Genomic DNA, 288,358 nt, shown 5'->3' on the forward strand with positions numbered 1-288,358 from the left:
ATAAAAATGACAATATTGTCTTTCAGATAGACAGTACCAAGTTCTATTGCTATCATATAAGAATACTTCCACCATTAGCATATAATTTCTTTAAAGTAATCGCTACAGTGACATGGGGGCTCCAAGATCAAGAGTTGTGTGCTCTACTGACCCAGCCAGGCACCCCAGCATATTATATAGTTTTTTAAAAATCTGAGTGCCCCATGCTTAAAAATTCACATATACACAGCTACATGAATTTATCAGAAATAGTGGAAGACTCCTGCTTAATTGACTTTATTAGCTTTGAACATAATTCAAATGCAAGTCAAATGTAGTGTCCCAATTGTAGTCTCTAAATGCCATTTTCTTCAAAAAAACCAGACTTCCTTGAAATATGGCTAATTCCAGGTCTAGAGAAAGAAACGTACAAGAGCCTAAAACCAGTCTGTGTCATATCAGAAAGCACATAAGCCATTAGAACTCTGTCAAAAAGGATTCAGGAGGCCCCTTGAACAAGTTCCCACTGACCAAAGCTGAGCTAATTTTAACATCAGTAAGAATAATATCTGCAAGAAATCGAAGCTCACGTTATGTTTTACTCTATGCGTTTACAAAAGCGTAGTCACCTTTGGAATATGCTCTTAAAGAAATATAACCAACTAAGAAGTTAAAGAGGAAGGGTAGGAGATCACCATTTTACTCCATAATGATTAATGGACCTAGATAGTGACACCAGTGACTGTTAACCTCACGAAGAGATGGCAGATATTTTGTGCCTCCTAATGGAAATACATATACCACTCAGGAAGCAATCCTGCCAAAAGCCAAATCTGTTGCTGACTGAGCCTCCATAGCTGAGCACCTCTTTACTAGAAATACAGGGAAGAAAGGAACACGTTAAATGATACCACAAGAGATTAAATCAGTAAAATGCAGACTCTGGAAAACTATAGGACAACTATATTTCTTCAAGAACTGAATTTCAAGGGAAAAAAAAGATGAATTAAAAGAGACTTAAGAGATATATCTTCCAATACAATTTATGTGCTTATTTGGATCTTGATTTGAGTAAACTTAATAAGAAAGTGAGACCATTGAGGAAATCTGGAAATAATTGGATATTCGATGACTTTAAGGAGTTTTATGATTATTTTTAGGTATGATAATGGTGTTGCGGTTACATTTTTTTATAAGGGACCCTACAAGAGATGCAAATTCGAAATACTTAAAAGTGAAATAATATAGTATTAGGATCTGCTTAAAAATAATTGAGTTGGAGCTGGATAGTGTGTGGGAATAGAGGTGAAACAAAGTTGACTAGGAGTTGATAATTACTGAAAAACTGGGTGATGGATACTTGGGAATTCATTATACAGATACTATTTTCTCTACCTGTGTTTATATTAGAAATTTCCCATAAATGTTTTTTTTTTTAAGTGTGAATGAAATTCATATAGGAACTTATTCATTGTTTTTATTTTAACAACAATTCATGATCATAGCCTGTATTTACAATGATTTTTTTTTAACTGGGAATTAAACTTAAATCAGTCAAGCTAACATAATTAATTATATTCTGCTCCAGTTACAATGAATGATTAATTGATTTCAACTGCTAGGGTAAATGCTTGAAGCTGTCAGTAATTCAGTGGTCATAGTAAGCGGGCCATTCCATCCCTCTATGCTCAGTACTTTTTGTTGGTCTTGCTACTTATTTAAGGGAAATATTTATTTTCTGTTAAAATGTGTCAGGGAGTGATCAGGTTATTCACATTTAACCTGTGTGTCCCATAATAGCATAAGTAGACACTCTCCTTTTTCTTGTTGAAATGATAATGATCTCCAGAGGTGGCAATGTATCTTTAAAAAGATATCTTAGAGTTGTTTATTCTCATTATAAAGAAATTAGAATAATTTGAGTGTAGGTTTTATATAAAAAGTGATTCCATTACATGAGTTTTTGAAATAATTTTTAAAAGCAAATAGTGAATAAATTAAGCAATTCTTCATTCTAAATGTCTATTTTATGCACACCCCCACCCCCCGCCTTTTGGGCCTGGGAGTTTTAGGCTTTTTATTTCCAAGCAAAAAAGTCCAGTTTTTGTACACTGAAGTGTCACTACGTTGGGATTAATTTTCACTCTTTAGTTTTGTGACTATTCATTTTCCGTAAGTTCTTATTAATAACACATCTGATTAAGTGCATTGACCTTTTTTAACCATTTTCCTCCTGCTTCCTTGAAATCTTATCAGAGGATGTTTGGAATTCATTGGCTCCTCTGGTGTGCATCGGCTGACTTACATGCACCCGTTACCTCAGTTTTTCATGGGATGGATCGTTAAGCACTTGGTTGTGCCAGCACATCTGCTAGATTAATAGGAACATAGTGGTGAATGCGACGATGTCCCTGCCCTCATGAAGCTTACAGTCTGGTAGGTAAGACAAATGTTAATCAAATAATCATGTGGTAGATGTACAATTCCAACCCTGATAAATGCTACAAAGTGGATACTTCTGGTGACCCAAGAGCCAACCATGCAGGGATGGGACTGAGGGAGGAGGTGGGACCTAGTCAGGAAGGTCAGGGGAGACTTCCCCAAGAAAGTGATGCTGGAGCCCAGATCCGAAGGATGAGGAAAAAGCTAAGTGGCTCAAACAGGTTTTAAAGTTGAGTGGTTATGTACTGGGGACTGATAGCTAATTTTTCTTTGAGGAAAGGCAATTATTTTTTTGCACTTGATTTTATTGTATGTGAACCTACCCAATCAGGTTCCTTTGTGTAGTTTTTAAGGGTGGTTTTCATTTTTGCTTAGCACCGTATTCATTTCCCAAAGAGCTGGCTTTTCCTTTGACATACTTGGTGATGATTCTTAAAGATGTCAGCCTAACACTTTGGAGGTTCCAAAAGGCTCTTTCTTGGCTTTTCATATCTTTTCCTCTGAATCATGACGACCCATAAACTCAGGACCAGGATGTCTGACCTCATACCATGCTTAGTAAGGTGATCCTCTGATCTGCTCTCTGCCAGTCTATACATGCTTCTGACACAGCACATACCACACTGCAGTGCACCCCTGCTTCATCTAAGCCAAGCTCTGGAAAGGATCATTTGTACCTGGTGGCTACCTCAATTCCCATTCACTTATCAGCTTCCTGCATTTTGTCCTCAGAGCACCCCAGGGACAGTAGTCTGTGCTCTCAGGGAGCTCATAGTCTCGTAGGGAAAAAGAGCCCATCAATTCGAATGCTGAGGGGTTTGTCCTATAAAATACACAGATACAGGGTGTCTAGAAGCTCAGAGGAGATGCACATGTGAGCTGCCATGACTTCCCAAAGGAGATAGGCTTGAGTTGAGTTTTGCAGTTTTAGTAAAAAGTTCACTCCAACTTGTCCAAACTTCTCACAAGTTTTGAGCAATGATGTAATTGCAGGGTGGTTCCTTGAATGTTTCCTGCCCTGTCATGCTTTTGTGCCAGTGGGTATGTTTTTCCCTCTGCCTAGATTGCCTCTTCCCTCTTGGTTCTTCTACTTTATTAGTCTCTGTGTCCTCAAACTTGGTCATAGTAAGTGTTCCATAAACATTTATATTTTAATAAAGGGTATACACTTTGTAAATAGGAAATGAAGCTAATTTCACAAGATAAGCATAAAAGTTAATCTCATTACAACATATTATTGACACCCATACTTCTTTTAACATCTCTGATTCTAAATCTGGCTATGACCTTCTTCCTTAGCCTCCAGGGAGAAATTTTCTTTCAGAATCTAATATGCACTTGTATTTATAGAGAATAAAATCTACCCACCAAGTTTTGCGCAAATGGGGGAAAACACAGCTTTAGTTTGGAGTGTATAAGCAACAAATTGTAGCTCCTGGCAGAAGGAGGACTGGATTCAGAAAGCTCAAATTAGAAATTACATGGGGAGGCCCTAGCTTCTTCATGTGTGAACAAGTGTTTTCTTTAGATAAATCATCTATGGCATTTTTAATTTGACTATTTCATAATGAAAAGTGGAAGTTAAACATTTTGTAGATGGTATTTTCCTGCCACAAACCTCCTGATCAACATTTTTCTATAAAGTTTTCCCACAAAATTCTAGTTATGTGGGTTTTTAGACAAATATTCAGGAAAAAAAAAAGTTGGGGGTGGGTATGGCTCCCAGGATCAAATGGAAATGCTGAGTTAAAATCAAGTTTTTGTTTCTTTTTATTTTCATTTATTTATTTTAAATAAAGTACCATTTAGAGCCTCCACTATGATGTCTAAAAGATTCCTTAAAGTATGCACTGCTCCCAACTAATCAACTCTTCTCCTTTTTCTCCCCTTGAAGAGTCTGGGCTCTGCAGAAGCATTTTGGGGATCACTGCTCAGATGGCAGGTACCTTTGTAGGATCCCCAGGCAGGGACATGTTCTCCTTATATAAGGAGTTCTCACTAGGCTGGAGTTTCACAAATGCTACAACACTTGGAGGGACGATAGGTCGACAGGTTGCAGAGACTCAGAGGACAGGTGATTTAGCCCCTCCTTCGCCTCTGAGAATCACCTCTGCTTTCTGTGACATTCTTGAAAACAGCTGCCTGGGACAGTAGTCTCCAGCTGTGTTGATCTTATACCCTATACTTAAAGATCTTGAGTACATACTCCTGATTTAGATATCAATGTGTTATTGCACTATTTTGTATGTTTGAAAATATGCAAAACTTTTAAGGGACAAGATTAAAAGTTAATGGAAGTTATAATATTTCTTACCACATTCCAGTGAGTCATTTTGCACTCACCTGGGTGTGTGAACAACCCACTTTGTAAACCTCTGGCTTTAGATACAGAATCTACATATCTTTCAAATAAACTATCTCTCACCCTCCTCGCATTCCTGGGTTAAGTATGCTTTCCAGTGGAACACTGGAGCTGTAGAAGAATGTAGACCACCTCTACATATTTACTCCCAGAGATGTACAAAAGGGAGTAAGTGGAAAAAGCAAGTATTAATAAAGATGTATGGTTTGATTTCTTGTATGTAAACATTTTTAAGTTTGTAAAAATGTATAATTTATGTATAGAAAATGTCTAAATTGATAACTTAAAAATGGTTATTTCTGAGCACTGGACTTAAGGGTCTTGGGAAAGGAAGAGGTTTATATCTTTCCATATTGTTTGAATTTTTTATGAACTTGGATTCTTTTTATAATAAATAATTTTTAAAGTCACTAAATCCATTGTGATGTCAAATATGTTACATTTTTTAAAAAAGTTTTGTTTATTTAGGTAACCTCTGTACCATAGGGCTCGAACTCATGACCCTGAGATCAAGAGTCACATGCTCTCCCAACTGAGCCAGCCAGGTGCCCCTCATACATTGTTAATGTTGAGTGTTGAAGTTGGGTGATGGGAACATTGAGATTCATTATACTATTTTTTCTTTTATGTATATTTGAATATTTCTGTAATAAAAAATCAAAAATAAATGAAAATAAATGCTTTGCAAAAAAAAAAGTCTATAGAGATAAGCCACATAGTTAACAGGATTATCTTGGTGGTGGGAGAGAGTTGGGGAATAGAGCTCCAGGTACATTTCCCTGGATATGTTCTGTAAGCATGTATTGCTTTTATAATAGGAAAATACAGAATTAAACATAAACACACATACACACTACAGAGCCCCCAGTGTGAAGAGTTTCATGTGTAGACAGGAGTTTGAGATACTTGATTTCTCAGACTTTTGTTAGTTTCTAAGGGAAAAGACAAAATGAATATGTAAGCCAAGAGTGTTTACAAATGTATAGGGCTCAGCTATTCCATGTTAAGATCTTGAGCCTTGTTTTATAATACAATGTATAATTCTTGATACATGATAAGACAAAGGTGAAACTCCAAAGCCAAACACCCCTGCAAAGTCCTAGCAGCATCAGGAAGAGCACAGCTAGTGATCTGCCATGAATGAATTGCACTGTTAGCCAGTTACCAAGCTCCAGGATATGAAAGACAGTGTCTTTATAAGTAGAGTACCTAATTATAGTTTTCACTGGGGCTCAAGGGAATTAATATGTAAAGGGCATTCTGTGTTGCTCACTGCAATGGTAGGCTGCATTCATATACATAAAGAATCTATAAGGAGGGAAATGATGGTTCATTAGCTGTGTGACCTCGTAAAAGTTAAGCTGTAGGTAAGTCACCTGTGAAAGGAGGATGATAATACTAGCCACCTCAGGGTACCTGATGAGGCTTAAATGAGCATGTTTGTAAGGCACCTTGCATATGGCGAGTACTCCAATGCCAACTATTCTTGTTTTCATGTGAAAAACTGCTTATTGAATGGAGAACATTTAGCTTGCAAGCAGGTGTTCCCTGATTTTAACTATCTTCTCAAATAGCCATGTGGTTAGGGATGATTGGTCTTTGGTCAATCCTATGACCCTTGCCAAGTTTAGGAACAGGCATGTAACCCAATCTGGCCCGTGAGATATGAGGGGATTTCTACTTTTCTTTCTCTGGATGTTCTCTTGTCTCAGTGTGCTGCTTGGAATTGGAGTAGCCAGCTTGCTACCAGCCTGAGGATGAAGCCAAGATCAAGGATGGTAGAGGAGAGAAAAAAGGATGACTTCATCTTTATGACATCACTGAGCTGCTGAATCAGCCATCCCTGAAGCTCACCCTACCTTGGGACTTAACAGTTTTGTAAGACTAAAAAAAAAAGAAAACAATTTTTTTTTTTTTTTTTAAACTTAAGCCTGCTTCGGTTAGCTTTCCAAAGCATCATAATTAATAGAAGCTGCACCAGAGGAGTTTTGAGGTAACAGTGGTGGCATTTATTCAGTCATACTTATTGAGTACCTTGGAATGCAAAACTAAACATGAAGAGAAGAAGTTTCAAGCATGAGGAATGGGGGTTCTGGAAAGATAGCTTGGAACACATCCTGCCTCTTTTCTACTTGCAATTGAACCCATCTGCCTCTTCTGAGAAGAGCAGCTGCTGGGGCCTCCAGGAGGCAGACAAGGCCCGGAATGTGGGTGAGGCTCTAGGTTCTGGCAGAGTCCTGACACAGAGAGGACTGGAACAGGGAGTCACAGGGAGGGGTTCAGGGGGAAGGTCCTTGTGAGTGTACCTGGTCTCCCTGCTTCCTAAAGAGCTGAACAGATGGGCTGAGTTGCCTCCACCCTTGAGTTGGAGAGGTGAGAAGAGGAGGGAAGGCTTTTCCTCCTCGTGCCTCACCAGATGACTGGCAGCCCATCTGCTACTAAGCTTGGGCCAGGGGAGGCTGAAACTACTGTTCCTTCTACTGCTTTGGGAATGCTGCCATTTAAGATATCCCAGGACCTGGGACAGAGCCCCAGTGAGCAAACAAAGGAAAAGAATGCAGCCCAGCAGCCTCATGGAGAATTATAAGAGAATCCTCAGTACAGAAATAGCTGCGGCATAGATAACTTGAACAAAAAGAATAAGAGAAGTTAAGGAGATTTAAGTGCAACACGCACACACATACACATTGATTTTCTGAGCCCAAAATGATTTTGATGTAAAAATTCCAAAAAATGAATTGAAGGAGAAAGAGGTCACTGTTGATGTCTGAATTAGTGTCCTGGAAGTTAAGAGAAAGATACACCAAAAGACACAGAGCAAAAATATACAGATAAAAGATGGATAGAAATCCAGAAGGAGGGTGGGGACATGATAGAAGAGGCGATCGATAATACAAGAAAAGTTTCTTAGCTGAGAGAGACTTGGATCTCACAGAGTTCCAGGAAGGATTGATGATGAAAAGACCCTTAGGCATATTCTTTGAGCTACAGGGAAGAGAAACATCTTATATGTTTCCACAGCGAACAAGTTATCCCTAATGGGGAAACAATCATCCTAGCATTGGACTGCTCATCTACAACACTGGAAGCTACAATATGGAAACCTCTGACCAACTGAGAAAAGAGGATTGGATGGAAATCCACCAAGGCAAATCTCCTGTACCTTCAATTCACTGAGTCCTGCAGATTAACCCAACAATGTGTTACCACTTGCTTTTACCTAGCAAATAAACTCCGAGTCAATGTCTCCAGAAGACTGGAGAAGGGTGAGGAGAATAGAAAATCTGGGCTACCTGGGATGGAGTCCTGCATCATACTCTACCCAGAGAGCCTGCTTCTCCCTCTCCCTCTGCCTGCCTCTCTGCCTACTTGTGCACTTGCTCTCTCTCTAATAATACATTTTTTTGAAAAAAGAAAAAAAAAAAATCTTAGGAGAATCACCAAATCCGGGTATATCATCAGCACCTGGATACTCAGAGCACTGAGAAGCTCATTCCTCAGACTGTTGAGTGTGGCTGGGCTCTCCACTCTGGAAGAGTATATTCTTTTTCCGGATTGATCACATTACCATCTGCCTTGACAACTCTTCTAAAAACAGTCTGGAACTAAAAATAATAAGTGAATCTCAGCAAATCTAGGCATCAGCGGGGGTGGGTGGAAAGGAGGGAAGTGTTCCAAAGGTCTCATCTGGGGAGTGGCTGTGGAACTGGTGGAGGAAGTGAAAGTATTCTAAAGTTTGGGGTAGAAGTAGTGCGGGAACAGAGTATTCTGGTGGGAGAAATATGTCTGGTTTTCATGTCATGGTAAAGAAATAATGTATCTGATTATGAGCAATAGGAAAGAGAGTGGAAATTCACAAGAGAGATCCTGTTAAGATGAAAAAGGGAAAATAATACCAATTTGATCAACCTACAAAAACAAATACAAGTAAAAGAAGGAAATAATAAGTCAAATAAGCCACCAAATAAATAAGGAGTCGTCTGACCATTATGCTAAATGTGAACGGACTGGATTTTCCCATTAAAAGTTGGAGACACAGATTGAGCTATAAGTATAAATAAAGCCAGCTGCACACCATCTAGAAGGAAAATACCTGAAGCAAAATTTTAAAGAACTAAAACATAAAGAGAAGTTGAAAATGAAGGGATGGACAAGGATACCATGCAACAAAATGAAAAAGAAAATAGGGATAGCAAAATTAATAGCAGACAAGGAAGAGTTTAAGGCTGAAGGCACTCTAAGAGGGATGTTACATAACAATATAAAGCGTGTATGCAGAATTGACATTAGTAAACCTATGTATACTAAACAATGTAGATGCAAAGACAACTTGATAAAAATTTTGTAGATTTCAAAACATGTTTTCCAGAATCAGAATTTACAAAAAATAAGACTATAGAAAGAACTGAATAATACAATCAACATACAACATACTCAATTTAAAAGATATACAGATAACCTTATGTCCCTTAAGTAAAAAAACAGAATTTTTTATATATTCATAGAACATTATAAAAATCCATTATGTGCTTGATCACAAAGAAAACCTTACTAAATTTAGAAGTGAGAGATTTTTGTAGCTACATTTAATAAAACTAGATATAAACAATTTAAGTATTCAGAATATAATTTATAAATTAAGGAACACTGCCTGGATAACTTTTGGAGCAAAGAGGAAAATAGAACTAAAACAGCAAACTAAAAGCTTTTGGAAAGGGGGATGTTTTATATCAAAATCTGTACTTACATCCCATTACTATTAAAGAAGAATACAAGTCCTTGTTTTTTTTACACAATGAATTCACGGGAAGAACAAAATTAAGCAAAAGAAATCACGAAGAAGGAATGACCACAGAGAGCGTTACGACTGTGAAGTCATAAGCAAGGTGCCTGCGGCACAGAAGTGCAGAAGACAAGGTCATGCAAAGGCTAACCCTACCATGTGAGGCACCTCACTTTTAAAGAGGTCATAGGGTCTCACTTGCACAATCTTGCCTCTTTGGATTTTGTGAGGTAGGTGCCTTTTTTGTCTCACTCCAGTCCTGGCCCTGACTGTGAAAGTAAAAGCTTCCTTCTTAGGGAGAAAAAAGGTATTGTGCTATATTTTTTTCCTTTCTCTTTTAAATTAACTAAACTCATAATAACCCAGATATAACTTGTATTTGTTGACCTTTTAGTTTTATTAATTTTATTCTAGCATAGAAGAGAGTACAGTCAGAAGACATCTTTTTTTTTTAATTTTTAAAGATTTTATTTATTTATTTATTTATTTATTTATTTATTTATTTATTTATATTTATTTATTTATTTATGAGAGAGAGAGGGCGTGCCTGCTTGCAAAAGCATGGTGAGGGGCAGAGGGAGAGGGAGGAAGTCTCAGCAGACTGAGCTGAGCACGGAGCCCGAGGAGGGGAGGGGACTCAATCTCACCACCCCAAGGTCATGACCTGAGCTGAAACCAAGAGAGGCTTAACCAACTGAGTCACCCAGGCATCCTACAGTCAGAAGAGATCTTGCAGACATAATTTATGTAGTCCTTTAGATGTTTTTTTTTCCTAGAAACTTTTTTTTTTTTTAAGGTGCATTACATCTCTTACCTTACTTTATATTCCTAAATTGATGGACCTATTTTATGGGCTTACACATGTCCTTGTATGTCATTGTTAAAAACATGAGACTCATTGTACCTCCTATTCCATGAGAATTTCAGGATATAAGGTAGAAAACAAACAAGTGGGCTGTTCAGAGAACATCAGCCATGAAATGAATGAACTTAGAATTACTCCAAATGTACTTCCTAAAAAAGATAGTATTTAAATATATTCTTAAGAAGAGTATCTCTAGATCTTGGGAGGAATATTATCATTCTCTAGCATAGTTTCTCTTTACAGTTAACTAATTTAACTTTATACTCTATTGGTCCCCCCCCCCTCCTTTTTTTCCTTTGGTGGATTATATCTAAATTTAATGTTGGACAGAGCACTACATAGCATTCCTGTGACTTAATCTTATTTTTCCATGAAAAACGTATGCATTTACTCAGTTACTTCAGGCAGAATTATTTGAATTTCAGAGTTTAGTTTGGGACTCTTTCCTGTATTTTAATGTTACACTCATGATCGTGATCATATATAACTTTGTACTCTTGCTTGAAGGCATTTCACAAAAATAATTTTAATAAATGTTATATGCAATAAACAAGTAAAAGCTGAAAACCTAAGAATATTACATGCAAAAGCACAAGGACCAGATGGTTTCACAGCTGAGTTTTTCTCTAATTAAAAAAATAAAAAGATCATCACAATCTTATCTGAACTATTCAAAGCCGTATATTAAAGCTGTGGAATATCAAAGCATAAAAATGATAGCACCAAGACAAAATGTAGATCAGTTTCACTTATGAAAACAAAAGCAAAATTCTTTTTAAAAAATATTTATTTATTTATTTTAAAGAGAGAAATGGTGTGGGGGCCAGGAGGGGGAGAGGGAGAGAGTCTTAAACAGACTCCATGCTGAGCACAGAGCCTAGCAATGGGGCTTGATCCCTCCACCCTGATCATGGCCTGAGCTGAAAGAATTGGATGCCTAACTGACTGTGTCACCCAGGCTCCCCAACAAAGGCAATATTCTAAATAAAATTTTAGCGAGTCAAGTCCAGCAATGTAATAATAAAATGCATTGTAACCAAGGAGGGTTTAATCCAGGAATGCAAGTGTGAGCCAGTATCAGGAAATTTGTGAGCATAATTCATTCTACGAATAAACTAAAGATGAAAATCTTTATATTACTAAGGCATTTCCTAAATTTCAACAGCCATTTCTAATAAAAATAGAATACAATAAAGTTTACTTGCCAAAACAAAAAAAATGTATTATAAAGGCAGAACATTAAAACTGTTAATGAATATCAATAATGAAACAGTAGTGTCCACTATTAGCATTCTTAGTTAGCATTGTCTTGGAACTTCTGGCAAACCCAGTAAAGTGAGAAAAAAATAAAGCAATCAATATATATTGTCTTTTTGGTGATGAAGCGATTGTATACCATGAGATTCTGGTAAGAAAAAAACCAGATAGAGTTAGTAAGATAGTTTGATAAACTAGACAAAGAATATATAAACAAAACTCCAAAGCCATTCTATATAGTAATAACCACCATTAAATAGAAATGGAATGAAAAATTCTATTCTCAGGACGCCTGGGTAGCTCAGTGGTTGAGCGTCTACCTTGGACTCAGGGCCGGATCCCAGGATCTGGGATCGAGTCCCACATCGGGCTCAGCCTGCTTATCCCTCTGCCTATGTCTCTGCCTCTCTCTGTGTCTCTCATGAATAAATAAATAAATCTTTTTTAAAAAGAAAAATTCTATTCTTAATAATGACAAAAATTAAAATTCTTAGGGATAAATAAAAACTTATTGAAGGGTATGAAATAAGGTTTGAGAGATACCTGGGTGACACAGTTGGTTGAGTGTCTGACTCTTTGTTTTGGCTCAGATCGTGATCTGAGTGTTGTGGGACCAAGTCCCATGTCAGGCTCTGAACTAAGCATGGAGTCTGCTTGGGATTCTCTCTCCCTCTCCATCTGCCCCTCTCCCCTGCTCTCTCTCTCTCAAATAAATAAATAAATCTTTTTTTTTTAAAGACTCGAACAAATGGAAAACATACAATGTTCCTGAATGAGAAGACCTCATATAACAAAATGTTCAACTTTCCTTGTGTTAATTTCTATATTTCATGACTCCCAATTAGAACGTTAGCATTGATCTGGGGGGAACTGAATCCATGTTATAAAAGAAATGTTAAACTTTTTTGACCTGAACAAAAATTTCAACTACAGTATGCAAAGAATACTATAAAATCAATAGAGGAATAGGTTTGGAAAAATATTTGCAAAGAAGCTGAACGATAAAGGGTTAACATATTTCATTAAACATGTAGTTTTTACAAACTGATGAGAAAAGGAAAAGCATTCTAATACCAAAGGAGATTTGAACATTTAATTCACAGGAAAGCAAATTCAATAAACATCTGGAAGGATTCTTAAATTTAGTAGCAGGTAGGGAAATATAAAATAAAGTAACAATGAGATCATCATTTATACTTATCGGACTGGCAAAAACAAAAATAAGCGGTATATATCTCAGCCTAGAAGGAGGGGGAGAGAATAGAGAACTCATACGTTGTTGGTGGAGCTGCAAATTCTTGCTTTGGGAGAGTAACATGGCAACATCTCTTAAATATAAAAAAGATCACTTGATCTAGCAGTTCCACTCCTAGAAGATATATTTCCCCTTAAATAGGTAGATGGAGGATATGATGCTGTTAAATGCAGCATTTTTCAGGGTGTCAAAAAGTTGGAAGCAAAGCGAAGACACGTTGGTATAAGACTAATTGAATACATAAAGACAGTACTATGATGTAGAATATTATGCAGTCATCAAAAATAATGAAAGCTGGATCAATGGACCTAGGAAGATTTCAGGAGGTACCGTAGGAAAACCAATTTGTTGAAAAGAATTTATAATATCACATTTTTGTAAAAGAGTGACATCTCCCTTCTCCATGAGAATGTAGACTGTGTGTTGGGTGTATGACTGTAGACAAAATTCAGTTACATCTCTAGTTGTCAACATGGGTCAAGGGACAAGGCACTGGCCTGAGCAAGAAGAGTCAGAATATATTGTGCTAACTTCTTTAGGACATATAATTCTACCTATATAGAAATAAGGAAAAGATCTGTATCTCCTGCCTTACAGGGATACAAATGATATATCATTACCTAAAAAATAAAAGCAAATTGCTGAGTGGTCTATATCCTATGATTCTATTTCGGTGAAAAACAACAAACAATCAAAACCCTAGGTGTGTACACATGTTTGTGGATGTTCAAAGGAATAATGTGGGAGGCTGTTCCTGCAGGGACGTGATTGTATACATCTCTGCTTTCCTTCCACTTTGCTTTTTAACATCTTAAAAATGAGAAATTTAAAACAACCACATAAACAAAACCCAAGGACACATGATAGCATCTGCCCTTAAGAGCTCGCAGTCTCAGGACACCCAGGTGGCTCAGGGGTTGAGCATCTGCCTTGGGCTCAAGGCATGATCCCCAGTCCGGGGATCCAGTGCCACATTGGGCTCCCAGCAGGGAGCCTGATTCTCCCTCTGCCTATGTCTCTGCCTCTCTCTCTGTGTCTCTCATGAACAAATAAATAAAATCTTAATTAAGAAAAGAGGTCCCAGTCTCATACAGACTGTCCTTGGCTCTGTGAGGCATCAATTTGGTCTCCAGGGCTTCCAGGGAAGAAACAGAGGAAGGGAAATTAGGGAAATTACGGGCAGCCAGATTTCCTCCGTGCAAGGATAGGGACCTCCCTTCACTGCAGGTGCTCAGCCACAGGTACGATGGTCCCCTCCTCCCCCAGAGGAAGGTTTTAGATGAGGTCTGTGTTGTCCCAAATGTTCTGATGAGAAGAATTACCCAGAAAACTTGTAAAAATAAAAATCTCTGGGATCAGTCCTCACCCCACTGAAGCAGAATCTTCACAGGAGGGGGCTGGGAAGCTGTATTTTCATTAGGTCCCAGGTGATGCATGTCATCAGAGCAGGTTGGAAAACACTGACCTGCATCCAGTGTGGCCTGGGGACCAGCAGTGGTGGCACCTGCAATGGCATCAGGTGGGAGCTTGCTGGAAATGCAAGAGCTCGAGTTCCATGGCAGACTGAGTCAGAAATGGCCTGGACAAGGTCCTTGTGCACAGCACAGTTCGAGAAGCAGTGCCCTAGATGATCTTTAGGGTCATTCCCAACTCTAACTTATTCGGCATGAAGAGAGCCCTCAGTAGCTAGAAAACCCTTTTTGTGATAGACCTATACGAAAAGTGAAAATGTAGTCAAGGAACACAAGGACATTTAATGAAGTGACTGAAGCAGAGGCCAAGCCAGGCTGGGAGGAGGCTAGTGGGTCGGAAAAGATGGCAGTGTCCTTGAGGTGGGAAGGGAAGCCACCCCCTACACCAGCCTGGCTGTGCTTTTGAACGGGATGAGGAAGCCGTGAACTCTGTAGTGAACAGATTTGGTAGGTGGAGTTTACAATTTAATCGGAAAGACTAGATGTACCTCTAAAAAGATGACCCACAACTTGTTAGTTCAATACGTATTTGCAAGACGGCAACTCTGTGCCACATTGGGTGACCGGTCCCACAAATTGCCAGGACAAGGATGAGGTGGCGGGGGCTCCAGAAACTCAGTGATCAACATAAATAATATCTTAAGGCAATATTTGTCAAAGATCAAAATGAATGAAAAAAAACTATGATGAAAATCATAGTTAAAATCAAAATCATAAAATCAAAATTTTACATAAGGACAGGATCAGTATTACTGATTTCTCGTTTTGTTCATGGTTCCGCAGGACCTGGCCACAGACAATTTTGCCAGAAGAGTGAAAGGGCATTAAGAGTTATGTAGAACAGGGTGAGCTGATAGAAGTTTGCAGGGGGTGGGATCATCCTTGTTAAATTCTCCCCGATGCGGTTACACCCAAACTGGGAGGAAAGCCTGTCAAGAAGCTGGGAGAAGTGGAAGAGGTGTGAGCAACAGAACAGGTGAAGGCCCAGAGGCAGGAGAGAGCTTTGCACTTTTGAGGGAACCGAAAGGGGCCCTTGTGTCTAGACCCACCATTCTCAAACTTTGGTTCTCAAACCCAAGGCATGTTAGAAACATCTGGAAAGCTCTGGAGTCTCAATGCCTAGGCCTTGCCCAGACTAAGTAAAGGAAAATCTCTAGGGTGGACGCATGGGTGGTTTTCAAGGGTTCCAAGGCAGTTCCAATGTGCAGGCTGAGTTGAGACCTGGTGGATGGTGGTGGAGGGAACCAGAGCCAGAGAAGACTGGAGGGAAGAGCGCAGCTTGGCTGGAGGCCTTGGAGGTTGGGGTCATAATTTGGTACTTTTTCCTTTGAAGGGCTTTAACGCCAGGACAATGATAGGATCCGACCTCCCCCTCACCTCTTTTTTCAAAGCTCACCCTGGCTGCTGTGATGAGAAGAGTGGATACAGTGGATAGAGTGGATAGCAGATAGCTGGCGACTCTTGGATACAGTGGGAAGAGGTGGGAAGTTGTTGCAAACCTCCAGCGAGGAGAGTGGTGACAGGGGCTGGACTGGTGGCAGCCACGGTGCAGAGATGAAGACGTGTTGAAGGGTTTGGTGATTCTTCAATCATGGGGGCCCAGAGGAGAGGAAACATTATGAATGACCCCCCCTCCTACTCACACACACATACTCAGTGTCGGGCATCAGCAGTTGAGGGGTGGTGAGGACATTCATGAGCCACAGAGCAGGAGGCACGGAGACCCATGGGTTTGGGAGGGTAGGGAGGTACAGCATAGAACATTCTGGGCTTATGAGACATGGGGCACTGCTGCATGGGCAGTTGCATCAGGGGAGAGCCCCGCACCAAAGCCCACAGAGTCAACGAGAAAGCCAGCATAGTGGCTGAGGTTGCCTGGGGAGAGAGAATGAGGGAGCAGAGGAGGCCCAGCCCCAGGGAGAGCCGACCTGGAACAGTAGAGAGAGGACAAGGACACCCAGGAGCCAGAGAGGCAGGAACAGGGATGACACACTAGGGAAGATCCCCAAGGGCTGGGCAGAGCTAGGAAATAACTGGGGAGAAGAAGGGGCCTGGCTGGAGACAGGCCAGGACGCAGTTGGGCAGGGTGGAGGGGATTGAGGGGAGACGGGAAGAGAGAGGAGGCGAAACAGAAGGCAGAGCTGGGAAAGGATGTGGTGCTGGGGGGCCGTTCATCATGGGATCGGGGCACCAGTCCCTGGTACCCTATACACTTAGCAGATAGCTGGCGACTCTTGGGACTGCCTTGGTGTTTCTTGCTCTGGCTTGTCTCTGCCTCCCACCCACCTGACTTTCCTCCCACGCGGCGGGTGGGGTGCGGCTCTGTCCCCGGATCCAGGTGGACAGGGGCACAGTGAGCTTTGCAAGGGAGGAGAGCGCGTGCATTGCGAATGAATGGAGAGCAGTTGGCTTCTCCCTGACTTCGCGCACCCCCAAGAGCCCAGCTGCCGTGTAATCGCCGCTCTCCGGCTCGTTCCTGGTGCTCTCTTAGAAGTAAAAGCACAAACGGGCTTCCGCCTGAAAGGCAGGATGCCAGCATTATCTTTCCCGAGTGGGCTCATAAATACACATTCTGGGGAGAGAGGTGCGTATAATCAGTGCACGAGCCAGCGTTTTGCATGTGCAATGAACAGATGTGGCTGCATTATTCAGTTTCCCTATTTGACTTCCCTCCCGAGATGTGCTTCAGCAAATGGGATGTCGATGAACACAGCTTCCCAAGTGGAAATAACCCATGCCAAGAGGAGTTTCAAACGTTCCAGTTAACCATTTGTCATGTTGGTTGCTTATGGAGTTCTCTGCCCCAAATGTTATGACGTTGTGTCACTTCGGGTGTTCCTCCTAGACATGAAATAATTTCTATAATTATGTTTTGTGTGAAATGACATTAATACTGACACATCAATACATTCACAGTCTAGTGAAGAAATGTGGGTCTTAACTCTGCCCTCTATCTTCTTGTTTTTTTTTTTTTTTACGTATTGCCAAATGTGACATTCATACCCAAAGTGAGTGAATAACATACATATGTACCGTTTAAAAAAAAAAAAAAGGGTTATAAGTATGAACACCCGAGCATCCAGCACCCAAGAGTGAGAAGCACGGTCTTGCTGGCAGCTGGGACTCCGGGGCGCACGTCTTGCTAGAGCTCCCACGGCGCCACTGCTGTGCCAGTGGTTTTACTGCCTTTAACTTAGAGTTTTATCACGTATATATTCATCTCGAACAATATAGTTTAGTTTGGCTTGTATTACACTGGATGTATTTTTTGTGTCTTCGTGCCAACATACAAACCCACGAGCACTCCCTTAAATTTTGCACCCTGGGCGCCTCACTGGGTATCTTCACCCTAGAATCGGCCCTGTTCCTATAGCGTGTGTAGCCTTGGTTCATGGTTGTCCCCTCTGGTGAACAGTCCATTTGTAAGACTAGACCACAGTTCCCTTATGCGTTGTACTGGTGGCCATTTGGGCTATTTCTGGTTGTCACGACTCCAAGGCTGATACGGGTTTTCCTTTCTGTGCTTCCTGGTATACGTGTGCATCGACTCTGCAGGGCGGATAGCCAAGAGTGTCTTCAGGTTGTTTTTAAAAAAGTGTCGCCTTAAATTCCTTCTGGTTCAGTTAATGATAAAACATGCCCAATCCATGCAAATGTGATCTTATTGTAAATCTTAGCATTTTAGACATAGTGGGACATGTTCATTTGACTGTCATTTCTGGACACACATAACACACTTGACCCAAAAGTGTGGGCAGGTACTTCTGCAGGCGGGATTGGCATTCGGGACAGGAGGCAACATTGGCCAAGCTGTTTTTCCTCCCTATTACCCCACCCCCGTCTTTAGTTTTGTGGGTCTTTCCAAGGGAAATAAAAGCGAGTCATGCAAGGCGGTCTTAAATCAGAGGCATCAGAGGCGGGCATCTCTTCAGGATTTGTTTTTTACCAGCTCAGGTTGTATAGTACGCCCGGTGTGCTCTTCTTCTTCTTGAGTTACTTGAAACACGTACACAAGTCATGACCATGTCTAGTGTTTCCTTCATATGCTTTGTGGTGGAATTTGCTGGTTCAAACATCATCGTTGCATTTATTGGACAGTTTGAATTTGCCTAACTCTTTGAGGTAAACTTCCAGTAGCTTTTGTTGCAAGCATCAGTAGAAGAGAAAGATTGTATTTCTTGCGATAGTAATTTCATTGTTAACATGACCAACTGTCCAGCCTTCATGTTGCCATTCGTAGTTTTAGCAGAATTCTACTTTTATGGGTTGGATTCAGTGAAATAATTGTATAATCTGCATGATGGCAGCTATTAATTAGAATTTTTCTTCCTGTAGTGAGCTGAATTGTCTTAAAGCATGTGTATACTTGGGGACATACAACTAGTGATTAATTGGAATGTCATTTTACTGAAACATTAGTTCTGTCATAAAGAAGTACTTCTCCAGTGTGGTTCAAAAATGGATCAGAACAAACTAGGAAGGAAATATGGGAAATTTGACTTAATTGTAAAAGACATTTTAACTCAGGACAGTGGATTTAAAATGGCTCTTCTTGGTACTTATGTTTGCATATATTACCATTTAATCAAAGATACAATCTGGAAATTTTTAGTTACACCAATATTTGAATACTGTTACATAATATAGTTTTTTAAACTGCTCAGTTTAGAATAGTGAAACACACTCCTCCTTTAAAGCTAAACTTTGTTTAAACTTTATGCAAGATTGTTTATATAACTTGGGTTTCCAAAGAAAGTAACCATTCCAGATGAGGAATCAGATCATTTATTCTTCGCGCTGGGGCTTCATGAAAGCTCATCTGATCTTCCTCTTCAATTTTTGAGAGTTTATGTCGCACCTCACAAAGGTTTTCTCCTGGGTTTGGGGGAGCTGTTGGCCATCCATGTTTTCTGAGCAAAATGCCATTCTGAATACAAAACATAGAGCAAACACAGCATTAACTTTTAGCTGGAGCTTATGGAAATGTTTCATCCTTCGTAAATAAAAACTCAATTTATGTAATGCATGCTATTTTCTTTTAAAGATTCCATCTATTTACTCATGAGAGACACACACAGAGAGAGGCAGAGACCTAGGCAGAGGGAGAAGCAGGCTCCCTGTGGGGAGGCCCACGGGGGACTCCATCCCATGACCCTGGGATCACGCCCTGAGCTAAAGGCAGATGCTCAACCACTGAGCCACCCAGGCGCTCCTGTGCATGCTATTTTTTTTTTTTAAATTAGATTCTTTGGTGCACAAATATTTTCATAACTTCAGAGAAAAATAAAACCCAAGTCAGTGAAAGCAATCAGTGTGAGGCTGCTTCCTTAGAGCTCCCTGCACTGGGGTGATTTCAGCTCCCTAAGAACAGAAAGTCCCTGGGGCAGTTCTTTTTCTCCCCAACTACAGCTCTTCAAAGATTTGAGGGGAACTATTGTTCCTTTCACTGCATTGCCCTGACTCCCGAGGATGCATGCGCAGTTCCTCCAACAGGCCCTCACCAGGCAGGCTGCTCTCCCCAGCCTTCCTTCTTTGGACGTGCTCCCGGTTGTCAGGGCTGCTCTTGGAGGGCCCTGGGCCCAGGCCGCAGCACCGGCCTCTGCGGAGCTCAGCCCCTAAGGCCCACCCCTTCCTCTTGTTGGTGCAGCCTGGGTGCTGCTGGAGAGGACATCACTGTGTGTTTGGGTCTCTCTTGGAGACCAACCCTGAGACTGCTTTGACTGACTGCTCATTAGCTTGGCCTGAGATGCTGTTTGGTGTTGCTGGCCTGCGTCTACTAGGAGACAATGATCAATAGTTACGAAGAATTCCTGTTTGTGGCTCCTCCTCCTCCACTCCCTCCTCCCCCTCCTCCAACCCCTCTCCCTCTTCCCCCTCCTCCTCCCCCTTCCTTTCTCCCTCCTCCTTCTTCTGTTCTTCTTCTTCTCCTCCTCCTCTTTCTTCTTCTTTTTCTGTATTGCATCTAAGGTCAAGTCTTCATTAAATCAGACTTTTTAAATTAAAATAGTGTGTAAGCCAGATTGGAGAAAGACAAATATTGTGTAATATCACTTATATGTGGAATCTGCTACTCCCCCCCTCCAAAAAAGTAAAATTCATAGAAACAAGTAGAAAAGTGGTTCCCAGGGCCTAGGGGAGGGGAAGATAGAGAGATTGGCAAAAGTATACAAACTTTCAGCTATAAGATGAATAAGGTCTGAGGATCTAATGTAAAACAGGGTGACTGTAGTTGGTAGCACTGTAATTATATATGCGTGAGGCGATGGATGTACTAGTTAACCTGATTGGGGGGATCCTTTTGCATGTATATGTATATCAAATCACAATGATGTACACTTTAAATATCATAATTTTATTTGTCAATTATATCTCAGTAAAACTAAAGTTTAAAATGTGGTATGAATAATTTGTGAATGCAGTTGTGAAAAATTCAAATGCAAATAAATGAAGTCCAATATCAAAGATCCTTTTTGCCATCAACTTTCACCAATATCATTCCCCTCTTCTTTCCTGGTTTGGTTTATGTCTCTCCAGACCAATTCCTTTTTTTATTTTTTCTTTTCTTTTTTTCTCCCTTTCTATAGATTTATTTATTTATTAGAGAGAGAGTGAGAGGGAGGGTCAGAGAGAGGGGGAGCAAGAGAATCTTAAGCAGACTCCCCATTGAGCACAGAGTTCCACACGGGGCTCGATCTCACAACCTGAGATCATGACTTGAGCCAAAATCATAAGTCAGATGCTTAACTGACTGAGCCACCCAGGTGCTCCATCTCCAGGCCTATTTCTATGCATTTACACATATATCTGATGTTCATATGAAAACATAAAGAATTTTTAATAAAAGTGAAATTACAATGTATATATTTTTTGGAAATTATTCATTGTCATCAGTGGACCTGGAGACTTGTTCATCTCACTACCTATAAATCTGTTTCATTTTTTAAAAAGATTTCATTTATTTATTTGACAGAGAGAGAACATAAGCAGAGGGAGTTGCAGGCAGAGGGAGAGGGAGAAGCAGACTCCCCACTGAGCAGTAAGCATGACTGCTTACTCTGGGACTCTGGGATCATGACCTGAGCAGAAGGCAGATGGTTAACTGACTGAGCCACTCTGGTGCCCTGAGTCTGGTTCATTCTTTTTCACCTCCTGCACTGCATTCCATTGTATGGATGTACCGCAGTGCATTAGAGCCATTTTCCTCTGATGAAAATTAAGGACATTGAGGTTTTCCCAATGGTTTACTATTGACAGATAGTACTGCAACAAACATTTTTGTACATGTTTACCTTTGGTGGATATTTTGAGTATTTCTCCAGGATAGACACCTAGAGTTAAAATACTGGTTATTTTTTACATTAAAATTTTGATAATATAAGCTCCATGAGACCAAGGGTTTTGTCTATTCTGTTCACTGCTGTGTACCTGGTGCCTACAACAGTGCCTGGTATAAGGTAGGTGCTCACCAAATCTTAGTCATTGAATGAAATTCTGCAGAAGCTCCCTAATTTGCACTCTCACAAAGAGCGTATGAGAATGCCTGTTTCTCCACACCTTTACCGACTCTGGATGTTGTCTGTTTTTTAATTCCTGCCAAACTAATAAGTGGCCAATGATAATTGCATTGATTTTTGTTTTGCATTTATATGATTACTGTGGAGATTGAACACTTTCTCATTCTGTTTAGCTGATTGTTTTTTATGTCCTGCTGTAGAACCAATGTTTGGTGTCCTGTCTCTTCAACCACAATAGGCCCTCTCACCCCTGACTTTGTGCCTTTGAAAGAGAAAATCACCTCTCATTGAATTCCTCCTGTGGAGACACGGAGTGAGTTATTTAACCATTTTTTGTTCCCTGTAGTTAGCAGAGAGAGTAAGAGTATGAGGTTGAATGTTTGCATCCTGGCTCTGGGATTATGATTGGTAGAGGTACTCAAAAATTGGTAGTTTGTTAATAGTCTTATGAGATACATTTATAAATTCCATTTATCACTAAAGAACTGAGTCTCTGAAAGGTGCAATTAGTGTCTGAGGCTATATAGGTGGTGAGCAGCAAGTGGAGTTTGAGCTTAAGACTGGCAGACACAGGTCCTCGAATTCCACCTACCATATTGCTTTGCTCGCTGCCTGTCCCTCTGGGAACGCTCCTGGCCCCCTCTAAAGCCTGATGTAGCACAGCACCGCTGAACTGATGTCTTTCTTCAGGCTTCCTAGCTCATGCAATACTAGACCTTCACTTATGCCACGTGAACAACTTGGCCCAACTTGAGTGCCAGCAGCAGCACCTGGAGTTCGTAAGAGGTGCAGAACGTCAGCCCCCCGACCCCAACCTACATTTTAATTGCATTTTAACATGATTCCCGGATGATCCCTGTGCATGTTAAGGTTTGAGAAGCACTGGGATGGAGCATGTTATTAGTAAAACTAATGTGTCTGGTTTCCCTAATTAGGTCCTGAATTTTCTTTATGCTAAGGGCCACACTTGGATTTTTTTTTTTTTTTTTTTGGTATCCACCAATGGTACCTCATGCTGTGAAGACCCACAGGAGCCACTGAGTACTTGCAACTTAAAAAACTATAGGTCCCACAATCCCTCCTCTTTTCTCAGTGTGTCCCTCCTTTAGCTCTGAGGAAGGGTTTGATGTGCATATATATTAATATCCAGCATTGAAACTCTGCTGGTTTAGACTAAGGAGAGTCAGATTCATGGGGCCAAGATTAATGGAGGAAGGAACTGTTGGAAACACTGCATGGGCAGCAAATAGGCAATGAATCAGACAAATCCTGAGTCAGATCTGGGCTTGGACAGTTGTCAGCGATGCCCCTCAAGTTGTGTAATTTGTGTGATCCCCAGTTTCCTAATCTGTAGAGTCAAGACTACCCATTTCAGAGCATCATTGCGAAGGCTACCGGAGATGAATATTCTAGACCCAGTTCCATGGCCACCGTGCAGTGGGAGCTCTGGAAGCACCATTCCCTTCCCTCTGCTCTTTCCTTCTTCAGAACCACATGGGTAAGCACCCATGAGAAGGTTGTAGTGTGTTTTCTACAGCCTTTCAGGTCAAGTCACGGAGAATTGTCATGATGAACAGCCACTGGAACCGAAGAATTACCCTCTAGCTGAGAGAATGCGGGGAGGGCTGGCTTTCAGAAGGAGAGCTCTTCGAAAGGGCCAGAAAGTCATGCAAGAATAGCTAAGTGTAGAAGAGAGAAGCAGTTTAATTTTCTCAAATTGATCATGTGGAGAAATCTGTTGGCAGGCTGCAGAGTACGCTCTTAGTAATTGCCAGGATTTTGTATCCCAGGGAGATAAAATCTCAGAGCGCTGTTGATCGGGGAGCCGGGGGCATAAATCTGCCGTGGGCCTGCTCCCGGCCCTGGAGCCCATGCTTCACGGCTCCACACTCCAGGGAGGAGTGTGGTTCAGAGGGGAGAGGCTTGCTGCTTTCCGTCTCTACTGGGGACAAGCCAAAGAGAGAGATGGGCTTCCCAACAAAGGAAGGTGGAAGAGGAGAGACAAGTTCCCTGAATACAAGGGAAGAAGGAGGAGGAAGGCTCTGGGGAAGGACAGATTTCTCCTTTCATGGAGAACTGTGGAACTGTAGAAAAGCCTAGTTGCCATGGCAAAATATCTTGGGCATCCCTTTGCTCTGCTGACAGGACTGAAGGGACAGCTGGACCACCCTCTCTTTCTTTTGTGTCGGACTCTTTCCCCAACCCTGTAGTGTCCCCTGGGGACTTTGGGGCCAAGGGAGCTGTTAAATCACACAGAGCAGAGCTTTTTAAGGCTACTCCATTGGCTCACACCAGAATTTCTTAGGGCTTTTATTAGCAAATGTGTGTCCTGGGTCCCCTCACAAATCACTGGGAGTCAGAAGCTCTGCAGGTGGTTTCAGGAATCCTATGTCTTTAATAAGCTCCCCAGTGACTCTTTGGCTCTCGAGGATTTGAAAGGCGCCATCGCAGAATGCGGTTTTTGAGATTGTGATCTGTTAAAAGCATTTCTCTGGGTAATAAAAAAGAAATGTCACATCTTGGTCCTTGTCCCTCAAAGTGCGGTCCTTGGACTGCAGCACCAACAAACATCTCCTGGGGATTCACCTGCGTGCTGGAGTTTGAAAAGCCCTGGGCCAATGGGGTGGTTCTCAAACTCCAAGGTAGGTAGCCTTGAACCACAGGCAGCGGGGGAGAGGTTAGATTGGGGGTCATGAGACTGGGCGCCAGTCCTGGTCCTTCCATCTGTGGCTGTGTGAATTCGGGATGGTCATTCCACCTGTTTGAGCATCTGTATGCCATCATTAGGACACGATAGTGCCCACTTTATGATATAAATGTAGGTGTTAATTGTGGAGGGGCCGGCCCATGAAGATGCCTGATAGGTGTCGGGGGAGGATGAGTCAGTACTCACCGTTGTTGGGTTTCTCCTGCTTTGACTTTGATGGTGTTTACAACAAGGCCTGAGTAGAGGGGCCCCCTGCTCCATGGGATGATGGTTTGGACCGTGTTCCAGACATTGGTCCATACTGAGCCATTTTCCCACTTGAACTTGATCATGACCAGCTCACCAATATCCAAATCCAGTGTGATAAGAAAGGAATAGGTTTTATTACTAGTAATTTCTTCATCCCTTGAAGATACAAAGGAAATCAGATCTAGTTTATTTGTGACAGCAAAGACATGTTGGGCATATTTAGGCTGTGTTGGGTTTGCCCGATGACTTGGGAAGGTCTTTTCTGCTGCATTTCCCAAACTGGTGTGGGACAGACTATTAATATAGGGGAAACCATGTCTTTCTGGGTTTGCATATTTAAAGGGCTCTGAGAGTTTTGCCATAATGATTCTGGTAATTCTGTTTAGCTCAGGCTTCCTCGCTTCAACATTAACAAATCAGGAAAACTGCCCCTGAGAAGACAGTGGGGCTTTGGCAATGACCTCTGGGCAGTTCAGCTCCCTGGAGGTTTGATTAGCACAGTAGAGCCGCACCGCACTCTCATCTCTCCCCACTCATGCTTTTTTCTCCCCATATAAATGGAAATGACAATGTATAACAGTAATAGAAAACCACATGTTAAGGGATGCACCAATTTGGAACACGATTTAAATGCAGATTCTCAGATACCATTAGCAGGTTTACTCACTAGTCTCCAAGACATTACCATGTCCTAGCACGGACTGAGCAATGAGCTATTTATTGCTCAGGAGAGGTCTGGGACAGTGCAAAGGTAACATTGGATTTAGGGTGAGACAGGTGGATGGAGGGTTCCTCTGCATGGTTCATCAGAGCTCTTCCTGTAGAAGGTTGTAAAGAATTGTTTAGGGATCCATCCACCCTGTGAGGCTGTGGGCACCCTAGGGCTAGGGTCCCCTCTACCTCTGAGGCAGAGCGCTGATTAATACTTGTCACATGACAGAATCTGTGTGATGATCATAAATCCAAAGCTGGGGGAGATCTTCCGGAGGTTGAGGACTGTCCATGGGGTGGGTGGAGGGCTAGTGTCACTTCCAAGGAAGAGCCCACGGTGAGGATCGAGATGCTGAGAAAAAGCCTTTTGCTGGTCAGTGAAGATGGGGAATCCTCAAGGGGGGCATGAGGCCCCGGCTCACGTTTGGGCAGGTGTGTAGCAGGGCAGAGGATAGACAGGTAGGGCTGCCAGTGCAGGCTGGCCAACATGGGAGATTTGTGCCAAGTTGAAGCCAGTTTTATTTCTGGGTTACGATGTTCAGAACTCACTAGAAAGGAGCTCAGAGCTGGCCTGTGGACACCTGCTTCAGCCCTTACTACTCCTCCCTGCCTGCCTCTTCTTCCCACACAGTGGTGGGAATTTGCCACCTCTGGCTTCCCTCTCTGCTCAGCTCATATCACAGTTAACCCATCATAAACCCAGATAATCTCACCATAAAGCAATGTGCGGGGCAGGGTGAGGCTGAGGAGGGATGAGAAGGCACTGGGCCGGGGGCGGACATCCCGTCTGACAGGTGTTTGGGGCCGAGAAGAGTAAGCTGTGTCTGGCCTGGCCCTTGCAAAGTAGGGGGTCCATTTAGACCCTGTGAGAAGAAGTAGCACGTCATCACCACAGATAGGGGTGCATCTTATACTCACAGAGTGATGGTAATTTTCTGGTTTTCCTCTTTTGTTCCAAGGAGTGTCATGGTAAAAGTTGGTTCTACTGGTTTCTCAAGTTGGTTGATGAACTGGATCTTGAACTGGTAATGATACACTAAAGAGAGAAGGTGGAGGGGGAGAGGGAGAGAGAAAGAGAATTTAAAGAGGATTTTTAAAATTAAAAACTTCATATTTTTAACATCTGAAAATGCAGAGAGAAAAGTCTAGATAAAAGATACCAACTTTTTTTTTGTTCCTGGGCGAGGGGATTATAAATGCTTTGGGTTTTTTTTTCTTTTTCCTTCTCTGTATTTACTAAATGTTTACAGAGGATGTCTGGTGTGTCTATGATAGAGTAATAAGTATAACCTAACAGAAGACAGTATAGAAATATGGTGTAGCTAGCATCCTCACCCCTTTCTGGATGCAATCCCGTTGGAAAATTCCATATATTGGGCAAGAGTCTCCTTTCATAAATTGAAAGATATTATCGCTTTGAGGTGCCTGATAAAGGCAAGGGAACGTGTTGCCATTTTTCACTTTTGCCTCTGGTCTATGGGGTCAGTTTTGGGGTGGCCAGAGCTCCAGTTAAGAAGCGTATGCCCTAATGACCACATCTCTATGTTCTGGGGCAGCTTCTGGGCCCTATGCTCTGTGGGGTTCAACATGCACATTTCCAGATGGAAATAAGATAGCTCTAGTTCTAGCACCTGGGCCTAAAATGTTTCCATCTTGTCAAATGTTCCGAATGTCCTTCTACTGGTTTTTTTTAGGAGAGGGTAACTTCTACTCTTCTTTACCTAAATACAGTCTATATTTAATTCATAAAAGCAAATCGCTTACTATTACACAGGTATTGTTCAACATTTTCCACTACATCCTCTCATTCACTCACCACAACAATGCTAAGGGGTGGGTATTGTCATCATCCCTGTTCAATAAATAAGAAAGCTGGCACCCAAGGAGGGAAGGGACTTGTTCAAGCACATCGCAGAGTCTGTCTCTTAGCCTGGGCCTATAGCTATGCTCCTAAAGTGGCCTTGACTTGCTGCATCGTTGCACCTACCAGCTATGCGGCTCTTCTCGAAATTACCCCACCTCATTCCGAAATGAATAAACTTGAACTTTTAAGTGTTTAAACCTGGGACCATAGGTTTATACACCCTAAGGAAAAAGTTGAAGTATGGAAAGAGATTTAAGTTCAAAAGTGTCATAACAGAATTGTTTAACTGAAAATAAATCAGAAACACCTGAGACAGTCACCAGTTGAAGAATGACTATGGACTAATCAGGACAATTATAAGAACCCACCATTTAGCTTTTTACCGTGTCCCAGACACTGAGCTAACCGTGTCACATATTATCTCATTTCTCTTTACAACAATTTTGTAGGACGCCCACTTCATCCTCGCCCTGCATCATTTCACAAATGCAGAAGCTGATGCTGGGGAAAGTTAAATAACTTGTCCATTGTCATGCAGCTAAGAACTGGGGAAACTGCAATTAGACTTTAGTCTGCTGATTCTGAGTTCGTATTCCCTACCATGTGATTTACTCTTATGAAGTCATTAAAAGATATTTTTGGAGCAATTTCAATCTTTATGAAAGAAGTGGAAAAATAAAACCACAAACAACAACCAGGACACAAAATTGCATATCTAACATGAGTCCAACTTTATGAAGCAGAATGCACAGGAGGGGGATTCATAAACACGTAACAGTGCTTATCTTCGGGGAGGAGAGAGGGGTAATTTTTTATGCTTCTTTACACATCCCTGAAAGTTCTGGGTTTTCTACTATATGCCTGTATTCTAATTAGACTCTTATGGGAAAAAGAAAAAGCTTTTCAGAGTATTCAAATGAAAGCAAGAGGACCAGAAGCTGTGGTTCCAGACTTAGAGGAGCTTGCTGCTGGGAAGCAGAGTCACTTTGGTGACTCCTGTCACTTTCTATCTTCTTGTCTTGTGGGCATCAATGTCCATGTCTCCTCCCCTTGAGGGCAGTCTCGGTGTCATCTTAATGCTCCCATTTCCACAAGTCAGAGTGTGTACCGGGCACCTACGGGGTTTTCAGGGGCTCTTTGTGTGAAGAGAAAGCAGGACATAAGCTGCATTAAAGACCCTACCTGGAATGGGAATAATGAGAAATGGAGATCCTACTACGCATTAGGCTACATGCTAAGCATTTCACATACATCATTTTTGGTTCTTATCACAAGACTACATAAGGTTAATGTGCTGGATAGGTCGAATTTTCTACCCCTATCCCTGCTCTCCCCATCCACGCTCTCCCCATCCACGTCTGCCCACCCCATGGCCTGGAGCTCCCGGGCCCCCTTGCCAGATGGTTTCTGATTGGGAGGCATGAGCAGGAGAAGAAGGAAGACCAGAGAGAGCCAGGGAGTTTTTTCTCCACCCTCTCCTGCTTTGGAGCCTGACCACGACGTAGCTGTGGCCCACGACAACTGGCTGCCCTGAGCAGCCCCTGCTCTACAGTCCTGTTCTCCTGGGCTAGCCCTCCCCTCGCTCCTCCAGGCCTGTGCTTAGATTCGGGTGTACGGGCAGGCCCTTTGGGGCTCCTTCATACTGCCCACCCTCCGTAAGGGGTCCTGCCCACCCTCTCAAGCTGACCTCGGCCAGCAGAGTCCTGTTTTCTCCAGAGACCTGGGGTGTCAATTATTCTGGTGGATTAGACAAGGGAGCAGAGATTTGGACACACATCCTAGGTCACCCAGAGAGTTACAAGTGGAGCCCAATATGAACCCAGGTGTCTGTCGGATTCTGAAATCCCCTTCCCACAGAGCCTCCTGAGCCTCCTGGGGTTCTCGTTCTGCAGGCTCAATCTGCCCTGTGAGAGCAAATGGCAAACAGCCCCCGAAGAAGGGCTGCCGTCAAAAGCTTTCTGCAATGAAGCCACCAAGACAAAGTGCCTGCGGCTGTCACCCACTGGTGTCCATCTGGGTGACCACTGCTGCAGAGTCTTCCTGCCTGTCCCCTGAATGCCTAGCCCCCGGGTGGGGATAAATGTTTCATGTCCCTGCACTGGAGATGGGTTTTCCTCTTGCTTTGCTTGCAAATCAAGAGGAGGAGATGGATTCCCACATCAGAGATGCCACGATTCCATGCTTCTGGGGGCAGGTGTAAAATCCAGGGGTCGGCTTGTCAGGACCCTGTTGGCTTCCCATCCTTTTTTTTTTTTTTGTCTTTGTTTTTGTTTTTGTTTTTTGCTTTTGCTTCCCATCCTTTGAATGAGGACTACGCGGCCTCCTGCAGTGTCTCCCCCGGGTGGGGCCCGTGCAAGAAGTCAGAACCCCAAAGGCGCAGAAGTGGCGAGGAGCCTGAGCCCGCCGGCTTCCCAAGTGCTCCTGAAAGATGTGCGGGCCCTGGAGGCAGACAGGGGTGAGGGGGCGAGGGCACCCCGTGTCTGTAGGAGCCCTGCTGTAGGACTCAGCAGGTTGACGGCATAGGCAGTCCCAAAGTACCTGCACCAGGAAAGTTACTTTTTTGGGAAGAGATCTTGAAATGACATAACTTTTGCAAATATGAAAAAGCCTTTCATACTGAGAACTACTTAGATGTTCTTATTTCAGATTGTTGTGGGTTTTTTTTTTTTTTTTAAAGGAAAAAGAGACAATTTGCCTGTCATTCCCTCTCCCTGGCCCCCAGGACAATGATGCTATTACAAAGACTAAGGGAGAAAAAGCAGGAGTAATTTTGCTCACTTTCCCTCGTGACATGTTTAATAAGGATTTTAAAAAATGATTTAAGAAAAATGCTTTTGATCCTGTGACTGCAGAGGGGCCAGCCCAACGCATTCCTTGGTTCAGGCAGGAGAAATTATTTTAGGTCTTAAAGATAAAGAGCATGAAACAGTCCATTAACCCGGAATGAGAGCAGGCAAATGCCACCTAGAGCAGAGATGTGAGGCCTCTGGAGATTCTCCTCAAATACAGGGTCCTCCTGAGATTCAGATACTCTAAAAACTCGGATTCTGATCTCATGCAAACCCCACTGGTGTCACAGAAAAAACAACCACTTAAGTTTCTTTTTATAAGCCAGCCACTGTAGACATGGGGTTGTGGAATGTATGAAAAGAGAATATTTTGTTTCTTCCCCTTCTTCCTCTTCTCCTTCTCCTCCTCCTTCTTTTGTCTCATGGGAAAAAAAAAAAAAAACAAGAAAAAACCCCCAAAAAACCCAACCGATTCTGGATCATTAGATATTGGCCCTGGGAGATATTTTGACTCTCTTTGCAAACATCAAAGAGGCCTTTTTCTTTCAGTGTATCGATTTTCTTTCATGAAGATGGGAGGAATGAGATCTCTTGGGGTGTCTTGCAGCACCGAGAGCTTGTTCCTAGACACGGGATGCCTCTGCCTCGAGAGGGAGGCTGTGGATCGTGGGCAGTGAGTGGATGTCCCGAGGACGGGACGGTGTGGGGGTTGCCCGGCGAGGGCCCAGCGCTCAGAGCAGGCTGGAGGAAGGACGGCAGGCGCAGGTGGTTTTGGGAGCTTGCGTATTGTGCAGCTACGTGCTTATGTTGGTGGCCACATCTGGGCTTCACAGCACCATGTGTGTGACATCCTTGCAGCGCTTCAGAATGAGCGTCTCCCAAATGTGCCACTTTGACCTGTGGGTTATTTGCAGCCAAAGACAATCAAAGCCCAAAAGACTCAGGTTTTACCTCCTGCTTATCTGCTTCTAAGAATTTAGATAGGAGGCCTAGTCCAGGAAGAGAGCTCCTGCCACAGCCAGCTGCGGAGTCGGGGTGATGAGGTGTGGTAACCCGGAGCTCAGGGCCTGTTGCTTCCTCCCCGCGTCCTACTGTCTCTGCATGCTGCGACAAACATTTGTTTCCCAAACATTGGCTCTTCCCATCTTCTTGTGCTTTAACTTCCTTCTCTTTGAAGCCCCACAGCCCCAACCCCCTTCTCTTTAGCTCAGAATGGCAGACAGGCCTCAACTGCCTGACTTCTTGGCAACTCTCACGTCTCTGTGAGGCTCTAGTACACAGGAAATTAAAATTTTTCTCCTGTTAATCTGTTTTATGTCAACTTAATTGATAGATGAGCCAAAAGAACCTAAAAAGGGTAGAGGAAAACATTTCCTCCCCTATACCCTGATGTCATGGGATTGGATGCTGGCCTTTTCTGTAGGCAGCTGCCTCTTCCGCTAGGGGTAGGATTGGAGGAGTGAGTGTGTGTGTGTGTGTGTGTGTGTGTGTGTGTGTGGTAAAGAGTGTTGTGCTGACTGGCATCCTACTGCCCCCTGTTTGTGCTTCCTGTGGGAGGGCAATAAGGGCCCTCAGCTGAGGTCCTGGAGTTCTCTCTCTGCCACCCACCACCATGTGGTCATGTGCATTCCTAGCCTCTCTGAATCTCAATTTCCTTATGTGTAAGATGGGCATCAAGAGGACTCTTGGGACACCTGAGTGGTTCAGCAAGGGACCCCAAGTAGTTTAAAAGTGAACTTGCATTTCTGGGCACCTGGGTGGCTCAGGAGTTGAGCATCTGCCTTTGGTTCAGGTCATGATCCTGGGGTCCTGGGATAGAGTCCCACATTGGGCTCCCCCCCGGGGGAGCCTGCTTCTCCCTCTGCCTGTGTCTTTGCCTCTCTCTGTGTGTTTCTCATGAATAAATACATAAAATCTTTTTTAAATAGAGGACTCGAACGGGGCTGTTGTGAGGATGTGATATGATGAGATGGCATATATAAAAGTGCCCAGGTTCTAGATGGTGTTAACCCAGTGGCACCTATTCCCCTTCCTACGTGCTGAGCTGACCAGGCATGGCCCTGAGCTGCACCCATAGGTGCCAGTTTTAGTGCTTCACCCCCGTGCTCCTCCACACACAATCACTTTGTGGCTGAAGAAACCGAGACCCACATAGGTTTTGTCACTAGATCAAGGTCACCTATATGGTTGACAGCAAAGCTAAATTCTGGACACTCCTTCTTCCCAATCTCAAGCCTGCACTGGCTCTACTACATCCAGTACTTTTTCCAGATCTCTCCCTGGAAGTTAGTGAAAACCTTCCAAAATAAGTAGCGAAGGGATGCCTGGGTGGCTCAGTGGTTGAGTGTCTGCCTTTGGCTCAGGGTGTGTTCCCGGGGTCCTGGGATCGAGTCTCACATCGGGCTCCCTACATGGAGCCTGTTTCTCTCTCTGCCTATGTCTCTGCCTTTCTGTGTGTCTCTCATGAATAAATAAATAAAATCTTAAAAGAAAAAAAAATAGTGGATAAAAGCCGATGCCAGATTCCCCCAAGTCAGAGTTGGTTTGTTGTCTCACCCAGAAGGAAAGAGTACTCAAGCCAAGTCCTCTAAGGTGGAATGAGGCCCAGAGTGCAGGGAGAGAGAGAGACGGAGGGAGAGGGAGAGTCGCAGGGAGGGACTGGCGTTGGTGGTCGTGTGGAGGCTGTGTGGAGGCCATGTGGAGGCCATGTGGAGGCCATGTGGAGGCCGTGTGGAGTGGAAGAGTAAGGGCCGTGAATCAGGGCAGCCTGGGGTCAAGCAAGCACTACACTGGCTACTCACAGACTCTCCATTTATTGGAAAGGTCACCATAATCAGTCCCTACCCCCACCCATCTCAGTCTCTGTCCCTCTGCCTCTCTGTCTGGGCTGTTGTGAGGATTATATGATAAAGGGGATAGTTTGCACAACATACCCAGTGTAGAGCCTGGATGGAATAGGCCCCCATAAGTGCCACATCCCCCCCCACTCCCAGTGGCCTTGTCCCACTGCTAGAAGATTAATGAGATAAGGCGCTTGCTAAGCAGAACTCCCTCAGGTTGGATATGTTCCTTCCCTTCTCTTTTATTTTTTATTTTATTTTATTTTATTTTCTTCCCTTCTCTTTTAAAAAACAGGCTCCCAGACTGGTGAGGGCTCTTCCTGGGAGCATGAAAATGGAAGTGGGCCATAGCTGCCTGTGTCACTTTCCTGGTGCTCTTCCGCTGCTGCGTACTCTCCCAGTGAGCACCGGGTTCTGGCGAGTGGGTGCAGAAAACAGACCCTTTGATGGTTTTGTTGAAATATCTTAGGAGCCAAAGGAATGAGGACTAAGTTAGTCACCCGTTGTGAGGCTACAGTCCGGAGGCCCTGTTTATCTTGCCCAGCCAGATCCCGCACTAAAATATATCGTACAATTAGATGTTCTCGAAAAATATGAATTACGGGTTCTCTGTAGCCAGGGCTGGGCAAGTCTCTTTTAAGAATCTGTAAGTATTCATCAAATGCCAGTGAAATAGTCGGGGGAGGGGGCAAGTCAGAAATGATCATGACCATGATGGGTGGAAAAAGGAGTAGTTATGGTGACCTAGATTAAAGGCCTGTGCCTAGTACTGTCAACAGAACTTCTTCTGTGATGGTGGAAGTGATCCATTTCTGTGCTCTCCAGTATGGCAGCCACGTATCTGAGCACTTGAAAGGTGGCTAGTGTGATTGGGAAATTGAACGTTTGATTGCATTTAATTCTAAGTAATTTAACTAGCCCCAGCTACCGTACCGGGTGACGCAGGGTTATACAGACTGCAGCATCCCATAAGCAGCTGCTCCCGAACGGGTGGCGTCTCACCTGGGGACAATTTCCAGTCATAACCTGGGCAGCTTAATGTGACTCTAGGGATGCTACTTCTCACTAGCGAAAAGATTAGGATTTTGCTCATTGGAAGGACTCAAACAGAATGGTGGGAGAATTTGGAAGGCCCAGAGAAGGGGAGGGTGCAGTGCAAGTCACAGAGCCTCTGTTAGGGGTCGAGATGGGTTCTGACCAGTTTCAGGCAGCTCTGCCGCACAGCCCCCGTGTTGTTGGCCTCAGGGGGGGTCTCAGCTCATCAGAATCATCTGGAGCAAGATGAGTAGTTGGCAATAAAGGCCCCTGAGTGGTTGTCTCTAAGGGAATCACGGCCTGTCTTCCTGGGATGGTGCTGAGCATGCACGTGTAGGAGGGGGCTGGTCCCCAGTGAGCCCCATGAGGTAGGGACTCTGACTACTCTCGCTCAATTTATGCTTGAAGAATAAATAGAATGGATGAACACATTGGTTTTGGGTAGCTGCTAGGGTGGGATGGTGCTGCCCTAATGCAATTCTCTGGCCCTCTTTCGTTGAAAAGGGATCCTTGTGAGCTCACACTAGCAGTGTGTGCTGGTCAAGCAGCTAGGTCCTTAGGAAAAGGGAAGAACTCGGCTTGGCTGTGCCTACTGGTCTCCGTTTCCCCTCTTCCTCCTCTGCAGGCATGCCTGCCTCCCTCCCCATCTCCAAGCCCCCAGTAGATGTCCTCCAGCTGGACCAAGCTCCTCTTTCAGGCACCCCCCACCCCAAAGCCCTGGAAGGTGACGAGTAGCCTCCTCTCTTCCTGGCTGAGCTCAAGGAGAGAGCAAAACCTTCCCCTTCTTCTCCCCTCCCTCCTTCACCCCCACAAACAGACAAGGGGCAGGTTCCTGGGGTTAAATAAAATCCCTCAACTAATTGGCTGGAGGTCTGGGTCTACATGCTGACTCTGCCAAGAATTCACATTGTGTCCCTGGGCAAAGGACTTCCCCCCTCTGGGCCTGGGGTCTGTGTCTGCAAAACGGCAGGAGAGAAAAGCCTCTGGAAACGCTCACATTCCACGATTGAAAGTGGATCCAGGGAAATGTGATTATCTGAGGGGCTTAATCACTCGGGGCAGCTCTGGCATTTCAAAGAGGAGCTGGTGAACCCAGACGAGTGTCTAATTGGCAGCCTGCCTGGGGGAGCTCTCTGCAGCACGAGGCCTTCCAAGTTCCTCGGCCTGGGTGGGCTGGTACCTCAGCCTCCACCGGGGAAGGGTAGCCCCCCCCCCGCCCCCGCTGACCCCTCAGGCAGGAAGGGCCCGCCCTCACCGGGTGCTCCTGCCTGCCCCAAACTTCGGTCACCCCCGGGCCTCACGGAAGGGAAAGCTGGCTGGAGAGCAGAAGTTCAGATAAGCAGGAATCCTGTGCGTAAAAAGTAAATCGCCTGGGAGCTTGAACCTGTGAGTGTGCTAATAAGAGGAGCACAGCCCTGGAGTCGGATGCACCTGGTGCTCGGCCCCCCTCCAGGCTGCCTGGCCACGGGTGGTGGTCCCCCCAAGCTGCGCACCACCCCCCCCCAAGATGAGATCATAACCAGCCCTGCCAACCTTGCCGGCTGCTGCAGGAACTGCAAAGAGGTGACGGCCGCGTCTGCTGTTTCGTGCAAAACGCCGTGCAAATGCAAAGCGGGCTGACAGTGTGTTCACCTTCTGCACCTGAAAATATTGGTAAAGCCCCAATGGCAGGCACCGGTGAGCATGAGCAGTGACACAGCGGGGACACTAAGTCACCCACGAGCTGTTTAAAGGGTCAGACAGCAGTGTTACTGGCGACAGGTGCCACCTTGTTCACTCCTGGAGGACTCAGGCTTCAGTGGAGCATTTCCCTACTGGCTTCAGCCCCCGAAGAAGCACAGCTCTGACCTCCAGCTCCACCCAGGGAGGGACTGGGGCTCAGCCTCTGCCTTGAGGTTAAGGATCTGATGAGGAAAATTGGAAGCCCAGCTTCATCTTTGGGGAGGGGGCTCAGTAAGCCAGAGATACCCTGTATGATCAGTGGATCCAAACTTTGGAGGAAATGAGGGGCCACAGACATAGCCTGGAGCCTCGTTGGGTCCCGGATGCTGTGAGCAGAGCTGGAAAGCACTGGGCTCCAGCTGGGGTTCGCAGATGCATCCAGGTCCCTGCCCCAGGAGACCTGGGTGGTGGAGGGATCTGCCCAGGGCCCTCCAGGTCTACCATCCTGGGGGACCCTGGAAGTGCATGAAGAGAGGCCGACGCAAGGATTATTCCAGAAAGGATCAAGGTTTTTCCTCCTGCTGCTCGGCAGCCCGGGGGACACGCTCTTGGGAATGGAGAGAGAGGCTGTGTTGACATCGCCATCTGGGCTCTGTGGTTTCAGAAACACTGAGAGGCAGGGCCACTGGGTGACAGGCAGGAAGGGGGGCACGCGATGGGATGAGCACCGGGTGTTGCAGGCAACCGATGAATTATTGAAAACTACATCTGAAACTAATGATGTACTACATGTCGGCTAATTGCATTTAAATTAAAAAAAAAAAAAAGAAAGAAAGAAAGAAGAGGAAGGAAGAAAGACGGAGAGAGCAGAGCGTGAAGCGGGTCCAGGACAAGGCTTGAGGGAGCTGCGCCCTGGGCCACCCGCGCTCACCTTTGAAGGGGGACTGGGCGCGCGTGGCGAGGAAGAGCCTCTTGCTTTTCCTGCTCTGTGGCCCGCGGCGGGCGTGGTAGCCCAGCGTGTTGCAGCGGTGGCCTCTCTTGCAGCTCAGGCACAGGCCCTGGCTGAAGCTGTCCATGTCGCCGCACTGGTAGGCCGTGCTCTGCAGGCTGGGATGCAGCAAGGAGTCGATGAAGAGGTGCACCGACCGCTCGTGGGAGCATTTTATGGTCTGAGTGATGGCTGCAACACAGGGCAGGGAGGCCGTCGTCACCCCTCCAGCCCAAAGGGCCCTCCGCTCAAAGCATCGTCCTGCTTTCAGCGCCCATCAGTGGCCCCTTGGGGAGGAGGGCTGGGGTTGCTGGGGTTGTGACAGTGGGAAGCAATCACGGCCTGGAAACTCCAGGAATAGAGCCCTCTTGGCCACGTGGTGGAGAGATGTCAGCCCAGGCACCGCGGGGCTCCCGAGGGCACCCTGATGTTTTAGCTGGAAGCCTAGGTCACTAAGAAAACACTGAATTATTTAAGAAAACAGAGTGGGGTGATTTATTTAAAAAAAATTCATGTCTTAAATGGCTAAAGATGTGCAAGTGCTGATGCCTTGGGTTGAGTTAGCTGGAATAGGCTTGCGTGAAGTGCCTCTTTTCCTCACCAAGCTAGGTGAATGAGTGCCAAGGTACTCCTGAGGCTTGGCGAGTGTTCTGGTGAAAGCTGAGTCCTCTCCTGCAAGGTCTGCCCTCTGCCTAAAGCAGGTATTGCCTCTGTTGGGTAGCTGGCCTGTAAAACCAGCAAGGGGATTGGCTTCTAGAAGGATCATCCTAGTGACCAGGTCTGCATGGGTCTATCTTGAAACAGCAAGGTTAGGAAGTTTATCTACCGTGGATTTTTGACTTTTTTTTTTTTTTTACACTCTCCAAATCTTAACCTAGTCTTTAATAGATGATTCTCAAGGATGCTGAAGAATCACACAAGGCGTGCAAAATACCTAATGTGAAGGTACAGCACAGGTAACTTTGCCAAAAGCTATTTTCCCCCGGTGTCTGAAGGCTAAATGCCAAGACTAGACACTTCGCTCTTGGTCTCCTGCTGCATCTGTTGAGCACCTACTATGAGGCAGGTGCTATGCTGAGTGCTTTCACTCATCCACTCCCTCTACATCTTGCCACAGCTCCTCGAGGCAGCTGTTCTGGATGAGAAAAGTGAGCTTCAAAGGCATTCACTCATTCCAGCTCACCTGGCCCATAGGGGATGGATGGAAAAGCGTTACCAAATTACCTTTTGTTCAGGTGCATGGTGAGAACCACCCCAGGAGGGGATCGCTTTTAAACTTAAAGGCGAAGAAAACTGAGAAAAACCACAGCAAAACTGGGCAAGCGAAATAAATGTACGTGGTTTCACCACTTTGAAGGTTTGCACAGAAGAGTGAATGGCACTAGCAGAGATGTATTCACCAGGCAGCTACTTACTAGATACCAGGCCTGTGTTGAGCTTTGGGAGGCAGTGGATCTGGGAGGAGGTCTGGGTGGTCAGCCCGGAATGGAACAGGCCCTGTGGATGGCTGGAGGGGTGATGACATGAGGGGCATGTGAGGAATGACGAGGGGAAGTTCCCAGAAGGTTCTCTCAGCTGTGGGCGGGTGGCAGGCTGGGAGTCCAGCCAAGATGAGATAATGTTGAATGTGAAGGTCATTCTGATACTGGAGAGGTGAAGGTGGTGATGTCATCACCGGAAAGCGTGTGCTCAGTTTGGTTTTGCATGATGGAGGTGAGAAGGAGGTACGTGGCAGGGTGGGGGTGGGGGCCTCCAGTTGGCTTGGCGTGAGTTGGCATGTTTTCATCAAGATGATATTTTATAATAATGAGAAATTTGGAACACCTAGGGAATGTATGATTTTTGCTGACAGTCTTGTTCTTAAATACTGTGCGCGCTGTCAATGTGCATGTTAATGTTTCAGTGTAGGATTTGAGAGAGAAGTGGGATCACAACCCAGATAAGGCCACAATCCAGCTCCTCCTGCCCTGAGATGAAGGAAGTGACCAAGACATGTTTAGAACTGAATTGGAAGGATCCCAGTAAGGTCCTGTAGGACCAGCTGATTAAAGGATCAAGAAGCTGTAGTTCAAGGATCTATTAAGTACCTCCTCATGTGGCTGGGAATAGAAGGAGCCCCCCGGGTGAGGAAGCTTCTAGAGAAGGAGGAATAACCACAGGCAACAGGACTCCATTTTCAGAAGGGCTAGTGCCCCGGAAGAGACTTTGTTGGGTACACCGGGAGAACTAAGAAGTAGGGATTCCTGGTGGTGCCCCCAGCTCATTGTCAGAGCCTGGGCTCCAGTGACCCCTGCCAGTTAAGAGGAGGGCGTGCTGGAGGGACACTCCTACGAGCCCTCCCGCTGAGTGGGCTTGGAGACCATCCACCCTGGGCCCCCACCTTTGCTGAACCCTTCCTGGGGTCCCGCAGAACTGGAGCTTCCCTGGATGGGGTGTGAGGGGCGTAAGCCAGTGCAGGCTAGTGGTCTGGGCCGGGCCTTCTTTCTCACCAGTTAAGCCATGCTTGGTAATATGTTTGTAGAGCTCTAGGAAGTGGCAGCCAGGCTGGAAGTAGCCCCCATTGGGGTAGAAGTCGTAGTGTGCTATGGGTTGTTTGATGCCCACACTCAGGCCCATGTGCTCCCGGGTGAAGGTGTGAATGGCGTCCACGAAATCGGCATCATCTGGTGAAAGACGGTCGTTGGGCGAAGATCCCTCAAACAAAGGGCCTGCAGCGTCCAGCCCTAATAGGAAAGCAGGGCTAAGGGTTAGGTGGGAAGAATGGAGGAGGCTCCTTTTAGCTTTTCAATGTTATTACACATTCATGAGCTGGCAGGAAGAAGAAAATCCTGGGGGATAATCTTTCTCTCGAAAATCTTGCTATAACCTTTTCGCAGTAAAACCACAGTAATTCATGATGCCGAAAATTAGACGCGGGCTGTGCATTATCTATGGGGAAAGAGGTCTGCAGGAACGATCCAGCGGTAGGAATAAGGTTATGAGGGAATGCTTGATTTATTTAAGTAAATCAATTTTAAGTACCTCTCAAGCTACTTTCAAGAGCATCTGTTTGCATACAAAAACCACTGTGCTTATTGTAAGTAGTTCTAACCCACCCATCAGAGAAGGAATTTATTTGCCTGTGTGTTGTCAATAATTTCCCTCAACAAGCTGGCTTTTCTCCTACAGCAATGTCATTTCATTGGAATGTCCAGAACAGCCTTGGGACATCACTGTTCCCGGGTGAAAATGTTGTGAGCAAACAGGACGGCTTAGAGCCCTGGTCAAGTGACAGATGTGTGTGCTGAGACTACTGGCAGCTCCCGGCTGGCTGTAGTGGGGGAGTATTTGTACGCTCAAGGTTTTTCCTCTGTCTTTCTTCCTTCACCTTCCCTGGAAGACCCTTTGACATCTCCTATCAGCCCTGGCTTCCATCCCTGTTGGGGGTGAAGGAATTGACAAGGGGCACTGACAGCGCCTGTCTCTAGCTCTCACCCATAGTTACAAATGAAAGATGTCTCGGTGTGATTTATATTCCATTCTTCATGGGGCTGAGTATGAGATGACAGGACTAATGAGCTGTCCTGCTGCCTCTGTCATGAGTGGGCCTGGCTAATAATGCCTGATGTGACCCATGACCCCAGCCAGAGTGGAGAGGGTGCTGGGCCTGGTACCACTTTTCTGCGATTCTGACTCAGCCTTCTAGGCCCGGTTGCTTGATGATGGGCCTCACTGGCTTTCTTTGGAAGGTCTGCTCACTCTCAGCCTGTTGAGGGTTATATCACAGAGTGGGGTGTGCAAATAGTGGCCTGTGAACCAGGTCTCCCCGGTTACCAGCAAGATCCAAAAGGTAAGGATGAGGAAGTGAGTCCTTGTAATGACAAATTTATTTCGTTTAAATGTCTGCCATTATTCCTATCTTTCTTTATATTAAAACCAACCTCTTCTTTGGCAAAGTAATGGTAATAGTAGATATTAGCTGCCAAAAATGGTCTTACTTGATAAAATGGGGTCATGGGGCGCCTGAGTGGCTCAGCTGGTTGAGCATCCAACTCTTCGTTTCGGCTCAGATCATGATTTCATGGGTTGTGGGATCAAACCCCAGGTTGGGCTCTATGTTCAGTGTGGAGTATGCTTGAGATTCTCTCTCTCCCTCTGCCCCTCTCCCCACTCTCTCTGTCTCTCTCTAAAATAATTTTTTTAAAGATTTATTTATTTAAGTCACAACAATGCTATTCATCTTAAATTTCCTTTGAACTGTTTTAACCTGTAGAGTATTAGTTTAGCCTGCTGGGTCTTAACGGATGACTAGGAGTTTGGAAGGTAAACTGGGGCTGGGTGGATAAGTTGTGGTAAGATATTCCAGGCAAGGGGCAGCTGGGTGGCTCTGTTGGTACTGTCTGACTTTGGCTCAGGTCATGTTCTCAGAGACCTGGGATCTGGCCCTGTGTTGGGCTCCCCACTCAGTGGGGAGTCTGCTTGTCCCTTTCCCTCTCTCCCTTCTCAAGCTCTCTCTCTCTCTCAAATAGAAGGAAAAAGTCTTAAAAAAAAAAAAAAAGATATTCCAGGAAAAGGGAAAAGGACATGCAAAGGCCCAGAAGCACAGGAGGCCATGGTGTGTTCATGAAGTGGAGAAAGACCTACTGCCCTGGAAGCCTGGGACTACAGGAAGAGGACAGCGGAAAGAGAGGTTGCAGAACTCTGGAACACCACGCTGAGAAGGGCCTTGGCTGGCATTCTTTCTTTCTTTCTCTCTTTCTTCCCTCCTTCCTTTTTAAAAGGTTTATTTATTTTGAGAGAGAGAGGAAACATGCACAAATCCCAGGGGGAGGAGGGAGAGAGGGAGAGGGAGAGAAAGTCAAGCAGACTCCTAATCGAGCGTGGAGCCTGAGGCGGGGCTGGATCTCATGACCCTGAGATCACAACCTGAGCCAAAACCAAGAGTTGGATGCTTAACCGACTGCACCACCCAGGTGCCCCTGGGCTTTCTGAATTTCATCCTATGGGTATCTGTGGGCCTTGGGGACTTGGCTGGGGACCAGTCTGATCAGATGTGTTCTTTGAAACAGCACTGTGGGGTAGTGCTGGGAGAGGAGGTTGGTGTCAAGGATACCTGGGAGGAAAGGCCTTCTTGCACAGCTCCAGCTCTTCCTGGATATCTGGGGCCATTTCCAACTTAGTGTACCCCCCTCCCCACTTTTCAAATGGGTCCCAGAATTAGACCCATGTGTTTCGTAAATGTGGAAACTAAGGTACAAATGTGGCCCACGTTACCACACATTTTGGGCTGTGATCCTTTAGCTTACTCATATTGGGCTTCCTAAACTATAGGTTGAAAAATGAACTCTTTCCTGGTACAAAGATATATGTATGAAGGAACCCGTTGGAGAAAAGGCAATAGGAGTTGGGGCTGTGATTTACTCTGAATTCTCGAGGAACAGCAGTCTAGGACAGTGGGCAAGTTTGGAACAGTGCGGCCAGTCCTCTGGGGAGCAGGGGCACTGCACAAAGCAGGGGCAATAATTACAGGACTGTAGTAGGAGTTCCCGCTCCACACCCCCACGGTAGGTATTGGGCACCGTTACCTGTAATTCTTCCAATCTTGTGCTTTCCGCCGATGTAATTGCCAGCGAATCCTGAGACATGTGCACCCAGGCTATACCCAATTAGATGAACATTGCTTCGAGAAAATTGGGCAGATTCCTGGAAGACAGAGGCAATATGGTTCCAGGCAAGAGTTGCCAGATAGAAGCCTTATGTGGGTCCAGCTTGTTCTGGGCTCCCACCTTATTCTTTGTGCCGAGTGGCAAGTGAGGTGCTTAATTCATCCTCCTGACCCACACTGGCTCCATACTTTGCTACCGCCCACCTTTCCGGCTCAGCTACCTGGGACCCCTCCTGGTGTTGCTGCCCCCCGCTTGCCTGCCATTTACTAGGATGCTAACACCCTGTGCAGTGATCCTGTTCATTTCTATGGGTTGGATGGTGTATGGGTGTGTTTAGATCCCTTAGCTCATCCAAGGGAGTGGGCATAAAAGAGATAGTGGATGGGGGAGGGAAGATAGTTCTGCAAAATAGGGGTTCAGGCAAGGCATCTGAGAGAGCCCCAATGTCCCATCCCCACCCTGTGTCCTCCCATTCCTTTGAGCTTAGCAGAATGGTTCTCCTGTCCAGGCTGCTTTGGAGATCAGCTTAATTCACTTAGTCTTAGGAGAAGGGAGAGGCAGGGAGGGAAGGCAGGAGGGCGGGCCTTACCTCCAGCCACAGGATGAGAGCCGCCACCTCCTGGCCCACAAGGCGGGTGTTGCGGACGGCAATGGTGTAGTGGTGGTAGGCCAGGGTGAGCCAGTCAGCCAGCACCACGTTCACCGGCTGGGCCAGTCCAGACTTCAGTGCGGCGACCATCTGCCAAATCCAGCTTTCCAGGAGGCCGTCCACCTGCGGAGGGCCGGCAGAGTAGTCAGCTTAACTGGGAGGGGACTGAGGGGGTGCTGCACTAGTTTTTTCTTTCTCCCTGTTCACCCCCTTTTTATTTCTTTCTTAACTCTTGGCTAATTAATGCTGGATCCTTCTTTCCAAAAGAAAGGGCTTAATGTAGGGTTGCTCGTCGTTGGCACTACTGACATTTTGGGCCAGATACTTTCTGTTGTGGGGATTGTCCTGTGCACTGTAGGACAGGTAGCAATATCTCTGTCTCTACCAAGTAGGTGCCAGGAGCACTCTTCCCCCTCCAAGTTGTGAAAACCAAAAGTGTCTCCAGGCTTTGCCAAATGACCCCTGGGGGCTACCCCCTGGCCTCCAGCTGAGAACGATTTTCTTAACATGCTCCTATTTTAAGAGTTTCTGAGCCTTAAAATAATGGGAAAGTCTCTGCAACCAGGAGCTGCGAGCTGACCTATCCTCCAAGGGTCTGTTCAATTATCTCCCTGCCCGGGAGGCCTGCTCAGCCACAGTTCTGAATCCCAGCTCTGCTCCCACCCTGCATATGCTTGCTCGTGAGGGAATAAAGCACCATGAGCTGCAGCATGGCAGGAGCTCAATACGCATTCATAGACAGTCTTTCTGTGTGTGCGCCTTGTTTGAGAACCAACTTGCTGGGCACTCCTGATGAGTCCATGGAACAAAGCATTTGTGCTGTGTCTGCAGGATAAATAGGAATTCACTTCTCAGGATAAGGGTGGGCTGGTGAATGTGGGGCAGGGTGTCTGGGGTGGTCTAGGCAGAAGGAAGAGCACTGCAGAGGTGCAGAATCATGAGAGGGCCCTGTGGTATATCTGCAGGGAGAAGAATCTGGTGTGGTTGAAGACCAGAGGGGAGTGGGGGATGGAGATGAGGGGGAGGAGAGGCTGGAGAACAATGCTGATGACTGGGCAGTTCATTCAGGGGTCAAGTGCAACCACTTATGAATATGCACCCAGGGCTTTCCATGTGGATAGAGCACCTTGGGTTCAAATCCTGACTCTCTTAGTTAGTTAGGAGTTTGGTTAACTTTCCCCTACACCACTTTCCAGATGGGGACATCTGGAAAGTGGGGCTAACAGTAGCGGCCTTTCTCCAGGACTGCTGCGAAGATGAGATCAGTTAATCACTGTGACCACTTAGAACAGCACCTGGAACGCAGCAAGCTTTCCGTAAATGTGAGTTAAACAGAGTTACGCAGAGTTACATTAGTGGTTACTGACACAGTGACGCAGCTCTTGCTGCTACTGTCACTAAGGGTGGTAGTTGTGTTCCCATCTGGATTTTAAGAATGAAGAGCTCATTCTGGGAAAGGACGCTCGTAAGGGTCCTATCTTCATGTTGCATTTGTGAACGAGGTATTAATTCAGTTAACAAGTATTTTTGGAGCACCCCATATATCATGGATACTGTTCCGCAGGAGAAGAAGGAGAAGAACACTGTAGGCAGGAGACAAGGCAGGCAGCCTGAGCCAAGGCCAAGAGGAGAGGAAGGAGGCACAGGGGAGTGGGAGGAGCTACGGCAGGTGGGTGTTGCTGGAGTCTAAGTGGTGGGAGGGGGGGCAAGGGGGAGGGCAGGAGAGGGAGGAGGAGACAGCAAGGGCAGAGGGAGGAAGGCAGGGAGGGTGGGGAGGAGGCCGGGAAAGGTAAGGGGGGCAGGAGGAGTGAGTGGAGGCAGAGTGAGGGGGACAGGGTCAGAGGGGAAAGCACAGGGAGAAGGGGGAAGAAGCTCCAGCTCTGCTGTGTGTAGAGCTTTTGACTTGGGGGGTCCAGCTTCTCACTGCGCCCCTGCCCAGATCTGTCCTCCGGCTGCATTTCCTCCTTCCCACCTTCTCTCTTTTCTTGTAAGGAAAGTCCCTTTGGCCAAAGCAGCTGAAGAAACCGGATACTCTTCTCTAGTGACTGGCCTCCTAATCCCTTTCCTCCTCCACGGTTCCCAGGGAAGAGCTTTTCTGTGGCTGATCTCTCATTTCCTTTCAAACAGGTTTCATCAGGTGAGGACCAGACCCACTTAGACCCCTCTGACAAAGGCCCAGGGAACTGGGAGTCCTTGAGACCGTGAGCTCAGAGCGGGAGGGTTCTGGGTTTGAATCTCTGTCCGTTCTTGGCTGTGTGACTGTGGTAGCTGCTCAGCCTTTCTGAGGGCGGTTTCTTCTTCCAAAAGATAGTAACCCACCTCGTTGGGAGGTGGGAGGATTCAATGAGTTGATGTATCATGTAGGGCCTCGATCTATGTGAGGTCCCTTCTAAAGGGCAGGAAAGCCCAGCACCACCTCGACTGCTGACCTTGGGGTGTGTGGAACCCCCACATCCCTAGGGAGGGCATCCTTTAATCCTAGGGGGAAGCTGCTAGCAGGCTATAGGTGCCTCTGCTTTCCCCCAGCGATGGCAAGCACCCCACCTCGTGGCTATACCCATGTGGCATCGCGTGGCTCCCCACTACCACGTGAGGCCAGGCACAGGGGCTGTATTGTTCATGGGAAGGCTCTGAGCCTGCACATAGCAGGCTTTCAGTGAATAAATGTGGAAAGAGTGGCGGGTGGGTAGACGGGCTCAATTGGCTTTCTACGGTAGGACAGATGAGGGTTTCAAGAATTTTTTTCAAGTAGATGGCAGGGAAAGGTTTCCAAGTCACGAAACAGATCCCCAAATCTCTGGAGGTTTCAAGTCGTGAACTAAGCTTCAAACTGTGGGTTGGTTGGAATCAGGGAGGCAGAAATTCCTCTTGGAGACAACTCCTTGCGTAGTTTGACTTCAACCATTGCCCACAACATTCTCTCTCCCCTTTGGGATTTTTAGCGTCCCTAAAAGACTACATTTTCTCTAAGAGTCTACACGTCTCAGTCACCTTTTTACCTAGGTATGGCCAATGGATGTCAGTGAAAGCATTTCACAGATGCTTCTGGGCAGCTAACCTAAAAAATACCCCACACTTTTATACCAAAAGCCATTGAATTGTAGGCTTTAAATGGATGAATTTTATGGTATGTGAATTATATCTCAATAAAGCTGTTAAAAAAACAAACAAACCCAGCTCTTAGACTCCTTTGTGTTTGCCCTTTACTAATAGCGCTACCTGGAATAAAGATGTGATGACTGGTGCTCTGGCTCCCATCTTGGACTATAAGGACAAAGGCCTCACTCTAAGAACGGCAGAGTAGTAAGCTGGAAATGAACCGGGTCCCTGAGGACTTCATTGACCAAAGCCATTTATCCAGTTTTCGATGACATATTTCTAGACTGTTGTGTGAAATGGAAACAAACTTCTGTTTTATTTGAACTACTGCCAGTTGGGTTTCTGGTATTCACAGCTGCATTTAAATCTTAGGGTCACAGCATTTCATTGGGAGACTATGTCTTTTGGCTTCCCATCTGAAACAGGCAGATTCACCTTCCTGGACCGCAACCTCTTCTGGGTCCTCATGTGCTATGTGACCTTCTTGAGTCACATTTTATCATTTGAAACGTGGAGATAATTATACTTTCCCTATCCTGCTTATTCATGGAATTGAGATAATCAATGAGATCCTGTGTGGGGAGGTACTCGGAAAATTAGAATGTACTTTACAAATACAGTGCATGAAGTTGTTATCACTGACTCCCTATCTTTTTTATTAAAATTGGACACATGAGGGAGAAAAGCAGAAAATGTACATGCAGAGAGAAAAAAAGGCATGTCAGCATTTCCTACCGTCCACCCGTGGATTATCATCACCAGGGGCAGAGAGGAGTTGAAGCCACACTGCTGTAACGTGTCTGGGTGATTCAGTTGAATCTGACAGCCCTTATCCCTTTCTTCTTCAAAAAGCAGGAATCTGGTCTTTGTCTCCTGCGATGCTTCCATTGTCTCAGCAGCTCTCAATCTTCTTCCAAATGGCTCTGGAATGTAAGATTGGGGACAGTGCTTTACCCTGGCATCTGTTCCACCTCTGCTGGCTCTGGGACAGCCCAAAGGTTTCTAAGGGTACCAGCCAGTGGGGTTACTATGAGGTGCTGAAGGTAGGCATGAACCACAGCTTTTGGGGAACCCCACAGCAGAATGCCCATTTCTCCCTTGGGAGATGATGAAGGGTGACCCTACAAGAACCCAATAGAGAGGTAGAGGGGGCCAGGTCCTCCATCCTGCCATCCTGACTATGGGATCAGCCAGCCAGATATTGGAGGACCTCTAGGACAATAGGGATACGGAAGAGGCAGTTGAATGAGTATTTCACCCCAAATCACACTGTCAATAAGTGGTGGTGTCAGGATTTGAACCCAGCTCCCTCTGATTCCAATTGCCTGCATGCCTACATGCTGCAGAGACAGTGGATAGAGCACCTTAGTTAGATGACACTATGCATTTACTCATGTAGTCCAGCCTGTTCTCACATGCAGACTCCTTATACCGTGTAGCCTTGCACGGACCAGGTAGGGTTGGGGCGGAGAGAGGATCTCAGGAGTGGCCGATTCTGCTTGATGCAGGGAGGGACGTTCAGGGAGGACTCTTCAGGGAAAACGATGCTGATTTTGTCTGGAAGGATGGACAAGGGCTTGTGGGGCAGCGTGGATGGTAGGAGGGAGCAGGGGAACGGGAGAGTTCGGGCTCCCAGGGTGGCACTTTGTGGCACAAGGAGGAGTGCGATAAGCCTGGGCAGCTGGGGTGTCTGGGGCCCTGGGAGGCTGGGGAGGCTGAACTTTATGCCCTGGATGATAAGGCTGCTGCTAAGGATTTTTTCAGCAGAAAAGGATAAATTGAATATCCATTCAGAATCTTTCAAAGACTGGAAGAATGGGGGTGGTGGTGAGAAAGATTGTTTTTAAGATTTTTACCTTCTGTTGTTTTTTCAAAATGCCTTCTAGTCTTTCTTTTGGGGGAGCCAGATGCCAATCCTGAGACATTTTGGAGTGATGAGCAGTTGCACAGCTGCCACGCAAGCCCATGCTGTTGCCCGGACAGACACCTCTGCTCGGGGGCAGGGGGAGGCCCAGAGAGGCGCTGTGTTCTCAGGGCGGGGGCACCAAGGTGGGTGGCATCTTTTGTGCCAAGATTAGAGATCAGGCCAAGTGCTGGTGGAGGATGCCCTCATCCTCCCTTCTAGCCCAGGGTGGCTCTCTGGAGGCTGGGGGTGCACCAGCATTTTTGGTCAGTGAACTCAGTTGAACCTAATTACTAAGGATCCCGATCATTCATTCTGAGCTTATAAAGTCATTCAGACTTCTCAAACAATAAGTCTTGGGCTTTTGGTTTCAGGGGACAGCAGGATAGAGAGATGATGAACCCACAAAGTACGAGGGGAGGTATTAATGAAACCAATTTTCCTACCCAAAGGTTATTAATTTGAAAGGTTATTAATTTCCAGCAAAGGGCAATGATTTTTCACCATGATGACAGAATGAAACGCATCATATTTTATTAAAAGGAGATGTGAGTGAGAATCTGAATAACTGCTGTGATAATTAAGAAAATGTCTGCTGCCCAGTTTGGCTTTCCCAAGCTTATCCTCATCCCTGCTGGGAACTCCCAGCTCACGCTCCCCATTTCGCTGGCTGCACCACCCTCCTGGTCTTCTAAATGGAAGCTGGGGTGTCACCTTGCACTCCTACACCAGCCTTCCAATCAGTCTGAAGCTTTGAGTTCCCGAATATCCCTAGAAGCCAGTGCCCTAGCTCAGGTGCACATTGTTTCTTGATTGATTGTGACAGCTCCCTAACATCTCTCTCTGTGTCTCTCTCTTTCTATTTGATCTTGACATCCTCCCTCGTGCTGCAGCTCAAAGAATCTTCCTAGAACAGGAATAGCTCTCATATCCATTAGTGATTTTGAGCTTTGTGGTATCGCAGCCAAGGCCACCACCCCGGTGATAATCCCTCATTCCTCAGCTCCTCCCCTCCTGCTACCTACTGCCAAGGGTTCCCCCTACCTTTGCCCTCTCACTCCCCTCTCTGCCTCTGCTGCTTCCTGGTGAGCCCTGGACCATCCATTAAAATGGAACTCACACATCACACCCTGGAGGAAGCCTTCTCATCTAGCCAGAGATCATTACTTCCTCCTGCTGTCAGCACTGTATTGGGTCCTTGCTTCGAATGTGCTTGTCATGGGGCCTGGTAATTTATTTGTTGAGGTGTGTGCTGTTTTCTCCACCAGGCTGTGAGCTCGTGGAGGGCAGTGCTGGTAGGTGCTCAATAAATGCTTAGTGAATGATGCGTTCTGTGGCATCCAGCTCTGACATCAAAGGCTCAGATTTGATTTGTCAGCCATTCATGCACTGGTGTTAACTAAATGTAACTAATTTTCTTTTATTTAGTGACTGAAGAGCTACATCTTCCTTCGTTTTAGGATAACCGACTCAAATGCTAAGAAGACTATATATGAAAACAATATGGGGATAGAAATAGTGCCTATCTTATGAAGTTGTTACAAAGATTAAGTAGGATATTTGTGAAGAGCTCAGAAAAATGCCTGACACATAATTAGCACCTATGTAAGGCTGTGTTGTTAAAATAAGTACGAATTGGAGCATGCGGCATCTTGCATTTTTGATCTGTGAAATTCTTTCTTTCTGTAAAAATTTATTCCAGTTGCCCTCACAGGACCAATTCTGTCTTATGTGTATTTACTCTGGATTTAGCTGGGAGAGTAAGCTCTGGCCCCGGAGCCTAGGGCCTCAAGGCTGTTCAGGAGAGTGCTCTGAAAAAGGAGTTGTCAGATATAAAGGCCCATAAACATTGAACAGAACTGGGCTCTCCCTCTTCTTCCTGGGAGCTTGGCTTTCTTATAGCACATATAGGAGTGAGGAAATTACGTATATATGTGTATATATTCATTTATTTCCTCCACAAAAACTTACGAAGCATATATTATGCCTCAGGCCTTGGCTAGGTACTATTTGGAGGCACATAGGGCACGGCCTCTATTTTTCAGGAGTCCCCAGTCCAGTGAGAGTGGTCAGTATGAGAACCAGTCATTGTGGTTGCTGTAAGTGCTGCAGTGGAGGGACATCCTGAATAGGGCCTGCCCCTATCAGTTGCCCCATCAGTTGAGTCTAGAAGGATGAAAGATTCCTGAGGAGCTCACATCTAGGACAAACTATCGAAAAACGTGAGGCTCTGGTACGTAAAAAAAAAAATAAGATTTAGTGGAGGACATGAGGCTCAAAGAGGCTGCTGTGGGGAAGAGGGCTGAGAATTCCCTTGTGCAATTCCAGGAGATAGAGATGGAATCAATGGGTGGGTGTGACACAGAAGAAAAGTTTAGACTTAAAGACATTTGCAAAGATGCATAGTTGAACAGATTGGGACAAGGAGAAAGTAAGGGTAATAAAACAACAAAGAGAGAAATGCTAACAGATTTGCGCTCTAAAATTCATGTGATGTGATCATCTAATGTTGCTGAAGATGGGCCACAGCTTTTATTCTGGAGCTTCTTATTGGCCAAATCAGAGAGGGAAACAGGAGCAGTTATAGGATTCATGGTGTCCAGTTGCTCACACTTTGCTGGTCCTGAAGCCTGAGATGGTTTCCCTATGTGTTATTATGAAAAGAGGCCACTGGGCGAAGTCTTGCCCAGTGGCCACTGTCTTGAAGATCATTCCTACAAAATATGTGGTAGCAGGTTTTATGTGGTTGACCCTGAGAGCGCTCAGCCATCCTCAACAGAAGCTGCAACCACAGTGCCAAAAAGCATTTAAGTCACAGTGAATCTCTGTGAGGCTCTTCACTATAATCCAGCAGTAGTCTCTGTGACCAAGGGAGGCAGGGGCCAACTCAGGTAACATTTTGGGTTATAGGAAGGAATAGAGCTCCAGAGCCCGAGGGTCTGAGCCTCCATGAGAGCCAAGTCTGATTGCCCCTTCTACAGAACACAGAGAATGCTAGTGCATTCTCAGCCAAGCCATGGCATCAAGGACACACAGCTGTTGCCCATACCCACATGTATACCAAACTCTTTCCCAGGCTTAAGCCCTGTATGTAGCCAGCTCTTGACCGAGCACCTCTACCAGGGGATCTGTTCATACTGCCAACCCAGTGAGGCCCAACTGAATTTATTTTCCTTCCTTCCAACTCATTCTTCTTCCTTTCTCTCTACATTTCCTGTTGTGGTGCAAAACACAATTATTTGTCCATTGTGTTGCTCAAGCTAGAAAGTTCAGAGCTGTTCTGGAATGTTCTCTTTGTCCCTTTGGTGACCCTCATGGGTCACCAAACACTGAGGACTCAGCCTCATGATTATCTTTTCTGTCCCCTGCCACTGGCCTAGTCTAGAACCTCATGTTACTTATTTTTAAATTGTGGAATTGAAATAGCTTCTTAACTGTTTTATATTTTATTTGTAGAATTAATACACATTTGATGTCTATGTATATATACATATAATTTGAAAACTGCTGAAAATGAAGAAAGAATCTCACTACTGGGACAAAAACACAAGTAATATTTGGAGTAGTTCCTTCTAATCTTTTATTATGGAGTTCCATAGATATTTATTTTGGAGTGCCCAAAATTGAAATCATATTATGCAAACGGTTTCATATCCCTCTTTACCTGTCAAGATAATTTTCTTAATAGCACTACAAATTCTTCAAAATCATGCTTCTGAAAAGTGGCATCGTTTGTTTACTTATTCCATTATTGTTGGACATTCAGGTAGTTTCAAGTTTCTTTCTTTTTTTTTTTTTCCATTAGAAAAAATACCCTGATGACCATCTTTATACATAAATCTTTGTCTGGAAAAATCTATGAGTATTTTCTTAGTATAGATTTTCGAAAGTAGAATTGTTAGCTCCTTAGGTGTGATCTTGTGGATACCTCTTTAGGTATGCATATATATCTAAATTGATTTTCTGCACTTTTTAAGCTAATATTTATTGAGCATTTTCTCTGTGCCAGGCACTTTCCTAACAGTCTTCTTTGTACTGACCCATTGAAACCTTACAGCAACTCTGTGAGCAAGTTGTGAAAAAACCCAATGATTCTGTTATGAGTGGGGGTGGGGGGGTCGGGGGGAATGTGTTCCAATTGTATTTGATAGGAGTAGCTCCTTCTCTGAGTGTGTCTTCTACAAATGTTATTTTATCTTGTCTTTAGAAGCGATAAAGGCACCCCAGTGATATGAATCTGGGGATGAGGCTGTGGTTTTGAGAGGGAGACTATTCAAGGTAAAAGGTCGGTTCCTTTGTGGGAGTCATCCCCTGTAACCTGGAAGGCGGCTTGGTGGGCTAGAGAGGCTCAGGGCTGCCCTGTGCATGACTGCAAGTTCCTGGGGGCAGCGAAGCTTCCTCAAAATCAGTTGGAAGCGGAAGCTGGGTACAGCCATTGCATTTCTAATATTAGGTTCCTTGCGGCAAATAATTTCTCCATTCCTAAGTCAGCCCCCAGGTTTGAGAGTTCCTAATGTTTCATACAGGAATGAATTATTTCATTTTCTTTTGGGTAAGGACATCATTAGGTGGTGACTGCAGGCAGCTGAGCTGGCTCAGGAGAGAACCAAGGCTTCTGCAGTAGAAGGTCTCAATGGGAGGCTGTTATTCTGTCTTCTGCCCCTGATACCTGGGCTAGGTGCCTTTGCTTAGTTCCTTGTTTTGTTGAGCACCTCTCAGGGCTGATGCTCAGGACACGAGTGCATAATACTGGAGCCGCAGGTATTAATATGCTCCTCGCAGAGTTGTTTGTGAAATATCTTCATATTTATTATTTAAATTGCAATCCTGTGTGTTTGTGTGTCATTTGTTAACTTTATACCTTTGTAACTTTATAACATGCACTGCTGAAAATATTCCCAGACCTGGGGTTAGTGAGAGGGAGCCTCTGAAAGACCATAATTTCATGATAACTCTGAGCCCCACCCCATCCCACCGCCCCCCAGTAATGTCCTCTGTTCAGAATGGAAGGAACCTATGAAATAAATGTAGCCAAAGCTCTTCCCTGGCTGTTGTGGTCAGGCCTGTGATTCGTACATGCACAACGCTGACTTCAGAATTTCTAGCGTGAGGACAGGATGGGAAAACTTAAATAAGAGTTTAGTTGTGGCTGGGCCTTTGGAGATTCAGCTCTTAGCTGTTGTTGATCTTTGGTGATAAGCAGATTCTGCCCAAGGCTGTGGTGAGGAATCCCAAGGCTTCTCTGACTGCCACAATCTTAAATTTTGCCCATCACCATTTTGTTGTGAAATAAGATGATGAGGTAAGGGATGGAAGGAAAGCTATTTTCACAAGTCTGATATATTCTGTTTACTTTGTCTACTTTGGCCTGATTTTGCTAACCATCCTGTAGCCTGAGATTACAATCAATTTCTCCTTGGAGATTAAGGGAGAAAGTAAGTATAGAGGCTATGTTTTTTTTGTTGGAAATTTTTTTTCTTCCAAACTTTCTTCTTTTTTTTTCCCCAACCCAAATGTGGGGCTTGAACTCACAACCCTGAGATAAAGACCTGAGCTGAGATCAAGAGTCAGACATTTAACCAACTGAACTGCCCAGGTGCTCCCTCAAACCTTCTTTTTTTTTTTTTTTTTCCCCTCAAACCTTCTTAGGCTATATTCCCCTGCAACTCTGGCTAGAATCAGATTTTTTTTTTTTTTGTCTTTCAAAAAATCTGATTATGAAAGACTATGCTGTTCAGGAAAGTTTTCCTTTTTTTAAGTTTTATTTATTTATTTATTTATTTCAGGAAAGTTTTCCATTTGTACTCGAATACTCTAGGGATAATGGTGCTTACTTTTTTGTAAAGTGGTTCCAAGGTCACAGGCACATTCTGTTCCTAATAGGTTCAAGATAGAGTGAGCAACTGTCCTGTCAAACCACGATGAGTTGGTTATTCTAGTTCAAGGGCAATGGGATGAATAGGTGGAGAGAGAAAAGACGATAAAAATTGCCATCCCTGTTGATGATTGTTCTGAAGAGAGTTTTTATCCAACATCCAGGGTGCATAACTTCCTGCCTGGTCTTTCCTCCTGGGGAACAAATGTGGTCCCCTGGCCTGACACACTCTGCTGTTGTGTCCTATTTGCCTAACGAACATCATTCTTTCTCCCAATCTAAATTCAATCTTCATTTCCTTGGGGAAAATTTCTCTATATTTCCTCACTTGATCACATTTCCCTATTATTTGTTCTTTTAGGAGATTTCACAGTTGTTAGTTTTCTATTTGAGTATTCATTACATAAATATCTCTCTCCCCTGTTTGGTGGTAAGCTCCATGAAAGCAGAACCTAGGTCTGGTTTTGCTCACATTAAAACTTTAGTTAGTACAGCAAGGGGCTGTAGCGGTCAGGCACCCAGACTAGGAGCCATGTAACTTGGGTCTGAGGTCCATTTCCAACACTTACTACTTATGTGACCTTGGGCAAACTACTTAACTTCTAGGTGTCTGAATTTTCTATCACATCATCTGTAAGATGGACATAATAATAGTACTTACCTTAGAGAAGTATCATGAAGATTTGGTGAGTTAGTATTGATAAGTTCTGTAATAGTGCCAGGCATGTAGTGTGTGCTATATAAATGCTCACTATTATGATAGTTTGCCATAAAAGATTTTGTTGGAGGGATGAAAATTATCTTGAAATGGATCACCAACCTAAATTTCGAAGCAAAACCCATAAAAATTCTAGATGAAAACAGGAGAAAATCTTTATGACATTGAGGAGAGCAGAGATTTTTTTTTTTTTTTTTTTTTTTAGGACGCCAAGAGCACAAATCATGACAGAAACACTTGAAAAAAAATTTTTTTTTGAAACACTTGAAAAATTAAATACATCTGATCTTTGAAAGATCCCACTGAGTAAATGAAAAGCCAAGCCAGACTGAGAGAAAATATTCGAAATACATATATCTAACAAAGGATTTTGATCCAGAACATGTAAAGAACACTTACACCTCAAGTATAAAAAGACAAACAACCCAATTATAAAATGGGCAAGAGATTTAAACAGCTACATCTTATAAAAAGATTATATAAGTAGCACATAAACACAGGAAAAAATGCTCAACATCATTATTCGGGAGGGAAAGGCGAATCTAAATCCCAACAAGAGACCACCTCTCCACCTCTAAAATGCCTAAAATGAAAAAGACCGACAGGATCAAGTGCAAGTGGCGATGTGGAACAGCTAGTTTTCACATATGGCTGGTTGGATTGCAAAAGACTGCAGCCACTTTGGAAAAGTGTCTTCAGCCCAGGGTGTGATCCTGGAGACTCGGGATCGAGTCCCTACATGGAACCTGCTTCTCCCTCTGCCTGTGTCTCTGCCTCCCTCTCTCTCTCATTAATAAATAAATTAAAAAAAAAAAAAAGGAAAAGTGTCCTGTCATTTCTTATAAAGGTAAATGGACCATAAGGCTCAGCAAGTCCAAGCCTCAGAGCTCACCCAAGAGAAATTCAAACGTATGTCCACACCAAGATACGAGCATTTACAGCAGCTTTATTCACAATAGTCCCGAACTATCAACAACCCAAATCCCTGTCAACTGGTATAGGAATAAATGCGTAAAGGGAATATACCATAATGGGCTACCACTCAGCAGTAAAGGGAACAGATTTTGGATACACACAAGCGTGTAGCATAGACGAATCTAAAATGTGGGTTTTTCATGGTGCCATGTTTTTTTGTTTGGTTTGGTTTGGTTTGAGTGTTTCTATTTGACATCGGATTTCAATCTCTTTTAATTGCGTACTAATGAAAACTGACCTCTCACGGTGAAGTGTTCACAACTGCGTGCTAGCTCAACTGATCCCCCTTTCATCCTCCCCTTAAAATCCAACACTTGCTTTGTCATAACACTGGCAAGGAAAGAGCTCTGGTCCTTGAAGGCAAAATGGGGATGTGCGTACATAAACCATAGTGGGTGGGTCCTCACATCATGGTTTGTATGGCAATGTTTGGTTTGGTAAATAGGAGAGAAAAGGATAAGAAGAGAGAAGAGAGTCTCATTATGAAAGAGATGGGAGTGCACTTCAGTGCCCCAGGTGGCTTGATCTGCAGGGCTAGTCATCCTGTGCGTGCCCCCGCAGGCCACTGCCAGGTGTCAGGGTCTAGAATCCCAGGGTGGGAAGCAAGCTCAGGCACGACCCAGCCAGCCCCTCCCAGTTTCTGGCTAAGGAGAAGGTCCAGGGAACCAGGGGGAATGGCTGGACCAGCACTCAGGCTTTCAGACCCACCTACACTAAGTGAAAGGTTGGATACTGTGTGATTCCATTTATATGACACGCTGGTGGAGAAGGCCAAACCAGCGAGAGAGCAGACCAGGGGTTCCCTGAGGCCAGGAGATGGAAGAGGCAAAAGGGAAACCTTCGGACGGATTGAAATGTTCTATATCTTGAGGATGGTAATGGTCCCTTAGATCTACAGGAAAAAAAAAAAGTTGCAAAAATAAACTACAGTCACGCAGCACTGTGGTTTCCCCATGCCAGTCAGGGTCCAGGCACCCTAGGCTGAACAGCAGGCTCTCTGTGTCAGTTACTTGTGCAGGGCTGGCTGGCCTGAGAGCAGGGTGTTTCTGAGTCCTCTCGGGGTTGGTGTCAATTGGCAGGGAGAGCTCCTGCCCTGACTTTGTTTTTTGTTCTTTTTTTTTTTAATAAAGATTTTATTCATTTATTCATGAGACAGAGAGAGAGAGACAGAGAGAGACAGACAGATAGACACAGGCAGAGGGAGAGGCAGGCTTCCTGCAGGGAGCCCGATGTGGGACTCAATCCTGGGACCTGGAATCATGCTCTGAGCCCAAGGCAGATGCTCAACCGCTGAGCCACCCAGGCGTCCCTCCTGGCCTGACTTTGAACCAAATGCTAAGATCGGTCCGGGACAGGCCCAGGCCTCCAAGACCTCAGGGAGACCTGGCATACCTGGAGGCCCTTCCAAGGCCCTTGGGGCCTGGGATGACCATCCTGGGGAGGCCATCCTTGGGAAACCAGGTCATCTGGCCAGAGTCTTAGGGATGCAAGGGGCCTGGAGACCATGCAGCGTCACGGCATCCAGTCTGGTTACTGCCTACTTTTAATTCTCTTTCCATGCATCGCAAACAACCTGCATTTATGGAGGAGTAATTCATTTTCCTGCTCTTCTTAAGTAAGGATATGGATAACAGCACCAATCTACCCTTCTAATCCTCTGGAGAGAATCAATGTTACCACATCAAGAAGACAATTCCAGTGAAATGCAAGGAAACGCGACATTCCGTTGTCTTGTGTGATACAATCTTCCTCTACAATTTGTTTGAATGTAGCGGAGTGATGCCCTTTGCCCACCTCCAACCATTACTCACTAGGGACCAGGGACCTCTTACTGGTAATAATCTGGTCCAGCTGCCTTATTTTACAGGTGAAGCTGGGACCCAGAGAGGCCAACTGACAAGCCCCAAACCAGGCATCTAGTTAACAGCAGAATCAAAAGAACTCAGCTCTCGCAACATTCAAGACAGCGTCTTCCTGTTCTGCTGGGGGAGAGGAGACCCACCCGCATCCCTGCCAGATTTTTGGGACTCTGTTCCTGTCACTGGTATAAAGCTCAGAGGGCTCACGTACCCTGCCTCACAAAGGCTGACCGACCCCCCGAAGTAAGGTCCTTGGATGTCAAAGAGGAAGTGGGTCTTGGGTCACTGAAGAGAGTGGCTGGGGCACCCTCTTGCCTGTGGGAAATACCCCCAATTGAGGTGACCAGAGTAAGAAAACTGTAAGCCGCATGACCCCCTCCCCTCCAACACCTGTCAGAACCATTGTCTGCCAGCCTCACCTTCAGACTAGATGTCTTTTTTATTTTTATTTTTTATTTTTAGTAACGTCTATGCCCAGTGTGGGGCTTGAACTCACGACCCTGAGATCAGGAGTCACATGCTCCACCAGCTGAATCAGCCAGGTGCCCCCGGACTAGATGTCTTCCTTGTATCACAGAGGTAGCGCTAGAACTCTTACACAGCCAGGGGGCTGTGATGTTGGTGTCTGACCACAGTCAGGCTGCGGGAAGCTGCCCAGGAGCTGGGACAGTCACAGGTCCTTCCGCAGCTCTTGGAATGGTGGATCTTGGTTTAAAGTCATGTTGCCAAGTGCTATTTTAATAGATTAACTGAAAAATGTCCTTGTTTCAAAGCTTTCTTTGGCTGCGTAACGACTGGTCTAACCCCTCCCTTTGATCTTTGTTTCTCCTATCGCTCCCTCCTGTCTTTGGCGTGATTGACACAACTGCCAAGTGACAGGAACAGAAGGAGGGGCAGGGGCAGAGGACCTTAACTCTAATTATGGGGTTTAGGGCACTGTCAGATGGCATCACAGTCAAGGGCTCTAGGAGTACTTGAGTCTTCCCCAGCCCAGAGCCACCCACCTCACCGAACAAGCACGCTGAGAGCAATGGTAGGTGGGGGATCCCATATTTCTTCGGCGGAGAAGAAATATGGGTCTCTTGGTCTCTTGGTCTGGCTCTGCGTCTGTGCACTATTCATGGCCATACAGGTGGTCAGCTTTTGTATTTGCCGTGTGCAGACGCTCTGCTAAGCCTTGTGATGCTTCCTCTTGCTTTGTGTCTGCTGAGGCCCCTCTTATTCTCCGCTCTAGAGACAGGCCGGACCCGGGATGGTTTTTCCAAACAGACCTTGGGCCAGTAGTCTGAATGGAAAAAGAGGACACAAATCCTTGTCTAACTTGGCTTCCCAGTGGCACAACTTTGGGGCTGGTGTCGAGGTGGGGCTACTGTTTACTCTCATGTTCTCGTTCATTCTTCTCTTGGTCCCTTCCCCAGCGCCAGCTCTGTGCCAGGCTTTTTCCCAGAAATGAAAGTTGCTCTCATCTAAATGGTTTCTGGGGCAAGTATCAGGTGTCTTCCCCATTCTTTTAAAAAAACGTATTTGTTGCACAAAAGTAGGGTAACAGCAGGAAACAAAATTCAACAAAGTATTCTCATAATCTCATCATCCTAACGGAGGGATTTTTCATTTTCTTGTGTTTCTGTATACAGGATAGAAACAGATAGAATTGCTTTTTGATTTTTTTCATTTCATATGATACAATAAACATCTCTCCATATCCCTAATGGTGTTCGTACTCCTCATTTTTAAAGGCTGAGTAATATTCCACGGAGGGGGTGTTTCATAATTTATGTAACCGTTCCCCTATCTAGGACAAGTAGTATATTTCTGATTTTCTACTCTTATGAGCAGAGCTGCAATGAGCCTCACGCAGAGAGTCTTTCCTTTCAGAGAATTATTTCCACTAGGATGAACTACCTGGCGTGGGATCACTTGTTTAAATGGTGAGATCATTTTGCTGACATGGGACTTGAAGCAATTTTACGAGTAAGTCCCCCACGGGGTGTCAGCCACAATTATTACCGACCCCAGAGAACCCCCGTAAGACCCTGAATGTTCTCATTAAAGGTGATGATGGGGAACAGGGGAGTGAGTGGAATTGGTGAGGCAGGATAAACAGCTGTTTATGTGGCTGTCATTTATTTTTCGCTAGTAACTCAGAACACCTCACTTTATCCAGGCCTCATAACACCCCTAGGAGTAGGTGCTATTCTAAAAGGAAATTTGGGGGGATCCCTGGGTGGCTCAGTGGTTTAGTGCCTGCCTTCGGCCCAGGGCATGATCTTGGAGTCCCAGGATCGAGTCCCACGTCGGGCTCCCTGCATGGAGCCTGTTTTTCCCTCTGCCTGGGTCTCTGCCTCTCTCTATCTCTCTCTCTCTCTCTGTGTCTCTGCCTCTCTCTCTCTCTCTCTGTGTGTGTCTCTCATGAATAAAGAAATAAAATCTTAAAAAATAAAATGAAAGGAAATTTGGGTCTTGAGGATTAGTGTCTTGACCAAGGTCATGCAGGAGGCAGCCGAGCTGGGCCCCGTGTGGCGGGCGTCTTCCTTGTGGTCCTGGAAGCTCATCACCTGCTCAGAACCACAAGCCCCCCCTTGAGAGGCTTTCAGTCTCCCTGGGATACTTGCTGACCATGAGGTTGTTGAAATCAGCCTTAGAGTGGCACTCTGTGGTCACCAGGGTGGCGGTGTTGAACTGTATTTCTGTGGCAACTTTGAAGAAGGCTCAGAGCCTAACGTGGAGACATTTCACATGCGGCAAGCAACTGAACATGTTCTTTTTTGCATCCACTGTATCTGCTTTTATAGACAATGTGGCCTTAGATGCTCAATATTGTGTCACTCGTATTTGGCTCTTGGTGTGTCTGTGTGTTGGCAGATCTCTACGAGGTCCTGGTTTCCTATTAATTTGTCTTTGTTGACCTTGACTGAGTCATTTAACTTGCTGGACCTCGGTTTCCTCATCTGGGGAATGAGGGGTTGGGAGAAGCTGGCTCTCAGGTCTCCATGGTGGTACAGAGAGACGTCCTCGGCTCCTTTAGTTAGCTGGACCAGGGTTCTAGACTTGACTTTTCTACCTTTCCACCTCTGGATAATGGAAGGGTTGGGAGAAGCTCCTGGGGTCCCTCTGGGTCTAGGATGTGAGTCCTAAGACTGTCCCATCTCAGAGTTGCGACAATGAAAGATACCAGAGAGAAGTATTTGTGAAGCCAAGCAAAAAGAAAGGTGAGAGTCAGAGTAGCGTGACTTGGGGGTTCCTGGCACTGTTTGCCCCAGAAATGCCCCCCCCCCCGGCTCCTGTGCTGGAATCTGAAGCTGACGTTCTGCAAAGGTAAATACTTGCAACATGAGGAAAGAAATAAGCATTAACTTGGCCAAACAACCCCAAGATTACTCTCTGAGGCAAAAATAAACATTGGTGGGCAATGTGAGCTGAAGCACGTACAGGGACTCGGGAGTTGCCTGATGAGGAAATGAGCTGGATCCAAACTCTGAGCCTCCTTGGGGCTTCCCTGTGTTGTAGCCTAGGGCTGAGAGGGCCAGGCATTGGGCATGATCTTGGAGACTGGCAAACCACCATTGGTTCATTTTACCGCACATTTAGTGAGCACCTACTATGTGGCAGGGATGGTGCTTAATAGTGTAGATACAACAGTGAAGAAGACATATCATGCTTTTGGGGTGCCTGGGTGGCTCAGTGGTTGAGCATCTGCCTTCAGCTCAGGTCACGATCGCAGGGTCCTGTCCAGGGTCAAGTCCCACATCGGGCTCCCTGCAGGAGCCTGCTCTCCCTCTATGTCTCTGCCTCTTTCTCTGTATCTCTCATGAATAAATAAATAAAAAATAAATATATTTAAAGAAAGATCACACTTTCAAGAAGCTCATGGGATTTTGGTGGAAGTACATAAGTAGACAATAGTTTTCAGCTTGGTAAGCATTTTGATGGTAGAAGAATAGAAGAGGCATCTACTCAGCCATAGGGTGGCTGGTATGAAGGCAGCCAGAGGAATCCCATTGCTGGTTAGTGTCACCAGTTCCCCAGATCATCTTGGGGATTCCAATCAAGGGTTGGTCTTGTGGGGAGAGGCCTGTGGAATGTGGAAGGAGGAAGAGCCCATGAATGGCCAATGTGGTTACTTCTATACTTATAGAACTTGAGGTCATGGCTGTAGACTCCACCCTGGGCCCTTCAGACTTTCTGAGACTGCATCACCTTTGAGGCTCCCCAGGCTCTGGGGTCTGCAGCACAGCTGTTCCCATCATCAGCAGGTTCATTTCCTGATGAAGAAATAAGCAGTGGTTCCCTGGCTGGCCCAAGGCCAACAGCGAGCTAAACAAAATCAAGCCGGGCCCAGAATCCCATTTCTCTACCTCTCTCTCCATTATGTCTAGGTTCTGAGACCACAAGACCTTTTAGGCCATGTGCTTTTACCCTTGTTTCACTTTCCCTGAGATAATAATCTTCTGCCCTGTCCTCCCTGCACTGCCTGTGTCCAGAGGCACTGCTGACTGCAGCTTGTCAGACCCTATTGGACCATGGATATGAACTGCAACAGTTTGGGGGGCACAAGGGCACCTGGGTGGCTCAGTGGTTGAGGGTCTGCCTTTGGCTCAGGTCATGATCCTGGGGTCCAGGGATTGAGTCCCGCATCGGGCTCCCTGCAGGGAGCCTGTGTCTCTGCCTCTGCCTGTGTCTGCCTGTGTCTCTGCCTCTCTCTCTGTGTCTCTCATGAATGAATAAATAAAATCTTAAAAAAGATTTAAGATTTTTGTCTGTGTCTGCCTGTGTCTCTGATTAATAAATAAATAAAATCTTAAAAAAAAAAAAAACAATTCCTGGAGCACCATGAAAACAATGGTGGAGGCAGAGTAGTGTGGAAAGAAGGGCACTGGCTTTGGAGGCACTTGGTCCCGTATATGATTCTCTGTCAGTTATTAGTTGTGTGATCTTGAAAAGTTCACTTCACCTGTGGGAGCTTCCATTTCCTTCTCTTAAATTGCCACCCTGAGTATCCATGTCATAGGGCTGTTGTGAGAAGCAGATGAGACTTGCTGAAATGTTTACTATCGACATTCAATATACAGCTTCTCTTTTCTTTCAAAGCTTACTTCAGATCTCCTCCATCTCATGACTTGACCCAACAGAGTTCTTTCCAGATACTTGTTGGTGTGTATTCGCAAAGATTTTTGCCAGCCTATTTAGCACCTTTCTGTGAGTCGTGTTTACCTCTTTTAGGCAGCATGTCACATGTCTTGGCAAGGATGCTGTGCCTTTGTGCCAAAAGGAGGCCCCTCTTTGGAGTGAGATAAACGTGTAAAGTGCCTCCCACATGCCTGGAATATGGCAAGTTCTCAATGAACAGAGGTGGTTATTGTGTTATGGGTGGTAACGGAAGTAGTGATTGGTGTTTGCTATTACATGTTTCTCTTTTAAGGGTCCCTCCATGCCTCATCGGTAATACATCATGAACAGATAAAATATCAGATCGGGTAACTCTTCATGTCTATGTGATATGGGATCCCTTTCATTTCAAAAGGTCGGATGGACCAGGAGCGATCAGTGTTGGAATTTGTAGGGTGTAGCCCCTAGGAAGCCCCTGGGGAGTTATAAGTCTCATACTTGGTTTTTCTCCAACAAATCTTCCTCCAAAAGGTGCATGGAATGTGTCCTACTGAGACTCTCCCCAGAGGAGGGTCCCTGTGCCTTGTTTGGGGCAGGTAAGCTGACTCTTTCTTATGGCTGGGAGCCTACAGATATAGGCTGGCCTCCTCATGGGAGAGAGAACACAATACGATAATGAGCAAGGGAGGAGCCCCAGTGACCAGGGAAACCATGAAAGAAAAAAATAAAGAATTATGAGAGAAGCTTGTCCTTACCATATAATAAAACCTACCATAAAAAGTCAGTAATGCCGGGTATCTGAGTGGCTCAGTGGTTTAGTGGCTGCCTTCGGCTCAGGGTGTGATCCTGGAGTCTCAGGATCTAGACCCATGTCAGGCTCCCTGCATGGAGCCTGCTTCTCCCTCTGCCTGTGTCTTTGCTTCCCTCTCTCTCTCTCTCTAAGTCTCTCATGAATAAATAAATAAAATCTTTTAAAAAAAAAGTCAGTAATGCCTACTGTGTGTACTGGTGCATGGACAGATAGATCAAAGAAGCAGAGCAGAGATCCAGAACACCTAGATACATATAGGAATTCAGTATTTGATAGCAGTGGCCTCTCAAATGAGTCGGGGGTAAAGATGGACTTTCAAATAAATAGTTTTGGGAGACCTGGCAAAAGATAGATATAAAAGTTGCAACTGTACTTCACACAATATACCAGAAAAACTCCAAATGAATTACATTTCTAAATGAAACAATGGAAAACATAAAATGACTAAGAGAAAATTTGCAAAAATTCCTTTATAACCATGTGAACAAAGATCCTCTGTGACTCAAACTTCAGAATCTGTATAAAATAATTATTAAATTAGACTATGCTAAAACAAAAACTTTCTGTATGGCCAGCTCAGTTAATAAAATAAAATAAAAATATCATTAACAAAGTCAAAATGTGAATGTCAAAGAGAAAACATAGTTGCATATCAGAACACAAAGGGCTTATTTCCTTTGATATATAAAGAGTGCCTAGAAATCAAGAAGAAAAAGACCAGCATCTCATAGTAAAATGGGCTGAGACCAGAAAGGGGTATTTCACAGAAAAAGGAATATAACCTATTCTCAACTTCCCTAAAAAGAGAAATATGAGTTAAAATTATACCGAGACACAGGTCTTTCCTCTTGGGTTGGTAAACATTAAAGAACTTGATCCCACACCTCCGTGGAGAGGCTAGCAGGAATCCAAGGCAGTGTAACATAGATAGAGGGGGATTTGGTAACAACTATGAAAATTACAAATGCACTTGCTCTTTACCCAGCATTCCCTTCTTGGAAATTAATTTACCCTGTGGATATATCTGCACACATATGAAATGAAATTAATGTCTGTAATTGTAAGATACCAGAAACATCCCAAGTGTCCATCTAAAGACCAGATAACCAAACTGGGGAGTGTCCCTCAATGGAATACCATGCAGTTGTACTGAAGAAAAACACTATGTCCTGACTGAGGATCTATCTAGAATGTATTGCAAAATGACAAAAGTCAAGTAAAGAATGATATCTAGAGTGTGATATCTTTCCTGGGGAAGTGGGAGACAAATAAATAAATTCACATTTGTTTTTATCTGTATAAAGAAACATCGGAAAGATACAGGAGAAATTAATAAAGAAGTGATTACCCATGGTGGGAGACAGGGAGATGAAATGGATAAAGACACGAGCAGGGAGGCAAGACTTTGCAAATCTGTCCATTTTATATTCTTTTATTTTTTTTATATTCTTTTAATCTGAGCCATGTGAATATCTTACTTCTTCAAAAATCATCCTAAATAAGATGAAGTGCCCACTTCTTGTTTCCCATTTGTACCTTTGTGGTGTGCATTTGTCTGGATGCTGTGCATCTACTGCTGGATGCCACTCAGGCCCCAGAAGGCTCTGGAAGCTAACCTCTCACTGCCTGACGGGGGCCCCATGTTTCCACTGGCCTGCCTATCTCCCTTGGCCTTCATCTCTGCCTGGAGAGGCACATGCCTACCCTGCCTCTAGCCATGACTTCACTGACCTTGGCCCCAGGGGCCCTTGACTGCAGCTGTTGATAGCTAGGCCAGGAGGTCGGGCTCCCTCCCAGGTGACCTCAAAGAGGAAAGGTGACCCCATGGGGAACTTCCCAAGTAGCCAGCTTCCTCTCTAGGAGAACTGAGCCTGGCAGATGGCAGAGTGCTTGGAGCCATGCGGAGCCAAGGTGCGAGGAATTCTGCGGAAGGAAGCTGGCTTGGAGCTCGGAAGCTGGGCAGCGAGGGCTGTGTTGGGGGCCCCGGGGCATCCCCTCACCCTCTCAGCTTCAGAAGGTGGGGTGGGAGGGAGAGGAGGGCGCATGTTTCTCCATCAGGAAGCTTCTGCCTGGGGCCTCTCCGAGCCACTTCCTCGGCAGCCAGTCCATCTGGGCTGGTGCCCGCCGAGCTCTGGGAGCGGGGATATTTTAGATGTGTCAAAAGTGATGAATGTTGGAAAGTGCCATCGGCAGCTCTGGGAACTCACAGTTCATACTGGCAGCTCCGATGTGCCAGGCCCTGGAAGACACTGAACCCCAGAGGAAAGTGGCAAGTCTTTAAAGCAGGCAGCTGCTGCTCACCGTCCCAGGTGCAGGGGCCGCGAGGTGGGCGCTCCAGGGTCCAGGCAGCGCCAATCAGAGAAGGTGTGGATGCAACACGAGTGGGCTCTCGAGGCTGGTGGCAGCCCTGGGGCTGCGGGCCAGAGCGGAGTGGGGGCCACGGCCAGAGGCAGGCGGGGGCTGGAGGTGAGCCCAGGCCTTGGCCCAGGGCGAGGCTGCGACAAGGCCCCAGTGTGTCAGGATTTGAAAACACCCCAGGGAATGCGGTACTAGAACCCAGCATCTACCCAAGCCTCCAAGAGGAGGCTGCCTCAGTATTCTCTCTCTTGTAGGGCCTGGTTTTGCACGTGGGGGTCACTCGCTCTCTGCTTCTGCAGGGAGGCAGCGCCCCTAAGGCACTTGGGGAGCTGGGGGCAGGGGAAGCTGAGCTGGTGGCTGCTTGGAGGGAGAAGGGTGCAATCCCCTGGGGAGGGGCAGGGGTCCAGGTAGGGCCAGTAGGAGGGAGGCTGGTCACAGTGGGGGAGTCGGGATGTGAGCCCGGGGTTCCTGGCCGGGCCAGCCTGGCCCATCTTCCGCAGGGGGACAAAAGGGGCCAGGGGTCGGGGATGGATGGAGAAGCTGGCATTAGCTCCTCCTGCCCCTGCTGTTCTCACCACAACTCTCGTTCTCACCAAGTCCTTTTCTGTTTTCCCCCCAACCTCTCCCACCACCGGGAGACAAAAAGAAGGAGTGGGCGGTCACACTCATCTTTGTCGTGGTCATCAGCAAGGCTTGGGTTTCTTTATCACCCCCCAACTTTGTTGAGGGCTGCCCTGGTCTCTCCATCCTTCTTGGTCCACATCCTCCTCATCCTGCCAGATGCTCTGATGCTCTGCTCCAGCCAGAGCCACTCAGGCGTCCCCATCCTCCCTCCCTCTCTGGCCTCTGAGACTTTGCTCTTGCCGTTCCCTCACCAGGATTTCTCATCCCCCCTTCCCACACCTCAGCCTTGGGCTTGAAGGAACAAGAATGCATGCTTCAGGAACCTTCTGACAGCTGGTCAGGCGAAGAGCCCCTTCTTTGTACTCCCCAGGCCCCCGTGCAGATCCCGAGGGAGGGACTCTGTCTCTTGGCAGGCTTGGCAACTTGGCTCTATGGTGTGTCTTAGGCATTCACGTGGTCCCAGCCCCAGCACAAGGCTGGCACAGAGGTGGGTTATTTGCTGGATTGAGTTAATAGGATCATTTCATGTTTCTGCTCTTCCCAGGGAGAGATTTGTCATGGTGTGCCCATGCTGAGAGGAAGGGAAGGTTAGAGGCAGGGACCCTGCCTTGTGTCACTTCTAGCCCCCTTCGGTGTTATGAGCTGATGGACTACTGACACCGGGATCCCTGCCTCTGTCTCTCTGGGAGTGAGCTGGGAAAAAAGGCACTAACAAACAGATAAGAAGAAAGTTCCAGACATTGTTTGGAATCATGAGTGGTCCTTTGTCTTCAACTCCAAGTCCTCCAGATCCTGAGCCTGTCTTCTTTTCTCTCTTCCCTTCCTCTGTAATGCCTTATTTTCTTTGAAGCCTTATAATTTAGTTCTAAAAACTGCTTTTGTGAAGGTTTTTCTGATCTGGACTGTTGAGATATTAACAGGGGTTACGGGAAGAAATAATTTTGTGGTCAAATAAATTTGAGAAATATATTAAGCAACATTAATCAGGATTCCTCTCGGCCAGACAGAGACGTTAAGCCACCACTTACTGTGCATTTCATCTCCAGTGGGGGCAAACGGTATGCAGTCGTTCTCAAACGCCATTGCTTTGGAGCAGACGGTCCCTGCCCCCCACATTCCTTAGTGTGGCCCTGCATTTCTGGCACTGATACCCCCTGGGACACACTTGAGGAAATCCTGTTGGACAGTAGACAGTTTTGTCATGTGTGCTTCCTGGTAAAGCTGCATTCACACTTGTGTGTGTGTGTATGTGTGTGTATGTGTGTGTGTCTTAGAGGCTGCACTGGGCTAGCCTCTCTAATGAAGGCAAGACCTTATATGTGGGACTCAGGCCTGGCCACTTTGAGACATGCAAGATGCTGTAGGTAGTGACGCAGTACCGTGAGAGCCATGTGAGAGCTGCTGCGATCACTGTGATCATATTCTTGTTAGCCAGAGATGACCACTCCCTCGACTTTTTGGGTGTTTCCTTACCATCTTTTCCCATGCAGATCCTATGGCATGCAGGATTTTACTTACGGATTTTTTTTTTTTTTGAAGTGTGGAGAGTCTGTTGATTAAAATGTTTTTTGCTGTTGATTAAAATTTGTGGGATGAATAGAAATGGGGCCACTTTAGAACAGTATTTTAGCTGGCTGGGAAATGATTTTTTTTTTTTAAATAGACAAGTTGAATTGCTTTCAAATTGTGCTCCCGGCATCCCAAGCCCGAGGGATCTGGGGGCTGTTGCGGGGGCAGGGAGGGGATGCAGAAGTTAAGAGGGAAGGTTCCTGACTGCCCACCTCTGTTTCAATCCAAACAACATTGCCTTCAGTTTTCAACTTTCTTCTGCTTGAGATTCTGTTTGTAGGAGGGGTTCCTTGGATGACATATGTTTAAAACCCACAAATCTAGACCAATCACTTAACAGATTAAAACGAAACAAAAGCTGTGGTGCAGAAAAGTGAAGACACATGTTAATCAATCACACATCTGGATACTGGGTCTAGAACTCGGGGTTGCCAATACCCCACTGCACGCTCTTTCTACATACATGCTCTTGCATTTGCTTATTTCCTGGAGAGAAGAATAAAAGGCAGCAAGGAGCAAATGGCAGCAAAGATGCCCTGCTAACTCCACCGAGAAACAGTTGGGAGAAAGGTACAGAGCAATCCCATCTGCTCCTCGTTTCATCTGTTTCACTGCGGTCCTTCTGTAGGCTGGGCCTTGAAATGTAGAGAAATATATGCTCGCAGTGAGGGCTGCTTCTGCCAAGAATAACTCATAAGTAGACACAGTACAATACCCCGGTCTCCAGTGAAATGAACTGTTTAATCAAAACTGCTGTGTTCTGTAAATAGCCAGTCTATTGATGAAGAGCTCTGCAAATAGGGGCAGCTCCTGAGCAAGCTCCTGAGAGAGTTTGGGGGGAACTAGAGAAGACAGAGAATGGTGGCAGACACCCCTGTCTTGATCACTGGGGTGGGGGTACCTACAGAGGAGGGGGCTAGGTTGAGTTTTATGTCCGTGCCGTGTGCAACACTGTGCCTTTGGTGCAGTGGTTGGGTGGGGCAAAGGGGGCGGCAGAGGTGTTCAGAAGCACCTCTCTCCATCCTTCGCTTGGCCTGGCTGGTTGCAATTGTGGTCCTTTTGATTCCAATGCTGTTAACACTCATCGTGTACCTCCAGTACCCACTCAATTCACTAGCCTCTCACAAGACACTCTGGGGCAGCCAGAGTCATCCTCAAAACACAGGCAGTTTGGTTACAGAGTTTACTTTTTTTAAGGTGATGAAGCTTATGTGTTTATATGGCTTATGCCCAGTAAGGTGCACAAATCCTAAATGGATAGCTTTGTGAATTTCTACGTTTGTAACCAGTGTAGGCACCACCCAGAGCAAGTCAGAGAATATTTCCCCTCCCAGATGGTTCTCCCAAACTTGTCTCCAGGGAATACCACCAAAATGTAATCACTATTCTGATTTCCCCCAGCAGACGTTAGTATTGGCTGTTCCCGAACGTCACGTAAGTGCACTCAAACAGCACGTGGTCTTTTGTGCATGGCTCCCCTTCCTCAATAGTATGTGACATTCATTCGTGTTGTTGCACGTACAGAGCCTAGGCACTATGGTGCCCTACTGCCTTTTGTCAAGTTAACTAACTCCATGTTGCCTTCTGGAAATGTCTCCTTGGGTAAGTGGTTTGGGTAATGCAGCATTGGCTGAGCCTGGGGGCGGGCGGTGGAGTGAAAACACAGAAGGTTAAGTTCAGGGCAGAGCTAAGAAGATAAGCTTTTAGATGAACTCCCAGGTGCCGTGCAATTGCAGTCCCCTGGTCTAGGCTCTCTGGCACAAGCACAAGCTTCTCTTTCACTTCTGTGTTTCTCTTTTTACAGAACAAACTTTATCACCACCACCTCCTCAAACATGCCGGCAGCAGTCTTAGGCATTTAGGGCAGTGGTTTTCAACTGAGGGGCCATCCAGTCCCTTACTCCCTGGAGGGGCCATTTGGCAACATGGTAGTCAATAAGACTTGAGGACTAATTGTTTTTGGTCCTCAAGACTGGGGCAGAGGTTGCTACTGGCATCTAGAAGGTGGAGGCCAGGGATACTGCAAAATGTCCCATAATGCTCAGGACAGCAACATTCGCAGCCTCCTTCCAAATTATATGGCTCAAAATGTCAATGGAGCTGCTGTCAAGAAGCCTTAGTCTAAGGTCAGCACTGAATCTTGGAGGTTGTTCCCTTTTCTGATACAGGAAGAGAAGAAACAGGGCCAATGCGAAGAGCTCTTGACTTAGAGGTAGAAGACCCCTGGAAGTTTAGGCCCTCCTCTGCCAACCAACTACCCATTTGACCTTGTTCAAATCACTTAACCTCTGTGAGGCTCACTTCCCACAGCTTTTTCTGGTAACTGGGCTGCCCGCCTCTCCCGCTTACAGACTTGTCAGGATCCAGTGAGAACGTCAATGGAATTGCTTTGAATTGCTTACATGTTATTATTTTATTTGACTGTGACAGCAGAGGGAGCTTATATGGGTGTTTTTGTGTATAATGTCAGTGCAAGAATATTTTCAGTGGGATTTCTGTCTCCCTGTGTTCAGTTTCCAGGGCCATACATAGTCTTATTCTCGCATTTGTATGGGGAAGGACCACATCTACAAAGGGTGTTTCCTGGAACTGTGGGCAGGGCTTCAAATGTCCCTGTAATTCTCCGAGGTTGCGGTTCTCAACACAAGAACTTGTAGTCTTGAAATTCTCTTTTGAATTCTTGTGAGACCTCCCAAAGGGGTTCGCTTCAGAAAAGCAAGGTATTTTTAGTGCTGAATCTTGGGTTCAATTTTGTCACACGAGAGGCTGAGAGCCATAGGCCGGCCATCCTAGGTGAGGATATGGAATGTTACGACAATGTTTGACAGCATTTTGTTCAGATTAGTGTGTCACACCATGGAGAGTAGAGAGGAGTACAACACCATGTGAGGAAGAGGTAGAGGTCCGGTGCTATGCAAAGCTGGTGCAAGAAAATGGTAGGCATTTATTAGAGCATTGGAGGATTGTGCTTTGTGAGTCAATAAGAGGATGAAGTGAGGCAGTAAATAGTTCTATTCAAATACAATGTCGAAGGGAGACTCAGTGTGGTAATGAATAGTGTGGAACATGAATAGCTGGGCATCGTACTGTAATTATTAATAATACAAGCAATGTTGTTGGGAATCTTAATACAGAGTTGTGATGGGCTGAATCTTTTTAAGTGAGCCACCTCAAATTCTAGTATTCAAAAAGTGTATAGCAAAGGACTTCTGCTTGCAGAAGAGAGAAGAGGTTTATCTTCTCACCTTAGACAACTGGACAAAATATATGAAATGACAGTTATCAAATATTTGGTAATAAGCAACACTGGACAGTGAACTTGAGAAAGGGGAAGCAAAAGAGCAGAGCTCTACCATTGCCCCAAGGCCTAGCTCAGTTTGCAACCTGGGGAGTTGTTTCCAGTGCATGCCCCCCCCAGGGGGGCAAGGGACACAGAATTGGGAGTCTCACTTCAGGCTGCCTGAGCTTACAGAGAAGAGCGTTGGAGAGGAGAGAGCCCCAGAGATGTGCAGAGGGTCCCCTTGAGTTTTCAGTTGATAGAGATGAGCACAGATGTGTGAAGTTGGGGAGAGAATGACCTGAATGGAGCAGGAGTACAATCCCCAGGCACTTGGGGAGCTGGGAAGAGTTTGTGTTCTCACCAGCAGAGTGGAAAAAAAAAACCTCTGTAGACATAGGACATTGGCTAGAATACTGAAAAAGTTATCACTCAGAGCAGAGCAAATCAGCTCTTCCACTAAAGGTTATTCTGATTCCACCTTACAAAAGTTTTATAGCAAGTCTCAAAAGGATCAAATGATTCTCAAATAATTTAACTGCATCAAGAACAAAGCTAAAGAATATTTAAGATGATGCAAAGATATCTGGCACCAATGAGGTAAAATTCTTACGGTCTTGCAAGTAATAGAAAATTACCGGGCATGCAAAGAAGCAGGAAAATACAACCTATAATGAGGAGAAAAATCAATGAACTGAAACCAACCTGGATATGATACAGATGATAAAATCAGTAGACAAGAACATTAAAACAGTTGTTATAACTGTATTCCACATGTTCAAGAAGGTAGGAGGAAATATAAGTATGGTGGGAAGAAATATAGAAGATATAAAAAAAAATCAAAATTGAACTTCCAGGTTGACGAAATGGTGTCTGAGACGAGCAATACATTGGGCAGGATTAAGAACAGATCAGCAATGCGGAGGAAAAGATTAGTGGACTTGAAGGCATAGCAATAGAAACTATCCACAATGAAACGAAGAAAGACTCCAAATAAAAGAACAGTGCATTAGGGAGCTTGGGGGTAATTTTAAGTGGCCTCATATTTGTGTAATTGGAGATTCCAAAGGGGAAGAAAGAGAGGCGGACAGAAAAAAAATGTCTGAAGGAATAATGGCAGAAAATTGTAAATTTGTTGGAAACTGTAAACACATAGATCTAAGAAGCTTGATGAATCCCAAGTATAGGAAAAATGAAAAACAAAAACAAAAACAAAAAAAACCACACACACACACACACACACACACACCAAGGTACAGTATCATCAGATTGCTTAAAACCAGTGGTAAAGAGAAAATCTTAAAAACCGCCAGAGTAAATAGCCACATTGCATAAAAGGAACACAGATGAGAATTTAACAGACATCTCCCTGGAAGTAATGCAAGCCAGAAGACAGTGGAGCAACATCTTTAAAGCTCAAATAGACATGTGCAGCCAACTCTGTTGCCTTGGGACAAATGTAAGTTGGTAGGTGCTGGGACGGACTCATTCCCAAGGCCTAGCTCGGTATGAGTAGGAAAGTCAAAGCACTGAGGCAAAACTATGAAAGCAGTAAAGACATCGGGGGTCACCAGGAGCCAGGGAGAGGGAAAGATGAATAGGTGAGCACAGAGGAGTTTTAGGGCAGTGAAACTACTCCGTACGGTACTACAGTGGTGGACACCTGTCATTATACATTTGTCCAATTCCACAGAGTGAACAAAGCCAAGAGTGAACCCTGATGTGAACAATGGGCTTTAGGTGATAATGATGTGTTTGTGCAGCTTCATCAGTTATAACAAGTGTCCCACTCTGGTGGGGGATGTTGCTAATGGAAAAGTTTGTGCATATGTAAGGGCGGGGGCACATGACAACTCTCTTGTTCCTCTCAATTCTGCTGTAACCTAAAAGTGCTCTCAAAAATAAATGTTTATAGGGGTGCCCAGGTGGCTTAGTTGGTTAGGCGTCTGACTCTTGATTTTGACTCAGGCCATGATCTCAGTGTTGGGGGATTGAGCCGCATATCTGGCTCCATGTTGGGTGTGGAGCCTGCTTAAGAGGGTTATTCTGTGCCCCTCTTCTCTAAAAAAAATAAAATTAAAAAAAAGTTTATTAATTAAAAAAAAGTACTGACATGTGATGGCCAGATGAAGATTATAGCCCCGTGCCTACCCTTTTGAGAGAATATGGAGAAGAGAGAGTACTGGGAGTTTCACGATGATGCTAAGCTAGTTCCACAAAAAGAGGCCCAAGTTCCAGAACACATGTTCCCTCTGCTATACATTCCCAGCTCAGTGAATGACACCCCCAAACTTTGAACTTCAGGCACTAGATTCTTATATCTCTTTAACCCTAACTCCTACTGATTTTATCTCCAAATGCCTCAATTTGCTTCTCTTCCTTTAATCCTAGTTCGAATCCAGGCCCTCAAAACCTCTCAGAAACTCGCTATTTGACACTGGAGATGTCATGTTACCCCTCTGGGCCTGTGTTTGCCCTTCTATAAAACAGGATGATTGCTTGGGTGTCTGGGTGACTCAGTTGATTAAATGTCTGCCTTCAGCTCAGGTCATGATCCTGGGTTCTGGGATGGAGCCCTACATTGGACTCCCTACTCAATGGGGAGCCTGCTTCTCTCTCTTTCTCCCTCTGCCCCTCCCCACTGCTCATTCTCTCTCTCCCTCTCTCTAAAATAAATAAATAAAATCTTAAAAAAAAAAAAAAGAGGATTGCTTATGGTTCTTCCAGGGTTCTTTTTGCCTTTTTTTTTTTTTCTTTCTTCTTTTGAAGTCTGGGTTTCAATGATATTTTAGGACATGTATATAGAGAGACCTCTTTTATTTCACACTAATGAAGCTAGATTCTGATGTGGTTATGTCCAGAGAGGAGCAAGTTATAAGTTCAAATGTGTCCTGCACAGAGTATTTGCTGAATAAATAAATAAAGGGGAGTTTAAAGCAAAACAAAAACAAAACCAAGGAAACCCCCAACCAAACTCAAATAATTATAGTCTGCAGAACAGGCTTCCGTTTGGGGTAGGCTGGATGATGACTCTTCACCAAAGATGCCCACGCCCTAATCCTCAGAGCCAGTGAATTTTATCTTATATGGCAAAAAGGATCTTGCAGATTTGATTAAGTTAAGGATCTGGAGATGGGGAGATTGTCCTGCATTGTCTGGATGGGCTCAGTACAGTTGAACAGGTCCTTGTAAGAGAGAGGCTGCAGACTTTGAAGACGTTGGAAGGGGCCATGAAGCAAGGAATGCAGATGGCCTGTAGAAACTGAAGGAGACAAGGAAATAGAGGTTTCCTCTTCTGAGCCTCTAGAAGAAACACAGCCCTCTCGATACCTTGATTTTAGGACTTCTGAATTCTAGAACTGCAAGGTAATAACCTGTATTATTTTAAGCTGATAAATCTATAGTGATCTGCTACCGAAACAATAGGAAAGTAGCCCAGTCCCTGTTTCCCTATTAACTTCTTATATTTAACTGGAAAGACATTTAGTCTTCCTGGGTCTCTGTTTTATTTTCAGCCAAGTAGGGTTAAAACTATCTCTCCTACATGAGGCAAACGTGAAATGAAATAGTACACAAAGCTAGTAGAAATACTAGGAACACCACTTCCAATGCCAGTCTTACGAGCGCTGGTTATTACTTCTAATGTTGTGCAAATTCCTTACCGACACTGTTTCATTCACACTCCTCAACAATCTTAACGAAGTAGAGATAGATCATTGTCCATCTCTACCAGATGGAAAACCAACACTTAGAAAGGTCGAGAAGACTTGCTCAAGGTCACACCGCTACGAGTGGAGGAAGCTAGAATTCCGTCTTGGGTCTGTCTGTCTGCAAACAGGTGCTCTTGCTCACTTTGTTGTCCCGGCAATTATAAATTTATGTAAATGGGGACCATTACAATGATCATTATTGCTGTACCCCTCTGTTATCCTTCTCTCTTCATTCCTCTCTCCTGTAACAACATCTGAGTGCTCCACTCATCATATTCCAGCTTGTCACCGGCTTGTCACAGAAGTGATTGAGATGCTACTAATTCAGCATTACGACTTTCTGGCTGGGCGAGGTTGGCAAAGGCTGGGGAGCTGTTTGTTTATCTGAGAGCAAATGGCTCTGAGGTTTGGAAACGGGGACGCCCCTCCCACCCAGCCCAAGAGAGATGCGGTTGCATATGGTGAGGACTGCGCTCAGCCATTCGTGAGTGGGAGCCGAGACAGGGCCCAGATGCTGGCTGCCTCGGGGTCTCTGCAGACTGCTTAGTGGCACAAGAGTGACCGCCGGGGGCTTCCTGGAGGGGCTGTGCTATTTGAATACGTCATATTTTTCTTTTTATAAAGCATGCTAATCGCAGCCAGTTTTCCAATCCTCTTTCCCCTTCATTCAGCTATCTGCTTCCTCTTCCTTTTTCTTTTTTACCTTTGATTTTTAACGCTTCCCCCCATTGTTCTGAGATCTGTTTGTTTTTAAGGGGTTGGCCTGGCTATTAGGAATCAGGGCCACGGGGCCTACTCTGCATGAGCTGCACGGTTGGCTTTGAAGGCTGTTGAGAATTATTTGGATTAATCAAATTCATTCTAGTATTTTCCCTCGTTTCTGATCATCAAAGAGCTCAGAAAGGTTTGAGCTGGTGCAGAATTTCTCCTAGTCTGTCCTTGGGAGCAAGTGTCTGGAACGGGGTCGATCTAAAAATGTTTTCTGAGTGAAGCCCTGTTAATGGGGCAGGCTGCAAATTCACATCAAGAGAGTGTCAGCTTTCAAAACAGCTTCTTGGCAGAGCGGGATGTGGAATTTTAGAGAAATCTGAATCTGCTAAGCTTCCATTAAATGAACTCCTTGATTCCAGGCTGAGCCAAGTGGAATCTGGGGGTTGTAGGCTGTGAAAGAATTGACTTCTTCCATGTTAGGATGCCTCAGAAAGGTCTTTGGGGATGAGACAGTCATCAGTTTGGAGTTTTTGTTTTCGTTTTCCTTTTCTGTGCTGCTCTGTGTCTTCTTTTCTATGCATTTGTTTTTTGGATGTTTGTTTTGTTTTGGTTGGTGTTTTCTGTTTTGCTTAGTTTACTGGAGGTCAAAGATGGAACTTTTGCAGTGGGGTCTGCAGGATGTTGTGGCGTGAGCCTCACTGGGATAGGTCCTCTTTTATGCCTGGCTCACTTCCTCACATTGACTGTGAGCAATTTGAGGACAAAGACAGAGGCCATGATTTCCTCTTTCATCCCACACCCCCCGCCTGATACTCTGCGCAGCCAACCCTCAGCCCCTGTTTGTTTTGGGACGCATGCATCTGCCACCGCTCCAGTTACGTGGCCAGGCCACTCGAAGATACGATAGGACAGGTCTAAGCCTCCATCTGCTTTTTTTTTTTTTTAAATTTTTTTAAATTTTATTTATTTATGATAGGCACACAGTGAGAGAGAGAGAGAAGCAGAGACATAGGCAGAGGGAGAAGCAGGCTCCATGCACTGGGAGCCCGACGTGGGATTCGATCCTGGGTCTCCAGGATCGCGCCCCGGGCCAAAGGCAGGCGCCAAACCGCTGCGCCACCCAGGGATCCCTCCATCTGCTTTTTTAAAAGACTGTTGGATCTAGAGAAGTTATCCCCACAGCCTTCGATCCTTGCGGCTTTTCCAGGCTGTCTCCTGGTCTTTCATTCACGTTCCTTCCTGGCTTCTCTCCTGGCTCCAAGACCCTATCCTCATTTTTCACATCTATCCCTGCCTCTCATTTAGATGGCCTTTTCTCTCTTAAAATCAACCATAAGGGAAAGGAAGGAAATTGAGTCGGGAAAAAATTAGAGAGGAAGACAAACCATGAGATATTCCTTACTCTGGGAAACAAAACAAAGGGTTGCAGAAGGGGGGGGGGGGTGGGTAAGGGATAGGGGCATTAAGGAGGGCACTTGATGTGATGAGCACTGGGTCTTATATGTTGGCAAATTGAATTTAAATAAAATATAAAAAATTTTTTAAAAAGCAAAATGAAACAAATAAAAAAAGCCTAACTCAAACTTTTTTTTTTTTTTAATTCAGAAAGGAATACATGTTCATTGTAGGAAACTTAAAAAATAGAGAAAGACACTGGAAGTATAAAGAAAAAGACCTGAAATAACCTGTAATCCCGTCATCAGAGATAACCATCGTATTATGGTTTCTTTTGAGTCTTTAAAATGTGACATGTCTGCATGTGTGCGTATATGTAGGTGTACATAAATATATACATATGTCTTATTTACGGTCCTGATGTTACAACTTAATATTTCGTCTTGGACATTTCCCCGCAACATCACTAATTGGCTTCAATGGCGGTGGACAACTCCAGTTGTGTGGCTGTTCTGGAATTCTTTGACCAAAAAAAAGCCCACTTTTTTTTTTCCCTTCCAAATGTAAACAGCACTGTGATGCAGTTCTATTTATGGGCCTCTTTCTACATCCCGGATGAATACCTTTTTGAATGAATTCCTGGAAGTGGAATTAATAGGTTAAGTGCCCTGAACTTTAAAGACTCTTAATACATATTGTCACTGTCTGTTCTCCTGACTCTAGCCTTACTGCTCTTAGTTTTACAAACCACGAACAGACTGTGCTTGTGACCATGGTGGGCCCTGCCTGTCACAAGTCAGCCACACCTATACCTTTCCCATGGGAACCTAAACCCTGGGGGTATGGTATTTATCATTCATGTTCCTGTAGCATCTGCCATCCTCACTGGAGAGCCCCAGGGTAGCTCAGTGAGATGAGTTATTGCCCACATTTCCTGAAGTTCGTGCCTTGCATTTAATGAGGATTTGGGTACTTTCCTTTTACCACGCTCCCTCCCCAGGAACTAGAAAAGAATAAGGGAGGAAGACTGAGGATACCTTTGAGGTGGATCGACAGCTTGGAAATCTCAGCCAGAATTCCATATGAATGTGGATGATCACTGAATTCATATTTTGCACCATTTCATGTAGTGCAGAGGGAAAGCAGGATGGGCAGTCAGGAGTCTTGGGTTCTAGTTTTGATTCTGCAGGCATTAGCTGAGTGACCTTGCGGGGGAGTGGGAGTCTCTTAACCAATTCCAACTGCCTCCCCCATCTGTAAAATATGCGTCATAATAATGCCTTCCAGGTGTGGTTGTTGAGGTGCTGAGATGAGATATTGTGTGTCAGTGCTCTGTATGCTGAGGTATACCTGGAGGGGAGTGCTGTTGTCTGTATGGACTCCATCTGAAATGCCCCTCACCATGTGCCATTCTCACTATATTTCAGGTCAGCTGTCTGTGGGCCTTTGGGCCACTGAGTTTGGGTCTGCCTGGTGCAGGTCATCGGAAACTGGACTAAGTGGGATAGCCATTTGTGTGGGTATAGTTATTTCTGCAGACATGGGAAAGTTTCTAGTAGGGAGCCACGGTCCCAGGCCTGCTCCCCCAGTGGCCTTGTGACCTTTGCTGACTCATGTAACCTCCTCAGAACCTCGGCTTCCTCATCTATGAACTGAATGACAGCACTGAAGTGAACAAGGTCCTTGCATTCTGAGGTGTGTCCAGATGTCCTGCTGAGGCAGGGGCAAGTTGGAAAACAGAAAAACAAGGGAAAAAGCTATTTATTGAGTACCAGCTATGTGCCAGGGGTTTCATTGATATCCTCTCATGTAGTCACTGATTCCTTCATTCATCAATTCATGTATATAACATAGGGAGAATGAAAAGAATATACATATATTAAGAAGTTACATGCTAGGCTAGATACTAGGAATAAAACCGGAAATAAAATAGACAAGGTCAAGGCTCATGACTTTATAACAGCACTTTATATGAGATAAGAATTTTGTTAACTCTTTAGCACAGTGCTTGGCACATGGAGGGTTTGGCTTTCTATTCTTCGTTCACATGCCCATAGATTAAAGAAACGAATGTAAGTTTTTTTGTGGTTGGGACAGTGAGGAGACTCAGGGCAACATGCAGGGCATCATTTTTCTCTATGGGAATGATGCGGGTGAAGAGACAATCTTCCCTATGAAAGCTGTTCTCTCTGCTGCAGAAGAGCCTGTGCAAGCCTCAGATGAGCATAGGCTGGGCTGCAGCAGGTCACACAACCATGATTCGAAAGGAGGCTTTCTCTGCTCCCTCTCAGCTTGGGTCAGTACTCAACATGCTGTGGGCACACCTCTGTGCCGCTCGGCTGGCTGGTTATTTACCTGGGAGGAGAATTCAAGGTGCCAGCAAGTCTCTGGTTAGGAAGCTGCAGGAGGTTGTTGAGCCAAAGAGAACGTGCCTGTCCTCCGTATGGTATGTCTGTGCTGTCTTACCAAGGCAGGGCCAGACTGGAAGACAGAGATATAATAAAGTGCCCATTCAGTGCAGAATGCTAAGAGTCAGGCATTCTGCGAAGTAATTTCATTCAATCCCCCAACAGCCTCGCATGGGAGGCTTTAGCACCTCACTTTAACAGATGGAAGAGCGGAGGCTCAGCCACTTGCTCAGTGTCCCCCAGCCAGTCAGTGGGAAAACATGGATTTGAAATCAGGCCTGTCTGGTACTAGGAAAATCCTAACAGCGAGCCTTCACGGTGTGGTACCCTTGGTCCCAAGTAGGTGCTATTCCTTGAAGGACAGCTGAGTCAATCTGGGGATGAGCACTGAGTTAGGGAAATACCCAGGAATTTCCTTGCTCCTTATTTCTCTTAATGCTCTTTTGGCCATTTCACTACTTCTTTTCTCCAGCCACAGAGGCGGAGTCCCCTTATATAAAATGTGCTAGTAAGAATAGCACACGGAGTGGACAGCCCAGTTTGGAGTGCAAGCTTTGCATCCGTAAGAACAGTACACATACAACTCCACTCTAACACGTGGGGAGGGAAAACTAGTGTGTAGACGGAGAAGAGGTCTGGAGCAACTAGAATCCTTCATGATGAGGTACAATTGACTATACAGGCTGGTGCAACAGGAGAGAACAATGGGAAAGAATAGTCTACATCCATTTAACTGGAAGGTTTAGCAAATCAAAGTACAGGGCTTCCAGTTAGATATGAATTTCAGATAAGTAATGGATACTCTTTTTTAATATGAGTATGTCCCATACAGTATTTGGGACACACAAATCAAAATGTATCCATTATTTATCTGAAAATCAGATTTAATTGAATGTCTCGTATTTTATCTGGCAACCCCAATTTACACCTCGCCTGGCTTTGAGGTCACATGACCTACTTAAGTAAATGAAAGAGTCCTGAGTTGGGCTGTGGTCTTTGTCCTGACCTGGTGCTCTGGGGCAAGTCACTTGTCCTGCCTGGCTTGACTTTTTTTTGTCTGTCAATGGAGCTTACTTAGTATGTGCATCCTAGATGTTATAAAAAGAATACTAAATACTATCACACATAAAAAGATTAGCTATTGAAAGGGAGCTCTGGAGGGGCGTTCTAGGTGTTTGAACGTAAGGAAACTAATATAGCAGCAGGCATATTGGCTATGGGAAATTAACCAGTATATTTATCAGTATACTGGTAAATTTGAGGTTCACTTAGTTCTAAACTCCTGGAAATCACTTGACCCAAACTATCCTTTGGTTTGAAGGGATTTGTGGCATTTCTGCAAAATACATGGTTGCGAATAACACCAAGATGAGGCATAGGACAATGCCAGAGAATGACACACTCAAGCTAAAGAGGGCAGAAAAGTGAGATTTGTCTTCTCTGAATCGGGTATTCATTCCCTTCCCCTCATAATTATTTACTATTGAGTTTCCTTGTGGGTGGTGATGCCAACGGGCATTGTCTTTAACTAGAATAATTAGACGATATTAAACTCTACATATTTATCAGGATGAAGTATAATAAATATTTATATAATTTCCAAATTATTTTTTATTATAAAGCTTGCTGGATGTCAGGTTAGCTATGTGTAGGACTTGCTTGTGGCCTCATGATGTTGTTATGAGCTTCTAAGAAGACCAGGACCAGGATCCCTGGGTGGCGCAGCGGTTTGGCGCCTGCCTTTGGCCCAGGGCCTGGAGACCCGGGATCCAATCCCACGTCGGGCTCCCGGTGCATGGAGCCTGCTTCTCCCTCTGCCTGTGTCTCTGCCTCTCTCTCTCTCTCTCTCTCTCTCTCTCTTTCTCTCTGTGTGTGACTATCATAAATAAATAAAAATTAAAAAAAAAAAAAAAAGAAGACCAGGACCTTACAACCAGGGACGAAATCCTCCCAGGATCCAGAACACCTTCCCATCTCAGGTCTCTATGCTAGCTCTGCCCTTTGCCTGAAGTGCTCTGCTGGGTCTTTCCAGGGCTGGCTTATCCTCAACTCTACCTACCTTCTCAGGGAGGCCTTCCTTGACTTCTCTGTACAAATTAGGTTGTTCTGTAATTCCCTATTAGCATTTTGCTGATTGTTTCATGACATTTTTCAAGACGTGGAATGATTTTGTTTCGCTTACTTGCTTCTGACGGTATTTCATTGACCCTAACATGTCATGGTTAGTATGATACACCATTGCTTTATATACCACTAAAAAGGAAAAAAAAGGCAGCTACAAATTAAGATGTAACATGATGCCTTAATGATAGTCCTGTGTCATGCATGAATCGGTCACAGTAGCCTCTCATTGCTTTGAGATTTCTTTCGTCTCTTCTGGAGGTTTGGCATTTTTCCTCCTGCCAGTTGCTTTGCTTAGAGCGTAATGGACAGTCCTTTTGCACATGCATCGGTAAAGCACTGTTCCCTATACTGTGATTATCTTCCCATAAAACACTTGTTTGTTACTTTGTAAAAAATTATGGGATAACTGTCATTTCTCCAATAATAAATGTCAGATGTATGCCTTCATATCATCTCCAACTCTTTTTACATGCAAATCATAGATTAGTCTTTGGAAAAAGATTTTAACTGGCAATGAAGCTTGACCCATGGAGTCCCAACCATGCACAAAACTCAGTTGAAGTGATGATAATATGAGCACTTCTGATCAATCTCACAGCCACGGCTTGGCCCCAGCGTTTGTAAGATATCTTTTAATTTTGAACATATTTTAAATATGAAGAACTGCATGCTTTGGAATTGATGAAATAAAGTGTCAGCACTACCAGGGAGCTGAGTTCTTGTCTGTTGTGTCTGCCACTATGGGCCCAGCACCTAGTGCATTCTTGGTATATGGAAAGTTCTCGATAAATATGTGTCCAATGAATGAAGGAATTTTTTTAGTATATGTGCTGCCAAAGCGAGCACTGAAGGAATTAATAGAATCCTATACTTGTATATTTTTGTTAACTGTGGAATTGATTGAAATCTTATGGAAATAAAATAGTATATAAATAGCTCTGCTGTTTTTAAAAACTCCTTTGTTCTGAATTCATGTAACTGGTGATACCAATTACAAGGACTAAGTTTTGACGGGAAAAGATATGGTCGACTCCCATTGATGGAATTCTCATTATCACACTAGGAAGTATTTGCATATAACACTTCTCAGTTTCCGAATACAGACATTCTATCAGGTGGTGACAGGAGTGATTCTTGATCACCAGGCAATGTAAGCTGGGGCGTATAGGAGTCAGGGCTGCTTCCCTGTGAACAACGTGGTAAAACACTCAGAGTCCATGAGGACCCCGGCTTGCTGAGAACTGGCAAGTCACAGTATGACTTTTATGCTTTAGAAAGGCATGGAAAAACTAGGGTTATGCCAGTGATGGCAAGAAATGAACTTTGAAGGAGAATATATATATTTACTGAACACCTACTAGGCTGGCATGTATCATGTATTCCTCACACAAACCCTTGGATTGGATGGCATTACTTCCCTTGCACACGGGGCAACTGACACTCAGAAGGAGTCACCTTTCCATGGCTAGTGGATGGCTCGTCTAGAATTCTAGTCTAAGTCTTTTTGATTCTCTAGCCACAACTTTGTCAATCACTCTTCACTGACTCAGAAAACCCGAGATTTGTGGAATGCCCAACAGAAGTTACGGATGTTTGGGAAGACTTGGGCCAACAATGCAATTGGGATAACAAATGTGGCTCATCATTTGGAAAGAAGGAAAGGTGTTGAATCTGGTATATTCTATCCTATCTGAACCATTGGCTATAGACTGATGTATTTCCACACAACACAGAGGAACACCTGTGGATTTGAGTAAATAGCAAAGAGAGGATTCTGATAACATGTCCCCACCATCCCCCACATATCTTCTTTATTGTACTTCACTTGGCTTGATTTGGTTCATTAGTCCTTTTGGCAGTTACCAAAAGAATTATCACACGTGATCTGCTTTGATTTAGGACTGGACACAAATGCTCTGGGGTGTCGTGAAGGGAGGAGGACTGGCTGCCACTTGCACTCAAGAGAGAGTAGGGCTGAGAAGCCAGGGAGGAAGAAAGGAAGATGCGTAGAATGGTGAGAAAAAGTAGCAAGAGTGAAGGGTTAAAACCCCACAGTTCTTTCACCACGGTCAGGACATGTTGATTGGTTCTTCACACATGGGGCTGGACAAGGAGCAAGAAAGAATGGGGAGAAAAAGGCATTAAAGAAGCCAGGACTAATGAGAACCTTTTCAGAAACAACTTCAGCCTTAAAGATGCTCCCTCAGCTCCCAGCATTGCATCTGGGGAAGAATACAGCTTCATTTCAGAGCAAAGGTGATGCATACAAGTGTTCCCATATTAACACATTAGTTCAAAGGAAAGGGGGTGGGCAAGAAACAGAAAAGCAGGGAGCTAGGAAAGGCATTTCCCATTTTACAAAGGTGTGTTAAGGCTGCCCTCGCCACCCCCCCCCGCAGTGACCACTGAGCACTAGCCTGTGCTCAGATCACTTGTCATGAAAGGAACTGGCCGGACTCCCTACTGCTTTGGGGCTGCTGGGCTTCACTGACAAAAGGGTGGCAGTACCTGGTAGAGTCTAAGTTTTTTTTTTTTTAAGATTTTATTTATTTATTCATGAGAGACATAGAAAGAGACAAGAGAGAGAGAGGCAGGGGATCCCTGGGTGGCGCAGCGGTTTGGCGCCTGCCTTTGGCCCAGGGCGCTATCCTGGACACCCGAGATCGAATCCCGCGTCGGGCTCCCGGTGCATGGAGCCTGCTTCTCCCTTTGCCTGTGTCTCTGCCTCTCTCTCTCTCTCTCTGTGACTATCATAAATAAATAAAAATTAAAAAAAAGAGAGAGAGAGAGAGAGAGAGGCAGAGGGAGAAGCAGGCTCCATGCAGGCAACCCAAGGCAGGACTTGATCCTGGGGACCCAGGATCACGCCCTGGGCTGAAGGCAGGCACTAAACCGCTGAGCCATCCAGGGATCCCCTAGAGTCTAAGTTTTAAAGCTACTGGTAAACTGCCCTTTCTGCAATCCAGAATTCCAGAAGCTGAAATTCATCCCAGGGACCACTACTTTCTGCTTATTTTAGGAGGTGCCGCTTTGGTGAACCCTTTTGGTTATCCAAGTAAGGCAAGTACGTGTACTTTTCTGGGAGTGAGAGGAGAGGTGTGATTCAAAGAAGTAATGCAACCATAGATATGTCATGTGACCAGCAGGCAGAGGACAGGTCACACTTCAAGTATAGGGGTGATCCCAATTGTATGTTTAATAGTGAGTTCAGTCAAGCCAAGTTAGTGTGGCTTATACTGATTTAATTTTTTTTTAAGAGACAAAAAAGAAAGTAGATATACTTTTCACTTTTGGTTAAAAAGACACTTGGGAAGGTAAGAGAAAAAAAGAAGGGATTCCAAACAGTTTCGCCATAGTGAAAACCAATTTTGTTTCTGAGTGGATGGGTACAGGTAAACACGGTGGTGTTTGCTTGGTTGGCCCCACACGCCCGTGGTGTCTGCCTGCAGCAGAGGTGGGGGGTGGAGGAAACCAGCAGGGCTTGGGTGGGAGTCGAGAAACAGCCAGCTTGGCGCGGAGCACAATACGAGCCTGTGTCCCTAGGAAGAACACTACTGCTTTATCGGGGGGCCTCTCAGTGGTTTGTATCATCTGGAGAAAAAGAATATTGCCGCCTGCATGGGTTTCTCAGAAGCTAGGGGCTTGGATTCGGAGTTGAGGGCAGTTGACTGGGAATGTAGGGGGAGTGGAAGGTGCCTGGGTCCCCTTTCTTGTGCCTTTTCTTCAGGCCCCCGCCCTGCTCAGGGCCTGTCCCTCCAGCAGAGGCTGTCCTGGAACAGCTGGTCGAGTGTCTTTTGTGGAAATGTGCCCTTTCAGTTGTGGCAGAGCTGAGCCAGTGTGCCAGTCCCACACAGGCTGGGTGTGGCTTCTATTTCTGGGTTGTGGCCTAGCCATGGTTTTAAAGATCAATGAAGGCAGCAAAACAACACCCTAGTCCCCAACGATGCCATGGGCAGTGTGGCCATCTCTCTCCTAGATGGTCTCTCCTCTCTGGGGCTAAGGAGAGCCCAGTTCTAAGGCACAGGTCCTGGGGATAGGAGTCCCACCCAGGTGTTTGTGTGAGACCAGAGCAGGGCAGACAGGTGATACAAGGGGGGCAGGTGCTGTAGAGCGGTCCAGGAGCAATCGAGGCAGGGCGCATTCCATGAGGTCAGGGTCAAGGGAAATGGATTGCAGCTGAGGTGGCATTCCCTCCAGACTGGCTGTGTCAGGAGACTCTGAGAAGTTGGAGTCCTCTCTCGGAGACCTGGGTGGGGGCTGGCCAAAGGAGGCAACAGCCACCTGCCGTGAATGAGGGGCTCCAGGGGCTGCATGGCCCTGGCTCCCGCAGAGCTGACGGGCGGCCTGTAGCCCTGCAAATGCGATCTGAAGTGCCGGGAATGGAAGTGGATGCTCAGCGATGGGAGTGATGGTTTTGGCCTTGGACTGTTGGTTTGGGTGGAAACTGGCTGGAGAGCTGGACATTAAGCAACTTGAGCTTGTTCCAAGCCGACTGACCTTGGGGTGAGGGGACTGGCAACCATGTCACCTGAGGACCAGCTGAAGGCATAGTTAGCCAAAGAAGAGAAAAGCTGGTATGAGGCTGGGTGGAGTATGAAGGAAACACATCTTGGTACAATAAAGGGAAGCAATTCTAATGGCAATGGATTGGGTCATGTGAACAGTCTACTTTTACACTCACTCATGGAATGTCATCCCACCTCATAGAGATCCCTGCCCACCAGACTTCCCGTCCAGCAACTGCTGAGCACCTACTATGTGCCAAGCCCTGTTGGAAACACTTTTTTGTATGTTATATCATGTAATCCTCTCAACCACCCTATGAAGTAGATCAGTCTTTCATTACTCCGCCCTTTAAAGATGAAGGAGCTGAGGCTCAGGACTGTGTGACCTGCAGAGGCCACCTGGTTAGTGAGAAGCGGGGAGGGTGGAGGTGAGGGGGCTCTATGTGTGTGTGGCCCTGGGAGCAGAGGCTCAGGTCAGGTCAGCACCTGAGTCTATGTCTCTTTGCACCAGTCCAACCCTGGCCTAGTACCCAAATAGCTTTCTAGTGGCTTTCCTGCCTGTTCGGTCCCTTCTGACTCAGGGACTGGTCTTCTCTTGCAGCTTGTCACACCAGGCTTTCCTGAAGAAAGTTGGGGACCCTCTGATGACCAGCGTCTGAGCAATTTTCCTTCTCTGCCTCAGTGGATCCTCTAGCATCTGTGTGGCTCTGGTTTGGAAGCCTCACATGAATTAAAATATCTGACTATGTGAGCTCTAGTCTTCCTCTGACTGTGCTTGTGTCCTTGGTGCCACCTAAGAACTGGGAGATCATTTCTTGGCCATCAGAAGCATGTCAGGCCTTATAATTTCTATTTATATATTTATTTTATGGAATGGGGAGGGGCAGAGGGAGAGAATCTTCAAGCAGACTCTCCACTGAGTGGGGAGCCCAACATGGGCTCGATCCCAGGACCCCTGAGATTTTGACCTGAGCCAAAATTAAGGGTCAGATGCTTAACCAGCTGAGGTGCCCCCCACAACAGGCCTTACAAGACAGGGTACAGCTCGCCTGGCTCTCCTGGTGTTGAGTTAACAGGGCCGTTTGATTCCCTTGTAGTACTTAGAGGTCAGTTCCTCTCGGTGTGCAGCTTTCTGGTGACAAGGACACTGATGTTTGATGGTGACATGTTATTTTGGTCTCATTTCTGACAATGGCAGAAATTTCCTGTCTTTTGATACCTTTGAAACTGCCAGGAGAAGGAGAAGGGGAAAACAATCCAAAATTTGTTCTTGACAACCAAAAAGCTAGAAGATGGCGTGCCTGGGTGGCTCAGTGGTTGAGCATCTGCCTTTGGCTCAGATTGTGATCCCAGGGTCCTGGGATCGAGTCCTATATTGGGCTCCCTGCAGGGAGCCTGCTTCTCCCTCTGCCTATGGCTCTGCCTCTCTTTCTCTGTGTCTCTCATGAATAAATAAATAGAATCTTAAAAAAAAAAACAACTAGAAAATGAGTTGTTGAGAGCAGCGAGGAGAGACCAACCCGGAGCCTCACAGCTGATGGAGACAACAGTGCAGTCCTCGGACCCCTCTGCTCGGCCTCACCTGGCCACCCCAAGGCCCCCTCTGACATTGGGAGGGGGTGCAGGCGGCTGACCTCCAGAGATAGAACTGGATATAGTGGGAATATCTTTGTAGCTTTGACTTGAAGAATTGCCTGCCTGAGACTCTGACACCATCTTTTTTCTGAAAGATCCAAGGCTGGTCACAGGTATAAAAAAGAAAAATTTAGAAGGGGCAGCTGTCATCACTTCAGCCCTGTGGTTTCTGACAATGGCGTATTTATTTTCCTCTGCCCTGAGAGGTTATTGCCCTAGATGGGGCTGGAATGACTTCACTGCAAAGGAGACATTGAAGCCAAGGGGCCTGGGGTTTCTGCGAGGCCCAGATGGAGCTCATTTTACTGTAACTAGGATGCTACAGGGGCTGTATTCTGGCCTCCTCTGTCAGACTAGGATTTCAAACTGGGGTACGGAGTTCTGCAGGGAACAGGGTTTGCTGAGAAATCTTTTCTTTTTTTCTCTTGAAAATTATGTCCTATCAGATCTTGATTCAGAACATGGGCTTCGTAGCATGACTGTGATTTTCTTATGAAAATGCCCACCTGAGGAAATAGGACTAAGGAGTGTGTGTGTGTGTGTGTGTGTGTGTGTGTATAGTTTATCCTGGGTTCTGAGGGGTGAGGGTCCCCAGGGTCTGGAGAGTCCCAGGCTGGGCCTGATATGCCATCTCTCCATGGGTTCTGCTGCTGGTCTCTCTGCTCTCAGACGCCTGTTCTGCGCTTGGTCCCTGGCACGTGCAGGGCCTCACAAAGACAGGTGGCGGGGGCAGCTCCAGGGCCCTGTTCCTTTGGTGGGCCCCACAGGCTGAGCTCATCCTCGCCCTACTCTGCACTGAGCAGGTGGCCTGGAAGCCTGACCTCCTGGGGACGAGGTACTCAGGGGTGGTGCCTGTTTGCATGGCAGTAACAATGATGGAAGTGGGGACCACATGCAGGGCTCTGCCCATGCAGACCATGCCCTCTTGGGGTCCTGCCAAGGATGCCTTGGTGTCCCCTGTGTCTCAGTTACCCTAGGGCCTGTGTTGCCCCTAAAGTCATATCACAAACTACCTCCCCCTACTCCTTCTTTTAGACTGTAACAGTGGCCTCTGGCTTCCTCCTCCAGCCTCTGAATCAACAGCAGGAAAATCTGATGACAGGTCCTGCTCACGGTTTAAGGAACGCGCTGAGTTCTCTTATCCCAGAGGGAAAATAAAATCCTGGTTCTATCACTAAATAGGCTGTGTGACTCTGGGCAAAGTAGTTAAATTCTCGGAGCCTCGGCTCCTTCATTTTTGTCACGGGATTAGCAACATCATCCTCATTCAGTTGTGAGGTTTAAAAGAGATTATCTTGGGATCCCTAGATGGCTCATTGGTTTAGCGCTGCCTTCGGCCCAGGGCGTGATCTTGGAGACCTGGGATTGAGTCCCACGTTGGGCTCCCTGCAGGGAGCCTGCTTTTCCCTCTGCCTGTGTCTCTGCCTCTCTCTCTCTCTCTGTGTCTCTCATGAATAAATACATAAAATCTTAAAAAAAAAGAAAAGAGAGATTCTCTTTCTGTAATAATAGCTAATTAATTGTCTCTACCTCAAAGAGTTACTATAAAGATAATAGTTGATGTTCATAAAGTAGCCATATAAATTATTTATGTTTGTACTATCTTTGGTGCTGCCTGGCAGGTGTGATGGAGGTGTTTGTTCTTAAAAAAAATAAATTGGCCAAGGAAAATGTTTCATAGGCCCAATGAATACTTGCTGAATGACTAGGAAAGGTCTACAGGCTGAGAGAGTCTCCGGGTGGTGGTAACCACGTCTTAGTCATCTTTATACACTGCACATCCAATATGCTGTCTGGCGCCTAGGAACACCCCAGAAGTTGCTTATTGAATACATAAGTGGATGGATAAATATGCCCTACTCGTGTTATACTTTTATCCAGCCTTGAAAGTCTAGTTTTAGAAAATTTATTTCTGATTTTGGAACGTTATACCCTAATGACCACACATTAGTGACTCGAAGCTGATTACTTTGACATTTGTAACCCTCTGGCAAGAGTGTCAGCAAGCTAAATGGCCATGTTTTTGCCAAAGAGGGAGAAATTTACGTGGTGGTGAGCTCAAAATTTTCAAACGCAAGTGCAGGAGCTGAGTAATAATGCCCCACAAACATTTCTTTCTTTTAATGGAATGCACGCTTGACACCTGCTATGAGCCAGGTAGTGCTCAGGATACATAGGCGAGTAAGTCGTGCCTGCTGTCTGGGTGTGTACAGGCTGGAGGGGAGGGGGATCCCGTGCATGATGAGCAATGTGGGGTACAGCGATGTGTGGGAGAGGTGTAGACAGCGTTGCGGGGCTTCAGAGGAGGGAAAGGGCCCATGGGTTTCCGGATGGGGGTGGGCCATCGGAGCAACAGCAGAGGAAAAGAATGAGAAAGACGTCGTGATAAGTCAGCTTCTTCTTGCCACATGCCAGGAGCTGTACTGTCACCAAGGCCCATGCAAGTCTCTAACTCACTAGCCTTGCCCTTTGGTTACTTAGCCAGGCCTTAGGTCCAGCCTCGAGCACCTTCAGCTACTGCCTCCCTCTTGGCCCACACAGCTCCAAGATTTTATTAAATTCTAGCTTACCCAGGCATGGGGGTTGAGCTGGGGTTTTACTCCCACCCTCTAACCCAAAGATATATTAACAGATATCTGGTTAATCCTGTCATCCTTGGGTTTCCTTACCTAAGTTCAGGCTCAGAAAATTCTGGAAGGGTGGAGAGCCAGAATCTCCAATATTGCACTGATGTCTGTTTTCAGAATCACTGTGTTAGAGCCTGATGAACCGCCTTACGCTAAGAAAGAAATTCGGGGTTTGCTTATTCTAAAAGATCTCAGCACGATAATTTCCTCATGAGGAAATTGGCTTCTGCAGAGAGTTTTAAAAATGGCATTGTAAAAACTGGCAAATATGTTTGTGGCAATTTATCGTACCTTTCCTTCTTGTGATTAGACCCAATCAGATGTGGTCACATCCCAGCTCAGCCCGCACCCATAAAAATTCGAGCTAATTAAGTTCCCTTCCTCCTTCTTCCCCGCCCTGTCACCAACGATGATTTCTTTGTTCATTGACACAGACGTTAAAAATAAGTTGAAAATGTTTCTAAGTTCCTTGTCATTCTGGGATAAGATCTGTCATCACCAAAGAAGTACTAGAGTGTAGAACTGAAAAGAGAAACAAAAAACCTAAAGCGGGAGAAATAGAAAGAGGGCCCTTCAGGTAGGGACCCTGGGACATTTGAAAGTGCACATGCTGAGCTGCCTCAAATATTTTCCAGAAAGAGTGTAGCTGTAAAGGGGGATGCTGCTCTGGTTCTCTGAGGGAGGTAGGAAAGGCCCCGATGAGGTGTGTGGCTCTGGAGATGCAGAGGAAGACCACAGGAGGCATCTTGAGGGGGAAGCAACACGAGCCGGCGCTGAGGCCTAGATGAGACGTAGAAGCCTCCTGGAGAGACACAGGAGAGCTGGTCTCAGGAAGTCAGAGAGCTGGAGGGGAAGAGGACTGCCTCGTTTAATCCCAGGGTTTGGTGGCTCTGGGGACCAGGAGGACTGAAGGAGGCGTGACAGGTCCTAGGTTTGGGCAAATCGTAGTAGAGATGACAAGTGTAGCACAGCGGTGTGACGGTCCCTGTGTGTGAGTCTGTTTTTGAGCCAACATATTAAGGTAGACTCGATCCCTCTTGGCTGTGCCCCAAACAATCCACTGGTTCCTTGAGCATTATTTAGTGATGAGGAACTTAGTGCAGAAATCGCAGGGGTGAGGAAGAAAGACTTTATACAGCTGCCTCTCAGAACGCTGCCCACAGCAGGGCTGGACGTGTGTGTTGTAGGCGTTTCTCTCTCTCCTGGGCTGCCACCAGCCCCATCTGTCTCCATCCTTCCCCTCGCCACCTGGGCCTCTCTTGTGTGCAGTCATCCTGTTCTGCCCCAGGATGCACATGTTCATGCACCCGCCGCGCAGCGAGGCAAGGAGGTGGGTCATCAGGCCCACCCTCACTGCAAGATGCATTAGTGTGCTGTTCTCGTTGTCCACATGCTGTTTGGGGACTCGCTGCCCCCAGCCTTGTAACAGCCTCCGAAAGTATCTTTCCCAACCACATATAGCACCCCCTTTGAGGGTAGTTCTGGTCAACGTTACCTTCTCTATTTTGGTATACAAGCGAAAGTGGATTTGGGTGGAGGGAACCCACAGTGGCTGCTGGGCAGAGCTAGCATTTGAACCTAGGTTTTGGGACACCTGGGTGGCTCCGTGGTTGAGCGTCTGCCTTCAGCTCAGGGCGTGATCCTGGGATCGGGTCCCACATCAGGCTCCTTGTGGGAAGCCTGGTTCTCCCTTTGCCTGTGTCTCTGCCTCTCTCTGTCTCTTGTGAATTAAAAAAAAAAAAAAAGAACCTGGGGTTTTGACTTCCCATCCAGTGCTCCTTTCACAGCATCAGACATGGGGTGGAGGTGAAGGGTCCTGGCTCAGGCTACTGGGGACTCAGCATCAAGCAGAAAGTTGGGCCAGATCAGTATTCTTGGCTTTATTTTCATTATTGCTCCCTAAGGAGTCTCTTTAGGAGACTTTAGGAGTCTCTTTCCTAATTGCCCATCCATGAAATTTTAACACCACCAGCTTTGTTTATGCACTGTGTGTATGTCTGCTTTGTAATAAAAAGAGTAAGATTCCTGTGTCCCCTTCCCTAAGAACCACAGTTCACCTCCCCTGAGCAGCACTGCCCTTGATGAGAATGCATGGACTCACAGTGGTTCTCAAAGTGTGGTTCTCTGGCCAGCAGCAGCAGCACCTGAGAACTTGTTAGAAATGCAAAGTCTTGGTCCTGTTGTGGACCTAAGTGAGCCAGACCCTCTGAGGGTGGTCCCAGCCAGCAGTATTTTAATAAGCCCTCCACAGGGTTTTTCGGCATGCTGGAGTTTGAGAACCACTGGACTAGCTGATAGAGGACACCACTGGGTGTTTGTGGTTCAGCAACAGAAGAAGAATTATTAGAGCCTGCCTGTGGGAAATACTGATTCCTAATTAACTGTGATCATACTCAGGATCCATTTTTTTTTCAATCTCTCCAATCCTTTTTAAGCACCTATTTTGTACAACGTATGCAGGGCACTGTGGGCAGGAAAGAACCAGATTCTGTGGGGCTTGAGTTGTAGATACAATTTCCTGTGTAGGGAAAGGAATACAAAATCGTGAATGCATGGTTGAGTAGAGGGCTTAGGGAAGTCTTGAAACATCGGCTCCATGGGTTCCATGTAAGTCTGCCCAGTGGAGGACCCAGTGGGTGGTGGCAGTGCTGCAGGCCACACAGGCTGATCTACTGGGTGAGGGGGGTGGAGCGTGCCAGGCACCTGCCAGGGAGGCACATATGCAGTCGGAGCCTGGGGTGGGGAGAGCATTGCTTTGGTGTGGAGCCTGGGAAAAACCCTGTGGGAGGCGCCCTTTGGTTTCTGGAAGAGGCACACCAGTGGAGAAGGGGAAGGCTCCCATGATGAGGGCACTGGGGAGAGGTATAGAGTGAGGGGGCAGGAATGTATAAGGTGCTTCTATCTGATGCTCCAAGGCAGGATGCTTCCAGGTGCTCGCCACACCTTCATGAAAACACAGAGAGACAATGGTCTCCTCCAGTTGGCTGTGGAGCCTCATTTGCCACAAAGGGCAAGAGCTGCATTTCCCTGAGAAGGTCATTGGGCTCAGACACCCCCTCTCCTTGCCCAGTAGCCACTGGCTGACTTGTCCCCCTTCCTCATCCATTCCTGAGAGTGAGTGGCTGACAGATCATCCCGCCACGGTAGGCAGAGTGGGGGGAGTGGTGGCCCACCTGCCAGCTTGACAGGGGCGCCATTTGTCATTCGCTTGGGGGCAGAGGCCTGAGCTGTGCGTGGATATTTGGATTTCCAGCCCACTGGCCAGCCCTCCTCCGCAGCTCGGCTGCCTTGGAACCAGAGTTGTCTGTTCTGTCTTCCTCAGTGGCAGCTGTAACTGCTGCAATTTTCCCGGTGGACACCTCTAAGGAACCAGTTATTTTTAAAAAGGGTACCTCGCCGGCTCCACCACATCCATCAATCAGGGCTTACTTTAATAGGGGAAAATCTCTCTAGCAGGGTTTGGTTGTCTCCTTAATTCACTTGGTTAGAATTGGCCTAAATTATGCTGAGGCGTAATTAAGGTATTCAGAGTTAGTCTCCTCTCCCTGGAAAGACATGCAGGAAGTCGATAGTCTTCTGTTTTATGAACACAGCTCTTGATTTATAGTGTTTGACTTTCTTTGTCCACGTCTTTTCCTGTCATCCCCTCCCTCCCTCCTTCCTTCCTTCCTTCCTTCCTTCCTTCCTTCCTTCCTTCCTTCCTTCCTCCCTCCCTCCTTCCCTCCCTCCCTCCCCTGTCCTCCCTTCCTTCTCATTCATGGGGCTTTTACTCCATGCCAAGTACTTTGTTGGGCACTAGAACCCAGGATGAATAAGACAAGGTGTCCAACAGTAGGTGACTACACATAAGCAAACAGGAGCAGAGAGCCTCGGAGGAATTTGGTGAGTCCCATAGAAGGGTTTTCTGACATTGGGGACCGGATGATTATTGGCTAGGGGGGCTGTGTTGTGCTCTGTAGGTAGTTGAGCAGCACCCCGGGGCCTCTACTCACTAGGGGCCCCCTGTTGTGACAACCAAAAATGTCCCCAGACAGTATGAAATGTCCTGAGGGGCAGTGAGGGGGCGAAATCACTCTGGTTGAGGACCAATGAGAACCACTGCCCTAGACGGAACTCCTGATGGTCAGAGCTCCTTGCCTGGCTCTGCTGCAAGGGAGTGAGCTCTGTGATCAGAAGCAACTTGCTTACTTTTTGGGTTTCTCTTTTCTTATTTGCAAAATGGGAGTTGGGAAAACATTCCTTCCAAATGCTATGAGTCTATGTAAGTTTGGTTCTATCTTTTTTTTTTGGCTCTATCTTTTATAACGTATTATGTCACTTGCTCTGGAAAGATAAGGATAAAGTTTATGCTTTATCATATACTTACAATGCCAAGGACAGACACCTAATCCTTCCCCTAATACTAATACTAATGAGCAAATGCTGACAGATGCTCACTGTGTACAAGAGAAATAGGGCCTGTGATCAAGAAATCTGTATTCTTTGTGGAAAAAGATGTCAGTCCCAAGAGAGCCCAACCTGGTCCCATCCTGCCCATGTTTGAATCCTGGCTCTGCTTACCCTCTGAGACTCAGTTTCCTCACCTGTTAAGATGGAGATGGTGATATTTATGACCTCAGCGCTGCTGCGAAGATTTCATGAGATAGAACAGTACCTGGCACACTGTGCTCAGTAAGGTTTAGCTGTGATAGTTGTGAAGGTGAGGCTGATTTACCAGCACTAAGTCATCATGGTGCCACACTCAGTGCATGACACACACAAGTGAATCCTGCCAGTGTTCAGAACACTGTCCCATAGGGAGAGAAACAGAATTATGAGGAGTACCTCTGAAGGTGGCATATACTTTGTTTTTGGTGGGGTGCTGTAGGGCAGGTGAGGGGGGCATCGGAGAAGGCTCAGAAGTGCTCAGGGAATAACTGGTAGCATTGTGGAGGCTTTGATACAGCTGGAAATCGCTCAGAGTGGGGAAGTGACCTGGCCAAGGCCACACCAAAGACAAAGATCAGAGCTGGGAATTCGTGCCCCAGATTCTTGGCTCCTGTCCAGTGTTTTTGTCTGACCAGCACTGTTGGGGTTCCAGAAAGAGGCATTTCTTAGTGAGGAAGTTCTCAGTTCCCTAAATGCCTGGAGTTGGAGAAGGTCTGTCTTGAAAGCCTCCAGGGCAGGGGCAGCACAGGGCGGCGGGGGTGGGGGGGGGGGGGAGGGTGGGGGGAGGATGGTCAAGCAGGTTGGGATCGAAGACACTAGAGCTGAGTGCTTAGGAACCTGTCATATCTCCGAGAGGGCTGGACTGAATGCTTACTTCTGTATTGCCTGTTAAATACAAACACCAGGGTCGCTAAGGAAATGGGATGAAGGGAGGGCCTCTAAATGAAGAGTACAGATAATTTCCAAGCAAGAACCAGTGAAAACTGTTTGCATTCAGGTGAAAGGCTAATTATAAATCAGCTCTAACATATGGCTAAAGAGGTTCCTCCCAAGCTGTATTTTGCAACACTTCATTCTCTGACCTTGGGTATTGGCAATCTGAGATATGCAAGGGTGCTGATTTATACAGGTGGGTTGGGCCTGAGGGCGCAAGAGAGAAGTCCCCAGAACTATGACTGCTGAACAATCAAGATAATGTTGCCTTACATTTGCACAACTCCGCTCAATGGTTTCATGGACATGGTTGAGCCCTGATGACTCTATTACTTTTACTTTATGAAAGTCCAAATTGAGGCTGGGTGAGGTTAACTCATCGTTAGCTTCCTAACGATGTGGATATATATTTTCCTTAAAAAAAAAAAGTCTCTGATGAGGTTGAGGGGTGCCTTGGGTCTGAAGAGGATATGGGATATCATGGGGGAGGAGGGTGGTAAGGGGGAAGCATTCTCAGTATGAGTTTCTTTTCTTTTTTTAAATAAAGATTTTATTTATTTATTCATGAGAGACACAGGGAAAGAGGCAGAGGGAGAAGCAGGCTCCATGCAGGGAGCCCAATGCGGGACTCGATTCCAGGACTCCAGGATCATGCCCTGAGCCAAAGGCAGATACTCAACCACTGAGCCACCCAGGCATCCCTCAGTATGAGTTTCTTAAGTCAGCTTTCCTTACAACTTACAACTTATAGCAGTGTGAAAGTTCTGGATCATGGGCAGGTTGGAAAAGCATGAAAAATGAGAAGCACAAGAAGGGAGAAAGAAACTTTGATGGGATATTGAAGATTTGCTCAGGACCCCCTCTCTCCTGCTGGAGGCTAGCTATCTGGAGGAAAAGGGCATAAATAAGACTGAAGGAGGCATCTATTTGTGGATTTCGATCCTGCCCCAAGGATATTTGCATTTAAGAAGAGGTTGAAGCATTAAAACAAAGGAACACAAATTGACCAATTTTAGGCCCCAAGTGAAGGTGGAGTGGGGGGGCATTTGCTGAACAGAGCACCTTTTTCTAGGCGCTTCAATTTGGTCTGCAGAACTCTGCCACTGGCACGGCCAGCCTGAGGTTTGGGAGACCACATCTACAGAGCCAAGTGGCATAGGACCGAGGTCGGACCCCGCTAAGTGGGACTTTGGGCTCCTAGGAACTGTTTGGTTTGGGGCAAATAACATAGCCTGTCTAGATTGTCCTTATCCATAAAATAGACAGAGTGATAGTTCCTACCTCACACCTTTATGGGAAGTTTAGAATGAGATAATGCTTAGGACAGACCTGCCATATACTAAGAATAAAGGTTAGTTACTGAAGTTACATTGTATGTTCATATTATAGCTACATATATATTATAATAGCATTAATTCCAGTGAGATTAGTTATAGGAATATTACTCATCACAGCCATAGACTGTAAAGTCTCCATGGCCACAGGCAGAGAGCATGGTTTCGGTTTCTCTCACTTGCAGGCCCTTTGCAACCTGCAGGGCAGACAGAGCCGAGGTTCTCGCAGGAGCTGAGGGCCAAGCGGGCCCCAGGCCATGTGATGAGAGTGCTTGTGCTGCTGGGTGGAAGGGCTCGGGAGCCTCTCTCTGCTGCCAGAGTCTGGGTGGTACGTCTGCACTTGGCAGGCAAGGTCCCTTTCTGGGGCCGGGAGGGCTGGACAATGGGTGCTCTGTTGCTTGCTGGGACTGTGTCGAGGTATCTAACTGGGTCAGAAATGCAGCTAAGTAGAGTGGGCCCCCGGCTCTGGGGCATGTGTGACAGTGCAGGCAGAGAGGCTGCCCAGGCTCCAGGTCTGTTGGCACCCAGAAGGATCCACCTGGGATCACATGCCAGGCAGCTTTTCCAGCACCATGGAGCTCTCCCTGGGATCAATAGTCCTGCGGTGCCCCAGCCCTCTTGCCGTGACAGCCTGTAGTTAGTACCAGGATGAGGGGGAGGGACGGTGCTGGGTGCCACTGGTCAGGTGATGGCAGGTGCCCACTGGAGCCTGAATCGGATTCTTGCCCTCTCTGAACAATGGGGCAGGACTGTGGTGTTGTTGCTGCCTGGCGGCCGGCTACAACACCGTAACGGGTATTTAGCGGAGACATTGCTTGGGAATCTTTTAGAAATTTGCTCTCTGGTGTAGGGGAGTCTGGGGGTGGGGGGTGGGGAGAGGGACAGATTAAACTAACCTTGCAACCTTTTATGTTCCAGGTAGTGTGCTAGGCACTTCACATTCATTTTGGCTCTTAAACCGAGGTAATAGCATAATTAGTCCCACTTTGCAGACCAAGCAACTGAGGAGTGAAGTGACTTGTCCTAGATGACACAGCTAGTGAGGAGTAGGGTTAGGATGAGACCCTGTGACTGGCTCAGACCCACACACTCGACCACTCTCTGGCATTCCCTTACTGCACTAAGCCACTGTCATTTCTCCCTTGCATTTGGGGAGTGGGGAGCCATGTCATTTCTTGAAATGCCAGCTTCTGAGCCTCCAGCTTTGGGGCTTTCCTGAGCTATAGGAACAGGGCAGTGTAGACAGGATGTGTGTCCCCCTGAGGCTATGGCTGTCAAGAGCTAAGGACAGGATGGCCCTCCCTTTGGACAGGGCTCCTGTGACTTGTTCTTAAGGGGTGCCTTTGTTTTTTCACTTGCAGATTTTAGGGGATACATTTGAGAATGGCTTTGAGGCTGCTAGAAATTCAACTCTCCTGTGAACTCCATTCCATCCAGCCAATTTAATGGGAACACTCTTTCCTTAGCAGGTGAGCTACGTCAGGCTTCCACCTGGGTGTAATTATAATCCTCTACACTTCCTGGCTCCGGGGTCTCCGAGACCTGAAGGTTTTGCTAGTGCTTCTTCCCTCCCTAATAACTGGTTGGCAGTCATTCACCAGAGCCAGAAGCCACGAGGTAACACCTCTCCTTGCCGGCTCTTGCTCTCTGGTTGCTTTGGAGACAAATCAGGCCTCCCCCCACTCCTGGACCTGGGTTCAGAGAGCCAGAGATTATGATGGGAGAAAATATGTCTCCGTACTTCACTATGGTGTTTTAATTTATATTCATCCGGAGAGTGGCAGATTAGAGGTTGTGGAACTATCAGGGAAAAACAGCTTCTAAAAATACAAGTGTTGCTAGCGCGATGGGCCTGATTTGGAAAGAGGGCGTCTTGCATTTTCTCCCGAGGTGAGAAGACAACAGGGTAATTATCCAATGAGCCGCGATGGCTTGCAGAGGAGCAGCAGTGCCAAATACTTGTGGTGCCTATCCGCCCACTCAGCTACAAAGGGCCATTCTAGAACCCTGTAAATAATAGTTCCAGATTAGCTGCAAGGGAGGATGCTGTTTCAGAAAGTGAACAGCCTCAAGAGTCTCTCTTTCTTGGCAGAAACTCTAGTTGTCTTCGTGGAGGTGCCCCAGCATTGAGGGCACAAGGCTAGCAGTTGTGAAGGGTCCCAAGTGTCCTGGCACCTGTGTCCCTCCTCTAGACTCTTTCCCCCAGGATTTGTCCTGTGTGTACCCCCGAGCCTGCCATCTTCCTAAGCCCACCCATACGTAAGTCCCGACCCTATCAATCATCTGGGCCTCTAGCAAGTTTCCCCAGACTCTCTTTGGTCCAGTTTCCCAGTTTTTAAAATGTATTAAATAATAATCCCTATGTTGCATTCATTTGGGGTAAAAAAAAAAAAGAAAAATGAGAATGAAGTATTACAAAGGGCCTAGGACATGACAAGGTCCCAATGCATACAATTTTTCTTTATAATATAAGCAGGTAGGTCACAGGCAGCAAAGCTACTTAATAGGGTGGTTGAATGAATCACAAATAGTTGAATTTCAGGCCATGGGGAAGATATTTTTGGACAGGTGAAACTTGCTGGCGCCATTCAAATTCTATGGAGATGTCTGTCTTTTCGGCTTATTTGGAGAGTCTGCTGTGTATTACCATGAAGTGGAAGAAGGCCAGGAGGGATCACAGGTATTGTTTTTCCAGTTTATAATGCTCTCCCAAATGCACACTCAGCATTTCCAAGTAGCTATCAATGCTGCATTTTGCAGATGACAAAACCGGAGGTCAAGATTAAATCCCTTTGTCAAGTTGTAAATCTGGACTTGCAAATCCTGGTTTTTCTCTCCCCTAGTAAGATGTACTAGGGAATTCATCCCTAGGTTGTCAGAAGACGCTGCAGTATGGCCCATATTAGAGGGAGTCCCAGGTATTGCCAAAAGGAAGTATTAGAGGGAAGAGGTTGGCTCATCTATAGAATTATTTTACTATAAGACTGGATAATGAGAGGCAAAAAACAAAAACAAAAAAACAAAAAACAAAAGAAAACAAACTCAGGATTTCTTCTGTCCTGGAACTTTTTCCTCTCCCCAGAGCTGGTCCCTCTGTGCTGAAGGCCACAAGCCTGGGCATTACTCCTCTAACATATTTTAGAGGACACGGCAGGTCAGAGAGGCAGCTCCCGAAGATTCCAGGCAGAGATGGGAAGGAAATGGAACTTGGGATTGTTTTTCCTTCCAAGATGCCTACTTCTGGAAACAAGGTTGCTGAGTTAGGATGGATATGACAGTGACTACTCCAAACACCAATCACTGTGCCCAGCACCTAATAGGGACTTAATAAACAGCTGTTGGGTGAGTGACATAGATAAGGAAACTGAGGCATTAGGTGGCTCCATGTAATTCAGTGGCCAACCTGAGATCTTGAGCACTGGTCTCAGAGAACCACCCAATTCCTGAGCTGGAATGGGGTTTAGGGGTAGAGTAAGCCTACTTTCTTACTTTACTGATGAGGAAGCTGAGGCCCAGAGTTGTGGAGCTAACTGCCCCAGGCCACACAGCTGCTTGGGGGGCAGAGCTTGGCTTTCCTGACCTCCAGCCTCCCGGGCACATGGTGTACTCTCTCAGTGTCCCTGACAGCAGGGTTTGGAGATGCATCCATGATGGACACAAGCTTACCTCAAACCCCACAAATACTTCAGCTGAATTTCCTTAAAATAACTTGATGTGCTCCTGCGGTGGGGGTGGGGGGAGGGAAAAGACAATCCTGTTAAATCTGCTAATTGCTGAGAAAACTGCTTCTGAATGATGGTATGTGCTCTGGAAATGTGTACTGATTAGTCAGCCTGTTTGGGCCACACTGTCCTGGAAGAAGAACCATCAGGTAGGAAATAACGTGACTGATAATCAAGAAGCAAAAATGCAGTCAGTTTTAAGTGTCAAATCTTCTGGAGGCTATTTATTAAAGGACTACCTGGAAATGCCCAGGTTGACTCTATAGTTTTTTCATTTTTAGAAGTTCTAAATGCCCCACAATGGTGCATTATGGTGCAATGCCATATCAATGGTGTTACCACCGCTAAAGAACAATGGCTAGTGTCTATCAAGTACTCACTATGTGCCAGGTACTCTGTTACGTGTCGTGCATGCATCGTCTGCACCCTGCACAACAAACTGAGGAAGTAGAGGTAAGACCTATAGCCCCATTTACACAAGAGCAAACTGAGTTTCTGCAGGGTTCAATCACTTACCTACTTAAGATCTATGTTAGTAAGCAGTCCAGCTGGGACTGAGACCCGGGGGTATTTGCTGGAAGACCCCAACTCTCATTCAAGAGGATTCTAAAATCAGCATGTATGTGTAGTCAGAACTGCCCTTGACAATCCTGTGATCACTCATACAGGATGGAGTTCAGCCAATACGGGCAGACCTCGTGCAAGAGATATTGTGGTTTGTTTCCAGACCACCACAATAAAGCGAATATTACAATAACGTGAGTCAAATGCATTTTTTGGTTTCCCAGTGCACGTAGAAGTTGCATTTATACTAGACTGTAGTCTGTTAAGCATGCAATAGAATTATGTCTAAAAAAAAGCACATACTCTAATTAAAAACTACTTTATTGCTAAAAAACACTAACTACTGTCTGAGCCTTCAGCAAGTCGTAATCACTGATCACAGATCTCTGTAACAGATATAATAATAATGAAAAATTTGAAATATTGCTAGAATTGCCAAAATGATGCAGAAACACCACGTGAGCAAATGCTGTTGGAAAGATGGTGTCGATAGATTTGTTTGATGCAGGGTTGCCAAACCTTTAGTTTGTATAATACACAACTAACTGCAGAGTGCAAGAAGGCAAACCCCGGGTAATAAAACAGGGTATGCCTGTATTTTTTTCCCAGTGATCATCAGATGAAGGTCAGGTTGAATGAAAAATAAGTGTCTTTATATGCTAGAATCATACTCAGGGCAGCAAGAGGCTCAAGCAATGTGGGACACGCAATGTGGGAAGGTGCACTTGCCACATCACACTCATGGTGGGCACATGCTCACCAAGCGACCTGGTGAGCGGAACCATCCCTGTGCTTATGATTATTATTGTTGTTTCTCTCCCGTGCTAGCTCACTGTCTGGTTGTCTGCTTGCCAAGCACCTGTAGTTGAATTCTTTCAAGTTAAATGTATCTGGGAAGGGATTCCACAAGCTTCCAGCTGGCAAATGAAACAAACAACAAGCAAAACAGGTTCCTTGACTCTCCTGGGCCAGCGTTCAGTCTTTTGCAGGCCACAAATTTTGTTCGTGTAGTTTACTGAGATGCCCTCTGGCTGCTTTGCTTCCCCCTCTGACGACTGGGTGGGAGGAGCCATCCTCTACCCTGTGCAATCTGGGCCCGTGCTAATATCACACACTCATCCCATGAGCACTGACTGCGCACAATGCCTGGACCTCCAGGATACGGGGCCTCAAGGAGGCATATCTACTGTAGAGACAGGACAGAAGAGAGAACCAAAGAGTACAAGGCAGTTGGACACTTGCTGGGCTTGCAGCAAGCTGAGGCAATCCAGGCATCTTCTAAGTAGGGCAACCAGCTGTCCTGGTTTACACATGGGACTGCCTGATTTAGCACCAGAAGTCCCATAAACCAGGAAATTCCTCAGTCCAGCCAAACTGGGACAGCAGGTCGCCCTCACCCAGTCTAAGGAGATGTGGAAGGGATGCTCCACGTGAGACTCATCCAATGTTTAGGACCTCTCTGGGCACATTAGAGAGAGAGAGAGAGAGAGAGAGAGGAAGGGGAGCCAGGCTGAGGGAAAGACAGGCAAAGGGACAGTGGCATGAGAGAGCAGCATGGTTAGGGTGGAGGGTCCAAGTCAACGAGCGATCGAGCGATCGCAGAGGAGGAGGCATGAGGTGTGTGCTTAGTTCCGCTGGGGGTGGTCTGTTCCCTGGAACCTACTTCTAGGAAGAACAGAGAACCCCTGGCTGCCTGATGCTTGGGAGGTGCTTCCCTGGGCAAATTCTGGAGACAAAGAGAAGTGTGCTGTGTGGTGCACACCTGCTTTGGGCCTGGGGGTCGTCAGCCAGGCTTCTTGCCGAGGCCCTCACCGCCCCACCCCACCCAGCATGGGCTTGGAGCATCTTACGGCTCCCTGAGTCACGTCTCTATGCTGCGTGGTGAGTAACCTCAGTGCCTCTGAGGAGAAGGGGCCCCGGCCAAGCTCCCCTGTCCCTCGGTGTTGCTGGGAAGGTGGCATGGGGTGACTGTGTGACCTCCCACCTGAAGGACTGGCCGAAGCTGGATCTTCCTGGATCCTCAGTAATCTGTAAACAAGGATGCCAAGAGTTCCCTTGTAGGGATGTCGTGAGGCCCACATCCGAGGGTCTGCCCAAGTGGCTCACCCTGCCAGCCTGTCCCACCTCCAGGGCTTCCCAACACCACGGACACCCAGAATCTTTAAGAACTATCACGGACACCTCCCTCCCGTCTTCCTTATGATCAGTCACCACCACCTCTTAATGTTACCTCCTAGGTTTCTCCTAAATCCCCTTTTATCCATCCCCACCCCATCCAAGGGACTGTCAGGTCTCTCCTGGCTGCTACCTCCGCACCCGTCTTTCCTTCCACTCTGGCTCCTTCCAGCCCACTCTACACACCTGCCTCTGGCACTGTCACCTGAGAATGCAGAGCTGCTGCCCGCATCCCCCTCCGAACACCCTTTGCTAGATACCTATTACCCTTGGGGAACCCAGCCACAAGACCACCCTTAGTGCTGAAGCTTATGGCTTAGGACCATCTTTCAGCTGCCCCTTGAGCTACTTTCCTCCTTTATCTCCACCCACCTGCCACGGTGGCTTTGCTCAGTTCCTAGAACACATCTCACTTTTTTTTTTTTTTTTTTTTTTTTTTTTTTTTTTTTTTATCTTCTTCATCTCACTTTTTTTCGACCCCTTGACTTGCAACCCACTTCCTTCCCATTAGCCTAGTTAACTCCTAGTTACCATTTAGGTTTTAATGTCAATGTCATGTCCTCACTGTGTCCTGTAGCATTCTCAGCATGTTCCATTTGCAGCTGGTTTTAGTTAGGCATCTTTGGTTTTTGTTTTTTTTTAAGATTTTATTTATTTACTCATGAGAGACACAGGGAGAGAGACGTAGGCAGAGGGAGAAACAGGCTGTCTGTGGGAAGCCTGATATGGGACTCAATTCTGAGACCCCGGGATCACGACCTGAGCCAAAGGCAGATGCTCAACCACTGAGCTACCCAGGTACCCCAGTTAAGCATCTTTGAATTTGGGGGAGAAGGTGTTTTGAGAGGCAGTGTACCCAATGGTAGGAGTGTGAACTTGGGAGCTGGGGTGCCTGGGCTCAAAACCTGGCACTGACACGGCTGTGTGACCTTGGCAAGCTATTTACCCACACTGAGACTCTGTGACTTGGTTTCCCCATCAGTGCAAAGAGATAATGATAAGGGGCCCAAATCAGTGAGTTGTTGTGAGGATTAAATAAGTTAATACTGGCAATGCCCTGAAGAGCACTATGTCCAGTCCACAGTAAGTGCTGTATCAGCATTTGTTACGTAGATAAAAGAATTGCCCCCTGAGCATTTCGCCCACACTCCAGGTGTGGCATCTGTGACATTGCATTTAGGTCAGATGTGCTCATCACCCTTCCTCTCAATCATAAAGTGCCTTTTTAAGGTAGGGCACATGGGTTTGGCCTTTCTCTGTATGCTGGTACCCAGAAAAGTGCCCAGTGCACAGAGAATTGACAAATAGAATTGGAAGAGAATAATACGATGAAGAAGGGCTGAAATATCCTAAAGGCACACCTGCATAATGAACTCTTTCCATACCCATTAGAACAACAGGCCAAAAGACAGGATCAGAAGAGATGAGCCTCCTCTTGGGTAGACTCAGCACTACTGGTGGTTTCTCTTAAAATTTCCATAGAAATGTTCTCAAACAGCTTGGTCCTCAAGAAGAGAGTCCATGTTGGACACAAATTTAAGAAACAGATAATAAAAACTTGAAGAGTGATCTGGGATGGCTGGGAAAGTTACTTTAAAATGCCCTTTTTAAGTATGGAGGGAATTAAGATATTTGATTAATAGATAAATCTCCCAGAGAAGAAATTAGAAAATACTTAGTTTTCTTGCTTCAATAGCACTTTTCACAGAGCTATTAAATTACCAATACTAAGTAGGAAAAAAGAATACTCATTAAAAACATTGATTTAGGACAACTTGCTAAGAGATATTTTTACTCAATGAGCATAGTATCATTGGAGGCAGCTGGGCTCTTTCACTTCCCAAATTTACTTAAAAAATAGATGGAGAACCATCTTTCTACTTTGTATCTGTGGTTTATTTTTGGGAATGGAGTCTGTATGCTGAATGGTGATGTGGCAATGGGAGAGACTTGGTGAAGGAACACAGGTGACCCCTTTCTCTCCTGACAACAGGCTCCCCTCACACCCCACCCATGTCTCTAGGGGTGCACATGCATGTGTGTGTGTGTTCACACATGCATGCACTCCTGGGGAGCTTCTGCTAGGTGCAAAATCCCCTTCTCTCTTTAGGATTGTGGGTGTGATTCTAAATCACAGTGCAGGGTGTTAATTCCTTATTTGCCAAATGTCAGATCAGAGCCTCCTGGAATTGGACTGAGTCTCAGGAAAGCTCCCCTCAATGGCCATTTTACTGCTCTGTCAAATTTTTGTTACTAGTGGTCACATTTTAATCTTTAGTAACCTAGCATTTGACAGAGGGAGGATTGTATCTGATACTCTACATAGTTCTTACGATTTGCATTTCATTTCAGGAATGATAAAAATGAATTAAAGATAATGTAAAATATTTATTCCTTTTTTGAAGAATTTAGTTATTTGGTTAGTTAGTTTTGAAGAATTTAGGAAATACTTTTTCTATACCCAGATCATTTCGTTCTATACCTACATCAGTAGGGAGATTGTAGTTTAGGCTGGAAATCACACTGTTGCCCCAAGTTACCTTCCCACTGAGCCCTTTAGGGCTCCCCTAACACATCACCGCTGGGAGGTTATAAGGCTGGCCAGATTCGAGAAATCATCTACCCTATCTGTGCAAGGCTCTGGATGAGAGTTAATTGCTCAAGGAGACCCAGTTAATGGTAGAGTCAGTTCTCAAAAATAGGTTTACTGACTTCTAATCCTGAGCCCTTGCAAAAGTCTCCAAATCAGGGCGAGGACTGGTATTGATCATTTGGATAAAACCACGCCATTAAACTTTTTCAAGCTTGCTGTAGATGGTTGCCAAGAATGTTGCCTCGGAAACATGGGATGTCCCTACTAGAGGTTGGAGGATACATTCCAGGGGTCTTACGGTCTCCTGTTGTCCCCAGGAACACTGCTCAGAGCAGAAGGGCCCAGACAAGGAGGGCGAGCAGTGTCCAGAGCTCTAGTGGCCACAGTGGCTCTACACACCTGCCTAGTGACCTTCCTTCTTTTCATTAACTGTTTCTACCTATAAGAGCTAAGAGGGATATGTATATCACTTGCCCATTTTATAGACGAAGCAATGAAGCCCTGAGAAATCAGGTAATTTACTGAAGACTTGGATCTGTGTGACTCCCAAGCCTGAGGAAGCTCTTTTCAGGACTCCATGCAAGTAGACCACCCTGTCCAAAAGTTGACTTGACCATGGGGAGAGGGTTGGAAAGCTGGAGAGGGAAGATGAGGCAGATGGAAGATTTCCCCCAGTTTACTTTATTAATATTATATTTTAAAAGTGGGCTACCTTTAAAAGGAAGGGTCCCTAGTAGTTGCCTCCTCTGGGGTAGAAGCTGGGAGTCTGGGGGCTAGGCTGAGAGGGGAAATTTTTTTACCATATATTGTTTTGCAGCTTTTGTAATTTTGTACATGCAAATGTATTACCTTTTTAAAAATAAATAAAATTTAAAGGGAGAGGAGAAAGATACGGTAGGCACTTGCTAATGAATATAGTCTGCACAAATGGCAATACTGAACACGGTGACAAGTGTCTTCCTACTTCTGGCCCCCAGGCCCTCCTGCCACCCTTTTCCCTCAGTCAGCCATGGCTATTGTTCTAGAGACCCTTGACGCACATACAAGCACACATGTGCACATGTCCTCTTTTACATAAGTTGGATTAGGACATACATATTGGGTGGCGCCTTGTTTTTTCACTTAAATTTTGGAGGATATTCCCCATCAGTACATACAGATCTGCCTCATTCATTTTGAAGGCTGCATAGTGGTTTTCTAAGTGTTTACCAAGATTTATTCATCCAGGTCCTTGTTAACAGACATTCACGTTGTTTCCAGTCTTCTGCTAACCCAAAGTGAATGCTCTTTTTTTTCTTAAAAGATTTTATCTATTTATTTATTTTAGGGGTGGGGGGCGGCTAGAGTGAGAGAGAGAGAGAGAGAGAGAGAGAGTAGTGGGAGCATGGTAGATGGAGAAAGAGAATCTCAAGCAGACTCCATGTTGAGCACTGAGCCCAATGTGGGGCTTGATCTCATGACCCTGAGGTCATCACCTGAACTGAAACCAAGAGTTGGGTGATTAAACAACTGAGCCACTCACCTAGGGACCCTTCCTCCAGAGTGAATATTCTTAATGTGTCTTTCTATACATGTGCAGGTCAATCTGTAAGATCAACATTTAAAAGCGCAATTGCTGGCTCAAAAGATATTTGTGTGTCTTTAATTTTGAAAAATTGTAGGTGTGGTTTAACTTTGAGAGATCTTGCCATGCTGTCCCCCCAAAGAGGTCATACAGTTGCCCTTCCACCACAAGGCATGAAGATGTTGGTTCCTTACAAGAGGGAAGGCTTTTTGCAGAGTGGAGCAAACTTTTCTTCTAAGGAAGAGTAGGTCTTTAGAGACACACAGTGCATTTGATTGAGAGATGTAAGGACAGTGCAGTGGCCTCTCCAGGGCAGGCGTAGGATCCTAGGAGCTCATGGACATTTGCCCCTCTCCCTGGGGACTGAGATTTTCTTCTCCACCAGCCAATCTATGGATATTTATGGAGCACTCAATATATGCCATTCACTTTACCAAGAGCTGTTAGGATCATCAGGAATCAAAGACTCTGGACCTGTCCTCAAGGAGCTCGAGTAGTCTGAGCAGCTAACAAATCCCTTATGAGAAGAGAAGTGACAATATAGGGTCAGGAGCCAAAGTTCTAAGTGAGGCTTATGGACAACAAATGTCTTAGGAGTTTGGGGGAGGCGGGGTTTCAGATCATGGTTAGCTGGGGTATTGTTGGGAAGACTTCTCAGGGGGAGCAGAATTTGATGCTAGCCTTGAAGAATGACTAATATTTTTCTGGGCCAAGACGAAGAAGGTGGGTGTTAGAGGTGAGGGATGGATTTTTGATTTCTAAGCAATAATTAGTTTGTGCTGACCAGCTGCCAGATATGGTGCAAGACACACACTCACTCATTTGCTCAAGCAGTATGTACTGCATGCCTATCGTAGGCCGTGCGACTTCCTAGCCGTCTAGAGAACTTAGGTTCTCGGCACTTCCATATTTGTATGCCTCATTTTATAGACAAGCAAACTGAGGCTCTGGGGCTACTAACTGATGCCCTAAGTCACTGGGCTAGTGGGTGGCCACGCTGGAGGTTTGGTGTCAGTGTTCTGATCCTCACTATGGTGCTTTCCCTTGCTAACTGCTGAAGAGCAAAAGTATAGAAGGAGAAACAGACAAGATGTGTTTGGGAGACAAAATATAGGTCAGTCTATGAAAGACAAATTGAGCACCAGACCTGAGGTCTATTCAAGCCGTCCAAGCTGCATACCCTTGTAACGAAACAATTCTGTAAGAAAAGATGACATTTCTGTGGCCTGAAATTTCACGCCTTATGCAAGTGGTATTTATTTTTCCCTGCAAATTACAATCTGCATTGACATTATTAAGGAAATCACATGGACCCAGTAGAAAATGAAGAATCCAATTGATTATTTTTATTGCTATAGAAGTCCTTTGTAGGCGGGCTGGGAAGAGACCCAATTTCATTTGCTTGTAATATTGCAAACGCCGCTAATTGCCTGTCTTCGGTAAAGTATAGAGACAAAGGAACAATCAAAGGTATTTATTAGAATTTCTGTTTGGACAAATTAGCTTCGCATTTCTGTGGCCTTCATCTCGGTGCAGAACACCAAAACTCCATGTGTTACTAAATGATAGTTATGACATCACCTTTCTTACTGTTTATACAGTTGTTTCTAGCAACATCTGTAAAGTACTATTGAATTGACTATTTTCAGACCAATTTTTTTCCCCTGCAGAGGTTGAACTATGAGTGGATTGCCATTCAATTCAATTTAGTAGTTATGACAGTTGGAATAACTACATTGCATCCTAATATGTGTATCTCATGCATAAATTACATTGTTTGCCAAGTAATAATGAGCAGAGAAGCTGCCAGGAGACTGAAAATCAGTGCTCAATGGAGAAGTAGGTCTTGTAGGTTGGAAAATGTCCACTGAACATTTTGGGAGTCCAGTGGACTTCGACTCTGGGGCCCAGAGCCCATCAGAATGTGGGCCACATGGTTGGTACTTAATGAATTTTAATTGACATGACAACCCATTAATGCTTACAGAAGTTGGCTCAACTCTCTAGTCTGATGTACATTTTCTCATTCATTCATTCACTCATTCCTTCATTCCTGAGAGCTCAGTGGTTTTGGAGGCATGAAGAATTATGCGTATGCGTGGTATTTGTCCACTGAATTTTAACTCTGTAAAGGTTACAAAACAAGTTCACGGAACTTCTAGTAGAGCAAGGTGGAAGTTGATATGTGGCATCAAACAACGCCCCTGGGAGAGGTGGTGTGCCATAGGCCTAGAAATAGACTCTGAGGTCAGTTCTTGGCTCCTATGCTTTCCAGCTATATGACCTGGGGCAATTTGCATTACCTCCCTAAGTCTTGGATTTCTCATCTGTGAGATGGGGAGAAATCACAGTAATACCTACATTGCAGGGTTCCTGAGAGGAGTTCCTGAAAGAGAGCTTGTGAAATGCCTGGTACTCAGCTCAAGTAATGCAAGCTACAATAATACTAATTACTATTCTTGGAGTTGAGTCATTACTTCCGGCCTGGAGGCAAGGTGGGTAGGGATGGCTTTGGTGTGGGTCAAGCTTGGATCTGTGGAACTGTGGGGAGGATGTGAGCCTGGTGGGGGCAGGAGCTGGAAGCTAGAGCCTGGGAAGGTGGGTGTAGGGAGGTTACAAGTCCCTCTGACGGGAGCAGAGGGGGATGAAATAGGGCTGGAGAGGTAGGTGGACCAGACCATGGAGGGACTTATCGATCCTTACAGATTGGCATGTGGTTAAAACTTTCTCCAAGAATCAGGCTAGTCTTCAGAGGTCAAGGAGAAGTGACCTGGTGAAAATCAGTTGCTTGAGGCCTAGCTCCCCTGGACATCAAGTATTTTATCCTAAAAATGAAATTAAATTACTGCTCAGTCAGGCAATTTCCCAAATTAAAGCGAGCAGAAAACACAGGCATTTCCTAACTTCTACATCATCCGGCTCTGAGACTGTGGGTGCTCCCTCAGGGGCAGGCAGGGTGAATGGAGACATGTCTTCCATAGGCTGAAAGGGAGAAGCACTGTGGACAATTTTTGAACTTTTTTACTTTCCTCTGTGTGGGGTTTGTGCTCTTTATGATGACGTGGTGAATATTGTCCCCCCTGAATTATTAAACTTTGAAAGTGCTCTGGTTCATATAACGTCTCCTGATTCTGGGCCTGTTCCAGCCTGTCCCCAGGAGCCCAGTCTGTGGTAAATTAGCTGCCAGGCAGGTTTTCTGGAAAACATGGGGCCTGCCCCGAACCATGGCTGTCTCACTCCTGTTTCCTTCTTTCACTTCTTTTTTCAGTTCATGGAGCCTCAGAAGCAGCTTACCTCTGTCCAAAGGGATCCTGGCAGAGAAAATCAAGACACATTTTGTTTAAAAAGGTAGGAGATGGGGGTGCCTGGGTGGCTCAGCCAGTTGAGCGTCTGTCTGCCTTTGGCTTAGGTCATGATCCTGGGGTCCTGGGATTGAGCCCCGAGTCAAGCTCCCTGGTTAGTGAGGAGCCTGCTTCTCCCTCTCCTATGTGCTCTCTTGGTCGCTATCTCTGTCTCTCTCTCTCAAATAAATAAATCAAATCCTTAGACAAAAATAAATAAATAAATAAATAAATAAATAAATAAATAAATAAAAAGGTAGGAGATGGCAAAGCCCTTTTCCTTTCTGGAAGAAACCCTATCGACCACTGGCTGGCTTCATCATCCAATGTCTGCGGACTATAGTGGAAGAGAAAATATTTTAAAAGGGAAACGTGAAGAAGCTTGTAGGGAAAGACCCCACTCAGAGCTCAGCAAACACTGACTGAGCAGCGGCTGAGCATGAGGCTGCTGTGCTGCAGGACCCACCAACCAACCCTTCTGACCCTCCAGAGTGGCACAGATTGAGCTGAAACAAGCTTGATTGTCGCTGGGGTGCAGAAGAACTCGGGCAGAGTGCAATCCAGCAGAAATGGGGAGGGAGAGGCTCTGGAGCTCAAGGCCATTCTTTTGAGCTAACTGCTAGCAGGCAGCAACTGTAGAGCATTTTACAGCCTCCTGTCCCCGCACCCCCCCACCCAATGTGTGGGACTCATCTGCCACTCTGGCCGACCCAGTGTGGGAATGACGTTGTGACCTAAATGACTTAGAGCAGTTGAAGAACCTGAGGATGGTTAGCCTGGGAGGAGGGGACGGAGAGAGCCCAGAGGCCGAGGAAGTTGTCACCCTTACAGTGACCCTTCCTGTCTTCACGGAGATCTAATGCTTTGTGATCCCAAATACTAAATTCTGACATGTGAGTGAGAGGCTGAAGGAACTTGATCTGGGCTCGATGTCAGGGACACTTTGTTTTCTCATCTACAAGATGGTGACACATCCCCTGCATCAGGGGTGGAAGAAGGTGGAATAAGCAATGCATATAAAGCTCTCTTTCCTGCTCCCAGCACAGAGGATGTGCTCCTCAATGGTCAGGACTCCCCAATGGACCCTCCCCTCCTCCTCCACCAAAGGTCCCCATGCTCCCCTGCCAGTCCCTGGAACTCTCAGCAGGGGAGGGACAGTTGTTTCATGATGGATGTAGAAGGAAGGACCTTGGATCAAGTGGCTGGGGTGTTATCTTCCCATCCCAAGACTGCACTATTCCCGGGTAAGTAGATGGAGCTGGTGTGGCTGCAGCATGTTTCAGCGGACAACGAGTCATTAATCAACGATGGCAAATTTCCTCCTAACAAGACCTGCCGTGACGCAAGACAAGATAAAGAATGTGAAACAGTTGTAGTCCACCAGGAAAATCGGAGGGACGGGCCCTGACTTGCCGAGGTTGTGGATGGTCAGGACGCTTGATCTCATCAGAGGCAGCGCGGCAGACTGGGAATGAGGGTGAGATTTGGGGTCAGGGAACCTGGGAGAGAGCCCCCGCTCTGTCCCCTGCCAGCTCTATGACCTTGGACAAGTCACCTAACCTCTAAGGCGCATGTTCCTCCTTCTTAGCGTGGTCTATAGGATGGCAGGAGATGACGTATGCAAAGCCCCTCACTGTGCCTGGCATATAGGAAGTATACAGGAAATTTTAGCCAAATCTGTAGCTGAACCAGCTGATGCGAGAAAAATATTAACTGGAGCGGTTCCTCTCCTCCTACCTCCCGGCTGCATCTTGGGATGCTGTCCCCAGACATTTCCCCTGGAGTTCTGTGGGTTGTCATTTTGTCTGCGTGCCTTTCATCCTCCTAAAGTCTCGCTAATAGCTCAGGAAGTGGGTGGGTAATGGGCTTCTCTGTTGTTCCACTGGCCTCCCAGTGAGTCTCACTGTTTTGCTTTCCTCACCACGGGGGCTTCTCACACCCTCTAATGACTGTTTTCCTTTCAGAAATGGCATATTTTTAGACGAAAGCATTTCCTGTGGCTCATCTCCCGACTCTGGCAGATCTCTGATTTCTCATCAGTTTTCCCCGCCTCTCTCTGGTCTTATAAAACCCGCCCCAGCAGCATGTGCACGGTAAATGCAAGAACCACTGGCTCCCAGCAGCCTTCTCAGCTCAGAGCTGGTACCTGGCGCTGAGGGGGCGGGGCCAGGAGCCTTGGGGGCGGGGCCTAAGCCGGGGGCGGGGCCTGAGCCGGGGGCGGGGCCGGGGCGGGAGGAGCCTTGTTTGCAGCGGTGGGTCCCAGTAGTCAGGACTACGGTGGATACTCCTAGCTGCTGCCCTGTCCCCTCCCCTGGTTGTCCTTCTCTCCTCTGCCAACACTGGAGGGTGACGGTCGTGATGACGGTTTCAAAGTGACCCAAACCATTCCCCCTTCTTAGCCAACCCCAAACTGAAATGACTTAAATGCTCTAAGCCTCAGTTTCTTTATTTGACAACGGGGATAACATCAGCAAACCTCACAGGGCCGTTGATTACATTAAATACAGTATAGAAATCAAATGCTGAGCGTCCCTCCCTGGCACTTAGTTTCTCTTATTTCTAATTTAAATAGGTATAAAAATTCAATTAAAGTCACATTTTAAATTGATAACATTTAAAGTACTATAATTTATTATCTAATTGTAATGATTTATGTATGTGCCTTACTTCCCTCACTGACTGTAAGCTAGATCTTCTTGAGGGGAGTGGCTAGATCTTCTCCATCTCTGAATACAAAGGGAAGAATAAGTACCAGGGGCTGAGGAGTGTGATCCAACACTTTGAGGAGCCAGAGAGATTCATTACATCTGTCAAGTATGGGAAGCTCACAGCCAGTGCAAGGACTCTGCGTAGAGCCTGGAGGAGGGTAATGGGAGGAAGTACCTGAGTACCCCTACCCCTTGGGCACTCCAGTGGGGAGATAAGCTAGATCCCCAAGGAGAGGAGCCCAAAGGTCATTAGGGGAGGGAGAGGGCATGTGCCTGTACTGTCTGGGGGGAGTGTTGCCAAAAAGGGTGAGGAGAAAAGATGGATGGAGGACCTTCAGGCATCTGCCCTCTGTAAGCCTCTCCACACAATGAGGATTGGATAGCCCTATATTTCTGTCTGCTTTAATTAATTTAAAGCAGTTGATTTTCATTTTTGTAGCTCTGACTCTAGGTGATTCTTTTATTTTTTTTAAAAAAATATTTGTTTTTAAATATTTTATTTAAATTCAATTTGCCAACATATAGTATAACACACCCAGTGCTCATCCCATCAAGTGCCCTCCTTAGTGCCCATCACCCAGTTGTCTAGGTTGGTTAGCCAAATCTCCACTTGTTGGTTAGCCCATGCTAGATCACTATGACATGTGTGTGGCTCTCGGATTGTCTCCCCCCATTCCCCATGATCATGATAGACATGGCTAATGGATCACAGCATTCTTCACATTGAGTCTGATGTTGTCCCATGATCCTCTCTATGGCAATCATCCTTAATGGAATGGAACTGCTCCTTGAGCTGAAAGTCACTTACCATCTTTGGCCTAGACTCTTAATCACTGGGTATGGCCTGAAGCCTCCATACATTTCAAAAGCTTATCATTTTCCCCATAGAATGCTACCATGCTTCAATTCTTTCCTCCTTTCTTTATGGAAGGCTGTTTCTTACTCATTACTGGAAAGATTGGAAAAGCCTTAGGTGTTGAGAGGATGAAAGACAGACAGACAAAAAAAACAAGTCCCCACCTTTATCTAATCACATTTGGTAGGTGTTTGGAAAGATCTTAAGTTTTGACTTTGGATAATGGGTTAAATGTGATTTTTTTTCTGTATTTTTCTTTTCAGAAATTTTGTATGAGGCAAGTATTACTTTCTTAATAGAAAAATGCATTTTATAATAATGCATTTTATTTTTTATTTTTAAGATTTATTTTTATTTATTTGCAAGAGGGGAGAGAGTGCATGCACATGTGCGCACACCAGTGGGGGGAAAGGCAGAGTCTCTGCTGATTGGGGAGCTCTACTAGAGGCTTGATCCCATGACACATGAGATCATGACCTGGGCCAAAAACAAGAGTCAGACTTTCAACTGACCAAGCCACCCAGGTGCCCCTATAATAATGCATTTTATTTTAAAGTTTATAAAACTTACTCAGAACTTACCATTATATATCCTTTTGTACCTTTTAAACAATGGACCATGTGAATAGACTACCTCATAAAAAATAAAGGCAATAAATTAAGTGCTGGTCTTTGTGTTTGTACACATGAATGCCCTCTTTATGAACAAATTTCCCATTTACAGTCTTTTGAAATTCAAATAGTATATTCCGTGAAGATAATGAGAATGATGGAAAGTCGTCTAGCACTGTGAAAGATGTACACCTGGAGGTGATCAGTTTTTTGTTTTTTGTTTTTTTAATCCAGAACAATTTCTAAAAGAATCTAGGTGGAGAGGAAAATACTCTAGGGTAAAAGAAATTTGAACTTAGGCCCTAGTGTGCAAGTCCCCTTTTGAAATTTCATGCCTAATTTTATATTTGTATATTTGTATTATTTTTCTTAAAGTGAGCCTCCCCTTACTATCTCAAGCTATATGGGGCTTCAAGCCCCATGAAACTGGCTGTGTGCATTGTATAGGGTTCAATGTCTATCAACCCTACAGTGTTGGGAAAGTGCTAGAAAGGGAGCACCTGCTTTTTTTCTCTATTCTTTTCTTGCCTCTTGCATAGGAGCTGTGTTTGTTAATAATGCAAATCCACAGGCCACATTTTTACCAGAGGGCAAGGTCACTTCTATGGATAGAGTCCTGCAAAGGCCAGGATCTTCCTCTGTTCTGGACTGTGAACACAGTGGCCAGACCTCCTGGGGTAAGTAAGGCAGCCCCGAGATTTTCAGCCTCTTTTATCTGAGCCAGTTGGACAAGTTGAGGTGGCTCTTTTTTGGAGGTTGCTGACCATCCATTCAGAGGGGCTGAGCAGAAGGCTTCAGGCCCAAGCCGTATCTTCCTGGCCCTTGTGAGGGTGAGAAAGGCTGACACTGTATTCTTTCTTAGCTATTCAGTACCCTGTATATGATTGTGACCCTGGCAGGCCAGGGAGTCATCTTAGGATCCTTAATATTCCAACGCGCTCATAACACTATTTGCCCATATTCCTTCTAGGTTAGAAGAAAAATAGGAATTATAGTGAGTCAATGTTGAATGCTTATCATATCTTGTCACTATCTTTAGAGCAAGCAGGATAACTCTGGGTGTGGACAGGGCAGCAAAGCTGAGGTATAAGTAACTACCTCTGTACAAATGCTAGCAGCTGTGCAAATAAGTGGGCAGATATCCAAGGTATACAGGAAGGAAAGAAACAGTTTGCTGGCAGTGGATTGTAAAGCACATAAACCTTAATGAGGTAAACATATTCCCAGATTAGCAGAGTTCCATGGGGTGTCCACAGGGTAGTTTCTACTTCCCAGGTTCTCAATCCACGTTGTCTTTATGACTAAGTGGTCTGGGTTGGGCCTTTGTGTATTTCAAAAGTTCCCTAGATCATTCTAATGTGCGTTCAGGGGTGAGAACCACTCCATAGTTCAATGGTATCAGTAGATATCAATTGCAAAGAGGATAGTGTCAGAGGGCTGGAAGGGTTAACTCATGTTGGAGATCACACCAGGGTTTGTGGGGATCACTCCATCTCGGGAGTTAGATCAAGAGATAATTCATTATTCCATAGAGCAGTGGTTCTCATATGTGAGATTGCATTCCAGTGCAGGAGGGCCATTGTGCCCAGGTTGCTGGGCCTCTGATTAGTTAGGTCTGGGACTCAAAAGAAGACATGTCTGACAAGTTCTCAGGTGATGCTGATGCTGGGAGTCTGGGGACCACACTTTGGGAACTACTGTTGTAGAGGACACAGGTCTTGGTTCTGAGAGGCATTGCTAGGGAAAAGGATAGAGTGTGAGCCTGGGGGTCCAGTGCATGCCATGGCTCATGCACCTGCTGTGTGGCATAGGGTGAGCCATGTGGACTTTATGGGCCCATGTTCACCCATAATCTGGGAGTAAGATGAGCTGCTTTGCCTATCCTCACAGGTTGAGTGGGATAATTAAGAATAACTCTAATTGGACCCTTACCAGGTACTGAGCATTTTCCATGCATTATTTCAATTTGTTTTCTTAACATTTCTACGAAGTAGGTCCTATGATCCTTACTTTACAGGCTCAGAGACTGAGGTTCAGGAAACTTCATTACCTTGTCAAGGGCACTGCGTCAGAGGCAATTCCAGCTGACCCTGGAGCCCAAGCCCTCAACTGCTGAGGCAACCCTGACCCTCAGTGGGAAACCCTGTGAACAGTGAGACTTGCCAAACAATCTTTAAGTGGTTTTTCTAAGTGGTGAGCAGGATTTGATATAAGGGATACCTAGTGGGCGAATCAGTCTAAATCATAGTGAGCAAACCCCAATTAAATCAAGTCTGGGCAGATAGGAGGGCTCTAAAAGAAAACACAACAAAACACATCAATCACTCAGTTGTGATGTTTGAGAACAGGCCACTCAGATAAGACGAAGGCATTAATTAGGAGGAAAAAGGAGCAGAGCAAACAGCCAGCAGGAAGACCAGAGGGCTCTTTAAAAGCCTGATGGAAGCCCAGGAAGCTGCCTCCCAGAAAACCTGGCAGCAGATCACAAATGCTGCAGCTGATTCATTAAGTCAAAGTGGCCATCTTGGGAAAAAGGCAGCTTTGAAAAGCACTAACAACAGAAAAGGAGGCTCACAACAGGGGACCAGGAAAAGCCACCAGGTGGGACCTGATATGTGCAAATTAGAGATTGTGAGCTCAGGGGCAACTCAGGGGAGCTCACAGAGATGAGGAGACCATGCATAGGTTCTGCACTCTGACATAGGGGAATCCCAGAGGCAAGCACCTTTTGGTCCCTGGAAACGAGAGAGCCTATGTTTGGGGTGATTGGGACAGATGATCCCTGAAGGCCACTTTAGCTCTCAGTTCCAATGACCCTCTGTGAGTTGGGTTCATGCTTCACTGGTCTACCAGATTTCTTTTCTGAGGTAAGCAAGTCTTTGGGGGAAGAATACAATGAATAAAAACCATTTTAACTGTCAGAAAAAAAAAAAAGATGAAATTTCATGCCAAAGTTTACCGGGGAAAGAAGTTGTTAGAACTATCTCACATGGGTAGGAATGTTGTGTAACAAAGTACTTTTATACGAAAAAATGGGATTGTTGTGATGGGTCAGGTAAGTCAGTGGATGTGTGAAAAGCACTTTGGAAATGGGAATTGTTATTCATTAAAATAAAGGCATCATAGGGGCACCTGTGTGGCTCAGTCAGTTGGGCATCTGCCTTTGGCTCAGGTCATGATCCCAGAGTTCTGGGATCAGGTTCCACAATGGGCTCCCTGCTCAGTGGGGAGTCTCCTTCTCCCTCTCCTTCTGACCTGCCTCCCCATTTGTGCTCTCTCTCTCTGTATCAAATAAATAAATAAAATATTTTTAAAAAAAGAATAAAGGCATCAGAAAAATTGGGATGATTTTCTGAATGAAGAGTTGTGAAAAGTGCCTTTACTTAGTAATTGCGATAACACATAAGAGTTTTATACAATATGGAAGGAGATGGAAGGATATATATACATCCAGGAGGTAAAATGCTCAGCTGATGAATAGGGCCATGTCAAATGGGCAGAAAAATAGATGAACTTCAATGTGGACAAGGTTGTGACACATTCATCAACAAATAACCCAACAACGTATAAAGTGGTTGGCTCTGATCTAATGGGTGTAAACCTAGAAGAATTTCTGTCTTTGGAGCCTGTTTCTCACCTGTAATGCTAGTTTGGTCAAGATAGCTAATGAAGCATTTAAAATAATGCTAAATCCTGAGAACTTAAAGAAGCTGTGGAAATAATGTAGTTTATTAATTAATTTTTACAGGTGAGAAAACTGAAACCCATAGAGGAAAGTAGCTTGTTTAAGATCCTATAAGTGATTAGGGAATGCATTGTATACAAGATGCAAAACATTAATCTACCTTTCATGAAACCAAGGTATCTGAGAGAGGCCATCTTTAAGGCCTCATTTCTAGAAACTTTCTAGGTTGATGAGGTGGAAGGTTGACCACATGCTCCTTCAAAATGCCCCACTATGTTGCTATAAAAGACAAGTCACTGAGATGAATAGATAGATGCCTCATGACAAGTAAGATTTTCCAAATAATCTTATATAAGTGATTCCTATTAATCATACAGACAGGACTTCACAGTGAAATCACAGATGAGTTTAGAACAAGCAAAATGATGACAGCCCAAACATCTGTTGGTTTTGGGAGTAAGTCGTCTTATTTTAGAACTGGCATTTAATCATCAGAGATGGGGCTTGATAGGACTTCAGAGGATTTTTAGATAACCACCAGAAGATCTAACTCCCCTGCCCCTGTGTTAATGAGAAGTGATAGACATTGGGTCTACGATTCTCTCTCTACTTTCATGTGTACCTATACCTGGATTGACCACATACTGCAGAAAGTAGAGATGAAGACAGGATAGAGAGCGCTCTTTAGGTGTGTTATTTGTGATGACTGCACTCTCAGACTCTAACCTCCTCGTCCCTCGATCCCCAGGACTTGTTTAAGCCTTCCTGTGATAGCTGATTTCCTAGGAGTGAGAATGCTTGGTCTAAGTTCTTTGCTCCCTCTTTCTAGCTTACTGAATTTTTAAAATTTTTTTATTTATTTGACAGGGGGGTGGGGTTAGTGGGAGAGGGAGAAGCAAGCTCCAATGAAGAACTCGATCCCAGGATCCCAGGATCCCAACCTGGGCTGAAGGCAGATGCTTAACTGATAGAGCCACGCAGGTACTCCACTTAACTGAATTGTTTTTAAACTCTCTCCATCACGTATCAGCCCACTTCTACCTGGACGCTTGGTCTTTGTCTCTTCCAACCAGTCTAGCCCTGCCCATTAGTCATTTCCTATAATCCTTATTTGATTGGTCACTTTAATCTCCAATTTAAAACCTTTTCCATTGTTCACATGGAATTTCATGGACTTCTCTCTAAATGTGGCTTTTGAAAAATCTTAAGTCTTCATTACAACTATGTAAGAGCACAGTCTGTCAGAAGCCAAGTGTAAAAACTGTTGCAATTCATAAGTACCAATTGTAAGTAAATATAAATCAATCAGTAAACACATCCTGATCCAAAGGGCAAGTTGTGGAGGGTAGGTAGGGAGGCAGTAAACAACCTCTTCTGATTGGAAGGACAGGAACGACACAGGCAAATGTGGGGTATACGTGACAGATAAGCTCCTTTCTTTCTCTGGTCCCTGAAGGGGTAAGATATATAGAAACTCCAGATGCCCAGAGAAGTGATAGGGCTGCAATAATGGGGCTTTTCTTTACACCACTGCAAACCAGTAGTAGTAATATTCGTTCATTTGGACTTTAAAGGTAAAGTAGAAGAAGGACCGTGCCTGTTTTGATGCCTGATGAAGCCACAGAAAGTTCTAGAAAAATAAGAAACCTGGAAGGGACTGACCCCGAGAAAGTTGAAGGTAAGTTAGAAAACTTGCCTTCTACAGAAATGTGAGAGGACTCAGGGACTGGCATAGTTTGAGGTGAACGACAGCTAAAGAACAGTGTGGTTCAAGATGCTTAATGTTCATATGTCTTTAAATCTTGCTCTAAATAAAATGCTTTGTTTGTACTGGTTGTTCGTCATTATGTGCTCTTTTAGTGAAAGGCTCTGTTGAATTCCAGTTGAGTGAGGAAGCAGGCTGGTATCTGGCTCAGCTAACCCTGTGGTTGGGGAGTACCCCCCCTCAGTCCCCATCAGTCACTCAGGGGGCAGGCCCTCTCCCTCCCCTCCAGTGTCTGTGGCACTGGCATTAGTGGCATCACTGGCCTACCAACCGGCCACAACAAACGCCACGGTACTTAAAGGTGGAAAGTGACACATACACCTGCGGAGGATGAGAACTCAAGTAGGTAGCAAGTGTGTGCTCCTTGCATCATGATCCATTTAACACAAAATAGTGCTTTTGGCAATTTTCTCCCCCCTAAAGTGAAAGCTTTGGATTTCAGATGGGGTTATTTGCCTTTCATCTGTGCTTTCTCTACGGTTCTATTTTCTGATCCATTACTTTCATCTCGGAAACCTGTCATTGTGACTCTTGTATCAATGGCGCGATCCATCAAAAAGCTTTTTACCCTTTGGGTCAGAAGTGTTTAATATCAGGCAATTTAAATGATTTTATTTGTATTGACCTCGTATTTGAGAGTCATGCAAGATGTCCTGGGAAATCTAACGTTCAGAGATAATGAGTGCCTTTCTTCGACGTTTGTTCCCAGATGAGCAAAGCAGGTGAGGGTCCCTTAGAGAGTCAGCGGGGAACTGGAGTTGCCGGTTGGTGCCCAGGGCCGGGTCCCCTGGTCCCCTGAGCTAGAAGGCAGGTGGAGAGGAGACTCTCCGAGGACACGTGGAGCGGGGCTGGCCCTGGGCTGGTTGCCAGGCTCTGATGGGGTAAAGGTGGCAGGTGCCGGAGCTTGAAGGTGAGCGGTGAGCAGGAGGTCGGGGTCTGTGTGGGCTCTCGCCCTATGGACACCCCACAGCAAGAGAGGGGGAAGGGAAAGAGCAGAGAGGATTCCAGAAGCCTGATTGGATCTGGGGCACAGACTCCTACAGCGGCAAAAGCATTTTTGGTGACGCTCCCATTTGAAGACTTCCATCAGCGGGTTATAATGCTTGTGGCATTGCCCCTGGGGGAGGAGGGAGAGGGGCTCTCGGGGTCATAGGAAGGCAGAAGGCACACCGCAGCCTCCCCTCCGGGGTGCTGACACCCTCCCCTCCCCCACTTGCAGGGACCGATGCCTGGGAGACAGGACAAGGGGCAGGAGCAGGGTCACAGGAACAGGGGGCTGCCCGAGACAGCAAGGCGTGCTGGGGGGCCAGGGGGTGGGGAGGGGATGCGGGTGGGGTGTCTCCCTAGCCCCTTCTACTGTACCTGCTCAGAAGCAGACCCAGCAGTGCAGAGCAGTGACCTCTTCAAGGTGGCCCTGCCCGAGCTCCGGCCTGCGGAATGGAAAGCCACTGCACGGCGCCCGCCTGGCCATGAGTCAGGCCCTTGGGTCTGTGTGGCCCTGAGTCACTTAATGCAAGGTCTCTGAGCCAGAGCTTCCTCCTCTGATGAACCGGGGCCCTGGGGTCATTGAGATGAAAGACGACCAGGTGGGGTTACACACAGCCTGGCAGTGGAAGTGCTCGGGACAGGTGAGTCATGCATTGTCCAGAGGAGAGGGAAGGCCCGAAGCCTCCTGGGGGGGGCGGGGGGTGAAGCCGGAGGCAGATCCCAGCAAACGAATGCAGCCTGTACAAGGACGCTCAGAGGAGTGAAGTGGGGGTGTCTACTGTTTGAAGCAAGTGTTGTGAATAGTTAGGAGGAGGAGGGTGGGAGAGATGAATAATGTTGCCAAAAAGGGTTGGTGTTGGTTGGTTGGTTGGTTTAAACTCTTCCTCAGGTGAAATAGTGTAATGAGGCTGGGGGTGGGGGTGGGGAATCTGACTGCACCCCCCACTGCCCCCTGTGGACACCAGGATAGGCCATTGCTGACCCTGAGGCAAAATGGCCTGTAGGAAACCTGGAGAGAAAAGGTGAGCTTGGGACAGAGGTCAGGCTGCTGGGGCATTGCCTCTGTGTGTGTGTGTGTGTGTATGTGTGTGTGTGTGTGTGTGAGAGAGAGAGAGAGAGAGAGAGAGAGAGAGAGAGAGAGAGATTGCAATAAGCAACATGTAGAGGGGTGAGGTGTGGCTGAGAGGGTGAGGTTTCTGGGCCAGTTCCTACTGTGCTTTCGCTGGGCTAGAAGCTGTGATTACTTTTCTCTTGTCTCTTAGACACACGGACAGACTGGCACAGGGCCTGACCACACGTATCAAAAAGACAAGGAGTCTCAGTGGTTCCCAGTTTCAACTGCTGCTACAGCCCCCCACCTAACATCTGGCTCTGTTTGTTTTACTTGTGAGGAGGTGCTAGCGCAAGACACTAGGTACCCCTTCTTTCTTACCCTTTAGTTCCCCAAGCCCCTGTCTGACATGACCTAGTGGTGGCACCTGCTCAGGGCCCAGAGGGAAACCCCAGCCCAGGAGTCTCCTTTGCTCTTTGTCATCCATGGATAAAGCCACTGTCAGGCAGCAGGGAGGACACTGAGCTGTGGGGAGTAAGGGTCTTATGTCCCTCTTTCCAAACTATCTGCTGAAGCCTAGTGAGAACAGAGTTTTCTGCGGCCCGTAGGGTCACACTGACATGCTTCTTTATGCTTCAGAGTCCACTCACATATGTGATCATAGTTCTCTCCTTTAAAGAGGCAGGACAGGTACTAGAGATAGTGTTAGAGGGCTGAGCCCCTTTCCAGAGGTCACAGACTGCAGGCCCCAGCAGCACTCTGCTCTGAGCCAGTGGCTATCAAGACCCTGTGACAAATGACTCCCTTCTCATCCCAGTGGTCCACGGAACAAGGCAGCCAGGCAGGGAGACCCCTGCCACAGTGTGTCATCTCTCACTGAAGGACTGGTCCCTGGCTTCTACTCTCCATAGCACTGCTGCACCACTGGGTCCCTGGGCGGGACCAGAGACCTGGGCGGAAAGAGTGGGATCCACTTAATGGAGTCTCCCACAATGACTTCAAAAGCAAGGCTGAGTCTGCAGTGTTCTGGGGGCCACTTAGCAATACAGGAATAATTCCAGGACTTGTGCAAGTGCTAATGAGGACCAAGAATAACTCCACTGACCTGTCTCTGAAGGCAGGGCCCAGCAGGGGAGCAGAGCCTGGGTGTCCCTGTAGGGGGTTCCTCAGGCCTGCTCCCTCTGCCTAGGCCTGCAGAGGCCAGAGTTCAGCCCACGTGTTCCCTTCAGCACCGCCTGGGAAGGTAGAATGATCTGGAGCCTCTGCTGAGCCAGGGCTGTGCCCCTCCCACACTGGAGAGGGAGGCCAAGAGCTACCCTGTAGGTGAGAAAACCAAATCGGCAATCACCTTGCCGCACCAGGCTTTACATCTAAGGTGCTGGCATCAGGTCACCTGGCCCTTCTCCTGCCTTCCCCAGGGAGGGTCTCTCCTCTTGTGCTTAGAACTAATTTGTCTGGATGGGAACAGGGCAGGAAAGGGGCATTTGTTTTTTTTTTTTTTTTTTTTTTTTATAAATGTTTAAGCAAGATGGCCATCATTATCTATTCCACTGTATACCAACATCCCTTCTTGGATGTCTAATAGTCACCTCAAATTTAACATGCTCCCCAAGCAAGCTCTGAACCTTCCCAATCTGCTCTGCTTCCTACTTTTCCTTTTTTTTTTTTTTTATAAGTTTTTTTTTTTTTAATGATAGTCACAGAGAGAGAGAGAGAGAGGCAGAGACACAGGTAGAGGGAGAAGCAGGCTCCATGCACCGGGGGCCCGACGTGGGATTCGATCCTGGGTCTCCAGGATCGCGCCCTGGGCCAAAGGCAGGTGCCAAACCGCTGCGCCACCCAGGGATCCCGGAAAGGGGCATTTGTTTCCTTGGCTTTGGTTTGGGGTGCAGTCGGGGAGAAGTATGTGTGTGTGCACACATTCATGTGTATGAATGTGTGTGTCTAAGTGGATAGATAGGATTTTATTTAATTATTAGAGAGAGAGAGCACGAGCAGGGGGAAGGAGCAGAGGTAAAGGGAGAAGTAGACTCCCCACTGAGCAGGGAGCTCAAAGATGCTGGGCTCCAACCCAGCACCCTGGGACTCTGGCCAAAGGCAGGCACCTAACCGACTGAGCCACCCAGGTGCCCCTGAACTGATGGATTAGAGACAAAGCAGAAAGGGGACCATGAGTGCTAGCCTTTCAAGGAGGATGCAGACAGCCTTTATGATAAAGATGATAGGGTAAGGTTGGAACCAGATGGACTCCTGGCCTGGACCCAGAGGTTAATTAATGAATTAAACCAGTTAACCAATCAATCAATCACGTTAATTCCCTCAGCAACATTTATCTAGCACCCACTATATGCCATGCACTATGCACAGGTTGGACTGAGGCCCAGCTTCTTTCTGCCTTCAAAGTGCTCACAGTCCTATAGGGGAGGTGGAAATATGAGCAAGCAGACAAAAAATATGGTGACAGCGTGGTATATGCCAGAAGCAGGTAGAGATGACGGAAGCAAAGAGGAAGGGGGCCTCCAAGGGCATAGGGATGACATTCGGCCTCCCACTTGGATGAGGAGGTGTTGATGCTGGATGTGTTGGAGGGGGGCCGAGGGAGAAGAGCAAAACAGTGGGAGGTAGGTGTGGATGGGTGGGAGTTTTAAGGTGGAGCTGAAATCTGGAATTTGAAGGGCATTTTAGCCAGGGAGGGGAGGAGGCATGCCAAGAAAGGCAATGTGAACAGAACGCAGGGGCCGGAAGGAGAGCGTTTTCTTTTCCTTCGGCACATGGGGAGAAGGCAGAGGTTAAGGGGATGAAGGACACAGGCTCTGGACGGAGGCCGCCTGAGCTCAGATGCCAGCCCCGCCGCTGGGTAGATCGGTAGTTGAGCGCTTGGTGGGATGACTGGCATAGGCCTCAGGAAGTGTGAGCTCTTGCTACTGTTACTATTCTAGTCCATCTCCAAATGCTCTTCATTTTTCCTTTGAAGTGTTTCTTGCGTCTTGCTTTGACTCTCTTGCGGCAGTGACCACCTGAACGTCTGCTCCCGAGCACTGCTCTACTCCCCTCACAACTGCGTTTCTGCGTGTCTAGGAAGCTGGCCTTGTTGCCTTGCTTTCTTCCCCTGCAACCAGCCTGTGGACCAGCCCCAAACTGAGCCCCTTTTGCGTCCTGTTCCAGCCACTTCTTTGCTCAAAGGTCTTGATGTGCCCTGTTTTGGAGAAGTACCAGTGTGGCCATTTTTCCCTTATAGGTGAGAAAATCATGGGCCAAAGAGGCTAAGTGAGTAGGCCACACTCCAAAGCTGACTGGTGCGGGGTCCTGGGTTTTCTGATCCTGGCCTCTGACTCCTTCCCCTCTAACGGGCTGCCGTGTTTTCCCCAATGCCCTACTCTGGTGCCCCATGATTTCCCAGTCCCAGAGCTTTTCCATATCCCCCTGGGAGACACCATGGCAGGGTGGGGAATGGGCTTGCATGAGCCATGCCAGCAGTGACACTGTTTGCAGCCTGGCCCAGCCCCTTACGGAGTGTCCTTGAACAAGTAAGGTAACCGTCCTGAACTTGAGTGCTCCAGGCATTGAAAGAGGTGTTAGAAGAGCTCCCTACAGGGTCAGAAAGAAGGGGAATTAGGATTTATAACCTAAGTGAAGGATTGGTAGTGTGTCTGCCATACAGTACGGGGCTCTGGAATGTTGAAGCCCCTTCTCTCCAGTTGAGTGGGACATCCAGAGCAGACCTCCACAGGGCTGCACTCAAGATGTCCCCTGGCAGCCATGGAGGCAGAGGGGCTGAGACCTTCACTGCCTTGCCTTCAGGATAAGTCCAGAGAATGGTTCTCCCTTCCTTGGAAAGTGAGAGGGGCCAGTTCTTGTCAAGTGCAGCCAGCTGTCCCCACGTCTCACTGTTGCTCTGATGTCAGAGGAACTGGAGGGCCTTGCCCAGGGCCACCTGGGGCCTTCGTGCCAAGGAGGAAGCCGTGCTGCGTGCACGGGGCCTGTGAGGCTGTAAGATAACTGGGTCCCTCTCTGAAGAGTAAAGGGAGCCAGTATCTGTTCTAGTTCAGGCGTCCTTGGGAAGGGGCTGTGCGCTCTCCAGTTCCTTCCTGCGACAGTGGCAAATGCAGCCAGAACACCGTGCAGAGCCCAGGGCTGGTTTCTATTTCATTATGGGTCAAGTCCAATTCGGGGGAATGTTTATTTGTTTTCCCATAAATGTAAAAATCTACTGATGTGACTAGAGGAAATACAAAACGCTTGTTTGCTGGTGGACTCTCCTCTTATTTATTTTCTGTTTTTAGGAGTGGGTGCAACTTCCTCCAGAAATTGCTGCATTCCAGAAAACCTGGACCAAGCCTAGGACTTGTTACGTCACTTTGGCTTTGATTTATGTACTCATGCACTTATTGTTAACTTTCTAAAAGGGATCTCAGAAGGGAAAAAAAAAAAAAAAAACCAATGAAGCCGGTTCTTCAAAGGCTATGAAAAGATGATCCCACTCCACTTAAGCAGAGGACTAAAATCCAACCTCACCAGAAAATATTTGCCCCTCGGGGAGCACTATCCAAAGCAGGACCTCTAAGAAGATGCTTTCTGTGGCATCTCCTGCCTGCTGGGAAAGGTCAAATGTTGGCCACTAGATTTGTTTTTTTGACTTGACTTCAAAGAGGTCTAGTGCTGAAAGAGGCCCGCCCTGCCTAATGTCCACTAGGCCACTGGTTCTCAATGATTGAAAGCTGGTGTTGTCCCAATAGAACTAGAAGATACGTATCTCAACTAAAAAATAGAAGCGCGTCCTCCACCTCTCCCTCCTGGAACATATTGCCTCCATAGCCAAAGGGAGGTTTATAGCCTTCTCACCATTCTGCGATCCAGTAACTTGTCCTCTTAAATATTCATTAGAAATATAATAACGCCACGGATGTAAGGACCTCAGTGGTGTTACTGGGGTTGACCCAATGTACAACTAAACCATCTCCTAAAGACCAGAGAGATAGTTGGCAGGGGGCCTTTCCAGAAGGTTCTGTAGCCCCCATAGCCCCCATTCTATTGGGACACTGGAGTTAAGGACAAGGAATAAAGATGGGTCGTACTGGATTTGTAATTTGTAGGGCATATGGATGACCCAGATTCTACTGGAAAGAGCTTCGGAGCAGAGTTCTTTGGTTTCTGATCTTTCCTCATGGGGAAAGGGACCAAGAGTAGTATCTGGCTCTGGCAGAAAGCTGGTCTAAAAGCTAGAAGTATCCAGGATAGAGGGCTAAGAGATGGGAAGGCCTCAAAAGACAGTGTTCTTTGTTTTTTTTTTTAAATAGATTTTATTTATTTATTCATGAGAGACACAGAGATGCAGAGACATAGGCAGAGGGAGAAGCAGGCTCCATGCAGGGAGCCCAATGTGGGACTCGATCCCAGGACCCCAGGATCACGACCTGAGCCAAAGGCAGACACTCAACCGCCCAGGCACCCAGGCATCCCATAAGATACTGGTCTTTAAAAGGTGTTGTCCTAGGTGGTCTGGCTTGGAGGAAAGAGCCAGGGATGACGATGATCTTTCTGCTGCAAACAGCAGCAGCGACATGCACACCAGTACAAAAAACAAACCTGATTGCTCATGCTGTGTATTTTAATCTGTCTGGGTTATGCTCTCATTGCATGAGGCAGAGGGACCTGGTGGGAAGGCTCAGCTAGTTTTCTAACCAGAGCATATGCCAACATTGCTTGGGGAAGTCCATGCCCCAACTTTAAAGGTCAGTTGGTGAGCTTCACATTCAGTAAGCTCTTCCTGATGACCCCATGTAAAATTTTATTCTCCTTTGAAGAACCATGGCACAAGATACATGGGCACAAATTTTTCTCTGGAAATTTCCCTGTCTCTGTAGGAGTAAACTAAAATAGGTACTTATTTTTTTTTTTTAAACCTCTCCAGCTACTGGGGACAGCAAGGACTTTTGCCATTTAATTTTTATTATCCAGCTCATGAAAATGTATTTCTTAATCTCCTAGCTACAGATACTCCTGATCAGAAAAAGCATAAACTGATATGTCCCCTGTACTCCAGGAGCATATCATTTAAAACTAACAACATGGCATATACAACAGAGGGACGTGTGGAAAATACCCAAAGAGCCAGCACCAGTGGCAGGATGAAGACATGTGCTTTGGTCCAGGAGGAAGAGGAAAAGGAACCGTGTGAATGGCAGAGGCTGCTAGGTGTGTAAGTGTAAGGTGAAAATCCTTACCTTATATCCACTTTGGTCAAATTTATTTGGAGAAAATGACGAAGCCAGTATTTTTAGCCCTTTTGATTGCCAAATGGGATTACCTGGCTGGTTTGGCCAATAAAGATAGTAACAATGAAAGTGACTGATCACAAAATGACATGACCTTCATCATCAAAAGACTTTAAGGAGAAGACAGCTTTGAGGGTCTCATCCAACATGGGTGAGGAGGGTCTGATGCACGGAGAGAGCTATTCCAAATGTCTGGCCTACAAAGGAGGGAAAAAGCACAGCTGCTGTGGCCCTGCCCTGGAGAAGCAAGTGGATCTAATAAGCTGGATGCTTTGTAGGTAACCTTGCTTTCCATGGGTACACTTGAGGAAAAATGAGAATTTTCCATGCTCACATCACCTGGCAGTGAGCTCCTGGGCTCATTCGACAGTGCTTGGATGCTGAGAAAAAAGGTGGCAGGCCCTGGATGTCATGTCTGCTGGAAGCTAGTTTCCACCTTGCTCTGCACCCTTGGGTATGCCACTTGACCTTCTTAGCTTCTTTTTCCTTATTAGCAAAAGAAATGAGTTGGACTAGATGTGCTCTAGAGCCCTTCCAAATTTCCAATTCTATGAATCAGGTGTAATTTAAAAAACACATGCTTCTTCAGTTGGGAAAATAGCAATGATGAAGCTCTGAAAAGATAATCTCTTGTTTTCCCCAATTAGTTCTGCCTTTGTGAATGTGGAGGGGGAAACCTTTGCAAATCAGTGCCTCTGGGAGAAAGGAGAAATGGAAGAGACCTACCTGAGGTGTAGGGGCGAGGCAGACACCCTGTGTGGACGGGGCTACTGCGGGGCTGGGGGCATCAGTGGTGGTCACCCATGTGCCTCCCAGGAGAGGGGGGTCTCCAGAGTGTCCCTGCTCAACACCTCCCTTCAGGGGCCTCTGGGGCCCCTCAACCAGATGTGTTCTGTCCCTGCCTATGGCTTCAGGCATCACCTAGTACTCTAGGGCTGCCTGCTTTCTGCCCTTCATACAGGAAAAACTTTTTTTTTCCATGATTATCAAAGTAATACACACCACTTTGGACAAATAGGAAGGCACAGAAAAATATTAAGAAATGCAAAACCCCAAATCAGTTATAATCCAATCACCCAGTTCACATTTCACACATTTAAGTGCTTTTTCTTCTAGTGATTTTTTTTTTCTTCTTCTTAACATGAATGTACACATTTTGTAACTGGCTTCTTTGGGGCTCAATCTCACATGTTCCCGCATCATTAAATGTCTCCAGCCTCCCTGTCATTCCCACTGCTTCCCAGTGCTGACACGCCTCTTTGGTAGCCTCCAAGTCAGGGCACTCTAAACTCCACTCCTCGCTCGTGCTAGTTACCTGCCCAAAGTGCAGCCACTCTCCATTTGTTTTGAGTCTTATGATTCTTTGAGCCCTGTGTCTTCCACGATGCCTTCCAGGACACCTGGGAGGGCCCTCCTCATCATCCTTCCCTCCCTAACGTCCCTTCCCTTCCTTGGGTTCGCTTTGATCAACATATGCTGCTCTGGAGACTTAGGTCCCCTCTATGTGGATGTCCCTCAGGCAGTAGTGTGATGAGAATATTTAATAACAGTCTCCCCGGGGGGAAATAGATACATATATATGTTTATTATATATTATATTCATACCAAGGATGTGTATTATACAATTTACAAATAATAATAAAATATCCAGTACCCTTTATTATAATCTCCATGTAGCCAGTTGCGTCTCCCAGAATGCCCCCAATGATTTTTGCAGAATGTTCTATCATTAGCCAACCCATGGTGGATTATTTTCATTTACATTAGTAAGACAAAAATGAAACAATGAGGATGTGTACTGGAACTTCAATCATTCAGTCGTGACATGAGCTACTTCTTTGGTGTGTCAGGTAATTGGTTTTGAATTCTAGAAAAATATTTTCTCTATTTTTGTCGTATTTACAATTGGAACAACTAGAGACACAATACACTTTTACATTTAATCTTCATTATTAATATTTCCTCCATGGCTTTCTTAAGTCTAGACCAGGGGCTGGCAACTTATGGCCTGCCGCTGTTTTTGTAAATAAAGTTTTATTGGAGCATGTCCACGTCCACTCATTTATTTATTATCTGTAGCTTCTTTTGTGTTACAATGGCAAAGTTGTACAGTTGGCCACATGGCCTACGAAGGGAAAAATATTTACTACCATATTTAATACCAGTGATATTGCTAACAGGGCATTGGAAAGATAAGCACTTTGGCATATATAGTGCTATTCAGTATTTCCCTCAAAAATGTCAGTAACCTTAAGAACAGAGATAAGAGTAAAATGGAGCAAAATAAATGGGAACAGAGGAGTTTTAGTATTTACCACTTTTTTTTAATTTATTTATTTGAGAGGGAGGGGCAGAGGCAAAGAGAGAGAGAATATGGCATTGAGCATGGAGCCCACTGTAAGGCTCTATCTCCTGAGCCTGAGATCATGACCTGAGCCAAAATCAAGATCTGGATACCTAAGTGACTGAGCCACCCAGGGGCCCCACTACTGTTGTTTTTAAACATCATTTATTTAATTGTAAGTTTTTATAACTTAATTTTAAAATCATGGCTGTGCTTAACAATCAGCTCAGAAAATTCTTGAAAATGTAACAACTGTCTCTGTCAAGGTTGAGGGCTTTGTCTTTGGTGGAGAAATATGATCCCAGCCCATCTGGGTGGAGCCTCACTGCACCCTAGCCCTGGAGAAACTTCTGCCCAAGATGAGGGCATGCCATGGTCTCATGCTCATCCTAAGTCTTTACTTAAACTTGAAGAAAGGAGCCTCTTGTGTATAACAGGGGCTCCAATACCATCTGTTGATGAGAAAATTAGTGGCCATGTACTCTGGCCACTATAGGGAGTGTAACCATGAACCTCTACCCACCATGTGTGGAAATGAGTCATTTCAGACAGAGTCATCCAGAAGGCACAGATGGTGCTCTGACCCTGTATGACCTGGGTGGGTATTCTATGGGAATAGAGCACAGGGTCTGGCCAGTCAGTCCTTCCTAGCTTATGCCCAGTTTTCTGCTTTGGAAGTACCAACTCATAAGCCTTCTTCTCCCCTCCCCCACCCCAAGAAAGCAGGAGCAGCTGGTTGACTGATTCCCTGGAGTCCTGTGGCCTTGGCCTGGGAAGACAACAGTCAAGACCCATGAGCTGAACCAACTGGTGTTTTCTTTAAGGAAACATCATGCCTCAAACCCTTTACTGTCAGCTGCTCGGTGACCTTGGGAAGCAAGCTGTTTTTCTGGCTAGTTGCTTTTAGTTTGCTAGAGCCACAAGACAAGTGACACTGAGGCATCTATCTCAGTCCTGCAGGGAAAGGACAGGTGCCCAGGGCTGCAGCACTGGGCCCCTATCCCACCATCACCACTGTGCCATGTGACCTTGGGCTTCAGCCTGTTTCCCTGCAGGTTAGATGTCTCACAGCATTATTGTGAGGTCAACTGAGATGATATATGTGAAAACAATGCTGCAAATAGTAAGTGTAAGAGGACAGTGAACAGGACTGGCAACGGAGCCTCTGCTGGAAACACCAGGTGTTCAGTAACCCACATTCTCTAAAGAGACTTGTCAGCAACTGGGACCAGATTCCCAAGAAAGCAGGCCCAGTCACCATTACTCACCCTCCTCTGGCCACATGGAGGAGGTAAGTGGGAGAAGGGAGGTAGGAGAAAGTAGGAAAGTAACTCACTTCTGCCCCTCCCACTGTGACTCTTCCTCTTGAGGTCATGTTGGGGGCATCTATCAGCATCAGTTATGGAGGTTGCAGAGTAAGGGTGCTAGCAGGAGGATGCTTGCTGAGATATCGAGACTCTTGGCCCCATCTGTGGTGGGGAGATGGTGACAGAGTTTTGGGGAGAGTGTGACCTGTGTCTCCAGGAGTTTGAGGGCATCTGAGTGAATGTGAAGGCTGTGCCTGCTTTGGCCATCTGAAGACAGGGGGCTCAGACAAGGTGGAAGAAGGGACTCCCTCATGTCAGTTCCCCTCAGCCCTAAGAGGGCAGCAGGAAGAAGACCCCAGTGGTTTTTTTCTTTCTTCTTTTAAGATTTTATGTATTTATTCACCGGAGACACACAGAGAGAGGCAGATACGTAGGCAGAGGGAGAAGCAGACTCCCTGCAGGGAGCCCAGTGTGGGACTGGATTCCAGGACCCTGGGATCATGACCTGAGCTGAAGGCAGATGCTCAACCGCTGAGCCACACAGGCATCCCAAGCCTAGTGGTTTCTGAGGCTCTGTAAAGGAGTACAGAGTGGGGGGGGGGGCGGCATGGGCCACTGGAGAAGCCAAAGGGGCCACAGCTGTCCTCCGTGACAGGCTGGGTTCACACTGACAGGACCCTCAGAAAGCCATGTACTCATCCTCACAGGACCATCCTGGAGCAGATGGCCCCAGAGTAAGCTGAGACCAGATAGACAAACAAGCAGTTAGAATCTCTATGTCCCCCACCTGTACTCCACCACCAGTTTCCTGCAGAGAGGGTAGGCCCTCTCTCTGTGTCCCTGACCTGTACACCAAGGCCACCTCCCCCAGAGAGGAATTCCAGAACCAGGCCTGCTCTCCCATCCCACCCCACAGTGTCCCAGTGGGAAGAGGAGTGAAAGAGTAGAAATGTCTCCTCCCCACTTCAGATCACACCTTCTCCCCGAATCTAGCTCATGAGCACAAAAGGAAGAATGCCAAATGGATGTGACACTGAGGCTTTAGAATTAAGTAATAATAAATTAGACTAAATTTTAGCAATAGAACTGACCGAAAGTTAAGAAACCTGCCTAAGATGGTATTAAGGGATGGAAAAGCATGACTTGATAGCACCTGGTCAAAGTCAGGGATGGGAGAGCTCTAAAAGTTTCAGGTTTATACCCCTCTAAATTCAAACAGATCAATACACTTGTAATGGGAGTCTTAGTTGTTATAGTAGGTGGCTCCATTGAACTTAAATTGAATCAAATATATGTACGGAACACTGGTCTCAAACTTGAGAAAAAAATTTACAAAGATTTGATTTATTTTACTACTTTCCCTGGGGGGAGTGAGGCTCAAGGCTCTCATTGGTGCTCCTCTGTGTTAAAGAACAGGTTGAGGGGGCAGCCTGGGTGGCTCAGTGGTTTAGCGCCGCCTTCAGCCCAGGGCCTGACCCTGGAAACCTGGGATCAAGTCCCACGTCGGACTCCCTGCGTGGAGCCTGCTTCTCCCTCTGCCTCTCTCCCTCTCTCTCTCTTTCTCTCTCTCTCTGTGTCTCTCATGAATAAGTAAATAAATTCTTTAAAAAAACAAAAAAAAGAACAGGTTGAAAGTCCATTGCTCTACAAACAACGGAGTCTGCAAGGTCACCAGGACCCTCCCATGCTCTTGAGGCCAGCTCTGCCCAGGTGAATCAGCTGCTGCAGCAAACCTTTGAGCAGGGGCCCAATGTGCATAGTGAAGGTGTGTAAGCAACGACAGGGAAATTATTCTCTCTTCATCCCTGTACATCACAGCAAGTACTCTCTGGTCTGGCTGTAACTCCCTTTCAGAGGAAGTGCCCTTTCCCTGTGGACTGGGCTCGGTCAGGGTTGGGTACAGCTGATTCTATACAAGGAGTACATACCGGGAGGTCCCATCCTTCTGGCCATAGTCATCTATTTAAGGATGAGCACCTGGCCCAGCAGAGTTCTTTCTGAAAGTTTTGCCAGAGTTACATGATAAGATATAGTCTCTCTGGAATTTTAAGCTCTAAGGACAATAGAAATGTGGGACTCCCAAGTGCCAGCATAGAGGGAGGAAGATAGAGGAAGAGACAGAGTAGGAGAAGAGAAGGAGGAGGAAGAGAGAGAGAACAGAGAGATGGAGAGACATGGTGACTTTATTAGAGGCAGTGACTTTAGTGACTTTATTCAAGCTGCACTTGAAGCCTGTATTTTGGACATCCTGTTATATGAGTAGATAAAGCCTCCTTTTTCCCTAAGTTCATTAGAGTTGGATTTCTGCCCTTGTGACTCAAAGTCCCGACTAATACAACCATGGGATTCTCTTACCTACTTTTCCTGCATCTTCAAATATGTTGATTTTTCTTTCATCCCCCCTGTACCACCCGTCTTAGGACCAGCCTCCAAATTCTGTGAGCATCAGGGCCTCTGGTTGCTCTGGGGACACCCACCTCCAAGTAATGAGTGCCAAGTGATGACCTGCTCAGTCCACTGGACTTCGATGGAGAGGGCTTGGGTCAGCCTAGCTTCAGTACACAATGATTCTAGCACATTTCCCGGGGCAGTTGCAGCCTTGTGACTTACACTTACACATGTAAGACCCCTGATGCACAAAAAAAGCTACCACGTGCCTCCAACAACCTTCTAGTGTTCAACATGGAACTCTCAGGGTCTTTAGACTGTGTACCTTCATTGCCCTGGGCCTACTTTCATCTGCAAATCCTGACTGTTGCAAGAAAATTCTCTTAGGGACTATTTTGTTGGAACCAGCACCGAGGGCTCTGTTAACACCAGGGATCTCCTTACAAATGTCACCCAATAAAGTTATCAGAACATCCCAGTAGGCAGACTATGACCTTCCTAGTAATCTAGGCAGAGCAGACCACCAATGGATGGCCAAACTCATTAGCACTTCAGTGCATTTCCAGAATAGATTCCAATTTACAGCTTATTAATGGAAATTGACCTTTAGCTGAAGATTTCATAGAAAAGGATTTAAATCACACATTGCCCAGCAAAACGATAAAAATTCCTCTTTAGATGTTGCTATTCTTTACCCAGAGTGCCAAACACTGCCAGCAGCCTCCTCTCTCCCACTCATGGCCTGAAATACTTCTCACTCTTGTTCTAAGGCAGTTCTGCAGGGGGGGATCCAGGACCAGCTTCAATATTAGCATCACCTGGGACCTCATTAGAAATGCAAATTCCCGGGCTCCGCCTGAGGCCTACTGAATCAGGAGGTCTGGCATGCAGCCCAGAAATCTGTTTTAACAGAGTCTCCTGGCAATTCGGATGCAGGCTCGGGTTTGAGTTTGAGAATCACTGTCCAAACCACTACCTGAGTGAGTCAGTTCCTGCCTCAGTTTCCAGCCCACCTGGCAACACAGAAGGCCACAAGTGTTCAAGAGGGGCCCATCTCCTGCCCCCCAGGCAAGCTCCTTGGTGGTCCCCACTCTGGCCCCAGATCACATATTAGCCGTGTCAGCCCTTAAGATGGGCAATTTTCCTATGAAGGCACTAAGTCTCTGCGTGTTGTCACCTAGACTGAAGACAGGTGGTTTCTCTTGGCTCTGTTCCAGAGCCCCAAATCCATCAGAGCATCCAAGGAGTGGGGGCAGGGTGAAGCTTATGCGGAAGGAAGGAAGTGGAATGAAAAAATCTCCAAGGGAAGAAACAAATGTACTTTGAAACCTATTCTTCCCAGCAACGCTCATGGATTTAGAGTAAATAGCAATCAGTCCTGAGGAGCGAGGAGACATACAAATAATGGCCAACATGTGTTGATACTGACAGTGACCCATAAATCTCATTTTCTTTGGGAGAAGATGGCAGGTGGCATTTTAATTCCGAGCCGTCGAATGAGAAGGAGCGAGATTTACCTCTGCTGTGGATCTGAGTGGAGCATCCCTGGAAAGACAAGCCAATGAACACGCAGTTGAGCACTAATTGATGGCCGCCAACATGCTTCGTAACGCTCCATTACCCAGCTGGGGAGCATGGCAGCCGAAACATGGAGCAGCGGAGCCTGGGGGGAGCAGCCATCTAGGGAGGACAAGGGGCCCCCGAGGTGCCACAGCCTCCCCCAGCGCAACTAACTGCTGCCACCTTCATGGAGCACCTGCCAACTCTGGTGCTTTGGAGCGCTTTGGAGCTCAGCAGGCCCTTTCTCGAGGCTTCTTTTGCTTCTCTCCTCAGCAGTTTCCTCATCATGCGTGGCCTGTTCCAAGCCTGCTCTTTGTCCTCAAGTGTTCAAAGGTCACTAGCTCATGTTGAGTCTCTCTCTCGTTCTATTTTTTCCCTTTTATACCTCCCTCCCACCATTTTTTCTCAACCATGGACTCCGTCTGTATTCTACTGATAACATTTGCTTAAGTGCATCTGTATCCTGAACTTGTGCGGTGGTGGCGGCACTATGTGCGTCTGACCTGCATAAATCGTATTGTGCTCTAAATCTCATCTGTTTCTGGTGCTGTTTCACTCAGCACCATGTTCGTCAACCTTAACTGCATCGTTGCATGTGCATCAAGTTTACTGCTTCCAACTACTGCTTTCCAATGAGTTTATGAGACACATCTGTGACCTTGGACAATCTCTGATGAGTGTATTTAATTTGCATAAATGGTACTGAGCTCTAAAAAAAAAAAAAAAGGTCCTCAAGGACCTTTGTAGACCTTTCTCTAACTTGTTGGTTTGTTGTGTCTGAGAATGAGACTGGCTCCCACTCCCTGCTCTGCCACTTAAATAAGGCATTGCCGTTACCATTCATCTACTACTTGGCCGGATGCTCTGCTAGGTGTTTTTTTGCACGTTGACTCACTTGATCTACGAACAGTGTGACTTTGGGCCAGTCACTTGACTTCTATAAGCCTCTATTTCCTGGGATCCCTGGGTGGCGCAGCGGTTTGGCGCCTGCCTTTGGCCCAGGGCGTGATCCTGGAGACCCGGGATCGAATCCCACGTCGGGCTCCCGGTGCATGGAGCCTGCTTCTCCCTCTGCCTTTATCTCTGCCTTGTCTCTGCCTTGTCTCTGCCTCTCTCTCTCTGTATGACTATCATAAATAAATAATAATTTTAAAAAAGCCTCTGTTTCCTCATCTTTAAAATGGGGACATACTAGCACGTATAAAGTGGACTATTCCAGGGAAGCCCTGGTGTGCAGGGCAGATGCCCACCCCGCCCTGCCTGCCCCTGCTTTACTGAGTTAGGTGCTCTGTACCGCGTTCCCAGGGCCTAAGGCTGGGGCTGTGGTCTAATTTGGGTCTCCTCCTTGAGGGAGGGAATGCATCTTATTGCCTTTGCATCCCCAGCCCTGAGCACAAGGTCCGGGCAGGGTATGTACTCGGTGACGTGTGTGAAGTTAGGAAGGAAAAGAGGAAGAAGACTGCAGGGTGAGTTCCAGAAAGTCCTGGTCCTGAGCTAACAGGTTTGGGCTGGGGGACCCCAAGAGGGGACACGACAAAAAGGGAAACTGGAAGAGCTTTTGTCAGAGAGGAAAGAATGTACAGAGTGCCCAACTCTGAGCCCAGGTGAGGGCAGTGATTTATCCAAGTCACACAGCCATTTGGTGTCAAAGTTCAAGGCATAACCATGGCTGAAGATTGCTAGTGTGCACAGTGTTCGATCCACCACATTAGGACAACATGTTATCTGAAATACCTCGCGTGTGAGCAAGTTGCTAGGTTCTAGAATGTTCTCCCCCCAACCCTGGCCGCCACCCCCCCGCTGCTGGTTATTGAGAACACCTGCCTAGTAATGCCTCATCTCCTTCCCCCAAGAATACTCCCAGTCAGCTTCCAGGCCCCTCCTTGCCCTTCCACTGTCAAGTCTGAGGACTCCATGAGAAGCTCATCCAGACCAAGAGTCAGAAAGTTGCATGGGGGAAAGACACAAGCCTTGGAGTCAAGTAGACCACAGTTCAAATCTCCCTGCATCCTTTTCCTCGTTTAGACAAAACAATTGGCTGTGCGCCCCAGTTTCCTTTCATGTGAAATGCGAATAACAATATACACATTGTAGGTTATAGGTTGTGGTAAGAATTAAGCCAACTTAAGCAAAATGCTAGACATAGTAATTAGGCATATCCAGCTCATTGGAGGCAAATAATTATGTCTTATTTGTATTTCTTCCCATTTCCCTGTTCCTCGAGGGCTAGCATGCTGCTTTACATCTAGTAGTAGGTGCTAAGTACTGCATCACTGAGTAAGTGAGGAGCTATTTTGTGTTCTTTAAAACTTTGTTTCTCAAAGTGTGGTTTGGGGACCAGCTGCACTGGCATGACCTGGACGCTTATTAGAAATGCAAGATCTTGGAGTCTGTCCCAGATGTACTGAAACAGAACATTCCTTTTAGTAAGCTCCCCAGATGATTCGCACGCACATTAAAGTTTGAGAAGCTTTCCTTTCGAAAGCAACTTCTGAAGTTGGGGGAAACCTAAAAACTCCTATTAAGGGAGCGAGCATTGTGGGAAGTTTACAGGCAAGAAGATAATACACATGTGCTGTGCACACCCTCTTCCCACTCCCGCTGGTCTGGAAGTGGTTTCTTGGTTTGATGGAAACCCAAATGACTTAGAATCACTTCTGTAAGATCCATAATGGTTGCAGAGCCAGCTTCTGTGTGCCCCTGTGTGTGTGAGTACTTTGTAGAGTAGACTGTGGTCTGGGGATCACTCCTTCCTTGCCAGGCGATAGCTCTGTCACAGATGTAGACTGCAGCCTCTGATGAAGAGCCCCAAGTGACTTCACTGTCCCTGTGTTTTTAGATGGGGAAGGAGGGCTGGACTGGAGGTGGTTTTCCTGGATCTCTGGGATGTTTTCCATTAGTGCCAGCAGGGACGCAGAGCCTGCTAAATGAAATGGCTTCAAACACATTTACTTAAAACAAATGTATGGTACTTAGCCCTTTGATAAAGAGGCATACGCTCAATGGTTATTTGCCATGAGCCTCCTCCATGCCAGGCCTGCGCAGGTCCTAGGGATACAGTGGGGACTAGGACTTGTTCTTGCCCTCGAGGAACAAGGGGCTCATAGTCTAGTGAAAAGAGAGATGCGCTGGGAGATAAATCAAAGAGTGATGAGCCAAGGGCCACGGGCAAGAGGTCTACAAATGACATGGGCCAGTGGGCTCATATATCTCTGAGAGAAAGAGAGAGGGATGAGATACATATATTCATCTATGAGAGAGAGAAAGAGAATGAGAGAGAGAGGGAGGGATGGAATTAAGTGGTTGTGCCATGTGCACACACATCTGAATATGCATATATGTATACACAGGGAGAGAGGGAGAGAGAGCAAATATACTAAAATGTTAACAATTACTGAACCTATCTGGAGGAAATACAGTAACTCATTATACTATCCTTTCCTAGTTTTTCTGTACTTGAACACTTGTAATTAAAAGTGGGGAAAACGTTGGGCGTAGTGCATGCATCAGGTGAGCATTATCATGGTCTATGACTGAGTACACGGTAGATGTTTACAAACGTGTGTTTATGGCTCGCAATACGCAGTTGCAAAGTGCTTCTCCTGTGCGACCGCAGTCCATCCTCCCAACAGCTCTGTGGGGTCTGTAACGATCCCCCTGGCTCATGAGCAGAGGCCTAGAGACCATAGTGGGGTGCTCAAGGCTAAGTGATCTAGTGGGGACTGAGACCCAGGCTTTTAGACTCCAAATCCAGTTCTCCATTGTCACCCAGAGTCTCTCTCAGGACTTATTTCCGGCCTGTACTGGGGGGCCGAGTGCCCAGCCGTGAGTAGGAGGCCCCAGTGTTTATCTTCCCTGGTCCGCCTTGTTCCCAGTAAGTGACCCACCACTTTTCCTTTTGGGTCGGCAGGGGGTGAAGACAAGGGAGGCAGGTCCCTGGACAAAATGGCAGCTGACCTTGGGCCCTTTCTCCTTGGCTGAGGCCCGGGCGCATCTAGGAAACAGTCTGGCTGAAGACAGCTTGTGTGGGAAAAAGACCTCTCGAAGCCAGAGAGAGCCATTGTACGGGCTCCCACTGAGCACACTCCAGCAAAGATGATTGGTCTTTCAGGCACCCCGCCAGAGGGTAAGTTTTATCACTTACCCGCAATATGAGCCAGATAAATGGCTCCTTCTTGGTTTCCTGCCAGTTATTGCTCGTGCTGCCAGAAAGTCTTAATCATGCTGCTGAAAGAGGCCGCACCCCCTCCCCCCACCAGCTGCCAGCTGGCTCCTGGGCCTCTCAGCTGGGCCATGACTTTCTGCACCCCCACAGCAGAGGCTCCCCTGTTTGGGCCCGATTCAGAGCCTGCAGACTTACTACTCCGCTCTCCAAGCTCATGTATATTTATAAACCTCTTTTCCTAACCCTGAAGCCCCCTAGGGGGTTGCTGCTGAAGCTCAAACCAAACAATGATGTATCTCCAGTGTCTCCAGTACCTGGCCCAGGACCCAGTCAGAGCCTCGCCTCGCAAGTGTTTGCTGGATGGTCTGGGCTCGGTTGTGTTCCCTCACCCCTCCCCACATTCCTACGTGGAAGCCCTCATCTTCAGTATGTCCGAATGTGACCCTCTTTGGAGCTAGGGTCTTTAAAGAGGTAATTAAGGTTAAATGAGGTCACTGGCATGGGCCCTAATTGCATATGATTTATATAAAAAAAAGGACATTAGACAGACATGCACTGCAGGAGACCTTGTGAAGATGAAGGGGAGACCATGGCCAGCCACACACCAAGGAGGGAAGCCTCAGAAGAAACCAGCTCTACTTCTGCCTCGATCTCAGGCTTCTAACCTCCAGAACCATGAGAAAAGAAATTTCTGAGGTTGGGGCCCTTTCTGATGGCAGCCCCGGCAAACGAGGGCACTGGATGAATATTGAATTTGTTGGTGTCCCTGCACAGGCCTGGCACAGAACTGATGTGTGGCTGAATCTGTGAGGAAATCCGTGCCCCAGAAGTCATCCTTCCAGTGTGGACTTCCCTGCTTGAATGGGTCATTTGGGTGTCTCTCCGGAGGGGAGGGGATAGGCTGTTGGCCACCCTCCCTTATGAGTCTTTGCTCCAGCTCATTCACTCATCCATTCATTCATTTATTTGAGAGAGAGAGAGAGAGAGTGAGAGAGCGCACAAGCAGGGGGAGCAGGAGAGGGAGAAGCAGGCTCCTCGTTGAGCAGGGAGCCCGACGCAGGACTCGATTTCAGGACCTGGAATCATAACCTGAGCTGAAGGCAGACACTCAACCAATGAAGCCACCCAGGTGCCCTCTCCAGTTCTTTCTGATTCAAAATCATCTACCCTTATCATGAATCTCAGGTGTGGGAACACCTCCCTCTGTGTGGCATGAAGGTGGTGGCCAGCACTTGGACATGTACATGCCAAGGTGACCTAGTCATGGGGTAACAGCAAGACCTGTGTTATGGGCTGCAGGGGGAGTCTCGCCAGAGGAAATTTCTCCGGTGTTCTCTTGGGGTCAGCAAGCCTCAGAGAAGCTTAGGGGAGTCTATTTGTGAAAGCAGCCCTGTACCTAGAGGGTTCCTGAGTGAATAAAAATATTTTAGCTTTTCTAAAGTATGCTTGGTTATCTTCAAATGGCCCAGAATTTTCAGTCTGGCCATCATGGGGCATCTCCTTTCTTCAGGCTGCCTGGGGTTGTGTTTGCACCTAGTTTGTGAGCCTGCCTTTGGGGAACCAGGGACTGGGAAGGAAGCTGAGATAAGAGAGAGCAGCACTTTGGCGGCTGCACACAGATTTCCTGCTAGGCCTCTGAGGAGGTGGCCGTCACTCATAGTGAGTGTGGGGAGGGTAAGCGTTGATCAGACGTGGTCAGGTTCAGAGAGGCTCAGAGGATGTCCCAGGCTCCCCTGGCAACGACACCCACAGTAGAACACGTCTGAAGGCCAAGATAGCCATGTGGGCTTTGTGGTGGACACCAGCATTGCCAGAAATCCCCATCAGTGAGAATCCCAGGGACCTCGGGAGGCTTCTTCCACCCCTTGCCCTTCAGGCCCCGGAGAAAAACAGCTTTGGGGAAGAAACAGTCCAACGGTCATTGACCACTTGGATCGTTCTTACAGAATTATTTCTTTGTCCTACTGGTGTTTGGGAATCTTTGAATCACTGAAGGCAGTTGAGTCACCCTAGGATTAAGGCAGGGCTGATGTCTCGTGTTTAAAGTGGATAGAACTTGGCTTTCATATTTTTCTCTGCCCTTAACATTTAAACAGCTGACATCAGCTGAGGCAACCACTGAAGGTCTGGGGCACTGTGATGACCTCCCGATGAGTCCTCGTTGACACCCAGAGTGTCAGTGCTAGAAGGGCCCCTGCATGCCACTCACAGGAAATCAGAGGCACAGGGGACGAAGGCAGCCCCCCCCCCCCCACCAAGGCTGTGCAGCTGGTGCGAAGGAACTGAGAGACCTCGATGGCACTCCCCGAGTTGCTTGGAGCAGGGGTGGGGGTGGGGGTGTGACAAAATGAAAACAAAACACAGCAGCACCAGAAACCAGCCCGGTGGGCAGCTGCACCAGGATGTTCCCAACTGAACGTAGACAATGGCCACAGAATAGAAACAATGTGCTACCCGGACCTTCTATGTTTGTGATGGGACAAGAGGGACCCAGACATGACTAAACATTCCCCTCCTCTGGCCAACAGCAGTGAATGCCACTCCTGTGCCACTGCCAGCCCCAGCCATGCTGCTGCCTGCTGTATCATTGATGACTAAGCCATGCAAGGGGGGAGTTGACGATAACTGATTATTGAATTATTTTTTATAAAGATTTTATTTATTTATTCATGAGAGGCAGAGACACAGGCAGAGGGAGAAGCAGGCTCCCCGCGGAGGGCCCGATGCGGGACTTGATTCCAGGACCCCAAGATCACGACCTGAGTCAAAGACAGTCAACCACTGAGCCACCCAGGTGCCTGATTATTAAATTATGGAGATATCTGGTCATTGGGTTGCCCATCCTCCCCTTAACGGACTCTGATCCAGAACTGCCCCCACCCCCTTCTCCATCTCAGCCAGTAAAACCCAATCTACGGAGAAGCCCCCCCTCAACAGCTCACATTGGGATGCCCTGGGGTTTCTCTGGGGTGTATTCTTTCTTGCTGCAGTAAGGCCAATAAGCCTTTCACTTGACCCTGAGTGGGCGCCTGGTGACCTTTGCTTGGTGAACGTTTACATCTGTCAAGTGGGCATACTAATCCTGCCCCATCGATAATCCTTACAGGGATGTTGTTAAGAAGCAAGTGGTATCATGTGGGTGGGAAGGAGTTCTTCATGTTGAAATTGCAGGTCTCTAAGCTAGCGCGATGTGGAATTTCCAAAAGGTTCTCTTTCCAGACTTAGAAGACAGTACTTTTGAAATGGAAGATTCCTATTCAACCTTCGACTATGTGTTCCTGCCTCATTTCCCCGGCGTAAATCCCTCCTACGACTTCGTGTGAGGAATAGCAATGAACAGGAAGACTTCAAAGACACTTGCCCAAGGCTGGGGCCTGCCTGGGAGGAAGATCTGAGTGTTTGTGGGCGCCTGCGAGGTGGTGACTGCTGAGCACCACCTCTGTATTTTCCTGCTGATACCACCATTCCTTCCATGAGGGAGTGGCTGTGGTTTCAGCTGGGCTGAGAGATAAAGCCATCCACCCAGCAAAAAAAGGCAGTCAGCAGCCTCAGTCCTCCTTTTTTTTTTTTTTTTTATTATTTTTTTTAAACCCTAACCTCAGTGGTAGCCCCGTTGCTCCAGGGTGAGGGCCAAACTCCATAGCACGGCCCCAGCCATTTCTTCTTATGTGGCCCACCCTTGGCCACAGCAAATGCCTCGGGGATTCCCAATTTCACGAACTTTTTCAAGTCTCCGAGACTGGTTTATGCTTGTCCTTCTGCTTTGCAACGTCCTTCCACATCTTTTCCCTCAAAACTCAACCCAAATGTCACTTCCTCTCTCTTCTCAGCTGACCCCTTCTGCCTCAGAGCCTTATGATGCTTTGTACCTGGTGTTACTTGTGCACTCATCACACTATTGAAATTGTGCTTCTCCCGATCTCTAACCTGTGCGCACCCTCACCTGCAGCTGTAGGGAGCCAGAAACCCCCTCAGGTAGGAAGCTCCTTGATGAAATGAAATGTGCTTTTTCATTTTTGGATCCTCAGGGATGCAGTCTTGTGCTGACCACGGCGCCTGGTACACAGTAGGTGGTTAATGAATGCTGGAATTTGCTGCCGTAGATCTTGTTATGTTTCAGTGTGGAGCCGTATGTTGTTTTCACTATTTGGGATTCTCTCGGGACAAGGAAGCTGGAACATTTGTCACTGGAAAGTTTTTCGCAATCAGAAAGGCCAGTCCTAGAACCGAGGATCCACGGCCCTGCCCAGCTTTTGGAAATGCCCAACACATCTGAAAAGAATTTTCTCGATCCTATTTTCAGGCCTGCCAGGGAGGGTTCACTGTGTATGGTTCATTAACTGTGGCAGCTTGTATTTTCCCACCGATTACAAGTAAGTCTCTGCTTGGGGATTTTTCTTCAAGAGTCACTTTCTTTTCAGCATGCCCATTTTTTATTTTGGAAGGATAAAGTGTCATGAATATTGTGGGTTTTTAAAAAATATTTTATCTATTTATGAGAGAGGCAGAGACATAGGCAGAGGGAGAAGCAGGCTCCCTGCAAGGATGCTAATGCAGGACTCGATCCTAGGACCCTGGGATCATGCCCTGAGCCAAAGGCAGATGCTCAGCCACTGAGCCACCCAGGTGTCCTTATCTGGGGGTTGGTATTATTTGGGCTATGGTTTTCCCTGAGAGACATCAAATGCAGGATCAGTCCTTGTTGATTCCTTCCTCTTCCCTATCAGGAAACTTGAGAATGAAGCCAGGTTTGCTCTGGAGGCCTGCATTATTTCTGTAGCCTGGAAGTCAGGACACCTGGGTTCAAGTCTTATTTTGCCACCGACTGGCAGTTTTCCTAGTAGTTCTCCAGGTGTTGTCCCAGACCAGCAACAGCACTTGGAAACGTGTTAGCAATAGAAACTCCCGAGTTGGCCCCAGACCCCACTGAATTAGGAACTCTAGCAGCTGGTATCCAGAAACCTTAATTTATTAAGATTTATTTATTTAATACATTTAATAAGACATTTATTTTATGAATAAATATGATTTATGAAGATCTTATTTTAATAAGATTCTGATGTACGTTGAAGTTTGAGAACCATCGATCTGGTCAAGTCCATTTCATCGCTTTGATATAAATTTATGTTTAAAATTATTCAAATTGTTAAAGTAAATATACTACATGTATATATATACATACACACATACACTATAACATTATAAAAAATTTGGAATAGACAAAAATTTAGATATAAATTTAACTGAAGTCAAACCTCCATGTGCATTTCCTTCATATTTTTTCCCCTCACACACGTATTTTCAGTGTTGTGATCACAGGACACACATAAGCAGGTATCCTGCTTTTTTCCTGCTTAACATAAATTCTATAAATACTATTCAGTGTTGCCACCTGCACGTCTTCATCGGAACTGTTCTGAGTGCCACACAGCAGTGCATGGAAAACTGTGTCGCAGGTACTTGACCAGGCCCCGGTGAACTGTGTATGTGGAGGGGAGAATGCTCTGGACACACAGGGAGGCCTCTCCTCTGAGGCGTTTGATTTCTCTCCCCTGTGTCCTGTCCCTCCCCTGCAAGCACCATTGTGGAAAAATCAAAACTGTGAGTGTTCCTGGAAACAGGGTCATAAATGGAGAGGAAAGGGAGGTTAGCCAACAGCCCCGAGTTTTCCAGAGTCATCCAGAAACTCCATTCTCCCAAGCCTGAAATCCCCTCCTGCAACCCTGGAGCCGTTGGGTCCTCACTGTGCTCCCTTGTGGCTGTGTCTAGAAGTTGCACTTGCTCGTGACCAGCAAGGCCAGCACCCCACCCAGTCTCCCGGTGGGGAGGAGCCCATTGGAGTTAGTCTCCTTGCCCTAGGCTGGGGCCTGAGTGGGAGCTCCCCTCCCTGCAGGACTGGCTGTGCTCCCTCCCATGGTCCTGGTTTCCACACTGGGGCTGAAGTCCAGCCATGACCCCCAGGCTGCTTGGCAGGAATCCAGATGTCCTGCCTGGTCGCGGCCACCCCCTTTCCCTAGTGGGTGGACCTCAGTCCCCAGCTGAGAAGGCCCCTCCCTAAAACAGACACCCTCCCAGGAACCTGCATACAGCCACCCTCCTGGCCGTGAGGCTGGCCATGCCCTCTGGCCTGCACAGATCCCGTGGATGGCAGGGACACCTCGGGCTGAGGTCAGGGTGTCCCTGTCCTTGGGGAGAATGTAACTGGGACTGCTCACCCCTGTCTGTGGGCCAGCCCCCACTCCCTTTGCCCTTCCCTGAGGGAGCCAGCAAGTGAGGACCCAGCATGCTTTGCTGCACTGTGGTAGCAGGTGCAGGAAACAGGCAGGGAGGAGGTGGCGGGGGGCATCTGACTTTTGGCTGCCTTCCTTGCTTGGTGATTCATGTGCTATGGTCAATTCCCAGGCCCAACCAGTTCCTTCAACAATCGGCCACTCAGTTTCTTTTCTAAAAACGTCCTATTCACCTGACCCAGAATTTAAGAATATGGGTGCAAGTCCTGGGTCGCCTGTGAAAGGCAAGCAGGGTGGAAGACAGGCTGCTTGCTGTCCTCTTACCTCAGGCTTGTCCTCTCTGGGTGTGTTACCCTCAGTGGGGCTCGAGGGGTTGGGCCGGGAAGTCTGATAGTGGATGGGATCCGTCCCTTAGCAGAGAGAAGGTAGCGCTTCTCCAGCATGCTGGGGCCCGGCCTGCAGACTCCGGCTCCCCGTGCATTTCTAATGCACATGCTCCATCTCTGGACGTCACCGGCAATGTTACCCACATATGACTCTTGCTGCAGCTGGGGAGGCCTATCAGGAATTCGGAGGTCCCATTGCAGGATAAGTCTGGGCCTGAGTCTATGAGAGTGGAGGTGGCAGGTCTGAAGTCATAGAAATAGGTATGGCCTTTTCCCAGTGGCCCTCTTGGGACAGCAAATCCAAGACCAGTCTAATTGCAGCTAATTGGGATTTTTCTTTTTAATTTTAATTTTTTCTCTTACTTTCAAATACTTAAAAAAACCCACTCTCTATGGGCTTAAACTCTGTATATATCTTTAAATATGCTTCTCATCCCTAGCCATATACATGTATATGATGTTTTCATAATTGTGATTCAATATGTAGGCTATTTAGTCCTGTTCCCTCCCCCCCACTTTATTGCTTGCGTATAAGATTTCCTTGTATTTATTTTTAAAAGCTACAAGACCAGTTGTTATTTAACTTTTTGGAGGTCACAGATCCCTTTGATAATCTGCCAGAGTTATGACCTCTCTCCCTCACTCAAAGTGCACAGACACATGGCCTTGGGTGCCATCCCAGGAGGCAACCAGACTCCAGAAACCCACCTCGCCAAGTTAATATCCTTGGTGTTACACTGTGAGTGCCTGGAGGCCAGCCCTAAGCCTTCTATTTATGAATTCCATCTTTATTACCCAAAAGATCCTGGAACTTTTAGTACTTTAGTAGGTATTTGAAACAATGCTTGTTTAAAGATGGACTTACTGCTAACTGGATGGTTTATTGTTAGGCATTCCGGTCGTTTCTAGTTTCTGGCCTTTGTGACCCGGGCTGCTGTCAACTCCTACCTAGAATTTGCTTTACTTTTCTTCATCCCAGAAGGCCTGTCCTGGGGAAATATTTAGGCTTGAAAAACATGTGGACTTTACCAGCCCTATACCTTTGCTAATGCACAAGGAAAGCCTCCTCTTTTGTTCAGATTCTATCCTGCGGGACCCTGCTCAAATGCCACCCGCTTCCCTAAAGCTTTCCCTGTGCCCCACACTTGGAGGTAAACTCTAATGCCTCCCTACCTGCTCCTAGTTCTAGTCCATTTGGGCTGCTATGACAAAGAGCTGTAGACTGGGGCAGTGGGGGGAGCTTATAACCAACAGAAATTTATTTCTCCCAGGTCTGGAGGCTGGAAGTCTGAGATTTGGATGCCAGCATGGTCAGGTTCTGGTAAGAGTCCCCTTCCTGGTTTACTCACATGGTGGAAAAAGAGCAAGCTCTCTGGAGTCCCTTTTATTTATTTTTATTTTTATTTTTATTTTATTTTTATTTTATTTTATTTTATTTTATTTTATTTTATTTTATTTTATTTTTATTTTTATTTTTATTTTTTGGAGTCCCTTTTATAAAGGCACTAATCCCATTCAGAGGGTTCCATCCTTATGACCAAATCATTTCCCCAAGTCCGCACCTAACTACTGGCATATTGGGGTTAGGGTTTCAACATGAATTTGGAGGAAACAAACATTCAACCCATTGTACTCCTTTCTAGTGGTACTCATCACATTCCATGTCTTAGTCGTAAAAATTTTATATACACATCTTATCTCCTTTTTTTGACTCAGTGATATACTTCATGTATATGATACCCAGGACAGATCATTTTAATATGCCTCTGCTCTGTAAGACAAAATTGTTCTCAGTAATGTTGCAAAAGTCAGGAATCACTATTTTCTTAATTTGTTCTTTAGTTTTAGAGCAATGAACAATTTAAGAGGAAGAACACATTGCAACTTTGAAGATACTCAAATGCATTAAAAGTATTTCCTGTAAGAACTACAATTTTTACTTACTAAACAAAATAGAGTTGACTCTTGAACAACACAGATTTGAATTGTGTGGGTGCAAATATATGTGGATTTTTTCCCCATAAATACAACAGAGTACTGTAAATTGATTTTCTCTTCCTTATGATTTTCTTAATAATATTTTCTTTTTTCCAGCTTATTTCTCTTAAGAATACAATATGTAATACATATAATAAACAAAATAGATGTTAATCGACTGTTTATGTTACCGGTAAGGCTTCTAGTCAACAGTAGGCTGTTAGTAGTTAAGTTTTGGGGAATTCAAAAATTATATGTGGCTTTTTGACTGCATGGGTGGGGGGGGTCGGTGCCCCTAATCCACGTGTTGCTCAAGGGCCAACTGTATTATACCTCCCAGTTCCCTGTTAATATCTGTCTTACTGTATTACATTATAAACATAAAAAATCTAAATGGTGGTCACATAGGATAACAGAATGTAAGTTCTCAGGTTTTGCTTCTTTGTCTTCACAATCATTATGGTATCATTTTTGATTTCCAATTTTCTGTTTCTATGTAGGAAAATGCAGTAAGTATCATAGAAGTTGGAGACATGGGTGGTCAGAATGAGTTGGGAGGTTTCAAAACTGTGACACCTACAGTGAGCACATCACCAAATGGGTAAATGTCAGGGGCCAACCACATAACTGGGAGTTCTCAAAATTAACGTCAGTAGGGACGCCTGGGTGGCTCAGCAGTTGAGCATCTGCCTTTGGCTCAGGACATGATCTCGGAGTCCTGGGATCGAGTCCCACATCGATCTCCCTGCATGGAGCCTGCTTCTCCTCATTCTGCCTGTGTCTCTGCCCCCCTCTCTCTCTGTGTCTCTCGTGAATAAATAGATAAAATCTTAGAAAAATTAATGTTGATAGGGCACGTAATTTTTATTAAAGGGTAAGTAATAAAAATGTGATCATTCGAAGTTTACACATATATTAATAAAACCCAACAATAACCATAGGAGTTGTTTGCAACTTCAGTAAAAAACTATTTTGAGAGGTAGGAGGTTTATTTTTATCACTGACATCTGGGGTAGATGGTTCCCATCTCCCCACCGCTGGCCCACTCCTGATTCAACAGCTCAGGGCAGGATTTGGGGACAAGGGCCAACTGGGCAGTCCACAGTTGTACAGTGTCTACTGTCCAAATGCAGTGGTTCTGGGATGGCCTATATGTGAGGCCGATTTTCTTCATGTACTCCAAACAAAGCAACACATCACAATCCACTGAATATAGACACAGATAAAAGAATCCAGCCCTTTTCTATTAAGCCAGACATTCAAGAAATTTGCAACACTTCTTCATAAAACAGTATCACTCTTCAGATTCCCTTTTTACTGTTGTTGTTTTGAAAATACGAGGTATTTCTCATAATATATGTATTGATGCCAATAGGTTTGTTGTTCTTTTTAAAGGGATTACAATTTACAAAAATTCCTCAATTTTAGTCTCTAATATTGTAAATATCGATAGCTGTATTCCACGCAGAAAACAAAACAAAACAAAACTCTAGCTCTTTGGAGTCCTAAGGAATTTTTCCGTATGTAACGGTGTCCCGAGATCAAGAAGTTTGCGAACTGCCACACGCGTGTGTGGCCTTGTACACGGCAGATGCTTGCACAGGGGGGATGGTTAAAGGAGTGAGGGACTCAGTGGGTGGGTGCCAGTGCCTTCTGGGATTTGGAAGCTGCAGCTGGGATGGGAGGGAGGGACAGGCCCCTGGAGGCAGTGGTGATGGATACCTGGAAGGTGGGGTTGCCAGGGCCTGGGAGCAGCAGCTTCCATCTGAGGGCAGTGTGGGCTCTCGTGGCCACGTCAGTGGGGTGGGTCTGGGCCTCAAGCTGTGAGGTCTGGGGATGAGAGTGATGGTAGCTCTGTGTCCCCGGGGGAACAGATCCTGTTCCCCTTGGTGCTGACAGATTGGAACAACTGCCCTGGTCCATATTTCTGAATGAGAACTGAACAGAACTGTTTTTGAGGGGCCTCTGGCTGTCACATCCCTGGGAGTGAGCACAATGGAAAGAGAGAAAGGCCTGGAGCCTCAGACTGAGCTGTCTGTGCTTCTCCTTTCTTGGCTCTGAACAGCCATGGGACCCCTGTAGGTCACCCAAATGCTGGCTCACTCTCCCACGTGGCGAAAATGGGCTAACAGCTGGCACGTACAGGGTGCACAGAGCCGGAGTGGGTCCATTAGTAAGTCGTTCATAAAAACAAAAAGAGGCAGGCTGGGAGGGGTGGGGTTCAGGAGGAAGGGTCCTTGGGGGAGCTCTTCCTGGCCCAAGGCTAGTGACAGTGGGAGCTTTATACAGACCGGGGTTTCCCAACACTTGACCCACTAGGGGCACTTTGCCCTGGATAACTCGTTGTGGGCACTGTCACGTGCACTGTAGAATGTTTAGTAGCGTATCTGGCCTCTTCCCATTACATGCCAATAGCACTCTATCCCCAACTGTGACAATTGAAAAATGTCTCTGGACATTGCCAAATGTCCCCTGGGGGACAGTTTTGCCCCTGGTTGAGACCTGCCAGTCTAGATACTCATCTGACGAGGCCTCCGCTGTGGGCACCTGCTTCCAGCCAGTGCCTTGGACGACGATGCCCCAGCATCATACACACAGATTGGGCTCAAGCACGAAGAGTTTTGCCAAGGATTCTGCTTGCAAGGGAGCAAGCGACCTCCGGACTCCGATCCTTTTCCCTGAAGAACCCTCCTGCTCATCATGGCTGCTTCCCTCAGCTTCGGGACAAACCAGGCCCTGAGGAAGCAGCAGCTGACAACACAACATCTGTTGATGGAAATCTGGACAACGTCCAGCAGCCTGGAGGAGGCCGACTTGCCCTTCAGCCTCCTGCTCAGCATCCATGGCTTCTGACCTCCAAGTCTCCACTAAAAACCATTCTGAGCCCATGGACAGCACAATGTATAAATGAAGGGAGAGATATTCACACGATGGAATGCTTCTGCCCCCAGAATGAATGAGTCACCACCACATACATGTGCCCCGGATGAGTCTCACCAGGGTAATGTTCGTGAAAGAAGCCAGAAGCAAAAGAGCACATTCTGTATGCTTCCCTAATGAGAAGTTCCCCCCAAAGGCAAAATAATCTATGTTAAGGCTCAAGGGGTACACAAGAGAAGCTTCTGGGATGTAGGTTCTGATTACCACCATTCACTGGGCAGTTATGATCTAGGTACTTTTCTTAATATATGTTATACTTTGATAGAAAATAAACAAACAAAGACACCATTCTGGGCCAAAGGTCAGGGCAGACCCTTCAGCAAAATCCTGGTCAACCCAGGGAATAATAATCATCAGCGATTTTGCCTGTCTGTCTCTAAATTATTATTGTCATTTTTGGACCTGGTTCATGCATGAGATGATGAATGCAAAATAATAGGCACAATGCTTGACATAGAAATGCTTAGTAAATGGTAATAATTAATACTACTAATCAGTTATTAACTGGCCTGTGATGCAAAATAATAATAAAATAACAAACAGCCCTTTTGAAAGGGGAAACAAAATTCTGGAATTTTCACATATATTGGTCACTAAATTTCTCATTCTCAAGGTTTTTAGAGGTCCTTCCAAGCACAGTCTTTGAGAAAAGAGAAATCTAAACCCTCTACCTTAGAGTTACTAGCTCCTGACCAGCACACACACAAAAAAGTCCCAAATATCTGTATAATTTGGCCAGATTGCTCACTTTACTTCATATCTGTCATTTACTGATCCAATGCACTGTTTAGCCAGGCACCTGGAGTCCACCTACCTGATCAAGCATTTGGATCTTTGGCCAACAACCTGGTTTATGAATTTACAGATCAAACGGGTGTGATTGCTGTTGGATTCCTCAATCTCAGAGTAAACCTTCAGCAGAAAAAAATGAAGCCTAGAGAATGTGCAACACTATCTCTTCCTTAGACCTGTCTGGAAATAGGACTCTACAAATTCCTCTCTCCTCTGAGAGAGCCAACAATCAGACAACCTCAGCAAGACGGAGCATTTCGTTGCAAGCTGTGCTCCCCAACCACAAATTAGATGCCAAATTAGCACTCAGGAAGATCCAAAACTCTTTCAGATCATTCTCCATCCAAGTCTTATCATGACTCGTTCTGAATCAGACACGGGAGAGACTTCAGCGCAAGCTGCCAGTGCTTTTAGACATCTCCAGAACGATCTCCTTAAATTTCAATCCTGCACGAATGGTGACATGTCCCTGTGACCCGTGATACCACTAATAGAACCGAGCTCTCTCCCACCAAGAACACTTGGATTCATTTTGACAGACGTTTAAAGAAGAAAATCCATGCCCATCTCCGCAGAAGAGGCAGGCTCTTACCTAGTCCCAGGCTTTGTCCATGGGCACTTGATTGGATAAAGATGCACAAAACCAAGAAAAGAGAGACACATGGGGGACTTTCCATTTCTCCTGTCTCACCCGGGGTCCGAGGTCTTCTTGCTAATTTCTGAAGTTAAAGAGACCAGATTGCCTATTGATACTTTGTGAGGGAAGCCTGCTTATTAATAATTAACCTTTAACCATGCTACCAAGTGTTAGCTTCTCTTGCTACCCCCTCAACCCCAAGTCTAACTCTACCTAATTCAACAAAGGTTGATTTACAAAAGCTTTTTTTTTTTTTTTTAAAAAAAAAAAAAAAAAAACCCTGATACATTTTGAAAATCAAATATCTTGTCATGTATTCTTACCTTCTTGGGCCAAGGTCGAAGTTCCAAATTAATCAATTTAAAGTTAATGTGTTTGGAAATTCTGTGAAAGGTCAGGGGTCAGTGGCTCGCACATGGTTACCTCGTTCTCCTTCTGACATCAGTGCACTGCAGATGCCGGCTCATGGCAGAGGTATTTCAAATTGCAGGCTAAGCACAAAGGAAAAGAAAAGGGCTCTGGCAAGCAGAGAGCTGCCGGAGGGTCCATTTTCTGATGGGTTCAGCAAAATTGCTGGTGCCTGAAGTCAAAGAGTGGTGGGGTGATGTGTCTGTCTATAGCTGAAAGGGGCAGAAAACCTCTAACGTCAGTGTAAGAAGGAGCTGAAGCAAGAGCAAAGATGCAGGACCAGATGTCTTTGCCGGGGAGCGGGGGATGGGAGGAGGGTGGCAAGCAGCGGGGGAGAGGGGCCCATTGGGAGATGACCCTAGAATAAACTCTCCAACTCTGTGCTAATTAATGCTCGCACTGTGTGGAGGATTGAGAAGTCAGGCCATTCCACAAAACCAGGCCAGGGATATGTTACTGTGTATGACTCTTGCGAGATTCCTTAGATCTCTAGTTTTATTTAAACTTTATTTGTTCAACACCCCCCCCTTTTTTTTGCATGCCTACTATATGCCAGGCACTGTTTTAGGTACTTGAGATATTTAAATGAACAAAACAGATTAACATTCCTATCTTTGTGAAGCTTATGTACCCCTGGAGGTGAGAGGACTCAGATGATAGACAATGGACACAAGAAGAGATTTATGGAGATTGTAGAATGGAGTGAGAGCTATGGAAAAAGGGAAAGTATAGCAGAATTACGGGGTTGGGGGGAGGTAGTGATTTTAAATAGAATGGTCAGGGTGAGCCTTGTTGGGAGGTTGAAATTTAAACGAGGGTTTCAGTGGACATATAGTGAAAGAGTAGCCAGTGCAAAGGCCCTGAGGTAGGAGTGTGCCTGCTAGGTTCCAGAAACAACAAGGAGACCAATGACCCAGGAAACACCCTTATAAAGACTTTGACTCTTATGATCTGAGACACGGGGAGCCATTCTGAGTAGAAGGGTGACATGATTTGTATTATTATTTTAAAAGATCATTCTGGTTTGCAAGGCTAGGAACAGATTATAAGTGAGCAAGGGTGCAAGTTGGAGAGAATATGAAGAGGTCATTGCCGTCACCCAGTGTGAAGTGATGGTGGCTTGCTTCAGCATGGTAACAGTGGAATTGGGGAATGGTGGATGGGTGTTGGATATATTTGGAAGATGGGTGCAACAGATTTCCTGACTATTAGAATGTGAGATGCAAGACAAAGAGAGGCCTTGAGGATGACTTTAAGGACTTTGCCTCGAGCAAGCAAACATTGGGCTTGGTAACAGCTGAGGTGGGGAGGCTGTGAGTGGAGCAGTTTTGGTGGTGGAAGATTATGCAGCCAGCTTTGGCTCTGTGAGGTTTGAGGTGCCTCTAGGACATTCAACTGGAACCATTGAGCAGGCAGTTACATCACTTGGGGATTAACTCACCAAGATACCAGTGAATCCAAGTGGCTCCAGAATACCAAGACCCCTCCCTCCCAATTTCTGCAGAGTACACTCTCTTACCACTTTCTACATGGGAAGAGGTCTTCAAAGTTCTGGCTCTTAGAAGTCCCTGCTTCACCAAGAATTTTGCTACTAATGTCTCATGCCAGCTTGTTTTGTGAGGCTCTCGTGGGGTGGGTTAGGAGGAGAGATGTCTGTTCCCTTTCAAGGGTGCTGACTGCTCCCATCTTCCCAAGCTCTGGCTGCCTGGCCTGTCACCCTTCTGTGGTGGTTTTAATGCACCAGCCCTGTTGTGTTTTCTTGAAGCTGGCCAGGGAGACACCTGGCAGGGAAGAGGGGAGAACTACACAGTGAGCTTTCCAGAGCCTGAGGATGCTGGGTCTACTTTCTACTAGTGAGCACAATGTGACTTAACCTGAATGAGTCCATCCCCTCACCTGTAAAATGGGGTAACATGAGCCAGAGATAATATTTGGAAATACCAACTTAGTATTATTTTTCTCCCAGCATCTCTCTCCCTTGCTCTTCCTCCCTCATAGGAAGGGCAAACTATAGAGAATTCTACAAATCTTTTGTCTTCCCCAAACTTAGGACCTAAGACAAGTGAATTGTAACCTTCAAAGAGAAGCAAAAGGCTAACCATGTTTTACAGGGATGTGAGGGGAGTAGGAGCACTCCTACCTTCTCATCACGAGGATGAGAGCCTCTTGGGCTTCGTAGGTAGGTGGGAGAGGAGAGACTTATCCCTAGGTCTGGAGGGTAGATGAGACAGTCCCTGGCTTCCCCCAAACCCTCCTGGAAGGTGGTAAAAATCTAAAGAGGATATGGCTGTGTGGTGGCGGCAGATGGGCAAAAGCTGCCCCTGTGCTGGCATGAGGTGGGAGCAGCCGTGAGCCTCCAGTACTAACAGGTCATGTAAGATGGGAGGATGAGTCCCTCAGTGGCCACCTGTGTGGATGGGTGACAGACAATCAGATGCCACCCCCACCACCAGACTTGGGTGCTATGTCTGATCCAGAACTATGGCATAATAGGGTGGGGGTGGAAAGGAGAAATCCCAGAGGGCCTGACAAATAGGAGTTCAGTAATTCAGATGGCTTACAGAAAATGAAGACATTGCTTGTATCTCAGAATTCGTGGACTGAGATCCATCCCTGTACAAAAGGAGGTATGTCATGAGTATTAGAGATTTGCATGGGGAGCGCCCAGCCAAGTGCCTGGTTCATACTAAAGGTTCAGTAAACGTAGTGACTTATTTTGGAGGCAACGTGCTCAGTGGTCAAAAGCCTAGGCTTTGGAATCAGATAGATCTAGGTTCAAATCCCTGGCCTGTCACTTTCTAACTGGGGGTGACCAAGGGCAAGACATGAGTGTTTGGAGCTTTAGCTTTTTCCTTTCATCTGCATAAGGACTACTGATGCCTCCATGATCGGGTTAGAGGGGGTAACGGAACGAGGAAAAGCAATCTCGGCAAGTAGGAAATAATAAATGATGGCTATTATTATTGTTGAATTGTTTTTAATTTACCTAGGGCATCAAGAGGGTCTCCAGGAGGTAGACAACAACCAAACCACAGTGATAAAATGAAAGGGGTAGGTAAGCAGAAGGATGGGCACTGGAATCAGAGTCAGCCCAAGAACTCAGGGAGAGGACGGGTTTGGGACCCATCCCAAGAACAGTCCAATTAAAGCTTCACGGCTGACGCCTGGAGAAGCTTCATACTAAACAAATTCTCCAGGCTGTTCTTTGTCACATGAAATTTGGACCATTGCTCCCAGCTGGTGCTTGTAAGGTCTGTGGGGGCACAAGAAGAAAATAACAGACCTTTCAGATATTCTTATATCTCTTGCTAGAGGCTGATTATTGATGACCCTCTAAAATTCATATATTAAAGCATAACCCCCAAGATGATGGTATAAGAGGTGTGGCTTTGGGGGGTGATTAGGTCACAATGGACAAGCCCTCATGAGTGGAGACAGTGTCCTTGTAAAAGAGACCCCACCCAGATCCCTTGCTTTGCCCCTGGAAGGAGATCTATGGCCATCTATGAGGACCTCACCAGACACTGCTTCTGCCAATCCCTTGATCTTGTACTTCCAGCCTCCAAAACTGTGGGAAATAAATGTCTGTTGTTTATAAATTTCTGTTGCTTACCCAGTCTGTGATAATCTATTATAGCAGCCCAGATAGACTAAGGTGAAAATTTTGTGTTTATATTTATAATACATTCATACTATACAATTAGAATATAGCACTATGTAATATATTGGTGATACATAATTTAGAATCATATAAATGCCCATATATTTGGGGGGAATGCTTAAAATTTTTGTTGTTGTTGTTCATTTGTTTTAGAGAGAGTACACATATGGGGATGAGGAGGAGGAGGAGAGAGAGAGAGAGAGAGAGAGAGAGAATCTTAAGCAGAGTGTGGAGCCCTACACGGGGCTTGATCTTACAGCACTGAGATCATGACCTGAGCTGAAATCAAGAGTCAAATGCTTAACCTACTGAGTCACCCAGGCCCCCAAAGTTTTTTTTTTTAAACTGATAGACGTGCTTTACTGAAAAGGTGTGAAAACTCTCCTGTAGAAAGATAGAGTGGCTCTAGGCCTTAATGACCTAACTGAAATGTTGAAATGTGGTTGACTCCATCAAAACATTGGAAAAGCAAAAACAACAACAACAACAACAACAACAACAACAACAACAAAAAAAAAAACCAAAAAAAAAAAAAATTGGAAAAGCCAATAGATCTATTAGTGGAATCTATAGTCATTTCCATGCTGAAGAAAGCTCAGCAGTTTATGGGGGACTCTTCATTTCCCATGAACTGTAAAGGAGGCAAGCCTGAGTCCCATGGAAGCTGGAGCCTCCAGCAGAGTTATCATTACTGTCTGGAATCCTCAGTCTAAAATAATAATGGTTTTATAATTAGATTCTTAAAAATTGCCCAATTCTTGCTCTCTTTTAATTTGAAAAGCTTCATGAAGAAATAGAAATTTCAAGAGACTGACATTTGATGACCTGACTGTAACCTTTTCCTTTGGTGTAATGGTGATAAGAAAGTTAATCAGAAGAAAAGAAATAAATATTTTACAGAGCTAAAGAGAGCAAGTCCCTGGTGGGGAGAAGCCAGGGGATCATGGTGAAGTTCACTTATGAAAGAAACAGAGTTTTATATTCAGGATCAGCTTTTCTTGCTTTCATCTTCAGAAACTGGAGATACACAGGCAAGAGTGGCAGCCTCAAGTTGGAGCTCTCAAACAAGTGAAATTGAAACAATAACTTTTGGATTGGTACTATTATTTCCCTCATTTTGCGGCTGAGATTTAAGAGATTAAGACATGGAACAAAACCATATTTCCCCAGTAAAAGACAGAGAGGGGTGATTCAGGGCCATCTGAGTGTAGGGTCAGTTTTCTTAACAACCACTAACCCTTAATCCCTATGTGTCTGGTTTTCCTTAGGACTTCACGGGGCTTTCTTTCCTAGGCCTTAATTGTAGTCCACTTCCAAGATGAAGTTTATGATGCTTTTAGGACCATGTCACTGGGAAATGACACCTTCCCTTACTGCTTCTTAGGACCAGGCTACCACTGGTCCAAATCCTGGAAAATGACCAGGATTTTTTTGGGTCACTGATCAGTTTGTAGACATTCTTGTACCATGTGGGAGTATGGCAAAAACAAGAAGGCTTGGAACATGTCCTCATTTGGAGAGGGGTTGCCTGGAGTTTAACCTTTCCTTATCTCTCTCTCTCTCTCTCTCTCTCTTTTTTTTTTTTTTAAGATCAGTAAACAAATGAAAGGTGAAAACAAGTTTGCAGGTAATGTTTTAGACTATTTGAAAGAATGAAGTGTTTCACGCAGTACAGGCTGGTATTTATTCAGTGAGATCACCATTCCTTTATTGATAAAACTTTGCAGATAAACTTTGCATTGGCTCTGCCTCTGACTGGTTTTGCAACCCTGGGCAGATTCTGTTATCTCTCTCTGGCTCAGTTTTCTCCTCTGTAAAATGGAGTCAGGAGATCAAACGTTATCACGTGGAAGGCACCTTTAACAGCTCTTGGCACAGTCAGAACTTATTTGATTTTTGTGACAAATGAGGTAGGAATTATTTCCCTCATTTTACGGGTCAGAAGACAGAAGCTCCCAGATTCCTTGTCCAAGGCAGGCCACATGTCTAATTTTTTAAAAAAAGATTTTGCTTATTCATTCATGAGACACACACACACACACACACACACACACACACACACAGAGGCAGAGACACAGGCTCTTCCCTGCGGGGAGCCCGATTCGGGACTCGATCCCCAGACCCTGGGATCACGACCTGAGCGGAAGGCAGATGTCGATTGGATGGGGACACTTCCAGGTCCCCATAAGCTCCGCAGCTCTCGTTCCCAGACTCAAGTGAAGATCCAAGTAGCTAACGAGCAAAGAACTTATTTTTGTTTCTGAACTTATTTTTGTTTCCTGCTCTGTGCTGGTCCACTTACTCTCACTGTCAGAATTTCAGCTGCTTGTTTGTGGAACAATTGAAAAAACAAAAAAACTAAAACCCCCAAACCAGAATGGTGTTTTTTGTTTGTTTGTTTTGTGGCCAGGTACTCTGGAACCAATAATGCGTCTTATGATTTTAGTAGCTGTAGTAGAATGGCAAATCTTTTTTTCTCTGATTGCATTATGCTTGGAAGCAAAAAGAAGTCAAGATTTAAGTAGATTTAGAGCAGCCAGATAGACACGAAACATTGGTGGCTCCTTAAAATTTGCCAAGGGTTTTCTCCTCTGTGGGAAAGAGGGAGGGTATAGCCTAGACTCTGCCTCATCCCCCACCTGCTTGGGCTGTTGGTTGGGCTTGGTGATGGGTGATGATGCTGAGTTACTCGGGGGGACCGGCCATGCCACTAACTAGAAAGCTGATGGCAGCAGACTAGAGACACAGTTTGGGATGGTGGGCTGTCAGCATGCCAGCTCTCTTTCTCTGGGTACCCAGGGGCACTGACCCCATCCTGGGCATCAGATAGGGCTAAAGCATCTCAGATTGAAATGCCCACACCTCTCTGCAGCAATGGGTATTTGTATCGTGTCATGCACTCGTCTCACAAAAGCTTTCTGGGGTTGGGGTTAGCAAGTCAAGTCCTTGGCTGTGAAAAATCAGGAGCAGTTTCCAACGATCTGTTTCATGTGCTACTGGTGATGCATCATTTTTCCAGGAAATATGGTATGTCGATGATGTGGTTAGTCATTGATTGCTAGGCAGGTCAGAAGTCAGGGGTTAACAGTTCAGGAGCCAACTACCGTAGAGGCCAGACTTTCTATGTGACTCACTGAAACCTCAGAAACAGTCCTATGACACAGGTGTGATTATTCCACCTCACACAGAGAAGAAAACAGAGGATTCAGGAAGTTACTGAGTTGCCAAACCCACGTTCTAGTAAGTGGTGGAATGGGATTTGAATTATAGCCCACACAACAAAAAGCAGGTTTGCCAAGTGTCCCATCCCCAAGTATCTAAGGTTAAAAAAAAACAAGCTTGTGATGTGTGCTCTTGAACTGCACATAAAGACATAGATCATATACCTGCTATGTTACTATTTTCAAAACAAATGTTCTCAAGCCCTTTGTCAGCTATTTATTTCATGGAGACACCCCTGAAATAGCCCATGAGTCTAGCTCAAGAGAGAAGCAACAGTGACATTACGCTGGGATAGAACCATATACTTTATATACAGATGAATTTTCCCCAATCAGCGGTGAGAAAAGTCCAGTGAACATGAGGGGACTGGAGTTCTTGCTCATGAAGCTTTGCCTTGGACAGAACACTGCTCGACAGGAAATTGTCGGGGGAGAGGCTACACTAGGAATAGCCTTAGTTACACAGCATTGCCATTACCATGTGCTTTTGAAACCATTCAGGTTAGATCATGCCTAGGGTCCTCCAGAAAGCCATGGGGTGCTTTGGTAGGTTGAGCAGGGAGCCTGATGCGGGGTTCAGTCCCAGGACCCTGGGATCATGACCTGAGCTGAAGGCAGATGCTTAATGCTTAACCAAGAGCCACTCAGGTGCCCCAAGACATAATTTTTTTAAAAAGATAAGATCGATAAAGGAGGAAAGACTACCCATTGGAAGAAAGACAGTCTCTTCAATAAATGGTGCTGGGAAAATTGGACATCCACATGCAGAAGAATGAAACTGGACCACTCTCTTTCACCATACACAAAGATAAACTCAAAATGGATGAGAGATCTAAATGTGAGACAAGATTCCATCAAAATCCTAGAGGAGAACACAGGCAACACCCTTTTTGAACTCGGCCACAGTAACTTCTTGCAAGATACATCCACGAAGGCAAAAGAAACAAAAGCAAAAATGAACTATTGGGACTTCATCAAGATAAGAAGCTTTTGCACAGCAAAGGATACAGTCAACAAAACTAAAAGACAACCTACAGAATGGGAGAAGATATTTGCAAATGACATATCAGATAAAGGGCTAGTTTCCAAAATCTATAAAGAACTTATTAAACTCAACACCAAAGAAACAAACAATCCAATCATGAAATGGGCAAAAGACATGAAGAGAAATCTCACAGAGGAAGACATGGACATGGCCAACATGCACATGAGAAAATGCTCTGCATCACTTGCCATCAGGGAAATACAAATCAAAACCACAATGAGATACCACCTCACACCAGTGAGAATGGGGAAAATTAACAAGGCAGGAAACAACAAATGTTGGAGAGGATGCGGAGAAAAGGGAACCCTCTTACACTGTTGGTGGGAATGTGAACTGGTGCAGCCACTCTGGAAAACTGTGTGGAGGTTCCTCAAAGAGTTAAAAATAGACCTGCCCTACGACCCAGCAATTGCACTGTTGGGGATTTACCCCAAAGATTCAGATGCAATGAAACGTCGGGACACCTGCACCCCGATGTTTCTATCAGCAATGGCCACAATAGCCAAACTGTGGAAGGAGCCTCGGTGTCCATCGAAAGATGAATGGATAAAGAAGATGTGGTTTATGTATACAATGGAATATTACTCAGCAATTAGAAACGACAAATACCCACCATTTGCTTCAACGTGGATGGAACTGGAGGGTATTATGCTGAGTGAAATAAGTCAATCGGAGAAGGACAAACAGTGTATGTTCTCATTCATTTGGGGAATATGAATAATAGTGAAAGGGAATATAAAGGAAGGGAAAAGAAATGTTGGGAAATATCAGGAAGGGAGACAGAACATAAAGACTCCTAACTCGGGGAAACGAACTAGGGGTGGTGGAAGGGGAGGAGGGCGGGTGTTGGAGGGGAATGGGTGACGGGCACTGAGGTGGACACTTGACGGGATGAGCACTGGGTGTTTTTCTGTATGTTGGTAAATTAAACACCAATAAAAGTTAATTAAAGAAAAAAAAAAAAAAAAAAAAGATAAGATCATGGCTCCCACTTAGATATTAAAAAAGAACATATGCTAGGTATTTTATTTAACTCATTATAATGAGGAACCTGGTAAGGGTGTTGTTATAACTAGTTCAAGGGAGAAGTCACCCCCCTCCAATGTATATGGATAAAGGACTGTTGAAAATAATGTACAAGTGGGAGCATGGCTCGCTTCTTCCAGCGTGGAAGGAAAGTCAATCGAACTTCCACACAAGGCAGGACAGAACTTGCATTTTGCATTGCTTATAGTTATCTTCGGTGTACAGAGTCGTAAACTGCCTCAAGGGCAATGAACACCAGAATCAGATAACCCAGGACAGCAGCGCAGTGCATAGACAATGCGTCGTTTTCCACTGGAGCACAAAATCTCCCCTGTAATTCCTATTGTTAAGAAATGATAAAGGGAAGTATTTAGCTACAGAATTCTAAAGATAGCAGGATAAGTTTCCTTTGAGAGGAGAGGCTGTGTCTCCCTATCTTTGTCTCTTGAGTGGAAGCTTTGTGATAACAGAACTGGATCCTCATGCTGCCCTCTTCCTTCTTGGCTCGATTAGTGGGCAAATTATTTAAAATCTTTGTGCCTCAGTTTCCCCACTCTAACCCAGGGATAATACTATTATTAACCGCAAGGGTTTGGAGGGAGGAATAAGTGAGAAAATCCAGGAACTGTGCTTAGCACAGTGTCCAGCACAACACATGTCCACAATGATTATTTTTATTAAGTATAATGTTTCACTGTGGTTTTTTAAAAATATTTCATTTATTTATTATCGTAGAGAGAGAGAGAGAGCGAGAGAGAGAGAAACAGAAGAGGGATGGGCAGAGGGAGAGAAAGAGAGAGAATCCCCAGCAGACTTTGCACTGAGCGCAGAGCCTGCCATGGGCTTGATCTCGTGACCCTGAGGTCATGACCTGAGCTGAAACCAAGAGTTGGACGCTTAATCAACTGAGCCAGCCAGGTGCTCCCTTCACTGTGCTTTTTATTTCTCCTACCCTTACATGTTCCTTCTCTTTCTCTCATATTACGCATCTAACTGGCTATAAGAAAGAATCAGAGAATGAGATACAGTGTTTGTTTTTGTTTTTTTAAAGATTTATTTATTTATTTATTTATTTATTTATTTATTTATTTATTTATTTATGATAGACATAGGGAGAGAGAGGGAGAGAGGCAGAGACACAGGAGGAGGGAGAAGCAGGCTCCATGCCGGGAGCCCGATGTGGGACCCGATCCCGGGACTCCAGAATCGTGCCCTGGGCCAAAGGCAGGCATTAAACCGCTGAGCCACCCAGGGATCCCCGAGATACAGTGTTTTTGAAAAAAAGATGACATCTGTGTCCTTTCCTTGATTTTAAGATTAACTGTATAGGTTGTGATGTATTCCTTGCCATTTAAAAAATAAAGTCCCCTCACCTGATATTTGCTTTCTTGTGTTTTGAGTAATTCCCATCGCCTGTCTTGAACCAGCTACCCTGAATTGAAATTTGAAAACGTGATTCCTTTTCTCAAGTTAGTGGTAGGAGAAAACATGTTCTAAAAAGGGAAGGGCCCTCCTTACAGGGGATAGTACACCACGGCCTGGAGAGGGGATTTTCTGGAGTCGGGTCCAGGAGCTTGGTGGGGAGTCTATACCCGGTCAGGCTCCTCAGACCCCAGGGGCCAGAGAATCCATGGACTGCTGGGGGAATCATGTGTGGGCACCAGAGAGGATCGTCTATGGGGTCCTGCCCAGGCCAATTGGAGCAAATCTGCCTTTGAGAAGTTCCTCCCCCCACCCTTTTGAGCCTGATGGAGGGGCAATCTCTTCAACCCCAAACAGGACTTTCTGATTGTCTCAGGGTTCCATCAGCCCCAAGTCTTTATGCTTTGAGAAACTGTCAGATCATTCAGGTGAATGTCACAGGCACACCTGTCCTTAGCTGCCTGCATTCTGCAGGGATGAAGCAAGTAAGTGTTTGCTTTGACTGAGCCAGGTTGGAGAAGGAGCTTTAACCTCTAGGCAAAGTTCAGGGATAGGAGGAGGAAAATATTGCTGTGTCTAGGCTTCCTTTAAATTTATGGGCCTGGAGCACTGCCACGGAGAGAGCTGTTTTTCACTCCAGAATTTCACTCCTAATCTGATGGTCCCGAGAACTCCTGGGATAGCAAATTGTCCTCCTGATGCCTTAGGAAACAGCGGAGATTGGATCTCAGAGGTCAGCCGGTGTATAATTTGGATCTCGGAGCTGGGAGGACAGCACAGTCAGATTTACACAGCGCTCCCTGCCTCTGGGGACTCTTTCTTTTTGCTGTCATATCATCACCAGAGCAAAGCTGCTTGTTTGAGCTCTGGCTAGGAAAATCACTCCCCTTGTCCATTTTTCACAGACAATGAATGAACAAAAAAGGAAGTGGTAGGCTGTTAAAGCCAGTAGCAAGACCCAGTCTTGGCCAGACTTGGTACCATGGGGAGGGACAAAAGATCTGGGTTTGAGCCCAGCTCTGCCTTGGCTCAGTCATGACCTCTAAATAATGATGGGGATAATGGAACCGGTGACCCCATAGGGTCATGAGAATGAAGGATGGTAAACGTCCAAATATACTTAAGCCATGAAAGGACCCACATGAGGTAGAGAACCCAGACTGGGACACCAAATGGAGGAGTATGTCTGTGGAACCAAGAGACTGTATAGGACATGGGGTTGAAGTGCTTCTGTTTCCTGACCTCTGAGCTGGATGCACCTTGTTGCCACAGGGTCCCAGGTGGCCACTAGCCGAGGGAAAGTTCTGGCTTCTAGTGCATTAGAGCTCTGAAGAAGTGTTGAGCTGCCTACTTCAAGTGGTTTATGGACAACCTCACAAAAATAATTCCCCCAGACTTTGGAGGTGGGGGTTAAAGGCAGTTGAGATCTGGTGGTCTACAGGTGAGCTGAGGGCTACTGCAATCAGGGGATTCCTGGGGACCTCACTGGTACTTCCTAGTGGATAACCCAGGGAACGTTCGGTTATAAACCCTAGCGATGAATGTTATGATGAAACTTGCTTTAGGTGTCTCTTTGTTGGTGCCTCTTATCTTCATTGCTTCTTTGACTGAATTCAGAGCCTTCGAACTACTTCGAAGATCCACCCTCTCCTCCTCACTCATCCCCAGGAAAATCTCTGCTCTGGTCTGCTTCCTCCCTGGAGACTTGTGAAGAGAAAGGTCTGGGTGTATGTATAGATGAGCTCCTCCAAACCTTGCACATGGATGGAAGACAGAAGATGCTAGAGGGCTGAGTCCTGGGAGTTCCAACGTTTAGGAGTCAGGTAGATGAGGAGGGACCTTTCTGCTTCTGCCAAAGTATTTCTTAAGAACCAATTCTTAGGGCACCTGGGTGGCTCAGTGGTTGAGTAACCTCCTTTGGCTCAGGTCGTGATCCTGGGGTCCTGGGTTCAAGTCCTTCATCAGGGAGCCTGCTTCTCCCTCTGCCTATGTCTCTGCCTCTCTCTGGGTGTCTCTCATGAATAAATAAATAAAATCTTTAAAAAAAGGAATAAATTCTTAGTGGGAGCACTTCTGCCTAAAGGGTGGGAGTGATATGGTTGTAAATGAACGTATGAGTTAATTTCTGGGCAGCTTCACCAGCACTGGATATTAGCATTCAACTTTTTATTTTTTATTTTTTCTGGTTCTTTTAGAATATGTAAACTGTCATCTTCAGACTGCTTTCATTTACATTTCTTTGATTTCTAGAGAGAATTAGCATTTTCCCGCTCTGTTTGTCTACTAATTGTATTTCCCTTATGGGAATGGTCCTATCTTTTACCTATTTATCTTTTAGAAATTGACATTGATTTTACAAATTTGAATTAGCTATTCGTGATAGATCTTAATTCTTTGTAATGTTTAATAGAAATATTTTTCCCTCCTAAAAATCTTTAGTAATGCTAATTTTTATAGTGCAATCATTAAAATTGCTTCCAGGCTGAGAAAGGAAAAATTCCCCCAGAGAGGTGATAAACTTTTTTTTTTTTATCAATTTTTCCCAAGTTCTTTAGATTTTATATTTAAATCTTTAACCAACCAAAGCTTATTTTGGAAAATATTTTATTTTAAATAACTCTATTAAAAAATCAGTCAATAATTATTATTGAAAACTGAGAAAATGAAGAGCAAAAAGAAAAACGTAGTGAAGAAGACCCCTGAAATTTCACCATCCAGAGACAACCACTATTGTCATTTTGATTTGGATTCCTCCAAGTTTTTTTTCCTATTTATTTGTTTTTAAAAATACAACTCTACAAATGTTTTTGTAACCTCTTATTAATGAACTATTTCAGTGGCTTTTTTTTTATTTCAGTGGCTTTAAATATTCTTTTAAAATTTTATTTGAGACAGTTACAGAATATGACATTCTATAGATGTACCATAATTGCCTTAATTCCTTATTGATTTTTTTTCATCAACGTAGTGTATCTAAAACATCACCGTGATGAGCAATCCTGCTGTAAAGATACCTAAGCATAAATCTTGGCCCACATTTCCTATCACTTCCTTTGCTCCTAAATTTCTTAAAGTAGAATTTCTGAGGCAAAGGTTATACATACACATATATACATAAATGCATTTTTTTTACTGTTTCATATATACTGCCAAATTAAGTAAATTTATATCATTTTAAGTTCTTGTCAGCAGTGAATGGATGTGGTCCCCCTTCTATCCTCCCCTTCCCCCTGTTAACATTAGCGGTTCATATTTTTGCAATTTCATGTTCAACTGATAAGCCAAAATGGTATATGTATTTTTAAATTTTTTTAACTAATGAGTTAAACTTGGCTTTCCCATCATTCTCATTTTTATTGGATATTCTTTCTTTATGAATTGCCTATTAATGATTTTTATACATTTTAGATACTAGTTTGTGTGTTTTTGTATTTTTTTTGTTTTGTTTTTTTGTTTTTGTATTTTTAATGTATCTTTAAAATTGGGGTGCTCACTTAAAAAAATGATTTCAATCACGGTATAGTGAATATTTATGAATACCACCCTGCTCCTCAGACCCATCAAATCCTAACATTTTGTCATATATGCTTCTCATTTTTGATATGAAATTGAATACCTGTCTACCTCTTCCCAAACCTAATCCTATTTTTCCCTGCTCAGAGGCAACCACATCCTGAGTTTGGTGCCTATGGGTCTCTCTATGTATATGTTTGCAACATATGTATGTAGCTATAAAATATATGGCATTCTTTTGTATGCTTACAAATTTTTATACTCTGCTTACTTATCTGCAACTTGGTTTTTCATTCAGCATTATATTTTTGAGATTTATCTCTATTGATAAAACTGCTATAGATGGTCTCATTGTATGAGTCTATCACAATTAGTTTGTTCTGCTGGTGGGTATTTGTGTGATTTACTTTTTTGTTAGTGTGTTTTTTTGCGGTTACAAACAACGATGCAATGGACTTGCATCGTCCGCAAGTGAGAACTCCTAGAGTTTACTCCTAGAAGTGAAATCTCAGGGTTGTTAAGATACGGATCTCTTTGGTGTTGCTGGACATTGACTATTTATTCTCAAAATGGTTACGCCAGTGAACACATCATCATCAAAATGTGAATGTTTCTCCAGTTCTTTCACGTCATCAGCAGCACCGGATAGTGTCAGACTATTTCATTTTCACCTGTTGATAGATGTAAACTAGTATCTCATTGTTTTAATTTCATCTTTCTGATTACTGGTAAAATAAGCTCAATAAAATAAGGATGCTTCCTTTTATGCGTGTCATCAGTCATTTCGATTTCTTGTGCTATCAACTGCTTGTTCAGATCTTTTGACCATCTTCCTATTGCATCATTAGTGTTTCTCTTATTGATGTCGATTCTTTGTGGTGGCATGAGTTGCAAATTATCTCCTCGAAATCTGCATTATATCTTTTCACATTGCCCGTGATGTTTTTTTGTTGAACAGTGTTAAACTTTCATGTAGTCAGATCCAGCAGTATTTTCCTTCAGGAACATCCTGTAGCAGAGGCAAATTTACCTTTACTCTCTTAGGGTTTTTTGGCTGGGCCTGAGGATTAAACCCACCTAAGATAGACTGACAGAAGAAAAATGTACAAATTTGTGAGTTTTACAGGACACGGGAGCCCTCATGAGGAAATGAAGACCTAAAGAAATGCTCTTATGCAGGGTTGAACAAAGAGAGGCAGCGTGGAGGAGTAACTGAATTATGTAGGGAAGCTAAAGGAAGATAAGAAGTGTTTTAACAAGGTCTGTTCATACAGATTTCTTTTAGCTTTTATTCTTTATTGAAGAACGGTTCTTTCCCCTGGTACTAGAAGGGCATCTTCCACAGGGGAATTCTTATCTCCTGTTTTAGGAAGAAAGGGAAGATTAGAATGTCCTTCTCGAATCTGTTGTTTTTCAAGTGCCTTTGGCTCAGACTGATCCTAATGCCAAAGTGATATATTGGGGGATGGTAAATTCTAACTCTTCAATCCTTAGTGTCTTTATTTCTTCATATTTTCTTTTAAGTCTCATCAAAAAAAAAAAAAAAGAGAAAAAACTCAAATTCTTTTATAAAAGGTATCCTTGATTTGTTGTGATCTCTTGGCATTCCTGGAATTTACCTTTATTGCTATCACACTGTCGTGTCACAGCTGCATTCTCTAAGCTCAATGAAAAATGATTTTTCTGCCTATGCTCGTTGGGCCTGACATGGATGAGGTGATGAGTAAGTCAGCAAATACGTGGTTCACACAGGCCCTTCCTGCTTTTCGTGCCCTCAGGAGGCTTTGCTAATTGCATTAATTTTTTCATTCATATAGCCATTTATTTATGGATTCACTTAGCCAACAATTATTTTTGGAAAGTCTACTGGGTGCCTGAACTTGGTTGTAATCTTTTCAAACCAGTTTTACTGGAGTTGGCACTTGAGTACGTTTGCCATCCGAAGAATGTGTTTGTGCATGTGTGTGCATGTGTGGTATTTCTCACAGATTTGTGGATGAGCACGATACTTATCGCTTAGGATGAATTGAGTAGCTGGTCTTGTTTCTCCATGACTGAGAACCGATTACTTCATATGGCAAAATCTGTTTCTTGAATATATAGAAATATTGTTCACTATATTTGTTGAGGTTATATTTCTTTGAGTAGGTGAGGGATTTCTTTAATATATCTTTCAAGTTCCTCCTCCTTTATCATCATTTTCATGTTTTCTCCATCTTGTTTTGCCAACTTTATATTTTGTTTGCCCATTTGGTTGAACATTTCAAATTATCATAAATTGTGCACTGCCATCATTTATAGGTTAAAATCTTTTATACCAGTTAAATCAATTGTATATTTTTAATTTTGTTGACTCCTAATTTTCTTTTATTTACTACATTTCCAAGGGCTTTAATATATCTTATCTTTTCAGAGACCGAAAAATTAAATTTACTAATTATTTCCACTGATTTTTTGTTTTTCAACTTGTTTATTTTTGTTCCTCATCGTTATTATTTTCTTCCTATTTTCCCTTATGTTTACTTACTCTCTTCTTTTTATAAGATTTTAAATCAGATGCTTAGTTTGCTTATATCATATTTCAAAAATGCATCTCGGTCTTTACCTCTGGGCTCTGATTGTTTGTACTCCCCTTACTTTTGACAGGTGGTATTTTCAATTTTATAGTATTCCATAAGTTATTATCATGCTCTTAGTTTCTTACCTCACCCTGTTGCTAAGGAGAGCTTCCGCGGCTGTTTTTAGAAGTTGTTACTCTTTTACTGGTTTTTGTTTCTGTAAATTTTTATTTTTATATTATTTTAGGCTTACAGAAATGTTAAAGGACTAGTATGAAGAACTCCTGTACACCCTTTACCCAAATTCACCATTTGTTTATATTTTGTTTATATTTTCCCTGAATATAAAGTATTTTAGTACTATATATAATACTATAGTATATATTATAGGAAATATATTAATATCTAGATAAATAAATTTACAGATCTAAATTTAAAATTAATTTAAATTGGGGTTTATCTTATTATATATTGTAAATACACTGTATATATGTGTGTGTATGTATGTATATATATATATGTATGTGGCAACCACTGAAATGACTGTATGTTCACAGCAATCTCCACCTATAGGGCACTCAATATGTTAATATTAATTTTCTTCTTGTACTATTTTTTAAAGAAGTGTATATTTATTTCACATTATATTATTATTTATTGTACATTACCTTTATATTTATAGTAAAAAAATAAAGCAAAATAACAAAAATCACCAGAAATCCCAGGGCAAACTGATGAGCACTGTTAGTATTTAGAGATATATTTTCTAGACTTTGGCTTTCAACCAACAAAGATTCTGGGCTTTTTTTCTAGTTAAATAAAGTATGACTACATTGAAAATATGGCATCATAATTATATGATGTATGGGTTTTAGCTTTCCTTTAAGTCTTAGTATTATATTATTGTATGTACTTTTTTTAAAGCAGTCTCCATGCCCAGCTTGGAGCCCAACACAGGGCTTGAACTCACAACCTGAGATGGAGATGTGAGCTGAGAGTTGGCCGCTTAACTGACTGAGCCATCCAGGTATCCCTATTTTATGTACTTTATAGATAAAATTCATAACATCTTTGCAAAGTAGAGCCACATTTTAGATGACGAATCCAAGGTTCAGAGAGGTTCAATAAAATGCCTAGGTCACACAGAGGTAAGAGATGGAGTTACAGTTTAAACCCTGGACTGTTTCCTTCAAGGCTATAGGCTCAATCGTTATTTTATCTAAAGTTCCTTTCATTGCATTTTTACTTATATCGTTAACATTTAGCTTTATTGCACTGTGGTGAGAAAATATATCTATATAACTTTCCTCTGGATTCATTTTTGGAACCTTAATTTAAGAGTTATATATATGTATACTATATATATATATATATATATAGTATATATATATATACTATTTCCAATACCTTGAGAAAAATGTATAGTCAGTGTTGTTACTGAATTCAAAATATGCCCACTAGTTCTAGTATACTAAGTGTAGCATTCATAACCTCTTTTATTTTTCAAATTATATCTACTGTTGTCATATCTTCAATTACTTTTAACTTTTTTGTCTGTTGAAATCTGCCTATTTAATTTTTAAGATTGTCTAATTTTTATCTTAGCCTGATCATGAATTCACGTCTCCCGTTACGGTAGTTTGGTTTTTTAAGTTTATTCCATTTGTTTTTGCACTTCTAACTTTGGTAATCCACATCTTCACTGTTGTTTCTATATTTTTCATTATAATCAGGAACCTCTTTGTACTCCACTTCTTTGATTTTAAGATCTCTTTTATATGATTCCACTTTTACCAGCTGTTTCCTTTTTGTTATACAAGTTTCTTCAATAAGACTTTTTATATTTTTAGCATTTCAGCATCATTTTATTACAGATACCTATCTTTAAGCAACAAACATGTTGTTGGGTCTTACGATTTAATCTAATAGGGGAATTTGTCTTTGGAGAAATGAACGGCCTATATATATGGTCTCCCTTGGAATGCAACTGGTACAGTGATAAGAGATGGGCTCTTGGCTACGAGCTATGGGCTTTCTGAAAATTACTTAAGGACTCCATGAGGAAGTTACCAGTTTCCTTATCTGTAAAATCGTGTTAATTAAGAGTATAAACCTTACTGAGTTGTTGTGAAGATTAAATGAGATCAAGAACATTCTGGAATAGAAGCAGAGTAAAGCATATTAAACTATTATTTGTAAAATGTCACTGTCATTTTCGGCTATTCTAGATACCAGGCCTGGAAATTTCATTCAAAGCAAGTTTCTTGGCAATAGCATATAAAACAATTTCTTAAAACAAAGATCTGTGCTCAGCATGGGCGAAATGAGCTCCATACTTTTCTCTAAACTCATCTCAAATTTCTCCTTGAGATAATGGGAATAACTTACAGTAAAATTGCTGAGAAGCAGTGGTCAGGTTTCAGCTCGACTGGTCCAGCTCTACTTCTGGCTGCGCTGTGGAGTTTCACAGCTTGACTTAAATTCAGCCCTGTCAGGAATCACCGTGTCGTTTTCCATTTAATTCATTAAGTATTTAGGTGGCCCAAATAAGTCGTTTGCTTCCATGAGGGGGATCAAAGTGACAGAGTTAGCTGGCTTCTTCTCTTGTCATTGGGCGTGGAAAAACTGACGGTAAGAAAAACAAACCAAGCAGTGATGGATTTTCTACTTCCTGGATCATGGAATTTGCTCGTCCAATGACAGCCATCTGGTGGGCAACCAGACATGAGGTCAGCCCGGCGTTCTCCTTCCAGCAACCCTCCAGCTCCTGTACAGCAGAACCCCTGCATCAGTTCAAGCTGCTAGGAGCTGAAGCTGAGCTCATACTTCTGCTCCAAAGGACCAAAGAGGGACAGAGAGGAAAGTGAAAGAAGTCTGAGGATTCCACTAGCATCTGTTTTCAACTTTCCAAAATTGTCTTTGTGTTTCAGGATCCAGTTAACCTTAAATCAGACGAGGCTTATCACTAAAGTGAGGAATAAATATCCTAGAGTATTATAATCTGATAAACTCCAGAATGACATGATTGATTTTTGTTGTGTGAGCTTCAAATCTCCGATAGCGTCTCTTTGATCAGTGAGAGGGAGAGATGGGTGCATTTCCCCACCTGAGGCAACAGAGCTGTTTTCCTTTCTTAAACCTCTGTGATGATCGTAATCATCTTGTCTCTTGTTAAACATATGCTTCCAAGTCCCTCTCCAGAGACTCTGATTCAGTGCATCTGGGACGGGGCCTCAGATGTGTGTTCTTGACAGGAGAAGAGCTCGGGCAATATTGGGGTAGATGGAAGGAATTGGCTGTTTTTAGAATCAGACGGCTCTGGGCTTAAATCCTGGGTCTTTCACCTACTAGTTATGGGGTCTTGCACAAATTAGTTAACCTTCCTTAACCTCATCTGAAAAACAGTAGAGATAAAAACATCGACCTCAAAGTGCTGTCGAGAAGATTCAAAGGACAGGCCCTGGATCGCACCTGTTTTTCTGGCTGCTGCCAAATCATTTCTGCCCGGGTTCATTGGAAGGTTATCTTACTTAGTATGTAGGCATAATGGTTTTTGTTGTTCATCTGCTTTTGCTGTTGTGGGTTTTTTTGTTTTGTCCTGTTTTGCTTATCTTTTCCATCTATTCGGCAGATAGGTATAAAGCTTTTACCGTGCACTAGAAACTGGGATTCCCAAAACCCCCCAAGCACCTCCTTGCTGGTGTGGAATGTCCACACGACCCACCCTAGGGTTTTGAAGAGGCTGACCAAAATCTTGTGTGAGTGACTTGATGTTAACGGGTCCCTAATTGTTTAGGGGTCTTCCTGAGATTAGGAGTGTCATGTCCTTATCCCGTCTTTGTATAAGAATTCTAGTTTTCTTGAATCCAATCATATGTGTATGCATATGTGTGTGTGTGTGAATTTTTTTCTCTGTAGTTGAAGCAATTTTTTCTCCTCTGCTTTACTGAGATATTATTGACATATATGTAACTTTAAGGTTTACAACATGATGATTAGATACTTGTATATATTGCAAAATGATTACCACGATATAATTAGTTAACATCTCTATCTTTCACATAATTATGATGTGCGTGTGTGTGTGCGCGCATGCCTGCACATGCACAGTGGTAGCATTTAAGATCTATTCTGTTAACAGCTTTCAAGTATATAATACAGTGTTGTTAACTATAGTCACTATCCTGTGAATTAGATCCCTGGATCTTATTTATCTTATAGTGGGAGTTCATTAAGGAATGCTTTATGAATTTGCCTGTCATCTTTGAGCAGGGACCATGCTAATGTTCCCTGTAACATTCCAGTTTTAGCATATGTGCTGCCAAAGCAAGGATCATGTGTATATTTTTTTCTTCAACAGAAAATATACACTTAAATGATCCCATTTGTTTTTTACACAGAATGTGTTCTATGCGCTATGCAGTCTTCCCCTCCTGGCAAGAAAAGCCTTTGCACTTGTTTTTACTTTCATCCTAATAAGAATCCATCAGATCTCTGAGGAATATACTTACACTTTCTTTATATTTAGCCTTGCTTCAAAAGAATTTAAGACACTTTTTAAAGATGCAAATGATGCAAGACTTACTTAAAAAAAATTCAGGTATGGAAGATAAGGATGGGAAAAATAAGCTGAATTCATGAATGAGGTTTCACATCATGTTCATGTTCTACTCTTCTTTTCGCTTCCTGGTCATGGGCCAGATAATTTGATCCGAACTTTCAAGCAGTTATTGCAAACCTTCAGCAATCCGGAGAGGAAGGTGATGATCCTCAAGCCAATTATTAGGATCATCATTTCTATGAGCCCTGAATTTCATTTTATCTTTTCCACTAGCCCAAGTTTTAGGCTTAGGTCCAAAACTTAGGTCCTTAGGTCCAAATAAACATTAGTGTCATTAAGGATCTACAAGAAGGGTCATGAAATGGCATGGAAAACTGTGCTCTCCAACTGGCCAAATACGAAAATGAATCAAGGAATAAGGAGGCCTCTCACTGCAGAGGACATGACAGCTGGGTGGAAGAGCTGGGCCAAGGACCAGCCAATCCCCTGGTCCAGAAGTCATAGCCATGGCAACAGTAGTGCCCGCAGCTCTCCTACCAGCAATGACACCCTGAAGAAGCACCGGGAAAGAGAGGAGCCTGTCAGACTTCCAGGTTAGGCTCTTGGTGAAGGACATTTATGTATTTTTTTATTCACAATCACTGGGGGAAATAAACAGCCTCTCTCATGTTCACCTTGCAGACCCAAATCTATAAAGCAAAGGCAAATGTCCAGTGGCACAGCCTGCTGAGGCCAGGTGTGAGTCTCTCGTCAAGGAAACCTGTTGCCTACCTCTGATTTCCTTTTATTCTCTTTACTTTCTAGTAAGAGTGCTGCTCAGGACTTTTCAACAGGAAAAGCCCAGAAGAGGATAGTTGTGTTTGAAGCCACCATTCTCGTCTGCCTCATTCATTTCAAACAGAGGTACCTCTCAAAGGGAGAAGGCCTGTGTACAAGCACAAATGCTCGCTGCATTCTCTTGCCGTCGGCTGTGATGTGGTGGCTTTTGATTCTGCACAGAACCTGCCTTGTTTCAGAAACTGATGGATGGAGGCCCCTGAATGAAGGAGACAAGAACAAACGAGCAAGGCTCCTGGTAAGGCAAGGGACTTCAAGAGAATGGGCTTGAAAGCACTTAAAAGGTAAACACGGCATCCAGGAAAGTAAAGAATTCTCAGAGGCATTGCGCTGTTCCTGGTTGATAATTTGCAGTTCTTAAGGCTCTTCACATGTCTGTGCAAACACAGGTAAGCTCTTTGGAGATATCTGACTTAGGATTTTAGGCTTTTTTTTTTTTTTTTTTTTTGGTGGAGGGGAAAAAAAGATGAAGTCCACACATGTCACAAAGCAGGAAACACTAAGTGAAATTAAAAACAAAACAAAACAAAAACCAAGAAAACACGGGCTGAGTTGAGTTTAAGGCAGTGAAATAGAAAACAATGCCTTGCGAGACCTAGTAATGCAGCATCTCTGTAGAGGAGAGGGCATGTGATTTCTCTTTCGAAGGATGTGGAAAAGCCCGCAGGGCTCATTATCAACACCACGGGTCAGTGTGAGGGCTGCTCTGTGTAAGCTCTGGGAGATGGGCTTCCTCTTCCTGTAAACCCTTGTCCTTCCCTTTTGCCTAGTAGATAGATGCAAACTAGTGAAAAGTCAACATGAGAAATCCAGCCACCTGAATACATTTATAAGAAAACCCTATCAAACCCCTGTGGGTCAGCATTCTTCATGAGTTGGGGTGAGGAGGAGGCACCTTGCAAGCTGAGGAGCTGCAGGATGAGGAGGGGACTGGGGGAGGGAGGGAGTTAAATGAAACAGGAATCCACATCCCGGTCATTGGTTCTTATTCACCATGTTCTCATTTAAAAAAAATGTCCACCAGCTAGGTGGGATTATTACACTGTGTAACTACATTAGGGTTAATAGGTCAGTTTCACACAAAAAAGTTGATCGAATCAGACACTCTTGGTTGTCCACCCAGCAGCCATTAATTTTAATTTTTTGGCTTACAGAGTCCCTGTTTTGATTGGAAGTCCTCCTGCCCTTATTATGAATCGGGGAAGCGTGACCCTGGGTTGACCTTCAAGAATAAATCCTGATTTTTTTTTTTTTTAATGGCAACTGAGGTAGATGGAATTTTCAGATGGCTCCCATGACTGTCACTCTCTGGTGTTAACACCTATGATTATGGCAAAAGACAGATTATCTGGGTGGGCTTACTCTAATTGCATTTTTAAAAATATTTTATTTATTTATTCATGAGAGACACACAGAGAGAGGCAGAAATATAGGCAGAGGCAGAAGCAGGGTCACTGCCAGGAGCTCAATGGGGGACTCGATCCCAGGACCCCAGGATCGCGACCTGAGCCAAAGGCAGATGCTCAACCACTGAGCCACCAAGGTGCCCCTCTAATTGCATTTTCTTTTCTTTTCTTTTCTTTTCTTTTTTTTTTTTAAATTTTTTTTTATTATTTATTTATGATACTCATACAGAGAGAGAGAGAGAGACAGAGACAGAGACATAGGCTGAGAGAGAAGCAGGCTCCATGCACGAGGAGCCTGACGTGGGATTCGATCCCGGGTCTCCAGGATCGTGCCCTGGGCCAAAGGCAGGTGCCAAACCGCTGCGCCACCCAGGGATCCCCTCTAATTGCATTTTCAAAGCAGAGGGTTTTCTTCAGCTGGTGGCAGAAGGGAAAGTCAGGGAGATGGAAGCATGAGAAGGAGTCAGTGCACTGTTGCTGGCATTAAAGATGGAAGGGGCCCTGCTCAAGGGTGGAGAATGGCCTTTGGACTTGAGAGTGAGCCTGGTGGATTGCCAAGAAGGCCATGGGGACTTCAGTCCCACAGCTGCAAGGAACTGAACTCTACCAACACTGCATGAGCTTGGAAGCAGATTCTTCCCTAGAGCTCCAGATGAGAGCTCAGACCAGCTAACACCTTGAGCAAGTACCTAAGCAGAGAACCTACGCAAGCCTTCCCGGACTTCTGACCTATAGAACTGTGAGAAAATAAACAGGTATTGTCTTAAGCTCCCAAGACTTCCACTGCATTAAGCTCTAACACAGCAGTAGAAAACTAATAAAGCAAGGGTCAAGGGATCCATATTTCTGCTCAGGAAAAAATTAGTTTTCAGCTCTGACCCTAATCAGGAATCAGAAAGTGACCAGCAGCAGAGACTGTTGATTAAGCTCTCCAATAGCCATTCCCCACTTTCCCCATTGTGCACTGCTCCCTCCCCATGAAAGTTACAAATACCAGATTCTTGCTGCTGGGTGGCCCCGTGATATGGGTCTGCCTCTGGATAAAATCCTGCGACAACATGAAAGGAAAGTTGGAGCAGCCATTTTATAGACGCGAGGTGATGAGCCTAACCATGGGAGACTGGAAAGGAGGACAGATCGTGGTTCTTTCAATGCATTATTTTTTTCTTTTATGACAGTTGCAAGCTACAGGGCTAGCCCTGGAATTACCTAAATTGGCACCTCTTGTTATGTAAGAGAATTGTTTTTATTGCCTAAGGCACTCTTAGTTGGTTTTTCTGTTGCTTGAAGCTTGAAGCTGAACAAAACCTTACTGATACATTACCCTTTCTATCGAAAAAGCATTACAGGTGGAGGCATCTGAGGGAGAGTGAACGTAGAGGTTGAGAACCTGGCTTTTGGCACAGGTAACAAAGGGTCCATAGGCAACCGGAGACTTGAAAGGCAAGGATTCCTTGAGATTCTTTTGCATAAAAGTTTATGTGGCCACTGATCTAAGCTATACATTAAGTACTAGTCATACAGCCTTGGACCACTCACTAAACTTGGGGAGCTTCAATGTACTCATCTGCAAAGTGGGGATAACAACCCCTTTGTCACTTGGTTTTATGGGGATCAGACTTGATCGTCTCTTTTTACTTGTTTTGAGAACTTCATAGGGCAGCCTGGTCTACTGTCAGAGCCTCGCTTGGTACATGGCATATAGGAGGTATGCCCAGTAAGTATTTGTTGGGCCGATGTGTTGTGTCTGTTTGTCCATATCCGGGGTATTTGCAGTGCACCTTGAGCTGGGAGGTTAGGCTGCTTGCTGACTGGGTGCTCCATACAGCACCTACTCCAGATACAACTTAAGGAAGGATTTTATTAAATGCCTTCTTCTTGGCAGGGATGTATTAGGCTCTGCCACTGAGACAGAGAATTTGACTTTTGTTTTCCACATATTTTCCGCTAAATATGCTGTGACGAGGTGTCTCTTTTGATCAGGGACATTGCCAATTTCTCCTTTGATCAGGGACACTGTCAATTATTCTTCTCCCGTCCTGACTTTCTCTATGATTCAGAGTGTGAAGCTATCTGTTGACTTTGACCTCTCATGGTTATGTGAGGTGCTTTGGCTCCAATCAGCAGGGTTGTGTCCAAGGCAGGCTGGCCTCCTGTGAGCTCCCAGGCTGCTGAATCAGTCATCCGGCAGGTGACAGGTGGTGCCTTTAAGACATTGTGGAGCAAAAGGAGATAGCCACACCTGGCCCTTCCCTATTGCAGACAAACCAGGACACTATCTGCTTCCTCGGGCTTGCCCCCCTGTAACATCATCCACTTCCCTGACTCCTCATCTATGGTCTCCTCACTTCATGTACCCACTCCTGGGTCTCATCAACCTCTTCCAGCTGGACTCCTGGGACTGTTGCTTGCCACCGATTCTCTAGGCTCAGGGATCCTGGGTTTTGGTCTTGCTGTGCTCCATACCGCGGTGGCTATGAAACATGCAGAAACCCCACCGAGAGCCCACAGACTGGCATCCAAGGAAGGCTTGTTTCAGATTGCTGATTGATTGATAATTGATAATTGATGATTCGGGACTGATAAATCAGATTGCTGATTGATTGATAATTGATGATTCGGGATTGATAATTGATAATTGATAATTCAGGATTGATAATTCCCGAAAGGAATTATCCTGGAGGAAGACAGGAGAAGATCAAGGGCTTAGGGGCTAGGAACGCATCAGCTACTGAGGCTGGAGACACTGCAGTCTGGGCGACTTAGCCAGTGACAGAGAAGCCGGGCCGAGCCAACCTTGAAATAGCGAAGTTAGTGCTGATGAAAGGGTGAGGGTGCATGGGGGTGAACTATGAGAGAGGGAAACCAAGATCAGAGAAGGCAAAGAAGAACCGAGAAGGCAAGACCCTAGGCTGAGAGCAGTGGGGTTGAGGATAAAGAACGTGCGCTGGGGTCAGAGGCTGGGGATGTGAGGCCTGCTCTGTCTCTCCTTTTACTCTTTCTGTGAGATACCTGCACTGGTGGCCTCGCGGGCTTATTGTACATTTTCAGGGAACTGGAATGAACACGACAGACGTCTAGACAATACTGTAAAAACGTCATGGACATTGAAGTCCCCTTGGCATTTCAGTTTCTTCCTGTATTTTTTTTTTATTGGAGTTCAAAATGCCAACATTTAGCGTAACATCCAGTGCTCATTCCGCCAAGTGCCCCCCTCAGTGCCCATCACCCAGCACCCCAAGCCCCCGCCCACCTCCCCTTCCACTACCCCTTGTTCATTTCCCAGAGTTAGGTGTCTCTCATGCTTTGTCACCCTCACTGATATTTTCACTCATTTTCTCTCCTTTCCCTTTATTCCCTTTGACTAATTTTTATATTCCCCAAAGAATAATGTATGTTTGATACAAGGCGCGGGTGAGGACTTTCCTTTCCCCCGGGGCAGTGGCAGTGGCAGTGGCAGTGACGGCAGCAGGGGCCGCGCGTGGGGCAGGACAGTCTTCAGACTGCAGCAGGGCTGGTGACGGGCACTTGGAGTGGGTCACGAGAGCAGTGCCCGCCCCAACTGACAGCTCAGAAGTTCAGTGGTGGAAAGTCCCCGGCTTCTGAGAAGAGCTGGGTTAAAGACACACACGGCTTTATTTACAGTCACAGGTCAGTGGGAACAAAACATGAGCCAGGGAGGAAAATTGGTTTTAAAATAGGTCAGCATCTCATGCATTCCTAGAGCTGGGAAGAAACCTAGAAGGTGCCTACCGGGTGGCCACCCAGGGTCTGCCTGCGGGGCCTAGACAGGAAAGGGGCTCCCGGCCCCCCCTGCTGGGCACCTCTGCTGGTCCCCTTCCTCCTCCCCCTCCTTCTCCTCACGGGACCCTCAGTGCAGTGCTTGTCCCCTGTCCCTCGCTCACCACAATCCTGGATCTCTTCACTGGTTTCTGCCCAGCTGCTCCCTTTCAGACAGAGTCAAGTTTTTCTAATTTAGTTTTTTTTTTTAAATTTATTTATTTATGAGAGATACAGAGAGAGAGAGAGAGAGAGAGAGAGGCAGAGACACAGGCAGAGGGGGAAGCAGACTCCATGCAGGGAGACTGACGTGGGACGCGATCCCGGGACTCCAGGATCAGGCCCTGGGCCCAAGGCGGTGCTAAACCGCTGAGGCACCCAGGGATCCCTCTAATTTAGTTTGTAATTACACTTTTCCTTTTGAGGTAACTACAGATTCATATGGAATTAGTTGTACTAAGCCAGACAGAGCCATCCTGGGAGCCCTTTAGCTGGGGTGCCCTGGTGGCCGGTAGCCATGAAGCACCTGCTGAGTAAGTGCAGATGCCCACAGCCAGGAACCCAGACTTGATGTGGGCAGTGCCCCCCTCCCGGTACTGTGGGGGAGCCCCAAGGGATATGAACCTGGACCAGGAGTGCTGTTGCCCCCAGGCGGCGTCCAGTGCCCGGCTGGGGGGCACGGCCTGCTTCCCCCGCTTTTCTTCCTGGGCCTTCCTCCCAGTGGCTCCCATATCCTCTGTGACAGTCCCAGTGGGACCAGCTGGAGCTTCTCCTCCACAAGCCTGTTCTAGAGGAGAGCCAGAGGGCGTGAACCCTCCCCCCAAACCCCCCTCCACCAGCTCCCCCCCAGACACACACAGCTTTTCCTAAAGGAAAGCCATTCCACTAACTGTCAGAGCTGGACTAGAACTGTCAAAGCATTCAGATCCACCTCGAGTCACAGTTCCATTTCCCCTGCATTGGTGTAAAAATATCATACTTTTTCATCAAAGTGGAAAACAACGACACAGAAAAGCTGAGACCTGGGTGACTCTCAGAACCGGGCAGGAGTCAGCAATGTCTTATGGATGGAAGCAGAAGATTTGAACACTGTGGACAGCGGACACGTGGGCTTGCACCCCACTTCTCGCCTCCCCCACCCCCACCTCCTCCTGGCCCCTGCTGTGCCAAACTCAGTCGGGTTTTTCCCAGGGCCACTGTGCACAGGGCTCCCACATGAGCCCAGATGGCTGCCTTTATGATGGCTCTGTGATGCCTCATTACCCATATTATGTACTAGTATGTGCATCACATGTTAAATTAACGGTATCGGCTGTGCTAGGGTAATGGATTGGCTGGTTACCCTCTTTCCGAGCAGTTACTCAGGCTTGCCATCTGGCGAATCTAATAACCAGGTGGTGAACCTAAATAACCTCACTTTGATGGGGGTAGAAGGGACCCCGGTTGGCTCTGTTCCTGCCATCTGCACCCTTCTTCTTTAGGAGACACGTCCAGAGATTTGGAGTCATGCTATTCCTTAATCGAGTAGTTCTTAGTTATTAGAAGCACTCTCATTTCATTTATGCAGAACTATGGTCTCCAGCGTCTTTGCCAATTTAGAAAACATGTAGGAGCCAGGAGGGGAGCCAACAAAGGCTGTGTACAGCCAAATGGCATAAGCTTCCTCCCACCAAAGCTCTCGGGCCTCTCTCACAAGAAAGCTTTTTTGGAGTTTTGCTCAGAAGATATTTACTCCTACTTTACACTCAGTGATAACCGTGGAGTTCTTTGGATTTCGAAAGATTCAGTGTATTGGAGGCTGAGGAGTAGAGGCGAGGAGAGGGTGTGTAACAGCCAGACACTAGGAAAAATAATGAGGAATGCCTGACGGTACTGAAACTATTTAAGGCAGATCCAAGAACTAAAAACACAGCAAACTGGGGGCGTTTAGTGAGGGGCAAAGTGTGCCACAGCCTTGAATATTAACAGAGAACACTACAGTGTAATGATGGATATAATGCAACAAACCCACATTGTCAGCATCATTAATTGTGATTACTAGACACATTTTAGGGGCGGAGACCTATGTCATACATTGGAGGGGCAGAGACCTATGTCATACGTTATGGAAAGGTCTTCTTTAAATGGTTAAAAAGTTCGACACAAATGGAGTTAAATCCTCAGGTCTTTGAGAAAAATCATGTATGTATGATTTTGACCCCCTTCCCCAGCGTCTCTGTCCCTGTAAGGCTGATACCCTTATCAAAGCCTCCAGATTCCAGCTTGTGCTTGGGAGATGGGGACATACAGGCCACCTTCCTTCTGGCAAGGCTTCTTATTTATTACCATTGCTGTAGAGCTTTCGGTTTCCTTCTTTTGATAGGCCACGTAGAGGCATAGAGTTTGGATAGGTTTCCTCTATGACCCCTTGTGCGCCACACCCCGTGGGCCACACCCTGTGCCCACCCGCCTGCCCTGTTCTGTCCCTTGGAATGCTTTGCCTCTGCTTTGTGCTGTTCACTTTGTTCTCCACCTTCATAGCAGTAGTTATTCTGTTTTCCAAATGGAGCATCTGCACCAGCTTAATGTAACTTTTGATTTTGGGTCGATTTGTTTTAAGCTCTATCGTCACCAATAATATCTTAATAAACAAACAAACAAACAAGATTCGCGTGAGCAAAGTGAGTTAAACTATTGCATAAGGTTTAAAAAGACCTATATTTTCATTAGCCGAGATTAGGTAGGTTCACCGAGGAAAATTCAGAAAAATATATAAGAAAAAGAATAAAATAAAACATAGCTATAATCCCTAGCTCCAAGATATAATCAGTGTAAATATTTTGTTTGCTTTCTTGTTCCCTCTGCACATATTTTTTATATTTCTATCCATTCATCTATCTGTCATCTGTAACTATTTGGAGCTAATACATAAGAAATGGAATCATACCATTCTGTAATTTGCATTTACCTCCACTTAATGCACAGGTAAGATGCTTTTCATGCTAATAAGTAAACCTCTTCAACATCATTTTAATGGCTGCATTGTATTTCATGATATGATAGCCATCCAAGCAGTTAGCATAATTTAGTGATTACTTATAAAAGCATATATTGCACAGCAATATCTGGAAAGTAAAAAAAAAAAAATTATGAACAAGTAAGGCATGGAGATTTTTCTATATAATCACCGCCAGACAATTTCACTGCTGTGGCAGCAAAATTGAAAGCTTCAAAGCCAGGCCTCTCATCTTCATGAGCCATATTGGCTGCTTGCCTCTTGTTGGGCACTTAGAGCCCTGTATCTGTAAAGATGTTTTTGGCTGTAAATAACGGAAAACTCAAAGTAGCTTAAGTAATTAAAAATATTTTACGTTATAAGAATCCTGGAGATAAGGCTGATCCAGGGCTTGTTAATGCAATGACTTAAAGGCATCACTAAAGAGTTGTATTTTTCTCAACTTTTTTTTCTTTCTCTCCAGAGGGCCCCAAAATTTTGGCAGCTCTTCCAGTTACTACATGAAGACAAGATAATATCCAGAAGCAGAAAAGGAGATGTTCTCTTCTTTGGGGCCTCTTTTTTAAAAAATTATTTTTAATTTTGGTAAAACATCCATCACGTAAAATTTGTCATCTTAACCATTTTTTTTAGTATACGGTTTGGTAGTGGGAAGTATATTCACACTGTTGTGCAACAGATCTCCTGAACTATTTTCATCTTGCAAAACTGAAACTCTATGTCCATTAACTGACAACTCCAAATTCCCCCTTCACCCTAGCTAGCCTCTGGCAGCAGGCCTACTTGTTGTCTCTATGAGCTGGATTCCTGTAGGAATCTCATGTAAGTAGAATCATATGGTATTTGTTCTTTTGTGACTGGCTTCTTTCACTTACCATGATGTCCTAAAGTTTCATCCATATTTTATCATGTGTTAGAACCTCCTTCCTTTTTAAGGTTGGATAATATTCCATTCTATACATATACTATATTTTGTTTATCTATTCATCCACTGGTAGACACTTGGGTTGCTTCCACCTTTTGGCCATTGTAAATAATGCTACTATGAAATGGGTGCACACATATCTGTTTGAGATCTTCTTTCAATTCTTTTGTCTCTACATTCAGAAGTGGAATTACTGGATCATATGGTAATTCTACTTATAATTTTCTGAGGAACTGCCAAACTGTTTTCCAGAGTACCATTTTGCATTCCCACAATGCAATGTGTTCTAATTTCTCCACCTCTTTGCCAATACTTTCCGTCCTTCCTTTCTTCTTGTCAATAGTACTCATCTTAATGAGTTTGAGGTGGCCCTTGTGTTTCTTTTTACTACCAAGGAAACATTTATGCTCATTTCTCCTGACTCATTGGTTAGAATTATGCTTACAGGTCTAGTATTAAATCAATCACTGATAAGAAAAGTGGAACCACACTTTGTTTACTTAGGCCAAGCAGCATGTGCCCTAGGACTGAGAGTTCTGACTATATATATATATATATATATGCTATTTCTTAATTGAGTAGTTCTTGGTTATTTTTATTAGTTATATATCTACACATATTTCTTTTTTGAGCTTACTTTATGTATTTGAGAGAAAGAGAGAGAGAGAGGACAAGAGCAGGGGGCAGAGGCAGAGGCAGAGGGAGAAGCAGACTCCCACTGAGCAGGGAGCCCCATGTGGGACTCTATCCCAGGACCCTGAACCGATGCTTAACTGACTGAGCCACCTAGGCGCCCACTCTGGCACTATATTAAGGGCCAGCTGTTTGTGTCTCATAGTGAAGAGCAGTGCTTTTTAATTATTAAACTCTAATGTGCAAAAAAATTACCAGAAGATGTTAAAATGCAGATTCTGACTCCCCGGGGCAGTGCCTGAGGGTCTGCATTTCTAATCACTCCCAAGTGATGCTGATGCAGCTGAACCCAGACCCCACTGAATAGTGAGGGTCTAGCACATGCACCAGAATCCCCTGGAGGGCTTGTTAACACCCAGATTGCCAGGCCCTGGCACCAAAGCATGTTATTTAGTCGGTCTGGGTGGGGGCCCAAGAACTTGCGCTTCGAACCAGTTCCTCCTAAGTGATGCCGATGCTCCTGGTTCCTGGAACACATCCTGACAACCACTGGCTTAGAGGACAGTCGCTGGAGCCAGGCCATTAGCTTTGTGCCCAGAGGCCCACTTCGTCCCTGTGTAACCTCAGCGGGTTGCTTAACCAGTTTCCTGATCTGTTAACCAGGGATGATAACACCACCTCGGTTAGATGACTTTGGGAGGTGCTGCGTTATGCACTACATAATGCTAAGTCATTATTTGGTGTTCCTTTCAAATAGGTAGGATTAAAGTGGGCACATTCGCTGCTCTCCGGAAAATCTTTTAGGAGGCAGGGTGTCCCTCTCCCAGGTGTGTTCGGAGAAGCTCTCTTCTTTCACTTGTGCCTGTAACTTGAGAAGCAGCCCAGATCGACTTTTTTCCACCAAGCTGTTGGCTCCTCATTAAGTGCGGGGATGCTGGGTACTGTCAGCCTTTAACCTGGATGGTCAGGATCCTTATAAATAAAGAATGCAGCAAAACCAAATGAGGGCAGCAGCATCGCAGGCTGCAGCAACGAGTCTCCCCCAGCTTCCCCGGGAGGGCCTGCTCTCCGAAAGCTCAAAGTCTCCTCTGGCAGGGCAGGATTAGGAGGAGCAGTTCCCAGCAGCCCAGGCGGCACTCTGAGTGCTTTAATCACATGCAAGGCTGAAATAAAGGGAGGAAGGAAGCAGGCTCTGCAGCCAGGCTTTTTACCTGCTTCTGCCTTTGGGCTGGGGAGAGGGAGCTCAACAGGCTATGAACATTTCAGGCAGAGTAGCAATGAAGCCCCAGTGAGACCCAGTGTGTGGCACCACCAGCAGAGGCCCAGTGTGGTTGGGACGCAGGTGGGTGACCAGGTGGGGCTCTCGGCAGGGCCAGATCACTCTGGAGTTAGAAGGAATCTCAAGTACTTGTATGGCATCTGGGAGGCTCCCATAGTTAAACTGTATTAGGATTTTTTTTTAAAGATTTATTTATTTGAGAGAGAGAGTATGGGCCTGTATATGAGTAGGGGGAGGGGCAGAAGGAGAGAATCTTCCAGGGGACTCCCCCATGAGCACAGAGCCTGACTTAGAGCTCCACCCCAGGACCCTGAGATCATGACCTGAGCTGAAACCAAAAGTCAATGCTTAACCCACTGAGCCACCCACGGCGCCCCGTATTAGGACAGTTTTGATGGCAAGGAACAGAAACCAGCTTGCTTAGCCTAAGCTGAAAGGGGACTTGATATAAGGGTTCAGGCTGTTGCACAGAACCAAGGGCAGGCTGCAGTATCCCTTAGGGAGGGGCTGGCACAGGGAGCACAAAGGCATCCCACTCCCCATATGAGCTTTCTCTGCTTTTACAGTCTACGTGGGTGATCAGAAATGTCTATCCCATTAGCACCCATGCGTACGTGTTTTAGATTTAACCATCTCGAGAGACTGACTCTTTCTTAGTTCCAACCTCAAATTTCTGACAAAGAGGCTCTGCTTGGCCATCTCAGGTGCTAGCTGGTCTCATCAAATGCTGCCATGGGAGGGAGCAGGGACATATTGTCCAACATGGCTGCTGGGGCCCTTGGTTGTGGATAAAGGGCAGGCTGTGAAAGGCTTCTTCATGAACCAGGCAGACACTCCAAGTGGACTCCCTCAGAGGAAGGACAGAGCAAACTTGGAGCTCCTTTCCCACCCGAGGTCCTCTGATTGTACCTTTATGTTCCATACCTGTTCCCTCCCTGCCAGCAGTGGAGGGAAATGCAAGCGTAGAGTCTGTGACTGTAGGTTTAGGCTGAGAGGATGGAGGCCTAGCTCCTGGGCACAGGCATATGACCACTTTGGGAACAACATCGAGCCCTCCTGACACAGTCCATAAACAGCAGGGAGCTCAGCCTGGCTACCATCAACTCGGAAGCTGAGAAAATCTGAGAGCCGAATACCAGGCCAACAGTTCTTCCATAGAACATCAAGATATGCTTCCCTGAAAATATGATTTTTTGAACACAAGGTAATGGAACTCAAACTACAAGGAAACTTCACCCACCCATGATCTCACTCTGTTTTCTTTGTTCCCTCTTCTTCTAGCTTCTGTCTAAATGTGCCCAGAATCTTACATAGCTTTAGAAAGTATAAACAACATTTTGTATTCCATGTTATGTAATGAGTACTTTCCATGCTGCCTTGTCATCTCCTTAACCATCTTTGTCAGTATGCCATCCTTCAAATGAAATATATTATACTTTACTTAGCACATAATTAAGGTCTGATTTAAAATCTGAGGCTGTGGAGCTAGCTAGAAGGAATCTCAGGAAATCATTGAGGCCAAGAAAAATGAGCCGGGAAAGCACAGTGAGCTCCCTAAGGTCAAAGAGCTGGTGAGTTCCGGACCTGAGGCTAGAGTCATTCATTCCTTCAAACAGATGTTTGCAATTACCCCCTTGATGTCAGGTAGTGGTGTGTGGGCTTCCTCTCACTTCAAATCGCTTTTCACCACATTGCGTGACCTAATTAACATTTGTTAGGTAGGAGCTGTTTCTTATTTTCCTTAACAGAGAGGAGGGAGTGCCTTTGCAACTCACTGTCAGGAAAATAGAGGTTGTGGAACTGAAATGAGTAACAGCAATTTTAATTCAGACTGGTTTCGTGACTGACGGGTGGATAAGTCAGCATGCAAAGACATTTGTGTTTCTCAGGTTTGGCTTGCTGTCTCGATGCCCTTTGCAAACTCCACAGGGATTTTAGGCTTTAAGTCTGGTTATAAGCTTATGCAAGCTGTTAGTCACCTTTTTAGATGAAAAGCGCCACAGGATTATGCTTGAAAATGTTCCGTGCTTCACTACGGATTCCTTTGGAGTAATTCAGCTGTAGTATGATTTTGAGGGAGAAGTGATTGAACGGTTACATTCCACAACACATTTGCATTTGAAAATGGGGGTTTATCAGCTAAAAGAACTATTCTTGAAAGGTACACACGTAGGGCAAATTTAGAACAAGCAGAACAATTTAGACATGATAGTTATGAGTTGCCCAAAAGCTTGAAATACTGGGGGCTCTTGATCACGCCGAATCCTAGACATGATTGAATCGTGAATATCTGGTATTTTACTTTGGAAAACATGTTGGAAAAGGAAATCTTGTCCGTGCTGTATGTCCACAGATCTTTCCAAATGTTCTAGGCATGCATCAACACAATTGCAAACACACAGTTGACCAGAAACCAACCAGTGGAGTCACCTAAGCTTTTGGTATAGTGAAGAGGGTGGGCTCTAGGGTCAGATTGCTTGCCTTGGTATCTTGGTTCTACCAGTTACTTACTGGATATGTGAACTCGGCTGGGTCTCAGTTTGCTCATTTGTAAAATGGCGGGGGCGGGGGTGTGTGTGTGGAGAAGATTCTTTAAGTCATGGAATTGTCATGTTGAATTGAATGTGTTAAATCATGTAACATAATGGGTCTCAAACTGGAATGTGCTCACACATCGCCTGGGTTCATATGAAGATCAGTAGAAACAGAGAAAGACAAATACTGCAGGATTTCACTTAAACATGGAATCTAAAAAAGCTGAGCTCACAGAAGCAGAAAGTAAAAGCTGGTTGCCAGGAGTTGGGGGGCAGGGGAGATGGAGAGCTATTAGGCAAGTGGTAAAAGCTTCCAGTTATAAGAGGAACAAGCTTGGGGAGCTAACGTGCACCTTGGTGACTGCAGTTAACAATACTGTATATGTAATACTTGAAAGTCGCTAGGGGAGCAAATCTTAAATGTTCTCATCATAATAACAGCAACAAAATGGTAATTATGGGAGGTGAAGGATGTTAACTAACCTTACTGTGATACACACATAGACCACATATGTAGTAAATAATACACACACACACACACATATAGTCATCACATTGCATACCTTAAATTTATACTGTGATGTATGTCATTTATATCTCAATAAAGCTGGAAAAAGAAAAAAAAGATGCAGTAGGTCTAGGATGTGGCCTGCTATTATAGATTTCTTTTTTTTTTTTTAAAGATTTTATTTATTCATAGAGACACAGAGAAAGGCAGAGACACAAGCAGAGGGAGAAGCAGGCTCCATGCAGGGAACCTGATGTGGGACTCGATCCCAGGTCTCCAGGATCACACCCTGGGCTGAAGGCAGCACTAAACCGCTGAGCCACCCGGGCTGCCCTATTCTAAATTTCTAACAAGCTCTGGGGTCTCAGGGTGATGCTCTGAGCAGTGGGGGTGCAGAGTGTCTGTTCCATGAGCAATACTCAGTAGTGCTAGTGGTTGTTACCCTTCGGATGGATTTCTCCTTCTCTTTCCCTCCTCTCACACTATCATGGCTTCTGCACGCCTCATCCTTTCATTTCTTTCCTTCTGTTACAGACCTTTGGCCTTAGCGACCCCTCTCAGGCGCTGGTGGTTGACCGTGCATGCGTGGATGGTGTGCACTTGGGAGGGAGCTGACGCTGAAACGGTCCGGATCACGCCTGGAGAAAGCGCTTCTGTCTGAGCCATGCCTGACACCATGACCCGAGTCTTTTCTGGGTTTAAAGGGCCTTCGGAAAAGCAGCCAATTTAAAGTGCAGGGCCGCTGTCAGAGCTTTCAGAGGGTGCCCCCTGCCTTCCCCCCTGTCTTGGAGCAAGGGAGGTTTCTCCATCCTCACGTCCTGGAGAGAGAGGTTCTTGGGCTTAGTTCTGTGTTTCTCTACCAGCTTCCTCTGACCTCCGTCTGGACCCTTCCTTGCCTTGTCTGCTCCTTGTCTGCTCCTGGGCATGTCTGCTACTGACACATCACGGTGGTGTACCTGGGGCTTTGCTGTCTTGATACCTTCAGGGCTTGGCCGCCTCCCTCATTGACTCAACCCCGTGTCAGACCTCACTGAAGGTCAGCCACATCCTCCATCTGGTCACTTGGCCATTGGAGGGCCACCCAAGGTGGGTCCCTTGCTCTCAGCCCTGCAGCTTTCTCTGTCCCTTGCCATGTGTGGGTGGGAACTTCCAGGCACCTCCACATGTAAGCAGAGACATTCAGGGGCATCAGGTCCTCTCTCTTCCTGAACATCCCACGCTGTCATCTGTACCTGCTGTGGCCACCCCATGGTGGCACAGGTGCAACCTGAGGTGGTCTCCCTTGGAATTCCAAATGGAAATGCAGTGGATCTTGCTCTGGGTTCAGCTTTTCCTTTTTCCCCTCAGAGTTTCTATCTGTCTCCATCCCCTGCCCTGAGCTAAGGCCTAGAGGTATATGTGTGGGGGGGGGGGGGGGGGGGGAGGGGGATTTTGGGGGAAGTGTGGGGGGGTCTTAGGCAGCTACTTCTTCCCAGGTTCTTCTTTTCCAGAATTCTCCACTTCCTCCCAGGTAGAGCTCTACTTTCCTTTCTGTCTGTTGGAAATTGCTCTATGTCATATCTTCTTTCTTACCCATGGACTCTTTGTTCTAGGTGGGTCCATCCTATGCCCCTTCCCTGAGGCAATAAACCTCATGCCTTACTTACCATGCTGGTGGAAAGAGAAAACTTTTGCTTATTGAGAAGGGAGGTTACTTTTTTTAATATTTTAAAAATATTATCCATATTATATATTACAGCTGCTGCATATACAACAGTGGTAAAAAATGAGATGTTTTGCTCCTTTTTTTTTTTTTTTTGGTTTTCAGCAGATACTACCAATCTATCACATTACATAGCCTTGGAAACCTTCTTAGCAGTGTTCCAGACAGCCAGGGACAATCAACAAGAGCTGGCCTTGGAAATATGGACGCTTTTCAATCACTGGTATAGAGTTAAGCTCGAGGAAGGTAGGGACAACATGCAGTATCTAGATCTCACAACCAAATAGACAATGCAAGTTTTACGTTTGAGAACTATATCATCAGAAATCACTTTAAGGTATGAAATCATTACCACATCCCCACAAAATAATCATTCAGCCTCTGCTTGTATAACTCTAGTGATGGGGAGCTCACTGCCTCTTAACAGTGAATTGCATTTTTAGACTATTCTAAGTAGTAGAAAGGGATTCAGTATGGTTGTTCTGAAACCTGCTCCTTGCAACTGGCTCCTACACATAACATATTTCATTCCCATCCACACTGTTGGCTCTTCATCTGTTCGAAGGCAGCCACCATAGTCCCCATTAGTGTCTCCTCCCCTAGTCCTTTTCATTGGCACAGCCTCCAGCCTCCTCACCAGCTTGCCGGCTCTCCTCTGAGTCCTTTCCCTGTGATGAGCCATTAAAAATGAGGGAGGTGACTTTGGTGAGAAATTTCCCCTCCTCTCACAATTTTTTTTTTTTTCGACACAAGTTCCATGTAGAGATACTGATTACTGGGGATAGGTAAAGGTTCCTCCCCACTGCAGCCTGGTGCTGTGTTCTCAGAAACCCCAGCTTGTCCTAGAGCAATCCCCTTTTTCTTCCCTTTCCCTCCTCTCCCACCACACACACGTACACACACACACACACACACCTTTCTAGAGGGCCTCATTACTCAGCTGGCTACTCAAAGCAGCAGCCTGCATATGCTGATTTTAGTGCTTGCTTGTCCAAACTACAGGCTTAGTAAGGAGGCCACAAGAGAAAATGTGTGGTCACTCACACAGCGCCACTGAAATCACTTAGTTTTGAGCACTCTAGGGGAGTATCCTGTGGGAAAAGGTTGGGAAAGTCCTGAAAGGGGCTTGTTCATGCACCTCAGTTTTGCCACCAGCAGACAATTTGATGCTTCTTGTTAGAGTGGGAATCCAGTGGGATCTTACAGGCTGGAATAAGGAGCCATCATTAAAAAGATGATGGTCACAGAAACAACCAACATGATTGAGCATTTTCCATATGTTTGACCTTGTGCTGCCTGCTTTACATTTATGAACTAATTTAATAGTCACACATTTGGCTCCTTGCCCAAGGTCATGAGCTACTAAGTGGTGGAGCCAGTCTGAACCCACATGCTTTGGTTCCAGAGCCCGTGCTACAAATACCAGTGATACCGTCCCTCATAACCCCCACCTCAAAAGATACAAGGAAGCAAATTTATGATATTGTAAAGCAAAAACTCCCAAACAGAACCACATCATTCATTCAGGTTTGATATTGGGTTCTGTTCTACTAAGAGTCTCATAGTCTCAAGTGTTTAGAGTTTTAACCAATAGATGGGATCTTGTCCTCTGAGACCCCTTGTATGTGCCCCACTGAGGCAGCTTCTCCCATTCTGGAATGTCTTCTGTTCTCCTTCCTGTCCACCCAAATTCTACACATACTTCCAAGTTTCTAGCTAGCCTGTCTTTTCTTTGCCCCCGTGACTAACTCACCTCGCTTTGACTTCTCCTTTGTCTCAAGTGAACACAACCAGTTGTATTCCATCCATTAACATTTTTGAGCATTTATTTTGTAGTCAGTAACACTACTGACATTTTGGGTATTGTGATGGTTAATTTTATGTGATGGGGCCTGACTGGGCCATGGGGTGCCCAGATATCTAGTCACACATTATTCTTGGTGTTACTGTGAATGTTTTTGGATGAGATGAACATTTAGATTGGTGAACTTTGGGTAAAGCAGATTGCTCTCCCTAATATGGGTGGGCCTCATCCAATCAGTTGAAGGACTGACCAGCAAAAAAAAATCATGCCTATCCCTGAATAAGAGAGAATTGTCCTGCATTATGGTCTTTGAACTGGGACATCACTTAGATTTTCCAAGTTGTATAGCAGCCTGCTGACTTTTGGACTTGAACAGAGACATCAGATCTGCAGATTTTGGACTTGCCACCCTCTGTAAGAGAATGAACCAATCCTTTATGATAAACCAATTCTTTATAGTAAGTCTCTTTATAAAGAGTCTCTATATAAAGAGGAATTGGAGGATTTGTTGTTAATATAATAAATATTATGTTTGTTAATATAATAAATATTATATAATAATAAAGTATAGATAAATATAAATTATATATAGTATAAATAATAAATATAAATTACATATTTATTGGTCCTGTTTCTCTGGAAAACACTGACTAATTCAGGAAAAAACTCTTTCTTTTGTGGGCTGCCCTGTACATTGGATGTTTAGCAGCATCCTGGCCTCTCTCTATTCATTTGAGGCTAGCAGCATCCACCACAGCCGAGTTGTGACAATCAAAATGTGTCCAGACACTGCCAAATGTCCTCTGGGGGGCAAAGTTGTCCTCGTTGAGAGCTACCATTCAATGCATGTGGGAGAAGCCAGGGAAAGCCTCGGCTGGGGTTTTCCGCTGCCAGGGACCTCACCATCTACTCGGGAGTCAGCACTGACAGTCAAGAACCAATATGGGGGCAGTTGACCACTAACTTGTAAAACACACTGCGATTTGATTTTTAGCTGAGCTTGTGATTTTCTTTTTGGGGAGGAGGAGAGAAAAACTGAAGCAACTTTTATTAGAAAAAGTGGAAGATTTCTTTTGTTGGAGAAGGAGAATCCTGTAGAATATGAAGAAAAACCATAGTGCTCTCCTGTTTGTCCCAGACAAGTATAATTCTTAATGAGTTATCACTTTTCAAGTATTGGAAGATTCCTTAATGAGATAAAAATTGCCCGTATGTCTCAGCTCTACTGAGTAGCTCTAGTGAGCAACAAATCTTCCAATTCCACTTGCAAATTCCACTGGAGTCCTCAGAGTTTTGAGGAATTAGGTGATTCTTCAAATGAATCCATAACCCATTGTTGCCCTGGACGTATTTAATAACAGAATTCTGGGAGTGTAAGATTAAGAGACACAACTCTTCAGTCTTTGCCCAAACAGTTTTATTATTGGGATGATTCATGCACTGGGAGTCATTGAAATTGATCATTAGTAATTTATATTCTTCGCAGACAGAGCTTTTTGAGGTTCCTTTCCTTAGCTGTTCAGTGTCAGTTGTCCAATGAAAGCTGCCAGTTGTTCAATGGACATTTTCTTCAATTCTCTAAGAAATTTACAGTCCTGAAAACATTCTAGGGCCGCGGGGAGTTGAGATGTGACTCTGCTGGTTTTAGCAAGCTGTGCGTGACTGAATATATAATGCATTAAAGCTAGTCTGAGACACAATGTGCCAATCAATAGCAATGCAGTGTGTGCTGAACAGGAAGATTTAATAGTAGCTTAGCTTTGTAACTAGAGGTGAGACACAAGTCACACTGGGGAGGGGGGAACCTGGGCTGGCAGGCTTCCCGCTGGGTTTAGCAACAGCCTGGCCATGAAGTGGGTGCTGGCGCTGGCCTGGGCGCCTGGCGCAGAATTCAGAGTTGTGCTCCAGCACTTCTGCTCTCCTCACCTGTTGTCACAAGTGGAGTTGATGTAGAAAGAAGCTGATTTATGCCTTACCAGGTCATAGGACTTTGGGGCTTGAAGGGAGTTGGGAGTCATGTGGTTTGATATCCTTCATTGTCTAGGTGGGTCATTGCAGGTCAGAAGCGACTGTAATGGTAACGTGCACAGAGATGCAGGATTCATTGTCTGCCGGACACTGTGCTGGAAGCTCTAGAGACATCTCCCTCTGTTGCTGTGAGGTAGAGGCTCTTATGATCCCATAGTCACAGGTGAGGAAAAGTCAGAAGGGCTGAGTCATTTGCCCCAAGGCACACTAAAGGTGAAGGCCTGGCAGTGTTTAAATCTAGGACTCCTTCCCCAGCTGGCTAGCCCTTTTTTTTAACCTTGTCACTGGATTTTCTCATGTGTCATATGTTTTTCAGCCTTTTGTCCCCTCTTCCCCACTTCCCTTCAACATGGGGCGTGGAGCAGTGAGACTAGACCAGGTACTGCCCCCAGGCTCTGCGAAAGCAGTTTCCTACATTCCAGAGCTGTAAAACCATTGGTGAGGCCAGTCTAGGGTGGGGGTGAGGGTGGGTGTAGGAGTTAATATTTCTTTCTTCTTTTTTTTTTTATTTTTTAAGATTTTATTTATTTATTTATTTATTTATTTATTTATTTATTTATTGAGAGAGAGAGAGAGAGAGAGAGAGAGAGAGAGAGGCAGAGGGAGAAGCAGGCTCTCTGTGGGAGCCCGATATGGGACTCAATCATGGACCCTTGGATCAGGACCCTAAGTCAAAGGCAGACGCTCAACCGGTGAGCCACCTGAGTGTCCCTAGGAGTTAATATTTCTTAATCTAGTCTTTATCAAAAGCCGAGTGTGAGGAAGGGGGCTCTGGACCCAGCAGCCTGGAGCAGACCTTGGTGACCATGAGGGTTGCCCGAGCAGGGCAAAAAGCTAGGCTTTTTAGTGGATGGCTATTGCCAGGGTGGGCCTTGGCTTGGTCATTTCTCCTCAAGTGACTGAGAGCCCCAAATATGGGCCCCTGAGATGACTGTAGGCTGCAGAGAGGTGAGTTTAGTTTGGACATTACAGACAGCCTTTGTTGAACTTAAAATGGGTGAAATGGCACCGAAGGGAGCTCTCTTGTGGGGGCTTCTGGAGTGAGGTGGTACAGCCTTGAGGGGGTACCTGGGATTTGGCTCTGTCAGGGCTCTTGTTTTAAATAGTCTCCTTACCTGCCCATCTGTCCCAGCAGTGAGCTATTAGTGAGCATTTGTAACTTCTGTCTTTTATCTGAAACACCAGGATGGTGCCTGGACTGTTGTGTATGTACTCAGTAGATATTTGTTGAATAATTGGAGATCCTCAATCTCGCAGGATCCAGAAGTTGGGCTCTGAAGGGTGTATTTAGCATTTATGTGGACCGAGGGCCTGGTGAAGTAGACCTGTATGATATATAAATACATCAATTGTACGTCCCAGATTTTTTGGAACAGATTCTGTTTCAAATATTCTCTCCAGTTTTCCCTGTAAGTACACTTATATCTGTCAGGCCATGTACTCTGATATTTTAGTGTAGAAAATATGGACAGTATAGCAAAGATGCTAATTTATCATGGACTGTTGAGGTCTGGGCTTGAGGTCTGGGCGCTGCCAGGTATCAAGAGACTTGAGGCCCTGAAAAAGCAACAGCATGATTTTGTGGTGAGCAAGGAGGTACAGAGCTATAGGTTTATTTAATTACTATCTTTTTCTGACCTATTTCTGAGATGTGGAGATACCAGTCTGGATATCTCCAGAGAAACAGAACCCGTAGGGTATATTTCAAGGGATTTGCTCACATAATTGTGGGGGCTCCAGGTCTGAAACGTGTAGGGCAGGCTGGCAGGCTGGCAACTCTTGGCAAGGATAATGTTGCAGTCCTGAGAGACTCAGGGAAATTTCAGTTTTGTTCTTAAGGTCTTTCAACTGATTGGATGAGGCCCACCCACATTATCTGGTGCATTTGCCTTCACTTAAACTCAACTGATTGTGGATGTTAACCACATTTGTAAATACCTTCACAGCAACACCTAGATTAGCGTTTGAGTAAGTAACTGGGTCAGTTACTGGGTCAGTAACTTTTGCCTAGCCCAGTGGGCAGAAAACTAACCAACATGGTGGACAAAATCTGAACTGTCCGTAATTTGTCCCCAAAAGTTAATACAAAGCAACAATAGTAGATTTGGACATATCCTAGTAAATATGGGAGCAGTACTATCTGATAAACTGCCATTCTCCTCCCCAAAGAGGAGCAGCCACAAGCCTATTGATCTTGTTAAACCCAATACATCAAGTACGCAAAAGCTGGGAAGTGCTGCATCTCTGGAAGGGGCTGCATCTCTGTTTCTCAGGAGAGAGAAATATTGGAATAACACTTCTTTACTCCCTTTACCCTCCTCTTCACCTTCTATGGAAAGGGGGACCTTGTTTGACTGGTGTCGGGAGAGACAATCTGCTATGGGCCCAGACCATATCTACACATTCTTCCTGTGTATGCCGTGAATGCAAGAGACGGATTGCTCTTCACCCACCTTACCCAGGGTTGCATTTTCAGTGAGTAACCTTGAGAAAGGAGGTCATTTCTTTCCCTGGACAAAAAAGACAAAGAATAGGCCTGCCTTCACTTGCTATAAAAGTGGTGAATCACCCTAGCTCCAACTTCCTCTCCTGGAACACAATTCTGCATTCACAGAGTCCTTCTGAGGCCAACTTCACTGTTCCTGTGGGACCTGGGGGAGGGCCTGGGACACTGATATGAATATCATGCTGATACTTCTGGTTATTACATCTGCTGTAATAAAGTCCTTTGTCTCTGATCCAGGAGTCTCATATCTTCTTGCCAGTATCCATGAAACAGTTATAGGCCAGCTCATTAGCTTGCAAAATAGGGTAAAATCCCAGACTGTCCACAATTTTGACTGTAAGAGCCCTTGGTTCCCTGCAAGCAACAACTATAGGCTTCATACTCCTGGCCTTACAGCCTCTTTTGTGTGATGAGGGTTGTTCCTAGAGGTCAAACTCTCCCAACTCCAGGATCTCACTATAGGGGGCAATAGTAAGAATTTTTGGCTTTCCATCTCTCTTATTAAGAAAGCTGGTGTATTGATTACTGAGTGGGCTACTTCCAAGTGGTTTAGAGAATAGAGAGGACCAGCAGGGAACATATAGGCTTTTCTAGAAACCCTAATACACACTGTATGCCAGGCTCTCTGATAGGAGCTGGGGAGCTTTTATAGTGAAAAAGAAAGGGCTTGTTCTTGGAACATTTGGTTTCACGGGTGCAGGGTGTATGCACAGATATAAGAAGATGGGACAGTGTTGGGAGCTACACAAGAATACTGATTGCTGACCACATCTCTTCATCTCACCTTTTTTCTAAGTCACTAAAATCACATTTTAATCACCTTAATTGTGTTTAGATTATTCTTAAGTTGGTAACAGCAACACATTTACAAATGATCTCTTGTGAAGGGTAATTTCTGCAGTGGTTAAGCTCATTATTTGTTGATTTATACCAGATTCATTCGCAGAGAGTGATTTATCTTTATGACTTCGGAGTAACTTATGTTCTGACCATGACTTCTGTAATAATTCAATGAACCAGGTAGAATACAGTATTAAAACCTAAATTATAAGGTGTATATTTAAGTAAATAATGCATATGCTAGACCTTTAGGTATAATCCTAAATCCTATTTTCATTATGTTTTTCAGCAAATATACTCAAAGTAGAAATATAGGAATCCACAATATTCACAATATTGTCATATTTCGTGGGTAGATAGACAGATGAGACAACCAGAGAGAGAGAGGTAGAAAGAGACAGGTAGAAAGAGACAACCAGACTTTTTCTGAGTTCAGATCCTGTTGTGGATTGAATGCTTATGTCTCTTGTGTCAGTACCAGGTGCTGTACTAGGCACTAGGAATATAGGGGTAACTGGGAATAAACTTATCAAATACTCCAGTCTTCTAAAAAATAATTGTAATTCAATCATGCATTTAATGAAAATAGCTAAATTTTATAGAAGTTTGATTAGTAATGAATGCCTAGTTATTAATAATCGCCTCCAGGAGCAGCTATTCCTCCAAATAACAGACATCTAAATATTATTTGTATTTTGCACTGATCTTTATAAATTCCTGAAAGAAAATTTACCAAAAAATCCAACATAATTCAGCTTAGAGACATTTATTGAGTGTCTACCAGACAGAAGGCCCTGTGCCAGATTCTATGGGGAGTATGGACAGATCCATGCCTTTGAATAATTCATAATCAAATGAGGACATTAATTATCATCATGGATTTATGATTCTGCTTACCAGGCAAGGGTCTCCCTTTTCAACGTAATGACTCCTTTTCGGCTTTCTGTGATGCTTTTTATCAATGGTATGTTGGCTCTAGTGTTTCTGTATTAGTCTAAATCTGTATTGCAGGAAATGAATGGAAGGCTAGAAAGGAAGGTGATGAGGAAATGAGAGAGGAGCTGACACCACCTGACACCTACTCCACCCTGGGCACTTTATTATCTAATATATTCATGGAAGAATCGAAGAAGTAAGCATTATTGCCCTTCCCTCTTTGCAGATGACAGCATTAAAGCTCAAAATGTTCAACATTTCTCTAAAACCAGACAGAAAATGGCAAAGCTGGGATTTTGAGGTCTGTTTAACACCAAAGCCCAGGCTTTGTCTGCTACACTATACTTACAACCTGCCAAAAATGTGTGTGTTTTCAGAAGCGGGCAAGCAAATAAACAAGCAAGTAAGCAAGACTGTACCTAGAAAGCAGTGAGTTCTCTGGCACTGGAGGTATTTACAATAAGCTGAGTAACCACTGGCAGGAACATTAGAGGGAATTAAAACACTGAGTGTACGGTGGAGAGAGTGATACCAAAATCCCATTCAATGCTGGGATTCAACCTCTATGAAACCATTAGTAGAGTTTGTGTGTATTTCTCCCTTCACAGGGTTCTTTACTATGAATGGAGAGAGTCATCTGTTATAGGTAATGGGAAAAGTGAGGCCCACGGAGCCATATCACTAGGTAGCTTATCAGTATGTGCAGCAGCTCATCCTGTTGAAAATTTAGCTTGTGTTATATGCATGATTACTATGAATTTGTCCCGTCGAGGGATGTCCCTGCAAATCAATCATGTCAACTCTGGAGGAAAACAAACCTCTTTTTAGCTTTGAAGGAGCTCCCTCCCTAAGGAGAAAGAGACAACCAGACTTCTTTTGATTTCAGATCCTGTTGTGGATTGAATGCTTGTGTCTCTACCAAAACCCGTATGTGGAAGCCCCACCCCTGCTTGTGGTGGTGTTTGGAGGTGGGGGCCTTTGGGAGGTAATTATGTTTAGATGAGGTCATGGGGTGGGGCCCCCATTGCTAGTGTTAGTGCCTTTATAAGAAGAGGAATAGAGAATACAGCTCCCTCCCTCTATATGAACACACACCAAGAAGGTGGCTGTCTGCAAGTCAGGAAGCAGCTCCTTACCAAGAAGTGACTCTGCGGGCACTTTTGTCCTGGATTTCTCAGCCTCCAGAACTGTGAGAAATGAATGTGTGTTATTTAACCCCCCCATTCTATGGTATTTTGTTATGGCAGCCCAAGCTGGCTAAGGCTAAGGCAAACCCCCTTGATGCTATTGTTATAACCCATGTTTAAGAGTTGACCTGGTGGCTCTATGGGAAAACCTCTTTGGGGAAAGGAAGTGATGAGGCCCTTTGGCAGATTGAAAAGAAGTGTGATTCCCTGGCCACAGAAAGCAGAAAGTGGGAGCGAGAGAGCAATGAGAATCTTTGCCACAGTGGGCTGGGAACCTGGCTCCTTAGAACATGGGTGTGCGTGGGGCAGAAATCACTGAGCATTGAGTTGGTTGAGCTCAGCTCTGGGGGAATGCAAGCTTGTCCTCCGAGTTCCAGGATGACGTTTGTTCAAAACTATCCCCAAACAACAGCGGGGTGGGCTGAATGTTTCCATCCCCTCTTTGGACTGTATACATGTCTAGTGTTTTGGCTTTTTGTTTTTTTGTTTTGGTTTGTTTTTAAACTATTCTTAGGAAGGAGAAGACCCAGAAGGCAGGGCTGACGCATGGATAAATTTGAGTAAAGAATAATTGCTGAGATTTGTAGCAGGAAATGGAGCAGTTGGTTGCCTGGGCGGGTATGGGGGGCGGGGTCCCCTCTGTCCTGAGGGGGGCAGGCAGGCCATCCAGAGAGAAGTAGTCACTCAAAGCCACGTTCTGGGATCCCTGGGTGGTGCAGCGGTTTGGTGCCTGCCTTTGGCCCAGGGCGCGATCCTGGAGACCCGGGATCGAACCCCACGTCGGGCTCCTGGTGCATGGAGCCTGCTTCTCCCTCTGCCTATGTCTCTGCCTCTCTCTCTCTCTCTCTGTGTGTGTGACTATCATAAAAAAAAAAAAAAACAAAAACAAAAAACCACGTCCTGGTTCTTTACAGTGGTGGACCAGCCACAGCCTTTGCAGAAAACACAGTATGTTCATTTCTCTTGGTCTCAGAACTCTCAGACTTGGCATCTCAAGAGCAAAAGAAAATTCTAGATAGAAACCTCATTTGAATTCTGAAGTTATATTTGGAGGAACAATGTTCAGATGTTTGGGATTTGTGTATTTGGCAATGACAAACAGCAGCAGCAGTGACAACAACGGGGGAATAGAGATCTGAAGGCTTCATGTTTAATATTTGGGGTTTTGTTGTTACCCAGATTTACAAAACAAACAACAACGCCCTGTCACGCATAATGTGACTGAGTGATGGATCTTTGGAGCTGTCAGACAAATTCTCTTCAAGTTTTAGAGTCGGTAGAATGACTTAGGCTAGGAGGAAACACTGGTGAAGAAAGCCTGCCTCCAGATACCCTGATTATTTGTGTCCTGCAGTCCTGTGTGTTGAGGAGCTAAGGGCAAATGTCAAGGGATCAGGCTGGGGGATATCTGTCTTTTTTTTTCTTACAGTTTATGAGTTACTTGCTTCCTGTGGGCCAGGATTGAGTTTCATTCGTGTCTGACAAATGCTCACCCACCTGAGCAAGTGTCCAGAGAGAGAGACATAGGATCTTACTTCATGGCACCTCAAGATGTTATCTTTGCTTCCAGAACTTCCCATCACCTTCTCCCTGTATTGGGCAGGTTTTGTTTTCTCCTTTGGCTCCAGGACTCGCTTCCAGAGACTTTGTGAATCTGCTCATTTGCTCTGGAAGTCTCTTCTCTTAGGGGAGATGTAATTTCACATCTGCACCAGCCAAGAGGCCCAAGGCTGTTGAGGGAGGTCCAGTTAGCCTTGGGGAAGGAGGGCTGAAAGGAGCCCTGAGGGTTCTAAAGATGAACTTTGCCTTTCTGTCCTCGCCCTTCCCCTCCCCTTCGCTCTGTGTGTCAGCAGTCTTACCTGTGAAGCCATGCCCTCCTTGCCTTCCTTCTGCCCTCTTCCCCTTCTGCCCTCTTCCGGGCTACTCTCATTTCCACCCTGACTGACTGACGGCATCAACTCACCTCCCGGCCTTCAGACTCACCGGCCCTCTTCATTCTCTTCTGAATGGAAGCACGCATCTCTTCCTGTCATTTTCTGGCTTAAAACCACTTTCACTGGTTCCCTATCACCCTCAGGGTGCTTGGCTATTCACTCCCTCCACTTGGAATGCCCATCCCCTCTTTCCTTTCTGGAAAGGGATTCACCTTATATCCCTTCTATGAGAAGCCATCCCAGACCCCTTTGGGTGGAGTTAGTCCCCTTTTGGTCACTTCTTTCTTTGCGCTTCCACTGCCCAGTGACAGAGAACTGAATAGCTAGCAAGCTTTCCATGTGCTGAGTTCTATTCAAGCCCCTTCCACTCATTGTCTCAGTTTTTTCTCACAAGAGCTTTATTTTTAAAAAATATTTTATTAATTTATTCATGAGAGACACAGAGACATAGGCAGAGGGAGAAGCAGGCTCTTTGTGGGGAGCCTGATGCAGGACTTGATCCCAGCCCCCCGGGATCACAACCTGAGCTGAAGGCAGATGCTCAACCACTGAGCCATCCAGGCGTCCCCTCACAAGAGCTTTTTGGAGTCTGTTCTCTCCTTATCTCCAGTTTAGTGGAGGACATGAGGCACATCCACGTGTACAAGGTTATGAGAGGCGACTAGAGAGGGGTGGAAGCGGGATTTGAAGTGGCTCAGACTGGAAGTCATGCTCTTAATCACTACACCCTTCTGTGCCTGTGAATCTCTGGGAAAGCTCTTTTCACATTTGACCATGGTTTCTTCACATCTCTCCCGTTAGACTAAGTAGCTTGAGGGCAGGAATACTCTCATTTATCCCTGTGACTCCATTTAGGAGGCCCTTGGGATTTTAAAGCCTGGTAATCCAGGGTAATCTCATCTCAGGGATGGTTGATTAGCAACCTCTCTTAGCTTGCTAGGGCTGCCATAACAAAGAGCCACAGAATGGGTGGCTTAAACAACAGAATTCCCTGTTCTCCTAATTCTGGCATCTAGAAATGTGCAATCAAGGTGTTAGCAGGGTCGAATTCCTCTAATGCTTCTTCTTTCCTTCATTTGGAGATGGCTGCCTTCTCCCTATGTCTTCATACGGTCTTCTCTTTACCAGTCCTATGGGGTTAGAGCCTACCTACCAATTACCTCATTTTGCCTCTTTGAAGATACCATCTCCAGATACAGTCACATTCTGAGTCACTGGGGATCAAGGCTCCAATACAGGAGTTTTGGGGGTAATGCAATTCAATCCCTAACACAAACTCCATCTGTTGCCTTAATACCCCTTTGCCATGCACCCAACATATTCATAGATTTTGAGAGTTAGAACCTGGATATTTGGGCGAAGGACACAATTATCCTGCCTAGCCCAGAGGATCCCATGCTGACATCTAGTGAAGAGTCTTCAGGGCATAGGAACAGCTAGAGCCAAGACCCAGAGGTAGATGAGGCTGGAGCTGGGTGAGCAAGAGGAGCCTCTGGTGAGGTATGGTCATGGGGGAAAGGGAGCCTGTTTATACTGGCCCTGTGGACCACCGTGAAGACTTTGGTTTTCACTCTGAGGCTTTGAGTGGAGGAGTGACATGACCTGACTTTGTTTTAACAGGATCTCCCTGGCTGCTGAGTTGAGAATTGATTAGAGGGGACAGAGAGGCAGGTGGGAGGTTATTGCCACAACCCGGGATGGAGAGGGTGACAGCTTGAGCCAGAGTGTAGCAGACAAGTCCTAAGAAGACATGGTTGGACTATGTCTTTTGAAGGTAAAGTCATTAGGATTTTCTCTTGGATTGATGTGAGCAAAAGAGAAGAGTCAAGGAAGACTGAAGATTTCTTTTTGTCTGGTGCACCTGGAAGGATAGAGTTGGCATTGATTGAGATGGGGACACTTGTGGGGGGGCTAAGCCACTGGACTTGAGGGCATGTGTGAAATGGTTAGTTAGACAGCCAAGTTCAGATGCAAAAGGCTCATTTTCTTTATGCATTTAAAGCCAACTCTTACATATTTTTGTTTATGCATCTAATGATTCTTATAAAAAATCGAGAACAAATAACTTCCAGTTGTTCACTGATGTTCAAGTAACTCATGGGCAAAGATTAAAATTAGTCCCATTTACAAACTTAATTAATTACATTCCCTTAGACATCTCCAACCACATGTATAAATTTAATATGTTTACTTTTTAGACACTTCAAATGTCTGGCAGGGTATACTTACAATATTAATAAGCAAAACCCTTTTAAGCATTTAAATTACTCATGTAGCCAATAAACGTATAATTATAGTAAATCAAGTTCTCTTAAACATGCCACAACTATTTATAAACTTAAAATTCTCTTATACTTTTCAGCTAAAAATAAAGAGTGTCAGATTCTTTTAAACATGATAAACCCTGTAAGGGTTTTTTTTTTTAATTTTTAATTTTTTTTTTAGTTGTCAAGGGAAATGAGGCTTGGTTTCCCTGCTTAACTTGCAAGAGTGTCACGAAGGCAGCGCAAGGAATAGGGCTTGCACAATGTAAACAAGCTATGAGAAGTTAAGATGCTGTTTTCTTTCTTTGAGAAAACCAGCCTCTGTTGAGGTCACGCTTGACCGTGTTTTGAAAGATGAGAAGTTTTCTTGCTTTCTTTTCCTTTGCAAATGAAAATGGACTCTGGAGAAGAGCAGATAATTTAATGAGGTGCAAGTGTTGAGTAGAGACCCCCAGTACCTTCTCATCCACAGATATAATTTGACATCGTAACAAGAGGTCTCTTCTAATCGTAACATCCCTAAATCCTCATGTCGGGACAGGGATCAGCGGAGGCAGGCACAGCCTATGACACTTGGTGTTTGCTGGACAGTTGGATGAAAGCACAGCAAAGTAGGTAGCCACTTACTCTGCCAATCCTGGTGTCCGCTTTCCTCCTCATGGTCCACAGAAAGGGTAGACAAAGAACAAGGGATGGCAGTAACAGCAGCACTGAACACCGCACAAAGCCAGAGAGGCTGTGGGCTATGGAGGCTTTGTGAAGCCCCTGTGTGCTCGCCTGGTTGATCCTGGGCAGGATGGGCAGAGGCGCCCTCCCAGGGACTCCCACAAGGTCCTGATAGGAGCATCTCGGAGAGCTTCCCTCAGACAGCCTTGCTTCCTGAGAGAGGAGTGTCACCCTGCTGTCTGCAGTTTGGGCAGGGCTGGCTCATCTCGGAGTGTCTGTTCTAGTGTCTTCCAGGCAGCGGTTTCTGCTGAGCTGTCAGCCAGCAGCCTCTCCTGGAAGGAAGCAGGTGACTCCTTCCCAATATGTAGGATGTGGTGAAAGACCACAGCACCCCTGGGCCGTGAGGCCTGCAGGCAGGCCTGCCCTGCACGCTTCTTTTTATCTGGCAGTTGGTTGACCTGGGCAGAGGTGTGGCAGCCTCAGTTCTGGCTCGTAGAGGATGACTGGGGTACCTTGGGCAACATTCTGCTGGACAGAAGGGCCAACAGGTCATGGATTTGGGTGACGGCAACTCCTTGGTGTGGCTGAGACTTCCTGAGGGTGACTGGCTTTTGATTTCAGCTGCTGTGGCCAGATTGCTGGCTGGAGTGAGGAGTCCTGCTTCTTCCCTTCCTGCCCCTCCCCTCTGCAGGGTCTGGGGGTGCTTGCGCTGCCTGGTGGCTAGCCTGCGGCCCACCCCTCCGGGCTTGGGGAGTGGCAGCCCTAGGGGCTCTAAGACTGTCCCCACACCCTAACTCACCTGCGTCATGGGAGGGGTTACAGAGGAGGCCAAGAGCCACAGCTGTCAATGAATGAGCTCTGGATGATGCAGCAAATTCACTCTGGGGTGTGAAGATGGAAGCAGAATCCGGGGCTTCGGGGTAGCGGTGTCTACGGAGCCCACCCCGTGTCTCTACCAGCCCTCCCGCCAGCCACGGATCGCTACACGGACCTGCCAGAGGCCAACCACGGCGCTCGATGCTGGGGAGATACGCAAACGGGTGGCTAGAGCCAGAGGGGCCTGCTCACTGCAGGATGAGGGAGTTGTCAGGCAGGCTCTGGCCGGTGCTGAGGATTCCAGGGCATGTCCAGTGCACGCAGCCCCAGGGAGATGGAGACAGACGGGACAGAGAAGGAGGGACAGAGGGAGCTTGCCCATGGGAGCCCTGATGGGGGTGAGGTGGCCTCACTCAGCCAGGTAGCAGGGATGTGGTGAGCCTGGTGAGCGCTACCATGGGGGGAAGCACGGGGTGCTGGGGGGGGTCCCATGGAGAGGTGATGGACTGGTGGTGGGGGAGCAGGAGGCAGATCAAGGGGCCAGGGCAGTGGGGATGCCTAGGGTAGGTTACCGGTAGGGTCCCTGCAGGCTAGACACGGGGCACTGGAAGGGACCCAGAAAGCGGTGGGGTTGCTGTGACGGTGGAGGCTCAGAGAGGCGCAGGGCAGAGTACCAGAGCGTTGTCTTTTTCAGTAACCCTGTCTTTCCAAACCCGGCTCTTCTTCACCACCGCCTCTGAGTTCACTAAAAACACAAATCTCTCATTTCACTACTAAAATTCTGATTTTTAATGGGCCGGGGGAGTGGGGTGGGCTCCAGGTGTCCATATTCCAAATCCCAGGTTCGCTCAGGCTCATTCACTGGCATTCAGGAACCACTAGATCTTTTATGATCGGTGACTGTTCTTCTATCTGGGCATTTATGGAAGTTTCACGATGAGGCTCCTTACCGGTGGCTGGTGCCTCTGTTTTTTCACATCAAGAGTTTTTTTGTTTTTTTTTTTTCAAAGGGGACAAACCAGAACCAATAATGTTGTCCCTCTGAGGCCTGGAACAAGGAGAACTGAGCCCATCAGTCTGTTAACAACTGGAGGTAAATCCTGGAGGGGGGAGCACTTTGTAATTTCAGATACTAAAAATGAACGGTATTATGGAGTAACCGTTAACATACGCTGCAAGATGTTTACGATTCCCTGGGGCCAAATAAGTAAACATTCTTCCAACTTGAGCTGCAGGAGATAGGCAATTTCACAAAGAGATGCTTCTTCCATTTATATGAGATGACTGTGTGCAAGAGAGGAACCTAGGTGCTGTGCGCAGGATGTGAAGTTTCCACCCAAGGCCTGCGGCAGGGGTGCTCTTGCATCAGACGCCGCGCTTGCTGGACACGTGGCTGGAGTCAGGGACCCGGGGAAGGGCTCTGGGGCTATGATCTGAGCCCTGGCTGGGCCATCATGTGGTCCCTCTTCTGAGTCAGGGGAAGGTCAACGTCCAGGTCTTTTACCTTCTTGAGAGCAGAGAGGAGACAGATGGTTCTTGGAGATAGCCTTTAAGAGCCCTGAACATGCGGGATGCACCTGATTCCAGATTAAACTGGATAGGAAGGAGGCCTGTGTGGAATCAAGTCCATTCAGAAATCAGATGAGGCTGAATGAGTACATGGAAAGGGCCACTGTTATGGGTTGAAGTGCATCCCCCCCCCCAAAAAAAGATACATTGAAGCCCTAACCCCCAGTACCTCAGAATGTGGCCTCATTCCGACATAGAGTCTTTATAAATGTACTCAAGTTACAATGACGCCCTTAGGGTGGGCTCTAACCCAGAACACTGGCTTTATAGAGGTACTCAAGTTACAATTAGGTCATTAGGGTGGGCTCTAACCCAAAACTTCTCCTTCTATAAAAAGGAGAAGTTTGGACATGGAGAGAGACAGATGACCCCTACCCCCTACCCCCACAACAGGGAAAGCACTGTGTGAGATGGAGATCAGACCAATCGCAAGGTGAGGACCACCTACCATTGCCAGCAGGCCACCAAAAGCTGGGGGAGAGGTGTGGCACAGCCTTGGGGAAGAACCAACCTTGCAGATACCTTGATCTTGTACTTTGGGCCCCCAGAAATGTGAGATGATAAATTGCCACCCAGTTTGTGGGCCTTTGTCACAGCAGCCCTAGCAAACGAATACAGACCCTTTATCTCTTTTATTGTGGACCTACGTTCCATGAGGACAGGGGTTCCATCCTGTTCATGGTGTTTCCAGTGCCTGGCACAGAGTAGGTGCTTGACAAGTATTTGGCTGAGTGAATGGCTCCTTTGGGGGGGCATAGGTGATTTGTCCCGGGGCACACAGAGTGTGACAGTGATAGCCATCATGTACTAGGCACCTGCTACGGAGACGTGCTTGGTGTTCACAAAGGTTGTCTCTAGACCACAGCGCAACCTGAGAGGGAGGTCTTCTTTTTCTCATGTTACTGATGTAGGAATTGAGGCTTAGAGAGATTAAGGAAATCGGTCAAGTTAACACAGCTAGGAAGTGGTGGACTTGGGATTGTAGGTGAGGCCTGACTCCAAAGCCCTTGGTCTATCTCATCACTGGCCAGGGCATTAGTGGGAACCAGGGGGTGTGACGGTGGCTGGGGCCAGAGTCACCTGGGGAGCAGGCCCCCATGAGCAGCTTGGGGCTAGGACTCCAGACCCAAGAGAGAGGCACTGACAGAGAGCCCACTCATCAGGGCACACTGCCAGAGCAGTCATTCTGGAAAAAAATCTAACTAACCCAATTGAGCTGGGGGAGGGGGAGCACTGGAGGACTCTGCAGCAGGCTTAGTTGGCACGGCAGCAGCAGGCTCTCGGTCATCTAGATGTGTGTGTGTGTGTGTGTGTGTGTGCGTGTGTGCGTTGCTCTGAGGTTGCCTAGAGCTCAGGGCTTGATGCAGGTGCAAAGTGCAGGTGGACCTACCCTCAGCTCTGGGGAAGACGTGCAACAAGAGCTTATGTTGCAAGACGGCTACTCTGCGGCTGGCAAGTGCAGGCGAGTGGGCACATTTGAGCTTCCAAACCTGCAGCCATTTTGTATGCAATTGCCTATATGAGGCTGACGTGACACAGAAGGTCAAGAGGCACATATTAGGGGCCATTTTAAGAACACGTTCCCTGGTGTCCCCCTTCAGGGCCACCTTGGAGAGCAGCTCTTTCCTTTTCTATCTCCTCCTTGGAAGGAAGGAATTCTTCTACCCAAATCTGAAGGCTTTTCCCACCTAATCTCTAATCTGCAGGATTGGGGAGCAGTTCTCAGCCTCTTCTCTGTGGAGACCCACGTTCGGATGCCATGCTCGTTATTTTCATCATCACACTGCTGGTACCTAGCGCAGTGTGTGGCGCAGAGCTCCTTCAATAGATATTTGTGGAATCACTAAAATGAGAGACACGTTTGGGCTGGATCTGACAGGACTGCTCATACCATGGCAAGAGCTCCTGAAGAGTGACCTTGCCTCATTATAGGGACAGAAGAGTAGGGGACACCTATGGGTCAGTGGGCTTCCTGATTGAGAAAATAGGCTTATTAGGAAGGAGGCACCTTGGGAGCTCTGTGGCTGGTGACCGAGTTCTCCGTTTGCACAGACCTGCCGAGCCAGCTCTTGCTAAGCTCTGAAGACGGGAGGAGATGAGTCTCCGAGGCTATCCTGATTTATCATGCCTCAGTACTATAGTTACTATTATTGTTGTGGTGGTGGTGGTCTGAGTTCTATCAACCAGCTGTCCTTCTAGAACATTCTCAGGTATATGATTTCCTAAAGAGTCTGCTTAAAATGCAGGTTCCTAGGCCTTTCCACGGCAAATCTTGATTCAGCATATCTGGGGAAGGACCTGAGGGATCTACCTCCAGGTGATTCTGATGGCTGCTCAGAGGATCACACTTGGGGAAGTGGATCCCTGAATTTCCTCATCTGTGGAAAGATGAAGTTAGGTGAGCTCTCTGGTATCTTTCCGTTGTAATGGTCTAGAAGTCTTTCCAGGGGTAAGAAATAAAAGTACAAGAAGCTGCATTTCGGATGTTAAAGGTTTAACTCTGATGCCTGACCTCGGCTGTCCATGTGCTTCTGGAAGTTGTACATTTCACCAGCCCAGGCATTTACCTGGTTTCCAGGCGTGTGTGAGACTCACTGTCCCCAAAGCAGGAAGGAGGATGATGAACAGGAAAGGATGCAGCCCTTAGAGTCTGGAGTATGCCTCTCTCTGCTGTCCTTCCAGATCAAAGGGATGCTAATGTAAGGGAACGTGCATATTTTTCAGACTCCGGCTCTCCGGGTGGGTGCTTTCTTTTATGTCATGAAATAGCATGATAAGAGGAAACCCATGGCTTTGTATTGGCCTCCTGTGGTGAAAAGTCCCAGAGATGTGCCATCTCTGTACTGTGTCCTCCCACCGCAGGACATGAGATGAGGAAGGATTGGACGTGAGGTGCTGGTCTTTCCTGCAAGGACATTTGAGACATAAGGTGACTCAGGCCTGTTCCCCACACAAGCCTCTGTATCTCAGGGTGTGACCAGAGGCTGAATGCTACCAGAAAGAGCAGGCCTGTCGATGCTTTGGTCTCCTGTCACAAGGATGTGCTGAGGTGGTGTAGACTCTCTGTGAATAACATAGCTATCACCAGTCACCCTGGGGCTGACATCTGTGGAACAAGCCTCAGACTTATTCGGGCTAAGGTAACAAGCTCCACTGTGCTCTGTGAGGGTTCTCAAAGCCACAGAGCCACATATGGGCTTGGTGACTGTCAGAAGCTCTGTGCAGAGTGTCTGTGTGTGGTGTGTGTGGGTGTGTGTGATGTGTATTTGTGATGTGTATGAGGTGTGTGTATGTAGTGTGTGTGATATGTGTGTGTGATGTGTATGGTGTATGTGTGAGTATATGAGGTATGTATGGGGGTACATGTAATATGTGTGTGTGGTGTGTGTGATGTGTGCGTGTGTGGTGTGGTATGTGTGTAGGAGTGAGTATATGGAGTGTGCGTGTGTGTGTGTGGGGGTGCATGTGATGTGTGTAGTGGTGTGTGTGAATGTGTGTAGGGGTTGCGCATGGTGTGTTGGGTGAGGGAAAGAGTTCCAAGCCTGGGTCCCGGGTCTTGAGAGAGCGCTCAACCCTCAATGGTGCCTCACTTTTGTAGTAGAACAAGTTCCTTATCATAACCCATAATGTTATTCATAATGTCAGAATTTGTCCCCCTGTCCTCATCTCTAGCATAATTTCCCACTGCCTTGCTATAACACTGCCCTCACGTGTAGGAGTTGGAGGCCATGCTTAAGACCTTACTTGTGTAATTTCTCTTCTCGCAGAGCTCCTGGAGAACCACCATTAGCCCATTCCTGTCCCGAGTTAAAGAGGACTCCAGAGGCTTTATACCTGTCATTACTGCCAGAGGTAATCTCCAATGTTTACGGAGAACAGAAGGCAAGATGTGACAGCCCTGGGCTTTCTAGCTGTTTGTGTGCCCACCATTCTTCCTCCTAAAATACTGACACATACCAATATGGCTACTAGGAATATGAATGATAATATGATTATAAACATGAATACAAATACTAATGTGAATGTGAATACAAATTCTAATATAGGGCCACCTGGGCGGCTCAGCGGTTGAGCGTCTGCCTTTGTCTGCCTTCCACTCAGGTCATAATCCTGGGGTCCTGGGATTGAGTCCCTCATGGGGTTCCCCTCGGGGAGCCTGCTTCTCCCTCTGCCTATGTCTCTGGCTCTCTCTCTGTGTCTATTATGAATAAATAAATAAAATCTTTTTTTTTAAAAAGGAAAAACCCAAATTCTAATACAAATACAAATGCTAACGTGAATAGCAGTAGCAGCAGGAATACGCATAGAAATACTGCTGATTTAGGAAAGATGTTAGGATTCAAAGCCAATGGCTGAGAAAGAATTCTTGAGCCATTTTTGATGCAGAAAGGTGGTTTTATTAAAGCAAGGCGCATGCACGGCGACAGGACCCGAGGGCAGAAAGAGCTGCATGGGATTCAGGAGAAGTGGCCCATTATACACTTTCAAGTTGGGAGGGGTTAGGGAGAGCATAAGTCTCTAAAGAATTTCGGAAGTAAGGTTTCCAGGACCTTGAGGGGATTAGCTATTGCTGAGAAAAGGTCATTTCTTACTGTCTAATAAAACCTGTGGTGAGACCCTTCAGATCTATATCGGTGGGCCAAATGCTTGGGGGATGATTACCAACATGTGTCTTGGGGGCGGGGTAGAGATAAAGGAAGTTTCCAGAGGACTTTTTACATGTTAAAGTAGACTTACAGGATCCTGGAGGGTCGGGCTAAGATTGCCTTTTGACCTTAGCAAAGCATTAACATCTAGGAGGAGGCAGCCTGTCACCCTGCCTGTTTCAAGGACTCATCAATGGGCTATAGGTAATGAGGGAATTTAATGATTTTTCTTTTTTCTTTTTTTTAATTTTTAAATTTTTTTTAGTAATTTTTCTTCTGGCTTTGTTTCCCACATCACTAGTACACATACCCATACTACTACTAGCTTTTCCATCTATGCCTTGGCGCTCTTTGAGGCTTAGATGAGTCAATGTTTGCGAAAGCACTGTAATATTTGTCCTTAATGTCTCAGGGTCCTTCTTCTTTGATGAGTACCCTGTGTAAATCTTTAAGAGCGCCCACCTTTTTCTTCCTGGTAGGAGCACTGAGTTCTTAAGGGAAGGTACAGAGCTTTGGAGCCAGAAAGAGCAGAAAAAACAGCAAGATGACCCTGAAAAGTGGATCCCCATGTTCAGACTCATGTAGGATAGAGGTGGTCTCCTTCATGCCCGCGTGGGGCTGCAGGAGCCTCAGAGCTCCTCTGTCAGCTGGGGTAGGGGAAGTGGGGGGGCGTTGCCCTGCCTGAGGTGGGGAGCTGAAAAGCCCCCTCAGCTCCCCCAGAAGAGGGCAGCCCAGCCCTGGGATCTGGTGCCGGTTCCTCTCCACGGACACACCTGCTCAGACCCCTTGTAGCCACAGGCCCATGAGCTGTGTCTGCTCTTGGCCGGAAATGCTTTCAAGACCAGGTCCTGCCAACTTGTTGGAAGAGAGAACAAGCTGCACACACTTGGGTGCCAGGGAGATGCAGGGGGGAATGCAATGGGAGGATGAGCGGTTGAGTTTGTCCTGTTGTAGCATCAACAGTGGCGTCATGTGATGCCCAGTCTGGAGGATTTGGAGTGAGGTTTTCCTGCTTCATGTGAGGGTGGAAGGTTATTGCTCTCACAGCTTAGCTTGCATGGCTCCCAGCCGTGCTTTGATGCGAGGCTGTCATCAGGACGCCACGCCCGCCTTGTTCTCCTGGGCAGCATGCTCCACTGCAGGCCTGTCTCGGCTGGCTGGCCCGGCTCCTTGCTCCTGGCTGGTGGAGGCAGGGTGGCTGGCTGCATAGCCGGAGACCAGGTGGGCAGACCTGGCCTCCCTGCTCCCCCATGCCCTCTCTCAGTTGTCAGAAGCTGGAGAGACCTCAAATATCAACAACCCCCAAGTCCAGGGTTCTGCTGTAGCTGCTCACTTATCTGCTCTCTGCTTTACAATTCCTTGCCTGTAGAGCAGAGCCAGTACACCTGCTTATCTTCCTCACCAAGCGATGTTGAAGAGTCAAGGAGATGATGGCTATGAGCACACATGTAAACAGGAAAGTGTCTCAGAAAATGACCGCTGTTACTCTTAGGATTATTACTTCCTTCTAAGCAAGGTTTGTATTCAGCAGACCTGTCTTTTCACTTGGGTTGACCCTCCCCATTCTGCTATGCCTCTAAAAATACCCCTTCTCCAGGGTGGGGAGCTGAGGCAAGGCTCCACATGTTTTTGACTGGACCTGAGAATTCACAGAGCAGGAGCTGAATTATATTTAGAGTGTCCTGGGAATTCCCTGGACCCTCTTTCAAGCCCTGGCAGGCATGGGGATCTCAGAGCAGAGGGTAGAAAGAGGATGCTTACGTGAGATGAGATGGAAGCCTGGTGGAGAGCAAAGCTGGGGGGGCTCTGCCCAGAGGCTGGGGAGAGGCTGTGGGAGACCTCAGGTATGAGGGGCTGACCTTCCTCTGGAGAAGCAGGTGTCTTGGGATGTTGCTGGGAGCAGGGGAGGGTCCTTGGAGGCAGGCAGGGAAAGCAGAAGGGTGGCCAGCAGAGGAAGCAACCCCCTTGTCAGCCCAACACAGGGACTGTCAATCCATGTCGGGGCGCCAGCAAGGATGGAAAGTGGGGTGTGAGTGGGGAGGGATGCCACAATCCTGCTCTTCGGTGCTGTCACATGGCTGGCTGGCAAGAGGGTGGGTATATATATTGGGGAGTACGGTCTAATCACTTCTGTCTCTCCTCTGAGCATCTCTGAAAGAAGGCGTAGCCCCTCTGAGTTGGCCTCCTCGTGTGTCTACATCACTCAGGGTAATGGTTTCCTTCACTTGGTGGGTAGGCTCTTAAAGAAGCTGTATATGTTCTCCACCCAACAAAAGTGGGATCAATAGCAATTCTGCAAGTTTTCTCATAAGCTCACAAAGTGGGGGTGCCTCTCTGAAAATCGCCACTACGATATCCTTTGAGCTTCACTTGTCCAGGAGCCTGGCTAAATCTCCCTTATCGTGTTAGAGTCTGCTTCCCAAGGGCTCCCTGTGTACGTGATGGGTTGGAAGGCAAATCCCGAGGGCTCAGGGTCTGCATGTTGTGGGGAACCAACTCGTAACCCTAGAATCGACTTGTAAACCCAAAGGAAACCTTCTCACCTAGCCTTCTACAAGAGTCCCCTCCTAGCTTCCCAAACTCTAGACCCACACAAGAACGTGTTCTCAGCTAGCCAAAGTCTGCCTCTCTCATGATACAGCAAAGCCAGTAAAGGAGCTCTTCTGTTACATTGCTTTAAGGCATGCTTTTTAAAAATTAACAAAGAGTAAATCAATGAACTCCTATCCCTGGCTCCCTACCCCCGTGGACATCACAATTTGTTCAGAGAGGAGGGACTAGAAAATCTTTTGTTTAGATTTTCCACAACATAATAAGTGCTGATACTTCAAAGACAGTTTACTCTTTTCAAGTGCTTTCATATCCATTCTCTCTCTGTCTTTTCATGACCACTCTTGGCTCTGTTTTGTGGTTGAGGGAAGAAAGGTGAGGGATTTAAGTAGGTTGCCCAGGTGGGGGGCTACTAAGTGGGGAAAGCAAAGATCAGATTCAGAACTCTGACTCCACAGCCATCCACCATTACTGCCCTAGGTGATTCAGCTTGGGGTGTGGAGTGTGGGGTACTGGCTGCTTCAGAGCAGTGGAGGAAGCACGCTCTGCTGGAAGCCAGTGGGTCTCTCTCCACCCACCGGAGCCTCCCCGGGGCTAAGCAGCACATAGACTGAACCATCGAAGAGTACAAGTGGTCTTTGCCTGGAAGACACGCTGCAGTCTTTGAGCCCATGGTGCAGAGTGGGCTCCTGGAGGATGCAACTCTATAGGAAAAATGTGGAGGCTGCACGCTGGGAACCCCCAGTATCAAGAAAGCCATAGGGTTGACCACTAGGGGATCATAAAAGCAAAGCTGTAAACATAGTTAGCTGTGCCATTATGTAAAATCCTGAATCTATGTTCCAAATCCTAAACTGGGCACTCATGTACTTCCAGTATTGAATCTGGGAAGGTCCTGGTGCCCTCTAGGGTGTTTATGAGACCATAATGTAACAACCTACCTTCCCGGCTGCATTGTTTGACCATGTATCCCACACACACTGACTTACCATTTTGTTGAAGATCTGTTTCACCCTTTCTTGTGTTAATGATTAATTAACTACTGCTTATTTTTCTCTCAGACCCTTTGCTCTTTGACAGGAGGCAGGATCCTGCTCCCTATTGGCATCCCACTAGTGCCTAAAATAGTCACCTATAAGCAGCAGGTGTAATACATATTTGCTTGATGGAGTGTGATTTGGAGGCTGGGGCCTCCCTCCAGTGCTTGGGCCAAAGCTGGATGCGATGTTTTCACTGCAGTATTTCTCTTCCAATGTAAGACATTGGTTTGCAAATGACTCCTCAAAAATGAACTGAGATGTATAACAAGAGGCTTTACATGCTTTTACTTTTAACTCCCTTCCAATCTAGAGAATGTGTTTAAAGAGATAATATGAAATACAAACAGAGGGACGCCTGGGTGGCTCAGTGTTTGAGCGTCTGCTTTTGGCTTGGAGCATTATCCCGGAGTCATGGGATCGAGTCCCACATCGGGCTCCTTGCTGGGAGCCTGCTTCTCCCTCTGCCTGTGTCTCTGCCTCTCTCTCTGTGTCTATCATGAATAAATAAATAAAATCTTAAAAAAAAAGAAAAAAGAAATACAAACAGTTCTGCATATGATCGTCACAGTATTACTTGTGGAGAGAAATTGGAAATGATCCACACATCTACCATTTCTGAAGGGATTATACCAAACGGTGGTTTTATCCATTTGATGAACTACTAGGCATCCGTTTATTTATTTTTAAAGATTTTATTTATTTATTTATTCATGAGAGACACACAGAGAGAGGCAGAGACACAGGCAGAGGGAGAAGCAGGCTCCCTGCGGGAAGCCTGATGCAGGATTTGATCCCAGGACCCCAGAATCATGACCTGAGCCAAAGGCAGGCGCTCATCTACTGAGCCACCCAGGTGCCCCTTAGACATCCATTTTAACGATGTTTATTAAGGCTTTTGATGGCCTGGGGAAATGCTTAAATATTACATGAGAAAACAAGAATTCAAAACTACATAGGAAGTTTAACACATTATCTCAATTTGGAAAACTGGGCAGGGAATAGTTACAGGAAAAAATGAAGAATTTTGCAGTAATTTCTCTAAGTGGAAAAATTTTAAATGATTATTGCTCATATAGGCTGAATGTCTGCACCCCACCCCCACCAATTTCATGTGTTGGAACCTAATCCCCAGTGTGATGGTATTTGGATATGGGGCTTTGGGAAGGTACTTAGGTCATAAGAGTGAAGCTCTTATGAAGGGGATTAGTGCCATTATGAAAGAGACCCCAGAAAGATCCCTTGCTTCTTTGGCCATGTGAGGACACAGCAAAAAGATAGTCATCTAAGAACCGGGAACAGCAGGCCATCATCAAACATCAATTCTGTGGGTTCCTTGGTCTTGGACTTCCCAGGCTCTAAAACTGTGAGAAACACATTCCGTGGTTTATAAGCCACCCACCCTTCTATGGTATTTTGTTTTGGACTAAGATAGTTATTTTCTTCATTATATGCTTTTGTATAGATGGATTTAAAAAACCAGAATGAAAACTATCCTCCCAAACCAACATGTAAAGTGTTATCTTAAAAAGTGATGAAGGTCACCATTAAAGAAAGCCAAGGCAGAAACATATGTCCAACAATTTATTACCAGTTATTATGAAAAAAGACAGGCAAAACAAAAAGAAAAATAGGCAAATTGTCTATGAATAGACAAGTCACAGGAGAAGAATTTACCTGGCTAATAAACACCTGCAAACACTCTCAACCTCACTGGTTGGGGCAGTTCCAATTAAAAGAACAAAGTGATTATCAGTTTTCACTGAATGACAAAAAACTAAAGTGAGTTCTGGTGAATTATCTGCTTCTTTCAACTTTCTTTTATAGTAATGATGAGCAACCCTGGCCCTGGGAAGGTATAATTATCTTCTCATAAATATACGCACCTCTCTATAAACAAAGAGGTGGGTTCTTTGTCTGTGGGAGGTGTCAAATAGGGGTACTAGTTCAAATCAAAAGAACTTTATGTCATGAATTCTCTAAGTTAGAAACTCTGGATGAATATTGTGTGTGACTTCCTTTCTTTCAAAATGGACAGCTCATTTCTGGGTTCCCTGGGAATCAGAGTCAGAAAGATTGGTACATGAGAAGTTTACCAGGGATGTCCTTGGGAAGAGAGCAGATTCGGCAGAGGGGGAAGCCCAACTGTGATGGAGTCTCAAGAGAGGCTGCGACCGTGGCCCTGAGGGCAGTTCTAAAGATGGATGACCCTTCAGAACTATCCAGAGATGAGACAAGAGAGCTGGATATATATATCTCTGTGTCAATCAGGAATGCAACCATGACCTTGGGGACATGACTCTTCATTCAGCTAAGGCAATTCCTGCGCTGCTGCCCGCTGAGAGCTGGCCTCCAAGCTACTCTTGGCAGCTGAGGGAAGAAGTCCTTCATTCCTTCCTTTTTGTGGGCATGGGGGAGATAAACCAGTTTTATTCTCCATCATGATGTTATACAAAAACCTAAAAATAATGGATTTGTAGAGAAGAAACAAAGGAATTATAAGTAAGAAGGCAACAGAAATCAATTTGAATCATTTTTTATGATATGAGGATGAAAACCATTTTGAAGCACATGTATCTGGCTTCAGAGTAGGTTTTGTTCACTGACCAAAGCCTGCTATAAAATCAAAGTATTCAGCATTTTGTCTGGCAAAATGCTATTGGCTCTTGACAAAACTTTCGAGGTCTCTGAGAAAGTTTGGTGATCAAGGGCCATGCTGAGCTCATCCGAAAAAAGTGGCGTCCACCCCCTTGGTCCACAAGGAAATCCATTAGGTGGTCATATGAAGCCCAGTCCTGGGAATCTGTGTTGAGTATATAATTCATGCTCTTCCATTTTGACTCTCCAGTGGTTGGGAAGCTCATTCCTCTGATAGAGAAAATGTCACTCTTGTCCTCCTCTTCTTGTCCAACATCATCCTCCAGATAGTGACAGTCCAGCATAAACGTCCTTCTTGCCATTATCTTTATGACTTCAACCAAGAAATTGGGAGTGGACATCAATTCTGGCTTCTGTTCTCACCTGGGGGCATATCACAGAGTCCACTACAAAATGACTACTTGAAGGGCTTTTTAAAAAAAAACGACATTTTTTTTAAAGAGCAGATTTAGGTTCACAGCAAAAAGGAGAAGGTACAGATATTCCTTATGTACTCCAGACTCTCCCCGCCCATTGCATAGCCCCCCCTACTATCAACATCCCCCACCAGAGCGGTATGTTTGTTATAACTGACAAACCTACATCGACACATCATCATCACCCAAGGAAACTTTCCCAAGGTCTCAGCGCTGTAGAGTGGTAGGTTTAAATCCACTCAGGGATTTAAATCCACTCAGTTTGGCTCCAGGGTTCATTCTGTTCGCTACTAAGCATACCTCCTCCACCATGTCAGTGAAGTGTCTGCTATGATAACAATGTCCCCCCCCCGGGGGGGCTTTGTCAGGGATAAGCAATAGCAGAGTGGGACGGAAATGCTGGGGACAATCACTCAGGATCCAGGAGCTCCCACACAGGTCACTGAGGCAGGAAGGAGATGTTAGAGCTACATTCTCTGATGTGTGATTGTTTCTAAAATGCTACAGTTTGGCTATGATTTCATGATGGGTTAACTCTTCTTTAAAACACACCGTGTGTGTGTGTGTGTGTGTGTGTGTGTGTGTGTGAGAGAGAGAGAGAGAGAGAGAGAGAGAGAGAGAGAATGAGAGGATATTCATAAGGGAAGGAGATTATGGAGCTGAAAAACCCAGTTTCTTACACTGCAGTGTGCACATCAATCACCTGGAGTGGGGCCTGAGAACATGCATTCCCACCAGTTCTCAGGAGATGCCAACGCTAGATTCACCAGATTGACAAGCAAGAAAGTCGAGGAGCAATGGTTTCAAAGCCTTAAACAAACACACAGGGACACCTTTTTCCAACCAAATCTTAATGTGAAGATTCAGTAAGTAAAGCAGATGATAGTGGAGTCACCTTGGTTGAAGTGAAGGGGAGCATCCAGAAGTCCTACCCCCAGTGCTTTCTCTCCTTGCTCCAGACTCATGGAAATTCAAGGCAACACTAGGCAGCTCAGAAGAAGTCCAGTGATCTGGACCCTCTCCCTGTATCCCACTAGGGTTTCTCACTGTCCCATACCAGTCACCTGTTGCTACCTGTCCCTCAAAACATGGATGGGGTGAATGAAGAATGGAATTATTACTCTACTTTAAATTAATCTAATTTAATTTAAAAGCTTCAGCAATATATTTTTCTGTTAAACATCGCTGTTACAGTAGGACATTTAATTCCATTAGGTAAGAACTTACTGTAGTCTACCCATACATACTTCACCCATCTAGTTGGTGCCAGGTGATTGATCCAGTTTGAATGATGGTTTTCTATCTGCTGTAACTTGTTTTGTGTTTATCTGAATATTTTGTGCAGTTATAGTGATAACTATAATTTACCTATGTAAACTATAATTAATAATAACACTTATTAAAATCTCTAATGTTATTGCATTTTTTTAAAATTTTTATTTATTTATTTATTTATGATAGTCACAGAGAGAGAGAGAGAGGCAGAGACACAGGCGGAGGGAGAAGCAGGCTCCATGCACCGGGAGCCTGATGTGGGATTCGATCCCGGGTCTCCAGGATCGCGCCCTGGGCCAAAGGCAGGCGCCAAACCGCTGCGCCACCCAGGGATCCCTGTTATTGCATTTTTTTTTTTAGATTTCTTTATTGGGGGAGGGGCAAAGGGAGAGGGAGAGAGAAAATCTCAAGCAACTCTCTGCTGAGCGGGGAGCCCAACATGGGGCTCGATCCCCTGACCCTGAGATCATGACCTGAGCTGAAGTCAAGAGTCTGATGCCTAACCGACTGAGCCACCAAGGTACCCCTGCATTTATTTTAATTGTGATATAATTATTTTTCTAGTTAAAAAATAAGTATAGATGAACATTTAAATTTAAGACGAAGAATCACATGGAGATACAGAAGCTAGTATTATGACTAGAACAGTAACATTTAGATTTTTTTTTTCCTCAAAGGACTCCCACATTTATGAAGAAATATCAACGTGTGGTCTAAAAATTGAATTCAAGGTATGAATATTTTTGAATCTTTTATATTTATCTAAAATTTTAGCTATATGTGAAGAAATTCGTTTCTTTCATGATGTACTCTGATCCAGCTATATCACTTTAAATATCCAGGTTTATTGGAATTTTGAAATGAGAGATGGATGTTTTTCTTATTGCTTCATTCCACCGTGTGTGATACATGCTGACAATATTTGAACTTAGTTTTCTGAAGGAGACATTCAGAAAGGTGTCATGGATGAAATTGTTGAGATTGTTCAGTATCTATGTGGAAATGCTGTGAATCATCTCCGGTTTACAGAACTGTTGAAAAAATAGAAGACAATGGATTTAATGCTGGTTGCCAATATTCATTATTTGAATTGTGGAAAAATTTTACAAAGATTTACTATACTAGTAAGTCCAATTTTTTTTCTTGAAACAAAAGGAATAGTTGCCAAGTGGTCAATAATCAAAGACAAAATGGCAAAATGAAAATTTGGCATTCAGGTTGAAATGTGCTATAGGTGTAAAATGTGCACTGGATTTTGAAGACTGTAAAAAAAAAAGAATGCAAAATATCTTAGTTTCTTGTGCTGATATGTTAGAATAATATTTTGGATATATTGACTTAAGGTATATTACTAAGAATAATTTCTCTTGTTTCTTTTTTAATGTGACTACTGACAACTTCAAATTATGTATGTTGCCCTTATTATTCATCCTTCTTTTGTACCCCTAGGATCTTTGTTTATGAAACTTCTCCATGAAAATAGGAATCATTGTGTCCTTTTGCTTTTTTTCTCCATTGCTGAATCCTTGGTATTAGACCTGTGCTTGACTCATGGAAGGTACTCAATAAATGTTTGCTAAATAAATGAAAAATTGAGATATTTAACAATTTTTTAATGACCATAGGTTTTCTTTCATAAATACCTTTGCACAAGCTGATATGTGAGTGTGTCCATATATATTTTATTTATTACCTTAGAATAAATCCCAATATCATTGTATAAAAGAGCATGGGCCATTTTATAACTTGTTAAACATTTTCAAGTTAGTCTCAGAAAAGATTAAACCAATTTACAATGCCATCAATATTGTAAATTGGTTCAGGATGTGGTCTCCCAATGCCAACTTTTAAAGGGTTGTAGAATGATGAGCAAGTTACTTAGCTTTCTGGAATTGCAAAATGGAGAGAAAAGTATAAAGTTGAAAAGTGAGTGAATGCCTAGGTGAATACTTGCCTTGTGTGGAGTAGCTTTTAAATGTATGATTCCGGTTTTTAAAAATTAGAGTATCAACGTTTTCTTATAGTAGTAAAGGACATGATTGGTGTTCTCTGCTGGGGGTGTATGTTGCCGAGGGTGGGCAGGAGAGGGCTACTTAGGGGATGGGGCCAAAGAAATGAGTCCTGTTTTGGGCTGCTAGGCTCAGCCATGTTTGGGAGAAGCAAATAGCCTCTTAGGTTTATACCCTGGATTCTTCAGCTATAAAGATTTATTTAAAATAATAGTGGCAGCTGGTATCTTATATATGCCTAAGAACTCAATACCTCTTATTTTATATTTTATTTCAAAGTGAATATTTTCTATTTCCTAGCAAAAAAAAAAAAAAAAAGCAAACAAAAGTTCTGAATAAAAATCCCCTTGGGTGATGATTTCAAAGTTTCTCAATGGGGTGAGGAGCTTAGAGGAATGCTAAGAAAAATAGCTTATCAGCTGCTCCATATTTTTTTTAAAGATTTATTTATGATAGACATAGAGAGAGAGAGAGAGAGAGAGAGAGAGGCAGAGACACAGGAGGAGGGAGAAGCAGGCTCCATGCCGGGAGCCCAACATGGGACTCGATTGCGGGACTCCAGGATAGTGCCCTGGGCCAAAGGCAGGCGCCAAACCGCTGAGCCACCCAGGGATCCCCTGCTCCATATTTTTTAAAGGTTTTATTTACTTGTTTGAGAAAGAGAGAGCAGAGAGCACAAGGGGGAGTGGGAGAGGAGGGAGGGGCAGAGGGAGAAGCAGACTCCCCACTGAGCAGAGAGCCTGATTCGGAACTGGACCCCAGGACCCTGAGATCATGACCTGAACTGAAGACGGTCACTTAACTGACTGAGCCACCCAGGTATCTCCTAACTGCTTCATATTTAAATATTATTCCTCAGACTTGAAAGTGCCTGGATCTACACTGTCCAGCATAGGAGCCACTAGCCATATGTGTTTAGTGAGCCCTTGAATTGTGCCTCATCTAAGGACTTAGTGTGAGGGGTGGTGAGTTCAAGCCCTGTATTGAGCTCCAAATAAGGTGCGGAGCCCAGCCCACTTAAAAAAAATTTTTTTTTAATGAATACTTTGTGACAAAAATGTAAATTATCTCATCAATAATGTTTAAATAGGATTACATGTAATGATAATTTAGATGTATTTGGGTTAAATAAAACATACTATTAAGAGTAATTTTACTTGCTTCCTTTTCAAATGTGGCTTCTAGAAAATTTTATTTTTATTTTATTTTATTTTAATTTTAAATTACACACATGGCTCACGTTTTATTTCTCTAGGACAGAACTGGTTCAGACGCTCATGTCTGCCTGGAGCACCCCAGTGACCTCCTGTAGCCACTTCAATACTCTGGAATATGTATTGACAGCTCTGACTAGCTCTAAGCTGGAGTTCACAGCCTGGACACAAAGCAGTGAAGTGTTCCTCCTAGACAGGACCTGTGAAAGCAGATCGGAAGCCGCTAAGATAAAAGGCTGTTGGCGGAACTCAGGCCAAAACCTCACCTCAGTTAACACCAGTAAAATCCCAGAATTTCCCTTTATATTTTTGTTAAAATGGACCATTAATGAGGCCAAAAGTCTGACACTGGCAGATGACAAAATACTTTTTTTCTTTTCTCTTCTGTGTTTTCAATTCCAGAAAGACAAAGATATAATGAATAACATAATCCTATAAAGAAGTAAAACAAAACTATTGAGATTAGAAATGTCGGTGTGGATCCTCTGGGATGCAGATGCCAAGTGATGAGCTCGGACATGCAGTAGGTTTGCTGGGAGAGCTGTCTGTGAGGGAGGGTGGAGGGTGCTCAGGAGATGGCTGGGGAGGGCCTTCAGCCCCTCAGGCTGGTCTGGCACCATGAGAGGAAGAAGGGAAGGAAGAGTTAGGGAGGTTCTGGGTCTGCGGTATGTTTCCTTTAGGCTCTCAGGCAGGCCAGCAGCAGTCCCAGAGCTCAATATCTCCTGTTGGAAGCAGCATGCCTCCAGCAGGATGGGCCTGCCCTGGAGTCCCCCTGCCATGCTCCACCACGGGCTGGGAGACTGGCGGAAGGGTGGCCCTGACGCTTCCATGTCCACAGGCACTGACTGGGGCTGTCAGGAAGGCCGCTCCCCTTGGCAAGTCCTCTGGAAGGAGAGCCCAGTGGTGCAGGCCACACTGCCACAGAGGTATTGGTCTCCCATATCCGTTATTGTGCTGAATGGAAGTTAAATTTCCAAGCCCAGATGTTCTTGGACGTTTCAATGAAACAGGACAATGTCCTTTAGAAATGGAGCACTTCTGCACACCGGTGGCCTGGGTCAGGACCAGAGTCACTGCTCACAGCCTCGGTTTTCCCACCTGTGACACTGTCGTGAACTTTAACACCCACCTTGTGGGGTTGTGGTGATTATTTAAAGAGATGGTATGTGAGGGAGCTTTCCCGAGAGAGAGAAGAGTGTTTGATCGCCTCATTCACAGATGGCTGGTCCCCCCCAACCTCCCACTGGAAATCAGGTTATGAGTGCTAATGGCTTCTAAATGCAGGTAATGTCACGTGGAACTTTAAAGCTATTGGCAAAATGTGCCTTGAAAATTATTTCCATCTATGAAACGTTCGTTGAGAGTCATTCTAATTGACCCTGGTTGCACACTGATCAGGGGTTGCCTGTGGTTTTCACAGTTCTTTCATCTTGGAACGCCTCCCCCACATAGGCCCAAGGAGGGGTCCCTTATTCTAGCTCCCCCAGCCTCTGCTCCAACGTCACCTCCCAGGCTGGCCCTGGCCCTCGTACCCAAAATAACAGTGGCATGACCTCTCACCCCTTATGTCGCTTTGTTTTCCTTTGTAGCACATGGCAGCTCCTGTTATAATGTTTATTATGTTATCATGTTTCACTATTAGTTTATTTCTGTTTTGTCTTGTGGAATAGTAAGCTTCCTGGGGTCAGGAGCTTTGTTTCACTCACTCATATAGCCCCTGGAATCCTGCCTGGCATATAGTAATTGATTTTTTTTTTTCAACTGCATGAAACTCATATGTGGTTTCCAAAATGAAAGAAAAAAAGGAATTTAGAACAACAATAATACTTTTCTTGAATATGCTAGCTGTCTTCAATGGCAAGGGGAAGAGGAAGAAAGAGGTTAATGGCCGAGCACAGATGCCCCTGCATCTCACCTTGGTGGGCCCAATTTCCTCCTCAGTCAGAACTCTCACCAGGATTGCTAGCAAGAAGCAAAAGAACAGGCTGGGCACTTATCTTTTTTTCTTGCTCAATTTCTCTAGAGCAGGTAGGCAAGCTTTCTTTTTTTTCTTTTCTTTTCTTTTCTTTTCTTTTCTTTTCTTTTCTTTTCTTTTCTTTTCTTTTCTCTCTCTTTCTTTCTTTCTTTCTTTCTTTCTTTCTTTCTTTCTTTCTTTCTTTCTTCTTTCTTTCTTTTATTCATGGAAATCAGATAGGAAAAGTAAATTGAGCGAGAGCCCGATCTAGCCCACCAAATGGACACTCAGTCTTTGGCCGATCAAGAATGGTCATGTCTGTTTGGGCTTGTTCCTTGTTCGTGATCGAAAACACAGGCTGTAGTCCAGAGAAGGGTAAACACTTGGTCTGTCTGTTTCAGTATAAAGGGTCATCACAGGGTGACTGACTCCTCTATCGCTTGGGTCCAGCAGCAGGGGGGGCTGGGAGTGAGGCAGGAGGAATGGTTCGTCCTGAGAATGGGTTCGAGCTGAGCGTGGTGTCCACCTGGGGTGTCATAGAGGGGGTCCCTGGATTGAGTGGAGTAAGTACAGACCAGGGGAACTTGGTGGCCCCTTTTCATTTACTAGTTCCATGAATTTAAGTCTCCCCGAACTGTTTACCCAGAAGGTGGGTCAGTAGAGAGAAAATGAGAAAGAAGGTCATCTAGCAGCCAGATGCAACAAGCTCTTAGAAGGGCAACTTGCTCTTGGCTAAGCCAAGGAAGAGTCTGCGGAACGCCTGCTGTTGGCACATTCCTGTGAGAGAAGCATCATTCCTGGGAGAGTCGGACGCTCAGGCTAGAGCCCCAACAACTCTGGGGTGCCCCACAAGCCAAGAAAGCACAGAGCCCCATCTGAGAGGAACAGAGGGCAAAGCCGAAGTCTAGCCAACGCATCTCACCTTGGGCGAGTAGGAGTTCTTCTTGCCCCTGCTCCTGGGGGAGAGTCTGCTTCTTCTCTCCCAGAGGTGCGAGTGAAATTCTCACAGTATCTTAGTTGGCAAGAGAGTGCAAGTCTGGAACAGACACCCAGGTTCTAGTCCCAGCTTCACCTCTAACTCACTCTGTGACCTTGGTCAAATGGCTTGACCTCTCTGGGCCTCAAATTCTTTCTTGCAACAGAAAAAAGATGGAGTTAAGTGATCTCTGAGGCTTTCTTCTGCTCCCCCCTCCCCACCGCTCCTGTTCTGTGAACACGTGATGGAGGGGATTCGAGGAGGGCTGGCTTGTATTTCCCTTTTAGAGCTCTCTCAGAAAGGCAGTTCAGCATTTGGCACTGGGGGTGGGAGACAAAACAGAGAAGCAGCCTTGAGATGTGATAGACCTGTGGGCTGCCTGTCCTGTCTCCCTCACCCGGTTCTGGGGTGTCTGTTTCCTAATCCAGGAGCCGAGCTGCCTCGCAAGAGGGCAGGAGGCCCGGCGCTGCAGTGGGGAGCACTGCCGGCTGGTTCTCCTGCCTCCTACCCCCCACAATTGACCCGGGAGTGGTGAGTCATGCTTTGTCACCACCAGTGCCTGGCAGTGGGCCCCACACAACTTCTTGAGCTTGTCAACACCCAGGATAGAATAAATCATCGGAGGCCCATTTTAGCCAAGAGTGAAAAATGAAGTCACCAGAAGATGCCAATTAGGGACGCAGAGGGGAGGTGAAGGCTTGTGAAGGGCAGGGCTGTCTTCCCCGGCGGCGAGCGTGGGAAGGCCTCGGGCCGCACTGGCCGCTGCAGCCTCCCTGCACCCTGGAAGGGCTCTAGGAGGAGGCCCTCCGCCGGAGGGAGGAACCCGGGCTCCCCTGCCCTGCCGCCCTTCCAAAATCACTGAATCCACCAGCGGACAGATCTTAGCCTCTCCTTGCTCCAGGCTGTAGGGCCTCCTTGCTATCTGGAATCATAAAATCCCAGGGAGTTGGGAGGGAGAGGCTGAAGTCTCTAATCCAGTAACTTTCCAGTCTTTTGTCCTGTTTTATTTTAGGAGCAGAAAGAAGAGGGAGGGGAGGATCTGCAGCCTGTATGCTCAGCCTTCCTCCCCCTTCTCCCCCCGACTCTGGCCTGGACTAATTCATCTCAAAGGCTCTTCCATTTCTACCATTCTGTAGTTCATTGCTAGATCTGAAAATAACACATTGTAGCAGAGCTGAGCATGTGGGCAAATTGCTGGTATTTTAAAGATGAAACAGCACCATTGCAGGAAAAAGAAAAAAAAAAATCCCAGCTCGGTTATTTTTATAAGCTATGGGGTCCTGGTCAGGTTACCTGACCTCCTGCCTCTGTAGTCACATCTGCAAATTGGAGAAAATAATAGTACCTACCTCAGAAGGTCTTCGGGAGGGTTAAACGAGATAAAAACAGTCAGGGCTTATTCAACACCCCGCCGCGCCGGCAGTGGTGTGGCGAAGCCTGTGGGACCCAAGCTTTTGTAAGAGCCAGCAAGAGTTGGGGTGCTGCTTCGGATTCTGGGTGCCCATCCTGTCCTCTCTTAGTCTCCCGTTCCCGGACAGATGTCACAGGGGCTAATGTTTCCTCTCTGAACTTGGCTGTCTTAGTCACTTCCTCTCTTGGCCTTGTGTATCAGGAGGGACGGTGGCTCCAGAAAATGCGCTAGGATCCGGAGAGAGAAGAACTCATCTGTACCTTCACTCGTTCATTCATTCATCCATCCAGCAGAGACTCTGCACCCATCTGTGGCGGGCACTATGCCAGGCCAGAGGATTCAGAGCCCACGCGGCCTGGGTTTTTCCCTCCACGGCTGTGGTGATGGGCCATCCTTCATGGACTCAGCCTTCCTCTTGACTTTCACCCTTTTTCTTCTTCCTCTACCAATCAACCTCGGGCCCTGGTCATTCTAATTTGAAAATGACCTTTATGGGACACCTGGGTGGCTCAGTGGTTGAGCCTTTGCCTTTGGCTCAGGTCATGATCCTAGGGTCCTGGGATCCAGTCCCGCATCAGGCTCCCCACAGGGAGCCTGCTTCTCCCTCTATGTCTCTGCCTCTCTCTGTGTGTCTCTCATGAATAAATAAATAAAATCTTCAAAAAAAGAAAAAGAAAATGACCTTTATATTCTTAGACCTCTTCCACTTGAGGGTGCTAGTTGAAACCCTAGGAGTAGATAAGATGATCAGAGGACAGTAAATCCAGAGAAGAAAGTTGATCTCAGGAAGCATGTACATTTGGGGGTAAAGGGTGCAGGAACAACGGAGGGGGCCAGGCACTGGTGGATAAGGGTGCTGGGCCCTTTACCGAAGGTGGGGGCCCTTTACCGAGGGCTGGAAGGATGGCTGGAGGCTGCTGGTGAGCGGCACACAGAACCCAGTAGGTTTGTGATTCTAAGGCAAAGGTGTGGTCCAAGCAGGCAGTGAGCCTGAGGCCACAAAGCAGGCAGTGGGCAGGGGCCAGTGATTCACAGTTCTCAGGCTCGGGGGATGCTTCAATATCCTGCACTGGGCATGAAGTCAGGGCCAGCCTGCAGAGAGGGGGCCCCAGCTTGGCAGAGAACAGGCCTGGCAGAGACTGGGAACTGGGCTGGGTCTGATGGCTCCCAGAGAAAAAGGTAAACATGAGGAAGTGAGTTTGAGCTCGAACTGATGACCTCAGCCGATTCGTGGGAAGATGACCTCTGCTTTTAAGATTATCACAGGCCAGGAGCGCCGGGAGAGTAGCTCGCTGGTTGAGCGTCTGCCTTCAGCTCAGGGCGTGATCCCTGGGTCTGGGATCGAGTACCCCATCAGGCTCTCCATGGAGAACCTGCTTCTCCCTCTGCCTATGTCTCTGCCTCTCTCTGCGTCTCTCATGAATGAATGAATAAATAAATAAATCTTAAAAAAAATAAAAGATTATTGCAGGCCAACTGGGTGAAGGGTCTCCCCTTGCTCAGAGACTGGAGCCCCACCAAGCAAGATTTCACCTCCAACAGTTGTCTGTATCTGGGATTCACCTGGTCCTCGCCACAGCCTGGTGCACCAGGAAAGAGAAGTCACATTTCCCCCAGTTTGCAGGTGAGAAAACTAGGCCTCCCGCTGGTGAGGAGAACTCACCACAGGAGGCAGCTACTGGCAAGGCGCCCACTCCTGCTTGAGTGGTTTCTTTGTTTTTGAGTGGGAGGAGGAGAGGGGCTATGGAACAGGTCCAAATCCTGGCCATGCCCTATTCTGACTTGCAGGATTGGGGGCAAGTTGCCTACCTTGCCAAAACCTGCTCTTCCTCATTTATGAAGTGGGACGGTAATGCCAACCTTTTCTCTTCTTGACTTCAACCTACCAGGAATCCCTCAGGGCTCGGGTCTCTTCTCAAAACAATTACCTCTCCCCACCCCTTACCCCAGTTTTTTGGTCATGCCTATTATTTTAAAAATCCATACTTTGATGTAGTCTAGCTTGAAAGACTCTTCCTAGCTTTGGATCTATATTTGCAACTGCTAATCCAACTTCCACACTTGAACCTTGCAGGCATCTCAAACTCAGATGTCAACAATGGAATCTTATCCTCTTCCGCAACCCACTGTTGACTATTCTGGGTACCTTATATGAGTGACATTCTATAACATTTTCTCTTTGTGACTGGCTTATTTCACTTACCGTAATGTCCTCAAGAGTCACCCATGTTGTAGCATGTGTCAGCATTTCCTTCTTTTTTAAGACTGAATAATATTCCGTGTAAATGCCACATTTTGTTTATTCATTCATCTGTCAGTGGACGCTTGGATTACTTCTGTCTCTTGGCTATTGTGAATAATGCTGCTGTGAACATGGGTGTACAAATAACTCCTCGAGATCCTGCTTTCAATTCTTTCGGGTATAGATCTACAAATGGAATTGCTGAATCATGTGGTAGTTCTATTTTTAATTTTTTGAGGAAATGTCATACTGTTTTCCATAACAACTACCACAAATAGTGCACAAAGCTTCCATTTTCTCCATATCCTCACCAACACTTATTATTTTCTGGGTTTTTGTTTTGTTTCGTTTTGATAGTAGCCATCCTGATAGGTGTGAAGTGGTATCTCACTGTGACTTGCTGAAAAGACTATTATTTCTCTACCACATTGCCTTTGAGCCTTTGTCAAAAATTAGTTGTCTTTATATCTGTAGGTTTATCTCTGAATCCTATTCTGTTTCAGTGATTGATCTGTCTCTCTTTATGTAAATACCGAATTGTTTTGATTGCTGTAGCTTTGTAATCTTTTTTTTTTTTTTTTTTTTTTTTTTTATGAGAGAGGGAGAGAGCGAGCCAGAGACACAGGCAGAGGGAGAAACAGGCTCCATGCAGGGAGCCCGATGTGGGACTCGATCCCAGGTCTCCAGGATCACACCCTGGACTGAAGGTGGCGCTAAACCGCTGAACCACCGGGGCTGCCTGCTTTGTAATAATTTTTGAAACCAGATAGTGTGAGTCATTCAACTTTGTTCTGTTTCGGATTTGTATTGATCATTCTCATTCCTTTAGAACCAGCTTGTTAATGTCTTTAAAATTCCTATCTAGGATTTTTGTTGGGATAGTTTTGAATCTGTAGATCAATTTGAGGACAGTTGACTTCTTAACAATATTGAAGTTTCTGACCCATGAACTAGAATATTTTTTAATTTGTTTAGGTCTTCTTTAGTTTATCTCAGCAATACTTTATAGCTTTCAGTGTATGGGCCTTTTACATAATTTTTCCAGATTTATCTCTATTTCATTTTTGGGTGCTGTTGTAAACGGTACTGGTTTTTAACTGCAATTTCTACTGTGGTCAGAAAAGATACTTTGTATGATTTCAGTCTTTTTTAATTTGTTCAGATTTGTTTTGTGACCTAACATGTAACCCCTTCTGGAGAGTGTTCCATGTATGCTTGAAAAGAATATGTATTCTGTTACTGTTGGGTTGAAAGTTCTGGATATTTCTTTTGCCCATTTGGTCTATGTTGTCCCTTAAGTCCACTGTTTCTTTGTTGGAACTCTGTCTGGTTGATTTCTCTGTTATTGAAAGCTGGAGCACAGAAGTCTCCTACTATTACTGTTTTCTAGTTCTACTTCAGTTCTATCGGTGTTTGTTTTATATATTTTTTTTATATATTTAGGTGATCTGATTTATGTGCGGATGTACTTACAATTTTATCTTACTGGTAGATTGACCTTTTATCATTATATAATATCCTTCTTTGTCTCTTGTGGCACTTTTCCACTTAAAATCTTCATGTCTGATGATTGCAATCCCTGATTGTGGCTAATCTATAGAGACAAAATTGATTTTTGTATATTGATCTTGTATCCTGCAACCATTTGTAGATTCCATTGGATTTTTCACATAGATGAATTTGCCGTTCTCCATTAACTTATCTTGGATAGGAGGTTGGTCTAAATGATCTCATATGCCAGTACTTGAACCTAAAGATCCAAGCAATGCTTTTCTGTGTGGAGAGAAGCTTAGTCCTGTGGTGCAATCTGTGTTTGATCCAACAGCTCAGTCCATCTTGCGCCCACACATGTAGGCCATGGCGATCTTCACGCTTCCCACCTTAGGAGTCTTGGCACCTTGGTTCCTGGAGAGCTTAGTGCCAATTTGCAGAGGTATATGTTTCACTGTGCAATATGTTTTCCAGACTTTGTATAAATGTCAGATGTTATCAATCTTAGCACTTCTCTCTGTGGCCAATCCAGGACGTCACCATCTAGAGCTGGTGAAGTTTTTGTTTCCCATGCGCTGAGTCTGTAATACCACATCACTCTCGTCTGAAGGTGATTGAGCTTTAGTAAACATCTATTGTGGGCACACTGCCTCTTTTTTTCTCTGTTCTCTGGTTCCTTCCATATCCACCTCTTAACTCTCCCCCATGGTCTCTCTCTGACTTACTAAAGCCTTTTCATACCTTTTCACTCTTGTGTGCTAGAAGGTTGAGAGCCAACCCTTAAGAAGAGTGTAGAACCTCTTGGCATTCATTTCTGAATAGACTTCACTTCTGGCTCTGTTTATGTTCCCACCCTTATTTTCCCTTTGCCTCATCGTGCCTGTTTGTTTCCTCTTCACATATTAGCCGTATGTCCTCCCTGCTGTCCAAAAGAATCCTGTTCTGACAGCCCCTATTTCCTGGCATTATAATCCCTCTCCAGAGTCTGAGCTGTCCCTCACATATGGCCCCTTTATACCACCCTGAGTTATTAGACATAGGAGTATCGATGAAGAATGGGAAGGAAATGAATCAGACTAAGATGTATGGTAAATGCAAGTTAAAAACAAAAACAAACAAACAAAGGTCCCTGGGTGGCTGAGTCAGTTAAGTGTGTGACTCTTGATTTCAGCTTAGGTCACGATCTCAGGGTTGTGAGGTTGAGCCCCTTGTAGGGCTCTGCACTGGGTGTGGAGCCTGCTTAAGATTCTCCCTCTTCTTCTCTGTCTGCCCCTTCCCCCTCTGCTCACCTCTTCCTCCTTTACTCTCTCTCTCTCTCTCTCTCTCTCTCTAAAACAAAAACAAAACAAAACAAAAAAACCACAACAAATTAAAAGCCAACTAAGAATACGTATTTATCACAAATGTGGTAGAGAAGGAGTTAATAGCCTCATTCTTTAAAGAGTTTCTACTTCGATAAGAAGAACACTGAAACATTAATACAGGAAAGTAGGTAGATACTGTGAACAGTTCACAGATAAGGAAATAAAAGCGCCTTACAAATATATGGGAACACATTCAGCTTTACCAGTAATCACAGAAATGCAAATCACGATAATAAAATGCTATTTGCCCCCTGCTGCATCATGCAAGGTTAAGACTCAGGCATCACCCAAGGCTGGTGAGGGTGTGGGGAGAAAAGCACGGCTTCCAATGTTCAAGAAAGCAATTTGGCAATGGGCTTGAAAAGCTTTAAAATATTCATATTCTTTACTCAGTAATTCCTTTTCTGGGAATCTTCTAGAGAAATAATCAGAAATGCAGACAAAGATGTATGGGCACAGATGCTAATCACTATGTTATTTATTATTGCCAAAGCAACCTAAAAGCCCAATACTGTAGAAACAGTATGAATTGTATGAATTATATAGCGCACCCACACAATGTTATACCAAGCAACTAGTTAAAGATGATATTGGCTAGGGTGTTTTCATGATAGGGGACATGTTTTTTCATGTGAACTTAAAAAAAAAAAACACCTCAAATTGTATACTCAAGATGATCTCAACTATATAACCTTTGCTTCTTGCAAAGGCTTTTTTTCTTAAAAGGCCCTAAGATAATGAAAAAAACATTGATAGATTCCAGTAGAATAGATAGATAGAGACTAAGACTGGCCACTTCCACACTCAGCACTGTGCCCTATTTATTCAAGATTTTTAAAGAATAAAATCACTGTACATGTCTATAAATAAGGTGTATAATCCTTTGAGAGCCCTGTCCTTCATCTTATACTTCTGATTCCTCACCTCCAGTTCTTGGATTGTATAGATGCTCAGTAAATAGAATGATGAACACATGAGTTTATGGGAAAAGCCTCTGCCTTCAGTGATTGTTGAATGGGAATGAAAGGGGTCATTTTTGCTCATTTCACTCAAATCTTTTGCTCTTAGATTTACTTTTAGAATAAATTTCTCCACTCCCCTATTCCGACACGCCTTTACCTGCCAGGCAGCGGGCTTTGAAAGAAAGCTGTTCTTTAGGGAAGAGGGTTCAGTGACTCCACTTATACTTCCAAGGAATCGTCAGGTCCACCACATCCCCCCGAAGCCTCTGCTTAGGCATGTCAGGAGTTTCTTTTTAAATTGTATTTGAAAACAGCACTCCAAGCCAGCCCATAAAAAGAAGTAGTAGGAGAGGAGGCGAAGAAACAAAACCCAACCAAACTTTCAATGTGAAAGCCTAAGCCCAGTTTTCCTTATTGGAACGCTGAGGCAAACAATCAAATATGGTGCCATTTCAAAGAGCTCATTAGTGCCTCTGGGAAGCCCCAAGGAAAATTTGAGAGAATCAGAGGTTTGGAGGAAATGCATGATTCATAGCAAAAGTATCTACCATTTTCTGGCCAAAGAACGATTCTTAAATGTCATGACATAATCTTCAAGTCATACCTTAGTCTGACATTTTTCAGGACCCAGCAGATACTAACAGACACTCTTTGGGGGCATTTAAAAAATGTTCATGCTTGATCTGGGACTGCTTCCAGTGTGTCTTTCTCTCTTCTTTTATAGAATCTGAAGACAGGGTTGGAATAAATAGTAGGAATCAACTGGACCCATCCACTATATAGCATAATGTCAGATATGACTTCTCCATGAGTTCTTTCCTAACCCGCAGCCAAACTACTTACACCTTGTGCTGAGCTCCCGTGCACCCTGCACGAGCACTGGTTACAGCTTTTATCAGAGTGCATTATAATAATTTGTTTCTGTGTCTTTCTCCTGGATTGTGGGTTCCTGAGAGCCAACATCCTGTCTTACTCAGGCTTACATTCCACCCTTTCTCCTAGCAGAGGTCCTGGCAAAATAGTAGGCATTCCACTGATGTTTGTTCAATGCATAAAGAAGGGCACGCTTTCTACAGGCACTAACGTGGGGGATACACAGACAGCTGGGGTGCCTTAGGTAAGATAAAGATCTTTATCACTACTTATATTCTTCTGCAATTAATTATGAAAGAGATGGACCTAATAGTGAAATGTATTGTTTTCATTTTCTGTATTTATTGTCTCTGACCAGATGTATAGAGGCCGGGTGCTTCCAGCTTGTTTTTGCATGTTGCCTGATTGTCCCATTTCATGTGGTTTACTCTGGTTAATGATGGAAAGCTGTACTCCTCTGCTCTTTGCCCCACAGGGGACAAGAATTTCTTGTTCAAACCTCAGACTTGCCTGACCTGCTGCTTGTATTACAGGAAAGTATAGTCGGCTGGGAAGGCTGAGATCATTTCCTGAGCCTTTTTTCTTTCTTAGTATCTCTTATTTATTGGACAACTCAAGGGGACCACATGACAGTGGAGTTGGTACATTCAAGAACAAAACATATTTTGATTTCAAAGTCCTAAGCTATCTCTTGCAAAAAACTGAGCAACGGTCCCAATTTGCTGTTGGTATTTCCAGTTAGTGTCAGTACGGTGAACAGGTGAAGGGTAGAGTTTTCAGCTTCGTGGAACTGATGCCCAGAAAACTATCCCCAATTTTCTTTCCAACTTTGCTCACATGTACTCAGGTGGTGTGAAAGGCAAATAAGCACAGAAACTATCAGGGATGATCTTCAAGATACTTGACAACGTTTTTGCCAGAGCCTTCCTGGCATGGGGGTACCCTAGAGCCAGGGCAAGGAAGGGGAGTCATGGGGAAGACAGGGACTTGAGTTGGCAGGTACATACCAACTGTTAGAAAACTAGTTCAAGATTTATACAACTCGGATGAGGGCTGGCTGTGTCCAGCAGGATATCTGCCCTGAAGTAAGAAAGAACTGGGGCCTTTAACACCTCCACCATCTCCTCTCTGACAGCAGTTGCCAACCTGTCCGCGTAGTAGAATGCTCAGAGCATCTTTTAAAAATGCCAAAGCCAAGGCTACAATCTCTGGGGTGGGACCCGGTGTCTTTGAAGGTCCGCAGGTGACTCCAGTGTGCACACAAGTTGAGAACCCTGCTCTACGGCGTTAAATTATTTTGTGTTTGGGGCATCAGCTTCCTTCTTAGTAAAGGGTGGACAGCAGCATTGGGAAAATCAAATAAATAACATGCAATGCCTGACATGTAGTAGGTGCTCATTATCTACTTTCCTTCTTTTGTCCCTCTGGAATTATTTTCCTTTGTCACTTGTTCTGAAATGTCACCATTTGGATAAACACCGCCCCTCTTTGAAATGGAAAGATCCCCAGGTGGTTTAGGGCTATTAGTCATTTATATCTTAGGGCAGGTTATTTAAGATGATGCCTCTTCCAAACCAGCTGATGGGAGGTAAATGGAGGAGGGTGGGATTTCAACTATAGGAGTTAGATGAGCCAGAGAAGTCATGATGAGTCCCCTGTGTTTATGATGTCACTGAAGAGTGGCAGCTACTTCAGCTTCCTGTTAAGAACATAACCTCAAACTCGTAGCTGCCTTGTTTTTGTCTAGAACCCCACTGAAAGAAAATATTTATGAAGGGTGCCCTGAAGGATGTGCTGTTCACCGTTTCCCCTGAGCTAGGCATCCTCAAATCGGTATTCAGGTCTCACAGACCCTGATAGGTCTGTGACTGGGGTTCAGGGGGTCTGGGAACTGGAATCCAAGGCAGCATTTTGTGTGTTAGTGCAAGATGTCTGTTTTCTCTGAGGGAGACATTCCATAGTGTTTTCTTCCAGTTCTCGAAGGGAATCTCAACACCCCACCCACCCCTCAATTTAAGAATTATTTGTTTAACATTGTCCTGAATGCAGCTGCCCCTCTGGGCGCGCCCTTGCGAAATGGGCCTCTGTAGAGTTGTTTTGCTGAATTGCTCCTTGGTGTGATGTGGAAATTTATATTGAGGAGCCACTAAAGAAATAACCCTTGGAACTCTTGTTGATTTGTGGATTACATTACACTGTGTGCATTCCTGAAGGAGCTATGAGAGAACCTTCTTGCAACACACCCGGTAGTTGTTTTAATCTTATGGACACTTCCTTCTCATTTTTGGGTTCCAGAAACCTTTAGAGCATGAGGAAAGTTAGAAATAATTTTTCCCTGGTGAAATGAGTAATGTTGAAGAGGTGTGGGAGGCAGAAACACGTACAGAGGGAGGCACCTCTGCCCTCGGTGAACTTGGGCATAAGAAGCCTGTGAACTTCACATCTTTGGAGGCATGTCTTCGTTCTAGCACTAGAACTGCTTGTCACCCAAGCCTCAACACTAGGCATGCAGTAGGTGCTAAATAAATGTTTTGTTGAACGAGTGCTGTGTTCCCAGAGTTCCTGAAGCCCTGGTTCCTGTCAGAGCAGGAAGAACCCCTGGCCTACCTTTGTGTTTCTTCGTTTTTGAGGCAGGCCACTTGGGGTCTGCCCAGAGATACCTGAAGAGAAAGCTCTTCTACTTTTCACGTCATGACTCTTCTCTCCTCTCTCTTTCCCTGGTGTTCAGGCCTGGACGGGGTGGGGGGGTGGGTGCACTGAGTGGCAGCCTTCCTGCCTTTAGCAGAAGCCTATTCTTCCATCCAACCTCTTATTTTCTCTTCCTGGAAGCCTTGTCTCTTCTCTAGCAAACCCAGCTAAGCCAGAGGCCTCAGTCTCCTCCTGGGGGGGGTCAGATTCAGCTTTCAGCCCTGCCTTGTCCTGCCAGCTGCCAGACTTGGGGCATATTGTTTACCTTCTCCAAACACAATAATAGGGTCCTTATGAGAACCCCATTAGGTAGAGTGACCCAGGCAAAAACCAAACAAAATCCACCACAGAGGGGAGGCCAACTATCATTTGGACTAGGTCTTTGTTGAAGGTTTCTGGACATTGAGGAAGGAGGCTACATGGCCCTAGGCACAGTAAAACTGTCTTAAATTTCTCTAGAGTCATTTCTCTGTCTTTACCCAAGTTCCATCCTCACAGCAGCTTTTCCCTGTCTCCTGTGTCATGCAGCATCTGGGAATCATCTTCTCTAAGAGCTCCATGCTCCTTTTTTTTTTTTTTTTTTTTTGCTGTAGAAAGAGTTCTCTTTCCACCACCAGCCTCTGTCTGCATTGTGCCATTTCTTTGACAAGCAAAAGGCTCTTCCTCAAGATCCATTCTCTACAGTGAAATTACATACGCTCTTGTTTTAACGTATTTTGTTCCTGTCGTAGAATAAAGCATCAAAAATCCTAAAGCAGATATATCTCTTCAACATAGTGTTTTGTTTTTGCTTATTTGTGGTTCTCAACCTTGGTTAAGAATTATCTGGAGCATTTTAAAAACAATCCCAGTGCCCCAGGCCGATTGAATCAGACTTCCCCAGACTGCAGGATTTTTTTTTATGGATAGCCAGGTTTGAAAACCACGGCTATAGGCCCTTGCTCCTTAAAATGTGGTCCATAGCAGCTTGGGCAGCAGATGAAAGCTAGTTAGAAACCCAGAGTCTCAGACTCCTTCCTCAAATCTGCGTTTTGACCAGATTCTCAGGTAATCAGTATGCACGTTTGAGAAGCATTGCTTTAGGCCTTATGCTCTAGGTGAAGTGAGAGTGCGTGGCTGTGGATGAGGATACTTCCTTGGAGCTCTTACCACCAGGGCCAAGGGATGGCTGTAGGACAAACCCCCTGAGATTCTCAGGCAGAAGGTCTGAGGAGGAGCCACACATCTGTATGTTCACCAGGCTCCTAGGGAATCCGCTTACCAGCCAGCCGTGTGGGTCCCCTGCCCAAGAGAGATGCTTCTCAACTTTGGCTGCACATTAAAATCTTTTGGAGGACTTAAAAAAAAAAATCCCTCTGCTCAAGCCCAAACCATGGAGTTAGAATCTGAGGAGCTGAGAGCCTGGTATCAGAATCTTAAAAATCTAGTCAGGTAACTTCAATGGGCAAGCAATCCTGAGAACCTCTGCTTGGGCTTTCTGACCCTTATCAAACCTGTCTGAGAATAAAAATATTATCTGAACAGGGCACTCCCAGAAGGACTGACTTCGTGTAAAAGTCAAAACCTGAAAGCAAAGGAATGAATCAGTACCTGCTGTTGGCGGGAGAGGACTCCGTTTGGGCAGAGTAGTCAGCCTTCTCTTAGCATCTCTGCCAAAACCTCCTGTCATCTTGCAGATGTCCTATCACTTCTAGTCCTGTATTAAACTTCAAATGGTCTCTCCGTTTAGAAATCTCTGTGTTGGGTGAAATGGCTTTCAGTAGAATCTGTTCTCATGTCTGGCCTCTCCTGAATGTGTTTGGCAGCAAAACCTCAGGCGAAGGGAAAGGAAGGATGCTGGGAGGCAGCAATCCATTGTCTCAAGGCGGCCATACTTCTCTTGCTTGCTTTTGTGTTGGGCTGTAATCCCAGGGCTGCCCATTCTTCCTTTCTCTCTGTCTGTCTGTCTGTCTGTCTCTCTTTCTCTCTCTCTCCCCTCATCCTTCCTCTTCCATTTACTTCCCTGAGGAATGAGCTGATGAGTCTGCCTTTCAGGGCTGAATTCTCAGAGAAGGTTAAGCTGGGCTCCCGTCAGGGCCGGGGATTCTTGCAGAGTCCCCGTCTTCATTTCCTGCCACATGACAGCCAGAGGTGGTAGGGAGTCTTGAAATCCTAACTGGAAGGAGCTCAATGCTAGGAATGTGTGCTGACTACATTCTCTCAGAACATTTCCAGGAATGAAGACGCAGGACAAGGAAGCCAGAAGAGTGAGTCAACCAGAATATAATCTTCCTTTTTTTTTTTTTTAATTTTTAGACAATATTATTCGTGGTGAATTCACTTTATTTTTGTTTATTTACTTTTTTAAAAAAGATTTTATCTATTTATTCATGAGACTCAGAGAGAGAGAGAGAGGCAGAGACATAGGCAGAGGGAGAAGCAGACTCCATGCAGGGAGCCTGACGTGGGACTCCATCCTGGGGTCCTAAGATCAGGCCCTGAGCTGAAGGTGGCACTAAACTGCTGAGCCACCCGGGCTGCCCTAATCTTCCATGTTAGTTGACCTTTCAGAATTAATATATTTTTTTACAGTTTTACTAAGATATAATTGATATCTGATTAATCATACGTATTTTCAGTGTTCACTTTGATAAGATTTGACATGTGTGCACCTGTAAAACAATAACTATGATTAGGGTATTGAAAATATTTTGTTTTTCTTTTTTCTGAATGAATTAAATTTCTAACATGCTACTAAAGAGAGTGTGTATGTATGTGTATATATATGAATTCAGCTGCTTTGGATTATGGTAAATGTATCTAAAAAATATCAGGTGGAGAAGATCTTTTGAACTTCAAAAAAGATTATTAATTATGAATTATATATTTTACATTCTTTTCAAATCATTTCCACATTAACTCAAAGGTGTCTTTCATTATAATTATATCATTTTATAGCTTACAATAGTTTTGGCATATATTACTGTATTTCTTCTGGTGTGATCTTATTCTCACTGAAGCCTTTAGTGTTAATTATCATCATTTCTATTTTGAAACTAAAGGAAATAAAAGGACTTGGTTAGGGCCACATGATTAATACCGCCAACGATTTTCGGTAACTGATTCCTAGCTCCATGTTCTCTGTAGCATACCATGTAATCATTTATGGGTAAGAAAGAAAGGTGTAAAAAACTCAAACAATTTTTAAGAAATCTTCAAACAGCCTTGACATTTATTTTTTAAATGAAGATTTATTTCACCCCAGTACACCGTCATTTTTGCACCAAATGTGACTAAATGAACTTCGGCATTAATGAATTCTCTTAGAACCTTGTGTTACTTTTGATGCATTGCCAATGAGCCTAGAAGGTGAAAGACCCCAATAAAATCCAGACAGTTTCAATTTCTTTTATTTTTCTTAGGGGAGATTTAAGACTTTTGTGCCAAACTCCTTCCAACCTTTCTTTTTTTCTTATTGTTGAAAATAGAAGTTGTGAATAATACGGTATGACCAATCACCACCGGGTGTCTTCTTACATGCCACTGCAGTATATTCTAGTTAACCTAGAAAGCCCATTCCCTTTAGGGTAAATGAGAGGATGTCTATCTTTTGAAACGGAGGCAAACTAAGAACAGCAAGAAAGTTCAACCCTGAGAGTAATAGGATCGTAAGATTTCAAAATTGCAAGATAAGTTAATAGATCCTAATTTATAATTCTAATGAATATCCTAATAAGTTAATAATCCTAATAAATTAATCCTAATCCTAATAAATTAGAAAATATAGCAAGCTGGAAAGGGCCTTTGTGATCATCTAGTCCATCCTGCTGATCTTCCAGAGCAAGTCGCTGAGGTCCTGACAGGGGAGATGATCTCTCCGAAGGTGCCCAGCTGGTTAGGTAGCTGCAGAGCCAGCCTGAACACAAAAAGCTTCTAACTCCTGGACATCTTCCCACTGGACCAGTGGGTCTCTGTCTTCCTTCAAGAATGGAGAACCCTTTTGAAAGGTTTTTAAAAGTAAAAACCATTTCACAGACACTCATATCACTCTTGTTTGGTAATGACTCGTTGAGAAAAGATATAAAGAGATAAAGGAACTATGAATTCATTAATAATTTTAAGTTCTTTTATATGCTTCTATCTCCTCCTACAACCAGAAAATTTAAAAAGCTGAGAGTCTCCAGGTGGAGGTGGGAATCTACTCATGCCTCTGCTTGATGATGCATTTTTACCAATGCAGCTGGACTCTGCTGGTCTGGAAGTTTCATGACCCAGTAGAGAGATACTTCCAACGAGGACCATGATGAAAGCCCCATGGAACCAGATCTGCCACCAGGTGGTTTGATAAATGTTGGGGGGTACAGGACATTGGCCAAACAGATTGGTGTTGATTATCCAGGAAGTTGCTACTATAAAGTAGGGCATAGGGAACTATAAAAGGTAGCAGAAAACTATGGCTCTCGTGTAGGCAGGTGCACCAAGTACACAGTCATTTCCTCACCTCTTCCTTGCTTGTGTTGTTTGGAGGAAGGTAATCTGCCATGACCAAAGAATCACATTTGGTCTAAGTCCGTCATGACATTTCTCCCTCTTTTTTTTGCTAGATATTTGGTTTCACAGCCTCCAACATAGCTAGGAGTGGTCATGTGATGGGGTTCTGGCCAAGAAGACAGAAGGAGCAGCCTGCTGGACGCTCCTAGAAAAGCTTTGGCTTTGCTGATTAAAAGTCAAGACGCAGCCGGTGTCTATTCCTCTCTAGTCCTCCTGCCTTGCACACGGCCAGGACGCCCACGGTGGCATCTTGTGATCAGGAGGGAGAGGGTGAGAGTGGAATGGACTTAGGTCCCCTGGATTCCTGACATGATTGCTAGACCAGCATCAGAAATTGCTTTCTACATCTTGTTATATGAAAAAAAACAAATCCCTGTTTATTTAAGCCACTATTCGTTGGATTTTCTATTATTTGCAGCCAAAGACTTCCTGATAGCAAAAGTTAGATTCAACTCCATCGAGCAAAAATCAAAGGTAATATGGAAGCAGGGAGGAGAAGAGCCACTAATGTTAGTTACAGCCTTGGAACTAACTCTAGAATTAAGGGCATGGTATCTCTCATTTTTTTCAGGTTTATTTTCCCCTCCTTGTTAAAATATCTGAAAATTGGATAATTATACCATATTCCCCTCCATTTTCTTTTTAAATGGTAGATGTTATTAATTTAGTTATTGCTAGCCTACGAATGCTCTATTTTTCCTTCATATTTACTAGATGTGTTGGTGATTGTTACATTCAGCATTTGCCCTTTGTTTGCAGAAGGATAAGGAATAACCCCTAGAAAAGGTTGCAGAGGGAACATGAAAGGAATGAGTATCAGCAGCAGATTGTGGCCTTCATGCTGAGAAACCACTTTGTAAGGGGCCGCCCCACATGGCCGCTGCACACACTGTCTATTGGACGTGAGTCTTTGGTTGTCTCCTCGCTGGGAGAGAGGAGTTCTGTGCAGCAGTGTTTGTGATTAGGATCCATTAGCTTGGTGCTGTGAAGGTAGAAAGGCATGGTGTAGATGTGCTGTCCGGGGTCTGCTGTGCTCCAGATTCTTGCGTAGCTCAAACTCCTGGCCCACAGTAGCCTCTTCTGAGACAGAGCCCTTGCTGGCCTTTGCATAGGGACAAATGGTGATTGGGCCATGGGGAGATCACCTGACTCCAGGTCAATCTATCCTCACACTGACCTTAACATGGCCTAGGATGAAAAAAAAATGACCTGAATCAATATGTTTTCTTTCTGGGAAATCTGAAGTAAAGGTACAGGAAAAAAAAAAAAAAGTGCCATTTGGGAGTAGAAGAGATTGGGAGGAAGCGACTGAATCACATTAACGTCTGGGTACTGGTAGATCCAGAACAATTCTTTTTCCTGTCTTCAGGAGGCTATGATGGTTCCTGTTTCTGGATGTGCATGTGTGATGGTTAGTTTTATGTCAACCTGGCTAGGCTATTATTTGATCAAATACTAATCAAAGTTTTGCTATGAAGACATTTTGTAGATGTGATCAACATCTTGACTTTTAAATTAAGAGGATTCAAAAAAAAATAAATTAAGAGGATTCTTCTCAATAATGTGAGTGGTCCTCATCCAATCAGTTGAAGACGTTAAAAACAAAAGCTGAAGTTTCCTGGAGAAGAAATTCTGCTCCAAGACTGCAGCATCAACTCATACCTCTACTGTCTCTATTTCTCTGGAGAATCTTGACTGATTATACCAGGAGATTCGGCCTCCTTCATCACTCAATGACATCGCTACCAAAGAGCCCTTCCCCCTGACTTTCTTCCTTAAAATCAAAAGAACCAAGGACAATAAATTCCACAGTGTCTGATATGTTTGTGAAATAGTGATTCACAGTAGTGGTCATTCATTTTATGTAAATGCCTGATGGACACGTGGATTCTCAGATTCTCAAAATACTTTCAGTCTCTGGAAATTGGGACTAGGCTGATCGGCTCTTGCTTACCTATAGGATTTCATTAGCTGCCTGGGCCCTGCACACCAGAAGAGTAGGAAGTGGATACAATGTCCAGAGAAGCAGTCCTGTTCTTCCAGGATTATTTAGTGAAACTTGCTTGACCTTGTATTGTTGACCTGTTAAGAGGATGAGCAGCCCAACCCATGGTAGAGCAGTTAGGGGACTCTGCAATATGTGGGGTTCCCAAAGATACTCCCATTCTGAATTCTCCCTTTTACTCCTGCCACCTATGGGAGATGCTTTCTCCGTTGGAGACATGTCTACTGCCCTTCTTCTCTAAACCTTAAACTCCACCCTTCACCATACTCTGCTCTGGTCTGTAATTACCTGTTCTGCTCAGATCAAGCCTTAAATGCATAGGGCTTACTCACTGATTTTTATGTAACCATCAAATACAGAAAAAAATGATAACTGGTGACCGGCTGGCAGGCTGAGGGCGGAGAGACAGGACAGGGCATGGGATGTTGCCCTTGGCTGAGAATAAAGCACCAGGCTCCAGAATCCTTCTGGTAGAGGAACAGAAGTAGATGTTGGGGTGGGGGTGGGGGAATGGGTGGAGGAAGCAAGAGCCATCAGGAAAGGAGGGCCCAGGAAGACAAATTTCTTTCATTTCCCTCTTTGGGCTTCCAGGAGGCCAGAGCATAGTTTTATGCTCTATTACAATATCCAGATTGATTAGGGTAGCCTTTTTTCCCCTCATAGCTCCTATGAATATTTTTATAAGAATATTTTATTAGTTGTTTTAAGAAACAAATGCATTGAGAGACTTGCCATTTCATAGGGGAAATAAGACAGCCTAGAATAGTGGAAAGCATCCAGATTTTAGAGTTGGACTCATTTGTATTTGAAATGACTGCTCCTGGCTGTGTGACATTGGACAAATTATTTAACCTCTCTGAACCTCTGTTTCTTCAGCTATAAAATTGTGAGAATAATAACAGCTAGAAGGAAATTTATTAGGATTTGTGGAGAATATATGCAGAGTGCTTCAAATGGTATCTGGAAGATCTGCCACCTACCCAGCGCTCTAATAATAGCCAACCTGTGTTAAGTTTTTCTTGTACTCCAGGTAATGCACTAAATACATTACCTTATTCGTATAGAACCAGGTCCTCCTAGCCTCCATTCCCACTGCCACCATCTCTGTCAACCCCTTGCCCAGTGGCCTTTCTAAAGAACCTCTGTGAGGGAAGCAGAATGAAGGCCTAGCCCCTCACCTTAGGAACTAAGGCCTCACCTGGGATTTACAAAAGCAACCACAGGAGGCCAGGCGTGTCTAGGCAACAGAACCAGGCTTAGATGGTGATCCAGAGACAGGCGCGGGGCTGGTGGGGAAGCCAGGTCATGTCTTGGGGGGGTTCCACATGAATAGGTGAGGTTGTTTTATGAATCAGTACCCATGGCTGGTTGGGGTCCTCAGAAAACTCAGCATATCACTTTCACATTTCTAAGTACATGTGAAGGGACTTCTCCCTGACTTCTGGGCTTGGGAGCACTGTGCGTGGACAAAGCAGAGCCGTGAAACCCTATAAAGCACAGGGTAGGGAGCACTGAGGAGAAGGACATCTGGCTCAACCCTGCAGGGCAATGTTTGGTTGCCTTTGGGGGTTAGGAAGGCTCAGGCCAGAAGCACTGAATGAAGGACTAAGTTGGTTCAAACCCAGGGTCAGAACTAGCCAGGGAGGGAGAGTTGTTACCATGTTGGTCCAGAGAAGTCAGGTGCTTGGTTGCCAAGGAACATCTGTGTTGGAATTTTATACACAGGCCCAACAAAGCCAAATTCCTTAAAAGCAGCTTCTTTCTGACCAGATGGCTTCAGCATCCTTGACAGAAGTGGTGTGTGTGTGTGGAGGTGGGTGGCATTCTCAGTCTGGGCCTCCCCGTCTTTTTTTAGGATTTTGTCCCTTAGTGACTCTTCCCCAGTTAAATTGTAGCTTGTGCTTTTCTTAAGCACTTAACTAGCAAGGAGAAAGCATGGGCTTTCAGCAAGGGTCTTCTGTGTTGGAGATGATTTAGGATCACTTAAGTGGCAGCATCCTGCGATGACTCTCTCTTCCAAATATCCATGCATATGGAGTGATGGATATATGAAATCCATAAGTAATTCCCAGGCCTAGTTTAAGCCAGAACTTTCCTTCTCTGAGCACTGACTTGTTGCCACACAGTGCTGATCCAAAATATATCGGGCTTATTCAGTGACTGAGAATTTTCAATGTTAGCACTAAAACAGACTCTCATTTGACAGGAAGAAACCGAGGCTCAGATTTGGGGGAGTGAATTGCTCAAGGACATCCAGATGGTGACTGGTGAGATGACATCTCTCTTGCCCAACGTCCATTTCTCTAGGAAGTTAAAACCTGATAAAGTGTTCTAACATGTGACCTAAGAGAGAGGAAGCTTTTCAGGGTGAGAGCCCTGGAACACCCACAGAGGAGAGGTTCTGATCAAGAGGGTCCACCAGTACTGCAGGGGAGACTTGATAAAAGACTCCACTCCAACCAACTAAATTAGAATGTCTACTTGGAAGGTGCCAAGTATGTTTTGAAGACACTCCCTGGGTGCTTCTGATGGGCTGTGCCAGTTAAGAACCACGATGCTAGAGGAATAATTTCCCCTGAACAATCCAATATGGGCCACATTTCTCAGGCAGCTAGTTTTGCACTGATTGCTCATCTTCTAACAGAGATAACATAGCAGCGAGCTTAAGAGCATGTGCTCTGGAGCTTGAATGCTTCCCACTGCCACTACGTTATTTGGGCAAATTTCATAACCATTTCTCTCCTCAGTTGCTTATCAGTAAAGTGGAACTAGTAATAATATCTACCTCAGAGAGTGATGGTGAAAATGAAGGTAACACTTCTAATACACATATGCTTGACAAACAAATGTGAGTTAGAAATGTCATTCTGGGAGCCTCTGGAACAAGCAGATTGGCATGTTTTCCTCTAAGAAAAGTCCATTGGTTATCCTCTTTGGAAATTCTTTTTAGTTAGAAAGGGAAGGAGTGTTCATGCAAATTGTTTCAGGTTTACAGGTGCAGAGCGATCTGGAAATTAGCTTTGGCTAAAAATAAAACAGCTTGATCATTTCTGTTTCCAGCAATAGAGTAGATTGGATAGCCAGAACAATTTTCCCATCCAAAACAACTGAAATACTGGATAAAGTATTTCTTTAAATCTTTACAAATGTTATCTCTGAGCTGATACAGAAATAAGATAATCCTCTCAGTTCCCAAACAAACTGAAACCAAGGATTCTGGGAGGTAAATGAATCTTGAAAATGTGAGCAGGGAGCAAGTAGATCTGAAAAAGAACTAACGAAATAACACTCTTGACTATGAAAAATACAATAATTGAGATTAGCACTTCGAATGATGGAGTAACCAGAAAATTAGATACAGTTAGAGAGAAATAATGAAGACAGATGCAATGACATTACCATGGATATAAATTGGAGAAGTTAAGAAATATGAAAATAAGGCAAGTTTAGAGAGAGAATCAAATGAGAAGTTTCCTTTAGATATGGGGAGAGGGTTTCCTTCTAACAGATACTGGCTAAGAATTTTCGAGAACTCTTGGAAGACACTAATCTTTAACAAAGCCAAAGGAGGATGAATAAAAGGAAGCACAGTCCTAGACATATTAACTACAGAATAAAGAAAAAGAGGTGATGAGGTGATGTTGAAAGCAGTCAGGGAGGAAAGATGGGTCTTTTACAAAAGCATGGCAATTAGTATTACTGCTGACTTCTCTCCACTTTAATGGAGAGGGCAGAGGGCATGATGTGCTGACAGAAAATAATTGTTAACAAAAATTCTATATCCAGCCAAATGATTCTTTCAAAACTGAGGGCAAAGTAAAGATGTTTAAAATAAAAGAAATAGGGATGCCTGGGTGGCTCAGTGGGTTGGGTGTCTGCCTTCAACTGAGGTCATGATCCCAGGGTCCTGGGATCTAGCTCTGTGTCCGGATCCCTTTCCCTCTTCTGCTCTCCCTGATTGTTTTTTTTCTCTCTCTCTCTCTCTCTCTCTCTCTCCCTCTGCCAAATACATTTTAAAAAATCTTAAATAAAACGAATAAAGCAGATTATTTACCACCAGAAGATCTCCACTAAATAAAATTCTACACAGTATACTTCAGATGGGAGAAAGTGGTCCAAGAGGGACAAGGTGAGATACGAGAAGGGATAGTGCACAAATATATTCTAAGTATGTGGATAAATATGAATAAACCTTAACTCTATAAAATGATAATATCACATCTCCAGGGTAAAAACATATTAGAAGTAAACTATCAGCTGGCATAAACATTGGATTGAAGGTGGGAATAATTGGAATTTAAAATACATTTAAAAACCATGAATTTTTCAGGAGGAGGTAAAGATGTTAATTTTAGAATTATTAAAAATGCATATTAAAATTTTTAGGGTGACCACAAGAAGAAAAGATGCAGAGACTATAACTTCCAAACAAATAGAAGCCAATAGGGAAAAAAAAAAACAATGGAATACAAATGTATAAATAAAAAAAACCTCACTTAGCTCGCGAGAAGTGGAGTGTGGGAAAACAGAAAAAGTGAGACAAATGTAGAACACATAGTAGGATGGTAGAAATAAATGCAAATATATTACTAATTATGATGAATGGAATAGAACTAAACACTCCAGTTAAAAGACAAAAATTGAATCAACAATAACCAAATTATGGAACTAAGAGTCCATTGACTGATGAATAGATAAAGAAGAGGTGGAATATTATATATATATACATATATGTATATATATATGTAATGGAATATTACTCAACCATCAAAAACAATGCAATCTCTCCATTTGCAACAACATAGATAGAGCTAGAGAGTATAATGCTAAGTGAAATAAGTCAGAGAAAGACAAATACCACATGATTTCACTCATATGTGGAATTTAAGAAAAAAAACCCAGATGAACAAAAGGGAAAGTAAAAAAAAAAAAAAAGAGAGAGAGAGAGAGAAGAAAGCAAACCAAGAAACAGACCCTAGTGAACTATAGAGAATAAACTGAGGGCTGCTGGAGGAGTCTAGGCAGGGGGATGGGCTAGGTGGGTGACAGGCCCTTGTGATGAGCACCAGGTGTTATATGTAAGTGATGAATCACTAAATTCTACTCCTGAAACTAGTATTACACTATATACTAACTAACTGGATTTTAAATAAAAACTTGGGAAAAACTGATACCCTGGATAAAAAAAATATATAATCTATCATATGCTACTTACATGAGACACATTTCAAACATAAGGATGTAGAAATATTGGAAGTTAAAGGAGGGAGAAAGATACAATAGGTAAATACTAATCAAAAGAAAGCTGGAAAAATATATGATTATCAGAAAAAAAACAGACTTTAAGGCAAACAACATGAGTAATAAGAGGTCACTACATAAGAGTAAAATGCTTGATTTCCCAAACACATAAAACAATTTCAAACTGGTAAGACTATCTGTTATTTATTTATCTCTCTACCTATCATCTATCTATCATTATCGATCTATTTATGCTCAAAATACATAAGGCAAACAAATGACAGCATGACAAATGAAGCTAGACCAATCCACTGTGCTAGTGGGAGATTTTAAACATCTTTATCATACAAACATCTTTATCATCTTTAATTCATAGATTCAACAGATAAATATCAATAAAGACACAGAAGACTCAACATATTAATATGCTTGATAAAAGGGGCATATAGAGAACATTGTACTCTGCAGTTGGAAATTATTGCTTCCTTTTAAGCGTAAATGGAATTTCTATGAATAAATTTCAAATGTAATTAAGTTAGAAATCAATAATAAAAATTATAATGAGAAAAAAACCTTACACTTGGAAATGGAAAACATGCTTTTATAACTCACAGATCAAAGGAATGATCATAATGGAAATTTAAAAATACATAGAAATGAATATGATGAAAATATTGTTTTGAAACTTCTGGAACGCAATTAAAGCAAACTAGGAATAGAGGAGATATTTCTGAAATAGGACCTCTTAAAAACCTAGAACAAACATCATTATTCATAGTCAAAAGTTTAAAATCAAGGGATAAGATAGAAACGCCCACTTCTTATATTCCTATTCAGCAATGTATCTGAGGTTGCAGCTAGGACAGTAAAAAAAGAAAAAGAAATGAAAAGTATAAGCATTGAAGAGGAAAAAACAAAACTGTTTTCAGATGTAAAAATCCCAAAATAATCTATATCTTCATTATTAGAGTTAAGAGTTTAGCAAGATGGCTGCAACATAAAATTGACATAAAAATCAATTGCAAAAAAAAAATCAGTTGCATTTCTATATACCAGAGGCAATTATTTAGAAAAATATAATTTTACAAGATACTATTTATATTAGCAACAAAAAGTAGAAAGTTGGGGATGCCTGGGTGGCTCAGCGGTTCAGTGCCTGCCTTCAGCCCAGAGCGTGATCCTGGAGACCCGGGATGGAGTCCTGCATCGGGCTCCCTGCATGGGGCCTGCTTCTCCCTCTGCCTGTGTCTCTGCCTCTCTCCCTCTCTGTGTCTCTCATGAATGAATAAATAGAATCTTTAAAAACAAAACAAAACAAAAAATCCCCAAAAGTAGAAAGTGGTTGGAAGGCCATTTATGAAAGAGACGTAAGCCTTTGGAGATAAAACTCTAAAACTTTACTGAAAAATTTTAAATTAGTCCTAAAACCGTGGCATATACCACGTTTATATTTTGAATAGGAAGCCAATATTATAAAGATATAAATCCCTCCCTTTGTGATCTAAAGATTTAGTGAAATTCCAGTAGGAGTTTGTGGTTTTGTTTGTTTGTTTGGTAGAACGTAACAAGTGGATCCTTAAACTTGTATAGAAGATCAAAAGGCCAAGGATAGTCAAAACTATGTGAAGAAGCAGCCGAAGCAGGTGGGACTCTCTCAAATACAGAACAACACTTCTGACAAATCATTGCAAATTCAGCAATGTTCAACCTAAACTTTTTTTTTTTCCATCAGAAGATAACTTGAAGACAGTAAACAGAGGATACAAATAGAGAGATTTACAATATATAACCAAAAAGGACTTTCAGAATCTTTAACAACTCTTATGAAACAGTAAGACCAAAGCAGGGCGCCTGGGTGGATCAGTTGGTTAAGCGTGCGGCTCTTGATTTCGGCTTAGGTCATGATCTCAGGGTTGTGGGATGGAGCCCTGAGTCAGGCTCCTTGGTCAGTGGGGAGATTTTCTCTCTCCCTGTCCCTCTGCCCCTCCTTGCCAATCTTGCTCTGTTTCTCTAAAAGAAACAAACACATCCTTTAAAAAAAAAAAAAAGAACAAAGCAAATGACTTAGTAAAATAGTCAGCAAGACACAAACAGGCATTTTACAGAAGGAAAGTACATATATGACTCATAATCGTATGAAAAGATGCCCAATATCATTTTCAACTAGGGACTTATACAAGAAAACTACAATACAAACCATCTTATACCCCTAAATTAGCAAAAACAAGGTTGATGAGTTATAATGTTGTTGGGCGGGGAGGGGGGGGGTGAGGAAATCATAGGAGCTGCTAGTGGGGGGCATAGATTGGTACAACCACTTTGAAAAACAGTATGGCATTACGGAGTATGACCCGGTAAGGCTGACCATGCACACGTTCCATGGCCCAGGAGTTCCACTCCTGCGAAGAAACAGGACACACATGCAGAAGGATCCATGGTTGCAGTGTTCTTAGTGGCTCCAGACTGAAAACAACCCAAATGCCATCAACAGTAGAATGGATAGATCATGGTGTATGTGATTCAGGGTATAAAGAAATGCCACACAGAGGTGGTAATGAATGAACCAACCCCACACAGCTGCCCTCAATAGCATGAAGGAGACTTAAAACATAAAACCAGGCACAAGGGCACCTGGGTGGCTCAGCAGTTAAGCATCTGCCTTTGGCTCAGGTCATGATCCTGGGGTCCTGGGATCGAGTCCCACATTGGGTTCCCCACAAGGAGCCTGCTTCTCCCTCTGCGTGTGTCTCTGCCTCTCTCTCTGTGTCTCTCATAAATAAATAAAATCTTAAGAATAAATTAAAAATAAATAAATAAATAAATAAAACCAAGCACAAGGAGCAGATCATGGCTGAACTCATAGCAGTATGACTGTAATTGATATAAATGTCAAAAACAAAATCTATTTTTAGAGGTCACATTCATAGGAGATAAGAAAAGGCAAGAGAGGCCCTCAGCACAAAAATCAGGCTAGTAAGGTTAGCTCCAGGGGGAAAGAGGGTGGGAGGAAAGGAGGAAAAAGTGACCTGGAAGAGGTGTTGGGGGGTGGATTTTAAGGCTTGGTAAGCTTGTTTCTCTTCCTGGAGGGCGAATATGCTGGTGGTGGTGTTACTACTAGTTTCCAAACCCTACAGAAGCTTTTTCTACCCTTCCCTGTATATGTAGAGTTCATGATGGAAAAAAACAAAACAAAAGCTGTCGGACAAATAAAAGTGAGGCTGTGAGCTGAACAAAAATTGTGGGGTGATATAACAGAGGGCCCCAGGCTGGAGAACCGGGCACTGTGTCTCCCATAATGTAGTGCTGCCTCCCTGGGTCTGTATTCCAGGCAAGTTCTCTCTGACATCCCACAGCTCCAGCCTGATCCTCCTCACCCCAGCCAGGAGAAGAAAGGAGCCTTTTCTCTCAACTCTCTTTCTCTTTGTGTTAATGAGATTGCCAGTCTGGGTCAACTACTTTGTCCAAGGTCACGCAGCCACTGAAGGTTCTCAGCCCACCGTTCATTTCACCTATTATTATGCAGGGTTTTATTTTATCCTTCCCGGGAGGGCCTCAGAGAAGAGAATATTAAGAGGCTACAGTAATTAGCCTCACATTGTAACACCCTTGACTCCAGGCTAGCTCCTTCAGCAGAGGAGGGGAAAGTTTAATTCTGTCCTTCTCAGATGGGTCTAAGATTCTGGCTAGAAAGCGGGAGAGGATTTCCTAAAGATGCTCAAGAGTGTCTGAGGTTGATTTGGGTCACTATTGTTCTCCGAGGTCTTTGAATGGTAACTGTGGACCCTATGGAGGGTAAAGCATCAGGTCTCTTCTGTGCGGGGGTAGGTTGTGTGGGCAACTTGGAGTAGACTGGACAGGTTCCCAGCATTGTGCAATTGCTCACTCTATCCTGAAATTTTTACCTGTTTCTTGATGTAGCCTCTGTCCGATTGGCACATTAGGCTACAGGTGAGCAGGTGAGGGCTGCACTGGGCAGCCATGCATTGGGAGACTCCTCCCGCTGCTCTAAGTCTCTGTCCTCCTGCCTTTGCTGCTATTTTAAGGAAATGATCTTGTAACCCTTTCTTTAAAAAAACAGTCCCTTTCTGCTCAAACAAGTATAAGGTAGTGAGAGGTATAAAATGTAACTCCACCTGGATTCATAGTTACAGCAGTTTCTGGGTTTGGTTTGGACATTTTTGACCTCAAAGGGCATCCTGTGGAATGTCAGCTATGACAAATGAATCTAAATGCATCACCATGTGCAATGGTCGGTTTGGTTAGGCTACCGTCCCTCCTTATTCCATCGAACACTAAACTGGGATGTGGTTGTGAAGGTATCCTGTAGATGGGATAAAAATCCAGAATCACTTTACTTCATTTTTTAATTAATTAATTAATTATTAATTATTTATTTATTTATTTATTTATTTTTAGGGGTTGAGGGAGGGGCAGAAGGAGAGGGAGAGAGAGAATCTTTAGCAGGCTCCATGCCCAGTTGGAGAGGGGCTCCATCTCACAACCCTTGAGATCGTGACCTAAACTGAAATCACCAGTTAGACGCTTAACACACTGACCCAGCAGGTGCTCCATAATCAGTTTACTTTAAATGAGGGAGGTAATCCTAAATCATCTGGATGAGCCTGATTCAATCAGCAGAAGGATCTTAGAGCAGAGCTAAGGTTTCCTGAAGCAGAAGAAATTCTGCATGTAGATAGCAGGTAGCTCAGGCCTTGCCTAGTTTCCAGCTTGCCCTTTCTGATGGTCTGCCCTCTGCACTTCAGGTGTGCCTAGAGTTATGGGTTGAATTGTGCCCCCAAAAGATGTTGGAGTCTTCACCCCAGTACCTATTAACATGGCCTTTCTTGGAAATAAGATCTTTGCAGATGATCAAGTTAAGATGAGGTCACTAGAGTGGACCCTGATCTAATATGACTGCATCTTTATAAAGGAGGAGATTTAGACACAGACACACATAGAGGGATATGTACACTCAGGGATTAGATAGTCACCTACAAGCAAAGGAACACCGTATGTGTGTCCACCTTCCTATCCTACTGTGACTCTATTTCTTTGGCAAAACCCTGACTGATGCAAAATGATGATATCATAGTATTGCAATGGATGGGGACCAAAGGAGCTGACTTAAACAACTCTGGAAAAAGTTGTCAGGCTGAAGGCAAAGGAAGTGCACAAAACCACTGTATTCTACTTGGTAAAGTTGCTTCTCACAGGGGTATAGGCTAACAATTCTCAAACTGCTTCATCTGTAGACCAGGGTTGAACAAATAAGTAATGGATGGTAGATACTGGGAGCCTGGTTTCTCACTGTCAGAGAGGGAAGTTACAGATAAGAAAGAAAGAAAAGCTAAAACAAACTCTATGGTACTGGATTCGAGTTGAAAGTCATGAATATGAACTCATGTTTGGATAGAAAGATAGGAAGGTAGGTAGATAGACACAGAAATGATTGTTGAGATGTATGTCCACATGAGTTAGCACACGTACATTCATGTCCTTGCTCTGGTCACTGAGAGGACCTAGAAGCAATGACACGCTGGTAGCCGTGAGCACACCTAGCAGCCAGATCTTGGTTTCTAATATAACTTTTCAATGAAAGAAACCAAGACTTCTTAGAGAAATGACTAATTCTAGGATTAGGGCAAGAAATATACAAGATGAGTTTGAAGTATCTTGTAGTGCCAGAGAATAAGAGCTAGCTAAAGCAAACCAAATAATAAACCCAATCACGTGGTTGGAAGGTATGTCAAAGAGACACAGGAAACAACCTGAAAGAGTGGCCAACACTGGTACAATTTAGACCATAAAATAATTAGCAGAGTATTGAAGTATAACCCAAGTATAAAATAGATACATATGAGTTCATATTGATGTAAATAAATGATTGAATAAATAAATAAATAAATAAATAAATAAATAAATAAATAAATAAATAAATAAATGAAGGAGAAGAGACAAAAATTTTCCTTACAGAAGAATTCCAAATAGTATATGTAGATGTAGTTACACCTCACTCTAGAATGTGGAGCTTACTCTCCTCCCCCTCCCCAGGGTGAGTCAGGCTTATTGATTTGCTTCCAACTAACAGAGTAGAGAATGGGAAAAATGGTAACTTTATACAGTGGAGAAACCTGGCAAACATCCCCTTAATCAAGTGATGAAGGATAGCATCAACGGAAACGTCAGGTTGATATGCTGTGCCCCCTGACATAACAGGATGAGAAGGACATCCGGTTTCTGTGGTCTTCTCTCCAAAAACTCCTAATTCCAAGCCAATCACGAGAAACACACCAACCAAACCCAAATTGAGGAATGTTCTACAAAATGCCTGCCTGGTAACTCTCATAGATGTTAATGTCATAAAAACACAAGGAAAGACTGAGAAACTGTCAAAGACCAGAGGGGACTGGGGAGACAGGACAGCTAGATGCAGTGGGATACTCTAGACTTGATCCTGGAACAGAAAGAGGACATTCATGACTACACTGGTGAACTCCAAATAAGCCTGGGGTTTAGTTAATAGTAATGGACCAATGTTAGTGTCTTAGTTGTGCAAATGGACCATGATGAGAGCAGACGTTAGCAACAGCGAGTCTGTGTGACAGATGTAGGGGAGTTCTCTGCAACTTTTCTGTAAATCAAACATTTTTCCAAAATAAAATGTTTATTTTTTTAAAGATTTTTATTTATTTTATGGGGTGGGGACCACAAGCAGGAGGAGCAGCAGGGAGAGGAAGAAGTGGGTTCCCCACAGAGATACGGGACTCGCTCCCAGGAGCCTGGGATCAGAGCCCAAGCCAAAGGCAGATGCCCAACCAAATGAACAACTAGGTGCCCTAAAATGTTTATTTAAAAAGGCCACGTGGCCCCAACGCTTATTAGCTGTGTGACCACAGGTAAATTATTTAATCTTTCAGTGTCTCAATCTTGTTCCTTGTGAAATGGAAATTAACAACACAATTGCCCATCGGATTGTTGTAAGGATTAAGAGAATTAATAGGAACTGCCTAAAACAGGGCCTGGCACAAAGTAAGTCCATAATAAATGTTGACTCTAATTATAATACTTTTGTTTTCTTCTATACATCATTTATTCTCCGCGACTGCTTGCTCGGTTGTGATAATCCACTCTACAAACCAGTATTCCTTTTTTTTTTTTTTTTTTTTTTTTAAGTAGGCTCCACACCTGGTGGGGAGCCTAACATAGAGCTTGAATTTACGACCATGAAATCAAGACCTGAGCTGAGATCAAGAGTCCAATGCTCAACTGACTGAACCACCACGGCACCCCAAGACCAGTATTCTTTCGAGTGGAGTGTAGCTGGTGTTGTACGAGACTGTGCATTGGAGAGTAAGAAGGAACAGTAGAACTGCTTATATGCAGTATTTGGTTCATCCTTTTACATTTCTTATTTTGTGTGTGTGCTATAATGTGTACCTTAATCCATTATATCAGAGTATAATTTGTAGATACATATGTGAGGGAAGGGGTGCGCTCCAGCTTTTTCACTGACAGCAAGTGATCACACAGGCATGGGGAGTGCTCTGTCCTCCTAAGGCCGAGCACGCTCTTGCATTGTATCCGTATGACCTTCTTTGGGCTCAAAGACACAGCCACTTAGGCTATTAAGCCCTAATGCCTAAGCCATTTAAATCTGCATGAAAATGATATTTTAGTCGTGAAAGCTGAAAGTGTTGAGGTTGATTCAATATATATTTACTACCCAGTGTTCTTTCAGCCTGGATTATTTCAATTTGTTCCATTACTGGACAAAATCTCTCCACTTACTTTAAAGAATCTAAATTTTCCCTCTGGCTTCTAACTAGGTCTTATTTATGACTTTACAATAGCCTCTTCCAGTTATTTTGGGCACAGTAAGTTTATGAGTTTGGATCTGGATAGTGATACTTGATAGAATGATACTTTCTGAGGCACAGAACAACGTAACTGACATCATTTAAAGTTTTGTATGCATTCACTTATTCATAATCATTCATTCAAATGCTGGGTTAGCAAAAACCTCCAGGTCTTAGAGACAGTCAAACTTAGATTTCAATCCTGCTGGATTTCAGGACCTGGGTTCAGGTCCTGCCATTAACCAGTTGTGTGTCCTTGGACAATACTTTCTCCTCTTTTTCAAATCCTTCATGTCCACTTCCTCATTGGAAGGACAGAATGTTTGCCTTGCTGGGCTGTGTAAGGAATAGCTACATTTATTTTGTGAAGCACTTGGCCCGGGAAAACAGACAGTTTTCCTATAATTGTTGTCATTTTATTGCTATTGTGCTGGCTACAAGGGTAGACCTAGGAAAACAAAGACTGCTAGGTGTGGTCCTTGCCTGTAAGGAACATACACACACACACACACACACACACAGCCCCAAACATATTATTGACACATTGATGCACCTGATAAAAAAGAAAATAACAAAAGAGAGCTTACAATGCAAAGCAATACTCTCCTAATTTCCTTAGCTTTGGGACATTCTGTTGATTCCTTGTTAAGAAAGTATGATGTATGGGGTACCTGGGTGGCTCAGTCAGTTAAACATCTGCCTTCAGCTCAGGTCATGATCTCAGGGTCCTGGGATTGAGCCCGGCATTGGGCTCTCTGCTCAGCCCTCTGCCCGTCCCCCGACCCACTTATGCTCTCTCTCTCTCTCTTTCAAATAAAGAAGAAAAATCTTAAAAAAAAAAAAAAAGTATGATGCAGATTTAGGTCACATGACTGTACTCCCCCACCCCCTCCCCACCTCTTCTTTTTCCTAAGGCTTGATAGTTCTGTTATTTCCTAACAATCTCTCATTGCTGACATTTTTAACTTTAAATACTATGCTTGAACCTCTAGTTTTTGTTCTCTTCACCTTCAATCAGTAATTTATTTTCCTGTATGAAAGACAAGGTCACTCTCTTTCATCTCTTATCTTCTGTAAGAAGCAGGGCAATTCTCTAAAATGCAGTTTGATGAATAACAAATCTGCCAAAATTTACCAAATGTAGGATTTGGGCATTTCATGTCAATGTGATTGCTTTGGATTCCTCCTCAGTAATTTCATTTTTATGGAGGACACAAGCCAACCCACTGAATTAATCTAGAGCCCTTTGTCAGTTACACCTTTGCTTTTATGTTGTCAACATTCATATGCTCTCCATTCAGTTCTGCAACTGTAATAAAGGCTTCCCTGCTTTCTCTATAGTTGATTGAAAAAGTTAGAACCCATAAAAAATGCATATAGGTTACTATGATCAGTTAATTATTGCCCACCACAGGGAGGGAATATGCTGGGATCACACAGTCCTCCCAGTGGGTCTAGTGTCAAGAGCTGTGGACTATTGGAAAGGGAAAGAGGCACAATGATGTCAAGGTCAAGTGGTTTTTCTTTTCTTTCAATCTGTCAGTTGCTTAAAATCATGTCACATTTTACTTGGCTTCATATTTGGATTACTACCTTCTTGTACAGCCTTTGGTCTTCCTGACCTTTCGCATCAGGAAGATGTACTGAGTCAGGTTTCATTTTGGAAATGCCTCATCAGCACCAACGCATCACACAATTTCTTCAGAAAAAGGCAATTTGGGCTGAGAGCACCTGCAAGTCTCTGGAACACGTATCCTAGCACCTGACTTTACGTTGGTCGCAAGTTCAGATGTCCTCACAGATTGGGACATATCTTCATATTAGGAACAAACAGCACTGTGGATTTTGGGTCAACTTGAGAGGGAAGCTCGTGAGCTTTCTCAATGTACAGTCAGCAGTCAGTTGAGGTCAGAGTTTCAGCAGATTTCCCTTTGTGCTGGAGGAAGAGACTGAGCCTCCCAGTAGGAAGTCTACCCCCCAAGGATGCACCCTCATCTCAATTTACTGCAGAGGTCTCAAGGGACCAACCTAAATCACCTGCCCAGAGAGCCACAGCTGGGGGGTAGCACTGTGGGGATTCAAACATTTACACCACACCCGCACAGGGAAACATAGTCCTCACATGCCTCTCTTGCAGACGCTTTCCCTGTAAATGATTAGACCAGGCCGATCGATGTATTCCTGAACCATATTGCCTCTCCAATCATTAACGTGGTCTCTTATCTCCTCTCTTGTCACCCAGGCTTCTCCCCTTTGAAGCTAGTTGTGAAAGGGATAAAGTCCTAAGAATTAGAATTACAACTCAACCCTAAGTCTTTCCCAGGATGTGTCAGAATTGATCTATTTGAAAGGCACCCACACTCCCACCCTCTCCAGGACCTGGGCCTGGACACCATGTGCTCCCTGCACCTCTCACCCGGTCACTTCCCTGCTCAAACCATTTGTGGCTCCCAGCTGACTCTAGAACGAGGTCTGATTTCTTGCTCTGGACACACTGCCTGTCCCCAGTATCTCCAGACGCAGCTTCCTTGTACCCCCACGCCCCGGCCAGTCAAAGAGAAAGCTTCATGGCTCTGTCCTTAAGCTGTTTCTGTGTATCTCAGTTGTGCTCAGTTTTGGGTCCCCAGCACCTCCGCCCAGCCTCCCTGCTCTCACAGCTGTGGCTCTAACAATACGAAGGCTCACGGAGTCCTCTGAGATCTTTACGTGGGGGGCCTTATATTTCATTCTCACAGTCCCTGTGAGGCAGGGACTGATCTCAGGTGACAAAAGTGAGGCAAACAAAGGTGAGCTTGCCTAAGGAGCTTGGGAACTGGGTGCTGGAAACAGGATAGGAACCCAGGTGTGCCTGAACTCAGAGCTCTGGCTTTCCATCATTCAGGGATGCTCCAAGGCCCTTGGTTATTTAAGTTACTGGTGTCTCTCTCCCTGTAAGAGTCACTGATGTCCTGGTGAGCAGGAGAATGTCCAATCCACCTTTGTTTTCTCTGCTGATTTCAGTATGGAAGAAAAGGTAGGATTCTTCTATGGGGAGGGGCTCTCCTGTGCCCTGGCAGTGGTGGGATCCATTCCCTCTCTCCCTCCCAGGTGCCCCGAGGGCTTCTATCCTATCTGTCCACTCCTCCCTAGCTCTGCTTCCTCTGCCCAGCTGCCACAAGGGCAGAGGTGGGTGCTCTGGGAGACCCTACAGCCCTCCTCCCACCTCCCTGCCTCCATCCAGGCTGATTTGCCCTCCTTCCCATCTTTGAGTCTTTCCTTTTCGTCCCCTGCTTCCCCCTGGCAGGCTGCATATGCATCTTCCCCTCTTGTGGCACTATGACCTTCTCATATCCTGGTTGGATATAAAGCCCAGCCTTGGTGCCTGGACTGAGTACAAATAGCTCCTCTGATCTCTGCTTCTCAGACACTTCCAGCACTCACAATCAGTACTGTGACCAGGCTCTAAATTATGGGCTGCCAGGTAATTGATCCATCCTTCCATTAACACGTATTTATCAAGGTCTTATTATATGTGGGGTCCTGATGAGGCAGCAATGAACAAAGAGTAATTGTTCCTGTCTGCATGGGCCCTTACGGTCTAGCATAATGTACTATAATTGGTTTGTGGGTGTCATCCTGTCTCCTCACCTAGACTGTTAATTCCCTGCTGGCAGGAACCTTATTTTCTGGTCCTTCTGTGGCCTCTACACAACTTAATATTGTGCTGGGCACGACGTGAAAACAGTTGCAATGGATAATATATAGTTAGTTATAAAACATTTATAGTTTCAGAAACATTTTTTGTAACACAATCACATTTTTTAATTGAATCCTTTGGAGGTCAAATAAAACTGAACAATGTCGATTCTGAGTAGTGTAAGAATCTTATAGTTCTTAGAATCCATACTCAGTAAACACTGTGCATCATTTATTAGATGAGGATGGGGAAACTATCTTTCCAGTTTTTCTGTTCAAAGCAAGGGATTTGTATGCATTGAACCTTATATAACATTAGAAACATTTATTTTTCTAGAACATGTGTGCATTTAAAAAGAAGAGTATGGAAAATCTTAGAACAAAAAAACCCATGTCCCCACTCTTCCTTACCCACTGTTCTCCTTCCCAGGGATTCTTAATTTTACTGTTTTGTTTTTGTTCTTTCTGCATGTGAGAGACATATAAATAATTGCAGGCCGAGGACCGATAGTACCAGAGTGGCCACAAGTTCCTTCCAACCTGTTAGGTTCACCACTTTGCAACGTGACTTTGCAGACCTTTCCATAAAAGGCAGAGTCCCACTCCTTGAGTCTGGCTTGGCACTGGGACTTACTTTGTCCAGGAGCATATGGCAGAGTGACATTTTGCAAAGTCTAAGGCTAGGTCTCAATGGGCCTTTCAGGTTCAGCTTTTGACCTTTTGGAATGCCATCCTGAGGTTATCCTTTAAGGAGCTTGATCTAGCCTACAGAAGAGTGAGAGGTCATGTAGATGAGACCTGAAGTTCCCCAGGCGACAGCTGGCATTAATAGCCAGATGTGCAAGTAGAACCGCCTTGTCCTGTCCAGCCCAGCCATTTCTCCAGGACAATGTGGCCCATGGGGGAGCCCAAGCAAAATCAATGGAGGAACTGCTCAGCAAATCCACAGAATTATGAGAAATAACAAACAGTTGCTGTTTTAAAATGCTTACGTTTCTTTATGAAGTTTTGGCATTGTCCATCAATTTCCTGCTATGACAAATGAGGATTTAGTTCATTATTTCATCCCCTTCTGCCACACACCGCCATTTTATAATTTTATCACTAAACTTGGTTTCTCTGTTCATCACCTTGGCAACCTCAAAAGAGTTGAGCCCACATTACCTGTTTCATGAGTAATAATATCTATTGACTCTCCACTTTTTAAGATGAAATCATTATTGCTCCCTCCTTTCTGTCCACCTATATCAGCCCTGTTCACCTCCCAGTTTCTTTAGGCCCTACCTTTTCTTTCCTTTCTAGATATTTTTTAATTGAAGTATATAATACTCAAAAAAAGTGCAGAAATTATAAGTATAAAGTTTGATAGGTGAACATACATACCTCTGTAACTAACACCTAGATCTAGAAATAAAACCTTATCATATCCCAAAAGTACCCTTTTACTGTCTCCCACTTCCTACTTTCTACCAAAGTAACTGTGATCCTGACTTCTAAAATTATAGAGAAATTCAGCTTGCCTTAGAATTTTATATAAACTATGAGTCTGTCTTCTATTGTATCTAGCTTTTTTTGTTCAAATTATGTTTGTGAGATTTATCTCTATTGTCGATGTACTAAAATTTCATTCCTTCTTGTTTCTGTAATGGTATTTTATTGCATGAAAATACCACACTTTTTTTTATCCAGTCTGGTGTTGATGGGCACTTTTGGCCTAATATTTGGATATACAGTATAGTAATGCAATAAGCCTAGTCATGAATGTATTTAAATGAACTTATGCATACATTTCTGTTGGATATATACCTAGAAGCTGAAGCACTAGCTTATAGCGTACATCCATGTTCAGCTGTACCTTATAGTGCCAAACAGTTGTCCACAGTACTTGTACTAATTTGTGCTCCCCCAAGCAGAGTAGAAGAGTTACTCTTGCCCACGTCTTTGATATCACTTTGTATCTTCAGATTCTTTTTTTATTACAGCCATTCTTGTGGGTGGGTAGAGATGTAATACTGTGTTTTTAAATTTTATTTCCCTGATGGTTTAAAATTTTTGATGCCACTATAATGGAGTTATTTACAGTTTTTCATACCCTATTTGTTTATTCTGAGATATAAAAAGAGCAATGTTTCATATATATTGTCCATGTATCCAATGACCTTACTACTTGATAATTCTGAAGTTACCTTTTGATGTCTTTAGGTTTTTATCTACATAATCATATTATCTGTGAATAAAGCAGTACTATTTATGTTCTCTATCCTTGTGATTTCTTTTCCTGCCTTATTGCATTGGCTAAAACCAGTACAATGAGGAATGAAAGTGAAGACAGAAGGCATCCTTGTTTCATTTCTCATCTCTAGGGGAATGCTTTCAATATTTCACTCTGAAGTAATATGTTTGCTATAGATTTTTGTATAGACACTCTTTGTCAGACTAAGGAAGTTTACCTCTATTTCTAATTTGCCAAGAGTAAGTTATCAAAAGCCTTTCCTGTACCTACTGAGATGACTGTATATTCTATCCTCCACCTTTTTGGTTTTAATGTGGTGAATTACATGTACTGATTCACAAATTAAACTACCCTTGGATTGTTAGAATAATCCCTACTGGATTGTTATGTATAATCCTTTCATATACATTGGATTTGATTTGTTACCATATTGTTTAAAATTTATGCTTTCATGTTCATGAAGGAGATTATCTTGTGGGAATCCTGAGCGCCTAAATTCAGTTACTTTCATACAGAGAGTCTGGGCATTTGTTTCTGGTCTTGGTAGCATTCAAGACTTAGGAGTGCCACCAAGAATACTTCAGCCAACTTTAAGAGTCCTATGTTAATGGATGAATATCAGATTAATATCTTTGCCATGGACCAAAGAGTTAGTCTCCAGATTGCAGAGCTGTTATCAACATTTGCCTCTGGGGCAATCTTGCTTTTTGCATCGTTACAGTCTCTTTTGTTTTGTTTGAAATGGGTACATGTATATATTCAAGATAAACTAGCAAGGAATAAAATCACCAAAGCTAGAAATTGTGTCAGCTTTTCCACAATTTTTCACATTTTGACTATGTTTGTGTTTCAAATGTCAGATTTTTTTAAAAAACAAAAAAACAAAAACGACCTTGCTGAACGTAGTGTCTCATGGAAGGCTACTCAGCACACACACACGCATACCCTGCATGTACACACTCCTCAGTTTCTCTCTGTTTCCTTGATTTATTTATATAACCTGCAAGTATGTATTGCACTGTTCTCCAAAGCTTGTGTATCCTTTTTAATATAAATATTTAAGACAGCCATTCCAAATGCAAGTAAACATTCTGGTTATAGGACCCAAGTAGTGAACAGCAACAACAAAAAAGCCTTAAAGTATTGAGGGGAAGCTTGGAATTATAATTTTAAAAGAAACGAGTGAACATGTGATATCCAAGAAATAAGCAGTCTACGTGGCATTCTATCAGAGACAGCACTGTGACAAAAATAAAGGAGAGGAGAGATGGACACATCCCAGTTATCATCTGTGCTAATTGGGACTGGGAAGCATTTGTGAGGATTGGAGCTGACAGTACAGTGCTCAGAGCAGCAGGATGGCACTGTGTCTGGCCGCATCGAGCTGCGTGTGCAGCTTCTTTGTGAAAGAAGAAAACTGGGGAACAGCAAAGGTAGGGTTTCTATTTTAAGCCAGAGCAAAAGAAAGAAAAACAGACAATGAGCTGGAACCCTCCATCTCGGCTGTCGCAACATTTCAGCCTCAGAATGTTGTTCTTCCTTCCACTTCTTGTCCATGAGTAGGAAGCTACCTTTCACCACAGCAAGCAAACTGCTATGTTTTGTCTAAGATTATGATCATATTTATTTGTTAGAAAACAAAAGTGGCAGTAGCATTGATGTACGTATTTACTTTTATTGCTATATTGCAGTAAATTTTTTATGTACAGCTTTGGAGTGTTTTCCTCATACCTATAGCTTTCCTGTGTGTCCTGTTCCTTTTATTATGCAAAATCCCATAGCTTGCTTGGTGGCTTTTTGGCACAGATAGGGCACGAAGGATGAAGTTCTGTTATACTGGTCGCTCCCTTCCTCCCTTGGGTCTGACTCACATTATCATTTTTCTTTGTTTGCTTCTCTCTGTCTCCTTTTCTCTCCTTTCCCTCTTTTTTTTTTTTTTTTTTTCACTTTTGGCTTTTAGAGACTTCCTTCAGTTTCTTGTGATCTGAGCAATGCATTTGAAATCATGTTTGTTGTAATTTATGCGGAACTTGGTTTTTAGCAGCAGGACCCTTCAGAATATTCAAGCTATGCTGCTCCCAGAGTGGCTGTCTATCCACTTTCGTCCTGCATATATGTGTTCGAGTCTCACCTCCACCCATGGCCCTTTCTGATACTCTACATTGTTGACTTTGTCCCTTTTTATTCCTTTAGTTTCATCTTCACGTAGTCTCTGGAGGAAGAGGAAATAAATGTATCTGTGTGTTCATGCATTATTCTGAACCACAAACCAGAACAGGTTTTTCAAACTTAAAATTTAAATATGCTCTGCTTTATTCTTCAGTGGTTTTAACTGCACAGCAAAAAAAGCAGATGAAAACAAAATAGAAATGTCAAGATAAGCTCTAAGGAAAACAAAATTGCCATTTAGTTAATAAACTTCAAAATGATGAAAAAACATATTTAACACTTTCAGAAGTCATTTCCAAAAGGTTTCAAAGCTTTTTTTCAAAAGTAAGTCTAACCTGTTATGTGGAGGGGGTCATTGTCTACATATTTATTTGAACTGTTTTACTTATTTGAGTAAATGATGTCATAAGGTAACACTCTATATTGGAATGATAAATTTAAGTTTTGGGGATATTAATCACTCTGTTCACTGAGGCGATGGGCTACTTACATGGCAATAGTTTGGTGGGTTTATTTTTTAAGATTTTATTTATTTATTTATTTGAGAGAAAGAATATGAGGGAGAGAGAGAGAGAGAGAGCACAAGCAGGGGGAGTGGGAGAAGCAGGCTCTCCACTGAGCAGGGACCCTAATGCCAGACTCCATCCCAGAACCCTGTGATCATGACCTGTGCCCAAGACAGGCACTTCACCCATTGAACCACCCAGATGCCCTACATGGCAGTGGTTTAAAAGTCTTCTTAAAAATAATTTTAAGGGACCCCGGGTGGCTCAGCGGTTTAGAGCCACCTTCGGCCCAGGGCGTGATCCTGGAGTCCCGTGTCGGGCTCCCTGCATGGAGCCTGCTTCTCCCTCTGCCTGTGTCTCTGCCTCTCTCTCTCTCGCTGTCTCTCATAAATAAATAAATAATTTTAAAAATTATTTTTAAAAAATAAGTTTAAAAGTTGCTCCTTTCTCATTTTATTGTCTAGCAAGTGCATGCTTTGAGTAATATTTATCTTTTTCAGTTGATAATAATACATATGTATTCACTTGACAGGAACATTTAGAAATGTACTTGCAAACATCTGCAAAAATGAGATTGTCCACTAGCAGCATTTGGATAATTCAATATTGTAGGAAAATAATGGTTAGAAGAGTCACTAGAATACTGTTCCTTCCTTCTGCACTTGTACCTGGGCAGCAGGGAGTCATCATTGCTTTAGCCACCTGGCCCCCACACCCATTTCTTACAGTGGCCTTTCAGAGCAGCAGCTGTCTTAAATCTGTGCAGGGAGATGATACCTCAGTGGCATGCTCATCCTTTCAGAATCTAAAGGGTTGTGTGTCAGATTCTTCAAGTCCAAATTCTGGTAGCAGATAAGAAAGCTTAAGGCTCATGCTTAGTTATTAGGCTTCTCTCCCTCTCTCTGTGTGTCTCCCTGTCCCCTGTCTCTCTCTCTCTCTCTCTCACACACACACACACCCACACACACACACACCCACACACACACACCCCTTTGAATTTGGATTGGCACGTCACAAAGAAGAGATAAATGATTTGAGTCATGTAGTCCATCGATGATATGCCAAGGCCCCTGAGCAGTCCCTGCCACTGACATCTTTGAAGATGTCTATACCTGCTTCTTCTTCACTTGGTTTCCTCAGTCAGCTCTTGCATTGTGGAAACTGCCTTCCCATTCTCTTCCTGATGAGACCACAGGGTTATTTTCTGTTTTTCGCTCACAAACCATGTTAATGTGATTTCCCTTATGACACAATATGATTGGGAGTCACAGGCCATTGAGCAGCAATACAGTAAATGATATCAGTGACACTGGTCGGACCTACTTACTCCACAAGCTGGAATTTTAGTATCAAGTGGACAAGAAGACAATCTTCATACCTTCTAGTGTTCAGAACCATAGAAGTTATTTGATACAGCAGAACTGAATGCTGCTCCACTTTGATTTCTTTTGCAAACTTGGAAATGGAAAAAGATTCTGCTTAAGAGAATTTTCAGAAATAGAAGGAACAGCATTGTTCAGTCATTCATTCCCTTCAGCCAGTCTAAATGGAGCAGAGAGGCTACACTCATGTGGTATAACTGTTTCTATTGTCCTCCTTTCTGTTACCATTTTGAAATTTTAAAATAATTTAAATTATGAGATATTTCCATATAAAGGAAATAATAAAATCCATGCAACAATGTATTACATAGGACTAGGTTCAGGAGCTTGTAATAGAAAAATGAAAAATAGTGGCTTAAAAATGTTTATTTTCCTACCCTGACAAGAAGTTTGGAGGCAGGTCAAAGCTGATATGGAGGGTTGCCCAGGTGGCTCAGTGGGTTAAGCATCTGCCTTCTGCTTGGGTCATGGCCTCAGGGTTCTGGGAGCAAACCCTGCATTGGGCTCCCTGCTCAGTGGGGAGTCTGCTTCTCCCTCTGCCTCTGCTAGCTCCATTGCTACCCCATTTGTGTTCTCTCACTCAAATAAGTAAATAAAATCTTAAGAAAGAAAAAAAGCTGATATGGAATCTTAGAGATGCCTGCAAGGACCACCCTTCCCTCTTGCTTCTTCTCCACCCTTAGCACCATCTGTGGTGGCTTCCATTCTCAGGATGTGAAGATGGCTACTGTCACTATCACCTTTTTTATTTCAGGCAGAAAAAAGAAGAGTGGCTTCTCCCTACACCGAACGTTGTTTTTGTTTTCCTGTGTCAGGAAGTCCCTTCCTGGGACTTCTGCATACCTCTCTTTGGCCAGAACTATGTCATATGGTCATCTCAGGCCACGAGGGGCTTTGGGAAAGTGACATTACCAACCTCATCAGAACTGGGGTTCCATTAGAAAGAAAGAAAAAAAGAAAGAAAGAAAAAGAAAGAAAGAAAGAAAGAGAAAGAAAGGATATTGGATAAGTAACCTATCAATGTCTGCTGTTGCCTACTACCAGGATTTAAGAGATGTCAATATTTTCCAAATTTGCTTCAGATATTTTTGTTTTAAAGATATAAAACATCACAAATAAAGCTAAAGGCCTCTCTCCATCTTTTTTTCCTCCTTTTCACTCCAGAGGCTACTGTATCCTTAAGTTGGTGTATTAACTCTTACACAGATTTTTGTACTCTAACCACATATAGAGGTCTGGTTTCTGATAATGCTGGGCTAGATCATTCAAGCCTTCCTTGTGATAAATATACCTAAATGCTGTCTAATCTATATATAGAGAGATTTTTTTCTAGGCTATATTTTAAAATCTAGTAAAAGTGTTAAAGAACTGACAAAATTATAAAAAACTATCAGGCCAGAATTTTTGGAAAATAAGGAATCAAAGAGACAAGTTAAACACCACCTGCACTCAGCACAGAGGCCACCTGGGGTGGTGCCTGGGATTGTTAGGGGCAGATAGACTTCTGGCGTGCCATACCCTGAGTGTGTGGTTTTTCGGGACCAGCTGGACATGGAAGAGGGTGTCCTATTAGATCGCCAGTATCAGAGTAAACCCTGGGCAATTTCTTCTTTTTTTTTCATCACTCCGTGGGGCTGTCCAAACTGAAGTCCAAGTTTGCCTAGATCAACAAAAGCCCTCAGGGCAAAAATAGTTTTAATGCTCAGGTGTCTTACTTGCACAGATGGGCAAGGACAAACTAATACTAGAAAAGCTAATTGCAAATATTTGCAATTTCTCAGTCATGTTCTTCCTGACTTTATGATTTTCTTCCTTCCATGTTCTTTGAATTTATTCTATTTTGTCTAATTTCTTAGTTCACTGACTTTTTTTTATTAATAAGGCTATTTAAAGTCATGAATTTCTTTTCTATAAATACTGCTTTATCTTCATCTACTAAATTTTGATATATAATATTTTATTTAGTAACCTATTTCTAAAATATTTGAATTTTGTTAACCTACAAATTATGTAGAAGTATATATATATATATATGTTTATATTCATACATAAGAAGTAGATGATACATTCAGAAAAGTCACAAAAACATAGCTACATAAAATGTTCTCAGCATAAACATATCCATGTAACACCATCCAAATCAGGAAATAAAACAAAGATGTCACAATCTTTGTCTTTTAGTTGAATTGTTTAGTCCATTTACATTTAAAGTAATTTCTTCTAAGTTGCCAGTTTTCTTTTACACATACTTAATCTTTTTAGATTGTTTTGTTACCAAAAGTTATTGTAGTTCTAAGCCCCATAATGATTATATTTGATAACAGTTCCTCAAGAAGGGCTATATTTTTATGAGTTTTTAAATTTTGGATTGTGAATTCATATTCATCATGCTTTATCTAGGAGAATGCCATGCAAACTAGGCTGAGGAACTACTTCTTCTTCTGGATGTTTTTGTAACGTCAGTTTGAACCCTCAGTAAGGCATAGGCCAGGAATTTTGATTTCTCCATTGTGATAGTCTAGATCTAATCAAGAGACAGAAGGCACACAATAATTTAAATTAAAATTAAGTTTAATAAAAAGGGTTATTTAGCTATTATAAAAGTGTAACTAAAAATATTTAAAGAGAATGCTAAAAGGAAGGATGAACTTGGAACAGGGCCCTTCCCAAGGCAGGGGTTCAGACCTTATCCACCAAGTTAAGTTCACAGGAAGGCAGAGAAGCTTACTCAGCTAGCCAGTCTTGAGTGGGTCCACACTTGCTGGGCAGGAAGGAAATAACTTTGAGGGTGCAGCAGCTATGCCAATGCGGTTATGTGAGTGCACACAGGGATTTGAGATGCCATTATGGGCATGACACCTACAGTACATAGTATCTGTATTAGGAGACGCAGGAAAAGTGGTCACCAGGCCTGGACTGGGCCATTGAGGTCACTGAAGGACTGTGCAACGCACCACTGGATGTCCCACATATTTGCGCTGCACACCAAACATGCAGTGAGAGCATGAAAAAGCCAAACCTAGCACATAGGAACCAGGAAGAGAAGCCCCCTTCCTTCAGCAATGTCCCTCCAGTGCTCTCTGCTGACAAAGCATAGTATCACACTTAGGAGAAATGCTTAAGGTGTCCAGTTCATGATCATGGATCAGGTACTGAAAAGTGAATTTGTAACTGAGAGGCAATGAATTGATTAATGCCCCATCAGAATTAACATTTTTCCTTACCTGGAAAGTGAGTGGAGACATACTTCCTTGATCTATGTGCCAGTGGGCACATTATTGTCTAACTTTCTCAGAAGGTACCACCCTTTGGAAGTCTTGGCTTTATGTGAGGGTCTTCCTCCCACCCCCACACCTCATGTGGACTCAAGGACTCCCTGATTCTATGTGCCATTAAAACTAGAACTACATGGAAACTGGTATCAATACCACCTCATACCAATTGAGTAGTTTCTTAGTCAGCTAATGGCTTACTACTTTTCTTTTTATGTTCTCTCTTCTCTCTTTGTTATAATCACTGGGGAATTCCCCTTTGTGGTTGTGAACTCAGTTATGCCTTACAACCCAAGAGGCACTCCGTTGCCTCCAGCATCTCTATGTGGTCTTAGAGGAAAGGTTTTCAGTCTGTGTTATTTAGGCAGTTTACCAAAACCTGTTCTTGCTCTCTCCTCAGTTTTATTTCTAGACTAGGTGATCTTGAGAACCAAACTAGAAGGTTTTAAACATAAATGAAATGACCCTCACCGCAAATTGCATGATTTTGTTTGAGTATATCAGCACACTGTGGTTGCTAATTCCAGGCAATGAACTAGACCATCCTAGGCTTGGTAGAGTAGCTTGTACAGGGGTTGTCCCATGTGACTTTCATGTGTGCATTTTGAAAAATACTCCAGAGATGAAGTCATGGCAGCAAGAAGGGATTTTAATTTCTACCTGAGGGCCCTGCATACCCTGGTGAGTGTGTAACCAATTTCCATTTCACTAGTTATGTGAAATGTCACTTATCTCCTTCTTAATAACTGGAACCACATTTCTGGTGTATTTCAGTAGTTTATTAGCATAACATATAGGTTGTGCTAGAAATTGGCCTTCTTCTAAGTCTAATTTTGGAGGTAGGTGTTTATTTTACTGGAGGAATTAATGTTCTATAAATTTAAGACTTTCCTTCCCTGAACTCTTGGACATTTTTGCATATACCTAGACTAAATCACCTATCAATTGTATTATGATTTTGGTTTACTTGTCTGTTATTTCCTCCATAGTAGGAGGTCTTTGAAGATGGGATTTTCTTATCTGCCCCAGGGTCTAGCACAACTCCAAAGGAGATGATAATTAAATATCTGTTGAATAAATGCATTTTCTCCTGGATTCATGTAGTGAGGAATAACTCAGCATGGCATGTTTGGGAAACCACTGTACTTTGAAACAAAAGGGACTTGATGGGATTGTAGCTGTGGAGGTAAGCAGAATCCAGATTTTGAAATGTCTTATATACTGTGCTAGGATTTTGGAATTTTCTTAAGGGCATGGGAACCATTCAGGAGTTTCTGTGTGAAGGGAGACATAATCAGATATGCATTTTGGAAAGATTACTCTGTTGGTTTTATGCAGATGATGTCATTATATAAATGGCTCTCGTTAAATATTGGTGGAATGAGAATGGATGTAAGAATGAATTAGGGAGGGGTACCACAACTTCCCACAAGCCAGCCTTCCTATGGTTTTACTGAGACCAGATGCTTACTGAGGTGTTCTGGGATGATCTGTGTCCTCTTCTACCTCATTTCAGGGGTCGAAGCCCTTATCTCTAGAATCTCAGAATGGGACTGTATTTGGAGGTAGGTGTTTTTCAGGAGGTAGTTAAGTTAAAATAAAAGCATTAGGGTGGTCTCTAATCCAATCTAACTCATGTCCTTATAAGAAGAGGAGATTAGGACATGCAGAGGGACACCAGGGGCACCAGTGTGCAGACCATTGGAAGAGGCAGCAAGAAGGTGCTATTTGCCCATCTGCAAGCCAAGGAGAGAGCCTTCAGAGGAAAACAACTCTTACTTATAGGCTGGCCCACTGTGGCCATCTCTACCTACTGCTGTATGTATTAGGGTTGTTGCTGCATAAGTGATGATAAAGAGCTTTTCTCTTTCCGCTGATTGGAAGACTCAAGAGAATTGGTAAAATGCACTAGAAAGGATTTTACATTAGGCATAAAAAGCATTTCCCCATATATAGGAGATGTAGTATTTAAATGTCTGCCTGAAGGTTTCCTTAGTTTAAGGATTGATCAGATTTCAGTAGACCCTGCTTGGCAGTAGAGGAATCCATTAAGTGGCACCGTGAGATACTTTCCAGCTTTCTGGGTCATCATTAATTACTTAAGTTATTTATTCAGCATTTATTAAACATGCAAATATGTGAGGCATTGTACTTTGCATGGAAGCAAATAACCAGACCCCTGCCCTTTAGGTTAATTTAGAGTAACCTAGCTAATTAACTAATTAAGATTAATTAGACACAGTCCTTGTCCTCTGCAAGGTAACAGTCACTGGAGAAGACAGACAGGAAAGCAGATGATTTAAAAATAACACAATCAAGACTATACTAGAGATATCACTTGGGTGCTGTGGGAACACTGTGTACCTGGAGAATAGGAAAAGGCTTCACACAGGTGATATTTAACAGGGTCTTAAAGGGTGTGTAGGAGTTCATCAGGCTGATAAAGGGGAAGGATGGGTATTTTAGGGCATGGTGAAAGCAAGAGGCATGAGGGACCTGGTGTTTCTGGGGATCAGTGAGAACTACACTGGAACAAGCTTTGTGAAAGTGAGATCACAGGGCCATGGGGGATGACACTGGAGAAGTGGCTGCCACCTGAGACTTAGCGGGTAGTTCAAGGTCATTGTTGTCACTCTGGACAGGACTGACTCTTCATTGGATCATCTTTGCCAGCCTAGTGGCAATTTCTAAGATGACCCCAGCAAACATGATGTGGCTTTCCGGTTGCATTCCCTGCTACTTTGTCTCTCTGGTTTGTCTTTTCAGTTTTTCCATTAGTCCCAGAGAGCTACCCGATATCCTGCCAGTTGTCCCATTCAAGGGAGTCAGATTTGGTCTCTGTCCTGGAAATAAGAGCATAATTAAAGATTACTACAAACTTTTTGAATTAAAATAGCTCTCACATTTTTAAAATTTCAACTTTATTGAGGTGTAATTGACAAAATTGTAAGATGTTTAAAGTATATGTCGTAGTGATTTGATGTGTGTACACATTGTGAAAAGATCCCCTCATTTAGTTAATTAACATGTCCATTACCTCACATGCTTATTTTATTTTGTTTTTGGTGAGAATATTTAAGTTCTACTCTCTTAGCAAATTCAATTATACAACGCAGTGTTGTCCACCTATAGTCACCATGTTTTACATTAGATCTTCTCCTATATTAATACCCAAGTAGTTCAATAACACAAAAAGGATCTTTAAGTAGCCTTGGGATATTAATCATTTCAGCTGTTATAATGTCTATAACAATAAAAATAAAGAAATACTCTCATAACTGAAGAGATTATGATCCTAAAAATCCACAGAGATCACATTCTAGTGTACAGCTACCTCTGTTAGCTTGGCCACACACATCACCCCACAGAGGTTCGCTTAAAGATCTCAGACTCCATGTACCTTCTCTTCCACACTTTCTGACATTAAGTCTCCTCCCCTCCCAGCTCCCTGGCCTGGCTGCCTATTGCTCAGGAGTGATCCTCCGAGATGATGCTGTCCACAAGCCTCTTTCTGACAGCATGCTATCCCTCACCTGGGTGTTCTGTACCACTTTCTTGTCTTTCTTTTCTTACCCTCCCACACAGCTTAGAGCCCAGAGCCCATCCCTACAAATGTTTACTTGCCAGTGAACCTCAATGTCCTTTATCCTTGTCGCCCTTACCCTACTTGCATGGTCAACCCCATTGCTGGATGAATTCAATTGTGCTTCTCCACACCTGCTTCGAGGCTCTGAGTGGGGCTGAATGGAAAGCAGCCACTCAACCACAGATCTTTGCTCCATTAGATTAGCTCCCATCCTCACCCGTGTCTTCATTGCTCAGTGTTGGTGGAAACCTCTCCATTTCCTGGTCAACTCTCTCCATGTCACCAGCAAAGACTTCTCAAGCCTCATCTACACTCTTCAGTGGAAGAACACTCTCGCTCCCCTCTCTGACCTTTATTCTCAGCAGAGGACTCCATTTCATTCTTCAGGAGCCGTGCATGGTTAGTGAGCACCTACTCTTAACCAGGCCCTCATCTAGGCTCTGGGGATCCGCGATGGAAAAATAAAGCCCTGACTCATAAGGTTGGTGTTCTAATAGAAGGAGATAGACAATAAACAAATATCCCACATAGAATGCCACTGGCTATGATGATACAAAGAAAAATAAAGTAGGATACAGGGTGGGGAAGAGTGATTTTATTTAAAAGGAGTTGAGAAGATAGCATCTATGCAGGGAGCAAGGTGTGTGTCTGTCTGATGGAAGGAAATGTAAGTAGAGCCTGCATGGTGAACACAAGCTAGGTATGTGGGAAAAATAGAGAGGAGGCCAGGGTGGCTGGAGCAGAGGGAAATAGAGCAGTAGGAGATGAGGTTAGGCTGGTGGGGAGGAGATGATGACCTAGAGTCCAGGAACCACTGTGAAGATTTCGCTTTTCTTGGAATGACAAGGGAGCCGTTGGAGGGCTTCGAACAGAGCGGTGATAAGAGGTGTCTTAGGCTTAAGGAAATCACTCTGGCTGCTGGGGGGAGAGTAGGAGCAGGAGTTTCAGAGATACCAGAATGGCGCTTCCCCTCAGACAGGGCATGTGTATTTTTGGTTGTGGGAAGAAGAGTTGTGGAGCTTTAGTGGCAGCATAGGGAATGGGATGGAAGCAGTGAGGGAAGAAGGGCATCTGTGGATGCCGGGAAGCCTATGGAAACCCAAGAAATACACAGCTCTTGCTTGTTTTACTACCCAGTATGGTATTTCCTTCCTACTTGAGAGAGTCCTTTACCATGGGTGTGTGTGTGGGGGGGGGGGTTTTGCTGAAATGCAGGGCTTAGAGTCCCTTTAAAGAGGTTATTGGCAGCTAGTGAATGGGCTGGGGACCTAGGTTCAGCCAGCTGGATGCTCACACCTGGAGCCTTCAGTTTAAATGGAATGATTCCCAGAACACGTTCCATTACCTGAGAAATTCTTGGTGATGGATGTGGCGAGGTGAGAATCCTGCTGGTGGCAATGGTACCAAAGACAGTGTCTCCAGCAGCGTCTTCCCACTGGTGGGGCGGGGGGACAAGGGGTTCCTGGCTGGGTTTCCTCTCTTGCATGCTGCCCTGCGCAGACCTAGCTTTCCTGGCTTTCTAAGTCCTTAACCAAGTTCTGAGTTCTTAACCAAGAACCCTGCAGATGCGGTGGCCAAGGATTATTTTTTGGCCAAGAATTTTGCAGAGTACTACTTGCTAAAGAAAGTCTGTTCTAATTTGAGCCACCCTGACTCTAAATGTGGGTGAGAGGTGGTCACAAGAACTTATTCAGTATGAAGTTGTATTCAGAGAGGAGGAAAGCAGGGTGAGAACAAAGATAGGAAGAAGCAAAGCTGAGATAAAACAAGTTAAAATGCTTTGTGAGATGAGTTTGAATATCGCCGTGTAAAATCCGGTACATTTTCTTGCAAGTTTTTTGTCTTAAAATTATTTTAACAATTCTTTTGAAGAAAGCTACTGATTAAATTTTAATTCTGTTCTTGAGAGTGCTTAGTTCGATGTTCTGATTATGCAGGGATTGTTTCCTGTGGAAAAGGAGAAGCTGATACACTCTGTGTGTTTTTGCATTTCTTAAGCTCTTCAAAATGCAGGAAGCCTAATTTTGTTATCAGTTAAAACTTCAATTCCAGATAGTCAGCATGGGTAAACCGGTGGCCTGGGAGTCAGGAGTTTTAGCTGTGAAAACTCAGTGTCTCTCTGTTCAGGGAAGGGCTGTGGATGATTTCAAAAGCTCCCTGCAGCCCTAAAAATTTGATTTGACCCAAAACTATCACACATTTTTTAGGATATTTTAAACACGAGGAAAAGTGAAGATAATTCAGGAACAGGCATGAAGGTATTTTTCATATAGCTTTAATAAATCTTAACATTTTGCAATATTTGCTTCAGATCTTTTAGTGTTTTTGTTTTTTAATAACCACGCAATAGAATTCAATAAAAAAGGCTTTTTCTTCCTCTGGTACACAGTTTTATGAGTTTTTTTTTTCATTTACATTGTAATATATACATAACAAAAATTTGCCATTCTTACCATTTTGAAGTGTACCGTTCAGGAGCAATAAGTACATTTCCATTGTTTTGCAACCATCACCATCCCTTCCCAGAACTTTCTTCATCTTCCCAAACTGAAATTCCCTCCCCATTAAGCAGGGATTCCCATTCTCTCCACCTCACAGCCCCTGGAAGCCACCATTCTGCCGTCTTTGTGAATTTCAGCCCTATGAATTTTAGTACATTGGAAAGTGACAGTAAGGACACAGAGAAACCCCATCACCCCTCAAATCTCCCTTTATAACCACAGTGTTCCGTAGCCCCTGGCAACCATTAATCTGCTCTCCACCCCTCTTTTCTCCAATGTCATAAACGGAATCATAAGGATGTGATCTTCTAACACTGGCTTCTTATATCCAGCGTGATGCTTTTGGGGGCTCATCCAAATTTGTGTCTGTTGCTCCCTGTGTACCCCTCTCTAATTCCTCTCCAAAGGCAACCGCGGTCCTTAAGTCAATGTATTTAATTCTTATGAATATTTTTATAGTTTTAGTGTATATGGATTTAGCCACAAAAATGCATACTCCCTGTTTCCTATAATTTAAAATTTAAATAAATGATATCATAATGTACATGCCATGCTGCAAGTTGCTTTTATAACTCTCTGCTACATTGGTGCCATCTTAATGCTGAGTTATGAAATTTCACTGTTATATTCTGTTCAATGACTATGTCACGTATATTGTGGATTCATCCATTTACCAATGAATAGACATTTCTTTCCTGTCTGTCCACCTGTCTCTTTATCCCTCCCTGACCAGCCCTGGTAAGCCTCCCGCCCAGGGCCTCCAGGTCCAAATCACAGATGGTTAGAAATGCTCACTCTGAGGTCATAGTGGGGAAATCCCAGATCTCATCTCTAAGCTGGCTGCTTCCTCGGCTGAGTACCTGGACAGAAGTTGTGTCTGAATCCTCTGACCCTCACCTAAGCCCAAAGTTTCAAAGAGATTTCAATCTTGGTTGTGGCTTACCATGTCTATGGTAGTCTTAAAAAAAAAAAAAAAAAAAAAAAAAAAAAAAAAAAGGAAAAGAGAGAGAATTTTAAAATTAAATCAGAATTTCCAGGGCAGGGATCCCTGGGTGGCTCAGTGGTTTAACATCTGCCTTCGGCCTAGGGCATGATCCTGGGGTCCCAGATCAAGTCCCACATCGAGCTTCCTGCGTGGAGCCTTCTTCTCCCTCTGCCTGTGTCTCTGCCTCTCTCTCTCTGTCTCTGTCTCTCTCTCTCTTTCTGTCTCTCATGAATAAATAACATTAAAAAAAAAAAAAAAAGAATCTCCAGGGCACCTGGGTGACTCAGTTCTTTTAGCATCAGCCTTCGGCTCAGGTCATGATCCTGGGGTCCTGGGATGGAGCCCTGCATCAGTTTCACATCATCATCATCATCATCATCATCATCATCATCAGGCTCCCTGCTCAGCAGAGAGTCTGCTTCTCCCTCCCCCTGTTCTTGCACTCTTGCTTGTTCTTTCTTTCCCAAATAAAAAAATAAAGAATTTCCAGGGCAATGGTACTGTTTTTAAGTCTCTAGGTGATTTATAAATGTAGCCAGAATAACAAACCCCTGATTTAAAAAAACAAAAACAGACAAACAACTCCAGACAGGCAGCTTTTTACAGGCTCCTTTCACCAGCTGGGCTGCAGGCCTCCAGTCCCCACATCCAGCAGTGAGGTTACTCTACCCGCCTCTCAACCCCCCACCTCTTTTTCCCTGGACCGTGCTGGAGCCAAACTCAGCCACCTGATGGTTTCTCTTCTGTTTCTGGGGCACAGGGACATTTATCAAGTTTCCGAGGCTCTTTCTGGTTTACACATTTTCTTGATTTGTATTTTATCACTCTTATATGTTCTATATGGTGAGATGTTGCCTCAGAACATGAACTTCTAGAAATGGCTTCTATCTCAGACTCTTGAAAGCACACGTCACCCGCGGAAGGACTGCTATTGTGACTTCAAAGGAACATATGCTGTCACCTTATAAATAGCTTCCTTTGTGTTTTGCTGTTTTAAAGCGAAAAATTATTGCTTTGTCCCATTTCAAAAGTAAATTATACTTGTGGGAAAATGTTCAAATGCTGTGGAAATGTATGACTTTGAAAGTAAAAGCCTCCCATCATCATTCCCCTGCAGATAGTTTTGAGTATATTTTCCCATACATTTTTATACAAAAATACACATACTAATTTTTTAAAAATGAAAATGGAATTAAATTGATGAACTGAAGGGCCGTTGAGTTTTACTCTTAGTGGAAAACTTTCTGTACTTAGATGCCTACATTATTATTAATGGACATAATGCACTGCAGTTCATTTAGGGATGGCCATTTGCAATGTTTCGATCTTGGCCATCACAGACAATGCTGAAATTAAATGTTCTCATGTGTCCATATCTCCATGCATTTGTGCGAGGTCAAAATATGCTTTATTTCCTTGGAATCCACATTTCCTTTTGAAGCTCTGAGTATATACATTCCTGCCAGGAAGGAAAATCGGCTTGGAGAGGGTGGAGTAGGCCAGTGGCCTGGAAGGCAGTGGACGCATGGTGCTCCCTTGAGATGCTCAGTCCTATTAGAATCAACCTCCTGAGCCTTTAAACTCTCAATGCTGTGCACACTGCAACAGATGTCCTTTGCTTCACCTTCTCCTTAACCTGCCCAGGTACTGAACGTCAGCCTCCAGAAAGTTAACTTGGAAAGGTTTAGTGCCAAGGCTTTCAAACCACAGGGCTGTGACTTATTTGTGGATCACAAATGAGCAATTAAAAAAAATCAGGGACGCCTGGGTGGCTCAGCAGTTGAGCATCTACCTTGGCTCAGGGCATGATCCTCTCTGGTCCTGGGATCGAGTCCTGCATCGGGCTCCCTGCAGGGAGCCTGCTTCTCCCTCTGCCTATGTCTCCGACACTCTCTGTCTCTCATGAATAAACAAAATCTTTTAAAAAAAGAAAAAAATAAAAATAAATCAAACAGAACAGTATAGCAAATATCAGAGCACATTACGTGAAGTTGCTGTGGCAATTTTATTTCAGGGGCGTGTGTATGTAGGTGTGTGTGTTTGTGTGTGTGTGTTGGGTATCGTCTTAACTCAGGTTCCTTGGAAGCAACACCCAAGAAAAGATTGTGGGTGTCTATGATGTCTTTAGGGACTGGTCTCAGAAAAAAGAGAAGGGAGCAGGGAGGGAGCTGGACAGGGCAGGGCAGGAGCTGAGCAGGGCCTGCTCTCATGCCTAATCCCATGGTTTGAATTGTACCAGAGTTGGTGCTGCCTGAGACAAGCTGGTATCCTCCTGAACCCCCAAGTCAGCCAGTCGTTGGCTGTGGGCTGCTCTGAGGAATACAGGGGCGTAACCTCTGAAAAGGCAGCTTCTGCTCAGCCCAGAGTAATTCTCCAGAGAAGGAGGCAATGCTCTTGACAGCTGCAGAATGGGTGCACCAGCCCGCACGGGGTTACCCACAGTGTCCATTTTGTGACATTTTATAAAATGTATTTCTTAGTGTGAGTAATGGGAAAAAAAGTTTGAGAAATGCTGGTGTAGAAGAATTCCGTCCATCAACCCGTGGGAAAGAAAATGAGGCCTCTATTACTCTTCCTCATTTTGTTAGACAAAGGCAAATCCTCCCATGCAGTATTCATTACAAATTCCCCATCAGAGAAAAAAGGCACCACAGAAAGGAAACAAAATGTGGAGGATGTTCTGAATGTTTTAAGCTTAAGCCTTAAGGCCCCAGCAGCCACCTAAGGAGGCTTAGAGCTGTGTTCTCCCACTGGGGGCATACCACCTTTTGAGGTGCGGGGGGTGGTGGAGCTGTCAGGGTGGCCTCAGAACAGTGAAATAAGCATGACATGTGCTCACAAAGCACTCATTTCCCCCAGCTCAAGGTTTTAAAACATTTTTAAGACCTTGGATATAATATGGAACAAAATATAAAATTCATGTGAGCTTTTAAGATAAAGAATAAAATTACTAAGACAGGTGAGATTAGAGCTCACCACTTTGGTCTGTGCTCTGACTCTCAGGCGTTCTTGTTGGTTTGCCTCTGCAGTTAGATACTCAAGGGGCAAATTGTGGAAAACAGCAGTTTCAACACTCTTCCTCTTTCAGGAGGGTGAGGTTAACACGATCCTCCAGACTCCAAGCAGTTTGCTGGGAGCTGACATTTGCCCACAATAGTCTTGGCCACCAATCCTAAACTACCAAAACCATTCAGATAGTCAATGGATGATTATTAAACCAGCAACTGGGGCTGAAATGATGAACAAGATAGACCATCCTGCCCTTATGGACCATTCTGATCAGAGGATTCAGACAAAACCAAATAAATAATGCAAGAGTCATTAGAGCTGCTCATCAAATTTTTGTGGCTTTCTGCCTTTGGGGCACATGTAGTGAGTACAGTGGTAGGGCCTCTTGTAGGGGGCTGGGGACATTGACTAGTTCTGGCCGATGATTCTGACTAGAAGTGTTGTGTGCCCCTTCTGGGCTGAGCAGCTCATGTGATGCTCCCTGGAGCTCTCTGTCCTCTGACACAATGACCAGTGAAGTGTCCATATGGTGGCCGCCCCATCAGCCGGGCCCCTGAGCCAAGCCTCCCAGCTGCCCCCTAACATATGTGTAGAATGAAAAAGCAATACACCTTTGTTGTTTTAGGCTCCCGAGATTTGGGGAGTTTTATTACTGCACTATAATCTAAACTATCCTGACTCGTACAAAACAATAAAACAATATTATAAATTGTGATAACTGCTGTGAATAAAGGAATAAATTGCTAATACAACATGATAGCGGCCTATAGGTCAGGGGGTGTTTCTATGAAGATAGGAAATTCAAGCAGGCATCTATTAGATCAAGGTAATGCAGACTGCCACAATTGTTTTGCTATATTGCCAAGAATGGCAAAGTAGCCCTGGAATCACAGAGTCAGAAAAGTTAGGAAAGTGGGGGTGCAGATTTGCCCAAGGTCCCATGGCTAATTGATGGCAGAGCTGGTGCTCTAGCTTCAGTGTGTGGACTTAGCTCTACATCCTCTCTAGTAGGGCTGCTACTAAGGGAGGCAAGGGAAGGGTCTAGGGTAAAACACTGAAGGAGACCACCCCCTGGGGCCTCCTTTAAGTTTGCACAATCCTGAGAATGCTTGCCCTAAGGGGCCCACTCTTAAGGAGGAACTCATTCCCAGGATCATGCAAGTGCAGAGTTGACACCTGGAAATCAGTGCCTCCTTTAATGTTACACCGGGAGCGCCTCCTCCTCTGACCCTGGTCCCAGCTGGGCTCTACACCACTGTGCTTGGTAGGGATGGCTTGTATGCACTTGGCATTCAGGTAGCTGAGGGTGTGTCCCTGGCATTCTGGGTGTGTCTCCTGATGTGATCTGAAACGGCACAACACTCCTTGGGACCACTTGACGGAGAACATGGCATTTGAATATGGGAAAGCACAGGGTTTTCAGGCTGCCCAAAACTGGCTTCTTCCCAGAGTCTGTGGTGGGTAACCAAGCAAAGAGACCAGAAAGTGAGATTTCTGGAGTTTGGGAGGGGCTACTGGCTGGATGGGGCCATTTTCCCCCTCAGTGCAGAAAAAAGCCTTTCTTCCACTCTGAAAAGGACCATTCCAAATGCAGAAAAGGAATGAAATGAAGTGCATTCTCTGTGAGGAGTTAATGATTTCTTTTCCTGAGAGCAGATTGGGGATGGGGAAGAGGAGGGAGAAGCTAGCTAGCTGCTGACAGCTCCTCTGTGGGAACCAGCTCCATTGGCATCACCTGCTTGGCTCGATTATCCCCATTTTACAGAGAAAGGAACCATCCATTAGTCGAAGGCGTTTGCCTATTTGAACACAAGTCTGTCTAACTCTTATCCACTTGAGGACAAGGGGTAACAGAAAGGGCAAAGTGTGGTGGCTGGAAGTGCTGATCTGGCGGAGAGGACAGATAACAGAATAGAAACAAAGCCACCTACTTTACAAAGCTAACTCTCAACCCAGGCCACCAGATTTTGTGTAAAATTTCACGAATCCACCACCTTCTGGATCATTGTTCTCAGGCAATTTCTAACTAGATTGCTGAGCAAGTGGGTGCGCATTCAACAAAAAACAAAATGTGTACAGAACCTCAGGGGGCACAGAGATCTCTGTTTTGCCACATCCTATGTTTTTGCTTCACCAAGGTAAGATTTACAAACCATGGAATTTGCTTGTAGTTAGAATATGGTTGATGATTGTTAGTAGATGTATCCAGTTTTGAAGCCATTATCACTTCCATCACCTCCAGAGTTCTCGTTGTGCCTACTTATGATCACCTTCCTTTCCGAACCCCAGTGCCAGGCAGGCACTGTCTGTGTCTATGGTTTTACTGTTGCTAGAGCTTTCATACCATGTGATCCGAAGACAGGTAGCCTTTTGTGTTTGGTCCTCTCACACAGCATACAGTGTTTGAGATTTAACCATAATATTGCTTGTATCAGTATTATTTTTTTTTATATTGCTGAATTCCAATCCATTGCATGAATATACCACATTATGTTCATCCATTTACCAGATGATGGACATTGGCTTGTTTCCAGTGTTGGGGTGTTGCTAGAATAGACACATACAAGTGTCTGTGTTGACATATGTTTTCATTTCTTTGGTGTACATCTAGGAGTGGAGGTGCTGGGTTGTATGGTAGGTGGATGATTAGCTTTTTAAGAAACCACCATTTTGCCCAAAGGGGCTATGACCATTTTACATACCCACTAGGATCATCCGACTTCTTGGTTATAGCCATTTTAGTGGAGATATCTAGGATAGTATCTCATTCACCAGTTATCAGTTATACAAATTATCAGTTATATAAGTCACAAACGTTTTCTCTCAGTCTTTCACTTACATTTTAATTTTCTTAATAGTATAATTTAAGAAAAGTAGTTTTTAAATTTTGAAGAAGTCCAATATTTTAATTGTTTTCTTTTATGGATCACGCTTTTGGTGCCATATCTGAGAGATCTTTGTTGAATTCTAGGTCATAAAGGTTTTCTTCTGGGCAGCCTGGGTGGCTCAGCTGTTTAGTGTCACCTTTGGCCCAGGGCCCGATACTGGGGACCCAGGATTGAGTCTCATGTCGGGCTCCATGCATGGAGCCTGCTTCTCCCTCTGCCTGTGTCTCTGCCTCTCTCTCTCTCTCTTTCTCTGTGTCTCTCATGAATAAATAAATAAAATCTTAAAATAAAATAAAGGTTTTCTTCTTGGGGTTTTACCGTTTTAGCTCTTACATTTAGTTCTGTTGTGCATTTTGAGTTAATTTTGTGCAGCCACATCTTTGAACCCTTCTCTCTACAGATGGGGAGACAAAAGCAAAGGGGCTTAATTTAAGTTCTAAAGCAAACTAATGACAGAGCTAATATAGATTGTGAAGGTCCCTTCCAGACCAAGTGTTTGTTTTGACAGAGTTCAGGTAATTCCATACCTTCTAGGTTCGATGCTGCGTGGTTTTGGCCCCTAACATCATTCATTGAAAAGGCCTTCTTAAAGTCTGAGCCAGGTGTTTCTTATCAGCTCATGTGCACTGTGTCGGTTCCTCAACTCAGTAGAAGCACAATTGCTTAGCATCATTGTCTATACACTTGGAGCCAGCTGAGCCCATCCCATCTATATTTCTTCTAGCTAAATAGCTTTGGCTTTTTTTCCTCCCAGGGACTGTTTCTGCCCCTCCCAGGCCTTGCCCTGCTTCTCTGCACTAATCTCCTGTACGTGGCACTTGCCACTTGGTATTGAACATTACAGCTCTGAAAGCAAGGGCAGGCTGGGAACATGTAGTTGGGTGGATTTCCCAGAGGATGCTGGAGAGAAAACAGCTGCCAACTTCCATTCCGATTTGTCAAGCAAGACAGCTGGAATTGTTAGGCCTTTCAATTTCCTGAGATCACTTGGGTAGAGGGAAGATGAGGGCAGAAGGACCTATGAGGAGAGGTTGGACCAAGGGACTTGAGAATCATACTTGTCACTCAAACACACAGCTGACAGTTTATCCTCTCATAGTTTGGGTCCAGCTATGACATCTGTTCTTTTACCTGGTCCTAGAAAAATCATATCAGCAACTATCCACCTCTTGATGAAGCAAGTTTTTAAACTGTAATAGTTGAACAGCAGAGAGCTGGGAGCAAAGGAGATGTCCATTTCCCTAAGAATGGGGAAGGCACATCCCACACAGGAATGCTACAGTTCTGCAGCAGGTAGACACAACAAGCCAGATGTGCATACACACAAGAGTGTGGAAAGACATTAAATCTGTAGAGTTGAGTACAGAAGAGGAAAAAGAGTAAGATCTAGAGCATAACATAAATAATATTAGTCAAAACCATATATGCCCTTCAAAGTGACCATCCATACTCTACAAGTATACGTACGTGTATCAGGCCATATATTCAGTACATAAGAGCGGATGTCTGGTGTGGGGAGGGAAATTGGAGGGAGTTCTGTGTTAGTTTCCTGTGGCTGTTGGAACCAATTTATACAAACTGGGTAGTGTGGAGCAATATCCGTGTATTCTCTCACTGTTCAGGAGACCAGAAATCTAAAATCAGTATCATCGTGCTAGAAGCAAGTTGCCAGCTCCTCTGGAGGCTCTAGGGGAGAATCCACCTAGCCTCTTCCAGCTTCTGGGGGCTACTGGCACTCCTTGCCTTGTGATTACATCACTCCAGTCTTGAATGGCCAGCATCTTCAAGCCTTTCTGCTTCATTGTCACAGCACCTTGTGTGTGTCAGGTCTCCGTGTGTCAGGTCTCCCTCTGCAACCCTCTCGTGAGGGCCCAGCCAGATGATCTGGGATATAATCTCCCCATTTTAAACTCCTTAATCCCATCTGCAAAGACCACTTCCCCCCACCCTCCTTTGCCATGTAAGATGGCATTCACAGGTTTCAGGGATCCAGAGGTGGATATCTTCCGGGCAACCATTTGTTCAGCCTATGATAGGGTCCTTTACTCTTTTTCCTTCACACTTCTCACTCAATCTCTAGAAAATCATGTTGACTCAACTTTCAAAGCATCTAGAATTGACCCACTTTTACTACCTTCATGGCTCCCCAGCCAGCCTAGCTGAAGCCACCACCTCTCCTCACTGGTCCCTTGGCTTACCTCCTTGTTTCTTTATGATATGCTGTCTACATAGCGGGCAGGTATCTTTTTAAAACTTATTCAGATCATGGTACTCTTTTGTGTCTCATTTTTTTACTCTGCTTTATTTTCTCTTCATAACGTTTATTCACCAGTTGCCATATATTTATTGTTTCCTCATTTGTCAATTTCCATGACTAGAAATCAGCTCTGCAAGAGCAAAGATTTTGACTGTTTTATTCCCAGCAGGAAAAAATAGTGCCTAACACATTGTAGACGCTCTAAATAGTCAAATGAATGATCAAAGGGGAACAAAGTAAATATAAAAAGAGAGGGGGTTTGCATAGACTCTAGTGAAGGTGTGTCATAAACTAAGGAGCAAAATTTACTCATCTGCCGTTCTATTGTCCCAAAGACAATTTATCTAGAGCCCTGAGGTTACATAGCAGTGTGGATGGCTTTACTTTCAGGCCATACCTAAGCCCTAGGCTCAGTTAGTGGACTCATCTCATGAGCCACTCCTCCGGGCCTGACCATCCAGGGCAGTGTGGCTGCACAAAGCAAATGTGGACTTTGAGGATAGACTGACTTGGAAGACCCAGGTAGATGATTTTGGGCAAGTTGCTGAAACTTTCTGAGTCTCAATTTTCTAATCTCCTAAGTGAGGATTATAATTCCTATCCGGCAGGATTATTCTGAGAGTAGAAATAATGTAGCTAAACTACTTGTCATCCTGTTTTATATCCAGGTGGCTCTTCATTCCATCCACCTTTGACATCCATGGCTTTATGGTGATACTATTGACTGGAGGCCACAGGATGAATTCCGCAAAACAACCCTCATTACTTTATGTAATGATTTTCCCATAGCAAAACATTGTTCTTTGTATATTATGTTATTGGCCAATATAAAGGTTGATTAGTGATCAAGTCAAGCATCTCAGTATCTGCAAAGGCATGTCTATTCTACCCACTATGAGAAGGGCTCCCTTCCTCAGTACTTTGGTAGTGCCACCGGTTCACCTCTGGCATAGCCCTTATCACCCTCTATTGTAATGGCCTGCAGAATTGTGTCTGTCCCACACCAGAACGTGTTGTGGAAAGATACTGTGTCTTAGTCATTCATCTTTGTACATTGACTATTTGATGGGTAAATGATATGCATAAAATATATTTTCTATCATGAGTACAATCCAATTCATTTTCATTTCAATTCAATTCCACAAACATTACTTGATGTATCATTCTGGGGATCGTTCTAAAGATTGTGGGACAGAACCTCCAGTCTTCTGCTGGGGCTGGGAAGGAGCAATTGCAAGGCTGATAAGGAAGGAGACAAGATCTAGGGCTCTAACTTCTCCTTGAAAACACTTTCACCAATCCTTCTGTTTTTAACCTCGGCTTTATCCCTACTTTCTGGTCCTTTTGAGGGTTCTGCATGATAAATTGGGCTGCTTCTTGTCTTCACAATAATGGCTTATGATGCCACTTTCTCAGGTCAGGTACCACTTGTCCATTTGTTTTCTAGTTTCAGAAAACACATTATTCTTTTTTCCTCTTCTCTGTGTTTTGTTCTTGTGAGATCATGCTCACTTCTGCTCCCATCCTTTTAGCAGAATTTAAGTAGAAAAGACAAGTGTGTTTGTTTAGAGTGCATCTGTATTCTTCTCTTGTTGCTACATAACAAATTAACACAAATTCAGTGAGTTAGAGAAAATTTGTTATCTTACCATTCTGAGGGGTAGAAGTGCAACATCATCAGTCCTAGTAGGCTAAGACGCTGGCTGGGCTGCATTTCTTTTTGGAGGCTTTGGGTGTGAGACTGCTTTCTTGCCCTTTCCAGCTTCTTGAAGTTGCCCACATTCCTTGGACTGTGGCCCCTTCCTCCATCTTCAAAGTCAGCAACAGTAGATTAAACTCTTCCACATGGCAGCATGAATACCCACTCTTCCACCGTTAAAGACTCTTATGATTACATTAAGCCCATTTGGATAATCCAGAATAATTTCCCTATTTGAAAGTTAGCAGATTAGCAATTCCATCTGAAACTGTAATTCCTTTTCTTGGGCAAGGTAAACATAGTCACAGTTTCCAGAGATCAGGGCATGGGCATTTGGTGGGTCATTATTCTGCCTATGTCAGCATCACTCTCTAAAACTTAGAAATTCAAAATTGAGGGACCCCTGGAGGGCTCAGTGGTTGAGCATTTGTCTTTGGCTCAGGTTGTGATCCTGAGGTCCTGAGATTGAGTTCCACATCAGGTTCCTGCAGGGAGCCTGCTTCTCCCTCAGCCTATGTCTCTACCTCCCTCTCTGTGTCTCTCATGAATAAAAAAATAA

General features: G+C 44.8%; 1 protein-coding gene and 1 non-coding gene across 2 annotated transcripts; both read right to left on the reverse strand.

The window, feature by feature from the left end:
- Window positions 1-18,979: 18,979 nt before the first annotated feature.
- Window positions 18,980-153,797, reverse strand: LIPC (lipase C, hepatic type). Its single transcript, XM_041742767.1, has 9 exons — window positions 153,631-153,797; window positions 46,903-47,090; window positions 43,009-43,191; window positions 42,339-42,456; window positions 39,264-39,497; window positions 36,718-36,966; window positions 26,515-26,632; window positions 24,823-25,041; window positions 18,980-19,342 (listed from the first exon to the last, which is right to left on the reverse strand). Exons 1-9 carry the CDS (start codon window positions 153,713-153,715, stop codon window positions 19,231-19,233), a joined length of 1,506 nt encoding a protein of 501 aa, XP_041598701.1. The 5' UTR covers window positions 153,716-153,797; the 3' UTR covers window positions 18,980-19,230.
- A 20,959-nt stretch (window positions 153,798-174,756) lies between these two features.
- On the reverse strand, window positions 174,757-174,859 carry LOC121485954. The gene has a single exon (XR_005986452.1). It is a non-coding gene; the product is annotated as a U6 spliceosomal RNA (small nuclear RNA).
- Between the last annotated feature and the right edge of the window lie 113,499 nt (window positions 174,860-288,358).

The sequence above is a fragment of the Vulpes lagopus genome, chromosome 2 (assembly GCF_018345385.1).
Source record: "Vulpes lagopus strain Blue_001 chromosome 2, ASM1834538v1, whole genome shotgun sequence".
Classification (NCBI taxonomy): Eukaryota; Metazoa; Chordata; class Mammalia; order Carnivora; family Canidae; genus Vulpes; species Vulpes lagopus.

Bases quoted from the DNA above. Each gene is read 5' to 3' on its own strand.
- LIPC (XM_041742767.1), bottom strand. From the start codon at position 153,715: ATGGAAAGTCCCCCATGTGTCTCTCTTTTCTTGGTTTTGTGCATCTTT. The intron at 43,192-46,902 runs GTAGGAAATGCT...GGCCCTCCGCAG, and splicing joins TGATAATCCACGGGTGGACG to GTGGACGGCCTCCTGGAAAG. The intron at 42,457-43,008 runs GTAAGGCCCGCC...TCTGTCTTCCAG, and splicing joins CTCTCATCCTGTGGCTGGAG to GAATCTGCCCAATTTTCTCG.